Source organism: Alligator mississippiensis, chromosome 1 (assembly GCF_030867095.1).
Source record: "Alligator mississippiensis isolate rAllMis1 chromosome 1, rAllMis1, whole genome shotgun sequence".
In the NCBI taxonomy this organism is placed as follows: domain Eukaryota; kingdom Metazoa; phylum Chordata; order Crocodylia; family Alligatoridae; genus Alligator; species Alligator mississippiensis.
Window position 1 is genome coordinate 107,188,200 of NC_081824.1, and position 271,791 is coordinate 107,459,990.

The following is a 271,791-nucleotide window of genomic DNA, read 5'->3' on the forward strand; positions in this document are numbered from 1 at the left end:
ACTGGGACTGCCATAGAGGCAGCTGAGTCTTGGGGCAGGAGAGGACCCAGGCTCAAAGCCCTGGGGCTCAGCTCAGGCTGGCCTCCCAGTGGCAGGGCTGACTGGGAACAAATCTGCTCCTGTTTGGCATTTATACATGAGTTACTGCGCAGTTAATACTCATGAGTAAATTTGCTACTTGCATTTGCAGGTAGCAAATTTGCTCATGAGTAGCAAAGCTTACTGTGCAGTAAGTGTGTATATGTGCAGACATGCATGCTTACTGTGCAGTAAGCTATGCTATTACACTGTAAAGCATCTCATGTAGATGCACTCACTGATTGTTAATTAGTTCTTATGACCAACTGCAAAATAATATAGCTTATCCATGAAATAAAAACACCTAAATGACTGTTTTATAGGTTCTTTTTCAAATTTTAAACGTTATATTTTGCCACTTCAATTTTTCATTAACATAATAGCCCAGAGATAGTATTAATAAAATACTTCCTTGCATTCAGTTTCTAAAGAAAGTTTCTCAGGAAAAAATAGAAGTAGGTATAGAAATGAGAGCAGTAGAGAATAGGAACTGAATGTTAGTCATGTAGCTGGGCTGGAATGAAAGAAGAAATGAGTGAAAACAAAGAGAATGGAGCAGTAGGGAGGATGCAAATTGTTTAGAGCCCTAAAAAAAATGGATATAGGTCTTATGTTTGACACTATAGGTGAGGAAAAAAAAATTATCAGTGAAGAGATCTGAAGTAGAAATAGCCATAGTCAAAACAAAAGGAGATATTTGCCCCAGAGTTCAGGATGTCCGAGAGGAAGAAATCAAGACAAGAGGCTGCTCCAGTCAAGGTTAGAAGTTATTAATTGATGACAAAAATTGAACATAAGCGCTTAGATTTGAAAGTTTTCAAACTATTTTTCTTCAAACTCTTTTTCTAGCATTTGTCACATAGCCATTAGTTGGAGGAAAACAAGTTAATTCAAAGCTGATTTCAAAAGACAGTGAAATGATCTATGAATAGCAGAACATATTTCCTGGAGTAGGCCATGAGAGTACTGGCATTTTATGGCATGGGGAGAGCTAGGATTTTGTAAAGGGAGTACAAGTGGTGTGAACTTACTAATGCAGCCCAAGCATATTAAAAAAAAACAAACAAACAAAAAAAACTTCTAGTTTTTCTTTAACTAGAAAAAATATGCAAGTTCAAGATCAAACCGAAAACAAGTACAACATATTTGGAATGTGTATAGGAAAGGAATAAGATAAGAATGCATGACTGTAACGGTCAGCAGTGTCCTAGGGCCACAAGAATGATTAAGGGCTTGGAAGACAAACCTGATGAGGAGAGACTAAGGGATGTGGGATTGTTCAGCCTGGGGAAGAGAAGACTGAGGGGGGACTTGGTGGCTTTGTATGTAAGGGGTGAACATCAGGAACTGGCAGAAAAACTATTCATTAGGGTGCCCCAAGGGAGGACTAGTAGCAATGGACATAAACTGTTAGAGGATGGTTTCAGGTTGAATATAAAGGCAGAACTTCATGAAGGTAAGGGTGACCAGAATCTGGAATAGACTTCCCAAGGAGGTGGTACTTTCCTTAACCTTAGAATTCTTCAAGAGAAGACTGGACAGACACCTTCCGGGCATCATTTGATCTCAGCAGTATTCCTGCTCAGAGCAGGGGTGTTGGACTTAATGACCTTTTGAGGTCCCTTCCAGCCCTTAATTTCTAGAATTCTATGAAACCATCATGGAGCTTGTTTTAAAATAAAAAGAGAAGCTTCCTTAGACAGCCAAAACCTTCCATAAGGTTCCAAATCTAGGTAAGATCACTACATCAAAGTCTTCCATCAAGTTAATAAAACCTACAGGGAGACTGAGGTTTTGCTCCTGGCACTCCTATATTTTTCACCCAGCAGAAAAAGTCACTTCTAAAGAGACCCACTCGTAATCCCAGAATCTTCCTTTATAAGACTAAAAGAGCAGTCAAATGAGGAAGATCCAAGAGAGTATCTTGCTACCATGGCTAGTAGAGCACTCTCCCTGTATTTTTTACAGTTGCATTACTCCCTTTTATGTTTAAAGATCTTACTGGGGACATCTACATGTGTGCTTTATTGCAGAGTTGACTAATCAGCTCTGCACTAAAGTGTCACCATCTATATGTGTAGTGTCATTAGGCTGCAGTAAAATAATTAACTCCACTGTAGAAGATTACTGTCCAGGACAAGTTCTATCTTATGGCAGAATTATTTAGTAGACCACAATACATATTTAGACAATGACTGGGACTGGCTGGGGCATGCAGTGCTATAGCGTGGGGGCTGCCTGCTGGCAGGCAGAGCCCCATAGACCTCAGTACAACCGGGGCTGTACTGCCCTGCCTCAACATGCTTTGGTCCCAGGCGCACATATAAATGCTGCACCAAGGAGCAATAAACTCTGCCACAAACTGCATCAGACAGCCCCACCATGGCACCCATCCCTAGCAGGGTGCAGTTTCAAGTCATGGCCTTCTGCCATCCCCACAGCTTCTGCTTTTACCTCCAAGGGGTTCCTGAACAGCCGATCAGTCGGATATTGCTCTGCTGGCTGCCAGCAGCAGACTACTAGCTCAACCCTCAGCGCATGAGCTAAAATGGAGTCTGCTCAGCTCTCTCCTCCAATCACATGGCCCCCACTGGGTCATGTGACCACCTCCTCAGGGTTGGCCTGCACCTGCTAGCTGCCTTGTTGCCACTCAAAGCCCTTAAAGTGACAGGTACCAAAGGTGCTCTGTCACATAATTTCACATGTAGATGTGCCCATTGATGATTTAAGTCATGAGGAACAATCCTTGTATCCCCAACTCAACAAGAAAGTTGATGAACTCATCCAGCCAATAAATTGAGGCCATATCAGAGCCCTGGACCTACCTCATACATTCAGAGAATCAGGACAATTCACCCCCTAAGGCTGCAGGGAAACAAGTGCCATCTTCAGTGAGCCTGGATAAGTGCCTACAGCCCAGTTGGTCCAAATGAGGAAATCAGAGGAACCATTCCCTGAAGCCACAGGCAGCAGGCTCCAGCCACTCCAGACTTTAAAAGCTAGGTCTAGTACCTAGGAAAGACCCAGGTACTTTTCCTGACTTCCACATGCTTTTTTCTTTCTCCTTGTGGATTGCTGGTTTTGACTCTTGGCTCCTGATCCCAGTCCTGACTTCTTGCATATCCTGACTCTGCCTTTGGCTCCTGGTTCTGCAAATTCTGACTCTGGTTTGGCTCCCGGTTCCATTTGATCCCTGGCACATCCTGACTCTAACTTTGCCTCCTGATTCCAGCTCGGATCCTGACTCCTGGCTCCCTAGAACACACCTCCTGGACGTTGCCCATCTGCTCATCAGGTGACTGTTCCTGACTGCCTATAACCTGCTCCCTAACAGCCAAGGCATTGTAATTAACTCTGTAGATAGCATCTGGGATGCTATCTAGACCAGGTACCTTTATATCTCTAGAGGATGTCACCACACTATCAGCATTACATGTAGTTGACTGCTTGTCCAATGTCACGACAAGCCCCTCAGATGGGGTCATACAACCATAGAATAATAGAAAAGTATGTCTGGAAGGGACCTCTATAGGTCATCCAGCCCAAACCCCTGCTTGATCATCCCTATAGGCTCTCTAAAAGCACTCCAAAATGCACTTCAAAGCATGTCTGTCAATAGCCATATTGCAGATATTGGAAGCATGGGGGCCTGTTTTACCTGATATTTTTGTAATCTATTAACATATTTCCATCTTAGTTCTTGATTCATATCATCATACCCCATCTCAGTCCATAAATTATCTAGCCTAGCATAGAAAAAGTGGACATAGTACACTTTTGCAATTTGTTAGCTTTGGTCATCTAACACAAATCTGTCTTCCAATATAATCTGCAAACCTTCCTTTGGGCCAGTTTTTTGGCAACTGCCTCCAGATGTGCCAGCTCAGTTTCTGGAGTAGAACTTGACAGGTCAATGATCCCTGTTTCCGTAGTCTCAGATATAGCCTTTTAATTACCTCATATTTTCTCAGTCTCTTTGCTGTTCCTTTTAGTGAAATTATGAATTTGGATAAGTCCCTCAAGACTCAGTGGCTAATTCAGTATAAAAACACATGGAAGAGGAAAAATAAAACAAAACTGGAGAGACAAGATGACAAAAAGCATCGAGTTCTCAATGTTCTCACTTGGGGGCTTAGAATCTTGCATGCATCGTGTCAATATTCTTAGTAATCTTTATATTGTTTGTTGCAAAACAAATTGCATGTCACACATACATGTTCATTTAAGCTGTTTTGTTTTAATGTAAAGTAGATGATTGGCTCTATACTGTAGCTAATTTTAGCAAAACAATGAATAAACATAATTAAAACAAATATAATAACCCATTACAGAAACAGATCTTAACGTATGATGAATACAGAAACCAAAATATTGAGAAACTATGTTTATATGTCAAGTTTTCTGTATATCAGTAACTGGTTATGAAGATTATTCATCTCACCATACAGTCCTCATTTTCCAAGCCTTTGCAAAGTGTCGAAGCAAAATGTCTTCTAATTTTAAAAAGGCAACGTCAAATCAAAATATATATGTTTTGGGTTGTTATTTTTTATTTGGGTAATTATTTGATTGGATTTATTTGCAAGTTCAAGCACTAAGGGCCCCTCTCCACATGCAGGTAAAGGCACGATAAGATCTGATATGCGATCCACACAATTGCACCTCCTGCCATGCCACATGTGCATGGCACAAGGCACGACTGTGCGATTGTGTAACAAATCCCACCATACCTTATTGCCCGTACACTGGCAAAAAGCAAGCTCCTGTGACTGGAGCTGCCTGATAACTGTGATCTCCCAGCTCTGGGGTTTCATGCACCCCTGGGGCTGGAGATCTCAGCCACATCCCACAGCTGCTGGGACCAGCTGAATCCTGGCATGTTGCAGAAACCCAGTGTCTGCAGCTGTAGGACTTTGGGTCTCAGTAGCTGCGGGGTGCTGTTGGGACCCAGAGTCGGCAGCTGCTGGGGCTGAGAGTCCCCTCAGTTGATGGAGCTCCAAGCTGCAAGGGAGACTACATGTGCAAATTAAAGCTTGACAGCAACCGGCTATAAAGTTAGTACACATTTTTTATGTCTAACTGTATAGCTGGTTGGAGCTTTCTATGGTGTGATAGGCACTTTGCATGTGTAACTGGTCTCAAGCTAATTACACAATTAACCAGTTAATTGCACGATACCTGAAATGTGTAAAGGGGGCATAAAAGATCAATTAGCAATGACCATGTTTTACCAAATGTTGTTACAGTATATGATTTTCTCACAATGCTTTAGTAACTTGGAAAAAGAAAATACTAATGCACAGATGCATTAAATTTATTATCCTAGTGACACAGTATGCGCTCTGTATTTTCATTATAATCCTCTATTTTCAGGGTTTTATAACTGGCATAACAATTGGTTCCATGTTGAAAATTAACAGGCATAGATAATCCCAGCTCAGAGGCAAATAGATCTACAAACTGTGAAAGGAAAGTCTGTTCAATAAAGAGACCAAACCATAAAATAAAAAACAAAATAAAACTTTAGTTATTTAAATGCTTTCTGTCAATTTGTAACTTAAAATACTTTTCCTGTTGAAATCTTTTCCCATTGAAATTATTCTTTTTATAAACCATTAGTTCACAAGATGATTATATTCTGTATTTAAAAATGTTTAAAATGGGAGATTATATTATATGATAAAGGCACAATTTTGAACTACCTTATAAGTAAAAAGAAAAGCACTAACCTTTTAAACATGCAACACAAATCCAGATACCAAAAATAATATGGCTACGTATACATTGATCTTATATGAGGCTTTGATAGGAGTGCTAAAAATTTATTATATAAGTAGTCTTTAAATTAAATATTTCCTAAGTACATATTCATGAAAAAGAGTATGGGGACACTGGCAGAGATCATGAGCTGTATATTGTATAAGTGATCTTTGGAAGAAAGACTCTGTTATGAAGATGGGAATACAAATATAAGAACAGTTTAAAATGGAACAAAGTGTCATATGGCAGAATGCTGCCTCTCACAAGCTTATGTAGTTTCTAACTATAACAAATAAATTGATGGCAGCTTTACCTGTAAGTAGCTTTTCATTCAGATAATAGGTGGATTTAATGTACATTAAAGAGAATCCGTCTTCCTGGTTGTGTCTACCAAAGTGAATTTAGGAGGCAACTATATGAAGGAGATTCCAAGGATGCTGTTTCTGAAGAAATTTGATTTCTCTACAAAAGTAGATACCAGATACCTTTTAAACCAGCGGAAATGCATAACAGTGATCTTCGAGACATTCAGACTAAGAGTTTGTCAGTCAGCATCACTTGTATGTAAGTCCAAGTTCTACCAGTCATGTGAATATTTTATTGGTATGTCAAATTTCTTTGCAGGTTTTACCATAATTATCACCAAAAATTGGTATGTCATATTGGCTAAAGCATTGACATTTCTGGCTGGGGCTTATCTATACTGCACTGAGTCATAGTATTGATTTTGTGTAAATGATATACTTCTGACTTCTAACAAGTTAATAAGAAGATAGGATCCTGCTTTGAAGAACTCAAAGAACAAGCCATATAGAGCAAACAAACGATGTGACTGAGTAATTTAGGTTAGCATTCATTTTCAGTTCCACTGTATTTTTAGTTGCTTACTAATTTTTAGTTGCGTACTGCAAGGTAAAGAACAGATAGGCAGTCATTGGTGACAAAGATTAATGTATGCTGCTTAACCATGTTATACATAAAAATTATTTTACTCCATTCAGCATTTGCTAAGTCTCAGTGGATGTCTCTACACAAGTACAGTGAAGTGAACAGGAGGTTTATCATTGCACAGTAAAGCATCACCATCTGCACATGCTCACATTTACTGTGCAGTAAATTAGTCTACTGTGCAGTTAGCTAACCTATAAATATAGGTAGTAAGTTAACTGTGCAGTAGATACTGTACAGCAACGCACATGTGGATGCTGGCTGGGAGCAAACCCCTCCTGCCCTGGAACAGCTGGCTTCATGGCAAGCGGTGCAGCTGGCAGTAAGCCCCATGCCCCTCTGCCAAGCAGGAGGCTCACCAGCAGCCCCATATACATCAGGTCCCCTCCCAAGGTGCATGGGGTCAGGAAACAGCTGCTGCTATAGCTGGCATAGGTCTCCTGGCCCCATGCCCACTGAGACCACACAGTGGCCCTTGCCAGTCCCTGGGTTAGCACAGTTGGAGGAGTGGGGGAAGTCTGGCTGCTGCAGGGAGGCAGAGTGGAGTGGGAACAGCTCAGTACTGGGCTGCTTTCATTGAGAGAAAATCTGTTATAGTTTATAAGGCTCCATCCTGCCCTGCCTTCTACCTAACTTCAGACTAACATATCTAACAAGGGGTAAATCCAAGGGTTGTGCGGTGAGCTCATTGGCACTTCAAGTGTAGGAAGCTCTGGAGGCTCCCTGTTGCTGCTTGTAGTCCCTTGCATTTCCTCCTTTTCCTGCTGCTGAATTAGGTAGGGGGTCTCTTTCTGCCCATCCCCATTGCCACTTTCCTCATCACCAGCTGACTCCAGCACACATATAGCCCAGCTGGGGAGGACAAGAACAGCTCCAGTCCTTCCCCCATGCCCAGGACAGCTGGGGAAGCAACAGCAATAGGGAAAAGGGGAGGAAGGAGGGATTTTCATCTCCTTTAAGGTCTTAAGAAAGTCCCGTGAGACTCTCATGATGTGATCCAATACAAAAGGGGGATAGCCATGCTACTGCATACCTCTGGATCCTACTCTGGGGGTTGTTCCCACATCCCTTTCCACAGTGTGGTGCATGTGCCACACTCCCAAAGGGGATGTCACCGTACCCACAACACCCAATACTGAATTTGCCCAAGCTCCTAAGTACATCTCTCTGTTTAGCTCAATTATTAAATTTTAAAGACCATGTAAATGAGAATTCATGGGACAGCAACAAAAAGGAAGTGGACTGTACTCTTGAATCAGGGAATACTGGGAGTCACGCATTTCCTCAGCTCTTTCCCTAGCTTGGTGTGTGTGAACATGAAGTCTGTGTACCTTGATTTACATATATGTAAAAATAGGCATAGCCTTAAAAAAAAAATTCAAAACCAGGAAAGTGCTTTACCAATGTGCATTCAAACCTGGGGAAAATGGTAGGAGGGAAAGCTACATGAAGAGAAAAGGAAAAACAAAAGCAAAGCAGTGACAATAAAGGCATTTTTTAAAATATTCTAGACACTGTAATATGAATATGATTCAAAAACATTTATTTATGCACAGTAGAGATTTTATTGTGCTGCAAGCGAAGGCTCCTAAATTTACACTATTATTTTGAGCTACAGGCTTGCATCATTTGGGCAGGATGCAGAATTCGAGAGACAAAAGCATCCCCACTTGCTGAAATGAGACTCAAAGGGAAACATTCGTCTCTGTGAGATGGGGTTCATATCCTGTTTCTCCATGTATTCACTTAAAAAAAAATAACAGCTTAACTTTGTCCCAGTTTAAGTAAATGGGAAAACTCCAGTACGCTTTAGTGGAGAAAGTTCAGGATCCTAAGTATTTCTCAGAACATTTACTCACTTTAAATCACAGATATGAAGCAAATTATTTTTTGTAAACTTGAAGTAACTCTATTGAAGCCAGAGAAGATATAAATTGACACTAGCAAGAAAGGGGAATTTGGGCTAGCATATAATTGGTCAAATAACTCAGACACTCTTCATGCTTATCATTATTTCATGAGGACCTAGGGGATATAATAATAGCACTGGTCACAGCCAGACATAGTTTAATTTCTTGATATCTGTGTCACACATTTCTCTTGGCTCTGTGATTTCCATTATGATGCTCCCTATTCCCAGCTATCTTATTTTCCTTTCTTTGAAAAGTAAAAATGAGAATCCAGTTAACTTCTATACAGTCTAATCTTCATAAAGACATAATGTAAACCCTATAAACTCCTAAATTTCTGTGCTTGATCCCTCAGCTCTGCTTTTTGTGCCAGTTCTTAGTTTGGTGGAGTGAATTGTCAAGCAAGCTGGCCCTTTCCTTAAGTGACCTCTCTTTAAACATCTTGCTTCTCTCTGTGGATGTAAACTATGTAACTGGGAAGGCTGTTTTAATCATAGATTGTCTTGGGAACTCTGGTCTATCCTGCAAGCACATTACAGTCAGTGTATAAGGCAGAGTTGTGTCAGCACCAACACTAATTTGAAAACCCAGTTTTTTCCCTTCCTATTAGACCCTCCTGATGCCTGCACCATCATCATTCAGGACAGAAATCAAGGCAATAATACCAAGTTATGTTCTGTTTTACAACAATACTTTTTATACTCTGGAAACAGCATCTAGGTTCTCTGAAGGCTCTTCTTGAGCAGTTCCCTGCCATGCTGATAGCAACAGAGTGAAAAGGATGATGTAGTTTATTTGGAAAGCCTTATGTTTGTTTGCTACTGTAATTACAAAGTGGTCTGCATTGTATTTCCAACCTCTGGTTCTTGCTCCTTGATGGCCCAGTTTCCTCTCTGAAGAACATGACTCGCTCCTATTGGATTAAATGGGAATTTCTTATATCAGTTAGGGGAGAATAAAAGCAACTCTTACTTTAGCACAGCAAAAGGGGCAATATGTTTTGGAGCTGATCAGCAGTAACCACAAGTAGCTCTTGGGAATGGTAGCAGTGCAAAGTATGTGAAGACTGGATCTGTAAAAAATAATGGGACCTGTGTACTTGGAGAGATCATGGTGGGGAAAAGAAAACAGAAAACCTCCAGCACTGGAGGTAGGAGGAGACTGAGATGAGTAAAATGAAGATGAAATATTCCTTTTATGATGTAATTTCAATTAATCCAAATACTTTTTCTATGGTAATGATCCCATTTTATTGTGAATAAGGATTTGCTGAGCACTATAGGATCTTGCATATACTGCCTAACACTTTTTTCATAGAATTACATCAGGCCAAAGAAGTATTTCCTTCTCCATAAGATATAGCTGCATCTGAAGTGTTGTCACAATGCCCTTTGAATGGTAAAATTCTCTTTAAAGAAAGCACAATTCATGAGGTCTGGCAATTCTCCTTTGGATTGGCAGCTCATCTTCATTGCAGTGCTAGTTACAAAGGAACCACTTTGTAGTCACTGAGCTTGAAAAGTTCTAAGGGTTCATAGTTTATTTTCTTGACTGGCCGGCAATGGCCAGAAGAATGGAAATATGTAATGTAGCAGATATTTTATTTCTTTTGCTTCCCTTATGTTCAAAAATGAGGCGAAGATTCTAGAAATCTCGAATAAAAAGATTTCTTATTTAAGCACTGGTGATTTTCAGCATCCCCTGACTGGGAGGCATATCAGTGGAAATCAAGAAAACTCCAGATATCTGAATGACCAGAATTAGAGGTCAAACTCTAGCTCACAATGTCAAGGGGGAAGTGAAAATTTGTTTCAGACTGTGAATGAATGACTCAGTTCAGTACTTCTGACAAAATCCTCTTAAATGTTGTTCTGAAAGCAGGTCAACTTCAAAGGACAAGGGGTTCTTTGGTGCTTACTTTAAAAAAAAATGTGGTTGTTTCTTGGATTCTGTGAGCTCGGTAACACCAAAAGATGTTCAAACATGCCTGTTCAGGCAAGGTAGAGCTTAAATTTTCCTGACTGACACAAATCTCATCCTGCTTTTTATGAAGAGGAGCAGGTAGCTATTTTATCAATATTCATCATCATTGTGTATAAAAGCATAATATGTGAACCAGAAGAGCACTGTATCAGGTGCTGTACAAAATGACAGTCCCTAACCCCAAGAAGATTGTGTATAATAGATGATATAAGTATATGCTTCAAATAGAGGGTATCGTACATTATCAAACAAGAGGACGTACGCACCTATAGATCTGTAACATACAGGGTGCATCTACACGATACACTTTACTGAGAAGTAGTATAATTTACTGTGCAGTAAGCATTTTCGTTTGCATGTGCACATACTTACTGTCATAGGTGGTGGAAGGCTAGGGCTAAGGGGACTCAGCCCTGCCAAATGCAGAGTAGCGAGTGGGGCTGCAAGGCTACCCAGCCGCAGGCTCTGGGCAGCTGCGGCAGGGGTGGGGAGGAGGGCGCACACAGCCAGGATTACAGCCCAGTGTGTGGATCACTGGCTGCTCAGCCTGGCAGACAAGTATCAATCTATTCTGGGAAGGGGAGGGGGGCAGATCAAGGTCCCCATAGTGAGGAGGGAGGGGCAGGGTCTGGGGTGAATGGGACCCCAGCCAGGCTGGGTGGTGAGATGATTAGAGTCTGGGAGGCTCATCCAGGGGCCCAGGGGTCTTCCGCCACTATTCACACCCCAGTGGAGGCCTGGGGGGCATGTGTCCCCCATTCTGTATGCAGGGTGGAGGTGGCTGCTGCTGCATGCTGCACTTTGTGCCCAGCTGCAGCTGCCCCAGGAGCAGTGTGACACCACGTGTCCGCTGCCTCTGGGCTGTGCCACACCCCTGCCAGCCCAGCAGTGGGATGCACAGGGCATTGCATGTGTTCAAAGGGTAGCTGCAGCTGGGCATAGTGTGCAATGGCAGCCGCTGCTGCCACATGCACAGATTGGTGAGGGCATGTGCCCCCTGGGCCTCCAATGGGGTGTGCACAGCAGTGGGAGCCTCCTGCCCCCCTGGACAAACCACCTGGGGTCTGATCATCCTGCTACCTGGCCTGACTGGGGTCCCATTCACCCCAAACACTGCCCCTGTCTTTGCCCCACTCCCTCCCTCACCATGGGGGTCTCTATGTGCCCTGCGTACAGCCCTTCCCTCAACCCCCTCAGACTTACCTATTGGGGGACATGGAGTGCACACCCATGTGTGTATGCATGCACATGCTCAGCCCCCCCAAATAATTTTTTATCCCTCCGCCTATGCTTACTGTTCAGTAAACCTCACTGACAGTGAGTAAATTTTCTACCTGCAAATGCAAGTATCATGTTTACTTGCAATTATTAACTGTGCAGTAGGGCTTGTGTAGACATCTGACAGGAAGCAAATCTGCTCTACCAGCCAGCCACCAGGGGGAGGGAGATTGCTCCCTGCCCTTGGAAGCTGCATGCTGCCGGGGCAGGCTCCACTACTGGAGCCCGGGAGAAGTTTATGTCTCTCTGCTCTAGCAGCAGGGAGCTCCAAGCCTTTCACTCAGAGATCACAATCAGGTATCTTTACCTCTCAGCCCCTGCTTTGCCATCACTATCAAGGAGGGGGGGACTGGGAGATCCTTACTGAAGAGCTGGCACTGGGAGCTCCCTGCTGGTGGGTACTGGGGAGCCTGTTCCCCGCTCAGCTCCATGATTGCAGATCTGGGTGGGGAAGAGGCTTTCCAGTCTGTTGCCCACCCAGCTCCATGCTCACAGAGCTGAGCAGGGAACAAGCTCTCCATCCCCCACCCAACAATCATGGAGTGGGGGCTGGGAACTGTCCCAGTCAGGGGTAGGTCCCAGCCCCATGCCCCAATGAGGTGATAGAGGCACGGGGCTTGGAAAGAGCTGCAGAGGTGGGGCAGGTCCCAGACCCCAGTGGGGCAGCTAGTGGGAGCTTTTACTCACGAGTAGTTTACTCATGGGTAAACTGCTCCCAGATCTAATGCACATGAAGACACACTGACAGAAGCAAGAAACAGAGCTGTGGTTTGTAAGAAAAAGTTGTGGCTGAGCTAAAAGCCTGGCAACTCCTATTTTATCATCACCAACACACAGCAGCTGACATAGGAACAAATCTGATATTATACCAACTTGTGACAGCTGTAGAGAGGAAAACACATTGCTGGTTCAGTCTAAGGTTCATCCTCATCCTTTCCCCCAGGTTTGGTAGAAGAAGAACCACAGTTCTGTTTTCAGGCTTATTGGATGTGGCTGATCAGGTTTCTCTCAGCCAGGAGAGGAAAGCAAGGACCTGAGTTTTAATCCAAATGAATACAAACAAAATTTAAAATATTCAAGACTGTTTTTGAACAGACAGAAGAGGACAAAACTCTCAAAAGTTATAAGTTGCCATGATGATATGATAGGAGTAGTTGAATGTCCTGTGAGGTATTGTAGCAGCTCCTGGGACCTTCTACCTCCTTTCCTTCCACCTGCAAGTGCACAGAAGACATAGCTAATATCTTGTTATACCAGTTACATTATTATAGTTGCTGTTCGTATGAAATCTTATATTTTGTGGCAGCACAGTTTTGCGAATTTCACAGGCTGGACAAGTTCATCATATATACAACTCAAAAATTACCTCCCCCCCATAAGAAATAAAAAATAATAAGAAAGATCATGCTTCCATGTTAATGACTACTATGTAAGGGTCAGATCTTGTCCTGAAAATGTTATTATACTTAATAATATTTTAATATAATGATAATAATAATAACAACTCACAATAACAACATTTCATAGTGCTGGTGAACAGTAGCATAAAGACACAGCTGAGATCCCAGGTCATAGAGGCAGCAGCAACTTCAGAAGGCATCACAATAGTGGCTGCCAGCACCAGCTGCTTTTTTTGCACCCTTGCTCCACGTCAGCACCTACAGCAGTTGCCCCTTTTGTCGTACCCTAGTTATGCCACTGGTGATAGTAATAGTTACACCAATCTGAGCAAGACCTTATTGTCTGAGGCTGTAGTATATGACCATTCCTGAGCCAAAAATCTTAAAACCTGAAAAAAATTAGTAGGCCTCTTCTGGAGTAGTGTGCTACTCAGTGGGCTCATCTACACAAGATGCAGTAGCAGTTTACTGCACAGTAAATGTGTGCATCTACACATGAATATGTTTACTGTGCAGTAAAAATGCTTAATCATGGGTAAATTTGCTACCTGCAAATGCAGGTATCAAATTTTACATATGATTAGTTTCTGTGCAGTTATAAATGTGTAGATGTGACCCAGGAGCAAGTTTGTTCCTGGGTCAGCCTTGCTACTAGGTGACTGGCCTGAGGCTAGCCCCAGGGCTCCAGGCTGAGAGCCTCTCCTGCCTCAGAGCTGTGCTGTCTCTATGACAGCCCCTGCCTCAGGCCTTTAAAAGCCTGCAGACACTCAGAGCTCTGGATCACACTATCAGGGAGCCTGAGGCTACTCCAGGCCCCTGTGTCCCCTGGGCAGGCTGCAGACCAGCTGACCTAGCCTGACTGCACCCTGGCATCTCTGCCTGGCACTGGCACTGCTGTGCAGCTGCCAGGCCCATGCTGTCCAGGCCTACAGGCTGCTGTAGGATGCTTTGAGTTCCAGCCAGACCTGCCAGCACCCAGGCCCAGCTGCAGGCAGCATTTGGCTGCCAGGGGTTGCCAGGGGCAGCTCCACCTGTCCACAGCCCACCTCCAGCAGCCTGTCCTGAGCCCACAGGTGCTGCAGGGTACTGCCTCTGCCATGCAGCTGCCAGTCGCATGCTGGGCTCCTGTGCTGGGCACTGCAGGCAGCTGTCCAGGCCTGGCAGCAAAGGGACAGCTGTGCAGGGGCCCAGAAAGCCAGTGTGGGACCCAGGATGGCATCTTCCTTGTCTGCAGCTGTGCCCAACTGATCCATGAAGGAGACTGGTGAGTATGGGTGCTTCAATGCCCATGTCTCTGAGGGGCTGTGAGGCCAGGTGAAGGAGTGAGGGCGTGATTGGCTAGCACAGCAGTGCTGCATCAAGTTCAAGGCCTTGCAGGCACAGTGGATTTCCATCACTGACCACAATTGTTGGTTGGGGCATGCCTTTAAGTCCATGTCCTTTATGTGGCAATTGATGGACATCCTTATGCCCTGGGTCCCAGGCTGCAGCCCCACCATCCAAGGACACCACCTAGAGCTATGTGCCATCACTGACAGCTGTGACCACATGGAGCCACCAGCCACACCAGCTGTAGCCACATGGTAAATCCCACTTTGTGGGGAGGGCCCTCCCCACTCCAGCCCTTGCCCATGCCCCTGCCTCTACTTCCCCTTCCCTGACTGGTCTGTCCATACTCCCCTGGCCCTAGGCTCCCTCTTCCCTCCACCACAGCATGCAGGGAGGTGGAAGGCAGTACCAAACTTTACTGAGCAGCTCATGTCCCTGAAGCTGGGGGGACACAGGCCTCACACACTGAGGGATATGTCAATGTCAGCAGCGATGTCCTCCTCAGATGTGTGGGACAGGGACGTGTAGTGCAGCCACGGATAGTCCTCCAGACAGTGGTGGAGGTTGTTGGGCAGGCTAGGCTTGCCCCCGTGCTGTTGTTGGCATGGCCAGCTTGAGCAGGGTGAGGGCCAGGTGGGTGTCCACAGGGAGGTGCAGTCACATGCCAGTGTGACACTTCACAGAATCAACCACTGTCTGCCTATTTAATTTATCCTTTTCTTTGCCTGAAGAAGGCATTGGGACACACAGCTGAGTAAGAACCTGAGATAATAAAAGACTTAGGGAAAATAGCCTATGTGGGACTTGATTCTTCCCTGAGTTCTTAATTTTGTTAATCAATTTAGAAATATATCAAATATATATCTTTTTCATTAGCTTCCATTTAGGGAAGCTGACTTTAGTGTCGACGCATTGGGGGTGCACAGGTATGTATGTGTACCCTCTGAGAGCACTGGTGCACTCCCTGTCAGGCCGCGCTCCCCGCTCAGGTGACAGGCAGTAGGGGGCATGTGGGAGTGCCGGTGCCCCCTCTATGACCACCAGCCAGGGATTGCAAGCACCAGATGTAGGCTGCAGCTGTTTCCGGAAGTGCCCCTTTTGGGAACAGCATGGCTGCTCACCAGTTGGTAAGTTTTACCATGGAGAACCACCCCCTATCAGTGATATTGGCCGCAGGGGAATCCCGCCCCCCGGTCACTGACTGGTAGCTGACTGGTCGCTGGGAGGGCATGTGCCTGTCCCCGCCCCCTCCCGACTAAGGTGGCACCAGTCACCTATGGCTAACTAATAACCAAGTTTAACCAATCCTGTCATGCAATCGATTCAATCCAGAAAATGATTTCCTTTAAGGAGATTGGAAGCAGGGATTAATGACTGTTGAGTTGGTAACAATTTTGCTTACTAAATTCACTGAGTCTGGAGTGTAATTGAATTTGCTTGCTAATTTAATTTTAGGAAACTTCTCATCTGCCATATCATTAACATAATAGTTTCCTCTTTGTTCTATACAGATTAAACCAAATTGAAGGAAAGTTTCCTTTGGTTCCAGTTACATGGGCTTTTGAGACACTAGATTCTTGAAAAGCTTTAGACTAAAGATTCAAAAAGTAAATTGAAATGACTTTTAAAAATATTTCTTACGTAATAGCTAGTCATAGCCAGCCAATATGATGAGTGGTTGCTCCTTAAGGACACAACCCTAAAAGCACAAGGTAAGTCTATTCCAGCCCATAGGAAATGTAGTGAAAGGGCTGAGAGACCCCCTTGGCTCAATAGGGAACTCATGGACTTCCTTAATCTTAAAAGAGAAGCTTATAAGTGTTGGAAGATGGGAAATACCACTAAACAGGATTATGTATCACTGGCCTGCACCTGTATGGAGCAGCCCAGAAAAGCCAAAGCCGAAACCAAGCTCAAACTGGCTATGGGAATCAATAAAAAATCCTTTTTCAGATATGTGAGAAGTTGAAAGAAAAATAAGGGCAATGCTGGACCCCTTGCTTAACCAAATGCGGCAGCTGACAACCTACACCCAAGAAAAAGCTAATGTCCTCAACGATTACTTTGTCTCAGCTTTCCACCAGCCCAAGGGGATTGACCTGCCTGACAGGATGCAGGATTACCGGGGTGAGGGAGACCATACGCCTACTATTGGTGAACACCTTGTGAGGGAACACCTTGAAAGGCTGGATGTCTACAAGTCAGGGTGGCCTGGAAGGAATGCACCCAAGAGTGCTGAAAGAGTTGGCTGATGTCATAGCATGGCCATTGGCAAGGATATTTGAGAACTCGTGGTGCTTGGGAGAGGTCCCTAAAGGTTGGAAGAGGGCCAATGTGGTGCTTATCTTCAAGAAGAGAAGGAAGGAACATCCAGGGAACTACAGGCCAATCAGTTTGACCTCAATTCCTGGAAAGATCTTGGAAAAAATTATTAAGGAATTCATTAACAACAGGCTATCAGAAGGCATCATTCTGAGAGGTAGCCAACAAGACTTCACTATGGCTAGGTCATGCCTGCCCAACCTCATTTCCTTCTATGACCAGGTGACGTGTCACCTGAAGAGGGGAGGAGAGACTGACGTAATTTGCCTAGATTTCAAAAACGCCCTTGACTTGGTCTCTTATAATGTCCTCATGGAAAAATTGGGGAACTGTGGCCTCAACAACCTTACGGTCTGATGGCTGGAGAACTGGCTCTGTGTTCAGATGCAGAGAGTGATTGTTGATGGAACCGAGTCAGCATGACACATGGTGACCAGTGGTCTCCCCCAGGGTTCAGTATTCGGACCATTACTCTTTAATATATTAATACATGATCTGGATTCGGGTGTCAGAAGTGGACTGGCTAAGTTTTCAGATGACACCAAATTATGGGGAAGCATGGTCACTCTGGTGATTCAGGCTGACCTGGACAGCTTTGCAAGGTGGGCAGATCAAAACTGATGGCATTCAACATAGAGAAATACAAGGTGCTCCACCTCAGGAGAAAGAACCCACATCATACTAATAGGCTTAGCAGTGCTATGCTCACTAGCACCATGACCAAAAGAGACTCGGGGGTCATGATTAACCACAAGATGAATATGAGCCACCAATGTGATGCCACAGCTGGCAAAGCAAACAAAATCCTGGTTTGTATCTACCAAGCATCTCAAGCAAGACCCAAGATGTCATCCTCCTGCTTTACTCGACCTTGGTGAGGCCACAGCTGGAGTACTGCATCCAATTCTGGGCTCCACAGTTTAAAAAGGATGTGGAGAAGCTTGAAAGAGTCCAGAGGAGACCCATGCACATGATCAGAGGTCAAGAGAGCAGGTCTTATGAGGAGAGGCTGAGAGGCATGGGACTCTTCAGGCTAGAGAAGCGTAGGCTCAGGGGCAACTTGGTGGCAGCGTATAAATACATAAGGGGTGTGTGCCAGGATCTTGGAGAACATCTGTTCACTAGAGCACCCCAAGGGAAGACAAGGTCTATTGGTGACAAACTTCTGGAAGACTGTTTTGGTCTGGACATAAGAAAAAACTTTTTTACCGGCCGATTCTCCAGAGTCTGAAATAGACTCCCCCCAGAAGTGGTGCAAGCACCTACTATGTACATGTTCAAGAAGTGTTTGGATGATTGTCTTTCTGGGTTTATCTGACCCCAGATGACTTCCTGCCCTTTGGGCAAGGGGTTGGACCAGATGATCTCATGAGGTCCCTTGCAGCCCTAATGTCTATGAAATTGGTGAAGTGCTTTCTGGTAAAGTCTCTTTATCAGAATGACAGGAGGGCCGAGTGGAAGTTGGTCTGTGCTCTTGGATGCTTGCCAAAGACAGTGAAAAGAGAACAAAGAGTAAATATTAATTGTGGGAAGGTCACCAATGTCAAGTACTACAGCAGCATATTTATTCTGGGTAGGTCAATTGATCTGATCAAGAACTAACATTCATCAAATCTATTTTCCTTAAAAAATATTATAAGCAGACCTAGGTCTGTTCTCTTCAAGCAAGAGAAGTATTGGGTACTCAGCTAGGATGACTGACCAGTAGTATGGTAGATCTAGGAGCAGACCCTGTGATGGGAATTCCCTGTGATGGGAATCACAATTTTGTTATTTAATAATTGTCCAAACCTGTGGTCAGCACACTCAGATCAGAGATAAGCACCAGTACTGAAACATGCATCTCATGATGCTAAAATGAAATGCATCTGCAGCCTTCCTAATTATTTTTCTCTAAAGGAGCTTATATAAAAAGAGCTCCTACTCCTCACTTCTTCAGCAGCATCATGAGAAGTAAAATCCAATTTTGGGGGCTATATACACTTCATAAATCAGTACACTCCCACTTAAGTCAATTGAACAATACTTATTTAATTCCATTGTGGATTTGGCTCACTCAGGCACCAGTAGTCATGTATTGAGCATTTCTGAAATTGCCTAGACCAATGCTCTCAAAGACTGACATCCCTTATATATCCAGAGACTATGAACAGCACAGATAATAGTGTGTACTGCCTTACAAACATCTGTCAAACTTGCCCTGTAGAGACTTATACGTTATGCTGGAGTCAGACACAAGTTATTGACCTCTGCACAGTGGTGACTGGGTGGAATTTAAGAACTTATGAGGTTCTAGAAGTCAGACTACATGATCCAATAGTCTCTTCTGGCTGTAAATTCTATAGATCAGGGGATGAAGCAAAAGAAACTTATTCTTCCTGTATGGACCCATGAGACTGCATACAAGGCAGTCAGTTGTGACAGATCAGGCATAAATATATATATATATATATATATATATATATATATATTTGTATAGACATCCTTGCCTTTCTAACAAATAGCATTTTCAATTTTTCCAAATTACTCTGTTTTCCTGGTCCACATTACAAATGAAGGAATGTATATAGTTTCCTCAGTCTTTGCACTAATGACTGTGAGGGCTGTAATCTTAGCTGGTATAAATTGGCATAAGTTTATTACAGGCACAAGTAGGCTGGAAAAGGACTGTACTTAGGCATCCAAGTCCACTTAAGTGTGTAATAGGTGGAACAGAATCTGGTTCCTTGTCCTCCTCAAAGATTCACCTTATAAACAGTCATTGTTGAATTGTAGAGCAGGAAGACGGCGTCTGTGTTTGAGCTCCCATTCCTATTATCGAACGGGCAAAGAAATCATCCTCAAAAACTATTCATAAACCCTTAAGAGGAGAGACTTGCTGAAACATGTACATACTACTTTTTATCAAAAATAAGAATTAATCTACTCATCTAATTTGACATAATTTCTTTTTTATTTAGAAGTATTAATAGCATAATGAGTAGTAGATATGTATAGCATCAGATCATTTAACATGAAAAGTAAACTTCCTATTGGTTCACTTGCTTATGAAGAACAAGTCAAATTTAGGATTGAAAACCCATTCCATACCAAAAATAAACTATGATCTCTTTTGCATTCTTAAAAGTGCCTTTTTATGTTATGACAGAGCTATGGTACGTTACTATTATAATTATAAACAATAGTTATAAAAATAGAGCATCCGTGCTATTACTATATACATTTCTAAGCAAAAATAGCAGTTACTTTTGAAAAACAAGAATGATAATGTGCAACTTGGAGTAGTCACCAAAGGCACTTTTAAACATGCTCTGGGGGTGGGGAGGGGCAGCACTTTAATTAGGGCGGATCCAAGAGCTGTTCTAATTAAAGTGCCGCCATGTCTCCTGTATCAGCATTCCCACACTTAAAATGGCAGCAGGGTTGCTTGAACTAAAGCTCATTTGATGAGCTTTACTTCAAGTACCCAACCCCCAACCATTTTTAAGCATGGGGACACTGATACACAAAAGCCAGGAGGCTGCCAGAGCACGGCAATTGCCATGCTCCAGCAGACTTGATCAATCAAGTCTGCTCTGATGTGCTGGAATTCCAGTGCATTGGAACAGTGTTACCAAATTTGCCCATTACTTTGGGGTATGCTCATTTATTAGGGATAGTTTCTAGGGTCTTGGTGATTCTGTCAATGTGCTGCTTGTGTTACTATACGGAGCTGTATTTCTCCCTTCTGCAAGCCCTCACCCCCAGTGAAGCTATCTTGCAGGACTCAGTCTTAATGGGACTGGGTTCCTCCAGTCACCAAATCAGTCATACACACAAACACACACAAATTAACGTGACACGCCTGACCTGGCCGGACTGATCAGCATGGACAGGCTGACACCCTCATATGCCAAGAATCAGTTCATAAGAGCAACAATAAAATGCAGTCAGACACAAGCACACAGGTAAACAGAATCCCTCTGAATCCGGCTGGGTGTCCAGCTGACACTCTCATGGGCCAGCATTCAGTTCATAAGGGCACGTCTGAGTCAAACTGGGTCAATCAGCCTGTACAAACTGATCCCCTTATGTGTTTCAAACTCAGCACGTCCCAATCTTTGGCCTCTTGATGAGCAGACCCCACAATATTTTTGGGCTTCACAGGGATCTTTAGCTTAGGTAAAAGAAGCATTGCTGCAGAGCACGGGAGGAAAGAGAAGCACAGAAGGAAAAATATACCCAATTACTACCAGTTTGACTATAAAAGTTATTTATTGCTAAGCATATGAAATATATAATAGTACTAGTAGTAACAGACATGCAAAAGAAAAACAAACACAAACAATGACAGTACTACCCTGGTTTCACTAAGTATTTGGGGAAACTTAGCTCAAGCTTAACTAATACAGTTCAGGTTCAGAAGTTTATGCCTAGAGAGAAGAGAGAGAGAGAGCGAGTGCTGGGATCTCATCTAGTCCAAGGTACTCAGGCTGCAAAGCTGACAGGCACAGTCCGTAGCACAATCCTTGAAGAGAGAGACGATCTGTTCTTCCAGCGTCCCAAGAACGACAGGGGATGGTGTCAGCACAGGAGTTTTCTTCTTCTTTCTTTTCCTCTCCTTCTCCTTTCCTCCTCCTCCTTCTTCTTCTTCTTCTTGCAGCACACACACTTACAGATTTTTATACCCTCAGTTCAGCTGCTTCGAAGCACCCTCAGTAGTGTAAATCATTGTCTTTTCTATTGACAAGGGGTTATCTGGTTTGGACCATCTCAGGAAATTGGTTGATAATCAGGAAACACTTAAGATTAGGGAGTAACCCAAATACTTGGGAGCCAGCTTGAAATTCCTATGGATGGCAGATATACTGATGGGATATCTCATGGTTTCTTCAGGAACAATAGATAGCTTGCAGCATCAGGATTTTGGATTTTTACTTGTTGTGCACAAACCTCAGCTTAGCATGACTTTTCCAGATTTTACTATAGTCTTTTAACAGACTTAAAGCAATTATTGGGGTGCTCATAACCTTTTGTGGAGAGGACTCCCACCAGTCGTCTTGGGAAAAGTATAACAACACCTGGGATTAGGGCTCCAGCAGGCTGGATGTTGTGATGAACCCTTAACCATTGTTCAAATGTTGCCCATACCCGCTCTGACTTGGTCTCTTGCCTCAGCATTCCCTAACCCAGCAACCGAGTTTTAGTCAATCAAGTTTAAATAGGCCTCCCATAGTGGGACCGGGGAATGTACGGCCCGAGATGCCTATTAAATTTAGAACTGTGTGTGTGTGTCGGGGGGGGGGGGGAAGTCCTTAGTAAATCCAGATTAGAACTGGTCTGATAAATGCTGAGCTGGGTGTGTGTGAACATGGGTTGATTAACATTTGAAGCACAGATTCCCCATCATGCAGTGCTCCCCTGCTTCTCTGGTCCCAGAATTCACTGCAGTCTCTGCTTCAGGCTTTCTGTTCTCCATCTCTCATGCAAATGAATGGTCATCTGGTTCTATCTTGGATGCAAATGAGACCTAGGGCAGTTGATTCACTCTTGTCACCCTTATCTGGAGGGTCTTAGGTGTGTCTCTCACTGCATCTGAATCAGTTTCATTTATGTAGAGGAGGGAGGGGGGGGTGAGTCCTTTGTGAGTCAAACAGACTGCATCCTGTGCCAGGGTTGCCCAAGAACACAGAGCTCAGCAGACTTGATCAATCAAGTCTGCTCTGATGTGCTGGAATTCCAGTGCATTGGAACAGCCTCAGCACTTGCGTATAGGTGCCCCAAAACAGCAAGTCTCAGCTGGGAGTATACAAAATATGTGACATGAGATATATTTCTTTTTTTTTTTTGTTACTTTCTCTGTTTCTGAAAAACTTTTCAGAGCAGTTATATTCCAGTGATAGTCCAGTGGACGTGTCTACACAAGATGTTTACTGAAGAGTTGCCTATATAGCTCCACAGTAAATATCTCTGTGGCTACACATGCGGTACTGTTAAGATGGAGGAAACTATTAACTCCATTGTAGGCTAGTACTTGTAAACACAAGTACTATCCTACAGCAGAGTTTTTTACTCCACAGCAACACACATGTAGAAACTAACAGGGCTGGCTGAAGCAGGAGGGTGCTTCAGTGCAAGGGTTGACTCCCAGCTAGCCAAGCACTGAAGCACCCTCGTCTCCCAGCCAGCCTCTCTGCAGCACATTGAGCCAGGTCGGAGCAGCCCCGGGTTGGTAGGCTGAACCCCTGAACACCAGAGTTTAATGCTGCACATTAATTGCATGTGTAGATGTGTCCAGTCACTCTATTTCTTATAATGTGCCAGTCAATAGACACAGGATACAGTTATCCACAGTTACTTGATCATTTAAAAAAAATCAAATGAAAAATATTAGTAGGATTTCCTATATCTAGACTTAAACTGGAAATTATATTCAGATATCATTACTGTTACTTCTGTCCAACAGAGGCTACAGGTCATTAAAGATGGTGCTGTAAAGCACATAATAATAGCTTGGCTAGGGTTTTTTTTAAATAACTATATAATTGCATTTCTAAGCAGCCTTAGAGTATAATGCAGGGATCATTTCCTCAGGTTTGAATCACATGGGTGTTTAATTTTCAGTGACATTTAGAAATTCTGTTACCCCACTGTTATTGGTCACTCATTTTCTGTGTCCTTTTTTTTTTGGTTTTACTTAGGGAACAAAGATATTAAAAACATGCTCTAATGCTTTAACATTTTCTCTTTGTACAGAGTTTCCAAAGTAATAATCTAACAATCAATCATTTAAAAGAAAAAGTGCAACAAGGAATTGAGCCAATGCCCACTGAAGTCAAGTGAATTTCAGTGACTTTGTCTGAACCAGGTATGCCTAAGCACTTTGGCAATACATTCCAAAAACGGTGTCTATAAATAAATAACCAGGCAAAAGACCCATCTGATGTAAACATTGAGATAGATACATAAAATTGCAAGGGCAAGCGTGTATTTTATTAGAGATTTTTCTAATCCTACTTCCTTAAAAGTTTTCTTTTAGAAACGATATCAAACTTAAGAATAATCACTACTAAGCTGATTTGACTGGCTGATAATTTTAATGTAATTTCTTTGCTTTACAGTATTTTTACATTTCTTTTCAAGGCAAAGTACATATCTTCATTCAAACTTCCATGCCTGTAGTTTATTACTATTACTACCCATGTGTGTGTACGCAAATGTGTGTGCGCGCATGCGCGCACACATACACACACATACATGTATGTAGGTTTATTTATTGAAAAGATTTATATGTAGCCCTTCCCAGAATTTAGACCATAACTTTAACCTCCAAATCCAATAAGGCTTTCCATACAATTATTTTTTTTCACATCAGATTTGTACTTAGTTAACACAGTGTTCAAAAAGTGAAACACTCCTCATCATTTCCATAAAGAAGAATCAATTGTTGTAAGACAGCATAGCTATATCAGCTCTGACAAGGAAGACATGGTATTTACAGAAACCTAGAAAAAAGCTGTCATCATGTTGTTTTCATTTTGCCCTTTTGTTCACACGCATGCTATAGCTAGTCATTAATTTAGCAGCACGGGGATCCAGTTTCCTACTTAGCCTTCCAAAAGGAAAATAATGGAAGGTGTTCCATCATGAGGGTCCATTTATAAAGTATCAATATGTTAAAAGATGTGTCAGTATTTCTATTTTGTCACTGGATTCCTTCATCTAATTAAGGCAATACGATCTTCATTTTATGGTGTCCTTCAACAGAAACAGCAAGAAGATGATCAGATTGCTTCATTATATTGGCTGCAATTCTTCAGTTTGGGATTTTTATTTCAAAATATTTTTTTTCTGTTGCATGCAACTTAGTATGCACTAGATCAGTGGTTCTCAATCTTTTTTGATTGAATGCATCCGGCATTAAACTCAAAGCACCCTTCAGAGAATGACAGCTCTTAACTTTTATTCATTTTTTACTATCAAAAATTAATCCTTTGCAAAGAATTCAGAAAGAACACAACAGGTCAGAATGTTTTTGACACTTGATGTGTCTGCCACCTTAAGAAGTTAGGCAGCCCATTGAGGCCCCAGCAGATGGAGATCAGGGCTGATTGCTGAGTCAGCTGACCCAGGGGGCTGGAAGAGGAGTTACCTGAGTAAAGGGAGTCTGCTGGTTGGAGGAGGGCTGGGCTAGACAGGATATAAGCCCAGACTCTGAGAACAGGGCTGGCAGTAACAACTTGAGAGCTGGTATAGGAACATCACCCAGAAGGAAGGCTGCCACTCCTGAATGCCAGCAAGGAAAATGGTATCTGGAGGTTTGGGTAGAAACTAAGGGGATGGAGGAGGCTCCTGGAGACCCAGTGTGGGGTTCAGAGCCCTGAGAAGGGGGGCCTGTTGAGAGACTGGATGAGCCCAGAGAGAGAGGGGCTGAGTGCATAGGGATTTGTTCTGAGGCCAGAGGCACCCAGAGAAAGACAGTCTGAGTTCCTGTGACATGTTGAGAGGAGGTCTCAGGACAAGCCCAGAAAGGAACTGTAAGCACAGGGGCTTTGTGAGAGGCCAGGAGCAGCCTGGATGAGCCCAGAGATGGAAGGGACTGCAGTAAGGGAGATCTATGGAGGGCTTTGAGCCTGCAGAGAGAGAAAGAGAGTGATCTATGGAGGGACCTGAGTGGGCAGACTCACAGAGAGGAGAGGGCTGGCAGTTGGAGGATAGACCCTGGGAACCTCGACTGGCCTATGCTGGGGTCTGGGCTCAGGAGGAGCCAAAGGGTGAGAGAGCCCATCATACGAGAGAGCCAGAGCTGGGAGTGCCTGGAGTCTCAACTGGCCTAGAGATGGGTCCAGAGTTTAGGAGAGGCTAAAAGGTCCTTGTGGGACCACAGATGAGAGGGAGGGATCAGGGAGCATGCAACAGAGGATGAGGATGGATGGTAGGGGTCCAGGGGTGAGCTGAGGGCTAGAGATAGAGGACTAAGTTTTGAGATGGAGCCAGGGCTAGTGGGGCTGGTGGCTAGCAACCCAGGAGGGGCATAGGGCACCTATGGGAGAGCTCAGAGAGGGATACGTAAGAGCAGGAAGGCTTGGGTAAGACCTAAAACTGCACCCTACTGGAGTTGGTTGGTGTGGTGGGGCTACCTGTGGTGGAGCAGCCTCCATGAAATGCCATGCATGGGGACTCCAGGGCAAGTTGAGGATGGGGCAGCAGAAAGCTTCACCTTCCACTACCTTGTGGGTGAGTCTGTGGAGGGGCAAGGCTAGGGAAGCACACCCTGACAGAAAAGGACTTGCCAGGGAAACTGGGACTGTGTGGGTCCAGAGGCCCAGTGAGGGGCCAGAAAATAGAGGGTAGGAACAGAGGGGTTCAAGGCCATGAATTGTGAGGCCCAGCAAGGGGTCTGAGGCTTATGGTGAGGCCCAGTGGGCATAGTGGGACCAGAAGGGGCCAGCAGCCCAGAGAGGAACTGGGAATAGAGCACAGGGCCAGACAGGGCTGAGGGCCTGGAGAGTGGCCAGGGAAATACAGAGGAGCTGACAGCCTAGAGAGAGGCATGACAGACCAAGGGGTCTGCCATCAGAAGTGGGGCCTAAGAGAGACTGAGGGGTCTGGTGGCCCAGGGAGTGGTTGGGTGAAGCTGACGGGTCTGAGGGGCCAGGGGAGAGACCAAGGGGTCTGGCAACCAGAGAAGGGCCAGGAGAGAATCTGAGGGGTCAGAAGGCGTAGAGAGGGGTTGCATCAGTGACCAGCACATCTGCAAGGCATGAGACATGATGTAGGAGAGGTGAAATGAGCCCACAAGTCCATGACCATAATCCAGGTGGTCATTACAATAAGATCAGGGCAGCCTCCCTGTTATCATTATTTCCAACAAGATATGGCAGGAGAGACAAGTAGGTGCCCTAGGAGCAGAATGGGCATGGTCACAGAGTTTCTAGGGGGCATCATGGCCACCCCTGGAACTCTGTGTGACAGATTCTGATTTGAGATCTCTGGATTTATCCTGTGAATTGTGCATGTGTTTATACATCTACCAGTGCGAATATTGCGTAGCATTCCATGGCATGCTTAAAAGAATTTTGAAAAGACCTTAAAAGGAAATCCATGACACTGTGATTGAAAATCATTGTCAATTTTTAGAACAAAATTGAAAAGGAGCAATGAAATGTTTTTAGAATTTTAGAGTTAGCTCGATGACACATCCAGAAAGGCCATGTATTTTCTTGTTCAGTGATGTGCCAATTGCAGATTGTGATACTACAACTTCCTGTCTACAGATGGAGAAAGGAAAGAAAACCATAGGAAGTAAGTAAATGGCCATTTTGAGTACAACTTTGTCCTAGCAGAGTTCCCTGTCCCTCCCCTCACCACTAAGTACAGGCCATAGCCTACTGGTTAGATCACTCTTCTGTGATGCTGAATAGGATATTGAACTCAAATCTCCAAACTTCTGACCAAATGCTTTTTTTACTGAGCTGTTCATGGGCAGATCTGGAACTTTGAAAAGGGTATGGGGTGCAAATTGTGAAGTGCATTAGATCTATCATACACAAAAATGAAACATATTTTTCTCTAGGTAAAAAATAAACCAAAACTTTTACTAATATGCTAAGGGCGTAGGGCTGTATTATTAAGTTTAAGATTCAAGCTAGGGCAAATATAATGTCATTTCAATGAGTTAAAGGCTGTGAGATAAGAGCTTCATTACCAGGAGTAGCTAACAGACAGCAGAATTGCAGAACAAAGGTTAGCTTGACTGGTGGAACACTAAAACTATTAAGAAGAAAGGGACATTAACCCCCTGGAGAATTAATACTTTAGAAGGGATCAGGTAGATGAGAGAGAGCCATGAAGTCAAGTAACATTTTTACTACTGACTGAATAGAAATGCTGCTGCCACTTCCAAGTAATTGGGTTTATCCTTTGGATGGACCAGGAATCAAAAGGCAGTTGAAGTACACCAGTGCACCCCATCTGGATCCACCCCTGGATCTGTCAGATGAAAGGAAACACCACTATTACCTGCATTCTAGAATGAAAGTGGCTATGTCTATTTTGTGCAAAGCACCTTGGACCCCTTTGGACTTTAAGCATCCTACAGTGTACACTGGGGTTTTGAGAATCACGGTCTTGGACTTAAATGACTACATTCTACTCCAGTCTCTCATCTGGACCCTTTTTGCAACTGATTAGAAGTCTCAGTTCCATTGACTTTCAGCGAGAGTCTTTTTAGAGATGCTTTCAAGAGTGAGTCTGTAAGTATCCATGGGTTACCTTAGGCGGGAGCTTACGTCTCAAGTTGTTCCCTTCCGTGCGCCCATCTTTTGGACCTGACAGTTTGACCTCCAATGACCCTTGTTAATGGTGCAGTCCCTCATCTAGCCCACCACACTTTGCTGTTTTATGTTAAAGAGAAGGGAGGTACCTATTTTTGTGTGTCATTAATCAATTGGTCATACGATGTTGTTCGGAGCTCTGCTTCCCCTTGCATCCCATCCATATGCCAGTCTGATGGTATCAGTCTCTAATTAGTTATTATGGTCACTAACATGCCATAAAGTCCCCAGATATTTGGTGGAATGGTAATGTACATGCAAAAAGCCTATAATCAATTCAGTCTGCAGGACTGTCTGGGTACTTATATCCACCATGCTATGCTCCAGATGGGGGCTTTGCTTCTCATCAAGCTAATAAGGGCTCTACACCCAATATGCTGTTTGAGGCTTGCAGGAGAATTCTTTCTCTGCACCTCAAACCACTCATGATTAGACAACTTCTTTATCTCTGCAGGACATCACGTGCTTGTTGCCGCTCCATTGATCTAGGGACAGGTCCGGGTCTTGCGTCCATTATCCCTCAGGTAAGTAACAAAACTCCTCCAAGTCTTCACATGCAGGAACTGTAGCCATTTCACTCCATTTGCCCCTGCTGGGTCAGCCTTCACTGGAAACCAGCTTTCCTTCTGCTGTGCTTCCTGTTCCAGTCTCTCCCCACTTTTCTCCAGACTGGGCACATCTTTATGACATGGCGTGGCATGCACCCAGTCAACCAGAGCTGGTACACACTGACAAAGTGTGGCGGCAATGGTGCCAGAGCTTCACATGCCCACACCACTGACCTGAATGCTGGTAAGTCTCAGGGCTGCAAGCCCCCTGGCACTTTCAGGATGTCTCTTGCCTTGGTGGCTCATGCCTCACCTCCACACAGTCTTAAGTCACTTAAGGCTACATCCAATAAAGGACATACAATAAAGAATGATGGACGATAAATAATTCATTTATTAAATTTTACAAATGATGCCAAATTGAGACAGATTACAAGCACTTTAGAGGACTGGATTAAAATTTCTAATGATGGAAAATTATCTCAAATCAGATGCAAATCAGTAAGAAGGATTGCAAAGAATGACCCAAAATATGTAGGTAGTGATGGCTAGAGATTTATATTTAGAAATTTGCTTTTAGATATTGGCTTGCATTAGAACTATGGTCCAGGGGAACAGCAAGGGTTAATCATTTTCTAAAGTCTGTTTGTGGTGAAGATTCATATTCTCAGCATTTTCACATCCAAGGCCATGTTCAGACGAGTGCAGACATTTGGCTCCCCAGGAACGAGTAGTAGCGGGACACCTTGTGCCATTGCTAGTTGTCCCTGGGAAACACCCACGCCATGCGCCTTCTGGCACATGGCAGATTATACCAGGTTGGGTAGGGGAGGCTGGGACCACAGTTGCTGGTCCTAGCAGTCTTACTTGGGGTCCTGGGGGCTGGGGAAGCTATAGCTGTGTTGCTTCTGTATCTTGGAGCCTGGCCGGCAGCCAGAGTGTGGCTCCAGCCAGCCAGGCTCTAGTTTTGGGTGGTACATGTTATCCCTGTGTGCGCTGCCCTTTTTTTTTTTTTTTTTTTTCTGTGCAGGTTTCTTGGACCTCTGGATCTCCAGGGGTCAACCCCCCAAACATATACACACATGCTGCAAGGTAGCAGCACAGGAAATGCCAGAATGTGCACTATGTGGTGTTGCAGATGGGTCTGCGGTGCCCCATATTGCATGACTGTGCTTATCTGGATGCAGCCCAAGGGTCCAAAGTTAGCAGACAAACAGGCACATACATCCTGGGAAACTGAAAACCATGCAGCAGCAAAACAGCCACTATCCCTTAAAACCCACAACATGATAGAAACATGCAGAATTAGCATCAGGTCAAAATGATCAGCTGCAACCTAGTGAAAAGTCCCCAGTTTTGGTGGAATGACCAAATTAGGAGGCTGGGAATGACCAAATTAAGATGTGTACACATGCTGTGTTTAAAGAAACAAATGATTAGGTTGACAGGACAGAATGTGGACAGCATGATGACCACAGGAAAGCCAATGAACAGTACCTGGAAATGAAAAGTCATCAAAAGCAAAAAATACAAAAGGAGGGATCTTCAGGCCAGCAATTTGACATCAGCCCCCAAACTCCAAGCTTGCTGATATTCTGATTCAAGCAAGAACCATGAGGTGGAATTCACGTATTGGCTGGATGTACCGTCTCCTTGTGAAACCCTAGAACTAACTGGTAGATATGTAGGATCATTTTGCTTGCATTAGTTTTATTTGCTGTTACTGTGTATCAATAAAATTCTCCTACTCTCGAATGGAAGGGGTTATGGTCGGTCACTTAGAGAGGTTGTGCCCCCATGGAACAAGGTATCAAGACTGGTTCGTAAATCCAGTATCTAATGGTAGCAATGATCAACTGAGGAACTACAGCTGGGGAAAAATTGGTTAGGCAGCAATTCTGGAGAAAAGAATGTGGTGGGCAAAGTGGATACTGTGGATCAGGGGAAGTGGTTAGGGGCAGTGGTGCAGGTGCAGGTGCACCCACACCTTTGATTTCTTTTCCACCCAAACTTTAAAACCAAATGTCTGGGAGAGGCAGCAGCATTTCTATTCAGGCAGCAGCAAGGGAGTTAATTGACACCATGGCTCTTTATAATGTGTCTTATTCCTGCTAAACTCTACTTGGGTGTTAATGACCCTTTCTTTTTTTAAATGGTTGTGATGCTGCATTAATCAAGCTGCTCTTTCTTTTGCAATTTTTCTGTCTGGGTGCATCTACATGAGAGACTGACTGTGCAGTAGCTTGATACTACTGCATACTGATTGATATTACTGCATCACATGGCAAAAACTGAGGCACTACTGCACAGTAGTATTAGGCTACTGCACAGTAGCATCACTTAAAGGGCATTCACCAGTGCTATTGTGCAGTAACTCTGGTTACTGCACATTTACTTAGTGTTTGCTTATACAAGTACTAAATATATGTTCAGTAACCACTGAGAAGTAGCATTTTGTGTAGATGTGCCTTCTGTTAGAAGGGAGATGTTATCAGGAATAGCTATTTTACAGCCAAAAAGACTGTTTAATTCTAGCTCAAAACCTTAACTTGGGTGTGGTAATATTAATTTAGGGGAATACTCACTCCAGTGTGAAAATGATTGAAAGTAAAGTGTTGGATGCACTGTCAAGATGCTCAAGAAGGCTAAATTTTGTTTAACACATCTGAATAAGAGATGCATATTTAACTGTAATGAATACATGACTAATAAAGCAACATCTTTGGACTATTTTTGGCTAGTTTGTTGTATTTTTTAAACTTAATAGAAAGTTAGAAAATTAGTCCACATTCCAATAAAGTGATATTTGTTTTTGAATTGATTTTAAACTGAATAACTTAGTGCTAAGCCTCTAGTACATAAAGAGAAACTAGAAGTTTTAGTAAAGTGGAGAAAAATGTTTTGTATTATATGGGATGATGCATCATACCACCTGCACACCCCTTTTCAAAATCCTAGACCCCCACAATGTTGTTGATCTAAAACTCAATAAACTCATACTATTACAAAATGAGACCAAAACAAAAATCCTGTCAGAGTGCAATACATAAATAGGCAAGTCTTATGAAAGATGTGGAGGTATCTTTTCACTCTAGTTAGATCTGGTAAAGCCTTATCTGGGGAACTGTATTATGCTTTGGGCACTACAGTTAAGGAAGGATGAAGAAAAGATGCATAGATTCCTGAGGAGAGCAAACAAACAAATAAATGCAAAAAACAGAGTATGCCCTAAGAAGAAATACTTAAGGAATTGGGTTTGCTGAGCCCAAAGAAGATGGCTGAGCAGAAATGTGAAAAAAAATATTTATAACTCTCCCCAACCCTGTTTCTGAATTTTATATCAGACAGTCACTGGACAAACTGGAGGGATTGGAAGCCAGGACTCCCCCTACTCAGGTGATATGCCAAGTCCAGATTGTGGGTGATACAACTTCTGTTGTCGGGAGTGCTGTAACACCTAGGCTTTAATATAAAATGTGGGCACCCATCATTGTTGGCACTGGATTTATGGCCCAGCTATCTTGTTCTGGGTAGACCCAAACCCTCAGAGTGATCACTAGTTCTTCCATTCAATAATAGGCACATTTTATTGATACACACTAATAGCAGATAAAAATAATGCAGGCAAGGCAAACAAAATACCCCCCCCATTCTATATCTACTAGTTCTAGGGTTCAGAGGGAAGGTACATATGGCCAGTATGCGAGCTTCACCCTGTGGTTATCTCTTGAATGTCAGATGTCAGCACCCTGGAGGTTGAGGGGTGAACCCCCTCCCCAGTGGAGTGGGTGAGACAGGCTGGTGGTGTGCCCTCTATCCATGGTAGCCTCAGGTTCCCTCCTCAGGGACCCTTTGCTGCTATGAAATCCCTCCTTTGGTATCCCTTTTCTCCTCTGATGACTCTCTATCTCTGGGTACCATTGATTGGTTTCCCTGTGGTTGTCCTACTGTCCACATTCAGTTCTGTCACCATTATTCTTTTGTTTCCATAAACCCATCACATGTATACATATTAATTTGGGCATTTACCGGTGTCTAAATTTGGGCGTGCCCTGGCCTCCTAATTTAGTCCATCCACCGAAACTGGAAATTCCAAGGATGCCGAAGCTGGTCACTGTGACCTGGTGCCCTTATCTCGTGTTATGAATACACTTCAATTTCCCAGCTTGTTTTGTCTGCTGGTTCTGGAAACAGTGGGCCTTGAAGGAAACTGTGTCACAAACAGTCTTTTAAAAACCAATTAACCCTTGTTGTTCCCCTGAACCATTATTCTAATACAAATCCACCTATGAGCCAATTCCTAAAACCAAATCCCTAAATACCATTTTCTAGCCATCAATCATCACTACCCACTTTAGCTGTGGCCACATTCTAAAAAAAGTTGAGCCCTACTCAGGTGTGGGAAAAACTAGAGAGAGGTGACTATCTTCAGAGGAGAACTGTGACTTGAATGCACGGAAGCATTTGCTTGCAGCTCTGAGTCAGGCACTTACTCTCTATAGCAGGATGAGATTTCAGGCTATGGCTCTGAGATACTAAATAATCTCTATGGGAAACAGCATGTCACCTGCAGCCAACTTGAGTTACTTAGTCTAAAAAAAGTCTGGCATACATAGTAACTACCAGAAGCATAAACAGCAATTTCTGTACCCTGCATGGTAGCCATGACTGGAGTGACGGGGTCCACCATTCTTGAGCCCTTTCTAAGTTGCTGCTTGAGTCTTGTTCTCTTCTCACCCACCCCTAGTTACACTGTTGGTGACTACTATGTAAAGGCAACTACTACCAAAATGTTCCATTATCTTACAATTTCTTGTTTTGGGTCTGGTGGAAGAGGCAGACAGGCTAGATATGGTCCCAGCTAGGGTAAAGGTACACATGTAAATGAGTGGAGGAGACAATCACTGACTGTAGCAAGCACAAGCTTCAAAACACTGAAGTGGAATACACAAGTGAAGTGTGGAGGAAAAAAAGAATCTTGTCATAGCATATGATGCTAAATGCAAAGTGGGTATTAAGTTCAAACCATACACAGAATGATACCGTAACAACTAATTATATTTATAGATGTCATGCCCCTGGATATTCAAATTTGTATGTACTCATAATGTGGTGAATCAAGTTACTTCCATGCATTCCTTGCGTGCCTTCTCAGAATCAGAAAAGCATCCCACAACCATTGGCAAACTCTTTATATAATTTTTATTTTCCAAAACAAACAATAAGCATATATACTTTAGCAATATTTTAGGCTAATTTGAGTAAAACCATGCAATTTAAGCAACACTTTATTAAGGTTTCAGATAAACTCAATTTACAAACTCCATAGTATAAAAACTACTATTTTGACTCAAGACCAACGTCCAATAATATTTTTGTCTGTGGCTGAGATACGAAGGTAATAATATATTGCCAGGTTTATACCACTAGTGAACTATTTACTTTTTTCAGAGCCATTTTGATGGCTCTTAACACATTCATGGGCTCTCAAACATATTCATGTCCTTCCTCTCAACTAACAAGCAGTGGGAAAGTAAGATAAAATACAGTGCAAAAAAGGAAATGTACATATTATTTGAGATATTTTTACTGAAAGATTACATCTGCTGATTATTGGACTTGGACAAAGCTCAAAATTAAATTAGCCAGTTTTCTGAAAGTTAGTTAAGACAGTCTTAGTAGTAATACTACAGGACAACCACCAGTGTAATAATATACATACATACATACATAAAGATATATTTTTTGGAGGGGGATAAAATGGGGTGTGTATGGGGGGAATAAAATCCCTACTGAGAAAAACTGTGGTTTGCCTGTTTATAGGTAAAGTTGTCAACTCTGGATTGTCAACTCTGCATTCTGCAAACCTCTATTTATTCACAGAACAGATTCTAGAGGATACAGTAAATTCACCTTTTCAGTTTGCCCCCTTCCTGATCAGGAAGAACCACTCTAGGGGCAAAAAGGGGAGGTTCAGCTTCTGCACGTCTGCAGAGACTGCTATTTAGGTTGCCTGTGGTGAAGGCAGGTGGTTGTCTATGGATTTATGATGTAGGCACCTATATGGAGAGTGCTGAGATCCAGAACTCATTTCATATAGGGCACTGAACAGCAATCAGAGGGTAATGACTTCCAGCCACTATCATAGTGACCCAGTGACCTGAAGGTAAAAAAAAAAAATCCATATCCCATACTGAATTGCCATCTAGGACATAGTTACCCAAAACCCATATAAGTCAATCATCCAATTGAAATAAAACCACTACAGCCTGAGACCTTTGCTGAAAAAAGCAATATATAGTTACAGAAGCAACCAGATTATGCCATGTAATAATCTCATGATACTTCACCTAGTAACTATAAACTTGAAATCACATCTGTACATGTCACAGATTAAATGCATAAATATAGTAAAGAAGAAAACAAATAGCAGCTTGCAAAAAGACATTATTATTTACATTGCCAGACAACACAATCCTGATTTACAATCACAATCCTGATTTACAATCAGGCATTTTCACATAGAGCAAAGATCATCTTATCCTCTTTTTTATACTTGATAATCAGCTCTGTCTAAAGAAATAAACAAAAGATGGTTGAGGACAGGTATGTTTACTTCAAGTGCTCAACCTAGGAATAGTGGATAGTAGAGTGCATTTTGAAGGAAGCCAGATAGTAGCTAGAAGAGCTCATTCATCTCATCTAACAAAATTAAACACCAAAATTAAACACCATTTTCCCTGTTTGTTTTTGCTGAGTGAGCCCCTCCTCCACACTAAAAAAAATTGAATAAAATTGAGATGTTTACCTGCAAATTTGGCTTTGCATGGTTTCACAAGTGATGTATCTTAATATAGCTCCCCCTCTGACTTTTCTTCACAATAAATCTAGCACTATCCAGTACTATCCATCTGCACAGTGTACACGGCAAATAGATCTGACTTGATAAGAAATTTATGAAAGAAGAGATGTAGAGGTACCAGAAGGATTTCCTTCCCATTTCTGAGACCTTCATAGCTTTACCTCTTTACTTCATCTCCTCTTTTAAGAGCTCCATCTTGCCTCACTTTCTCCACTCATTTTGAGACACAGGAAGTGAACAGTTATAATCTGGAAAATGCTTTGGGACAAACATAGCAGATCCTTATTGCTTGTCTTCAAGTTGAAGGTAAATAGTTGTCATTAATGAGATGTTAATAGTGAACCTCACCACCAGCATACTGAGCTGTTTAAAGGTAAGCTATGTGCTTCAAATTAAACTGGTAAATTATATATAAAAATAGCACCAGACAAGAAGCACATTTTCTTTGCTTTAGTGAGGCTTCTTCCTGTCAAGTTCTGAGTGAACATGAAGAAGAAATGATGTAGGATTTCAGGTAGCCTTGTAAAAGGACTTGCTGAAATAAGAGTTTCACACATTTTACCATTTAAAGATTAAATGGAAAAACAGGCACAGTTTAATACCAAGCAAGTAGGCAAGAGAGAGAGATACAAAGCAGAAGTGGCAGAACAAAATGTGCCCACAACTTGACAAACTATTTCAACACCACGCCATTTCCACAAGAAATGGGGTATTTTTTAATTTCTACATTTGTCAAAGTGCTCATAGCCACTCCTTTTCCCTCTGCACCATTCATAAAATAATTAAAAAATCTTCTCAAAGTATAGGTGATTTAGTAAATCACATCTTTACAATAACAGGTCCGTTGTAATGTTGCTGGACCTCAGTAGAAGAAGTAAAGTGCAAAATCTGAAAAATCCACAGGTTACAAGTCTCTCTACTGCCCTGGTGCCTTTGTCTTCCTCTTAGAAGCCTTTGAATGTCTAGATTTTTCTTCATGGTTGGGGGCTGAAGTAATGGGGAATTGCAATCCATATCCATTATGTCCATCAAGGAAGACGCATTGGAAGTATCGGACAGGAGCTGGGGAAACAAAGATGACAATGATTTGTTAATGTTTGTAGTTTCCAGACAATTCTGCTTCACTAAATTACTTCTGTTTAATGATTGTGTAATTTCATTAATTTCAACTGAGTTGCCATAAAACAATGGTAACATAGTAATGAACCAACTCTTATAAATCAACAAGATTTATAGTTAAAAGATTCAACATATTCTTTACACTCTAGTTTTATAGCATAACACTGACAAAACTGACAGTGGTCTATATTAAAATCTACATACAACATATAAATCAACTGTTCCCTAATACACATCTCCTACTACTACCCAGAATATTTTCATGGGCTTGAAGACTCTTGAACCCATATATGCATTTCATGATTTTATATTTTATAACCTATTCTGAATATATTGAAGTTCTATTAAGATTATTCTTGAATGTCCAGGGTGGGACATACTAAAATCATTACTTTTTTTTTTTCTTCAAATGACCTGCCCTATCATTCCTTCAAAAACTCTGGAGTCACATTTGAAAGTAATTCTTTCCTAGACTCTTGCATATGGGAAGTTTCTCTACCTTTGTGGCACTTCAGAATCAGCTTTTTATAGTCATACTTCTGTCTATTGCCTTCTCAGCTATTTAAAGGATCTGGAAAACATGAGTGTTCAGCTTAAAGAAAAAATCTTAATGTGTTAGGGATGGTGAATTTATAAAAGAAATGAACTCTGAAATTAAAATTGACATGGTTTTCAAAGGAAAGCTTGAATACTTGAATACTTGATAACAGTGCTCAAATTAGTCAATTACGTATTTGGGAAAATGAAAAGAGGAATGCTAGCAGTTAAGTTAGTTTTCATGCAGTGGATTTTCTGGCATCTGTTTCTTTTACTTTCCTGTTGCCTCAATATAAAAAAAAAAAGGCTTTTCAGAATGACAGTTCTAATCTGAAAGAGATTGTAGGGCCCCCAGTAATATTACCACAGGTGCAAGGTCTATCTATTGACTGCTAAGTCACATCAAATGGAAGAGCACAGAAAGGTTTGTCAAAAATGACAGTATATTCTATCTAGTGATATTTCCTTTTGCACCCCTTCTACCTGACTCACATATGGTTAGGTCTTTGTCCAGCTTAATAGTGTACTTGATAACAGTGCTCAAATATGGTGCTTCTGATGGCTTTTCAAATAGACTCAAGACAGGAAATCATTTTCTCATTCTGTAAAAAATTCCAAGATTTGCCATTTTTTTCTGTTCTACATTGAGACAGCCCTGAGAACTTTCAGAGATTTTCATGAAAAACTAGAGACAGAGTTTCACTAACATAAGGGCACTCACCCAGAATGAGGAAGGCTGAGGTTCAAGTATCTGCTCTGAATCAGACAGAGAAAGGACTTGAAGCTGGTTTTCCACATTCTACATAAGTGCTTTAACTACTAGACCACTGGATATTTGGAGGTGGCACTCTTGTTCTGGCTCTTGTGATGAAAGAAATTTGTTTTAGTAAGTAGTTTATTTTCCATTCTGGACCTGAGCAACCTAAAATTCCTAATGGAATTTTCATCAAAAGATCCAAAAAAATGTTCTGTTTCAAAGTGACATTTTACAGCCAAAAACATTTATTAGAAAATTCCCAGCTCTGCCTTGAAACAAAATTTCATGTTGTAACTCATGACCTGTATCATTATGATAAAGAGAACATAACTTACGACAAACAGGTTGCCAATTACAAACTCACCTTTCTCTTTTTTAATGGAAATTATTTCCGTATATCCTTCTAATGGACACAAAAAATAGGAAAGTCAGTCAATAACTAGTTCTTTCTTTTTTTCCAAGAAGGTAAATAAGCCATCATGCATTTGCCAGCCTTCTCCCTCAAAAAGGGACAAACTATAAATGATAGAGTAATGCCTATTGTACATGCAATCAAAACTTTAACCTACTTAATCTCTTGCTTTTTATATATTCTCATCTTTCAGTGTGAAAGGGTGGTTTGTTATTGAATTCGTTTTAAACATTATGTGCTGTAAGTAGAGAGTGCTTAATAATCCAGCATTTTCTAGAAATATTACTTTGATTGTTCTACAAATCCTCGGTACTTCTGATTTATGCTATTATGTCACTTAAAGGCCCAATTATAAGTCTATGGTTAGTAGGCACTAAAATCAGTGGTGTGGTTGTGGAGGGGTGGGAGGGGCACAAAACAAAACAAAAGCAAAACAAGCAAACAAACAAAACACTTCTAGGATGTAGATAATTTGGCCTTTAACAAGACACTGGTGCCCTAACGCTCATTAAAATGTAGCAGCTGAAGTGTTAAAAAGCTCAAATTGCTTGGTTAGATTGTCACACATTTAAGTTCATTCTGAATCAATTAGCACCATACAGCACAACAGTGTCCTAGATTTTCTTATTCCTGAGAAACCTCTAGTTAAGTTACTTTTTACTGTTCAGTTAGTATGTAGTTATGCTATGTATAATATTTTGAAATTAGGGACAAGTCGTCAATTATTTATTTGTCTATAAAAAGCTTCAACAAAATGTGGGGTAATTAGAAAACTAGTTATACGTGGGGCTGGTAACACTATCTGTTATTATGGTTATAAAGGAGTGTTGGAAAAAACCCTATTTTTAGTTGCTTAACATGTTTTCAGACTATAGTTGCTTGGGATGGAATTTTCCAGGCTTGGTATCTGCAGGTTAAATTATTTTCTTTACTTAAAGAGAATTTTAACCAAAAGCATGCAGCTACTGCTGAGAATGGTCTAGGGGAAAAGCATGCTGTTCTACAGATGCTTAAAAATCTTGATAGCCTCTCCAACCTTTTAAATTTTTTTTACAAAGTACCATCACTACTATGAGTTTGACTTAAATCTAGTAGGGGTAGCCTGTGTTACAAATGTGTCTTCTTTCCATTCCTGTGAACATTTGTTTACATTTAACCAGATTATAAGACTCTGTGCATACATACTCAGTATAATATTGTCTGTATTAAGCATGTTTCAGCATCGAATAGACAAGACTTTATCTGCAATTGTAGCTTTGAGATGCTACAGGTCATGCTGGCTGCTGGTAAAAGCAACTAAACAGACTAGAGATCTTGTCTGTTCTATTCTCCTAATGACCCCAGCAAGCTGCTTCTGGATTTAAATGCTGGGTGAACAAATACTGGACCTGTGCAGGGGAAATATATGGAAAAAAGCTTTGGAATGAAGAGTGCGACTGGAGGTTGCTTGCTGAGGGAGGGGATATGGGAAGACAGGGAAAATGGAACCGGAAGATGCAGGGGAGTAGAGCCTGGATCTGGCTGCCAGGGAGACTGGGATTGGACGCTGTGATAGACAGCAGGACTAGTTGGGCAATAAAAGTGGGATTGTCCAGCATAAGAGACTGGGACTGACTGAAAACTTGGGACGAAACTTGGACTGAAAATCCATAGACTGACTGAAGACTATGGTGCAGGTAAAATTAGATTAGATAAAAAACTAGAGGGAAAATGAGGATTAGCTGGGTAAATTGATTGGGGGTAAGGAGGTGGAAAGGTTCTGGAGGGAACTGGGAATGGCTGTACCACAGGAATTAAGTGTGAATGATAGAGGAAAGGAGACTGGTATGGAAATGGAGAATTTGAAAGAATAAGACTAGGAATTGATGGGCATGGAAACTAGTTAGGGGCAAGTGAAGGCTCCATTTAGCAGAGGTTAGGATTGGCTAAATGAGGAAAATGGAATTGGGATGAGGAGCCAAGTGCAGGGATGAGACAGGACAGAAACAGGGGCAGCTTGAAAGGGACAAGCCACATTTGGAAGGGAAACAGGATTAAAAGTCTATGAAGTCTAGAGCATTATTTCCTCCAGATCCTTCATTGGAACAAGATCCCTGAGTCTCACAATGTGCTTGCTTTCACAACGTAAAATCCTCTGACCAAGTGTACTACCTTTCTTGTGCTGGTATTTACTGGCTGTGTCTACACAGACAGTGGACTGTGCAGTTGTTACTGTCACATTATTTAGTACTTGGTTATGCAAATACCAAATGACTGCACAGTAACCAGTGTTAGTGCGCAGTAGCATTCCTGCATGGTTTTCTTCTGATGCAGCTGTGCAGTAGCAATGCGCTCGTTACTACTGAGCAGTAGCATCACATCATGATTAGTGCTCCCCAATGCTAAAGCGCTACCTTTCAAGCTGCCCCTGTGTCTCATGTAGATATGGCCACTGAAAATCTAGTCCCTTAGCCCATCTTGCAGGGTCTCTGTAGCAACCTAAAGAGCCCAGCCATGCTGATGACACATGTGCATGACTATAGAAAAAAGGTGCATGTGGGTGATGGAATTTCTGTATTTTCCAATTTGGAACGATAGGAAACTTGTTGTCCCCTGTATTATAGAATCATGGAATATTAGGGTTTGAACAGACCTCTGGAGGTCATCTAGTCCAACCCCCTGCTCAAAGCAAAACCATCCTCAACTAGATCATCCCAGCCAAAGCTTTGTCTAGCCAGGTCTTGAAAACCTCCAAGGATGGAGATTCCACCACCTCTCTGGGTAACCCGTTCCAGTATTTTACTGCCCTCCTATTGAGAAAATTCTTCCTAATATCTAATCTAAACTTCCCTTGCTGCAACTTGAAACCGTCGCTCCTTGTTCTGTCATCTGCCACCACTGAGAGCAGTTTAGCTCCATCCTCTTTTGAAAACCCCTTCAGGTAGTTGAAGGCTGCTATTAAATACCCTCTCAGTCTTCTCTTCTCCAAACTAAATAAGCCCAGTTCCCTCAGCTTCTCCTCATTAGTCATGTACCCCAGACCCTAACCATTTTGTTGGCCTCTGCCAGACTGTCTCCAATTTGTCCACATCCTCTTGGGGTGGGGGAGCAAACTGAACACAGTACTCCAGATGCAGCTTTACCAGTGCTGAATAGAGGGGAAGAATCACTTCCCTTGACCTACTGGCAACACACCTACCAATGCAGCCCAGTATGCCATTAGCCTTCTTGGCAACAAGGGCACACTGCTGGCTCATATTCAGCTTATTATAATCCTCAGGTCCACTGTAACCCCCAAGTTCCTTTTATTGCAAAATTCCTGCCCAGCCTGTCAGCTCCCAGCCTGTACCAGTGCATGAGTTTGTTTCATCCTAAGTGCAGGACTTTGCACTTGTCCTTGTTGAAACTCATGAGATTTCTTTTGGCCCGATCCTCCAACTTACCTAGGTCACTCTGAATCCTAGCCCTACCCTCCAGCGTACCTACTATTTCTCCCACCTTGGTGTCATCTAAAAACTTGCTCGGGGTGTGCTCTGTGCCATCTTCCAGGTCATTGATGAAGATATTGAACAAAACTGGCCCCAGGACCAAAACCTGGGGCACTCCACTTGATAACAGCTGCCAACTAGATATCGAGCCATTGATTACTACCCTTTGAGCCTGATGATCCAGCCAGTTTTCTATCCACCTTACAATCCATTCACCCAGTCTGTACTTCCTTAGCTCACCTGCAAGAATGTTGTGGGAGACTGCATGAAAAGTTTTGCTAAAATGAAGGTATACCACATCTACTGGTCTCCCCACGTCCACAGAGATAGTTGTGTCAAACTGTTTCATTACAACACAATCAGGAGATATTAAATAAATAATAGATTTTATTCAGTATTACACAGTATTTACTAGCTGTAGCTCTTTAATGAAATAATAAAATAAAATTAAATTAAATTAAAAACAACTCTAAAAGAATATTTAAACTATTGTGCTATATCATGACTTGTTGGTACCCAAAAAAGGATAAAAGTCCAGCTGAGCCTAGCAGTTATTAGGGCTAGAATGGTGATAACATACCAGTTTCTATAGACAATAATACAGAAGGGAGTGATGTAGCTATAGCATTACATCCAATCGCTCTTGACTCTCTATCCTAAGTAACCAAGCCAACTGGGATTACACTTGTCATATTGTGCATCTCTAATACCTGCAGTTAAAACTAAAAATAAAGGTTGAAATGAAAAATGTGAATTTCTGAAAAAAAGGATGATATTTCAAACACTGGTTTTCAAAATCCAGATATGCAAGTTTCTGCACCTGAAGTTTTCTAATAATTCCATTAAAAATCTTTTCATTCCAATGTAGAATGAAAATAATTTTGAAAACTCCTACAAAAATGGAAATTTTGAATTGTGACTGGCTACAGGCACAATGCTTCCTTGGCCTATCCCTAGAAGTAAGGCAACATCTCTTGTTCAGGCATAATGTATATAGGAGGTAATTATAGAGATTTTGCCTCTAAAAGAAAACAATAAATTAGCAAGTAAATACAGCAAGATGCACCTCACCTTACTGGAAACTTAACATGTTACTGTGCATAATATTTGATAACCAGAAGAGTTTTGAATCTGACTTGTTATACTGTAACATGAGGATGTTTCTATCAGATGTGATAATATGCACTATGCTCATGCAATCCCTTTCTCAGAAGTATCTTTCTTCTGGTTCTTATTATTTCTTCTCAATACAGTACTTCCTACTTACAAGAACTTTTATACTAGCATGCCTTTCCGGGCTCATTCTATACATTGTACGATGCCTTTACCTGTAACTGGTGTATAAATTACTGCTATATGTCCTCCTTGCTAGCAAACCTCTATTACACCTCTAAGAGATGCCATGAGAAGAATTCAGGCCCTTAAGTTAGGCACCTTGACTTTCTGTACAGAGCATGGGGAGATTTAAGTGCATCTGAAGGGTAAACCACAAGAAGGTACTTGCTGAACAGGGTGCCACCTAGACCTAGCCAGCAGGAAAGACTAAGCACATAAGTCATCAGATAAAAATGCAGAAACAGTCCAGGGAACAGAGCAGAGGACTTCCATTCACAGGTGAAAGCCTTCATCACTGTACTACGTAGTCACACTTCTGCATGTCCTTCCAACTTCTTACTCTTTTTCCCTCCCTTCCTCCATGCCATGAAGCTTGCATTCCCTTCTGCAAAGTGGTACAGCTTTCACTGGAAGGACAGAGACTTCCCTATTTCTTCCCTCCCCCAACACTAACACAGCCTAACCCAATGCTGATCAATTGGCAGTGAGTGGGCTCATGAAGCTGCCCCTCCCACTGCCATGTTCTAACAACTTCCATGGGGTGTAAAAACTATAAGGGGCCTTTTGCTGCTGGTGCAGCCCGCACAGCTTTTGGCCTATGCACAGCCCTTGGCTATAACGAAGTTGGACAGCCCTGGTCTAACCTATAGATTGGAGGGAACAGAACACAGTTCTTTGACTATTCCACTAATATGGAATGTGGGTCTACTCTCTAGCCATCTAATGAAAGAGTATGGCCACCACATGTACTGTGCTGGGGTGTATTAGACATGTTCTGAGAATTCCTGAAGGATTCCCCTGATGGTAATTAGGCAAACAGAGGTGAAGCTACTAGAGAGCTTCTAGCAGAAGTGAAAGCTACTTGGAAGGGGATAATATGGGCATGTGTAGGGGTAGAACTCTGTAGGCATTAGGGGAAATTTTCAAGTCAGACATGCATGTATCAAGTAAATTTAGGATCCCCTAGGGTTTGTAGCAGCTGAGTGGGGGATTTTTGCATCACAGTATTGGACTTGGTTTTGCCTAAGTCCTGCTACAGCTACAAGTATGTCCTTACAGCACAAGAAGCAGTAATGGGCAGAGATGTGCAAAGAAGCTTGATGTAACTCTCAAACTTAAGGCAAAAAGTCACTTTAGGGCAATTCTGTGCCTTGGCTAATATACTCCACTTCCCAGAAGAGCTAATATGCTCAGGCTATTCTGCTTCTGGTACCAAAGGTAGTATGGGTTTACTCTCTGTGGTACAGTCTTGCACCCTGTAGTCATACTCCAAGGCCTACATATATATAAATAAACAGGTCTGCAGAAGAAGAACCTGAGCAACTCATCTCTTCATGTAAAGTTTTAGAGGCACTTATTCTTCCCCTTTTTAAATGAGAGCTAATGTAAGGCTTGGTGACCCTGACAATTATCCTGACAATATCACAGAGGACAAAGATATTCACAATGCTGTCACTGCATCAGTGGGTCTGCGCTGTAATTATGGGAAGGGTTACATTTCCAAACAAAATAGAGGTTTCAAGATACCAGATGACCTCAACCCTTGATTTAAATAAGGAAGGACAGTGAGGGCTACACTTCAGGCCAACCATATCAGAGAATCAGGTCTATTTTTGGGTGGGCATACATAACCTAGGGAGGCACAGTGGCAGTGATATTTTTTAACTGTAGAGGCATGAGTTCAAGCCTTGCTCCAGCCTTTGCCCAAGGCTGTCTTTCATAACCCCAGTTGTTAATGGGTTCCTGATCTTTCAGCCTTGTGAGTCACTGGCAGCAGGAGGCAAATGCTAGCCACATTGTTCGCTTGTGTGCCATCAGCTAGAGGTCAGTGTGTCTTAACCATGCTAATCTGATAGGCTTATTTGGTCAGGTGGACTGTCATTGATGGGTACCACCCACAGTCCTCCGTGCTCCTCCTTTTCTGAGCTGAACATAAAGACATAATACCAATCAACTGTAATTTAAACAATTGAATTCTTTTTATATAAAATCTGCAGAACAAAGGATAGAAGCAACTTTTAATCTAAGTATCTACCCCAGAAGTCTTTACTTTGTCAGTCACTGGAGGATGTGTGTAGTAAGAAGTGTAGGACAGGTCCTACACACAATTAAATAGGAATAAAACTGTCTGGTCACTCTGAGAAAAACCCACAGCCTCACCAATTCTAAACAGTATACAGAAAATCCTGTTTATTTGTCGCAGTCATTCCAGTCCCATTTTTTTCAGCAATAAGATAACTGTACAAGAGTGAGAAGCAGGTCACTAATCAAACACAGTCCATTAAATAGTGAATGCTTTCCTCTGAAGGAATATGGAAAAACTATTAGGAAATATTATAGAGCATATGTGAAGAAGCAACATCATTAGTAATTTTTTTTTACAGGGCCTTGAAGATTAAACCAAATTACTTCATTAAATGGTTTTCCTAATAGAATCAAACAATTCAACAGAGCACAAAAATTTAGGCAATTGTAGCATTAAAAGCAACCAATTAGTAAGCAATTAAGAAGAAAAAGGTATTAACAATATCACTAATTTTCTTTTGATCACCTTTCTTTATAAATGCATGCAGTATGGTATATTTTAGTTGGACCGACAAAACCAAACATACACAAAAAGCTTTTAGATGGAACTTGAATATTCTAGTCCCTTGGATGTTGATTTGTCTATTCAGTGGAAGAAGGCAGGAGGGATTTTCCTCTTACTCTGTTTTTTTCCTACCAAAGGATTTAGGCTCACAGAAAGCACAACGACAGGCCAATCACAGAAAACATTGTAGGAGGTGCATATACGATATGATCTGGGGTTCTTGTTGAACAGAACTTTACTACTATGGTTTTTCATATAATTGTCAGAGGATGTGTGTGCATCATGGAGCAACAGCATTAAACATACAGAGCTGAATTAAAACTGTTACAATTACATTTGGACTTGAACAGCAAGTGTTAAGCATTGATGCAGTAGCAGAAATGTTATCCCCTGCTGATCAGCTTATGGTGGACATAGAGACAATAGTTCCTCAAGATAAAAAATTTGAAATCATTTCCTTCAAAAACTAAAATTCTTTTTAGCGTGATACAATTTGTTCTCTCACTCTCTTTCTCACACACACACACACACACACACACACACACACACACACACACACACACACACACACTTTTTATGACACTACAATCACACTCATCATTCTTAACTTCTGGGAACAGTCAACATGCTTAACAGTGGGGGTAGACAGATACCTCACACATATCAACCAGAAAGGTCAGAATTTTTCCAAATCAGTTCACCTATCCACTCCAAAATGACTTTCCAGCAGCATAACAGTGTACCAGAGACAGCAGCAGGGAAACAAGTCTCTCTCATAGGGATACAGCAGCATGCTCTTTTCTGAGGAAGGGAACATCTAAGGCCAGATTATACTGTACCTGCTAGCAACACATGTGAGCATAGGATCCAAAATGCAATTCTATTCTACCCTACACAAATTCGGAGAAACTATTAATACTAAAGTTGAGTGGTCCTCCCCCTCTGCTATTTTGTGACTCAATTTCAGAGCAAGATGGCAGTTATAACTTAGATTCATTGACAGATTTTCAGGAACTCAATCAGGTTGGAATAGACTTGCATATAGACATCTAATAGATAGAAGAGAATCTGATCTTTTGTGTCAGTGTCTGGTGACCCACTGTACTCAACTGTGCCACAGCAACAGTAGCTGCAGAGAACTAGACTCACGATATACTCTCAGCCCGGGAAAGAGTTGCTGTTATAGGAGACTCTGGAGGCAGCAAGAGAATGATGAAGGAAAATTTGAGTAGTTTCTAGGGAACATTTAAATACTTTATTCATGAGTACAGGGGGGAAAAAAGGTGGGGAACCTACACATACAAACCCTTACCATTGACTGAACTGCTCTAAAATCTTCATACCACCTCACTATCAGTTTTAGTGTTTTTATGCATCTGCCTTCAAGAGTCAATTACCAAATTACACAATTTTCAAATAGGTCCTTTTTCATGATTCAGCTGGACCACATGTAGAACATAGACTGCATTTTAGATTTTACACCATGTTCTTTTTCAACCTAGCAATCTAAACTGCAAAGACTAGATAAGCTTTTTTTAGACTACTACCTTAAAAAAAAACTCCACTCAAAATTAAATGACTAATAGAAATGTTTTACGTTGAGAACTGTCCATTTATTTAAAAAATATTGTCCTCTTCTGTGCTATTGGCATAGGTAGTATGGTCAGTTAAAAGGGGTCAATGCCCCTACAGATGTGGTATTGGCTTTTGGGGCCTACTCCTCACTGGCATAATTTAGTGTGGCCCTTATACTGCTTTAAATTGGTCCTCATAACCAGCCTACTGATACTCTTTAAAGCTTCCTGCTTCTCAGGCCAGGTATTTACAGTAACATTTATCTGGTTTGCTACAGAACTCACTTGGTCCAGAAAACAAATCAGATCTGGCCCAATGTGTCTAAGTACTAGACTGAGCCCACAAACTAGGATCAATACTCTTTTATGAGTGACTCTGGGAGGCTGAGGGAGCAAATTGAAAAGCAAGTTTAAGGCCATATGTTAGGGGTGGCAACGATGATGATACCATGCTAATTAACCACTGACATTTTTGTAAACTTTGAGATTAAACATTAGATCTCTGTACACCTGTCACCAAAGAGAGGGAAATATTAATAATCTGTTATAGTCCAGATGTGACATTGGGTATGTTCAAGTTCATATAAAGGACTGACTCTTGAACCACCTCATGTGAGGGTTTAACACAAAGGGTATACAGTTCGTATATTTAGGGAATGTGCTACATTTCATCCTATGGTCTCTTATCATAAACCACACAACTGCTATATAATAGTGGAATATACCAAAAGTTTGACACTTCCTCAGAACTCATTAAAGACTTGCTTGTTCCTGCTAGATAATAAAACCATGCAAGACATAATAATGAAATACTTAACTGATAATACAGACACCTTTCGATGAAGCATGGCAATAATCAGAATACTGACCAAGTGCTACAGTATTACTGATTTTTCAAATATCAAAACTCACAGAAAGCTTTTCACGAATGCCCTCATTCATATTTCATCCACAAAACGGAAGAATAAACTAACAAAAGCATTCACATGAGCAACAGAATGATTTTTTACACAGAACAGAAGTAAATTTAAAGGCCTGATCCATAGATTTTTCAAATATCAAAACTCACAGAAAGCTTTTCATGAAGACCTCATTCTTATTTCATTTATTCTCAAAACAAAAGAATAAACTAACAAAAGCATTCACGTAAGCCACAAAATGATTTTTTACACACGACAGAAGTAAATGTAAAGGCCTGATCCATAGACCCATGAAATCAGTGGGAGTCTTTCCACTGACTTAAGTACTATTTGCATCAGGCCTTGAGCAGACAGTGATGTAGACATTTCCATTGATATTTGTTCTCCACACAACAGATGCAATCATTTGACAGAACACAATGTACACTGACCATGTACCTTAGAAACGTAGATGTGACAAGGTCTCTGTAGAGTGATTCCTATGGCCAGCATGGTCAGCTATTATAATTATAGCACATTATATTAAAAACATATTTTCTGAAAAGCTGTTTGTTACTGAAAAAAATGTTTCTCATTTTGTACAAAACAAGGGGAGAGATAAAACAGTAAATGTTTCACAACAGCGATATTTGCAGATCCCAGGTTACTAGAAATTAATACCGGCTATTTTGTCAATCAGTAAAACAAATGTAAAGCTAATAAGGAAAGAGAGCTGTTTAGATAACTAGCAAAACAAAACTCCAGTTTAGAATAATGCAAGTGAATCTGCTACCATTAAACTGGAATACTTATTTAATAAAACTTGCTTTGGATCTGTGCCATTATAGATGTTTATTTTTCTAAGTTTTGAACTTCTTTCCTCAGAGTGATACCATTTTTCTTCAAGGGCATACATATGGGAAGGAAAAAATTCTGTAATCAGGCTAGGAAAGAGATTTTGTAGTGCAAAGACCCTCAGTCCTTCTTATAATGAATGTTCACAAAATGCATTTGAGGGTTTCACAATTCCAATAAATAAACTTGTGAAATATTTCAAAATACATGCCTCTATGTGTATTGTCAGTGCAGGAAAATAGGTGGACTCAATGGTTTGGGGCTGCATGGAGATCAAGATCCAAAAAGGCATTTAGGCATCTACCTCCTATTAAAATCAGGTTAGGTGCTAGCATACCTTCCTGGATTTGGCTCAGTGTTACTATGATAGGTCTAATGAAACCAACTTTTGTTAATGAAAACTCAGAAAGATAAAATTCATGTTTATGACATGGGTGCAGCTTCACTTTACTGTGGAGTTGACTAATTAGCTCCTCAGTAAAGTATCACAGTCTACATATGTGCTGGTATTAAGGTACAGTAAATTAACTCTGCCGTTAATTAAGTATCCTACAGCAGAGTTAATTGATTGTCACTGACAGTAGTATCCTATGGCAGAGTAGATTACTCCTGCAAAACGCACATGTAGTCAGTGACAGGAGTGGCTGGGGCACAAGGGTGCTGAAGTGCAGGGCCTGCCTGCCAGCAAGCTCTGTACTTTAGCACCCTCATGTCCCAGTTAGCCCCTCTGCCACCCAACACTGCCACCCAGAGCCTGGGACCAACACCCCCCACCCCCCACCCGGACCTCCTGCCAGCCTGGGACTGCTCTGCCCTGGCTCAAAGTGCTGCGGTCCCAGTCTCAAGTATAAATACTACTCCTAGAAGCAATTTTCTCTAGTGTGAACTGCGCTGGAATTTATCACATTGCTTAAATGGCATGTGTAGATGCACCCACTGTGTCCATTTCACTTCTTATGCAATTTTAGAGACCTACATCTTTGATGATGAACAAGTTTTCCAGGTTATCCTTATGTCCTCTAAACAACTTTGGATGGAAAAAAAGATAAATGAAATAAAACATTTTAAGAATTATGTTCCTATGGTGGGAAAAGAATTGTTGCCACGGACATTTATCTGAAGCAAAATAAGTAATTTCTAGCATTAGTTCATCTGTGTAGAAAACTGGAAAAGAAAAATATTTTATGTAAAGTTTCACATCCAGAAGATGTGTCATGGAAATGCCACAATGCTTACTTTTCTTCCTTTCTGCTTAGCAATGTGATTTAAGAAGATTAATCAGCCAAACCAAAGGGTAAGAGCTAACTACGTAATAAAGAACATTAAGATACAAGTAATTGCTCTTTCCTTTCCAGGAAGAATCATTCAATGTGACATTTTGAAATCTAGTTACTTTGATTTCTATTTTTCATCTGTCATCAATTCTGCATATATTATTAAATAAATTGACATTCAGTTTAGGTTTTAGAGAAATGTTTTTGACCTAGTTAGAGAAAAAATATTTCACTGTCCAATTGGCATAAAAAACACAACCATTCAAATTTATTTTGCAAAGGTAGGCAAATCAGAATCTCATTACTGGATCTATAACTGCATGTTAAGTAAGTCTAACATCTTCTGCGTAGTACTAAAGATATGCCTTGCATATATGTGGTTATAAACCAGACCCTCTTATCACCACAGTTATTCTAACTGTTGCTGTGGTCCATTAATTAGGAGAGATATTCGTTTTTATATACAATATTACAGTAATCCTTAGAAAAATAGTTTGTCACAGAAACTATCTTTATTCACTTCTGTCACTCTCATTTGTATTGTGTCATATCCTGCAGCATGTTCTTGGGAAGTCCTCCCCTTCCTAGATTATTTTTTGTTATCTTTTGTATTTCTTATTGAAACCCCTTGCCCTGATTATCCACTATTATCATTTTGATTGGGCAACGTGTCACACTCCATATGCAGATTGCACCAATTTAACTGACTACACAAAGCTAGATCTAGAGCCTATCAAGTGTTTTGCCTTTGACAAACTTTCATCACTGATCAGTAGTAACTCTGCCTGCTTCTCAACTAATGTTTTTAATTAAAGATCTTGGAATATGGCCTAACTGTGTGCTTTGTAAAGAACATTCCCAGTGCTGGTAAATATTGCATAATAACAAATGAAAGCAAAGAGTTCACAATGTACTTTCATGACTGGAGGGAGGAACCAGCAAGTTTTAAGCGCTAAGGCTAAGTACAGACAGTCAAAAAGCCCAAGGCAGAATCAATCCAACCATCCAAGGTTTCTTTAAATTGCAAAGATTGGGTTGAGAACGAGTTGGGGGGGTGGAAAGGAGCAGCCAAATGCCTGTACTGGCCAGGCCAGAAGGAGGGAGGCACTTCTACACACTTCTCAGCGTGCTAGACATTGGCGAGGGCAGCTGACCCCAGCTGAGTGGGGCCACCCCTGATTGGCTGTCAGGCACATGTCCCCAATCCCTTGCTGTCACCGCCAACCCTCCCCTGCATGCAGCTGTAGGCTTCCAGACCTGCTTGCCATGGCAGCCCTAGGGGGGGCAGGTGGAGTTGGAAAGGACTCCCCCTACCCCAGACCCACCCCAGCAGTGGTCTGCACAGTGTGGAGGGAGGTCCCCATGGTGGGGGCTTTCTCCCCCATAGCCTAACTTTCCTCCCCCAAAGCCTGGGTACATGATCACCTCAACCACGCAGCCCCTGCCAGACCCAGCCTCCCAGCTGCTGAGAGGCCAGGTCTGGCATGGGGACAGGTCTGGGACAATTGCCCAGTTGGTCTGCAGGGTGGAAAGCCAGGCTGTGGGGGGAAAAGCCCCTGGTGCTGGGGGCCTCCCATGCTGTACAGACCACAACTGGGGGGGGGCAGGACTGGGGTAGGGGGATCCATTTCCCCCTTGCCAGCCCCACTACGTTCCCCACTGGCTAGGCTGAGTACCAGAAACTTTGCTGCTTCAGATCTGTGATAGCCCAGGGGCAGGGCAGGGCTGGCATGGCTTGGTCAGAGCAGAGGGGTACTGGTGGATCTGGAACAGAAGTTCAGTAAACCAATCTAACTTAACTTGATTAAATCTTATATTACAGCTATCCAGGTCTATCTTAAATTGGCATTTTGAAAATGGTCTATGCACTAAACTTCTGTTCTGTTACAGGTTTAGACTGGTTTCTGATCACTTATACCAGTTTATATATAATTTCTGTTTTTAGCTTATTAGTGAATTGTGAATAATAGGACACTGAGGCAGTGCCTACATGGTGAACTTACTATGCCCAACAGCAGCAACCTCAAACAAGTTTGCCTGCTTTGGGAGGGTGGCTTTCTAACCTGAAAGGAGTACAACTACATCCAGGTATTGAAACAGGCTAATTAGCACTGTTAAGTGAGGATTCAATTAGCTTGCCTGTGCTCATCAGCACAGATGTGACTACACTGTAGGCGATATAGGAAACAATTTGCCTGGAGCAGCACTATGGGAGTCTTTACATGTGCTCCACAGTGGAGGTAGGTGAGTGCTTTAATTAAAGCGGCTTTTGGGAACCGCTTTAATTAAAGAGCCCAAAGCTTCTCATGTATTCAGCATCCCACACTTCAAAATAATAAGGGCATTTTAACTAAAGTTTGTTTGACATGTTTTAGTTAAAGTGCCCCCATTTTGAAGCATTCAGACACTGAATACATGAGATGCCAAGGCTGTTGAAGCATGCTAATTAGCATGCTCCAGTAGAGTCAATTAATCAAAGCTGCTTTGATGCGTGCTAATTAGCATGCATCAGAGCAGATATTGGGTATGCCTATAGATGCCCTATGTGTTTAAGGGCACTGCTGCCAAGTGCAGTCTACCAAGTAGACATGGCCTGTATTGAAGTGCAGAGCTCTCCTGCTGACTCACCGTAGGCTATATTAAAACCACATGTTATAGCGCAAGCTGTCACTGTTAAATTGTGCTGTCAGGTTGGTGCAGTTAATTCAAACCAGAATATAGAGCAGGTTGGGAATACATTTTCCAAACATAGCAAAATATGATTAAGGTGCTCCTTAAGAGAAACCTTAAGAACAGGCAAACCTAGGGTGAAATTTATGTTATTTTTTTTCATTTGAGTTATAGGGAAGGGGTTAAATTAGATGAGAACTCATAACATACAGTCCTGTAAAGTACCATATTTTCTTGTATACCATATACCTGCAAACAAGACATATATCTTGTTTTGGGGAAGGCAGCATGAAGAAAAAAAGATTTTTTTTCCCCCAACAGTTGTGGATGCATAGAGCTGAGACAGAGCCTAATCTTTAGCTCGTTCACCCTCACTTACTTCCCCGCTCAGGCAAAAAGCTCTAGAGTTTTAACTCTTTCACATCTGTCAGCAGCTCATGGCTGCTTAGCCAAAAGCTGAAATTGTAGTTGTTGCTGAAGACTGGACTCCATAGGCAGATCCAGGGTTTTGAAAAGAGTTAAACATAGTCTTCAGGGTTGTGAGATAAGAGCAAAGAAACTAAACAGCAACATTTCTGAACAAAGAATTAGTGGAACACGAAGATCATTAAAAAGAAGAAAGAGTCATTAATATCTGTGGAATCAAGAGCAATTAGTAGGAGTCAGGTACATTTTCATGAACTATGAAGTCAGTTGACTCCTTGGACACTGCCTGAATAGAAATGCCACTGGAAAGTTTGCTTTAAGCTTTGGGTAGACCAGGAATCAAAGTGGCCCAACCACATCCCTGTGCCCTCCCTTTAGACCTGCCCCTGCTACATTCTGTCTCTCCTTCCATGAAGCTGCTGGATGGAAGAGAAGCAATAGCCATCTTGCAGGATATCCGTGCTTCTATTCTCAACATAAAATCAGTTTTCCCTCTTCAGGTTCATACCCCAATTTTGGAACACTGATATTTGAGGGAAAGGTGCATGTGGTATGCAAATAAATATGGTATATAGAAGACAATCACCCTGTTCACAAGAACTACAGCATTTATACCAAAGTATCTGAATTTGTGTATAAGTTCTGTCTTTCAAAAGGTTATATTAAAGGCCAGATCCAAAAAGGTGTGCAAGTGCTTTAATTACTTTAATTAAATTAATTGTTTTAATTATAATTAAAGGATATCTTTAGATATATAACTGAATTAAAATAATGAGAATTTAGGCTCCCTAAAAAGCGGGGGTTACCCTTCTGGATCCAAATACCCTTCTGGATCTGACTTTTGCAAATCCCATGTATTTAGATATTAAATTTATGTCTTGGTAATAAATTGTATTAGTACTACAGAAGCAGGTTACCAATTTATATATAATTAAAGGAAGCATTGACCTTTTATTTTTAATCTTTGGTATTTAAACCTTTTGGTCCTGACTCCAAACTCACTGAAGTGTATGCAAATGTTCACACTAACTTTAATGGGCTTTAGATCAGATCTTAAATTTTTAATTTTATCTTTCTAACCACTAACATATTAACACAGTTTCCAGTTCACTCACAGGGCTTGTATATGCAAGCCCCCTTATGAAAATTAATCCAAATGGACTTTTACAATGAATCACTTAAACTGCATTAAATTACTGTGTGGACACTGACATTCAAAAGTGGACTTGATTTGATTTAGCTTAATTCATTTTCAAAGTAAACTAAGTTAAATTGAATCAATTCATTGTGAAACTAATTGTGAGCAAGAGTGTCCACACAAGGGTTAACAGTGGTTTAGCTAATTCACCTTAAAAATCCACCCATTTGTTAATTTGGGTTAGTTATCTTAAGGTTCTGTATGTCAACAACCCATCAAAACAGCTGCTTGATTTTTTTAATAGATAAATGGAATAAAAATACAGAATTACTACAAAACAGTTATGTATCCAATATTCATGTTCAAATTTAGACAAAATACTAAATATGAAGAACTTGGGCACACAAATTTATGCCAGGATAAAAGGAGAGCAGGGCTTCAAACTACAACAGTCGTTTTGCAATAACTGCCTGCGTCCAGCGGTAAATTAAAATGAACCTGGATACTTTAGACTTCAGTGAAAGAGAAGTAAGCTATTACAGATTGGCATTCATTTGCTGTGGAGTGAGAATATGCACATGGCATTGCTGCATAGCAGCTTATGCACTGTAAAATCCCACCCTTCTTTACCTCGTAACAACTTGTTCATATATCTTAAGACAGTCAAAGTTTCAACACTTGCCTAAACAGAGAGGTTACTGCAGAGTCAGCTACAGTGCAAATTTATAGCATGGTTACTACTCAGAACTAACTACTATGGAGACTATATTAGGGCATGTGTACATGTGGACTAATCAGCACCACTGAGAGATAATGCCAATTAGCCCATCTCTCAAGCTAACTAGTTCACCTGTGATACCCCACACATATGGCTATATGGTTTCTGGTTCAGGAGGTGGCCCACTATTTCTATTGTGTACAAATAGCATTAGCGTGCAGTAACTATGAGGTAGCTTGCTTTGATTTCTAAGTGGAGAAAGGCTTACTACAGAGTAGGTCACGCACTGAAAATTTACACCCTGTATTAGTTTTTGCTAACTTCCCCAACCCTTGGATATATGAGTTTTACTTGTGAGGACTAATTTTAGGTATGAAACCAGAGGATGTCTAGTATATCAACTCAATCCCTTACTTTGTAGGAAATGGTATGAACTCTTGAGGTCCGGGAAAGAAAAAAAAATATTAGTGATTTAATGCTGAGTTCTGATAAAAGAGAAAACAAAGAATCTGTAATATATATTATTCTGGGGTGATCATTATTACTGAAAATCACAACTGTCATAGGAAATGTTCTTTTTATTAATCTGCATTTCTTTTTTTTTTTTAAGAAGGGCATTACGTGTTGTTTTTCTCCTCAATATCTGTTAAAGATTAATTGAACCATAAGGATGTAATCAAACCACCAAATTCAGAGGCATGATCCCAGCAACTAACAGCATTTTATAAAATGAATTACTTGTGTGGTAAGCTGTTGCCAGAATACTTAAACCCTTATAATATCTGCAATGTAGACATAGTCTGAAATACATTTGGCGACTGAATGATTAGAAGATATAATACCTGGAGGTCATCTATATTCTTATTTTCCTTAATTATAAAGTTATAGTAGTTTAAAACTACTGTCCTTCATTGATCTGCCATTTGACCCTTTTCCAGCCGTTTTCTCACTCTCTTTTTGTGGTAGCTGTCATCTTGTACATTGTTAAACAGGAAAAAACAAGATATTGGGCTTAGTGCTTTTAAGTAAAAGTGCAGATTAAAGAACTTAACAAAGTAACATATCCCCTTACATTTCAGGAGCAGGCAAACAAAAACCTTCCCCCTTCTCTATCAGTGTGAAAGAATAAATAATCTTTGAGAAAATATTCCACATAAACATACATTTATGTGAGTGCAGTATGAAATATTGCACAGGTGGTTATTAATCATTTTTGATAAACTGAGTAGAACTTACTTGCTATTTTTGCAGCTTTGGAAACCTTCTCTGTAAGGAAAAAAATACATGTAATGGAGATTCAAAATGCAAGGTAATAATACAACTTAAAAGTAACAGCCAATCTGCACCTATTATTACAGACTTGCAATAAATTCATCCGAAGGAATTGCTGAGGTTTTCAAGTGGTGATGGTTATTTGCCCTTGAATATCTTCTGGTGATAATGTGATTAGAATAAACCTTTGTATGAAGGAAAATAACTAAGAAATCATATTGCTATTTACCACTTTAGGAAGAAAGGATAAATGTGTTTGCAAAATGCTTTCTTCCAAAAAAAAAAAAAAAAAGCAAGTAGCTTACTATATTCATATATACGATTTTTGCTGTCACTGTTCAAGATAACTTAAGTTCTCCCTGAAACAATCCTTTTGAGTAGATAGCAAACATGAAGGTTTTCATGCCAAAGAAATTTAAGATCTCTAGTGATTCTAAAACATATGTATATGAGACTTTTGGTTGTCTTTGCTTAGGATATAGAATGAAGTTAACATTCCATGGTTAAATATACATAATCACCTATAAATAATAATCCTCTTGATCTCAACTACAGGGCTCCTTGCAGGTCAGATTCAGCCCAGGGTGCAGGGCAACTTTGGTGATGGTAGCAGCTCTAGGTCCTGCTGTGTTCTACTGGAACCGGAACTGCACTGGCAGCATTCATGGCAGTGATAGCTCTGGCTCTAGCTCTGGCATGGGGCACGGAGCTGCAGCAGTGGCAGGGCCTTTGACTAAGGAGGTAGTACCACTTTGATGGAGACGGGTAAAGTGGGTGGAGAACAACTGAAGCTGACAACTATGTCCACCAGGGCTCAAGTGCTCTGGATTCTGTGCCAGGTCACTCCCTTGACTATGCTCCCCAACTTCTGGTGGTCCATCAGTAACCCAGTGGGCCAGATCCAGCCTGCAAGCCACTTAGACACCCCTAGTTTAAACTCAAGTGTCAGTTCATATAGAGCAGTGTCCTCTAGCATTGGGATGGTGCTAACTCCAAGTTGGATATGAAGGGCTCCTATTGTGAAAATTCTGACTGTAGATATGGGTCTGGATTTCCCTACTTTAGTTCCAAATATACTTGAACCTTTTTGGAAGACCAGATATGCTGAACTAACTCTGATTTTCACGCCCATATTTAGTCATAGAAGGGTATGTCTACACGTAACATTGCTATAGCACCATGCTTTAGTACTTCCTTTTTGGTAGTACTAAAACACAGTGCAGGACAGGTGGTTACTGCACCATGGACATGGTGCATGGTTAGATTTCACCACTATATTACTGTAGTGGCACGCTGTACCTGGGTAGTGCACTGCTATGCCAACGTAGCTGCTATGCCAACGTAGCTGGTGATTGTGTGTAGATATACATGATAGCTACATCGCCATAGCACACCATATGGTGATGTATCACATTACTGCATCGCCATGGGTGTAGACATGCCTGTTGTGTCTTAAATAACTGAAGGGCAGGTTACAGAGGAATACCAGTTAATCCCTACAGCAGACATCAATATTACTGTTTTAAATCACATTTAAATACTGAATGTGCTAAAATTCAGGCTGTATACAGATGTCCAATTCTTTATTTTTCTTTATGTGTATGCCTTGTTACTAAGAAGAGGTTCGATTAAAATTCAATTCCAATATCACTTGAATCTGTCAAGTTTTTGAAAGTGAAAGGATGATTTGCTCTTTACATTTACTTAATAAGTTAATTATGCCTTAAGGGGTCTCCTGGATACATGTTCACTCAATTCCTAGCATCATAAAAAGAGAAATAAGCTACAAAGTTATTTGACAAAATATGTGGATTAACTCTGTAGCTGCTTCCTATCATGCCATTTATTGAACATGTGACCAGGGGCCCCTGTTGCTGGGAGCTCCATCAGCAAATGCAAATGCAAATGCTGATGCTCCATAAGCATCCCCAGCTGGGGGCAGGGGACATGTGTACTCCCAAGCCTGTGAGCTCCTAGATCATGCTGGCTCCCAACCACAGGAGCACGTGCCCCTGTGGCTGGGAGCCCCATCAGCTGACAGGTCTTCTAGCTGCAGAGTTGCCCCATGCACCCCCAAGGCTGGGGTACCACAACTGATGTGGTGTCCCAGCCATGGGGATACATGAAACATAAAGCACCCCTGCAGCTGGGAGAACATGTCAGTTTTGATGCGCCAGTTCTGGGAGTGCATGAAGCTGTGGTATCCATGCTGTGGGGATCCATGTGACAACCCCATGGCTGGAAGGCCCATCAGCTGATGGGGTTCCAACTGCAGGAGCTTGCAGGGGGAGCCCAATCAGGGAGAGCCCAGGATTGGGCTCCCCCTGCACTGGCAGTAAGGTTTGATGGGATCTGATTCGTTATCCCCACAGTCATGCCTCATGCTATGCACGTCACACATATAGAGGGGCTCTTGTAATCAAACACAAAATAATTAGATGTTCAAGCTTTTTGCTAATTCTAAGATTTACGATCTGAAGAAAATCATAAGAGAATAATCCATCCTAAGGTAGCAAAGCAGATATGCATGGGCTTACTTTAAACTGATGAGGCATTAATGGACGTCTGTGTGCCAGTATTTTATGTGCTTAATTTTAATTTGCCTTTTCTTTTCCTTAATGCTTGATTTGTCCCCAGGTGAATTGCAAATATACATTTTTTCTTAGAACTGAAAATATGTGAACTTTATATACAATACATACAGATATATAATAACGTATGCCATTCTAATTTTCTGATTTCATTGAAACAAAAACCCAGAAAAATTGTATAAAAAAGGTAAATTTCAGCCAAATACTGCTCTCAGTTGTTGAACTCAGCAAGGTTACATCACTGTGACTCATAGAAGCATCTAGCCCCACCTTTTCTACATTGAGCAGATACAACTGTGTAGTGAGATCAAAGGGTGAGATCCTTGACTGGAATGAGTCATCACAACTCCAGTAAAATCACATACACTGATTTATACCAGTTGAGCATCTGGTTGTTTTATTTTATATCTGTCATAAATCAGGATAAAAATAGAGGAACAACTGATAACATGCCATAGGGAGATCACCTATTGAAACATCCTAGCTCAATTTGCTTTCTTGTTTATTTTTCAGGATGGTTCTCTCTCATTCACTTGTGTTATTGCACAGATTTCCCATGAGGACCATATGCATCTCTAAATGCATTTTGAACTACATGGCAAACCAGTTGTCTATAACAAATAGCTGAAAAGATGTTTAAATAGTTAAGAAAGTGATGCAAGGTGACACAATCCAAACACATCAGTCACCAATAATTTATGAGTCATCTTCTACCAGGTTGCCCTTAAGGGAAGTCCCACAAACTTTAACACATCTTGTGAATATGAAATGCTTGGTAGCTTGAACTCCCTTAAAACTATGAAGAAATATTGATTACCTGTTGTCAGGTTGTGATGTTGCTGAGTTTCTTTTACTGTTGAGGCTTCTAAAGGAAACAAAGCAGGGTTAGGCTAATTTTAGTTTCAAAATTAAGTTTTTGTATTTCATGAAAACACATAATGTTAGAATTTGAATTGAGCAACACTTAGCAATGTATATAAGCCCCAACATGTGACTTTTCAGTTAAAAACCTTAAAATGAAAATGCCAAACCAAGGAAGACTGCAAAAGAAAAGGCTCCTGATTATTATCTTAACAAACCTGCTTTATTAGTAGATTATTAATTACAAATGTTTTGTATTTTTTGTATGTGTGTGTATACTCACTTTACAAAATTTGGATGATTATTAGGTGTGGCTTTACCTCTGCTTTTTGTGGGATCAGTTTTTGCAGGTCTGGCTGTGGTTGGGCTTTCCAGATCTGTATTTCTATGAAAAATGATCTCTTTTAACCAATATTCAGAACTATAAATTAGTCTCCCTCAGTGTGCTGCTTTTATGTTTTTCTTGGGCCATAGTTCCACTTATTATTTCACTGGACATAACATTAATCATCATAGTAAATGCTACTTACTGTAGGAAAATAATAAAACAGTGTTTGGTTCAACCTACAGAGACCAAACAGCTTAGCCAGCACATATGTGACCAGGAAATGTATTATATACATGATAACTATATCTATTTGTGAACATATTTTTCTCAAAATATACAGGTCAGCAATAAAAAATATCCCTCCCACTGGGGAGATAGACTCTGCTAGTTCTTAATAGGTTGATCCAGTAGGAAGCATTATCATAGCCTGGCTAGACACCACTAAATCAAATCTTACATGGATCCAATGACTGGGAATCGTGTGCTGATGCAGGGACAGATTCAACGTTATTTAGGCACAAATATCTTATTTAAGTACCTAAATACTATTTGATTAGCTAAACAGGAATTAGGAACCAGGCAAATTAGATGCCTGAACGGAATTTAGGGGCTAGCGACAGACATTCAAAAAGCCTGAGCCTGAATTGATTCAATCTTTACAGGTTAGTTTAACCTAGCTAGACTGAACTGATTTGAACTACACAGACATCTCTTTGCAGGCATATGCCCGCAGTGGCTAAGGCTAGAAGCCTGGGGGGTGCTAGAGCAGTCCTCCCTTCCCTTTCATAGTGCTGAGCAGAAGGTGGTAGGAGGGGAGATGTGGCTAGGACTCGCTGATTAGGGAGGAGTGTAAACCCCAACCCTGCCTGCAGAGTCCCAGACTCACTGCTCAAGGGATGGGGAGTGTTGCTAGACCCTGCATCTGTTGATGATACCGAACTTTTCAATCTCCCTCTCCCTGCTTCTTTAGACTGTCTGCAAACCAGGTCATTTCTAACACCATTCTATAACCCCTCTTGCAAACTGACATATTGCAGCTAGCAGGTTGCTTTTTAGAAGAAAGTTTATCAGCCCATCAATCCCTACAAAAGAAAACATCTCTCTCATTAGCTTCAAGCTCTTCTTATCTGCAGGATGCATTTGCAAGCCACTAGCTATCTGCCCTTTGTTCCAGTAAAATTGAAGACCAAACACAGGCACCTCTCAGAGGTAGCTAGCATGGGGATTAGGGGTTGTCTAAAGCCATGGACAGACATACTGTCTGAAGCACTCTAAACAGTTAGCGTACCAATGAAGTCTTAAAAATTAGCCCAAGTACTTAAAACACAACTTTAAAAAAAGGAGGAATATTTATGAAACACTTTATTTTGAAGCATTTCCTGAAACATCTGCACCTTAACACACGCTATAGGGGGTTGTTCAATCCTCCAGCAGCCTTCAGTGGTCTACTTCCCTACCCCTATGGGGACTAAGGGAGGAGAGAGCATAACAGACAGCCAATGAACACTTTCCTTTGTGCTCAGCTATCTTTGAGAACCTCTAGAGATTGGAGGTCAAGAGGAATTGCAAGTATAGAATACTCTGGCTCCAGCACCAACAAAGTACCATAGATATCAGAGTTCATTTGGCGCTTCCTATTTGGACTATAAAGTTCCCAGGCTCCTACAATTGGGTTTCCATGGTAGGTGCCTAACTTCTGCATAAGCTATTTTACCATCCAGATACAAGAAAGAGCTGGTAGAGGAAACTGGCAAGCATGGAGAATGCACACCAAGAGCACTGCATTCAGTACAAAGTGCAGCAGCTATGGTCACTTTTACTCAAAAACATAGACAGAGTAGGAAAAACAGTTTATATACACTTAGGATGTGGGACACCCTCCTCAACTTGAAAAGAATTTTAACTCAGAAGAGTGCCCTAACCACCAGACTATAGAATAGCTGGAGGACACTTTCCTGTTGAATCTAGGCCATAAATGTAAGGCTCATGGATGAGAAAGAGCAAATAAGGAAAGTGATCATCTGGTCCCTACTGCAAGGTTATTTAAATTTTTTATCAAGCAACTGTTTAATGTAAAATGCATAAAAAGCATTCAGAGTAGGGCTTGGACCTAAGTCACCCTCCTCTTTCCCCAAGTGCCACACCTACTAGATTACAGAATCAGGCTCTTTCTTGAATCCTTTGTCCCTCTGTGGCTCAATTACTCATGCATTCTTGGTTGCGCAGTAGTCAGCTTCAACAGGAAGCTGGATGAGTTTGTCCTCATCCACAGAGTTCTACCAGCTAGAGGTTATGGCACTCTCCTTCAAGATGTGAGTCTGAGGCTTGCCTAGCTGGGGAGATCTAAATTCTAGGTTTCTTACTTCCTGAGCAAATGCTCTAGACGCTAGTCAAGATATACAACAGGTATAGAGTGACACTACTACCATCAACACAATGAGAATGTGAACTCAATTGATTTAGTTATCTACTTTTAGGAACAATTCCTCTGGATCCTGAGTGGAGAAGCCACTCAAGTTTCAGAGTGGGGCAGGAGTTCACATACACCTCTGTTCTTAGGATTATTTCTTGGCTAGCTTTATTTGGCTTTCTGCTTAGTGCCAAGGATTGGGTGAATCACACTTCAGAGGCATTTAGCTCTTTCCATTGACTGTATGTGGGACCTGGAACCTAGTTCTGTTTCTTTGAATCACCCTTTTGGGGATAAGCACCACATTTTCAAGCACCCTGGGTATGTCTACATGTTCATTAATGCACCATAGTTATGGCACATTAAGTTTAATACTTGGATAACCAAGTACTAAATCAATGCACAGTAACTCATGCTACTGTGCAGTAGCACTGGTGCATGGGTTTTTAGTGATGCTTATTGCACAGTAGCTTAATACTACTATGCAGTAACAAATCAGCATGGTTTTTGCCTGACATGATACTGTGCAGTGTTATTAGGTTACTGCACAGTTCACATCTCATGTAGACGTGCCTCCTGAAGCACAAGTTGGAAGTACCTAATGGTCTAATCTAGCTTTTGCCTTTAGTAACCAAATACCTTTTTGGCATCTAATCCTTCCTGCTCATACACAAGAATGCCACATGGAGTCCAAATACACTGGATACAGCTGCAATTCTTGAGTTTTAATCTGACTTCCATGTATTGGAAAGAACTAACAAAAACCTAGAAGTCAGGATATTTGTGGGTGATACCTTTTATTGGGCCAGCTGCATGATTCGGATGGACTTAGACAAGGCTTCAAAAACAGTGCATTCTTCCTCAGTTCTGAGAAAAAAACCCCAAAAGCGGCTGTACCCACTCTCATTGCTGCTTTCACACCCCTTGTTTACCTTTAGCTTTTTCCTCTTTCAGGTGTTTTTTCTCTACTGTTTTTTCTGTTCAGAAAAGAGAAACATAGCATACTTTAGAGAACAGCCAGATCCAGTGGTGCTCAAACTATTAATTTTACCCTTCAGCTGAAATTTGCTGAAAACTATCAGAGATTTTCAAGGCAAAACTTTCAGATATGTTTTTCAAACAATAACACAAGCACAAGTTGTAATAGCCATACCAATGATAACAGAATACTGCAGCATTACAGTGGCTTTTTTTTCATAATCACTGATATATTCACAGTCACACACATAGAAACACTTCTCCAGTAATAAGCGCTTACCTTTTTTTTCTTTTGCAGCTTGTTCTGTGTTTTTCTGGGCTAAAAAGATTTGCAAAGAAACATCATTAAATGCAAGGCCTGGAAAATATGGGGCCCTATTTTAGGCACTTAAATGTCTAAACTCCATTAGTCTTCCTGGAGTTACATTAGCATTGAATGGCCCAATACAATATAAACTATAGGTCCGCTACACTATATGCTCACTTAATTAAGCTTTATAACAAATATTCTTTTATTAGTTTGACATTTGTGTATTCCCTTCTGCAACATCCCCTTCCTAGTCCCTCTCAGAATAAAGCCAGTAAGCTGTGGCACTAGTGAGCTAAGCACACCGAGATGAACAAATTTGCTTCAGGTGTCTGCACCAGTCCTGCATTCCCTGTTGAGTACAGCAGGGACCTGGAAATCTGCCTTAGAATTGTTCATTTACACACTATATGACCCAACCAGCTGGAATAAAGGTTCACTCAATGTCTTCTGCTGTATGTGTTACCTGATTAGCACTGAGCAGGCTGGTGTTAATCATCTCTAACGCACCCCAATACACACACAAATAAATAAATAAACAAACACAGCAAAAAAAATCAGTTCTTCAGGTCAGATGCTTGGCTGAAATAAATTAGCTTTGCTTTAAAGACTTCAGTGAAGCAACACTGATTTATGGCAGCTGAGGTTGCAAGATTGCATGTTCACTAGTTCTTTCTTTTTGACATTTCAGATATGTATCATATTTACCTGCAACTGTGATTTCAGCTGCTGGTTCTTCAGGACAAAAATCAGAAATTAAATTGAAAAAAAAAAAGATCAAACACAATATCATTTTTCTTTCTTTTTTCCCTCCAGAAATTGACAGTTTTGATACATCTTAACCTTCAACTGCAAATTCTCCACAGGATATTAGTTTGCAAAGAAATGAATTCTTACAACACAAATGAAAGATGCAAGCTCTGTTCTTTGAAGTAGTATAATCCAACAAGCGGTGGTTTCTGCAAATGCAGTTATTCTGCCAATCAAAGCTTTTCAGGCTCACGAATATTTAAAGAGTTCTTTTCAGATAAGCATTCAAGGGTAAAGCTGTTTTTTTTTTCCCCATGAAGCATGTTCAATGTAAATTTTCACTCCTGGTATGCTACTGTCCATATATCCTCAGGGTTTTGACATTGGTCTGTTATCTAACCTTGGACAAATGGCTTCAATTCTCTGTGTCTCTTTCCTCTATGCATCTGCCTGACCAGTCATTTTAGACTGTAAGCAATTTGGAGTTAGAAATATTTCTTATTATGTGTTTGTACAATGTGTAGCAAATGTGACCCTGTTTCATTTTTTGTCTATGGGTACAAATAATAAATATGGTGGGCCACCTACAACTGTCTGTGGCTGTGCAGGGGTTGATGGAGCTCTGGAGATGCTCTTGTCCTTCTCTAGCTGGGCTGCATGGGCAACTGGGTGCAGGTGGGGATAGTGGCAGTGGAAGCAGTGGGAAGGTTCCTTTCCCTGATCCTGCTCCCAGCCTGCCTGGGAACACACGAGGATATTGGTCAAGGAGAAGGAACCTGTGCACTGCTGTCACTGCTCCCCCTGGTTGAGCCTGGCCTTCACGAACCCCAGCTGGAGCAGGGCAGAAGTAGCGGCAGGAGAATTAGTGGCAGCGGTGGGCAAGGGAGGGAGCATGGCAGAGGAGGGGAGTTTCCACTGAGCCCAGAGGGGAAGGAAGGGAAGATGGGGGAATTCTCATCTGCTTCAGGGACTTAACAAAATTCTGCAGCTGTTGCTCCAACTGTAACAGTGTGCTCTGAAAGGGAAGGCTTGACTGTACCACTGCACTCCCTCTGGATCTGCCACTGTTGTTTAACCTGTCTGATCTTGAGCAGGTGCTTGAGTTTCCAAGCTGTGAGTGCCCCAGCTATAAGGCAATCGTTCTTAAATTCTGTGGACCACTATTGTCATTTCTCATTGACCACCCTGCCTCTTTATCACCAAACCTTTAACAGAAAAGGGGAAGAGTGGTCTTAATTTTAAATTAATTCACAGATCACCAGTGGTCCACAGTCTAACTTTTAGGAACCACTGGTATTGGGCATTCAGGAGTAGGGATCTCTTCTACTGAAGCTGTTCCTCATTTTATAAATAACTTAAATAGTCATTGTAGAAGGGATGGGAGCCAATATCTCCCAGATGAATGCCCTAACCACCAGGATATGGAGTCATGTTCTTTCTCACCCAGTGAACATTTACTTATTTTACTTCATATTTACTTATTTTACAATAATTTTACAATAATTTTACAATTTCAACAGGAGAAATGAGACAGATCCAAACAGAATACCCTAAGGACTCACTTTTGTGAGCGGTACAATACCTCACATTTCTTTAGGTTGCTCCTATATCCTACCTATGCATTCTAATGAATGAGCTTTTGGGTTGGATTAGGCAGGAACCATCATTTTCTTTTTTTGCAGAACATGCACCAAACACCAGTAGAGGGTTCAGTGCCATGAATCCCAAATAGAGGAGCCCCTAGCTTTCTTTGTGGGGTTTTGCTTAGGCCTTACTCCTTAGGATTTCTTGGATACTGAAGTGATCAGCATTTAATCCCTGTTTAGACATTCTACCCATGAATTGTGTAAGTCAGGATACCTAACTAGTAGTTAAGGAAATAGGTTGCCAAAAATCATGCCGCTGTGTTCTCCGTTGCTTATTCAGAGATCCTTCTGTTCCCATTCTACTTGGATCCCCAGCTAAGCTACTTCTCTCCTTTGGCTTTTGAACTATAAATTGGTTTGATTACTTGACCGGGGCATACTTGGGAGGTATATAAAGGAGATGTAAACTGCTTTTGTGGTTTTTCTCACTTTTACCACTGGTAAAGTTCCTGGCTAGACTACCATAATGCATACATACTTAGAAAAGCTGGGAGTTGAAACCTTCTAGTGTTGTTAAATATTCTGAATATGTTCAGAGGAATTGCACCCCGTGGTTGGGAGTTTTATTACTGAATTCTGTAGGAGCACAGTTGACCAATGCTTTTGAAAATTCCCAGCATAAATGTTCTATCCTGTTGCATGTCAGACATTTTATATAATTAAAACAATTGCTTCTTATATATGGAGTAAATGCTACCAGCTTTGTCTTCTTGTCAAGATAGCTAGTCATACTTTGACAGTCATTAAAATAGTCATTATGTAAGAAATGTCTTTTAGAGTTGATTAAAGCCTCCTGTTTTACAAATGATTAATTCCTTTCTCAGGTATTGCTACTCATTAAATTGAAAATAAGGAAAATAGAATCGTTTTCTAATTCCTTTAATGGCCAAGTGCTAATTAATTTTGTTGATCGCTACGCACATGCATATATATATAATTTGGGGTACTTCAAATTTAGCCTTTAATTTCTATTTATAGTCTGCCTTTCACATAATGAGCCAAATTCTGTGCTGATTTATACCCCATCCAATGATTCAAATGTGGTTGTATAGCATATAAATTGGGAAGGAATTTGACTCAATATGCATGTACACATTTACTTTGTTACACCTGAACTCCCAAGACCATTACCATTGATTATTCAGTATCCATGGTTTCACAGCGCATATTGATTTGCACAACTTTTCTCTCCTTGCTACTATGATGTGTACATACATTAATGAAAAATATCTGAAGTGAAGCCACAGAGAGTATGCAGTGCTACCCAAAATTAAATGCTCTCCTTTGAGTGAAAAGATCATTTTAAACCCATCAGTATTCATGTCATATCAAATATGTCTATAAAGCTGATCTAGAAAATCTTTAGCTAGATCAACTCAGGAATTATTGGTCAGCGTAAACAGTATAGCTAAAATATTTTGGTACACAATTGGGTTCCTGTTTGACAATAATTTTCTTTTAATTAAAAATGATTTATCAAGATCTATGTGAGTGCTTTATGCAATAAATTGTAGGTGCAAGGAAGCTGGTGTATGTATTTTCCTATACAGGTTACTTTACCATATTTTAGCTATCATTTGTTTTTGGCATATATTACAGTAGAAATGGACAATTGGTAGGGATTAATTCTTGTGAAGAAGGCTTGAGCAAATATCTGCTTTTGACTATGATTTTGTAGTACAAGACAGTGTACCAAAAAAATTCTCATATAGGCAGGTTGTCACAGACAGCATAATCTGCCATTATATAGATCTAGTGGCTGTAATATCCTGAACAAACACATACAACAGACGTGAGGAAAGCAAGGGGGAAAAAGTCATCAAACGGTTTCCTGGTAAATATTATGTATTAAATTAAAAACACAACTACTAAAAGTATTGATACAGTCGTGTATTTGCATCATGGAAATTGTATTTTGAGTATTCCACGCCCCTATCCTTACCTTTTATAAGCATAAACACAAACGTTTATTGATATTATTATTGCTATTTTATCATAAGATGAAAATATGAAATATGTACTTTCCTGACATAATTAACATTATCCTAATTTGGCTTAACCTACACAAACTCACATTCTCCCCAACAAAGACACTGTCGCATAATCCTTACCAGGAATTTTCTGATGAGAATTTCCCTTTCAACTTCCACTGAATCTCACTTTTAATATATTTCATTGTCTACTATTTTATGGAATATTAGGTAGAATTAAAAATAACTTTGTATTAAAAGTAAGCCAGCAAAGTTCAATAAATTATATACATATTCTTTTAACTTACTTATGATAACTCACTCATTTATTCTGATTAATCTACACATTAGTATGCAAAGAAACCTGGTGGCCACACCCAAACACAGGCAATTGTAAAAAGTAAAACTGAAAACCAGTTTAGTGTGTTAGCTACAACTTGGAAATATTTTATCATGAATAACTTCTGCATGGTAAGATGTTGTTAAGCAGAATAATGAAAATTGTAAAGCACCTGTAATATCAAAAAGGAGAATCATGTCCATACAGGTAACAGAATTTAAAAAACAGAGACCAAATTAAGACACTATGCATCTAAAAGACAGGTTCAGGATTGGCAAGAAAAATACTATGATACATACTTGCTGTTGTTTTTGATTTGTCTGTGAAGTAAGAAGTTATAATAACATTCAGACAACAGGTGATGGGAGAGGGAAGCATGATATTTTTTTGCAGAGAATGACTTTGTTTATTTTCTAATACAGCCCAAGTATCTTTTTTATTGATGTATGTATTGGTACTAATATATTTATAATTCTTATTAATAATAATGCAAACTTTAAGATCTGATGAAAATTGCAGTAGAGGAACTCTATAAACAATTATTATTATTAATAACAATCTTACTTCTATACAGTTTTCATGCTGAAGTCCAGAATAGACTAAAAATTTTTCCTATTTGTGGAAACATTTCACAACTGCACTGCACTTCTACAGTAAATATATTTTATATGCTGTATAGTATTGCTGCATATTAATTGAATATTCAGCCATTTATTTGAACCTGTGTGATTGAACAGCCGAGTATATAATATATGTACCTAGCTACTCTTGAGGAAAATGTAATTGTTTGTGGTCCTGAGGAAATGAACTTTTGACATCAAATATAACATACAATGAAATCTAAATTAATGGCATAATGGTACCCAGGATACTTAGTAAGTGAAAGTATTTAAGTCAAACAGACACAAGTCTTTTGCTGGCATAATTCTGTTGCTGGCATAACCCTTGACTTTGGTTAAGTTAAGGAAGCAAGAGTTGGTTATTTGAAAAAAAACAGACAGAAGTATTCTAAGGATGTACTGCAATATAATGACTATAAGACTACTCTATATAATGACTATAACACATTAGCATCACAGTATATTTGGCATTTTGCGTGTTCTGACATTTGTCATAATCATAAACAATGCAATCATTTATCTACATTTATCTGCAATTACATTTATCTGCATAGCAGATTCAAATCTAATGAAATTCAAAACATAGTAGTACCTACCTGCTTTTGTTTGTAGAACTTTTTCATGTTTGACACCTTCATGCACTACACAAAAGTAGCACCACAAAAAAAGTTGTCAATCATTGTGTGTGTGTGAGAGAGACAGAGTGTTTAATTTTTTAATAAGAAAGGTTAGTATATTTTTTTTAAAGAATAAACATTTATCTTATATTGTTCATGCTGTTATTGCTAGAAGAAAATAAAATGACCAGCCTCTAACAGATTATTTATTATAGAACCTGCAGTATGGATGCTTAGTTATATGCCCCCTTGTTGCACATATATAGCAGCTGTAATATTACCACGAGTTACACATGTACAACAAGTGATAAGACAACCCAGGACTATGAAGATTCAAAGCTTATGCATCAAAAACAACATGGGGTAACTTTTTAAAGCAATTTCAGAATTTTGAACACATAACACAATCACATCAGTAGCTGAAAGCTATTAGTAATTATGAATTCTCAAAAGGAGGAGTACTAAGCAAACTCAGCATTTTTAACCTAGTAATTATGTTTCCAAGTTAGAGATACATGAGCTGAAATCCAGAATACATCTCACTAAACCTGACTAAATTATATGTCACTATGGAAAGTAAGAGGAATAGTGCTACTTCAGAGGTAATGCAAGGGGTGTTGTTTTTCTCTCCTTTTTTTTTTTTTAATCAATTTTCATAATAATTATTAATCTTTGTAGAGTTCCCTGGATTTTTGCTGGCAATAGGAAAGGCAATGAGACTTTGATTTAAAAACACAAAGGACTAGCATTGCACAATTTATAGGAAATGAGCAGACTGGCTTAAAAGGAAATTATAACAATAAAGGAATTACAACAACAGGTTTCGTTTTGCAATAACAGCTAGGATAAATACATCCATGCAAGGGCCAGAATAACTCTTTTAGCAGAAGAATCAAGTGAGTAATATGCTAGACATTATTTCCTTCTCTGAGGATCTCATCATTGTCAAACAATCTGAGAGTAGAAGGAAGTGCTTAAAGGGGAACTGTAAAGCAGTGATAGAAAGAAATATAATTCATTACTGAAATAAGGGTAATTGCATCTGTCCTACAACTGTTAAAGTGAATCATAGAACTTCAAGTGAATGATTCCACAGAACAATACATTCTGGGAAATGCAAAGCAAACCAAGATATGAAGGGGATTTCACACAGATGCCAGTTTTCTAGTGAGGCCTTCTTCTTGTGCAAGCAATCTTTTGGGGCTGGGAGCATTTATGGGGTTAACTCAATGTTCATTTTGTATCTCACCTTTACAGACTGAGGGAAAGAATTATGTAGAAATTTAGCAAATATACTACATATTGGGTGTGTCTACATGTGCCCCTAACTGCACATTACCCACTGGTACTGCGCAGTTCAGGTGGTGCATGGGTTGTTTTTGACACTGCTGTGCAATAGTGGTGGAGTCACGGTTAGTGCCTGCCGAGGCTACATCACTGTAGTGATGAGCTATGTTGCCGTAGTTCATCGCTAAGCGATGTAGCATCTCGTGCAGACATGCCCAGTAAGTTAATTCCACTCTTAGTTACATTTTATCTCTCTTTTGAGTAAGAGGAAATTTTGTTCTATTTGTCATTTTTTCCATGTTTTTTATTTGAATACTGGTGTTCCCTCAACTCCAATTGACTGTTAATGATGCCTTTAAATAAGTATGCTCCTTTGTAACTCCTTTGTAACTCCTTTGTTAATATTTGCATTGATATTTGTGAATATGGACAAAGTAATTTGAATTGTGTGCTAAACCATCTGATTACGGACAATGGAATGAGCTACGATAAACAAAGATATTCAAGCAAAGGAACAGCAGAGATGTACAATGGCAGAGAGAAAACAAGGTAGCTTTAAGCAAAACTAAAAACGACCAATATAGAGCTTGTATTTGTTAATACTAAACTAGTCACACATATCCAGCTTATTACAAGATTTAACCTTATCAAGGTATGTATCATATACCTGCTGGCTTTGGCTTGACTACAGAGGATATAAAAAAGGTAAATCATAATATTTAGAGATAAAGAATGAAGATAAACTGTAGCTTTTTACTTCCAGATGTTCAAATCCTGGCTTTTTCTCCTTTTGTATATTATGCTCTCTTTCTTAGCTCAACCCTCTGATTTTCTTCATGTGTAAAGATGCATAAGTAGTGAATCACTGTAGGCTAGATTTAGAGAGGTAAGTGCTGAACTGCTTATATCTCTACACGTCCCATCAGCTGCATAACTTTTAGTTTAAGTCACTCTTAAAATAATCTTATAGTACCATGACATTTACACATTTACTCACAACAATTGAAAATCATAGGAATATTGTGAGGTATTAAAGTTAGTATGTGTTAAGAGAGAACCCTTGCCTGCAAGGGAACAACTCTGCAATGCCATGAGGACATTTAACATGTGCTAACTGCTTAAATGTGCATCTGCTCACATTTTAACTGAATGCAATGCGTACTAACTTTAACAAGTCACAACATTCCAATAATTCGCAACCATTGAAAGTGAGTGTGTGACACTCAGTTGGATGCACAATGGCTTTAGTACTTCTCCTGCTTCAGTGTATATATATCAGGAGTAATTCTAAAGAAGGCTTTTTTTCTATACGGGGTACGAAGCTAATAGAGTACTACAGCTGGTTAAGATTTTGAAATAACTGTTTGCACTCATGATGAACCAACTTGGAAATGTTGGAGTTCATGATTGGGTTGGATAAGCATAAAAAATTGGATTATCCAATCAACTGAAACTTATGTTGGAGTTCTCACAAGAATGGACTTCCATGTATCTGGCACTTCTGTTTCCAATCACAGAGATATATACACAAGAAGACTTGCCATGGTATTCTCATTTCCAATTTTGTTCAGAAACCAAAATGATACATTATTATTTATAGTAATACATATAATTTAATAGCTAATAATTAACCATTGATAGTGAATGTGACTATTAATCCTTAAGTGATTGTTATCTATAATTAATGCTACACACATTTTATATCACAATCTCATGGCATCACTGTCTATGAGTTCATAGAATCATAGGAAAGTAGGGCTGGAAGGGACCTCAGGGACATCTAGTCCAGCCCCTTGCTCAAGGAAGGATCATTTGTGACTAAACCATCCCATTCAAGCATCTGTCTAACCTGCTTTAGGTCCTTGGCAGATATTCAATTAAAGGCATGATGGGATCTGACCTGTGATCACAATAGTCACACCTCCTGCCATGCTACATGTGCATAGTAGAAGGACCAGACTGCAGTCATGCCCTATTGCCAATGCAGGAGGAGCCTGCAATCATGAACCAAGGATGCCTCTGCACTGGCAGGTAGCAAGCCAGCTTCCCAGTGCATCCAGCTTGGAGCACCAGTCAGCCAATCAGCATTCCCAGTCTCAGGAGTGCACCAGAGAAAATGGCTCTGATACACTTTGGAGGCTAAGAAAGCTGGTCGTCTCATGGCAGCTCCCAGCTTTGGAAATATATTAGAGGGAAGGGCTCCAGTGCACTTTCAAGACAGGAAGTTCTGACTGGCACTTCCAGCCTCAGAAGCACACTGGAGTGAAGGTTGGGATCTCCAATCAGCTGATCGGTCAGGCCACATGTTCATGTTAAGGAGTGATGGAAACCAGCTACAAAGTTATTAGATGTGTTTTGTGTAATACATTTATGACTTATTCCTTGTTTTACTGTGCCATCCATTTCACGAAGGTATGGCCAGTTTAATTAACTAGTTAATCACATCTTAAATATAACATCTGGCAGGGGCCTCAGAACATTCAAAGATGGTGATGGAGATTATCTAGGTAAAGAGTTGGAAAGCAATGAGTCTGGTTAATGTCCACTGGTGAATAATGGTAAGGAACCAGTCATAATTACCAGGAAGGAAAGAAAGTTCAATTTGAAAACTTCTCCAGTGGACATTAACAGTGGCAAGGTTGGAACTATGGACTGTGAGGTCTTCCACATGGGTCATAGCTAAATAAATATTTCCATATCAGTAAATGTGAGATTTAATCAAAGGTCTTAATGTAGTCTGTAGAATACCTAGGGGTTTTCTTTCTTATATTATTAATATTAGTGCTACTATTACTATTATTATTATAACTATTACTTCTTACTGCTGCTATCACCATTATTGACACTATAATATCTAAAAGAACTGATTGTGGATCACAACCCACAGGCTTAAAATCTAAGTCGGTACTATACACAATTGACTCTGAAATACACTGTCTCTCTCTAAAACAAAACAAAACAAAACAAAACACACGTATACTCATGGGGACTGTCTGGATCAAATATCACAAGTTACAAATTTCAAAATTATTCTAAGCAATGATGCAAATGCAGTACTTTAATGTTGATCTAGAACAGTAGTAAAAAAATATAAATCTAGGAAGGATGATGTCCTCCTACCTGATTTTTCAGTGGGAGATGATTTTTCATGTTTGGTTTTCTCCTCTGTATTAAGTAAAAGGTACACAAGTTACACATATCACAGTGACCAAATAAATTCCTCTTTCAGTATCATTATTTCATTGTAGTACCATAAAATAGCTAGATTTCTAATGAGTTTGGGCTACCTGATTCAATCAAATTTCATTGTAGAGTCACTTATTTGGCCTTAAATCTTAGTTTAAAATCTAGAAAAAAGCAACACACTTGATAGTGTCTTCCAACTGGCTACTTTTCCAACAAATGTCTTCTAACAACGTAATCAGAACAATTTTGGGATATCCACACCATAATCCAAGCACTTAGACAACAAAACTCTTGTCTTTACTGCCAAGCTGCTGCAAAACATATCCCACCAACCTACTCCTGTTCTGTGTGCTCCAAATCCTGGAAATGAGGCAAGGCAACCACCACAGGGCACCTCTAAGAATGTGTCTAGAGATACTCCTAATAGAAAAGTGAAAATGCCCTCAGCTATAGGTCACCCACTTCCTGAGACTCCCAATACATGTGTGCAAGTATTCTCCTGACTTGTGCACTGTGAGGCGTACTGTGGAGGGTGCTCAGTCGCTCCCCCCCCCCCCACTGTTGGAGCTATGACACTTCATAAAATTGTGAACAAGTTCCCAACCAGTTCCATTTTTTAAAGTTTCAAATATAATGTACATCTGCACCCAGGATTTATGGCTGAGCTAAGAAACCTTTGTGAAGACAGGCAACTTCCTCTGGGATGTAATTATGAGCATAATTACTTTTGAGAGAAGAAGTGTAGGCCCCTTACATCTTCTTAATGTGCCCTAGTGCATAGTTTAGCAGTCAGGGGTGGGCAAAATACAGCCCATGAGCTGAATCTGGCCCACCAGGCCATTCTATCTGGTGTGTGGTGCCCTTAAAAAATTTAGAAAATTAATATTTATCTGCCCCAGCTGTGAAAGATGACAGCAGCCAGGGGTAGTAGGACCCAGGGGAAGCCCTGACAGGCTCCTGCAATAGCAGGGCTCACCTGGCCCCACCCCCCACCCAGAAACCCCTGCCTAGCAGGGGCTTCTGGCCTGGGAGTGTGGGGCTGTTTGCGCCTCCCTGCCCCAAGTGGGAAATTCAGGTAAGAAGGGGATGGGAAGACAGGCAGGAAGGTGGGGAAAATGGGGGGGGTGGGAAGTGGAAGTGAGCAGATGTGCAGGAGTGTGGGGCCCATTCCATTGTCCTGGGGCCAGTGCTGGCAGGGCCTGGAGTGGGGCAGCAGGAGCACAGGGCACGGGCTGGTAGGGGTCTGTGGAGCCAGGCTGTACTGCACCAGCAGGGAGAGTGGGGAGCTGGCTTGGCTCCACAGACCCCCAGACAGCTGGGACCCTGTGCTCCTGCCAGCCCTGCGGCACCAGCATGGGTCCCGCACTCCCACTGGCTGCCATGTGCCTGCTTGTTCCCAGTCCCACCTGACCCAGCTCCATGGCACAGGTGGGGATGACCGTGAGCAACTTCAACCCCAGGCACCCGAGTCACCCATTCAGGCTGAGCAGCAGTGGCAGTGGGGAACAAGCTGCTGCTCAGCATGGAGGAAAAGCAGCCCCTCCCCCTTCCGCTGCCAGCATCCCTGTAGCAGCTGCCCAGAGCCCATGCAGGGCTGTTCTGCCTCTCTACCACATCCCTGCCACCTGTGGGGCAGCGGTGGCAATGGAAAGCAGGTGCAGGCAGCCCCTTGTAGGCTCCATGCAGCTGCCACAGGGAGCACCAGCGGTGATGGGTGGAGGGAAGTGGCCGCTTTTGCCCCACCCCAGCAGCAGTTTGTGTCCCACCACCACTGCCACTCAGCCTGTCAGGTGAGCCTGAAGTTGCCACAGGATGCAAGCTGCTAGTGGCATTGACGAACAAACTGCAGCTGAGCATGGAGGGAAAAACACCCCCCCCCCCCCGCTGCCACTGGGCAGTCTGCTGGACCCTGCTCCATGCTAGGCTCTGCTGTGGCTCCTTTGCCACTGGCTCTGTGCTGCCCAGCATGGCAGCAGTGGCCATGCGGAGTAGCCGCACTGGGTAGCACAGAGCCAGTGGCAATGAAGCTGTAGCAGAGCCTAGCACATGTGTGGGCTTCCCTCAGCAAACACTGCCCAGCAGTGGTGAGGAGTAGGGGCGCTTTCATCCACCATAGCAGCAGTTCATGCCCCATTCCTGGTGCCACTGCTGCTCAGCCTGATAGACGAGCCCAGAGATGGTGTGAGGCCCAGGCTGGCAGCAGTGGCAAGGAACAAACTGCAGCTGAGCGCAGGGGAAAATTGGCACCTCCCCTCCCACTGCCAGCACTCCCTGCACCATCTGCTTGGAGCCCACGTGTGGCTGCCTGTGCCCACTCTTCATTGCCACTGCTGCCCCACAGGTGGCGGGGACACAGAGGAGAGGCAGGACAGCCCTGTGTAGGATCTGGATGGCTGCTGCAGGGAGTACCGGTGGCAGGAGGGGGAGCAGTCACTTTTCTCCCATGCTGAGCAGCGGCTTGTTCCCCACCGCCACTGCTGCTCAGCCTGGATGAGCCAGTGGGATGTGCATGGAGTTGGGTCTGCTCGCAATCTTCTCTGCCTGTGTCACGGGGCTGAGGCAGATGGGGCTGGGAGTGAGCAGGTGCGCGGCAGCTGGATGGGAGCCATGGCTTCCAGTGCTGGTAGTTAAGTGCTGGCAGCAGGACAGCCCTGGGAGGGAGGAAACTGGCTCTGTGTGCCCTGTCCTGCTCCTGCCACCAGGGCTGAGCTTGGTAAGGTGCTGCCCATGCACTGAGACCCACACCAGGCCAGGCAGGACCTTCCACCCCTGCCCACAGTTGGGAGCAGGGGGATGCAGGCAGGGAAATGCCGAGGGCAGAGGACAGGGAGGCAGCTCTGCTGCTTGCTGCTAGGAAAGACAGCAGAGCCCCTTCTTTCTGGGCAGCCCCAACTGGGTCCTCCTGGGCCACCACCTGTGCAGCCCCCTCCCCCCCAGTGCCCCAACCCCATCCAATCCTTGCAACTCCACCCCCCCATAAAAATTAAATTAAAACATGTATATTAAATTTAAATCTGTAAATTATAGTGTTTGCAGGTCCACAGTATGAAAAGGTTGGGAGCCCCTGCCATAGACCCCTGCCAGCCCACAGCCCCTGTTCTTACCACCCCACTCTGGGCCCCACAGGCCCTGCACTCCTGCACGCCTGCCCATTTCCACTCCCCTGGTCCCTTGCTGCCACTTTTCCCACTTTCCTGCCCACCTGCCAACCGCTCTGAACCCCGTGGCTCCCATACCTACCATACCCACACATACATATCTGCACAAACCCCCATACTGATCCACCCACAACTCCCCACAAACCCCACATTCACCCCATACCCCCTGACACCCATACATGCCCTACACAGTATACAAGTAAAACTGCATTTTAAGCTTTATTCAATCACTTCTACATATACAGCACAAAGACACACAAATCAGATCAAAAATATATTTTTTAAATTAAATTAAAATATATTATTATGGGTGTTTGATTTTTAGTATAGAATTTGGTTTTTTTCCCCCCTAAGATGGCAAACCCACTTCTCCAAAGGAGTACTTCCAGAAACAAGGGGAGGAACTTCTGGTGGCAAAGGTCAGAGGTTAAGGGGGTGGAACTTCTGGTGCCAAGATGGCGACCAGGGGACGGGGCACCTGTCAAAGGGTGGGGCTACCCATGTGGCCCTTGGCAGCTTGCCAAAACTTGGTAAATGGCCCTCTACCCAAAATAATTTCCCACCCCTGGTTTAGCTTGATAGTTTTCTGGCTTTTGAAAATCCTTCTGTTAAGCAGACATAAATCCCAAACATTGTACAGGAAGCCTTAGGCTGAAGACTCCACTAAGTACCAGGACATCTATCTAAACCTTAGGTGCTGCAATACACAACACTGCACTAGCTATGGCACTTGGAGTAACCATGAGGACAGCAAAGAACTGAGGCAACCAGACCTTTTAATAATAAGACGTTTCTAACCTTAGCTATTATAAAACTTTGCATAAATTTCACTTGTATAAAAACTAAATTCTTGGTTGTTTGGAACATGTTCACTCCCTGCAATTTCCTGCTAAATTACTTCTTCTACTGGTTGTTCTTTAAGATAACTCTGAAAGGCTGAAAAGAATGGCACAAGATTTCTCCAAACATAAAATAATGGGTTAATGTAATAGGTGATAATCATTGTTTAAAGTCAAGCTAAGAAAAAAAAATGTTCTTTATATCTTTCCTTAGTATGTTCTGAAAACAAAGAGAATCTAGAATTGAGGTTAAGCTTTTCAGTTGTCATGGAGAGGTTGGCAATTTAAATTTTTGTCCATTTATATTCAGTTTAGTTTCCTTTTCTTACTGAGCTATTGTTTCCCTGTAATTTGAATGCCAGGCGATTATGAGAGCTGTGCACTGAAAACTGACTCAGCTCCATTTTACACCCACCTATGAAACTGAGAAGACAGTTTGGGCACATCTAGCTGGTAAAGTAGCTCCTTTCACATCTCAGCTGAATTTTAAAATGTTCACTTTTCAACTCCAGTGCCCCTTTATTTATCTAGGTTTTGTGTACAAACAATTTTATATTTCCAAACCATTGGAGAAAGATCTAACTGGTTTTAAAGGAGGCATTGAACCATCCAAACAGATTAGTGATCCAAATTAGGGCTGTGAAAAACGGCACCGTTCCATTTTGCCTTGTGTTTCGACTGTTTGAGGGAACAGTGTTTCATTTCGAATTTCATTTCAAGTCAAAACAGCTGTTCTATTCTGTTCCATCAAAACCTAAAGGCTGTTTTGACACCATTTCAAGTTTTGCTGGGGATGGGAAGTCAGCTGCTAGATCGCACCGGGTCGGAAGGCAGCCCAGCTGGGCTGCTTTCCAGTGCCCCATGCTAGACCTGGTGCAATATAGCATGGGGCACTGGGCTGCCTCTCACCCCTGGCATGATCTAGAGAGGGGGATGGGAAGTCAGCCCAGCTGGACTGACTTCCCATCCCCAGCCTATAGTCAAAACGTTTCGACTTTCAAAACCTTTCAACCAGCCTTGTTTTGTTTCCAGGCTATTTCAACGGGCTTTATTTCTTTCTGATTTTGCTGTTTTGACCTTGAAATTGGTTGAAACAGTGTCAGAATGAAACGGCCAGTGAAATTTTGCACAGCCCTAATAGAAATGCCTCAAATGGTTTGGAGTCTCTGTTGTTCTGGATACTGTAAATACCCCAATGTCCATAATGCTTATCTGACCTTAAACCAAAGGCTTTTGCTTTCCCTAATTTTGGTGGCACTCTCATAAGAATCTGTGAATCTGTCAGGGGATCTTTGTCTCTGGTCAAGTTAGAGAAGGATGCTTTTTTTTTCTTTATTAAATTCTCATATCTTGAGATTTTCTGAGGATGATTTAGCATTTGACAGTAGTATAGATGATGGCTGTGACGGGGCAATGGACTAAAATGTATATGCAACTTGTTCAAGGAAGTCAGTTACAGGCAAAAGAGTGAATTCTCCAGTTTTTTCTCATAATAAAGGAAAATAGAGCTCTGGGACTGGGCTTTATTTGGCACATTGAGATTAAACAGTCCCATTACAGTGAGTATTAATTGGATATTAGAAATACATCCTTATTGGTGTTCTATCTATTTAGGTTAATATAACTATTGAGTCCTCACAAACCAAACCAAGATTTTTGGGAAAATGTAAACATGACTGATTACAGGTGAGGTCCCTTCACCTATATTTACCTATTAACTATTTTCCATTAACCTAGTCCTATGACAGTTTATGAATCTACATTCTCTTTTAGCTAGTCACTTGATTTGCCCTTTATGAAAGCAAGCCTTCTCCACAGGCAGAGACAGATTTTCAAGAGGAAGCTGGCAATCCCATTTCCTTGTGTTTCTGTGTGTTGAATATATCCAGAAAGGAAGAAAAAAGGAGATGGGATAAAGGAAGCCTTTGAACATTTGAATTCTTACCTAACAAATTTTGCTCCCAACGTTCACAGGACAGTAGGTACAAAAAAGCTTCAAGGGAGCCATTCATTCTCCATCAGGAAATTCAGTTCTGTCAATACTGAGCTATATCAGAAAATCATGTTTATTTTCCCAAAAATTTTGAAGAGGGGCAAAAAAGTCCTAATGATGTCAAAACACCCCATGTTGGCAAATTTGGGAAAAAACAGTTCAAATTTACCTTTGGAAATAACCTTTTGTTTCCATTCTTATTTTATATTTTGAAATATATTTGTAGTGTTTTGATGTTATTGATCTGAAATTATGTCTTCTTCATAATTTTCTTCTGTGGAGAATCTTGAAATTGTCAGGTCTCATTCTGATTTTGAAGTGGAAGGCTGCAAACTTATTCCTTAGTATTTTCTGTTATTTCTGTGCAGCTGCATCAGGAGTGAATATGACTTTCTTGTTTTATCTGGTCACAAAAGGACTATTAGTTTAATATTTTCCCTCTAGAATCCATACATTTTATCAGATTTTGTGACACTTGTAATGCTTCTAAATAGCATGGCCAGAAGCGTAGGAATAATAGCATGAGGCTACTATAGATCACAGTAAAAAAAGGAGTCTACTGCTCTAGATAAAATGAGGTTTTTATAATTCAGCGTGCTAACTCAGAAACATTTACTGGCACACAGCAGGAAAAGAACAACTGGTATTAAAACTGATGCTTGCAAATGAGTAGTTCTAGTTATCAACTGTAACTCAAAACAGCCACACTTCTCCAAAGCAACCATTAATCATTTGAGGAAAGGTCTCTTCTGAAAAGGAAAATTTAACAACTCATCTTTTTACATGAAGGATTTCAGTTCCATACATGCTATTCTGATTTGGAGTCGTGGGGGCTCTAAACCATCCCTACATCCCTGCTGTACAATTGGATAGGTACATTGGCCTTGTGCTATTCAAGAACTGTCCTGTCCATGAATGCAGCTCAATGAGATCTGGCTGATCATTAAGTTCTGATTTCACTGTGCACTTAAGGGCAAGTATTCATGCTGACTGTATGTGTTACATGCAACTCAGCAGCCGAGAGAAAGCCTCCAATTCCCAATCAGTGTACAGTGAACTGAAACTGTGGTTTCATTGCTAATGGCACCTATTCTGATGAGCTAATTCATATACTCCATGAACTGCTGCTAGCTTCATCACCTATAGCTTCAAGTGCCAGCCTACACTGCAATCTAACTATAGTCCAGCCCAAACTAGCTTGTGAGATACATGACAGCTGGGCATTTTAACGTGGTCCCAGAAAAAAGAGAAGTAATTAAATAAAAAATCTTTTTTGTCTGGTTTCATGTATTATGTTCTACTTGTCACTTAATGCTGAATGGTTATTTGACCTGGGGTGCTACATGTAGATCAATGACTATGGGTATGTTCACACTGAAAACTTTGTGCCAAGCAGGTTTCAGCTCTGTCAAGATTTTGATTTGCAGCTGAAGGCTTAGGAAATTTGGCCACCCCTAGAACAGACCATGATGTAAGCCTTTGCAGGTGAACAGTCTGTCAAAATGAAGGTTATAAAAGTGAAATGTGGCAGTAACCTGGCTTACAAAATAGGTAGGTGGCTGGTTAATTCAAAGGGAGGGTCTTGCAATAGTCTTTTCAGGGTCTCAGTATAGTGGTGGTACCAGTGCATGCCTTGTAAAATATATATGTTATGCCACCCCAGAGCTGCTTTGTTACATGTAACTCATAGTATCCATCAGTAAACACGTGAAGAATAAGACAAAAAAAATTGAGATCTTTAAGGAGTGAGGAATACTATTTTTTTTCCACCCCAGGAGACAGTGATAGAAGATCATTAACCATTATCAGTGGGTTTCTGCCAGGCAGTGGACTGCTGTAGGGGCATGCTCCATGTCCCTAACATTCTAAGTGTAACAGTACAGAAACTGATATAAAAATATTTGTGATGGAAAAATGGGTGAGAAAGAAAGTTCTGGCTGTCTGCTGTCGAAGGAATAAATGTGTTTAAGCAGTTTATTAGATTATTTATTTAAAAACAGGTTGTGTTCATGTAAAGCTGGGTCCTACGGTAACAGTAGCATGGTCAGTCAAGATCAAGGAGAATCGGAATAGTAGATCTTTCAGTATCTACCACCAGTAGCAAAATGTGTGTCATATGTGTGTGTGTATGTGGGGGGGGGGGGGGAGGGAGGAGCCACAGAGAGCAGGGCATCAAGCCCTGCGTGCCAACTTTGTAGTGTCCCCCACCCCTGCGTGAATCCACACCCCAGCAGTATCATCACTGTTGCAGCAGCAGCCAGGTGCACAGACCAGACCCCATTTTGATGCTGTAGCTGCAACAAGCAGGGCAGATATACAACCTGGCAATGACAGCCCCCTACTAGACCCCTGCTCTTGACACCCTCCCCTCCCCTCCTTTTCTCCCCCTCCAGCCCACCCCCATCTTTTCCAGAAAGATTTGTCCAGGGAAAACCCTGCTGGTTACACTTGACTACTACATACAGTCAGGTGGTTCAGAAGCTGCATGAACTGAACACAGAATGATTGAGGGTCCTTTTTCTACATCAAAGAATCATTTTACTCTAGTTTTCTCATATTGGGTCAAATGATGAAATCTTTGCTGTCTTATTGATCATCAGGCACTTACATGATGGTTGCAGAACACATCCACCCCTTGTTGCTTGAGAGCAGCATAGTGCATTAATGCTCTACTTAAATGTGGCACATCTTTATGACTGGTTTGCCATTTTATTGCACCATAAATTGCTTGTATCTGTGGCACGTTACAATTTATGGCACAATTAACATATTCATTGTGCCATAAATGTAAAATTGACCTCGTGCCTGAGGGACAGATTGTGAATGCCTTGTTTCCATTGCAGAAACTCATGAACTGTTGCACTAAAGTGAGCATAATTATTTGTATGAGCAACTGTACATCAATGGCAGCAAGACCTTTACTTTCTGACCCTAAAGGAGCTGAATTTTTGTAGTTAAAATCAGACCAAAGGAAGTCTAAAGCAAATCAGACCCTTCTCCTAAAAAACAGAAAATCCTCTACTGGGATTTTATACACACACACACACACACACACACACACACACACACTAGCCAATTGCCCATGAACAATGACGGGGGGGGTGGGAGCAGGTGGGGACAGAGCCCCGCCCCCCCCATCTGGGCCCGCTCCCCCTTCCCTCCTACTGCTTGGGGATTGGGCCCACTCCCCCTCTCCCTGCCACAGTGGCAGGGGGAAGGGAGAAGTGGGCCTGGGTCCGATGCAGTGGAGGACTAGGCCCGAGGGTGGGGAAAAGCCAGGCCGCCATGGTGGGTGGGGTTGGAGGGGAGGAGCAGGCCTGGGGCTGACGCAGGGGAGCAGGGGTGGGGGAGGAGTGGGCTCAGGCCCAACACGGGGAGGAAGATAGCTCTTCCCCTCCCCCTGCAGATATCATGTTGGGCTTGGCTGGGCTGGGCTGGGCCGGGCCCACTGTCTCCCACACTGCCACAGCAGGCCAGCTTCTCCCCTGCTCGGGCTCGCTCCTACCCCCGCTCCGTCTCCTGTGCCCCCACCATCATGGTGTTCTGACAGAAGGCTGCCTTTGTGCCATACAATGCGCCGTATATATATGGCACTAGGGTATTTTCCTTTTTTTTTTCAGGAGAAAGGTCGGATTTACTTTAGGCTTCCTTTGGTCTGATTTTAACTACAAAAATTCAGCTCCTTTAGGGTCAGAAAGTAAAGGTCTTGCTGCCATTGATGAACAGTTGCTCATACAATTTGGCATTCACAATCCATCCCTCAGGCCCCAGATCAATTTTACATTTATGGCACAATGAATATGTTAATATTCATATATTATATTATCTATCTATCTATAGATATGGATACCCATGAATTGAAAATCTGAATAGAAAAACCTACCTATTTTGGCATGGGAAACAGCTTTTTCCTGCTTTACGGGTTCATGCTCTGCAAAAAAGAACCACCACACAATAGAAATTAGATTTTTAATTACCTTCTTGTCATAGCTGTGTATCTATTAGTAAAGCTGCTTACATGATTCATCAAAACAGCTATTCATCAGACAAAACTGTTTTGACAAAGGTTAAATTTTTATATTATTGATATTCAATGACATTTTCTACAAGATACTTTGAAATCTTTTCTCTTTTAGAAAACTGCAAAAATTCATTTGGGAATTTAAAATTTAATTTCAAATGTTAAGGGTTTGTTAAAAAATATATTATTTCATGACCCTTCCCTAATGGCAATACACATTCCATCATAATACAAGTGAGAGAACAGTGGAAATATTTTAGTTTTAATTTATTTTAATTTAGTAAAATTTAAAAATTAAATAAGGGAAGCTACTACTTAAACCTGACTAAAATATATTATCTTCTACATTGAAGAATATGTTGCTTGTACTGTGTTAACTCTTAAAGAGACACTTTGAACTGGAAAAAAAGAATTTAGGGGACTAATAAGAGAAGCTCTTTCAATATCTTTGTGTTAGTTTGGAATCATTCTTTCTATACTGTGCACCACTGTATATCATGTTATGGAATAATTAAAAAAGGAATAAAACAACATAAAATATGTATATAAATGAAATACAAATCTAAAAAAAATTTAAACAAAAAATTGTAATATTTCAAAATAGTTTTACCAAAACAGACCTTTTTTTGGAATTTATTTTTCAGAGAACCTTTCAAAATACAGTTTTAATGCTGATAGTAACTAGATACAATTTTTCAAAACATCAACAATTCCTTTGAAATGCAAATTCTGAATTTTGGCCACCTCTGTCTAGCACAGATTACAGTATTTTATCCCCTTAACACTGAAATTACTTTCTGTAAGGATATTTTCATCCCATTTTTGTTTGGTGACTCTTGAGCCCAGAACTGAAATCTGATCTTTGTTATACCAGTAAAATATCAAGTAATTCCACTAGCTTTCATCTCACCCCCTTTCTATACCTAGAACCCTCCTTTAAGACCTCAAATGGCTCATCATGTTGAATCTAATAATTAACCTCTTAATTCTGACAAAGAACATGAGGAACTGTCATCCTTGCACAAACAAATGTAAAAAATACTCTATCAATGTTATACTTACTGTGTACATGAGGTTTCTCTACTGTGACTGCAAAAAGGAGGAGAAAATATTTTTAATATGCATATCACTGTACTGCATATTTTAATGAATTTGTTCCTTCTGTTTGCCTACAGGTTAAACCTTCAATAAATGCATAACAGAATATGCAAGAGCTGACATAATACGAACAAATGTATGCTTTGCTGAAAAAGAAAAGGAGAGCGTTTCAAAATAATGGACAGATGTGACAACTCATTTGAGGCCAAATATGGAAGCAATGTGTAAGACGCAAAATTAGACCCCTCAGAATTAATTACACCCACTCTAACAATCATAAATGATTCTAATATTGGTACCAACCTTAAGCCAAGGAACTGGAGGATAGTGTTTGAAGGTGAAATTTGAGGCAAATATAAAACAATTTGCATCATCCATGTTATAGGACTTTACACTTTAAGACTTTAGTTTCTAAATTCTGTTATTTTTTTATTTCCAACTTTGCACAGACATGAAAGAAGGTGTCACTGAAGACTGAATACACATATTCATTTTCTTATTAATTTTACCTCATTTTTTGTGTTAAACTAGCTATATATATGAAAAACTCTATTCGACTCCCTTTCCCCCCCGTTACAAAAAAAGCATTATTATGGGAAAAGGAGAAGGGTGAAGGGGGCAGAAGAGAATGTAAAATGATGATGGTAGTGTATTAATGTCTGGACAAGAAATGTCCCACTGCTGATAAATACTCATACAACATATGTGGTAACAGAGAATGCAAGTATTTTCCTTTTGGAATTTCCTTTCAATTAGAAAAATCCAAATTAATCTGTTTTAAATGTTTAAAGAACAATGGAAGAGATGTACTTGGGAGAACTCATTGCCTGTCCCTTAAGGCTTTATCTATCCTTAAGGCTTTATCTATCCTACACTGGGTGTGTCTACATGAGATGCTTTACTGTAAAGTGGTGTAGATTACTACACAGTAAGCATGTGCATCTGCACATACACATGCTTACTGCATAGTAAACCTCACTAATCATGAGTCAATTTGCTACCTGCAAGTACAAGTAGCAAATTTACTTGTCATTACTAACTGCACAGTAGCGCTCATGTAGATGCCTGACTCGCAGCAAATCTGCTCCCAGTCAGCCAGCCACCAGGGTACGGAAGATTGCCTGCTTTGGGAACTGCCTGCTGCTGGGGCAGAATCTGCCACCAGAGACTGGGCAGGGGCTCTGTCTCCCTGCCCCAGCAGCCGGGATCTCAAAACCCCCTGCTCTGAGATCACAATCAGGGAGTGGGGGCTGGGATATCCTTATCTTCTAGTTCCCACTTCACAATTGAGGCATGGGGCTTGGAAAGAGCTGCAGGGACAGTGCAGGTACAAACCCACTTCCCTGATCCACCAGCTACACATCTAGTAGCAAGCCCCTGGCTGGGGGGGGGGGGGGGGGGCAGGGAATACCTGCCCTGCCCAGCCAGGGGCTCACTGTGAGCTGCCCCACTGGCAGATTGGGGCAGGGATTTTGGACCTGTCCCTCCCTTGCAGCTCTTTCCCAATCTCCTTCCCAGATCAGGGAGCAAGAGCAAGGAGCTCTCTGCTGCTGGGGCAGGAGAATATTGTTCCCACAACAGGCAGACCTCCCAGGGGCCAGGAGCAGTGTCCCAGCTCTGGCCAGGAGACAGCCTGGCCTGGTGCTCCTTGCCAGCCCCGAGCTACCACTCAAGGGGAGTCTAGTGCTCTCCCTGTTGGCAGCAGGGGCCCATTGTAGGTCCCCAGGAAATGAGAGCAGTTTTCTGCCATTAGCAGCAAATTTGCTCCCATTTCCCTACACATATAGATGCCTGCCTGGCAGCATTTACTCACAAGTAGTTTACTTGTGAGTAAACTGCTTCCGGATATAATGCACATATAGACACACTCACTGTGTCTTCAACACTCCTGAGAACACAGCTCACCTGCAAGGCCTGCCTTGGCAATACCACCTGCCAAGCCCCAAAGTCACTCCTAAGATGTCTGATTTGGGCCCATTTTAGAACAGCTTCTCTGCTGTATTTCCAAGTTTAGCATTTTGGAGCAGAAACAGAAGGGCAGGGCACTCTACAACCCTTCTGGACTCACCCAAGGGGTGGTGCAGATGTACCCTAAGAATCTGAAGAGAGGGGGAACAGGAAGTAAGTAGCCCTCCTTCTGACTCAAGCACACCAGATGTACCAAGGGCAAGATGTAGCAAGTACTCCTAAAGCTTGCTACTTTAACAATAGGAAGCCAGCATTTCAGGGTTGCAATTAAGTAAGTATCTGGGCTGGGGGCCACTTGCAGAGCAATATGCAGGCAGAGAAACCCACAGCAGGGGAGGAGGCAGTGGCTGAAGCTCAGGCCTGAACTGCAACAACTGAGAGCAGGTTGAGGGATAAGTCATGTGACCGGGAAGGGTGGCTCCCTAACCTACTAAAAGCCTGGCTCCTGATCCAGGGGAGGCAGTCTGGCCCTAACTGCAGACAGAACTCCTACTGGCCTGGATGGCAACAGATGGGAGCCCAGGCAGCACCAGTACCTGGGGAAGCAGCAATGGTAGAAGCTACAGGGTAGGAGCTTGCAGAGCCTTGGGGAACCCTAGAGGGGATTTATCAGGCTGTTGTAGCTGGCACAGAGTAACACCAGAGGATTAAGACTGGCTGATAGGGGTGGCATGGAGCCGTAATTGGGGGTGCCTAGAAAGCACCCTGCAGCAGGATGGGCTAAGGCCCAAATAAAGCCCTGCCAAAGTCTGGGATCCAGGAGGCTGCATGTGGGATAAAGCCAAACCACTGAGCATCAGGGATGCCAGGGGACTGCAAGTGACCATAAGCACCCTTGGCCTGGGGCACCAGGGGGCTGGAAGAGACAGTGAGCAGTCTTGCCTGGGCCAGCAGCACTGGGGGGCTGGGATAACATGAGACAGGGCCAGAGGCCTAGAGAAAAAGACAGGGCCTGAAGAGTGAAGCAAAAGGCAAGGGCTAAGGTACAGAAAGCCAGGCCTGAATAAGTGGGCCAGGACTGGAATCCTGTAGCCAGAATAAAGGGGGACTAAAGCCAAGAGGGATGAGGCCTCTACAGAAAGACCAAATTGTGAACACAGTAACATCTGTCAGGCATGGGCAGGGCTGTAGGGGAGGACAGAGGCCAGGAATTTAGCCCTTGAGGTAATTAGGGCCAAAGGGTTAACAGCCCCATGGCTAAGAGACTGTGGACAGCAGACTTGGAACACAAATTAAGCTTGCCAAGGTGACCCTTTGAGAAAAATCAATTATACAGAGAGAGCAACCAAAGTCCCCCAACCACCCCTCGATATCTCTACTATCAAGGCATGGCAGCCAAGGCATCAGGGTGAGACCCTAGAGTGAGAGCAGGGCAGGACCGAAGCAACCACCGGGCAGGGCGGGGGGAGGGGCAGGGATCAGGGCCACCATTGGGGCCTATCTTGTTACACAGATTTTATCACCAAACTTGGGGAAACAGTTGTACTCCTTTATTTCTACTTTTTTGTGCCATACAATGTTCTTAAAGAGAAAAAAAAGGTAGTTGAGGCGGGTAGCAGCCAGACTTTCACAGAGGTATCAGTGATTGTGTTGCCTCTGGAGACCAAGGAGCTCAAGAAATCATTCTGCCCCCCTGAGCTTATTGAGGCTGATCCCATCCCAAGCACTGAACACCAACATGGAATTTTAAGTTCTATTACACACACACACACACAAACACACACTAGCGAATTGTCCATCAAGAATGATGGGGGAGGGACAGGGACAGGGGGAGAAGCTTGCTAACGCTAATCCTACCCCCCACCCCCACTGCTGCTGTCACTCAGGAGCAGGAGGGAGGGGAAGCTTGCCCTGCCATCCCCTCTGTCCCCCTCCACCAACACCCTACACCGCCATCACCTTCAAGGAGCAGTAACCAATCAGAGTGCTCCAAGAGCATTACAGACAGACAGATGGTCTAAGCCCTTTATTATATTCAAATTTTAATTTTGAAAAATATCTTTTCAGTGTTAACTACTCTCTGTTGTTCCTTTGCACCCTCAGAGCAAAACAGTTAAAATCCCAGGACTGCTAGGCTTGTTCCCAAGTTGAAATTTGTTTTCTTTTCCTCTTGCATAATTCTTGGACCATCACAGCCACATGATCACTCTAACACTACCTTTTCCTCTTTAAATAGCAGCTAACTATTAATCATGCTTGCTCCTGTTGTTTCCACCAACAGGAAATTGTATTCAGAACAAGGTGGAAATAATGAAGAGTGTTGTGCTAAGTATATGGACTATAAAAGCATCTATACATGGTGGCAAGCAAGAAAGTAATGGGAAGCAGAATAACAGCAGTAGGAAAAGAGCAATGGTGTTAAGGTAAAGCATTGAATTAATATACCAGAAGATTTGGCTCCCACAGTATTAGGCTAAAATCATTCTGCTGTACATTTAACAACATTTAATGCAATCTTTGGTGTTCTTGATAATTATTGTTTACTCTATTATGTACATTAACCACTTACGTGATGATTTAGGCTCAGTTTTTTTGCCTAAAAAATAAATTTGAAAAATCAATTTTCAGTAAAAGAGAAATTCTGTTGTCATCACAAGTTAGGAATGAAATATTTTTGAAAAGTGGCTATATGTTGCAAAATTTAGCAAAAAGTAAAAAACAACCCCGCACCCAAAATCCCAGTTCTTTTCCAGTTATGAATTTCAACTTAGAAAATGTAATTCAGAATAAGAACCATAGTTTAGAAAGTTAATTTATTGATGTAATATAATTACTTGTGTAATCATAAGACAATGCTTAGTATTTATAGAACTTTTATTAATAACTCTTAATATTAGTGCATTAGCATGTCACATGTGGAAATAATGAAACATCATTTAAACAATCATTTTTAAATCTTGAAATTAATAAAATAATTGCTTTTTTATCCAGATGTCTTAAATAATTTGAAACACTAAAAAATTCAACCTTAATTCAAATGCTTTATATTTTGATTATGCTGAAATCCTTATATTTTATTGTAAAAATCAAAATGATATCATGTTTGCTTCATGTTGAAATTGTTTTACTTGAATCTACCCAGGATATCAAACCTAAACAATGTGATTTGGATCAGTGTAGCATTAATCTATATCCAGCTCACTTATTTGGGTGCTTCAAAAGAACTGTAGTTAAGATGCATCATTTCCCCATCTTTATTTATGGGCCATCATCCACAGTTACATGCTCCCATGACATACGGAGGTTTCTCCCATAGACTGAAACATCACAGTACATTCTAAGATTCCCATTACTATGGGAGAGAGAGTACAACTGGAGATACCACTCCATGGAAATATTTTGGAGCAATGAGTTTTCACAGCAAGTCAGCAGGACACAGGCTAATGTCAGGCTGAGCTGAAATGACCTTTTCAACATTTCTGGATCAAAAGTTTTGTAAACTTTCCCTTCCATAAAAAATAATCATAGTTTGACTTTAACATGCCACAATTTCCCATGGGACAGATATTCTGAATTTCATTCCATTCTTACAGGAACAGAAGGATGTTAACAGTTAACCATCAGTAGCTTGGTCAGATTTACCAAAAAAAAGATAATATAACCAAAATATCAAAATCACATATATATCACAGAAAGGGGCAAGAATAAATTAAGAGATTAAGGGCTAGCTTCTGCTGTTTTTTTCACATCACTTGCAGAGTAAGGCACAATCACTTTGCTACCTAGTCACATTAAAATTAATGGGGTTGTTTGTGAACTGAAGTACCGGTCCCTCGGCATGTCTACACATGAAATTAATTCACATTAATAAACTCCGGCACATGTCATGCTAGAGTTTATTATTTCTGGGCATTCCACTTGAACGTGCACCCAAGAGTGCAGTATGTTTAGTGGGGATGGAGCAGCCCCAGCTGGCAGGGAGCCCAGGGGGTCAGCTTGGAAGCCTGGGGCTATTCTGACTCAGCTCAACATACTGTGGAGGGGCTGACAAGGGTACGAGGGTGCTCCAGTGCAAAGCCAGGCAGCAGCCCTCGCACTGAAGCACTCTCATGCCCCAGCTGGCTGGGGCCAAGTCTAAATGTACATTGCTGTGCATGAAAAATCTCTGCAGCAGTTTAATACTTGTATTTACAAGTACTAACCTGCTGTGGAGTTTATTAGTTTCCTGCAGTCTAATAGGGCCACGTGTAGACACCAAGACATTTATTGCGGAGCTAGTTAGGCAACTCCACAGTAAACATCTTGTGTAGACACACCACCTGTGAGCAAAGAGAATCTGGCTCCAAAATAAATTACACATCTAACATTATTATATGTTAGGTAACATATATAATTGGCAAGTTTAGAGTATGTAGAAATGAAAGCCCAATTTTGGACCACGTTCAGTTAGGTAGGACTTTGACTAAGTAATATGGGAGCCACGCTATGACTAAATTTGATTAACTGACTCTAGTTTTATCCCCAGCTAAAATGGCTTCACATTTTTTGTGTTGTTCTCAATTACACTTAGTAACCAGCCTTGGTAGTTTCATCACTTACTATTTTTACATTCATTTCAAGATTTGTTTGACTCTTGCATGCTTTTCTGAATGCCAGAAGGGTATTAATTATATATGGCATATTTTTTAAATTAGCTTCAGATATGGGTTCGGAAGAGAAATCCTTCAGTTTATTGAACCATAAATTCATAAGGCTAAAAGCAGAATGTGCTTTATGATTATAATATGTCAAATTTTCCATCTAGATGACAGTAATTTACTATTCAGACAGCAAATACATTTGTGTCTGAGAGCACGGTGTAAGAAAAGAATGTTAGGAAGGAAGCAGAAGTTATGCTAGAGCCACTTATTTTATCAAGGGACAACAAAATAATAATTAGGATGTGCTGCAGCTGGAGAAATTATTTTTGGTTGCATAGTTACATGTACATTATAAGCCAAAAAAGGTACCTTCCATTAGAATAACTAGTGGCCTAAATCAATTCTGATTAAAACCAACAAAAAATGTTGTTGATGTAACAGGATCTAGACTGGGCATTAGATTAACACAGCTGGAACATTAATCTGTAGGTATATTACAAGCAAAGGGGCAAAAAAACCCGGAGCCCACCAAATATCTTTATAGTACCCATCTGTAGAACTTGTCTTTAGGAATCTGCAATTCATACCTCAACACAGTAAAAAAAGTGAAAAATCCTAATCCTAATACTCTAATGAATGGTAGGGTGTAGCATTCTACAATTAAAAAATCTCATAGATTTTACTGGGGCTACTCAATGGAAAAAAGTATTGTGCAGCATAGGGGTAGATCCAGGATTTTTCAAAGGTGGGTGCAGCAATAGCAATAGAGGTGGCTGCACCCCCTGCTCCCAGCCTTTTCCTCCCCCACCACAAGGGGCAGACTGCCCTCTGGAGCCTTCAGGGACTTTAAATCCCTAAAGCAGGTTAAAATCCTTCTTCTCTTTCTGAATTTTGTACCATTCTTATAACAGGAATGGGAGGATGCTAACAGTTAAATGTCAATACCTTGATCAGATTGATCAAAAATATAATATAAGACAAGGCAGGAAAGGTTCTTTGAATAGATGTGATATCTTTTATTACACAAACTGAGTAGCTGAAAACAAGTTCTTAGCAAGCTTTTAGGCGCAGTCACCCTTCTTCAGGCACAGGGAGTCTCTGCTGTTGTGAGTCTCAGAACAGCAGAGACTCCCTATGCCTGAAGAAGGGTGACTGCACCTGAAAGCTTGCTAAGAACTTTTCCCCAACTACTCAGTTGGTCTAATAAAAGATATCACATCTACTCGAAGAACCTTGCCTGCCTATGTCCTCTGACTAACATGGCTACAACCAAAAACCCAGCATATAAGACAAGGAGCTTTAGACACCAAAAGCTTAAGACACCAAAATAATATATATATTTACCAAACTATAATATAACCAAAATACCAATTAATTTGAATCACAGAGGAAGCTAAAATAGTTAAAACAAAAATTAAGAGCTATGGGGCCATTAAAAAGATTACAATTAAGACTGGGGCTGGGCTCATCTGGGGACAGGGACGGGGGCAACAACAGTAGTTCCTCCATCCCTGCCCCAACCCTCAGGAGCAATGCAGTTTTCCCCATCCCCAGCTGAGCCCAGCCCACATTACAGTATGGAAAGCAAAAGCAGCAGGCAGGGGAGGGGAGTGGAAGGGGAGCAGAAGGGAAGTTTCACCTCCTTTAGGGTCTAAAAAAACAACCCCTGGAGGCTCCTGTGATGCAGTCCAATCCAAAAAGGGGATATGATCATGTCACTGTACCTCCTCTGGATCTGTCCCTGGAGAAGCATGCATAAGTGGTTAAACAGATGCTCTCCTTACAGTGTGACAGAAACTTTAAATGCAAAGATGAAGCCGTACCTTCAGTAGCAGGATGAGGGACTGCTCTAGCTTCTTTTATTGTTTTGGCTTCTGAAAAGAAGGTAAATGAAATGGGTAAGACAGAATGTAAAAATACCAACTGAAGATACCCCTTCCAAAATCAAAAGTGTCCAGGCAGAGTCTCAAAACAAGGTAGCAAAGGTAAAAAGGCACATGGAATTCAGATTTCATTCCTTTTCTAACACCATCATAAAGTCCTTTAAGCATGTATTGAAAAACCATCCCTCTTCAGAAAAAGTGATTAAAAAAGAACCCCACACATGTAGTAAAATATGTCCTAGCCCAAGGACTAATAAAAGTCTCTCCCATAAATCAATGCTCTCTGCTGTTTTAAAAATTTCCAGCAGCCATACTGCAGATAGCAATGAGTTAAAATGTACTACATTGATTCCGCTTTAGTCTTTAATGCGGTTTTCATTTAAGGCTAAATGGAACAGTTTTATCCTTGTTGATAACAAGGTGCTGCAGATGATGGAATAACCATACTATCAACAAAGTAGCAGAGAAAAACAGATTAATTGTATTTGGTCAATTCGGCATATCTAGGAGGAAAATAGATTTGGGGGAAAAAAAGCTGTAGAATGGAATTAATCAGGATTTATCATCCCGTCCAAAACAGATTATCCTCCTTTGTAAAGTTATTGCCACTGTATAAACCAAGGGAGGCAACAAGTTGCACTATTTCCCCCATGTTTTCAAGATCAGTTTTCCTGATCCATCACAATCTATTTGTGCTCCTTTTCTGTCCTGCAGGTCTTAGAAAATAGTGGTTGCAGACGGCCTGACTCACAGCATGTGTCTACACGAGATGCTTTACTGCATAGTACTACAGTTTACTGTACAATAAGCATGTGCATCTATTTATGCACCTACCTTGCCAACTGTGAGTAAATTTGCTACCTGCAAATGAAAGAAGTAAACTTACTCATGATTACTAACTGCTCAGTAGCACTCATGTAGATGCCTGACTGGAAGCAAATCTTCTCTGGGTCAGCCACCACCACGGGGGTGGGAGATGGCTTCCCACCCCTGGGAACTGCCTGCTGCTAGGGTAGGCTCCGCCACTGAAGCCCAGGTGGGGACTATGTCCTCCTGCCCCAGCAGCAGAGACCTGCAAGACCCCTGCTCCGAGATCATGATTGGGGAGCAGGGGCTGGGAGATCCTTAGTCAGCTGCCCCACTGGCGGATCAGGGCAGGGAGCTGGGACCTGCCCCTCCCCTGCAGCTCTTTCCAAGTCTCCTGTCCCTGACTGGGGAGCCGGGGCCAGGAGCGCTCCGCTGCTGGGGCAAGCTGCTGGCAGTTGGCAGCCCCCCTAGGGGAAGGGAGCACTATCCCAGTCCCAGGCTATCTCCTGGCCCGGTGCTCCCTGCCAGCCCCTTGGCTAGTACCCCAGGAGAGCCTAGCGCTCCCTGTGGTGGCAGCAGGGGCCCATTGCAGGGCCCCAAGAAGCAGGAGCAGTTTGCTGCCATTAGAACAAATCTACTCTTGCTTTTCTGCTTGGGAGTGTTTACATGTGAGTAGTTTACTTGCATATAGACACACCAACAGTCTCCAAGTCTAAGGTATGTATCCTGATAGAATACCTATACATTATGGGAATACTGTCTCACCTGATATATCGAGGGTGAGAGGCATGAAAATACTAACTGCTTTCCCCAAAACAGGGGTGGAAAAGATATGACCCATGGTGCTCCCCTGGTCACAGACCAGCTCTGCACACCACATGCAGCATTCTTCAGCCATGGCCCTATGTACTGCATGCATCTTGTAGAGTCAGTCTGGCACATGCTACATGCTGTGCCTGCACCAGACTGCCCCTAAGTACTGAATCCAGGGCTGGTCTGATTTGGGTGCTGCATGTGTTGCATGCCATGGATCCGCCTCACACACTGCATTCAATGCATGGGTCCAGAGCCAGTGCGTAATGCATGCAGCACACAGGACTGGAGCTAGTTCCCATGCTAGATGCTAGCTCCAGCACACACGTCCCGTTTGTGGGTCTGATGTGGCTCGCAGATAGGCCCCACTCCCCTCATATAGGTCATGGGGCTGAATAAGTTTGATACCCATGCCCTAAGATAACATAACTGAATACAGGCTCTAGTCCCAGCTAACAGTCTAAGACCATTCCTCTCATTTCCTGTTTTTTGTGAGATACATTACTACAAAGCTCCTAAGCTCACTGTTTCAGAATAGCTCTTCTGACAAGAATGAGGTAAATCTCTTTGAATGCCATGAAGAATTAGGTTACTATTATAATTAGCCATTGCTGTCAGGCCCAACAGGGGCTTAATTTACAATAAATAGATCCTTATACTGTAGTCCTTCATCACAAAACTGTGGGTTAGTACTCAAAGGACGACTATTATTTTCTCTACCTCATTTCTAGTGTGGAGGAGCAGAAGAGCCAGCTCATAAACATTGGATTTAATGTTTGATTTTTATGTCTGTATCCTATTTATTTTGAGCTAAGTGTCCTACAAATTTATGACTGGGAAATGAATTGACCCTATGTTTGTTTTGTTTTTAAAGATGTGCTTCCAAATTTCAACTCCGGAGCACTTTGTATCATGGGAAAACAAAAAGTATTTTAGAGATCAGAGAAATCAGAAAAAAGAAACTTTTTTTTTTTTTACTCCTGGGGTTCTAATAATAATAGGGGAAGAGGAGTGGCGTAGGTCTGGGAAACTTTGGGATTTTTTTTTTATTAAAAACTTCACTCTATGTCAAAGCTCAGCTGAGTATCTAACTGGAAACAGCAATACCAATTCAAACCTTTCTCCTTTTCTTACATGAAATTTGTCATCTGAACAACGTAAGTGCTTAGGAACCATAGATCTTGTTGGAACAGAGTGATTTCACAGAAAGGTATTAAAAGTTAATGGCCTTTAAGCACTATAAGTCTCTAACTCCTGGGGGAGACAAATACTGCATAAATGGAATGAGAGAGATTGAAATCGCAGCCAAGGGCAGATTAGGCATGTGCACTGCATTCCCTCATTAAGCAACAGTGAAAGGACCTCCAAAACTTTTAAGCCTATTGGGTTAGCATGGTTAAGGCCCACCTCTGTCTGTTGCCAACTGTACACAAGGGAGTGATATGGCTACCACAATATCCAGCTGCCATTGACACCCCAGTCTGAGTGCCCAGTTAACCATTTATAGCTGGGTCAATTGGGTGTGGCCTTTGGCATGAGTCCAGAGATAGGCTTGCCCCCAAATAAATTTTGAAATACTTGAGGAACAATTTCCACGTCATCCCCCAATAAAATTCTTAAATGGTGACTGTTAATATTACATGGCAAGGAACATTCAACTCACATAAAAGATTCTATATTATATTTTATTTACAATAATTTTAGACTTATGTTTCACTGATGTGACAATTAGTCCAAACTGTTCTGCTTTATTCCAATACAAGTTATTGAGTTCAATACTGCACTAACTAGTAACATTGAGTGGTTTATACTATGCTGTATGTCTGACCAGGGACTTTTAGATCATCTATTTAAATTCTATGATCTATTAATATCAATACTAGTTTTTAGAGAATTCATATTATTTCATTTATTTATTTATATCATCTGGGTGAAAAGTACCATTTCCTAGGTACTTGTTATTGTTGTTATCATGCAGTGAGGAGCTCAGTCCCAAACCCCCAAGTCTGGGATTCCCTCAGTCCCACAATATGTTTATATCTTGAGCCACATTGTGTAGATGATGATTATTGATATAAAGCCGTGAACCAAAATCCTGAATCCAAATTCCATGGAAATAGTTTGGACCTGGATCTAGACTTAACTAGTCAGATCCTTCTCTCTTATTGACTGATCTCACTTAAGTATAGAAAAACCATAGTGCCCATGAGTTCAACCTGCACTTTAATTAATGGAAAATAGAAGATATGGAGAATACATCATATAGAAAATTAAAATACAAATAATTTTAGAGACATGACTACAAAGTACAACAAGCACTGACAACACTTGACAGGACTTTTCCCTGCTGCCAGCCAAATTAATGTTGGTTAAACCTACAGTTAAGGACTATCCCATGGAATCAGAGCATCTTTATCTTCATTTTTGGTGTAATTCCACTGACTATAATTTTTTGCTTTCCGTATAAACTTGGAAAAAGCAGATTTCTAAAAATTAAATCTTCATCATTAAAATAATGAGATATTTTTAAAGTTGCATACCCAAGAATCATTCATTTTAGAATTATATTTAAACCATCAAGGCTTCCTGCAAGTATTTAATGTGTAAAATTTATGGATACAGGAATAAATAGCCTACCCTGCGTTGGTATTTTTTTGGCCAACTACTCATGTTACAGTGGTACTGAGGTGTTGAAATATATTGTGCTCATTGACAGTTGAAAGTGCTGCTAACATTATTCCAATATAAATCTATCACACCTAGCACACTATGACAACACAGGCCATCAATTATATAAAACCTTTTTTTAGAAATCACAGCTGTTGCATAATCATTAAAATATGCTTAATTGTCTCCAGTTATTGGTAACAAGGATTGAATAAATTACTGTTGTACTTTAGTACAAGTAAAAAGATTAACATAAATGATAATAATAACAGTAAATGAAATCACTTTCATGAAATATACATTTAAAATTAGTTTATGGGTACCTTACTAAATAAATTACAAGTGTTTTTCTTTCCTTTAAAAGGGCATCCTCAATTTTGCTTTGAATGGGCCTGCAAAAAAAATGTAACCAAGGACAAGATTCAGGCTAAATCCCCCCTGGGTGCAACTGTATGTGCAATTAGCACATAGCAATAAATTCTGGCACAGTTCACACCAGAGTTTATTGCTCCTGGGCATAGCATTTACACGTGTGCCTGGGACTGCAGCTCATGGAGCCAGGTCGGAGCAGCCCCAGCTGGCAGGGGGTCCAGGGGGCAGCAGCAGGGGGGATCAGCCTGCTAGGCTGCTCTGACATGGCTCAATGTGCTATGGAGGGGCTGGCTAGGGTACAACAATGCTGCAACGGCAGGGCTAGCTGGTAGGCAGCCCCAGACTACAGCACCCTTGTGACCCAGCCAGCCGGGTCAGCTTCTATACATTCAGTTCAACTCATATAACTATATGCTATAGGATAGTCTTGTCCTGGAAAGTACTATTCTACAGTGGAATTAATTCGTTTACTGCGCCCTAATATGGGCACACCTGTAGACAGTGACATTTTACTGTGGAGCTAATTAGTTGGCTCTGCAGTAAAGCACACATGTAGATGCACCCACTGAAAGTTTTGTGTACGATTTCTAAAAGGTCCTAAACACATTAAGAACATAAAACAGGTACCCTGTAAGCAGGTTAGTGAACCTGCTGCCCCTTGCAGGTTTACTCTGCCCCTCCAGCTCTCCAGCAAGCAGAGCCTTGCTCATATAAGCACATAAATAAACAACTAAAAACCAGTAAATCTTCTCTGGATAGTAGGAGGTGCCCTCTCCCTGGACCTTTTTGGCTCGGAGCTTAACAGGGTTCCAGTCCTACTCCTAATCATGGACTGCTTCTTTCCTCTAGCTTGAAATCCCTGCTTTCTCTCTGGGGTTTTTAACTGCCTGCAGGGGCCTCCTCGAGTGGCTGAACACCTGCTGTTTGGCCTTCACCATAGGCTTTCTGCTACCTCTTAATGGGCCAGACCACCCTGTTACATGCATCTAAATCACTTGGGCAGTATTGGAGTTTAATCCTAGGTGTCTAGATATGAATTTTGGAGCTTAACTTTGGGAACTCCAATTTGAAAACTGGCCTTAGGGCCAGTTTAGTCTTAGACATACCAACATTTAGGTTTTCCAGAGCTCAGGCAGTAGAATTCGGAGAAAGACACTCTCTACCCACTCTATTGAAGCTGTCCCACTTGGTCAATTAAGAATACATGATTCATAAGGCCAGAAGGAAAGCAAGCAAGAGGAAGGGGCTACAGCACTTTCCTGGGAAGTGGTTGTCTTGTGTTCTGATTTCTGTGGTAATAACTATTTATATTCCATCAGCCAATGACTGTTTAATGTAAAATGCATAAAAATCTGTAGGAATAGGGACAAGGACCTAAGCTGCTCCCTAACCAGGTGTTGGTTACAGAAACATTTTCCTGCTTCCTTGCGCTGCTACTTGCATTCTTGGCCTCAGTTATGCACAAGTCCTGACTAAGCATCTGAGACCAAACTGGGTGAGGCTCATGGTCCCAGTTATGTGACCTACTGGAAGCTAGTCTATGAGCCATTAAGATAATTACCTGGTTTAGCTGGCTTTGCTTCTTTTTTTACTTCAGGTTCTAAAAAAAAGAAAACAGTAGTAAAAGATCTTAAAACAAAAATAATCCATTCACTACAATTTAAGTTCTATTTTTGCTGCTGCTCATTTTTTTTAATTTTTTATGTCATGTCTTTAGTCTCTGGAAACAGTCTTGCAGTGAGTTGAATGGAATGGTTTATATGAATACATTTTCTATTGTAATAATTACATATATTTACTGCTTGATATATGTGAGGTGCTCAAAGTGCTTTATAGTAATTTATTACATCCATTCTTCAATAAGTCTGTGAAATGGGGTATTTATTTACACCCACATTACAGATAGAAAGTCAGGTAAATTAGTTAAGAACCTCAGTAAAAAAATGCTACAGACTTTTCCATACATGTCTCATCTTCATTGCATATGTTTATGTACATCAACATTTATTAAACATTTCCTTTTCTGTCTCAGTATGGAACACTTTTTAAATTTTTAAGTACATAGTAAAAGTATAACTTTTAAATGAAAATTCTTTACAAGGACTAAATGAGAACAAAGGCAGAAATGGTCATGTTCCTTTAACTGAATCGTTCTTGTCAATAATCTAGCATTTCCATAAAATGACCTTCTGTAGTAGAGAAAGGCTAATTTTGACTTAGCTAGACTGACAACTTTACTTTTCAATTCAGGGAAACTTCCAAGCTCCATCTGGTGGCTGTATTAATACCTGTTACTTATTATTTTAAATACATTTTAAAAGTGAAAGTGAAATGCTGACAATATATATTTTTTAATTACTATGCATTTTATTTTGCATTTATTTAAAATGTATTTTTTTCTCTTGGGAACAAGTATAATGTATGTCTTGGTAGTAGGTTTAGACAATCCACTTCTTAACTATCATTCTTCAGAACAATCTCGTACAATATCCTTAGCTATGTCTACAAAGGGTGTCAACCAAATTTGTCCTGCATATCAGATTTTGCATGGGCTGGACTACTCATCTCCAGAAGAAGAAAATGTGATGGCAGCATTAACCCCCTGGTGTTGGCCCCATTGGCACAGTAGCTCTGGCTGTTGTGGGTGGTTCACGTTATCACAGTTCACTCTGTCACCAGGTCATGAGCCCCACTGGGGATACAATTCTTTACAGGCATGGTGATCAGTGGTGGTGTTAACCCCTGAGGCTTCCTGAGCTGCCTTGTTGTCAGGACCAGCATCCAGAGGGTTAATGCCACCTCAGAATTGCATTCTCAGTGGGAATTGTGACCCAACATTTTGGAGGCAAGGCAAGCAGAATCAGTATTAACCTTCATGGCTGGGTACAGGGATTAATGCCATTTCAGCTCTGTGGGAAGCCTCACAGTCTGGATGCCCTGCCTCTCTGTGTGGGATCCAGTCCACAGGCCATATATTTGACATCCCGACATACACACTGTAGATCTAGGCCATAGGATTAACTTGTTCTGTTTTTGTTACATTCAGTAGCTTCCTTCCAATCTAAGTAGTTAGCAGGAAAAATTAAGCAGTCCTAAATCTAGTACTGTCTTGGTCTTTTTTTGATTTACAGATCCTTGAGATTTTTGTATAGAATAAAAGGGGTCATGCAACGTACTAATCATGAATATCACTATATGCACCAGTGTGCATCACTGAGATCTAGTAGTTGCCAAAGAAAAGATACAAGTCCTATCACCGTAGCAGTTGAATTGCTTTCTGCTCAAGAGGCATACGTCTGCCCTTTGCAACAGGAAGGTCTACACAGTGGCAGGGCCAGTTTCCAGGGCCAGAGAAGTGGCACACAGTGGTATTGGTGTCAGTTCTGCCATGGCTGGGCTTCCTTTGGGTTCTGATGTCCCATTCATGCCCCACTTCCCCCATGCATACATAGAATCATAGAAAATTAGGGTTGGAAGGGACCTCAGGAGGTCATCTAGTCCAACCCCCTGCTGAAAGCAGGACCATCCCCAATTAGATCATCCCAGCCAAAACTTTGTCTAGTTGAGTTTTGAAACCTCCAAGGGTGGATATATTTTACATATTGGGATCAAGGCTGTACCTGCTCTGGCAAAGTCTCCTCAGTGTGAGGGAAGCACTGTTCTGTTTGCCTCACTTCTCCCCACTTCCCCCTCATATACCAATTGGTATGTGCTGCCCTGCACAGCTCCAGTGCCAGGCCAAGGCAGTGTAGGGTTTTCCCTGGCACTGCAAAGGCTGGGGGGTAGAGGGAAGCACCACTCTACTTACTCCCCTGCCCTCCCAAACACACTGATTGCTGTGGCACTGCCCTGCCTGGCTCCTATGGCCGAGCAGGAGAAGCACAGAGCTTCTTCTGCTGTGGCAAAGATTCCAGGTAAGAGGAGTCTTGGCACTAGCTCACAGTCAGTGTCCAGGGTAGGTCCCCCCTACCACTTGCCCCAACCTAGTTATTCTACTACAGTGGCTCCCAACCTTTTTTTGCTGCAACCCTAAATCTGGGTTACTCCCATGTCCCCGCCCCTGGCACCAACTCACTCATGCCCAGCAGCACGGGGAGGAACAGCAGCAAGAGCTGCACGGACCATGTGCGGGGAGAGCCCCACAGGCAGAAGGGGTAGAGTGAGGGGCGGGCTTCCCGTGACCCTGATTTGGGTCGCGACCCGAGGTTGGGAGCCATTATTCTACTGGATCTGTGCTCCAGCCTCACACACAGCATTTGTGAGAAATAAGCTAACTCTGTTATCTGTGTTAGACATTCATAAACCCAGGGTCATATTTCCTTGTTTCATTTTTGCTAGTCTGTATTGGCTAGATTTAATATGTTTATAATTAATTTAACATTGCCAAAAGGTGGCATATAAATACCACTGGTAAGTGAAATAAAGTGTCTTTTTTGTTCTTGAAGGGCTAAATTCTGAAACACATTCATGGACACTCTGTTACAGGACTTTTGTACCAAATTAATCCTATATAAGCAGCTCCAGTGGCAATGTGTAGGGGGTGCACAGAGGTGCACGTGCATCCCCTGACAGCACTGGTTCACCCCCTGAGAGCCAGCGTTCCCTGCTTATGTGACAGGGCAGGGGTGGCAGTAGCTCAATAAACCTTTGGAAACTTGTCTAGGAGTGAACAGGCATAACTGTTAGATCAGAACAGCTGATGCTCACTCCCTAGCAGCAAGTCCATCATCACTCTTTTGTGAAATGTTTGAAAGTTTAGTCTGTCCACAGCCAAAGTGTGTTAAGATTGCTCAGCTGCCATCCCCATTCTTTGACCTCTTTACTGAGATTGTAACAATAATTGCATGAATTTTGTCATAGATCCTATCAAATGAACTGAGATTGGAACACAATGCAAGGCAAGTTCCATTTACTGGAGGATTTTAAAATGATGAAACCTGGCTACATTTCATATTTTGAAACTTTCTTCAAAAGAAAGCTCTTTACTTCATTTGGGGTTAATCAAACATTTAATTTAATTTAATAAAAATCAAAACATTCCATTTATTTTTTTCTGTCATTTCAAAGTGAAAAATCAAAATGTTTCAATATTTTCAGAATGAAACAGGATTCAGAATGGTCTTGATAAACTAGAATTTTTTTCTGAAATTAAATCAAATAGAATTTAATAAGGACAAATGCAAAGTCCTACACAAAAACGAGAACAATCATGTACATAAATACACATTAGGGGAAGACTGGCTATGTTGCAGTATTGCAGAAAAGGACTGGGGAGTTATAAGTACTAGAAACTGAATATGAATCAAAGTATGCTCTTGCTACAAAAAGACCCATGCCATACAGGGTTGTACGAACAGTAGTGTCGCCTGCAAGTCAAGGGAAGTGATCCTATGGCCTATTCAGGACAGGTGAGGCCTCACCAGGAGTGCTATGTCCAGCTTTAGTCATTGAACTCCAAGAACAATACAGATAAATTAGAAAAGAGTCCATCAGAGAGCAATGTAAATGTTTAGAGGACTAGAAAGCATGATTTATGAGAAAAAGCTTGGAAAAACTGGGATTATCTAGTCTGGAGAATAAAAAACTGATGGGGCTTTTGATAAAACTCTTCAAATACCTGAAGAGTGGTTATAAAGAAGATGGTGATAGACTATTCTCTGTGCTTGCAGTGAATAGTAAGAGAATTAATTGTCTTAAATTGCAACCAGGGAAATTTCAGTTGGATGTTAGGAAGGCCTTTCTAACAATTGGGGTGGTTACAAATTGGAACAAATTACCCAGAAAGGTTGTGTGATCTCTATCTGTGGAAGTTTTTAAGAGCAGGTTAGAAAAACAATTGTCTGGATTAGTTTAGTAAGGGATGATTCTGCCTTGAGCATGGGGTTGGACTAGATGAGATCTTGAGAGGTCTTTCACCCATACTTTTCGGTTTAATACAACTCCTGAGGTGCCTTCTAGTCTTATTTTAACACTATGACAATTTTTATTTCTATTTTTTTTATAAGTCATTCCAGTGGAATTGATTCAAAGCATTTGATGGAATTAAATATTCTAATGGGAATTTTCTGCCCACCTCTTAAGATGTGCAGCTCACTTCAGAAAGACTTCAAATGTCTAGTTTTGAAGAGGTGCCCTAAAGGTGGAAAGCTACATCCCATCTCCAGTCTCTTGAGCTATTTTTGCCCTCTGAGCTATAGTTTTTGGTACACTCCATTTTGAGTGTGAGTTTAAAACTTTAATGCAGTACCAGCAAAATTTTCCTGTGAGGAATTACAAAGTTCTTTCACGTGAAAGCTTGAATTATTTGTCTGCACATGCCCTTTAGGAACTGTGACAGCTTTTTATACTCCTATCTGACGGCTTCACTTTCTCACAGTTGCTGAAATAAGTCATAACATGCAGCTGGGAACTGTATAACTAGGCTGAGTTTATTTTCTCAGGTCATACAATCTATGATAGCCATCCTTTTGAATAGAAGTGGCTAATGCATCATTTACATGTGTAAACTAGGCCTAAGCACTCCCTGTTATATTATTCACAACTGAAGCATAGATGAAATATTTAAGCTTTCTTCTCTCTAATTCAGTTCTTTCTCTTTAATATTTCTTCATGCCTGATAGTCACTGTATTCAGTATATGTCATTAGGAAGTGCCACTTTATCTTCACCTTTTTTTTTTATGATGGCTTGTCTCTCTGTATGCCTCATTATTCTTCCCTTCCTAGATGAAGGGTTTCTATTTAAATAAGAAATAATAATTGGAGAAGAATGCACATACAGTACCTTGCTGACATGCAACATGATGTGCATGACAGATGATATAGTCCTATTTGAACTCATGCATGTAGGTAGCATGATATATTTTAGGTAATGAGCCAGTCAATTTTAGATCAGCTGCTAGGCATGTCTATTATTTTTGCAGATGTGCAAAAAAAGTGTTACCCTTAAGCAAAACTAATAAACATTGTCCCTGATTTTACTGCTAGTCAGAGAAATACACTTTTGGCTTGGGGCAATTTTTGATAAAGATAGAATAGAAAAAACATGATGATAGCTGAGAGGTAGCCACTAGAAAGGAACAATTTCTCACTGGGTCTCATGGATACTGTAAAGTTAAATGTGAAAGTTGAAGGATAGCAGATTTATTTTTGGGAAGAATCATACTGCTTCTCTCAAGCTGAGGAAGTGAATGGATATCTTGTCAAAAGCAACATTTTTTTTTCCTCTGGGCTGCCTATTTTCATTGGTTGCTTAAAGAATCTAAAGCAAAGGTGTGTTCTATCCTCAGTGCTACTCTCCCTCTGATGCAAAGGTTGTTTTTGACATCATAAAAGAGAAGAGAGGGGAGGATGCAGAAGTCTAAAATATTTAAAATGAAATGAATATTATAAAGCAACTCAGATTGGCCTATCCTTCTACTTGGCTCCCCAGTATTTGTGTAAAGTAGGTCAGCACTGGCTACTGCACATTAAACATATCTCTCTTTTGCTCAGATAAATACATGCAAAATTCCCCATCTGCCCTTGTGGCAAAATGCCCTATGTAAAAAGGAAGTATTGAAGGAAGGAGAATATAACATTTCAGTTTGCACAGTACATAAAAAATTAAAAAGTAAATATAACATGAATGTCCAGTTCCTTCTTATAAGAATATTTATTTAAAAAGGCATAATTTCAATTTTGCTGGGAGAGAAGGAAAAGAATTCTAAACTATGGAAAATGAACATTTTTAAAGGGGATTCTGAGTAGTAAAGTCCCCTAATGTTTCCCTGTAAATGAATAAATCCGTTTACATGCCTCACAATGATAGCATTCTTTTCTCGTAGGCAATTACCTTATTCCTTTCAGTTCTGGATCTAACAATGAATATGATCAGGAGCACAAACACAGCAAGCCTTCTGATGTCTTAAAGCTAATGGTTGTAAGTATTTCTACCAGTATTCAGATGCTCCCTGCTCCTGTACTTTCTTTCATGCTTCAATTATTGAACATGAGTCCCTGGACAAACGATTCTTCTTGAGACCTATTTAGCATTGTTGCTTTGGATAACTAGGATGAATGTTGTTATTTAATTAAGCACATCCTGGCCTCACTGAAATCCTGGCTTCACTGAATTAAATGGGATTTTTGCCACTGATTTCAATGGAGCCAAGATTATACCCTGGAGCTGTTAAAACTGCTGAGATATCTTTTTTCTAGTTCAGTTAACAACTGTACAAAGAATAACAAAAATAGTGAGATTAAAAGTCATTTTATAAATAGGAAAAGCAGATTCCACTTTTCAGCAATATATGACACAAAGGAGCTCCAAACCCTTTCTTTAAAAAGCACTGAAAACAAGTACTGTCAAAGTATTTCAGAAATAATAACAAAGGGCCAAACTCTGTTTTCAGTTATACAGGTTTAAAGGTCAAATCCTATTCAGCTATTTAGGTGGCTCCTAAATGATTCATTAGATGCTTACTATAAAGCAAAGGAAGAAACTTAGGTGCAACCTATAAGTTCACCTAGGCGGACAGCAAAGAGGAGCCTGCAGTTAATCAACAGAACTGCTAAGTGAAATTGTGTGTCATAAGCAAATATGTCTGCCTTTTGGTCAACAGCATGTGTTGAGAGCATTTTCCGAGAAAATGGAAAATCTGAGTTCTAGTTCTATTCTATACTGAGGGTATTCATACTAACATATGAGAGCACTGGTGCACCCCCTGACAGGCCGTACTTCCTGCTTAGGTGATGGGCAGGGGGGAGTGTCAGTGCCCCCTTGTGAGCACTGGTCAGGGAGTGGGAGCACCTGGATGAAGTGCCGCAGCCGCTTTCTGGTCAGTGCGATCAGCCGTGAGGGGGCGGCGAGATTGCCCATGGGGAGATACCCCCAGTTGCTGACTGGTTGCTGTGGGGCGTATGTACCTGCCTGACTAAGGTGGCATCAGTTGCCCGTGCATCTCCCACTTCCCAGAAAATGACCTAATCAGTCTACATCCTAGGGACCCCTCCAAACCTGGTGTTAAGATTCAGCCTCAGGCAATAATGCGATCAGAAGGAGAACAAGCAAGAGGGATTGAAAATCTATGGCCTTGTGAAGGGGTACTCCTTGGTTCAAGAACCAGGGGTCAAGAATATTCATGCATTTTCCTAGGAAGTCTTGGTTAAAAATACCTGGAATAAACTGCTCAGCAAGGACTGGAAGCTGAGACTCTTCTTATTAGGGGAGTGACCTCCTAACAGGTCCACAGAGTCGCAGATCCCTTGCTTGCTCTTTTTTGTCCCTGTGACACGGTAAAATAACTAAGGGAGGGAGGGGACAGGGGCAGCTGTCCTGGGTGCTGTCTCTGTGAGGGATGAAGGGGGTTATGAAAATATCTACAACAGCAGCAGCATCTTATCATGCTACTGTGATCAGTACCATGGTAGCCAGTGATGCCCTAGGCCTTGCATAGCTGCCCAGGACACAGAGCTGCCTGGCTACACCTCTGCCATGATAGTTATATTTGAGGCTGCCAGCGGTAACTAGGAGGAAGGGAGAGAGCCATACTGAACTAGATCCATAGCCTGGTGGTTAGGTAACTGTTCTGGGAATTGGAGAACTACTGGTGTGAATCGTCTCAGGGAAGGGTGATTGTAGAATGCAAGGCTTCCACTTCTTGTGCAAGTAACTCTTGCCTCTAAGTATTAGACTAAAGGTAGGCACCATCAGCAACAGTCACTTGGCACTGTCTGGCAGTGGCTAAAGAATTAGGGACTTTGGTGGAGTTGTTTTACCTCTCAGACCAATTTGGATTGCAACAGAGCTTAAGTGGGGCTAAAAAACTCAGATGGCTGGCTGAATTGCTTCTAAGCATAGAGGTTTATTGAAACCTAAATCCCAAATAACTCACATGCCATCTGTAGAATTATTCTGAGCTTATCTTGGGGGAAGAACATTGAATATGATCCCAAGGATTTTTAACTTGAATAATTTTTCCCCCAATAATATAAATACTGAAAATTTTGTGGAACCAGATAGATGAAACAAAATGCTAATGCAGAAGTCCAAAGCTATATTTCACTCCAAAGGTTCTGTTTGAAATTAACCTGAGGATAATGCTGCATGCAATAACTTGTCAAATCATCTGAGAGGTGGGACTCATAGATAACTATTATTGTAACATGATATTTCCTGGTCCAATCCAGTGTGAATCTTTCCATTGACTTTTATGGGTGACTTTGAGTCATGCCCTTACTGCTTGAATACTGTATTATGATTTCTACAAAGGCATATATTTGTGCATGCAGATCCAAAAAGGGGAAAATGAAACTTATCTAAGAAAGCACATTCTGAAAAGAACTAACAGTCAAGTCAGCACACACAGGGGATTGAAAGTTTTGTTCTCTTTGACACATTGTACCATGGTAACAAGAGCCTTTCATTTTCATCCCAGTCAGAAGGATTATAGTGTGTGATATTGGGCTATGTTGGCCTGTAGTAAAAAGGAACCCACAGTACTGGAAATCACAACTGCGCTATCACAGTAGGACTAGATAAAGTTGTCTGATGGAAGCACATGAAGTGGTGTGTCATGACAATTGTATCACTGAATGAAAGAAACATTTCTCACAGTAGTCAAAACCTGAAATATACTTCAGTCAAGTGAAAATAATTGTTTTACCTTTCTTTTCTCCCTCTTTTTTTGGCATAACTGAAAGAAAAAAGAAAAATACTTTTTTTCCCCATATATGAAGTTAACTGTAAATAATACCAATAATAATGCTTTACTTTTACACTCTACAATCAGAGGACTTCTCCAGACTATATAAACTTTAAATCATTTAATGCCAAATAAAACACGCTTTATATCCATTTTGCAGAAACAGAGGAAGAGAAATGAAGGCCTTGCCTGAAGTCTCACAACAAATGGAACTAAAAATGAGCTTTTTAGATTCTCATCTACAGCTTTAATCCCCAAATGATCTTTGCTGTCTTTCATTTATACTCCAAGATAGAGGCACACAATGCACTTTCCAAAATAGTAATTTAACAGGATGGCAAAATGGAAAGAAGAGACAAAAAAGAGGGGGGAGGGTCTTTGAAGCACCATATAGTTTAGAAAATACTGTGCTTTGGACAGTAACTTAAAACAAATTTAAGTTGTTCCACTACACACAGTGGCCCCTAAGAACACTACACACAGGTGTTCTTAGGGGCCAAAATTATGGCAACAATTCGGGTTTAAGATGATTAAACGCACAAAAATGCATTCATGTTTGGCTTTCCGAAAGACCACTAATGGTGTGTCTGTGCAATTCTGAATTAGCCAGCTCAAGTAGTGGAAGCACTGTAGACATAACAGCAGAGTGCTTCACCTGGGCACATAAGTCCTGCTTCTCAGGCAACTAAGACATTATACCGCTTCAGATAGCTGAACTAGCTAGTTTTTAACTAGTCTGGCTCTCTGCAGGCACATTTACACACACATTAACACAGCTTTTCTAATGCTCGTTAAATTTAGTACCTCCAGGCTCCTATACACAAGCACAGAGGCTCCTGCAACATGCTGGAATTCCAGCACATCAGAGCAGACTCAATTAACTGATTAATCAGCAGACTCGATTAATCAAGTCTGCTGGAGTGTGGCAATTGCTGCGCTCCAGCAGCCTCCTGCATCTTGTATACCAATGTCCCTGCACTTAAAAATGGTGGTGGGGGCACTTTAAATAAAGCACATTTGACAAGCTTTAGTTCAAGCACCCCTGTTCCCATTTTTAAGCACCGCGACACTGGCACAGGAGATGTGGTGGCGCTTTAATTAGAGCAGCTTTCGGAGCTGGATACAGTACTCCAACTGCGGCCTGACCAGTGCCGCCGAGAGGGGAAGGATCACCTCCTTGGACCACTGAATATGTCAGTGGCATTTTGCACATGAATTCCAGCCGCTGTAGCACATTCAGTGGTGTAATGTGCCTTAAATGACTTTGGGCTGCAGCAAACTAAAACACCTCTGAGGAGTTATAGTTTTCTGCCCTACAGCTACAGAGCAAAGCACCAGGCTCTCTGTGGCTCAGGGGATATGCAGACAGCCTGACTGCAGCCTGGGAAGGCAGTCTTCACTGAAGGGAAAAAAAAGCACTGATCCTGATAATTTTTTTTCTTCCTTGGAACCTACCTGCCTGCCTGCATGAGCTGTGCAGGGACTCATTTCTTCCTTCCACAGCTGCGGTGCCCTCAGGACCTCCTGAGCCAGGTGCCTGCTGGTAGGTGCCACCTGGGGGAGAGGCTGCTGCTGCTATGGAGGGAAGCACTACCCCCTACCACCCCTAGCCCAGGGACCACTCAGCCCACCATCAGGTCACCCTCCCCTCCCCGCCACTGGAGAGGCAGGTAAGACATGGGTGTACATGACACAGGGGTTTACTTCACCCTAAATTAAAGTAGTGTTTAAAAAAAAAACACTTCATCTACATACATCCATAATTACAAAACCTGTTGTAAGACTTTTAGGCCAGGTCCTAAAAGGGACTTCCATACATAAAGTGGGATTAAGAAGTCATTCAGGTGCCTAAGTCATTAACTGCATAAGAAAAAACCCTTGTTTGGTTGCTGCCTACTCCTGAAAGCTCCTAAACTGCATAGGAACCTTCCTTTCTTACTTTTCTTCAGCCTCCCAGAGTTGTGGCTCTGTGTATTTTAAGAATTACCCCAGTCTTGACAGAGCTGAGCAGTTTAGTGCCTAGCATATGCCTAAACCCAGTTATGATACAGAAGTCTGTGTCCCTAAGATGTCCCACAGATGTCTGTGTCCCTAAGATCTCATGAGGTACTTCAAGTCGACTACTGCTGCCTCAGATCAAATGCTGTTACTTAAACTTATAATGACAATGAAAAGCTGAAAAAGTGGACAAAAATATCATTTGCAATGCTTTTCAGAAGCTGAGCAATGTACTTGTATACAAAATTAAGCAAAAACATAAACAGACCCAAGGAGCTTGGTCTACAACTGATAAAGCCTACATTACCTTTCCAGAGTAAACATTGGTAATAAATCTTCTCTGGGCATGAAATAAGGGCAAGGGAAGAACATTAAATATAGCAAAATGATGACCCGGTGAATGTGAAACCTTTATCAGGGACGTTGCTGACTGTATTCGTTCTTCCTAGACAAGATCATTCTGAGGAAGATAAACTGAGAGCCACTTAACTGAATAGGCCTAGCAGATCAGTCCTTCAAAGAGGACTAGGTAAAATTAAGTAAAATCATTGGTAAGTTATCCTTAACCTTAATAACTCTAGCTAGACACCAACCTGTCATTCCCTTACTAAAGCTTTGCTACAGGCTTATCATTACTCTGTGGAGGGAAATATCAAACATTACAATACATTATGAGTGTGATAGAAAAGATGCATATCTTATTTTCCTATTCTTCACAATCACCATGAATCAAAAGGCATTTTTACACAAGCTCTAGAGGTGTGGGGGAGGGTGCTTTAATTAGAGTGGTTCTGAGAGCCACTGTAATTAAAGCGCCTATAGCATCTCGAGTATCAGCATCCCTGTGCTTCAAAACGGTGGCAGGGGTGTTTTAACTAAAGCTCAGTGAAGAAGCTTTAGCTGAAGTGCCCCTGCTGCCATTTTGAGGTATGGGGTCACTGATACATGAGATGGAAATGCTAGCTGGAGCATGCTTATTAGCACACTCCAGCAGACTCAATTAACTGAGTGTCTGCTCTGAAGCACTGTAATTACAGTGCATTGGAGCAGCCTCCCTACATGTCTACAGGCATCCAAAGCTTTCATACAGAGTATGAAGCATTCAAAATTAGGGAACCTAGGGCCACTGTCCTGTAGATTTTAGACTCAAGGTTGGGGTGGACCATCTTTTGGAATTTTGTTTAAAAAAAGCCCCCTTCTTTGTATCAGGGAAAATACCAGTTCATTGACAATGAAACTTCTCATGGGAATGTAACATTTCTTTATACTGTTTAAATCTGGTGGAAGAGGTAGACCATAGAAACACCAACGGACCTGCAGATAAGGTACTCACCTGGCTTATGGGAGACTGGGCTTGTCAAACCAGCATACTCCCCTTTCTAGGCAGTGGCTACCTCTTACAATTAGTATTGCTGAGTAACTATGCTATATAGCCTAGAATGTCATGCAAAAATGTCTACACTATTTCCAGTTTGGGAGGTAGCCTGTGGCCTGTAGTATTGCCTATTTAAGGATGCTGCTGCCTGGAAGGGTAAATTTGAATTAGATATGCCCTAAGATTCTAGTCACTGCTCTAACTGATGACTTGATTTTGGGACTCCCACGTACTCTGACAGTACTCAGAGGGGACCTAGTGGCTGTCTATAAACTTACCAGGGGGGACCAGAGGGGAATGGGTGAGACCCTGTTCCCCTGAGCACCTCCTGGAGTAACAAGGAATAACGGCCACAAGTTGATTGAGAGTATGTTCAGGTTTGACATCAGGAAGCACTACTTCACAGTCAAGGTGGCCAGGATCTGGAACCAGGTTCCAAGGCAAGTGGTGCTGGCTACTACCTTAGGGGTCTTTAAAAGGAGGCTCAATAACTACCTAAATGGGGTCATATGAGCTTAACTTAGTGGGGGCCATATGACCCTAGTAGTCATTCCTGCCCAGGGCAAGGGATCAGACTTGGTGATCTGCTCAGGTCCCCTCCGACCCTACATCTATGAACCTATGAATCTATGAATACTCAGCTTTTGGCTGTTCCCTCTCTCTCTCTCTCTTTTTTTCAGGTGGAGGAAAGGGATGAAGAAATGGGTATCTTCAAACATCTCTTTATTAATTATATTTGGTTCTTAGCTTCCTGAACCAATGAGTTTAATTTGCATTTTGTCTCAAAAAAAGTATTTATTTTTATTCCTTTTGAAGTCCCTGCCTTTTAGTTCCTTTGGATATTTCCTTGTTGTCATGTATGTGGCACAGGCAGACAACATAAATTATTTTCTTTTAAATACTCTTATAATGTCCACTCTTCTTGTCTCCTTTACAAGATAATCTTTTTTCTTCCTGTGAATGTAAGCATTTTTTAGGTTTTTGACCATTCTTGTCATTCTTTTTTTAAACCTAGTATAGTGCTGAAACATCTTTTATGAGAAAGTGTTAACATCTTACAATATTCTACATACAGCTACACCCCTGATTTATATAAAGACATGAAAGTTCTTTGTACAATATTAATTGTTCTTTATTAGTATTATCTTAATACTTGGCTAGTATTCTTAACTACAGCTGCACATTAACTTGTGGACTATATTGGCATGGCTATAGAGATACTTAGACTGAGATCTTAGGCTGAGATGTCTTGACATGATTAAATTTGAACCCTGAAAGATGTATGAGAATTTTAGTGTTTTCCTTCCAATATGCACTATATTCAAATTTATTTATACTAAATTTCACTGGTCATAGTAGTCTTGCTTATTAATTCAGATTGTTTCAATTTCTCTGAAGTCCTTCAGGCCTCTCTAGTCCTGACTAACTGAAAATAACTTTGTGAATCTGCAAGTTTAACTTCATTACTATTTGCTACCTTTCCTGATTAATAAGTAAATTAAAATACGACCTACCACAACATTATGAGACCACAATGAAAATTGATCATTTAAACCTACTTTTTGTTTCTATCTCCTTGACAGTTTTGGATCTACAACAATAATTTGACTTTCACCCCATGATTATTTATCTTCATTAGCAGCTTCAAGGGCAGGACATTATCCAGTAACCTTTTGGAAGTCTAAATGCATTATGTCAAACTAAATGCACTATGTCTTTTTTCTACCTTGGAGAACACGTAACACCAGCAGAGTCTCCCTATACCTGAGGAAGGGTGTTTGTGTCCAAAAGCTGGCAAAGAATGTTTTTCCATCTATTTAGTTGGTCTAATAAAAGATATCACATCTACCCAAAGACCCTTGCCTGTTTATGTCAAACTATTCTCCTATCTCCACACTCCACTTGATACCAGCTGCCAGGTAGACATTGAACCATTTGCTACTACCCACTGAGGCTGAGAATCCATCAAGTTTTCTATCCACCTTACAGTCCATTCATCCAACTTTGACTTCCTTAGCTTGCTTGCAAGAATGTTGCAGGAGACCATATCAAAACCTTGCCAAAATCAAGGTAGATCATGTCCAATATTTGTCCCAGATCCACAGAGACAGTCATCTCATCATAGAAGGCAATCAGGTTGATCAGGCATGACTTGCCCTTGATGAATCCATTCTCACTGTTCCTAATCACCTTCTCCTCCAAGTCCTTAGAAATAAATTCCTTGAAGGCCTGCTCCATGATTTTTCCAGGGACTGAGGTGAGGCTGACGGACTGAGGTGAGGCTGCCATTCCTGGAAATCACAACTGCCAACTCCCTCAGCACCAGTGGGTGCATTGCATCCAGGTCCATGGAGCTGTACACATCCAGATATTTAATTTAGTACATAACCTGTTCTTTTGCCACTGTCAGCTGCTTACATACTCCCCAAACTGTGCTGCCAGGTGCAGTAGTCTGGAAGCTGACCTTGCCTGTGCAGACTGAGATAAAAAAGGGACTGAGTACTTCAGCCTTTTCCACATCATCTGCCACTAGGTTCCTTCCCCCTTTCAGTAAGGGACCTAAACTTTCCCTGATATTCCCCTTGTAGAAACCCTTCCTGTTACCCTTCACATCCCTTGCTAGCAGCAACTCCAGCTGCACTTTGGTCTTCCTGATTTCATCCCTCCATGCCCGAGCAATGCTCTTATACTCCTCCCTACTCATTGTCCAAATTTCCACTTCTTTAAGCTTCCGTTTTGTGTTTTAGCTCACTGAAGAGTTCCCTGATAAGCAAAGCTGATCTTCTGCCATACTTGCTAGTCATCCTGCACATCAGGATGGTTTGTTCCTGTACCCTGAGTAAGGTTTATTTCAAGTACAACCAGCTCTCCTGGACTTCTTTCCCCTTCAGACTGGCCTCCCAGGGAATCCTGCCCATCAGTTCCCTGAGTGAGTCAACATCTGCTTTTCTTACTCTGCTGCTTGCCTTCCTTCCTTTCCCCTGAACTCAGTCATCTCATGGTCACTGCTGCCCAAGTTGCCATCCACTTCTATGTTCCCTACCAATTCTTCCCTGTTTATGAGCAGAACATGGCCCCTAGTTGGTTTTGCCAACACTTGCACCAGAAGGTGGTCCCCAACACCCTCCAGAAATGTCCTGGATTGCCTGTGCTCTGCTGTATTATCCTCTTGAAATATGTCAGGGTGACTGAATTCTCCCATGAGAACCAGGGCCTGTGATCAGGAAACTTCCACTAGCTATTTAAAGAAAACCTCATCCACTTCATCCTCCTGGTCTGGTGGTCTACAGCAGACACCCACCACAACATCACCCTTGTTGTTTGCCCCCCTGACCCTAACCCAGAGACTTTCAACAGGACAATCTCCACTTTCACACTGGAGCTATGAGCAATCATAGATTCATAGATGCTAGGGTCGGAAGGGACCTCAATAGATCATCGAGTCCGACCCCCTGCATAGGCAGGAAAGAGTGCTGGGTTCAGATGACCACAGCTAGATGCGTATCTAACCTCCTCTTGAAGACCCCCAGGGTAGGGGAGAGCACCACCTCCCTTGGGAGCCCATTCCAGACCTTGGCCACTCTAACTGTGAAGAAGTTCTTCCTAATGTCTAGTCTAAATCTGCTCTCTGCTAGCTTGTGGCCATTATTTCTTGTAACCCCTAGGGGCACCTTGGTGAATAAAACCTCACCAATTCCCTTCTGTGCCCCCGTGATGAACTTATAGGCAGCCACAAAGTCGCCTCTCAACCTTCTCTTGCGGAGGCTGAAGAGGTCCAGGTGCCCCAGTCTCTCCTCATAGGGCTTGGCCTGTAAGCCCTTAACCATACGAGTGGCCCTTCTCTGGACCCTCTCCAGGTTATCCACATCCCTCTTGAATTGCGGCGCCCAAAATTGCACGCAGTACTCCAACTGCAGTCTGACCAGCGCCCGATAGAGGGGAAGTATCACCTCCTTGGATCTGTTCGTCATGCATCTGCTGATGCACGATAAAGTGCCATTAGCTTTTCTGATGGCTTCATCACACTGCCGACTCATGTTCATCTTGGAGTCCACTAGGACTCCAAGATCCCTTTCCGCTTCCGTTCCACCAAGCAGGTCATTTCCTAGGCAGTAAGTATGCTGGACATTTTTCCTCCCTAGGTGCAGCACTTTACATTTCTCCTTGTTGAACTGCATTCTGTTGTTTTCCGCCCATATGTCCAACCTGTCCAGGTCTGCTTGTAGTTGTTCCCTGCCCTTCGGCGTGTCCGCTTCTCCCCACAGTTTTGTGTCATCTGCAAATTTGGACAGAGTACACTTCACTCCCTCGTCCAAGTCGCTGATGAAGATACTGAAGAGTATCGGTCCAAGGACCGAGCCCTGCGGGACCCCACTGCCCACACACTTCCAGGTTGATACCGACCCATCCACTACGACTCTCTGGGTGCGACCCTCTAGCCAATTCGCCACCCACCAGACTGTGCAGTCATCTAAGTCACAGCCTCTTAACTTGTTTACCAGTATGGGGTAGGATACCGTATCGAAGGCCTTCCTGAAGTCTAAGTATACGACATCAACCCCTACTCCTGCGTCCAGGCGTTTTGTAACCTGGTCATTAAAATAGACTAGATTAGTCAGGCATGATCTACCTGCTACGAACCCATGCCGGTTTCCCCTCAGCATAATTTGTCCTGCCGGGCTCTCGCAAATGTGAGCCTTGATAATTTTTTCGAAGACTTTGCCTAGGATGGCAAAGGTGAGACTGACTGGCCTATAGTTGCCTGGGTCCTCCTTCCTCCCCTTCTTGAAAATGGGGACCACATTGGCCCTTTTCCAGTCCTCCGGGACCTGGCCCGTGTGCCACGAGTGTTCAAATATTCCCGCCAGTGGCTGTGCAGTGACGTTGGCCAATGCCTTCAGTACCCTCGGATGGAGCTCATCCGGGCCTGCCAACTTAAAGGCATCCAGTTCCTCCAAGTGACTCTGCACCATCTCAGGGTCTACGCATGGCAGTTTGGTGCCTTGCTGCTGCCTCTCTACAACCCCAGTGAGAGCCTTGTCTTGCCCCTCACTTAGGAACACTGAGGCAAAGAACTCATTGAGGAGTTCAGCCTTGTCCCCCCTGTCCATCACCAATTGCTTCTGCCCATTTAGTAGGGGTCCTATTCCACCCTGGGCCTTCCTTTTACTCCCTATATATCTAAAAAACAATTTTTTGTTATCCTTTACTTGGGATGCCATCCTCAGCTCCATGGTAGCTTTGGCCCATCTAACTGCCTCCCTACAAGTGCGAGCAGAGGAGGTATACTCCTCTTTGGTAATCTCTCCCCATTTCCACTTTTTATATGCTCCCCTTTTAGTCCGCAGGCTGCCCTGGATTTCTCTGGTCAGCCAAGGAAGCATCCTGGCCCCTTTGCCTCTTTTTCCTTGCATTGGGATTGTCTCCCTCTGTGCCAAGGATCGTTTCCTTAAGGCACAGCCACCCTTCCTGGGCTCCCATCTCTTCAAAACTCCTACTCTTCAGTGCATCCTTGACTAATTGCCTGAGTTCATTGAAATCAGCTTTCCTAAAGTCTAGCACTTTCACCCTACTAGTTACCTTACCCACTTATGGTGAATTCTATTATTTGGTGATCACTGTCCCCCAGGTGACTACCAATCTGTAGGTCCCCTACCATATCATTCCCCGTTGCCAATACCAGGTCCAGTAAGGCATTCCCCCTAGTGGGACTGTGTACCTCCTGTGTCAGGTGGAGGTCCTGTACACAGGATAGGAACATGCGTGAACGGTGGGACTTTGCTGTCTGTGTCTCCCAGCAGATGTCTGGGTAGTTTAGGTCCCCCATGACTACCGCCTCCTTAGTTTTTATGGTTTTATGGTCTCTGAGAGCTGCCTCAGGAGCCCCGAATCTAGTTCTTCCCCTTGGTGTGGGGGTCTGTAGCAGACCCCTACCACCAAATCCCTTTCTCCTTGCCCCCCATGTAACTTAACCCACAATCCTTCTACTTTTTCCTCCTTCGATTCTGTCTTGATGAGGGTCGAAGTATATTGCTCATTGACATAGAGCGCAACCCCTCCCCCTTTCTTCCCCACCCTGTCCCTTCTGTACAGCCTATAACCCTCAATATGTACCGCCCAGTCGTGGGAAGAATCCCACTAGGTTTCAGATAGCCCTACTAAGTCATAGTTGTTTTCTGCAAGCAGGAGTGCTAGTTCATCCTGCTTGTTCCCCATGCTCCTAGCATTAGTATATAGGCACTTGAGTCCTAATCATGCAGGTCTTTTACATAACGTGCAATTCCTCCTCCTCTTCTCCCCTTGCCTATCCTTCCTGAACAGTTTATACCCATCTGTGGCAGAGCACCTTTGCTGTCTGCCACTTTAAGGGCCAGAACAGGCATTGGGGCAGCCAGCAGATGTGTCAAGGTAATAAAGTAGTCACATGACCACAGGAAGGCTCTGGGATTGGAGGAGGGGGCTGAGCATCCTCCATTTTAGATCCAGGCCCTCAGAGCTGAGGCAGCAGTCTGCTGCAAGCAGATGAAAGATACCACCCAGCTAAGCAGCTGCTCAGGAGCTATGGGGATTGATAGGAGGTTTCTAGTCCTGGGGAATGATGGAAAACTACACCCTACAAGGGTAAGATGGTGTGTTGGGTCTGCCTGTGGTGGGGTGGTCCCCAGGAAATGCCACACCACTTGCCTCCCTAGTGGAAGGCAAGTAAGGAGTGCCTTATAGTCCCAGCCCCCACATCCTGGTGAGTTACCTGGTAGTAGGCACAGGCAGGGGCCTGAGAAGGTGGACCCATGTGAGAGGGAGTGGGTGAGCAGTGCAAGAGCCTAGACAAAACCCTTAACTGGTCATGCTGGGGCCAGGACCAGGATGGTCAAAAGGGTTACAGTAATCACCACGAGGGATGCTCTGAGCCAGGGGGCCTGTGGTTCTGGCTGGCCTGGAGGTGGGCCAGAGCCTGTGTGGCCAAAGGTCCCAGAGGGGAGCCATGCCCAAGAGGAAAAGAGGTCTAGGGAGCTGACAATCCTGAATGATGGTGGGGATTGAGTCCGCCTGATTAGGAAGGATCTAGTCAGGGTCCGAACATCAGACTTTGGGGCCCAGTGTGGGGCTGAAGCCACATAGTGGATGCCATCTGTGAGGCATGGGACACAGTATAGGGTAGGTCAAAGCCATGTGTAATGCCCTAGACATTGGGGCATAAATGGGCAGCCTCTCACATTTTACATCAAGTTTATTGTAAATCATGGCAGGTGAGACAGGGAAGACTGCCGTAGACAGAGGGGCGGGCCGGTATAGTGACTGGCCATGAGTTAGCTCTTTTGTCGTGTGAGCTATCCTACCAAGTGTTCCAGTCATGTGAGCTATCCTACCAAGTCTGTTATTCCAATCACATCATAGTTTCATGACTGTGTGAGGACTTCCAAGTCTTCCTGCTTGTTTCCCAGGCTCTGTATTCATGTACAGAAACCTAAGGTAACTAGCCAATTGCCCTGTTTTCTTGGGAAGAATAGGAAGGCCTTCCCTTTTGCCCCTTCCTGCTTGTGCTTCTACTTCACCCACTTCCCCACTTACCATGGGGCTTTGGTCTCTATTCCAGTGAACATAGTTTAAAGACCTCCTCACCAGGTTAGTGAGCCTGTCTGTGAAGATCCTCTTCCCTTTCTTTATCAGGTAGATCCCATCTCTTCCTAGGTATCCTTCTTCTTGGAACAACATCCCATGATCAAAGAAGCCAAAGCCCTGGTGGTGACACCATCACTGCAGCCATGAATTGATCTTCAGGATTTGTCCACTCCTGCCCAGGCCCTTCCCCCTGACCAGAAAGATTGAGAAAACCCCCACACCCAAAGCCCTATAGTCACTTTTGATCTGCTCAGGGTCATCCCTGGCGGTATCATTAGCACCCCATTGATGCACAGCATGGGGTAGTAGTAAGAGGGTCAGATGAGTCTCAGTAATCCTTCAGTGACATCTTGGATCCAGGCTTCAGGCAAGCAGCTGACCTCCAAAGACAGCAGATCAAGCCAACAGATGGATGCCTCCACCCCCTCACAGAAGGGAGTTTCCACCCATCACCTATTTCTTCCTTTTAGTGGCAGGAGTCTTGATCCTTCGCACCTTGGGGATGCCTGGTCTCTTCTACCAATGGAACATACTTCTCCTCCTCTGTTGCTAGGACTCCATATCTGTTCTCTAGGCAAGCCACTGCAGGTGGAGATGAAGACTTGTGCTTGCTGCTAAAGGTCACAAGCTTCCAACTTTCACCTTCCTGGGAGTCCACATCCTCTTCTTTCTTTAGTACTGCCCGTGACAGTCCTACCCCTGCAGTCCTAGGGCTCTCCTTCAACACTGAATTGTTGAAGTCCTCAGGGCAGAGGATGCTTCAGAGTCTTGCCACATCCTCCTGTAGCTCTCTTGCCTGCTCCCTGAGGATCACCAATGGGAGGCACTACTCACACTATCCCCTAAGACAGATCCTACTTTTTTATGAAATTATGGAAGTTTTGCCATAAAAAAATTTCAGTAGGAGCCCTCCTTACACTAGTTGGGTATTATTACGCACAAGGTACAATTTTCAGTATTTTTAATAGAAAAATCTGTTCTCAAATCCTTAAGCCATTTCTTTATATCCATCTTCTGTTTTACATAGGTTCACCAAACTTTTCCATATCAATGGAAATTTCAATCATGCTGTTAAGGGATACTGTTAAAGAAATCCACTGTAAAGAACTTAGAGGAAAATTTAGCTCTTTTAACTGTCTGGAGCTCCAATGTTCAGAATTAATTTAATTCAATAGCAGGAAGCACCTTTGCTGCCCTTTCTTTTCTCCTGGTCCATTTCTAGTGAATAGATCTGGAGAAAGAACTTCTATTCATTATGTTCATCCATTTGATTACTAATGGCTGAGGAAGATATTGTAATGAAACCTCCATTATATAACCTGACTTTCATGTTCTGATCTTTTATAATACCCAGTTCCCAGATGTTATTAGGATGTTAGCAAAATGTTATCCACTTGAGCTGAATTTGAAAAGAAATGAGCCTGTGTACCTACAAATCATTACTGCAATCACATATGTAATAATGGAAACAAGTAACTCTTAGGTGAGAGAGGATGCATTGCATGTCCTAACAAAAAAGCAAATGTAAGTCCATGGGCTGGGGTTTCAACTATTTAGATAATAAAAGAAGTGTATTAAGGCTGCTTAAGTATTGGACATATACCTTTTCTCCAAAGTGATGGCAAGAGTATAGATCTAACAGTATGATCCACTGATGTAATGTGACTTTAGCTTTACATTTAGACTTAAAGGAGGGAAAAATCTCTTGGAACTCTTCTTCCAGTACTCCTGTACAACAAGCAAACACAGCGGTCCATATGTCCTGAACACTGGCAGGAGGTATTAGCACTGCTAGCTGGATTTAAGCACTGGAGGAAGCACTCCTATTAGTTGGAGGCCTGGGCAAGGTTCCAACACCTAACATTTACACTGGACAGTACCTTGAAGGCTGTCCTGGAGTTCTGCACATTGCTTTTTTTCCCCTAGAGGTTTTAAAAGTTAAGGAACTTTAGAGTTCTGGGAGGCATTTTGAGACCGATTCAGTTTGGTCTTGGAAATGCCTACATTCAGGGGTACCAGCCTAGGAGACTGAATTTATTTTAATGAGTTTAAGTGTGTAGGGGGCTATACAGGCAACAGGGGGAGGACAATTTCAAAAGCCTGGAGATGTCTACAGGTAGTGAATAGGAAATATTAAATCTCTGTTTGCTTATAATCCATTATGCTTAGTTCTACTTCTGGGTGGTTTAACTGATTGGTAAGGTGCCAAACACCTTCTGCTCAATAGCCTTCATCCCCTGCATAGGTAGTGTGAAGCCTGGATTCTAGATCCTCCTTAAACTAGGGGAATTAAAACACATTACTCCCATTTTCAAAGAAAATGCTCTACCTATCTTTCAACAGAATACACTGGGTAGAGGAACCTTCTGTTTGAAGCTATGCCCAAAGTACTAGATTCAGTGGGGCCAGCTGGAGAGTTATGGAGAAGATGTATCCTAAAATCATCTATAATGAGATTATAATCCTGAGGTGTATAATCTGCAGTTCTGAGTAATGGAATTTTGCATTTCCTGTAGCTGATTCCCTCATTGCTTTCATACACAAGGTTTTCTATTGCCACAGTGGAAGTGCAAGTCTGGAGGTGCACCAGGCTTTTCACTGGGAGAAGCTAAATGATCCTCTAGTACAGGGGGGTGCAAAATATGGCTTGCAGGCCAGATTTGGCCTGCCAACTGATTGGATCCAGCCTGTAGGGGGGTGCCTGCCAATTGATTGGATCTGGCTTGCAGTTGCCCCCTTGGTGCTATGCATGGGGCTGAGCCCCACCCAGGGCAGCCTGCATGGAACTCCAGCCCATGCCCACTGGCCCGGCTCCAGCCAGAGTGCACAACTTCCGGCATGTTGCTCCTGGTGTGGCTGCTGCTTGGCTCCCCTCACCTCCTGCAGTGACTCCTCTTCCTGCTCCTGCTCCACTGCTCCAGGCCGGGAGGAAGCTACAGCTGGGTGTCTCCTGCCCCAGCACATGGAGCTGCTGCTCCAGCTCCCAGTTCCCTTCCATCCACGTGCACACATGCCCTTTCCCAACAGAGCAAGGGCCACCCCATGACCCTGCCCCACCTTGCTCCTGAACACTGCTCCCTGTCCACCCATGGTCCCATCCTACGTAGGGAATTGTGGTGATTTGTTGTGGCAGGGCGTGGGTGCTAACCTGGCCCACAAGAACTTACTACAACTCCTTATGTGGCCCCTGGGCCCAAATAATCTCCCCCCTGCTCTAGGAGAACAGGATCCCTCTTCTGTGCCTGGGCCCATATATCTGAGACAAGGTGGCAGGCCTGTATGGCAATTTTTGTTTTATTGAGATATGTGGAAAGGTTGCTATCTTATTATGCATGACATAATGCAGTTCGATATATGGCTTATATGGCCAGCAGTGAACTGCAAACTGTAGTTCAAATTAGTAAAAGGCTTCATACTGCTGTCTTACCTTGTAAGATTAAAACCAAACTTTCTGATTTCTATCCAAACAGGCAATGCTACTCAAACCATTACATTTCTTTGATTTATTTTACATTTTCTATTAAAGAAACTCCCTGTATGCTGTCATTTGGCTGAACAAAAAGTATGAAGAGATGTAACTGTGACCTTCTATTTATGACTTTCCACAGGGCAATGGGCCTATAACCTCATCTAGAACATTTCTCTTTTACAAAGACTTTTCTCAAACCCTGATTGTATGATCTATTTGACATGTCACTTATCATTGTTAAAAAAGAGAGGCCTAATGAAGCACAGCATTGCACTCAAATGCTTAAAGCCACTTTACACATTGGGGTTACACTTTTCTGACAAAATGTCAATGTCCTGTCATACATATTCAGTATCACTGGGTTAGTTACATTTTGAACACAGTGCATGCATATGAATTCTTGTAGATAAAAATGACTTATGAAGATCTGTCAACATGGAACAGAAAAAGAAAAAAAATGAAATAGAAGTAATCTTTCAGAACCTGAAGCAGTTGAACTAAAAGCCAATCTTTAAAGACAACTTAAATAAGATTTTCCTTGTTGCAAACCTAGATGTTTGGAACACAGTTAATTTGTAGCTTAGCTGTTCGGTTTGCTTTACTGCCTGCATACACAGATACAACCAGAGCCTTTTCTTATGGGTAGGTTTTCAATTAGCTTTAGCAGCAATAGAAATATTCTATACACAGGGCACAAACATATGCTACCCAGCTCTGTTTTTACTTTTTTTCTCTCTCTCTTTTTAAGCAGCCACAGCTTAAAACAAACAAACAAACCCTCCCCACCCCCCAACCCACCACTCTTTAAAAATGATCCCAAATACCTATGTTTCTATGATATAAATAGTAGCATAATGGATTGCTATGGCTCATTGATCAGCCAGTGTTGCGGCAAGGGCTTCATTTGCCCCCATAAAGAAAGGCAGTGCCTAGGTCTGCATCCTGGTTGACCTGCTCAGTTATACTACTGCTGGAACAGGGCTACCCATCTTTGGTGTGGTTGAAGGCTACACTGTACCAGATGCACTCTGTGTGGGTGGGCCCTGGGATCCGCTTTGCTGATACATAGCCTTCCCTCTTCCCTACCATGCTACTCCACCTGTACTTCCCACCGTGCAGGCTGTGCAGCTGACATGTGGCTCACCCCCACTCTCAACTGCCATCAGCAGCACATGGGTCCATTCCCCCTCTGGTGTGCAGGCTACACAGGTGGCACTCAGACTTCTGGTCCCTTCCCAACTACATGACAGTGGGAGCAATGGCTGTTGGGGCCTGCAGATTGTACGTGAACTTCTTGTGGACTGGATTCAGCCTGAGGACCATATACTGGCCCTCCGTAGGCCACATCTGGCCTGCGGGACACCAGTTGGACATCCCTAGTGTAGAATATTTAAGACCTTTGGAACTTCCCACTATTGTTCAGTAGAAATCTGTAAAGTACTCCAGAGCATGGGTTAGGAAATCCTCAGGGCACTTTCCAAATGGTGTTAATTTTATCCAAGCAATATTAAAAGGAAGGGGTAGTGGGGCAACTTCAAAAGATGACTGGAGACGATTGAATAATGCTCAACCTATGGACTAGTGATTACAACACTTCTCTGGGGAGTAGGAAATGCAGGTTTAGATCCCCTCTGGTGAGAAGACCATAGAATCTGGGACTCCCACTCCATGGGCAAGTACCCTAGCCTCTACATTACTGGACTAAAAAGTGGGAGGTGCTGCCACCTCTTCCACCATCTAATAGGTGCTAGTCAAGATTCTCTGCAAGTAAAATTTTAGGACCTACAAAGTGCACATGCCAGGACAATTCTATTCACCTCAGGCCTCTATATAGCCTACTGAGTATGCTTAATAGAGAAGCATAGGGGAAGAATAGCTACATGGAACCCAAGCTGTGTATAAGTGCTAAAACATTAGTGCCACTAAGGCCATGGATGACTGGTGCCACCTGAGTCAGAGGTCACATGTGCCCCACCCACGGCTGATTATACCAACTAGGGGGGCTCCCTCTGTGGCTGATTTTGCCAACCAGGAAGCGCAAGCGGTGCTTCTGGAAGTGCCAGCAGCGCAATCCCAGAAGTGCCAGTGGCACTTCACCTGGCAGGCCCACTCCTTAGCCGGCACTTGCATTGCCTGTCAGGGGGTACACCAGCACCCCCCATGCACCCCTATGCGTCGCAAAATAGGATTTAGCTCTTAGAAAGGTGAAAACATTCTGATAAGCTGAAAAAACAGAGCTTGGTGTCAGAAAGCTGAAAGTGTTGCTTTCTTAATTTTACAAATAAAATCTATTCTTATCAATTAATATAGTCAATTATGCTTAGGAAGAAATGAGAAAGGTAAAAAAAAGAAAGAATCATAAATATTTTTTAGCTGTGTATATTTTTGTTAACATTTACAGGTCACTTGAAGATAAAATAACATGAACAAGAAAATAATTTAGTTTAGAAAATTTCTGCAGAATATTGTATATTTTTGTTCAGTGAACTTTACTTCAGATCTACACTAGAAATTTTTGCTGCTACGGTAATGCTGCTTATTGGTGTGTTTTTACTGACTTACTGTGGTATATACCCTGATTTAGACACAGTAGTACTGGTAAAAGTGCTGTTGCAAACATAATTTATCCTGCTCAAGAAACTGGCTTAAGCTATAACACCAAAAACTTTTTTGCTAGTATAATCTATATTTACCACCATAACTATACCAACAAACCTTTTCTAAATATGGACTTGGCCTAAGGCAATTATTAGCTAGCTTGTATCCCAAACATGAACAATATACATACTTTTCCTGTATACAATACATACTTTAAAAAATAGCTTCTGGAGATTGCAGTGTGCATTATATGAGAAAAAAAAAAACACATTCTATTTTACCAGGCAAAAATAAAAGTAAAATCTGCATGTTACTTACATGGGCTAAGTACAGGCAACCAATAAGCCTGTGGCTGAATTGATTTAGTCTTTGCAGGTTAGTTTAAACTACAGAGATTAAACTCAGAAACAACTGGACAGACATTCACTTCTGATTCTGGAAATGCAGCCACATGCCTGCAGTGGCTCAGGTCAGAAGATGGGAGGCACTAGAGCATGGCTCTCTGCCACATAGCCAGCATGGGCTGTGTGTTCACTTCCTTTTCCTGCTGCGCCTAAAGTCTCTGGGATTTGCAGTCCAGAATCACAGCAGCAGGACTCTGCAGGGTTGCCCATCACTTCCTTTTCCTGCTTCCAGGTGCTTTTGGGATTTTTAGTCCATAGTTGCAGCCAGCACTAAATTTTTGGCAGGGGAGGGCAGCTCTGTACTCAGGGGAAGGGAAGTTTAACTTCTCTCCCTGGCCTCAGATCCCAGCTGGGGTTTGTCTGGGGTGGGGGCAGTCCCCGGTTCCCCCCCTCCCCCCAACACTTCTCTGCTGAAGCAGACAACACAGCGCAGTCCAGCCCAGGGCTAGAAAGCATGCTTGTATGCTGGGGGACTGTGTTTTAATTTGAACCAGGAAGGGGTCTGGGAAGTTACATAAACTGGTTTGATCCAAATCAGTTAAGTCGGATACTACATTCAACCAGGGTTATCTTCAACCAGTTTCAGCCATTTTGAAACTAGTTTATGTGCACTGAACTTCTGTTCTGTTATAGGTTTAAACCAGTTTCTGATCACTTAAACCAGTTTATGTGTAACTTCTGTCCTTAGCCTTCAAGTAGAACAATGCACAGGCTCACATCCTTAGTTCCTGCTACTCGGGACCTCATTGCATGGAAATTTTGGGTGGCTCTTGGAGCTCTTAACATCTGGACTGTTCACAGATTAACACCTGAAACTAGTTTTAAGCACTCCTCAAAGTTATGCCACTCCAGGGCAGGATTATCTCTGATCTGTGTTACCCAGCTGGTGTTATGCTAAGCTGTATCCATGCTAGGCTACACCTTAGTGTAAACATCCCATCTGCACCCCCTCCCTTGTTGGCCCAGATCAGGGGCACTCCCCACCCCCAGCACCCAAATCCCTGCTCACTGCTCCCCCACACTTACTTGTGGCTGCCTGTGCTGTATGTCCTGGGGGAGCAGGCAGGGAAGGGTTAATCTGCATGACCATCTGCTGCCACTGCCACTGCATTTTGGGCCAGTTCAGCCTGTACAAGAGCCCAGTAGCACTGATAGCATGGGCTGGGCTGGCAAGTTAAGCCTTCCCTGCCTGCTCTCCTGGAACAGATAGTATGGGCAGCCACAAGTAAGTTGTGGGGGGAGCCCCAAAAGGCAGTGGAGGAGCCCCAGGGAAGCCCAAAATGCAAGGGGGAGAGGGGATTTTTACTTTCAATCCTGCCGGCTCCTGCTGTCCTCAACATACTCCAAACCTCAGCTAACACTAATACCGATCAACATTTATGTGGCTCACAGCATAACATTTAATGAAGCCCTCAGTTATAACAAGGACTTTTTTTTTTCATTTTGCCTTTCAAAAATAAGGTTCATATTTTATTCCAGAACATGCTGTATGCAAAAAATGTGGTATTAGTGTGATTTCATTTTCAAGTAACTATGAGTTTTATACTGAGATCTTAAGTCCTATAATGTGTTATGGCAAGGAATTCCAAAGGTTAATTATCATTATAATAAGAAATGCACTAGCTTTAATCTATTTAAAATACTTCTTTCTAATATAATTTTCTTATAATTGTCAGATACTTTCCTATGTAACATACAGCAACCTGAACTAAACTTATTACCCAACGTAATATTTATGCATGTTGTTTTTATAATGTTTTATATTATATAATATTTTCAGCAATGTTTTCTGTTTAAATTAACTAACAATTTTTGCATTGCTGAGTACTTTTGCACATAGAACAAAAGTCTTGACTGAATTTTCTTTGATTTTCTGTTTTGCGTTTACTTCGTGTTCACAAAATCCTCAGTCACACAGTCATGTCTTAGCTCTGGAAAGGCTGAAATCTACAAGTTAGGATCAAACAGAAATGTTTGCTTTTTCAAGTATATGCTAGTTTAACAGTTTTCAGGAAAAGAAAATGTTAATACATGTGACAAGCAGAGTTAGGTGTTATGCATGTTTACTGAGAACAATATAAAACATAAAAAGGTTTGAGGTGTGAGGAAAATCTTGACAAAACAGCCATTAACTTCAACAGGGCCACAATTGCACATGATCTGTTTAAGTATCTACCTAAATGTTTCCAAACATTGTAAATTTTGGGGCATATTTCTGGTCTCATTTTTAAACTTGTTCTATTTCACAAACTTATCTGCCCCAAGTTTCTCACTGCTGTCTTGTTGTCCCAAGGAACAAGGTTTGGCCTGAGCTAATTCCTGATCCCTACAAATCTCAGCTCCACTGTCCAGCTCCACTGGACTCCACAACTGCAGTAGGGAAAGCTCTGCCAGCTCCTGATAGTTTCCTTTTGGGTCGTGAAGGAATTTTAGGTCCTCCTTTCCATCCGTAGATTGCATTAGCATGCAATATCACTCACCCTGAGATTACCCTTTACCACAGGCAATCAGTAAGATGACATAACAACAAAAGGATTTATCATCTACAGGAAAGGAATTACAAAAGAAAAACAAACCATATAGGTTGAAGGCAGAATAAAAAGACAAGTCATGGTTCTTACCCTCTCATCTAGCTACTATCTAGCCCCTCTGAGAGTCCTGCCAGTATTTCCAGATATCCGCCTTCCTGATAATCCTGCCAACTGGGGTTTTAGACTCTCTCAAAAACTGGGAAAATCCAAAAACCTGGACCATTTTGTGGATAGCCACTAAAATACATCCAAACCAGCTCCCAACCCAATCAGCATTGTCCTAACTGTTGTTGAGTCTCAGAATCCTTTAGAAATTTCTTTCCTCCCTGGGGAACCTAGAATTCCTTTAGCTAAAAGTCCTTTATTTTGGGATGCCTTCAAAAATCATGAAAAAGTTTGAAAAAGTGCAAGAAATTAATTTAAAAATTGGCCATAGAAAGGCATTATTTGATCATTGCATGTGTGCATGCCACTTGTAAACCCTTAAAATAGATTAAGTGGGTGCATCCCCATGAGCAAGAATGTGTATTTCCCAGGGACACATAGGAGCATCACATATTTGTGCCACTGCTAGTTGTCCCTGGGCATGCTCTTGCATGCACTTTTTGGCATGCAGCAAATTGCCCCAGGTGGGGTAGAGGAGGATGGGGCTAGCTCCTAAGCTGGCCCCAGCAGCCATATCTGGGGTCCTGGGGCTGCAGCAGTGGTGATCTCAATGCACAAAGCCTGCCAACAGCTGGAGCATGGCTTTGGCCAGCCGGGCTCCAGTTTTGGGTGCCTCACATTGCAGCCATGTACACTGCCTCGCCTTTTTTTTGGTGTGTTTTTTTTTTTACACTGGGAATTAGCAGCATGGCAAATGCATGCACGTGCAGTGCATGTGGTCTGTGGTGCTGCAGATGGGTTTGAGGGACTGAAAACTGCATGTGTGTGCTTGTGGGGATGAGCACAGTGAGGTTTCTGCTCTGAAGCCTGATTAACTGGGCTAGATAAACCTAAACCAGGGCCACCTGAACCCTGGATTCTCCCACTGATTGGTCTTAGGTCTGCTTTTAAGAAACTCCACCAGCACCTGAACCTTGCTGCACAACCTACTGGTCTCTAGTCCTGAGTAGCTCCTATCCTGGTATCTTTTGGTTTCTGCCCCAGCATCCCTGATCATATATCCAGCCCCTTGGACTTCAGACTTTGGTTTGAGTTCAGCTTGCTTCCTGACCCCTCATTAGGGTTAGTCCCCTGGCTTGATATTTGGTTCCTGACTCTTGGCTTTTGATCCCCACCCCAGAAATCCCCAGCTCTATCCACTCAGCTGGACATCCTGGAGGACTGTAACAATACCCATAAACACTTCTAATTATAATAAAGTTCATGACACCATGCATCGACTACTCTCACCTATTAGTGGGACCTGACAAATTTGAATAGACTCACTTTGAAAGAGACTAAAGGGTATTTGGATATAAGGGTTTTAAAGGAACTTTAAAAAAATGTCTGAGACTTTGGCTTGCTGACTGAACATTTTTAAATGAAGTCAGTAAATAACTTGACATTGTCAGATTAATTCAGTGTTAGGACAGCCAGAGTTTTTGTATACTCAACTTTTTATTATAACTTAATTGTAAGAAATTACCAATTCTATAAAGAACAGATGCCAAATGTTTATGAAGCACTGGCAATTTGAAGAGGAAACATTGAGGATGGCCACCACTGCTTGGTTCAGTTAGTACCTAGGCTGTAGTGGGTTTCCATAACATTGACAGATACTACTAGAAAATTAGTATCTCAAATATTTTTACCACACTATATTATACTTGTCTTGCCTGTAAAGAAAGACACATATTTATAATTTTAATCCAAGGGCAGCCAATGGCCAAATGGACAAATGTTCTGTGCAATGACAAATATTTCCTTTTCTCCCATGATCTATATCTAGGGAGATGATTATATTGGTTTGCTGGTTTCTAACTGCTTTTAACATGTAATCTAGATTGCTTGGGACTGTTTAAAATCTGGAATTTTTGTCTTTATGTAATGGGCTGTGTTACCAGGAGTGTCATTTGCTAATCAAGGGAAATGTTTTGTCTGTTCTATTTGGCATTGGTAAGGTCTCATACCTGGAGTACTGAGTCCAGTTTTGGGCCCCACACTTCAAGAAGGACATGAAAAGATTAGAATACGTCCAGCACAGAGTAACACAAATGATTAAAGGCCTGGGGAGTATGATTTATGAGGAAAGGCTGGAAGGATTAGGATTATTTATTTTGGAGAAGAGAAAACACAGGGGAAATGTGATAACACTCTTCAAATACCTGAAGGGTAATTATGGAGGGTGCCTGGGCCATATTAACCCTTTTGTGGGCCCTAGGCAAACAAATTAATGGGCCCCTACTTAATACTATATATTCATATTACTTTTTTCACTCAATAATTATAATATGTAAAATAAGCATAACTAGGCCCCTTCTTCACTTAAGGCCCTAGGCATGTGCCTAGTTTGCCTACGCATTAATTTGACCCTGGAGAGTGCAAATGGTATTCATGGAACTCAGTTTAGGTTTAGGTGGTTCATTTTAAGCTGCTTAAACCTACCCTGGAGCAGCACATGCAGGTGTTCTTTGCTGCCAGAAGTGGCATGAGCAGCCTGACGTAAATAACTTTGTGGGGAGAGCAGAGCTGGTGGATCTGTTAGGAGTTGATGGGTTCACTAGGCTGACTCGTCTTAGCGGTGGTGGGGTGGGGCATGTTGCCTGGTCTGGGAAGGTAGTCAGGAAGCTAAAAAGAGCTCAGTCAGGGTTGGAAGGGTAAGAATAGCACAGCCCTAGGTTTGAGACAAGTAGCTGGCTTTCCAAGCCTGGGGCTGAGCTGTGGACACACACAGTTGTTCACTGGACTAAGTCAACCCATTTTAGATAGGGTAACTCAAGTTGATCTAAAGCTAGTTCACCTCTGAGGTGAACTTGGATTGAGCATTCCATTTTTAGGGCACTTTAAGATCTCAATGACTGCACACCCAACCATGTAAATTGACCTAAACTTGGTTAGGTCAATCTAGATGTAATGCTTGTACTTATCTGGGGAGGACTGAGATGGACTTTCCTTTGTGGCTGTAGGGGACAGGACTAGGATCAATGGTCTCAAGCTACAGCAGAAGAAGTTTAAGTTGGAAATTAAGAGGAACTTTCTGACTATGAAGGTACTCAAGACTACCTAGAGAAGCTGTGGAATCTCCATCCCTGGAAATTTTCAAGGGCAAGTTGAACAGACACTTGGCTAGGGTGGTTTAGTCAGGTTGATCCTGCCTTGAGCAAGGGGTTAGATTAGATAAGGCTGTGTGGTTCCTTCTAGCCATAATTTCCTATAAACCTATGATTCTATACCACCTGATCCTAACCATCATGATTTTTTTTTGAATGTGATGATCACTCCATCAATCCCAATATGCTCAGGATTACCTATATGCTTTACATGGAGTGGTTGCCCTTGAAAATTTTGCCTTTTAAAAAGTTTGTCAGAGAAAACATTAACTCATAATTTGCAGAACTCTACAGGGCATGTGTATGTAATAGGGTTTTTGAGTTATCTGAAATAGTTATTAATTTATTCAAAGCAACTGGCTGTTTTGAAGTACAGCCACTGTATCTTTGTCCTATTTATTGTTATTGCATTGCTAACCTATTTTGGATTCTTATCTGCTGTTAAAATATTTACCCATTTAACCAGAAAAATTATCTTTAATAAGTCAGTCATGTTTAATCAACATGCAAAGAGTTGTTAATGTTTCATGTTGTTCATGTTAATTCATATTTGAACTAATTTAATAGGAATAAGTAAAACTGAGAGCATTCAATTATCTACGGGAACAATTTTATCAGTATCTAAAAATCCTTTTTTTAAAAAAAAAACATACACTGTGCATTGTAATATTTCATTATATGATAACAAGTGCTGAGAATTAAATGTACTGAAAGCTGAGTATTTTGCAATGATGTGTTTACGTAGGGTAAGTAAAATATATTAAACCAAAAATATAACAGAGATGGGATGAAACAACTTCTTTCTGGCTATTACTATTACATGACAATAGATAGCATAATAATAATATCACCATAAGCATACAACTTACTTAATAGTTAAATATCTATGCTCTGAACCAAAAGGGCTCATGGTCTGGGACCACTGTACAGACACAGTGACTCAGTCATGTCACTGAGCTTCACACAGGATTCTTATTTGTACATGTCAGTCTCACTTCAGGGCGTAATTACAGTGTAATTAAACAATTTTACCTTTCTCTTTGATGACAGCTGGAGGCTTTACTTCTTTTCCTTTTGTGACCTCTGGAAAAAAAAGTATAATTATTATGCATACACAGGCAAGGAAGAGGGAACCGAGAACCAGGATACAGTAAAAAGAATAAGCAGTAATTTTGAGTGATGTTTTTTGTTATAAAAGCAGGGTTGTTGTATGTGTGCTTTTTTATCCTTTAATTCTATAGAACACTATTCCTTTAAGAGAAGCAGTAGATATAGGAAGATTACACAATTCATGAACAAAGTATGTAATGAAGGAGACTTCAATGAGAAACTAAGCGTATGCAGTATGCTGTATTCTGGCTGCATAGGTATGCAACTCTGTATTTGATACCTGAGTGTAAGTCCTGAAATTCTTGTGTCAAGTTGGAGGAAGAGGGACAAGGCCTTCTTGGGTTATTACCCCTGATTATCTGAGTAGTTAGGGCACTTGTCCAGGAAGTGGACAACCCAGCCTCTAAGCTCTCGTCACCAATACAAGATTTAAAGATTTGTCTCTCTGATTTCCCAAAACAGCGTTCTAATGACCATGCCTGAGATCCCCTTTTCCAGCAGTCTTTTTGAAGTTGAGCCACTGCAACTTGCATTTGGTATTCCTTGGACAAAATGGATGGAGAGGAATGGAGAAGCATCTGTCCTATTGGTAGCAGGGCCTCCTTCCTTCCTGAGCAGAAGACATCTTGTTTTCCTTTTCCTTCTAGCGCCACATACCTCCCTCTCTTAGATGCCTGAGGAGCCAGCTTTAGAAGGAGCACTGAATAGGGGACTAGATAGTACCTAACCTCCTGTGTAGTGGTTTGAGCACTCTGCTGGGAAAGCTGGGAAATGCAGGTTCAACCCCACTCTGTGTAAGTAGGGCCTAGGATCTTGCTTTCCTGATTTCTGGGTGAGTGCCCTAGTCCCTCAGCTACTGGGGCTAAAATGTGTGAGGGTCATTCTTCTCCTCCTTCTCCATCATAGGGCTCTTCCAAGTAGAATTTCACGGACAGTGCAGGTACAGAGCTGTGTACCTGCCTGACAAAGCAGGCAGCAGTTGTGAGAATGCTTGTCCTCCACTCTGCACACAGAATAGCCTCACAAGCTGTGCATAAATGCCAGCAATGTCACCTACATGACTAGATTCTGCCCTTAGTAATTTAGACTTTCTAATGCATAGTTTTACCTTTTTCTTTGACAACAGCTGGAGGCTTCACTTCTTTCTCTTTTGTAAGCTCTGAAAAAGTCATCAGAGAGAAAAAATGAAGCATAGAGGTAATACTGTTACACACTTATACACTATCTAGAAATATGCAATAGAATAATTCAAAACATAAAACAAAGCACAGACTGGCATGAGAATCTGTTAGGAGTCCAAAACAGCTCAGTTCATTAAGCAATTCAATTTGGGATCTGAAGGATGAACTACACTCATTCCTATAAGGCTACTGTCATCTTGGATAGATGCAAATCATTCTTTATGTAGTCTGAGCATCCTCACTGCCTTTAACCGGCTTGAAGAGGTGTCACTAAAGACCAAATGTAACCGTATAGTTGGAACTGAGGCTCAGATCCAAAGAAGGACTCAAGTGCCTAAAAAATATTTAGGAATCAAAGAAAACTATAATCAAATAAAACCCTGCTCAGCAACTACTTAAATTGGACATGTCTAAACTCACCCCGTAATATGTCTTGGACCCAACAATTCTCTTGGTATCTTTAATTTTGCCTTCTATGTATGAAAAGAATAGCCCCAGTGTGGGCCACTAGTGCTTAGCTGCAGTCTATGCTTTATTTGCATCCAGAAATCATGCTGAGTGGCACCGATAGCCCATGAAAGTCTCAGTTCAGTAGGTGTTCCCAAAGCATGCCCAATGACATTAATTTCAGCACAAAACACAGCAGGCTGTCCACTTGCATTCAAATCATGTCTCCTTTTACCTGTCTTTTGTACGATAATCTAGTGATAAGCATACTTATTCAAGAAATTAAAGATGTAGTTTCTAAGATGTCCGTACCCTGACAGCATTAAGACACATAGTGGAAAGTGCCCAGACCACCAGAACTAGGGTGGGTAGGAGAAGGAAAACTGTCTACCGCTCTTTCTTCTGCTGAACCATGACCATTTTGCAGCAAAGTCTTCAAGATTTATGAGAGCAGAAAGAGAGCAAACAAGAAGGAGCCTGACTGTATCAGATTGGTTAGGGATCATTAGTGGGAAAGCAGTGTCTTTGGATTCTAGTCACTCATACCAGCTACTCTTCTGGCCTCACAAATATTAGTCTTCCATACAAAGAGGCCCAGCTTCAACAAGAAGGGTAGAAAGTCCCTGTTCTGTCTAGCTCTAATGGCTAATGCACTTCCTTGAGGAGAGATGGGTTATAAGACCTCTAAGCTAAGGCAAGTTTTATAAGCCAGGTCTCTTACTTCCTGGTCAAGTATTCTAACCACCCAGTTATTATATAAAAAGCAAATATAGGTACTTCCACCTCCTTTTTTTTTTTTTTTTTTAAAGAATGAGCCCTACTCAGTTTCTTCAAAGTAGACTTCTTTGTGCCTGTCCTCAGAAATGGACTCTGTGTTTGGAACTCATTTGAAAAAAGTTGTCTGCCTTGATTCACATTCCTAAGCTCCAGAGAGGTAGGGTTGACCAAGCTCCAGAGAGGTAGATATGACCAAGTGCTTAGCATTTCCTAGTTACTAGTTCTCAGTAGCTTCCCTGTAAGGATGTAGGTTTTCTGAATCACCTTTCTAAGATGCCATGGTGCTTAACTATAAGTTTTGGATTCGGCTTCAGGGGCTGGCCACCTAAAATGTGGGTGTGGAGAAAGATATATGCATTTGGCCATTAGTTAGCAGTTCTGTTAGTGGTTCATGAGAAGGAGGTCGCTCTGGCTTAGAGCAAACAAGTAGCAAATCTTTATTTTGATTTCGTATTCAGATATCATTATGTGCATGCAAAGGGATCACAGCTACTGACTAAGATGCCTGTTTTAGTCACTTGTGAGAGAAGATGTGAAGTGCAAGCTATTGTACAGAGGCAATAACAGTGAGGACAAATGGCTATTTCATGACTATGTACTTATAAGAATTACCCTTTTCCTTTGCAGCTGTTGGAGGCTTCACTTCTTTTTTAACAGACTCTGGATGGAAACATTTAGCATTTAGCAGAAGTCAGGATAGAGAACTAAGATGCCACATCAGAAGAAAAAAACTCAGATAATTTGATATAGAGAAAGAAAAGAATTCAGATGTGATAATTAAATGACTATAACAGCATGGAAGTAAGAAGCAGGAAAATATAAGGAAACCATCATTAGTCCTTTTATACTTAGTTTGATATGAAAAATAGCAAACCTACAGTAGGCCAGTATTTTTTTTTATTTTTTTTTATTTTTTTGTATTCAGAGGAGATTGTTAGATTGTATCTCAGAGAGGAAATAACTATGATTTAAGAAAAGATGAAAGCAATTTTATAGACTGGTTGGCATCAGCACTGGATTTTTTTAGTTACTAAATCCAAATGCAAAATTAGCACACATTGATGTAGGTACAATGTTGGCTATGTTAGATCTGAAAGCCAAAAGCTGCCACAAATGAGTAAGCAAAATTTTTCTTCTTCTGGGAGTCTCAAAATTACATGTCATTCTTCAGGCAGGAAATTCTTTAATATAAAAAAGTCAATATGGGTATTAACTGAAAACAGAATTTTACTTCCTGCATATGTATCGTTCTTATAATCAAAAAGATAAAATGGATACGTACTGAGAACACAATTTGTTCGGTTTAAGAACAACATTTAGTTTAACATTCAACATGTATCATGCAACTTCATTATAATGAATCCAGCTAAACAATCCTGTTTTTAGGAACCCCAGCACAAGAACAATTTTTGGTATTACTATGAGGTAACAGTTTAACTAATTGTATTATAGTGAATACATTCTTTTAATGAATTTTCTCACAATTCTATGGGGGTTCATTATAATGAGGTGGTACTGTACTTACATGCTTTGCTGTTCTAAGCCCTCAGTCACATGAACTCAACTTTCCTTCACTGGATACCATGAGGAGAATTTGATTTCAATGTCAGAGATTTATGTCAGAGATCTAATCTTAGCTCTGTATGTTTGCTGTTATTTTAATGCCACATATGAAACTTTTAATAGAGCTACTTAGTATTGTCTTTTAAACTGTATTTTTTATTTTAAAAAAATCATACACAATCACTATTTTAACATGGAAAAGTGCAAAAAACAGTATTGATTTTTTTTTTCCACAAGTAAAATTTAAATGAAATACTTTGTTATGGGTTGAGGTGATCAGCATAGAAACATTTTGCTTGTAGCCTTGACATAGTTTCAATGAAGACTCCTTTCCAATAATGCACAGATATTAAGTTATGCAACTTATGAACCCCTGCAATTACCTTTCTCCTTTGACACTTCTGGAGTCTTCAGAGGTTTTTCTTTTATGGGCTCTGCAGAGAAATACAGTTGAATTCAATGTTAAGGACTTAAAAAAACTAACAAGTCCAACAAAGGATGGCATGAAAAGCTAAACTCATGATCAAGTGATGTAACACTAGTCCTTTCCTAATATCTTCTATTATAGCTGTCATCACCTTATGGTTTGCACCCCTGATTATGTTATTTGATTACTTAGCATGGGCTGCTGTATCTGCACAGAGCTCTATGCAAGTGCATGGGACTCTGTATAGATGCCGGTTTCTGTGTAAGTGGATGTAACTGAATCATTGGAAATTCTTGCGACCCGATACAAAATCCATTGAAGGCAACAGGCATCCTCCTGTTGCCTTCAAAGAACTATGGAACAAGTCCTTGGATTTACTTGCTCAGAAAGCATGCATGGTTAAGTAAAGTACAGTAAGTATAGACATTGTGTTGGTTATATACCTTAAAATATGGCACACATTTTACTAAAATTTTACTATATCAGTACCAATACTATTGGTACTGATATATTGACCCCATAAGTATGAAGAGCAATGAGTATTTGGAAGGGTTAGATGGGCATTGCTTTGCTTTTTCAAATCGGGAAATATTTTCATATTTTTTGAATGTCACTTATTTGGAATGAGAGAACATTACAGCTTGTAGGGATGCTAATTAGTGTCAATTATAATCCTGATATGGCATTTAAATGCCTAACCGAACGTCATGTCCTTGCAGAAATTACAGTAAGCTTTGAGTAAACTAATGTTAACTAAATCCCCTTTAATAACAGATTATACTAATAGAAAATTTTCTCTAAACGAGATTTAAAACCTAGTTTACTCTCCAGTACCCAAGTCCTGTTTGTCTTCCTTCCCAAATATGAGAACTTGCTGTCAAAGATCTGCTTTAATTCACCCCTAAATTCAACCCAATCTTAGACATGGAGTTTGCTAAAACAAATTCATTTCCAACATGGATGGCTCCTTAGATTATATGCACCCATCTCATCTGGGAGACCTAGCACCCGCTGTCACCAGAACCAGAGATTAGATGGAGGGTCCTAAATAAACCTCCCCACTTTATCTCACTCTGTGATGGATAAGCATCTAGTGACACATGGCCTCATTGTTCATCCCTTCCCGCTGCAGAAGCCCTCTGTGAGCGTTCCGAAGTGCATAACCCTTTAAGAAAGTTCAGGACACTCTAGTAAGTAGGAATTCAGCAGCAACTAGCAGTGGTACCCGGGGCAAGGCAAGATGCACTGCCTCACTCTTCATGAGTCAGAACTTTTGTGGAACATTACTTTAGCTGCCCCAACAGCAGCTCAAGAGTCCAAATGATGACTGCTTGCACTGTGCTCTAACATCTATCAATGACTGAAGTGTTCCCTGCTGGCCCCAGCAGCAGGAAAACATCAACACGGCATAAAGCCACACTTCCTTTCCCTATACCCATACTGGTCTTTCATCAAAAATAGATTTATTTCAGATGAAAATCTGTGTTCCTGTGATTTCAGGATATAGTACAAATAAATTGGGAAAAGAAAAGAAGAAGACATATAAAATGGAAAAAGACACTGCTTTTATCAATGAACCTTTACATTTACATATAGGTGACTTTCATACCATAAGGTTTGATTTGTAATGAAAAATACTTTCTGTAGATGAGACAAATTGTGCCATTAAAAGCTACAAAAAATAATTTTTACTGCCAATGAGCTATATATAGTACATAGCAAGTGTGATAAAATACCAACCAAGAGAAACAGCACATATTTTTTCTTTAATGACAAGATCCAGCTATGTGTAAATTACAAAAAAGGGTGCAAACTACTGACTTTTTTTCCATGTGTCCATATAGAAAAATAAATACAGCTCTTCCATGTACATAAGTGACATAAGAAAAAAATCATGAAGATATCCTAAGACACAACAGAACCAAACAAGAAAGAAAGCTGGGTATTCATTTGGGAAACAAATCATGTAGTACACAGTGTGAATTTAAATTATCTGTACAACACATAGGCTGTCAGTTTAATACCCTTGTATAATGCAAACCTAGTAGCTTTTTTAGAAATATCAATATCTTGTATGTTCTACAGTTCACTCTCAGTATCGGTGTTAGTGACTCTGAATGAAGAAGCTTTTAATCTGACTAGTCAGGATTGCCATAAAAGATATATACAGAGACCTATACCTCAACAGCTTATTGGCCTCAGACTAATCTATGTTGGTGTCCATCAAAATTAATCCCCAAAGGAAATTGTTTAATGAGTTGCTTCATTTCAAGACTAAAAACCTAGTGTTATTTCTAAAAATACATCTTAATTTATAATTGTTTTCACCCAGGAAGATATTTCTTATATGCATTAAAATATATTCCTCTCATGTTCTTGTAAACTGGAGAATTGTTATGGCTCCATAAATCTTGGGCTCCAGGGTTTCCAGCAGAGAAGAAAGGGAAAATCATTCAGGAAAGGATGTAGTCTGGTGATTAGGGAATATTTCTGAAAGGAAGGAGATGTGGGTTTGAATCCCTAAGGCTGGGGAATCTCTCACTTCACAGTCAAGTGTTCTAACCCTTAAGCTAGTGGTCAAAAGGCAAGCACCTCCACCATTTCTAAGATGCACGGCTTGTATGATGATGGTGTCACTCAGTTGTCAGGCGTGCTCTGTACCTGCCTATAGTGATGGAGAGTTAGATGAACTTTAATCACTTCCCAGTACCAACCTCAATCACAATGGATCTTACGCGCCTATGTAATTACTCTGTCTCTTATGAGCATGTGCTTACATTTTCTTAGGTACCTATGAGAATGATTTGGAACTGGCCCATGGTGACTAAAAAAATTATTTTCAGAAGTAGATTACATAAAGGGCAAACTACTAGGGCATTAAAGAAATATCTCATTAACCTTTCTAAATTATGACTAGTTTCAGGAATGAAGGCTCTACTGGACAGGGAAAAAAAACAAATGAACAAGACATTTTAAGAATACTGGCAGCATCTACATGTTGCCCCATGGTGACGTAGTGTCACACTACATCACTGTATGGTGCACTGCAGCAATGTAGCTATCATGTGGGTCTACATGTAATTGGCAGCTATGTCACCGTAGCAGTGTGCTCTTCCATTTTAGAGCATTGCTATGGCGACATAGCAGGAAAATCTAACCATGTGCTGTGCACGCAGCGCAGTATGGCAGTTACTGCACCATGATTAGTACTTCCAAAAAAAGAAGTACTAAAGCACAGCACCATAGCAACATCACCATATGGTGATGTGTAGATGTGCCCATTGATGGCTGTGAAACTCAAGCTAAGCTGGGCCCACTCACAAAAGTTACACTACAAAATACTGATGACAACTGCATAGTACAAGAGAATGTGAGTTTGCGGCTGGACTTCCTGAAAAGAAATAATTGGGCATCACTTCCAGCTTATCTTACTATATTTATGATGACTTTAAGCAGGCTCCTATTTGTCTGGTATGTGACTGTGTGATGTGTTTATCCTTGATTAATTAGAATAGTAAATATTTCTTTGCAATTAACTTGTGTTTATGTGTAGAAAGAGATGTTCTCCATATAGGCTTTGATAGGTGTCTCCTCCTGATTTACTCTTGTTTTGCCTCAGTGGTTCCCTTGATCTTCCAAAGGACGACTCCTCAAAAACCTCGTGTTTTTCCTGGTTGTTAATCAATTTACTGATATGTTCCAACTTAGTTGAAATCGATAACCTCTTGTTACCGAGGAAAGTAATTTAATCAAAACTGGGACTTTCTGATAACCAATAATGAACAGTTTGATTAACAGAATTTTCCTGTTAATTACTGCTTGGGATTCTCTTAATTTACACAGCTACAGAAATGCTTTGAGATGGTGAGCTAAAAGGTATAAAAGAGGTCCAAAATAGTTAACAGGGCACACTTCAAGAATGAGAAATCATTCTGACAAAAACTGCTGCTGAGCCTAGCTGATTGTCTGGTGAATGGATCCATGCCTTGAGAATCTGAAAAAAACTGAGACTGCTTTTTTGCCTGTATTGGTGAGAAGCTTTCACTTTTTCTGCTAAAAATACTGGATTTTTCTATGCTTTAAGCTTATCTATCAGTGAGTACTTGTAGTCAATAAAGTCCTTCTGTCATTCATTGAATGAGTTGCCATGTCAATCCTTTATACACTAGTCCTGAACCCCATTCATGACCTAACAGTACAGCAACTGTAGGTATGGAGGTATGTTGTGAGAGGGTGATGGGCTGATTTTGTTGCTAAATGTACAGCTGTGAAGCAGATGAACACGTTGGAATGTTTTAGGACTAGCAGATAGTTCAGAATAGTAGTAACTGGGACTTCTAAAGATTGTGTTGCCATATAGAAAACTGTCAGATGCAAAAATACAGGATTAGAGCATAAGATCTGACCTGTGTTCTGGAAGATCACTGTGACTAAATTAGGAAAAGCTATTAAGCACCACAGCGCTTAATAGATACAAATTAGGTACAAATACCAAAACTATCTGGATGATACTTTGTCCTGTTTATCCATTAGGTAAATCCTATTTGAGTTTCTTCCGAATGCTTGGCATTTATGGGATAGGTATATATGATTCCAGGTGTCTAATGAGAAGAGAAAAGAATCTACCAAAAAAACTAAGTTCAGATCCCTGTTGTGCTATATATTAGGCATTTTTATTCTAATCTATCATAAATAGATCTATTTGGGGTAATCCCATCCTTAGAAGAGTCTCTGTAGAATATGTTCTTGACTGTCCCCTTGTAGATATTTGAAAATATCCTGCTGAGTTGGCCCACTGTGATGTTTTGTAACACTGGTAGATGCTGATTTACTGCTGTGATCTGATGACAAGTGTACTAGTTCCTAAAGCAACCTTTTTGTAGCATGGGGCTGACCATGATCCTCTCTATCTGTTGTCATAAAATGCTGCTGTTGTGGTGTTCATTGTTATCTGGAGCTGTGAAATACTAAGTAGAAACACTATGCGCACCAGATGAATGGCTCTGAGATCTAGCATTTATGCAAAGATGAATCTCCTGAAGTGTTCAAAGGCCTTGAACCTCCAGATTTCCATCAGCAACCTCTTGGTGTGGCAAGGTGGAGAAAATGATACTGATGCATACATGAAAAAGGTTCTTCTATTGATTTAATGGTGAAATAACTGCTTGGGGGATCTGCACAGACATGTCCATGTGTTGTAGTCTAAGAATATTCATAGATTTCAACCAGCATTGCATGAAGCATAGGTGAAGTCTGGCAAGCAAGTGTAAGATGCTGTTTAACTCAGATTTAGAGATGATGGTACATGAGCACAGTTATGAACTTCACCAGGGTTTGGAATCTCTCCTGTGGTAGATAACATCTTGCTGATGAAGATACTAACACACCTCCTATGACAGTCTTTGGGTCAGTAAGAGTTATGAATATTTTTTCTTGTTCCCAAGCCACACTATAATGAAAAAGTGTAGAATTAAGCAAATTTCACTGATCTTTCTCAAATTAAATCCTCACTCAGGCAAGTGTACACATAGATCTTTTGTTTCCACAGGTAAGACACCACAACTACCAACTTTGGGGCAGAAACCTATTTTACTTTACTTCCTGGGCACTCAAGAGAGACATATCTCAGGTCAGGAGGAGGGAAACAATCTAGCAGGTGTGTACCTCAGTAAGATGTTCTCTGCCCTGGAGGGGACCCTGGGTTCTAGCCTGAATCCTTTTCCCAATAAGGCAGAAACTTCCCCACTGTATTACCCAAACAACCTTCCCTGCCTATGTCCTTAGACCAACACAGTTACAACCTATACCCACTGTATCAAATGAATGCTGAAGAAAAGGTGTAGTGGTTCAGCTTCAAGCAGAGGACTAGATAATAACCAACTTGTGACCTGGTTGTTAGAACACCATGTTGGAGAAAGTTCAAATCCTTTCTGGATGAGAGGGATTGCCCATTTCCTGGACACTTGGGTTGCCCATTTCCTGGAATAGTTCCCCTGCTGCTAAGCTAAAACACAGGAGGTCCACCCACATCAACATTTTTGTCACACTACAAGTAGGCTTTATACTCAAGCACACATGTCTGGAGATGTGTACATGGTGACCCAGAGTACAGCCTGCTGTGCATGCTCAGTAGCTGTGTGAAGATTTACACCTCCACCTAGAACATGGAACAGAGCTACAAACTGGGTACCTGTGCCAAAAATAGACGTTACATTCTATGGGCACATAAAGTGAAATATAATTCTGCCTTTGCTGAATACCCATGGTGATATTAAACTTGGAAGTGTCTATTTGAAATTCTGCCATATCAAAAACATCTTAGTACAGCTCATAGCAATGACTGGGTCACCAAAAGTCTGAAGACATCATGGATTTCAGCTCCTCTCTGTATTCTTGTGGGCAACTTTCTATAACCTGTTATATTGTGACAGAAGCACCTGGTAAGTAGGTTTGAATAGATTTTTCAGTCAAGTAAATCCACTATTTTGGATCTTTCCCTCTTGGCATTATCTTTGGGGGCTTCACCTCTTTGGATCTTTAATCTACCACTACAACCTGTAATCCAGAAGCTGGATAGATAGTAGAATATTCAAACCCCTTAGAGGGGAATTGATATTTTCTCTATGTGCTTTCTTAGGCTCTACAGATGCTGGTATCAGATACTCATCCCTCCCTCCTCTCCCCAAATTCTAGTAGCTCTTCATTAATGGGCATTGAAGTCTTCCAAACATGAAGGAGAATAGAAGGTCCAGTAACCTGTGTGTAAGAGGCTAAACGTGGAAGGAATTACTGCCTTTCCTGCTAAGGAAAAAGATATTCATACTGAAATCAATGACTTTTTCACTTCCTGCTCTTGTACTTCTTCACTGTCCTGTACCGGATGGTGCATTTTGCATGACTGAACCACCTGACTCTCTTATCTTACTAACTGTTATACAGCCTAAGGAATCTTGTGTAAATGGATTCCATAGAGTATTGATAATGGGTTTGTTGGTTGGATACAAGGGAAGTATCCATCCAATCAGGCTCCTTATAAATGGGAGCAAAGTGAACAAGTAGGGCATACCTCTTTACTATGTTTAGAAGGGGAAAAAGAAAATAAATAATCATCTTCTAAAGTCCTAGCACCCTGCTTGGTAGGGGTGACCTTGAATCATCTCTCCTACCTGAACTGGAGAGAGAACTATTGCCAGAGCAGTACTAGTACTTAGTCCAAAAAAGAAAGCCCGATAATAAAGGAGAACACAGAATTATTGTGTAATTACCAGCAAGATCACTTGGCACCAAGGACATTTGTACAGCAGGAACAGGCACTGGCATCATGGGGATCATTGACATCCAAGTACATTGCTACTACTAGCAAGAGGCTGGGATGCCACTAACTGTAGATTACTGTGTCATGTGGCTCAAGGCATCAAAGGAACCTGATTTGCACGATTGTCTACCTTTTTGTTGAGAGGCCTTGAGGAGATTTTTGCCTCATTTTACTACATCCCAGAGAGAATGACCTAAGCCTGCCTACAATGTAGGAATATATTCCTCCTACTCACTTCAGATAACTCAGCAAATGAGTGTTCAGCTATTTTATTAGTCCTGGTCATCAAAGTTGTTGATCTTTCAGAGTAAGATTGAAGCCTGGAAATTCAAAACAGATCCACAGCTCACAGAAGCGCTCCCTGAGGAAATCCATTCAGTCCTGGTAGGTCCATTTTTGTTTGGTTTTGAGGAGGCTTTCATCAATTGCTCCAGGAGAAGCAGTTTAATATGGACATCTTTCATTGTCCTTTCAGAGGAGAAAACACTAAGCACCTATCAGAGATAGGTGACTTTTTTCACCTGAGAGAAATTAAAAAGCAACTCAAGAACCAATTAATAAGTAGAACAATGGTAGCACAAGAGAGGGACACTTCGAGGAAATTTGGCAAGAGGACATACTAGGCTATCCCATGCACAGGGCTGTTCCTGACTATGTGTAAGGGTTGTCATCAGAAGTACGATCTATGTGGATTCATTCAAAGAAGAATTGTGTCATTCACATGGGTATCTGTGGAATAGCAGTCTAAGTACTAAAGACTGGGTAAACAATCATAATTACCAAGAGTTGAGAATATAGACAAAGTTATGACTAGTTTGTCCATTAGGTGAATCCTATCTGAGTATCTGCAGAATGGCATTAATGGGATCCATGAGTCATGGTGTCTAATGAGAGGAGAAAAGCAATTCAGTCACTGCCTGTTTTTTCAAAGTTTTCTTCCTTATATATGGTGCATTTCTACATAAAAAGAAAACAACACACTGAATGTTTCATTCAGTTCTCTGTTTGAAATAACTATATTCTTGTCCTGTCCCCTGCAGCTACAGAAAACAGTCTATCTCCATCCTCTTTATAATCACCCTTCAGGTATTTGAAGACTGTTATCAAATCCTCTCAGCCTTCTCTACTCCAAACTAAATAATCCCAATTTGATCAGTCTTTACTCATAAATCATATTTCCAAGGTGGCTAATCTTTTTTTTTCTCCTTGAAATATAAATACAAGGTTGAAGGGTAGCAACAAGGTGGGTAAAAACTGCAGAGTACCCTGAAGAATAGGGCATCAATTTCAGTTGAATTAAACTTCTACTTATATTGCCCTTCTCCCTCCCCCACTTAAAAAAAAAAGCCATGGAAATTTTAACATTTAAATGAGAAAGAAAGGAAACAATTAAAATGACTAACACTTCAGGTCTCAGGCAGTTGGATGGTGGAAACAGTGAGCTTTTAACTTCAACCTTTACAGAGCCTGGAAGGCATGTCACTATCTATCACACCTTCACACCATTTCATATGTTACTACTTCACTTTATTCATGTTATGTCCACAGGCGTATACAATCAGTTCAATTCAGAGCTTGTTAACTGGCTCCAGAAGATAGTCTAAAGAACTGTGTCTTATTGAAGACGTAGTTCTTAGCCAATGAAGGAGATTCCATACAAAACAACCTGCATTCATGATTCTATGATTTCTACACATTAGTCAGATAACCATGTTTGATTTTTTATGGACTCTTTCTTTTCATAGTATGTATACAGAACAATATTTTGTCAAATTTCTGAGTTTAGATCGTTTAAAAAAAAAGCACTGGATGGCACTGTATAATTTTACCTTTATCCTTCACTACTGCAGGATGCTTGACTTCCTTTTCTTTTACATGCTCTGTAAAAAATACAATAATTTGATAATAAACAATGATTTATAATTAACATGAAAACTTGATGACAATTCCTTATCATACAGTTGGTGCTTTCATATAGACCCAAATTATCATTTAAATTTTTTGACAAAAACAATGGTTTTGGTCAGGTTTCACGTTCTTACATAGACAAAATCTAGATCCTGCTTAACTACAATGTAAAGACAAAGATAATTCAAAGCATGTCCTGTATTGGCAAAAAGGTCTTAGCAGATATTTCTGAATGCTGAGTTTGTAATCCTGAATCTTAATACTAATATTCCACATTGCTTTGGCTCTCTTCCTCATCTATAATTCAAACAATAGCAATTAACCTAAATATTTCCTAACTTCTGAAATTTTACTTTCCTCCCAAATTCACAATTATAGCATACATTAAAAATAAGACAGCCATACGTAACGGGGAAGGATTTTCTCAAATACTAAATATCAGACATTAATATAATGTTATGGTTCTGTATTACCTTTATGCTTCGTGGCAGCAGGTTGCACTTGTTTCTCTTTTACAGGTTCTGCAGAGAAATATTTACCATTTATACAGTGACAGACACAAAAAACTCCTTGTTTATGAAATCCAGAGAAGGAGATACTGCACCTTCTAGGTAGCCGGAGGTAGACTATAAACTGCACATTAGCAAGGTTGGCAAGCAGCAGAACGATTACAGAAATTGTATGAAATCCACCTATGTAGCTTCACAGAGGGCTCAGTCCACAAAAAAACAATTTTTCGTTTTCATTGTAAGACCCATGACATTTACTAGGCTTCACCCAGAAGTTTTTCTCAAGTCAAGAATACCTTTTAACTTCAGCTCTGATGTGAAGGGAGTAAACTGACCTGTTTCCAATTCTGATCAATAGTGTCTGGGTTACTCACTTCCCTTATCCTATTTCTTCAAGGGACCAGCAAAATTAATTTGATCCATTTTAATCCTCCCCAAATCTTGGAGAGGGTAGCTAATATGTCCATTTTCTTCTATATTTCCATTCCATCCTGGTATAGGCATATGCTTCTGCTCTTAGTGCTTACTTAATGCTCTGAAGTGACTCAACTCAAATGCAAGAAAGAAGATCAACCGATGGATTATTTTCCTTTTTTTCCTGAAGACAAATAATTGTGGATGCCATCTACCACCTCACTGAAGACATCAAGAACATTTTGAAAGCGTGTGCCTAACTTGCTATATAACCTGAGGAAGTGTGAAGAACAAGATCAATAGGAAAGAAGCAGCATCAAATGTTGTCCTTATACACATACAGGTAGGGTGGGGAATGCCAAAAGCCCTAAGGAGGACTATCTCCTGGCATGTGGAAGACCCAATGTTAAGCCCTTGGTCTAAATTAGGTAGAAAAAGACATTAGAAACTTTATTATGGAGGTTACTTAGCTTTAGGATGAAAGGAACTAGAATGGAGAGCCCCAGCTCAGAATAGCTAAATAATAACAAGTGTAAGTTTTTACTTAAAATTAAGCAGAGTAGGAATTTGAGCATTGGTCTTCTATACCCAAGACAAGTGCTACCCTGGGCTTTGAGTTTCATCTTTGGCCAGAAGTTCTATCCTGGATCTCAGTGAAGGTATTGAAGAATCAGCTTTTTCAAAAACAAACAAAACAAAATAGGACCCCCCCCCCCAAAAACAAAACAAAACAAAACAACACAACAGCTCTAGAGGTTGTTCCAGATCAGCCCAGGCCTTCCACTCAGAAACTGAGATCTGGCCAGCAGTCCAACACTTGAAGGGACTGGAGATCACAAAAATAAAAGCCTAAGTCTACAAATAAGTGACCTGAGTCTCATTATAGAGGAAAGTTATGTTAGGGGGAAGGATGCAGATCTGAAACACATCAGAATTTGCTGAAAGATGTGAATAATTTCCATACCTTTTACTAGCAGACTGAAATTACATAGATTTTACATGTTTTGTTGGAAAAAGGCAGAATGCAGCACATCTCCAATGATTTGTATTTTATTACTGTAATAATGAAGCTTCTTGCATATATTTCTGTGTGGTGCTTTTTCCAGGACAAATCTAATGCATGGGTATCTGCACATGGGAAATTCAGCTATAACGAGACCTCATTTATATCAAAATTGATAAAATTGCATTCCTGTTACAGTGAAATTCCTGTTATAATGGGTCTGGGAGGAAATTATTTCTTTGAAAGAGTGGTTCTATGTAGTGATCACACATAAAGAGTCTCTTCAGACATTTTCCTTCCAAATAGTTACAAAGGAAAAGGGCTGGAAACAGTTTTCTGAATTAGGTTAAAATGTGATTTTATTGCAAAACATCTGTTTTTTTCTGTTTTTAAAGTAGACCCAGTGTCTGTTTCTGAAGTAATTGATGAGCCACTGGTCTCTCATTTCTGATTTGAAATGTTGTCCCTGACAATCAATAATCTGATATAATCGAAGTAGAGAAAAGAAACAATTAATTGTAGATGTTTGTAAAATATACCTGGGGGTGTCAAGTATTAATATAAAATGTCAAGCCACTACAGTATGTAAATACCAATTTAAAATGAACCTACATAAATCCTAAGAGTAATTAAATCTAGAGCCAAAGCTGACTATAATCATCTCATTGTGCTTAGGTACTTCAGAAGATACCCAACAGGGATTTTGTATACAACAATATCTTCTGTAACACCTAGGCAACAAAGAGACAGATGAAATATGGAGCTTCAAGCCTCACATTCAGTGTCTTTTTTGAGGAGGTGTTATGTTGAGACCCCTAATATAATTCAGTTGCAGCTTTTGTGGGCAGTTCCACCAGTGCCAGTAAATAATAGTGAATTATATATATGTATATAATATATGTTATATTATTCAGTGTACAATTCACTATTATTTTCTGACACTGGTGGAATTAACCACAAAACTGCAACTGAATCATATTAGGGATTTCAACATAATTTCTTCTCAGAAAAGACACCGAATGTGAGGATTGAAATTCCATATTTGATTCTCTTTGTTGCCTAGTCCAGAAAATACCTAGAAGGAGAAAAAAAAAGAAAAGCCAGATGACATTGCACAGGGATAAACCCATTAAGTTAGAAAGCTTGGAATTAAGAACTCATAAGCAATCTCCAGTATTAAGAGCACAGTCATTGGGCTCCTCGAAAAGATGTCACACTAGTTATTTAATTTAAATATATCAAACATTCTGCACAGAAAGCCAGAATAATTTAATGCTGAGGCCCTAGGTCCCAAGTGATTAGTGATTTAAAGTGTGTGTGTGTGTGTGGGGGGGGGGGTGATGCTTATGATTACTTAGCATGCGTTATGCTGATTCTGCAGTGATACAAGTTAGCTAAATGATCCTAATATTGACTCTGAATAAAAAAGTTAAAGTTGGAGCAGTTTTGCAACACTTGTATCACCACAGGATGCAGGCATGACAACATCATATAGTCCTAACAACTGGATCATAACATTTTATATTGGGATTGTGTTACTTCCGTGTACCCTTAGTTCATTTCTTGGTAGATATGGGTGTCTACATTTTACAGCACAGTAGACTAAACTACTGAGCAGGAAAGCATCACTGTCTACATGTGTGCAACATTTACTGTGCAATAAACTGGTCTACTGCACAGTTAGCTAGTACCTGTAAATAACATGTAGCAAACTAACTGCACAGTAGATACCCTGCAGTAGCGCATGCATAGATGCTGACCAGAAGCAAATTTACTCCTAGTCATCCCCTTCACTAGGGGTCCACAGGGGACAGGGAACTTTACCAGTCCTGGTGTTGCTCAGCTCCCAGATCTACCCAGGGTAGCTCCTCACAGAAGCCAGGAGGTGAGCAGCATCAGGGCTGGGAAGCTCTTTGCTTCCCCACACAGCTGAGGTCTGGCCAGGAGCTGTCCAACTTCTGGGGCAGCTCCCATCCAGCTCCTGGCCAGCTCCCAGCTGCACATGGAAGCCCAGCTGGACACAGGACTGATTCCTATGTGCATGGGGCCAGAAGACCTTGGCAGCAGCAGCTGTGTCCTGGCTCTGTGCACATCAGGACCCCTTCTGATGTGTATGAGGCAAGGAGAAAGCTGCTGTTGAAGGTGGCAGAGCTCTCCTTGCCCTATGCACATAAGGACTAGGCCCTGTGCTCCCTGCCAGCCCCCAGGGGGAGTCTGTAGCTCCTCCTGACTGCTTCAAGGGGCCAGAGCAGCACAGGAGCAGCCCTGTATTGGGCTGCTCCCATTGGGAGCAGAATTGTTCTCAACAGGGAGCACGTGTAGACATCCTCCCAGCGGAGACTTACTGGCTGCATCTACACGAGACACTTATGTGCAGTAGCTTGTTACTACTGCACACTAGCTCAGTACTACATCACAGCACCATCACCAGGCATGAACTATGATGTAACGCTACTGCACAGTAGTAGTGAGCTACTGCATAGCAAGCATCACTAGGCAACCATGCCAGGATGCTACTGCATAGTAACACCGGTAACTGTTCAGTCATTTAGTACTTGGTTATGCAAGTACTAAATGACTGCTCAGTAACAACTGTGCAGTGGGCATCCCATGCAGATGCGCCCACTGAGCAGTATGGTCTCCTATAGACATGCAGTGGGGCTGCTCCAACATCCTATAAATCCAGTGCGTGAAGCAGACTCAATTAATCGAACCTGCTGAAGCATGGAAATTAATGTGCTGCAGAAGTCTCCAGCATCATGCCTATTAGCACTGAAAAATGGTGGTGGGGCACATTAAACTAAAGCTTGTTCAATAAGATTTAGTTCAAAGTGCTCCACCAACGTTTTTTCAGTGCAGAGACGCTGATACACATGATGCTTGAGTGCTTTTAATTAGTGCATCTCACTACATAAAGAGCCCCCTGCCCCATTTCCCAAAGCACATCTCTAAACACCCTGTTTTACTTCACACTAAGTCTTTATAGCATTAATAGTGTGCTAATACTGGACTAACTTCACTAGTATAGACATTCTTTTTTTCCTTTTCTTACTGTATATTGCAGGTTAATAACTACTATCACAAGTGTCACTTCACACAAGTGATGTTACTTCTTAGTTTTAGAGCCTCAGAAGTGCCTATTATAATTTAGAATTTATCATCTGGGAAAAAGTGCTTTCCTACTTTCCCTTGAACTTTCAACTCTGATCCCATCCTTCATACAGCTGACTGAGCTAACTGGGTAAAATTTTCTTTTCAGTTAAATCCTAGTTCAAAGCAGTTTCCATTAAGCCTTTTCTTTACCTTTCTTGTGAGAAACAATGAGAGATACAGCAATAGACTTATGCCAGAATACATTAACTGGAATGTGCTCTTTACAATATAAGAAGCAGTCTGAGTGATATGCCCCTCCACTGAGCTAGGTTGTGTGAATCTACTGCACCAGAGTCAGCATAGGGTGGCTACAACTGGCTATAACCAACCTATTCAGGTGTTCTTTGGTCCAGCTTCTTATCAATCTATGCAAAATCCTATAACTGAGGTTTGGCAAAGAAGGGCCAGAACTTTACTCATTTTTATACAAGCTTGAAAAACACTATTATTTTCATTAACCTTCCACTTTTCCTTATGATACAGTGGAATTTCCCGATCTTTGCAGAAACACTAGGCTAAACCATTTGCAGAGCTCACTGATAACAATTGAAGACCTGTCTAATATATTATTAAAACTCTACATGTCTTGTCAGCAGTTTCATACACTCATAGAAATGCTGGGCTGGAAGGGATTTCAAGCAGTTTCCTAGTTTGACTCCTTCAGTGAACTATCATCCAGTGCACTCAAGCCTTCTGGACAAATGTTTGTCTAATGTGTTCTTAACAACCTTCAGTGATGGGGATTCTTCAGTCTCATTATGTCATCTAAACCAGTCTTTCAACACTCCAACAGTAAGAATAATTGTCCTAAAATTCTATCTAAATCTACTTTGATGAAAATCAAACTATTTTTTTCTTTTCCTTTCTCTAGTAGCCATGGGGAACATTTGATCACTGGGCATATCTACACATGTGCTTTAGTGCACATTAGCTTATTTTAATACATATTAAAGCTTCACTAAAAACTGTGTTATTTAGTTAATGCACATTAAAATAGAGTAATGTGCATTAAGCATCACCTAAAAACCACACTCTTTAGTTAATTTGCATTAAGACAGGCTAATGCGCTTTTTCCTAGTACCTCACAATGGAGGTAATAGATTTAATGTGCAGTAACTAAAGTGTGTTAATGCACATGTAGATGCACCCATTGTCTTCTATGCCACAGGTTGCTACAAATTGGAAAGCTGAATGTGTTACCCTCAGTATTTTCTCATCTGGATTACAAACCCTATTCCTTCAGTCTTTCCTAATTGTTCATATTTTTAAAAGCTTTTGTAATTTTTCTTCCTCTCCACGGGACTCTTTCTTGTTTCTCCACATCCTTCTAAACGTGTCATGCCATTGGTTAGCCCTAAAACGAGACGCATTCTTACCTCCACTGTTAATATGTCTTTAAATGAGATTTGTGTTTTTTTGTAGCAGAATCATTTGGTTGACTCATATTTAGTTTTTTATCCACTTTAACCTTCAGATCTTTTTCTGTCATACTGCTCCCTCACCACATATTGCCCAATTTGTATTTGAGCATTTGATGTTCCTAATGGGAACATTTTGAATTTATCTTTACTAAATTTCATTTCATTCAGTTCAGATCACTTCTCTAATTTGTCTCCATTTTGAACTCTGATCCTGTCCTCCAAAGTGCTTGCTTCCTCTGGGTTAGTGAAATTCACAATGTTTTAAGTTTAATCTCTAGTCAACCAAACAAGTTCTTGATGAAAATGTTAAACAGAATCAGATCTAGGCAGACCACTGCAACACTTCACTTGAGATGCAATCCCAGGTTGACATTTGACAGGGAATCATTGAGAACTTCCTCTTTGTGTCCTCACTGAATGGTAATTACCACTAATTATCATTATTTTGCTTATGAGAGTATGCAACCGTGTCAAGATCTTTATTATAGTTGAGATTTAGCACATATACTACTTCTTCCTTATCTGCTAGACCAGCTGTGCCTTTTCTTTACAGAAATAGCATGTTGCTAAACAGAATTCATGATGAAGGGTAGGAAATCCCCTACAGGATGTGTGGTATGTTAAGACACCAAAATGGTGTAGTCTAATCATCTGTGTCATTTTCAGTTACGTAAAAGTGAGGCGAAGCCAGAATCCTGACTGAAAGTCTCTCTTGCTCAGCTAAACAGAACAGAACACTTGGCAGACACAAATGTATTTGCATCCAACTATCCAAATCTAATGGGTTTTTTTTTTCCCCTTGTGCCATTGTCCTTCCAAGTTAGATAATATCAGTATACTTCCATGTCTTTTTACCTTGTTCCACTGCCTTTGTTGTTTTCTCTTCCTTCTTTTCAGGTACAGCTGCAAAACAAAGATAAGGTTTAAGTAAGATTTCTGGCCAGAAGTGCTGTTCCTACCAACAAAGCTTTTCTTTAGTAATTCAATATCTAAAGATTACCTGAAGCAAATGCTTTCAAAGTCTTGTGACTACTAGATGTATCTCTTTCTGATATGTAATGACATAATACAGATTAGTAATATGTCTTTGACCTATCCTTAAAGAACAGCAATAAGACAAAAGTGAATTCTTCGTTGCTTTCAAAATAAATAATACATTTCCTTCTTTCTCTCAAGAAAGACATGGAATGGTGGCGCCCTGTCCCAGCAAAAACCGTACACATCCTTATACATGTATTACCTGAGTTAAGTACTTGTATAATTGTTTTGAAGGATTGGTAAAAGCATAGACAAATAGATTGCTCACACCCTGCTTCATTCTACAAAGAAAATATCTAAAGAAAAGGCTGGGCATGAATTGAGGCCATGCCCAAAAAAGAGGAAATATTTATCTGGAATAATTCCTGGAATAATTCAAATATATTCCTTCTTATTTTTTGACATTAAGATGGTCCTTTTAGGGAATGTGCAAGATCTGGAGATCAATCAATGCATTCAATACAATTTATATGCTTTGTCACATTATTTAGGGACAACAATCTTGCCAATATGCAAATGCTGTATCTGCATTTAGCTGGAGGAGGTATTGTGACAATTCAACATTTGTAAAATCAACATGTGGTTTGTTTGTTTTTTAAGTCAAATACTTTTTTTAAATCAATGGTCATTCCCCTGTAGTGTTTGAGAGACACTGAAAAGAAAATGTCTTACCTGATTGTCATTTTTCAATTTGGAAAATAATATAGTTAAAAACCAGCATAAATGGCATGAAATAAACTGGACTGTGAAAACTCTCCTTTAAGACCAGGTTAGTATTAAGTGAAAACAAAAAGTCTGTTTGTATCAATTGTTTTCAGTCCATAACATCCTTCCAATTTTTTTTTTTTTTGGCCAAACAGGAAATCAGTTTTTATGCATTATATGATTGCTCACTGAAAAAATAATAGCAGCAATATAGGATTAGGTCCATATTCTAAGGCCCATATTCTTCCATCTTTACTTACCCTGAGTAGAGCTTGTTGAACTCAGAGTGGCTGAGTACCCTAAAGCACTTAGAGCACATGCTTGACTTTTAGAATATAAGTAATGTCAGTTCATTTCAATGATTTATCCTGTTTCTATTCTATTCTATTCTACTTCATGTCTGAGGTGAAACATACTGAGTCAAGGTTCGGGGAAGCAATCCTATTCCACTTATTTATATAGGTCCCCCGTTCTTTCAATAGGCAACCAAACATGCCACCAGAAGCCATACCAATTCTGCACAGATATGTAACTCTCCTATTCTGGCAATGGGCAGCCTTACATACCTCCAGAGGACAATCCTATTACACAAGGCTGACATGACTATACAAATGACTTCCATTCCTGACTGCTTAATGGCCCAGGTTCTTCAAAAGAAGGGCTTGAAGTTTCTTCTACCCAAACTATTCTATAGCTGTATGTTTAGGGCACTCCTCTAGGAGGTGGGAGCTATACTAAGTTATTCTGGAATTTAGGCAGCATTTATACACCTGGCCCAGGAGTGGCGGGGAGGGAGGGAGGACTTTAATTAGAGTGACTGTGAGAGCCACTCTAATTAAAGTGCCAGGAGTGTCTCATGTATCAGCATCCCCACACATAAAAATGGTGGTGGGGGTGCTTTAGATAAAGCCACCATTTTTAAACACAGGAATGCTGATGCACAAGATGCTGGAGGCTGCTGGAGCACAGTAAGTACCATGCTTCAACATACTCAATTAATCGAGTCTGCTCCCACGTGCTGTAATGATAGCATTTCGGATCAGCCTCGCTGCTTGTATATAGGTGCCCCTCAATTGCTCCTGGGTTGTTTAGATACCTAAAAGTCTTGTCTAGAGCTGGTTGTTAAGGTCTGCAATGATGAATAAACTAATATTTTAAAAATCTGAACAGTGTGCTCAGGACTTGCAGAGTGAAGACCAATATAAAGATTTAGTGTGAGTAAGGGAAATGGATGTTAAAAAGGTTGCCAGAATCTGGTCCCAAATGCATTTTAAGGTATACACATATGTACAAAGCTACTATGATAAGGATTAAATTAATTTAAAAACTCTTGGTTTCCCCAAATTATATTTACCTTTTTTAGTTGAAACCACAGCTACTACTTCTTTGGGTTGTTCAGTTTCTGAAAATTCAGGAAAATAATAGAATGAAAAACAGTCAGCAAAAATACCTCAGATACCAGACAGAAAGCTTAAAAAGCAGCGGAGCTGTGCTCTGAACAAAATTAAAATAGCCCTGGACAGCAAAGGTAGGCCTAAAATGTACTGCAGTATAAAGAACTTTTCCATTAATGAAAACAATCTTTCAGATGGTCTTGCAGTTATTGAATCAGGGGAAACACGTGGCCAAGATAAAAGTGATGACAAACTATAAAAATGAAAGAAAAGAAAAAGGCGAGGACATTTTAATCTATCTAATCTCTGCCTGAAGGTCTCAGAAGTTGGCAGAAAAATACAGCTTTTGAAAATAAATGGACCTGACTAACTCAATTCACTGAGCAGGTGTATAACAGACTAGACACAGGGTTAACTTTTTTCAGGAAGATCACAGATTTGTGTAGGAGGAAATTCTGATATATTGTTAAATGAATCCCAAAGGAGATGAAGCTGGATATGATGTACCAATGTTCTTCAGGTATTAAGAAAAATATGAACTGAACTGCAAAATTCAGACCCAGATTTCTAATGGCTTTGTTACACATTGCACTTTGAGCTGCTCAAATGTTGATCGATGTTACTGCTAGCTCAAGTGTGGAGCAGTCACACCTCAAGACTAAAAATCTTCTCTATCCCCCAACCGCACAGCTGTAACTTGTCACTAGAGGGTTTGCAAGCAGAAGCCTGACTAGGAGCTACAGCTCTGACTTGCCAATACAGGGCTGATGAGTCAGGGCAGGCTTCTATCCCACCTCAGGATGGGGGTGTGTGAGAGATTGGTCAAGGGGGGGCAGGAATATAAAGCTGGGAGACAGAGAGTTAATAGGAGGGGCGGGTAATGAAATGGGAGGTGGAAGCTGGAGGAAGGGTACTGAAATGAAGTAAATCATTCACTGAAGGATAAAATTAGAAAAAAAACCCCAAGAATTTAAAAAGAAATAAAGAGGGAATAAATTTAAACAGTTCTTATGTTTTAATAAATTGGGATTTTGATTTGAGGTGTGGGGGTGCTAGTCACACTTCCCAGGGAAGCTGAAAGGTGGGAGTGGTGAGGGAATGTGCTTTTGGGGGAACTACTGCCCCTGCCCTAGGAAGGAAGCCCTAGCTCATGGGGACCTGATCTGGCCCTCTGCCTGGTTCCCCCTCACCCTCCCTAGACCCCACTCCTAGACCCATCCATGTCCTGTGACCTGGCTAGCTGGCACTTGCTCTGCAGGCAGTTTGCATGGGGTTGCACACCTGGGGTGGGAAGGTCCCACCCCCAGAGGCAGGAGAGGGAGATGGCTTGGTGCCAGAACTGCCACTTGGGTAGTAGAGTTCATGGGGTGGAAAGTCTGTCCACACAGAACAGGAGGGTGGGCAAGGGGACACTAAACCCTGGGATCCTGGAGGACTGCAACTTGAGTGGCTCATCAGTTGGGAGTGGCCAGATATTAGTGGAACACAGGCTAGGTAACAGATCAGAGATGAACCTGCCTGGAAGTGGTTTAATTTTAAGCCACCTAAAATGTGTTTAAAACTAGGTGCAGGTGTTAATGTACGGTCAAACCATATGTTAACAGCTCCAGGCACTGCCTAAAATTCATGTGTAAGAAATCCTTAAATTTCTCAGGTGTTTGAATTAAGGTTTAAAAAAGAGAGTCCAGACATGACACCCAATCAAGATAAAACCATACATTCCCACATTCTTCCCACTACCAAAAATGTATGAAAGTATTTAGACTCAGTGGCTTGTAACTCTTCACTGCAGAAGACTTTAAAATAACTGACTAAAATAAAATAGATAACACTTTTTATTTTGTCATAATTTTCATTTCAGGATTTCTTGTCCACAGGGAAACCTCATCAAGATGACTAACCATCACTAACAGCTAACAAGTTTTGAAAGTTGCTGCATTCTACATTCTGATATCTAGACTAATTGGGTGTAAGGTACAATTTTTTAACTGTCAAAGTCAGCACTGTTGTTGTTCTGTAATATAAAAAAAAGTTCCCTGGGCCTGTTTAATCAATTTTGTTTTGGTCATAACAAAGGTTTTGGGATTTTTTTTTGTAAAAACATACACATTCTAGTAGGCTCATGCAGGTATAACACCATTTTCATCATAAATAATATAAATGGAGTTATAAAACAGGGGCTGGGGGGGAGGGGAGGGGAGGGGAGGGCAGAGGGAGAGGGAGAAGCAAGGGCTATTCTTCCTTTAATATCTCTAGGATATTTTAACAACCTTCACAACAACATGACATTGGCCACCGTGTTCCCCCTGCTTTACCTGTGGCACATTGGGGTGTTATGTCTTGTGATTGTGTCAGGGTTGACTATGTAGTTTTGATAATAGCTTAGACAATGGTTTTGTGTAGGATGGTTTGGATAGGGATGTTCCTGCCTTTGGCAGAGGGCTGGACTAGATGACCTCTGGAGATCTCCTCCAGCCCTAGTTTTCCATGGTCCTCTTTGAAGCCACCAGCCACTAATACCAACAGCTACTACTAGAATAATATTTAATGAATTTACAAAATTTTGGGGAACAAGTGTTTACTAAAGAGAGATTCTGAAGCCCTTGGTACTGTTCTAAGCTGCAATCCATCCTTGATTAACCAGTATCTGGAGGATGACAGAATCTTGCAGACATTAACAAGGAGCTAAAAACTTATGTACAGAATATATTAGCTCAGGGGTTCACTGCAAAGCCCTCATATACCAGACTACTAAACGTAATTTAAAAAATCTAGATAAATTAAAAACAAGAGCCTCACTATCAGCGTGAGGCTCTGGAAAGTTTTCAATTTTTTGTTAGTATCCCTTTTTAGTGAAACGACAGATTTTCTAAGGAGCACAGCACACCATAGCTTTCTTTTCAGCTAAGCACTTTTAAAAATATGGCCATTTCATTTGTACAACAAAATGAAATTTAAGTTCTTTTGAAAATCGGGCTCTAAGATCGAAGTGATCCTAAACAATATTATAGGCTGCCTATACACATGATTGTTCGCGTTCTAATTAGACTGCTTCAGTATCGCCTCACTGTCACTTGTATTAAGCTCCCATGCATTCTCTAAGTTGGCACCTGGACCTGGTGCCCCATTTGTCTTGCTCTAGTCACATTACTGTTAAAGACCAATGTATTAAGTGGAAGTCAGAGTCCTACAAGCCTTTCACTTCCTGTCTTTTAAGAACCACTGTTCTTTGTCATTGCCCAGCTATGAGATAACATAAATAAGCTATTTCAGAGTACAGTGGCTGATATCAGGCACCTTCGCAAATTTCACTAAATAGTCTAACTTGTGAAATACCCTTTTTGTAGCACATATGGCTCAGTTATTGGTTTTATTAGACATAACACAGGCTTTCAGTTACTGCATATTTATGTTTATTGAACTATGAATCTGCTGTCGAAAGTGTGATTTGTATTGCAGTGTCATTTGCAAGAGCAAACTAAAGGTAGAGATAGTTTTATGAGCTTCTTATATAACACTGAAACAATGTTCATTGTAGGTTTTGGTACTCAGACTTAGAATATCTACAATAGCAAAGCACTGCAGCAACAGCTTTATTACTTCCAAAGCCCTGATGCTTATGGATATCCTCTTGCCATATAACTAAAGGAAAAAAGGGCAATAAAACACAAAATACTGCATAAGCAGTTGGCATAGCACTCAGTGAAAGGTCCGTGATAACAATTCTTAAAGGGGACAAAGGAAAACTTATTTCTGTAAATGGGGTCAAACCTGTGAGTTCCAGATGTTGAACACTTTTATCTCCCTATTAAATTGATGGGATTTGAGGGTGTTCAGGACTAGGTAGATTTTTCCCCAAACATGTTGGTATGTTTCACATAAAAATGAGTTCACAAAGATAACAGAGTACAGCATTAAAGGAGACTTGATTATAAAGAAATATTCTCAACAGCTCAAAGCAATGCGGAATAGCTTTTTCAATCATCCATTGAAACAACTATATTGATTTCCAGCTTTGGCTTTCTGAAGCTTGCCAAAATGCAAAAGTTTTATTCAACATACTTGTTTCCTTTAGTTCCTCTCTTTTGGCTGCTGGAGACATAAAGAGAACAATGTCTAAATTAGTGCAGTTTTGGTTTGATTTAATATACATGAGTCAACTACAGTGCAGTAGATGCATTATGAATTTAGCCCTGTAAATTTAAACATACTCAATAAAGAGAATACTGTGACAACTTGGGTTGTCTTTACATTTCTCAGACATGCACTAATGCTATGCCACATTTCATACTATTCATTTCTAAGTAATTCCATTCAGTTCAGCAGAGCTGCTCTTGGATGTACTGGGTGCATCTACATAAGTGTTTTACTGTGGAGTAGACTAATTAGGTCTGCAGGAAAGTGTCACAATTTACACGTGTGCTGGTATTAGGGCACAGTAAATAAATTAACTCCACCATAAGATCGTACTGTCAGGAACAGTACAATCTTATGGCAGAGTAATTAAGTGTAATGAAATGCACATTTGGACGGTGACAGGGGCTGGCTGGGATATGAGGGTGCTAAGGCATGGGGGCTGTCTGCCACCTAGCCATATGGCTCTGCAGTCTCAGCATTCTTGTCTCCTAGCCAGCTCTGAAGCCACCACACAGAGCCCGGGGCTGACCCCCCATTCCCTGTGCCAGCCGGGGCTGTTCTACCTTGGCTGAAAGTGCCAATATCCTGGGTACACGTGTAGATGCTGTGCCTGAGAGCAGTGTTCTCCAGCTGAAACTGCTCTGAAGTTTATCGTGTCACCTTAACTTCACATGTAGATGTACCCACTGTTTAACATCAGTGAGTATATCTGATAAGGAAACATGATCTAATGGTGAGAGCAGGGCAACAGCAATTAGGACATCTGGGTTCTAGCTCCTTCTCTACTATTGACATGCTGTGCGACCATGGTCTGGCACTTCAGCCAGACTGTGAACCTATTATTCACTCTGGAGAGCAGTTATTATCACAAGCAGCCCTAGCCACTACAATGGGATTACTTACAAAGCTAGGTAATACCTTAAGAAGCTTCTGGTCGAGCATGCTCTGATTTCCCCATTTGTAAAACAGAACTGTCAGATGCTCTGTCACATTAAGAGAGCCAGTCATAGCCTTGCAGGGCAAGCAGGGTAGAGCTGAGGCTGGATTGCCATAGTAACCATCTAATGGGATTAATTTGGAGGCACCTGCAAGCAGCCCCAAGAAAGTCAGCTGACTGGAAAAGAGGCAGGGCCTGAGGAATATTAGGCAGCTCCAGAAGATGACTTGGCAGTCTGGCTGGGACTGAGCAAGAGGGATCTCTGCAAAGGTGCCTGTGAGGTAGCAGGAGCCACTGAATACGCTAGGCCTTCAGTCAACCAGAGAGCCAAGGGCTAGCAAAGGATTTAAGCCCAGGATAGGAAAAGTCATTTAATTAGAGCTAGAGGGCTTGTCGTCTTCTTTGGCAATCCCTTGTACTCAAGAATAATAATCTTCCATGGTTGCCTTATCTGTGTGTCTGAAGATGGCTGATGTGACCTATTCAGGATCAACAGACTCTACTGCAGCTCAGACATGTGTTTCCACATGGGGTGGGTGGTGCTGGATTTTTGATTTGGTCTGTGACATGTAGTTTCTGCTGCTCTCACTTTTCCATCTCCTGTTGTTGTCATGAGGTTTCAAAATACTGAGATCCCTACAGCAGACTCTTTCTCCATTTGGAGTGGTCCTGGGCAATAGTCTCCCACAAGTTGATACTGAAGTTGAATTTTTTAAGTTGGCCTTGAGGACGTTCCTGAAGCACTTTCCCTGCCCTCCTCTATACACCTTGGCTAACCTTGGAGAATAAAACTTGCTTCAGGAGTCTGAAGTCAAACATCCAAGCTGACATGGCTGGCCCAATGAATTTAATGTAGGATGGTCATCCCCTCAATACTCATGGTGTTTGCTTGCAGGAGGATGCTAATATTGGCACGTCTGTCTTCCCACTGGATTTGGAGGATCATCTGCAGGCAGCATTGGTGGTATTTCTGCAACAACTTTAGATGTTTCCTGTACGTTGTCCATGTCTCAGCTCCATATAGAAAGATGGGGATCACAACTGCTTGATAAACCATGAACTTGGTCTGTGATCACAATCTTTGAACACCCATTTCTTCAGGAATCCAAAGGCTGCACTTGCACATTTGAGGCGATGTTGCGTTTCTTCATCAATGTCAGCCTTCTGCAAGAGATGGCTTACAAGGTATGGGAAATACTCAACATTCTCCAGTGTCTCGCTGTGGATCTGGACTGTTTATTAGGATTATTAAATGTCAGTTCCATTTTCGTGTATGCTTCGGTAAAGACATTGACAATTGCCTGAAGGTCTGCTTCCAAATAAGCACTCACTATAGCACCTTCTGTATACTGGAGCTCAATGATTAAGGTCAGTGTGGTCTTGGTTTTGGCTTAGAATCATCCACTCAGTAGTTTAGCTCCACTCTGACTGAAAGCTTGTTGGTGGTCAGATGTAGCATTGTGGCAAGGAATTTTAAGAAGAGTGTTGGAGTGATGATGCAGCCTTGCTTAACCCCCATTTTAACCTCAAAGGGATTTGTGGTAGATCCATAACTGAGAACCACTGCCCACATGCTGTCATGGAGCAGGCAGAGAATAGTGACAAATTTTGGTGAGTGTCCATACTTTGGAAGGGTCCTTCACAACACTTCTTGGCTGATAGAGTTGAAAGCTTTTATGAGGTCAAAGAAGGCCATGTAAAGAGACTTATGTTGTTCCCAGCATTTCTCCTGGAGCTGGTGAGTTGTGAAGATCATTTCAGTTGTGCCTCTTGATGCCCTAAACCCAACCTGAGATTCCTGGAGGAGCTATTTCAAAAAATCCCCATGACTGTAGGTAAATCAAACCTTTATATATGACAAAGAAATCAATGCTTTTGTATTAACAAGAGATAGCTACATCAGCATTCTTTCATGTTCTAATTTACTGTATAAAAACATGCAGAGCCCACCTACCTTTTGCCATGTGGGTTTCCACAGATACTGTAAATCAAATTAAAATGTTCTAAGAAACAAATTGCAAAATCCATACAATATAACACAATAACTCAGTGGCTGTCCCATTGGACAAGATGCTACATATTTCCAGCAAGCCAATCTGAGAACTCCTCAGTTTCTTACCCGAAGAAACACAATATTTGTCCCAGATTTAAATGTTTTCACTTCAGATGTTTAACTTGAACTAATTTAACTTGATTAAAAAGCTAAAGAAAACAAATTTAGCAAGTAAGATATGTGTGGAACTAAAAAAAATACACATTTTCAGCTAGCGAAAAATGAAGCAGGAATGGAAATACAGATTCAGTATATATAGAGACATAAGCTAACACACAAAGTAGGCGATTACTGAGATACCATTTAAAAAACTAAAAAAATGTTGGCAGTTGAGAACATTTGTCTCAATTCAATTTAAGACTCAGCATATAGATTATAAATAAGGAGCACTCAAGTGTTGACAAACATAATACAGTCTAAATTCAAAACTCTGTGGAACGTATCACATATTTCAGTCTAATTGTCCTACCAGTGTTTCCTTCTTAATTACTAAACTGTCTTTTTTCCTAAGTAAAAAAATTGATCTATGTCATACATCTTATTTCCTCATTCACAGGTTCTTCATATTTATTATCTGCTGAAGTAGGTTTATATGCTTCATATTCCCTATCATCTGCTTGGCAGAAATGATAATGACCTACTTAGAGAGCTATCTATTGAAGATGTTTATTTTCATTGTAGAAGTTGTCCTGGAAACTCATCTGGAGGTACTGGATGTCGTTGCAGAAAATATGCTCCCAAGTAAAACCAAAAGGAAAAATTAAAGCTTATATGCTCTCCTTATTTGGATGAATTTAAGAATCTTGTTAGGCATAACCTTTCCCATGTGTTAAATGCCCGTAAGACTTGAGTGTTTGAATATTAAGACAGGAAATCATTAAGACAGGAAAAATGCCCTCTGAGCATCTTAAAGTTATGCATCTTTGGGCAAAGATTATCTCCAGATGGTGTTAAGCAATATGTGTTGCAGTAATGTCAGTCTGCGCCACAGGGCCAAATACCAGCAATTTGTGGCCCTCCAGTATCCCAGGATGCATCACTCCCAGGGGGCGGCCCGGCCCGGCAGGTGCCTACCCCTGGGCTCTGGAGCGCAGGGAGCGCAGCTGCGTGAAGTGGATGTAAAAGCACCTTGAGGGTGGTGTCACACTTTCAACTTAATACTTAGTAAATAAGTTAATAGTCAAGCAGCTGTATATTTAAGCAGTTTAGCATGTGTTAGATGATCTCTTAGCATTGCAAAATTACTCCCTCTGAGGTGAAGATTATCTCCTTAATACATCCTAAATTTTATATAGGTCACTAGATCCCAAAGATTTGCAACTCTTGCAAGTGAACACGTGACAAGGCCCTAAGAAATGGATCCAAGCTAGAATCAAAAGACCATGACCTGCAAGAGGCCTCTTTTGTCTTCTCTATTTAAATTAAATCTAGTTAAAGGAAATCACATATTGCACTTAGGACATGTTTTATTTAGATTGTAATAAATATTTTTATGAGATAGAAAGTTTTCTGAGCAGGACAGGGCTGGAGCCTGTTGCACAGTTGTTAAACAGCTGATTGTCAATCCTGGTCCCCTACCATACTGGACTCTAGACTTGGCTGTTTAGGTGGAAAGGCTGGGATCAACTATCAGCTGTGCCAGAGCTGGTGAGGAGTGCTGGTATTATCTCCTTAGAGCAGTCTCATGATAGCCTAATGCATATTATTTAACACAATCTGGAGATATTCCTCACTTGAAAAGTCCTAATTTTACCCATACAATAGCAGGTGTTGTTTTGGTTGAACACAGAGATTCTCACGTTTTAAGTGCAGTTAACATGTTCAAAGTGTAACATGAGACAAGACCCATAATTTGTTCGGACAAAAAGCCCAAACTGAAGTATGCTTTTCTTTTTATTCATTCTCAGCTCATCTGAACCTTCCCCTCTACCCCGCTCTCCCTTCAGAATCCCTTTCCCTCTTGAACAAATAATCATGTACATTTTTATTTCAGCTTTCTCAATCTTTTTAAAAATATGTGTCCTACTTAGCTGCACTTAACTGGATCTGAAGTACAAGAACATGGAAGTATGGTGAGCTCATGTTCCATAACCATTCTGATTTTTCAAATAAATGTGACTACATTGGCAAGTCTGTACCTGTCTAGTGCTGTACTTTTTCTATGCCTGCCCCTAATTGAATGCAAGCTGGTTATGTTTAAGTTAAGATTAGTTTTAAACAAGACTAAAAATACATTTTTTTTCATAGGTCTTACTAGGTGGTTTCACTGGTACTACAGGTACTTCCTTTTTTGATGGTTTGGCAGGTACTACAGGTACTTCCTTTTGTGATGGTTTGGCTGGTACTACAGGTACTTCCTTTTTTGATGGTTTAGCTGGTACTACAGGTACTTCCTTTTGTGACGGTTTGGCTGGTACTACAGGTACTTCCTTTTGTGACGGTTTGGCTGGTACTACAGGTACTTCCTTTTTTGACGGTTTGTCAGGTACTTCCTTTTGTGATGGTTTGGCAGGTACTACAGGTACTTCCTTTTTTGTTGGTTTGGCTGGTACTACAGGTACTTCCTTTTTTGATGGTTTGTCAAGTACTACAGGTACTTCCTTTTTTGGCGGTTTGGCTGGTACTACAGGTACTTCCTTTTTTGGTGGTTTGTCAAGTACTACAGGTACTTCCTTTTTTGGTGGTTTGTCAAGTACTACAGGTACTTCCTTTTTTGACGGTTTGGCTGGTATTACAGGTACTTCCTTTTTTGATGGTATAGCTGGTACTACAGGTACTTCCTTTTTTGATGGTATGGCTGATACTACAGGTACTTCCTTTTTTGATGGTATGGCTGGTACTACAGGTACTTCCTTTTTTGATGGTATGGCTGATACTACAGGTACTTCCTTTTTTGATGGTTTGGCTATAACAAACAAGAAAAGAGTGAATGGTTAGTTTATTACATGTGCCAAACATTTCAATGCAGTTTAACTGAAAAATAAGAGAAGAAAATGTTAGAAACTGGTGATTCTAATTACAACTGTTCCTTCTTGTGATGTTCTGGGTGAGGGAAAAACAAAATATTACTTTGTGCAGTGCTGCTATATTTATTTCTCTTACTGTTTTTTAAGCAAATTGAGTTAGATGAAAAACTAATATCCAGTACCTAAAACATCATTTAAAAGTCATATTGTTTGATGCTGAAAGGATATGCTAAAAGCAAAAGGAAAACAAGCTATATCCTCTGACAAACTAGGACTATGACTCCCAACCTTCTCCATGCTAAGATTTTCTCAGTATACCACTTTATCTAGCCAGGACTCACTTCCTTATGACCACTATTCATAACTCAACAAAAATTTAATGCAATGGATATGACTAACAAGGGAGGAGGAAAATAAATAACAATTTGGAATTATAATGTTTCTTATTAGTATGAACTAAAACTCATATTTAAAAAAAGAGATGAATTAATTTGCAACTGAAATAATTATGGTTAAAAGTATGAACAACAGTGTTTATGTATAGGTTTGGTCCCACAAAAGGGACTTGCTTTAAATTCAGGGATGTTTGAGCTGCATGTCCTGTACAGAGGAAGAGGTACTTTTCCAAGGTACCTTTAAAAAAATCTGACATCATTAGTTACATCTTATCAGTACCTAATTTTCACATGTTTTCTCTAATCCTAAAGCAGGAAATATTTCCGTGCTAGTTGCATGGAAAATGTTTATATTCTAACAGTTTTTATTGTAGGCTCAAGATATGAAGTCTGGACCCAGTTCTACATTCAAATATACCCTAGTATGACTTTGGGTGCAGCATTCTTCTTTAAATCAGGTTTTAGCAAACACTTTATGCAATCAGATACCTTCAGCCCATCTACCGTGTACTGCACTCAAAGCTCTGGGTCTAAGCATACTGTGATGACATTAATAATGATTCAAACTACTGGGAGCTCAGTTGTCATTCTATATTCTATCGGATCAGGGACTGAAGCTTCACACAGCCCTATTAATGACAGCTTCTATGATTCTGGTGCACTGATTTTTCCCTGTTTTTCCAGGGTCCACCAATTCCCATTAGATCAGGGAAGAACTGTGTAATTCTGGAAGTACCTTTGTGCAACCTGATTTTTTTAAATTTTCTGTTTATGTAACATTGTTTATTGAATTTCAAAATTTAAGCATTAAGAAAATTCACCATTTTATTTCCAGATACAGTTAAACTGAATTTTTCAAATATTTGCAAGGTCTTTTCTATGGGGATGTTTTATTCAGGAACTCCTAAAATTAGTCTTCAACATCTTTAAACTGTGAGGGAGCTTGGATCAGTACCCAAACTTTTGGTTGCCTCCTAATCAGCTATTATAATGGACTGAGTAAAAGTCTTTTACTACCACTAAAGCAACTGAAATGTCACCACTTTGGTTATATCAAAATTTTAAAAGGTGTTTTGTCTTGATGCAAACCAGCAAAATATTTATTGTGTATGTTCACAAAGACATGTAAAGGTGATTTTGTTTTTCTGTGGGTAACACATTTTGTGTGTCACTGAAAGAGGTGGGAGAAAGAAAAGAACTTGCAGCTGTCTCTGAGGCTGTTATTTATGCCACTCCATTCCTTTATCTGCAAGGGGTGCTGAAAAGCATTAAGTCTGGCATATTCCTGCAGTCTATTTTAGATCTTCACCAGTAGCAAGGTCATTCACAATCTGTAACCTTCTGCCATCTGCTACCAGTAGAATATTTAATATATTCTCATTCATCGTACATATATGTATGCTTTTCAGCCAAACTAGATGAAGCATCATGCAAATAAGTGATAATCACAGTGTCAGGCAAGATTCTTTGGGTAGACGTGATATCTTTTATTAGACCATCTAAATAGTTGGAAAAAAAGTTCTTTGCAAGCTTTCAGGCACAAACACCCTTCTTGAGGCACTGGGAGATGCTGCTGCTTTTCTGTGTTCTTGGAGTATCACGTTCTTGGAGAACACAGAACAGCAGCAGTCTCCCAATGGCTGAAGAAGGGTATTTGTGCCCAAAAGCTTGCAAAAAACTTTTTTTCCATCCGTTTAATTGGTCCAATAAAAGATATCACATCTACCCAAAGGATCTTGCCTGTCTATGTCTTTAAACCAACACAGCTAGACAAAAACCCTATAATCACAGTATGACAAAGTTTAACTTCCATTAAATAGCCTTCCACCTTCAGTTTAATCACTGGTATGTCATATACACAACTATAGCCAAGCGTGTTTTAACCAGAGAAAACAGTTTCTATATTTTAGGAAAAAAATTAATCATTCTGACCTGACACATGATATTTAATTAAAGTTACTCTCTAAAACCCAAACCTATCCTTTATATTTGTACACTGCAGCTCCTTATGAGGGAAGCCAATAGCATCAAATGCCTTTCAGTTTTATTTGCCTGCCATTTTCTCATTTACTGGTTCAAGGAAGAAAGGTTCATTACCATATCTGCTATCATAATTTTAACAGGGTAGTCTGTCCTCTTAAGAAAGGGCAGCACGCTTAAGTATGTCCAGCTGTGGGGCATTCTGCTAATGAAGAAGTGTCCCCCTGGGAGCTTTAAAATCCCAAGGGAGAGAGCAAAAGGAAGCTACCTATGAAGGAACTGCTTGAAAGAAGGAGAATCCAGGCTGCTGTGCTGGAAAACAGCCAGAGGAGAAACTGGCTCTTCTCCTAAGGTCCAGAGGGGGTGGAGGATTTGGTTTGTTTGTGCTGTGACAGACCTAAGTGTGTTTGGTAGGAATTAATCTGCCTGATGAATTAATAGGAGAGCTAATTGGATTGCAAAAGGCAGCAGGATAAAGGACCTGCTTATAGCTATACATTTCATTTTCTAAATAGTTCACGAATAGGTCCCACTGCTGGAACACCAGGAATAAAACCTGTCCCCTAGTAAAGTTTTGGCACCAGCTTAATAGTTCCCAATAGAAATGAAACCTGTCTTGGACTCACAGCAATTTCTTCTTAGGTAGAAGTCCTAAAATTATATTTAGTAAATGTAATGGATTAAAGACACTCTAGCTGCATCTCTGGAAGGTGATATAATCAGAAGGACATCTTCTTCCTTCTGGCACCCAGCATCACCCTCTGGCACTCAGTCACTCTTAAAGACAGATGATAACCTTCCTACAATGACATTTTAGTCTTTTTTTTCCTTTTACTCTATCAGTGTCAGATAAGAAGTGTTTTCTAATCAAAATGTATTGAAAGTTCCCAAAAAGAGTAATTCAAATAATCCCTTGGAAACCTGTTTGGTGGACTCTAGTTTACCAGACATGAACGAGCAGAAATGAGCTAGGTTTCATGTCTCCCTATGATCTTCAAGACATATTCATCTCCTTTTCATATTGTTTTAATATAATGAACAATTATAAAACTTAGACTATAATGGCCATGTCTACACAAGCAGCTGACTGTGCAGTTGTTACTGTGCAGTCATTTAGTATTTGCTTAACCAAGTACTAAATGACTAACGGCATTACTGTGCAGTCCCACTGCTGCAGTTATTTTGAGATGCTACTATGCAGTAGCAATGAGCTACTGCACAGTAGTGTTCTGTCACAGTTCATGCCTAGCAATGCTAAGGCATCATAACAATGAGCTTGTTCCTACAGAGCCGTAGCATCTTGTGTAGACGTGCCCACTGAGGGCAAAAGAATGCAGCTATTCTGTGTGACTAAAATGCTTTCAAGAAGTTGGGGAAATCAGGGCAGAATTATCACACAAAGATTAATAAACAAAATAGATTTCTATATGTCCCTATGGTCCTCTTCATGGCAGTAGTGCCACACAAAGGCAAACTGTGCTGCTATAGCCCACTGACAGTTGGCCCAGAGGTACAGATGCCTCTAATGGCCATGCAGTCCCCATCCAGGTCTGGCAGGTGTGCAGCCTTGGGGCTACATGCTGTTGGAAATGGCAGCAGGTCACAGCCAGGCAGCAGCTCCCACTGCCAGACCCCTGCAGTGGGTAAAGTGTGCAGGGAACTCTCAGGGCTGCTTCAGCAGTCCAGCTGGCACAAGGGGTAGTGTCCCCAGGTACCAATTGGCCGGGCCCCAGAAGCTCCTGAGAGTGAGCAACCCTGAGCTACTAGCCAGGGCAGCTTTTTGTACTGATGGGGACAGCACAGGGCAGGTTTTTATACTGCTGTGGCCAGCACAGTTGTTGGCCCAAGCCTCTAGCTCCCCTTGGCTGCAGATCTGGTCAGAGCCAAGCAGGTTATTTTGCCCCAAGTGGCACAATTTGCCCCACACCAAAGTGCATGTCTGGGCACGTTCACTGAGGCAAAAAGCCCTGGGTCAAATCTGCACCAATTCTATTTGAGTCGCTGCAAGCACATGTGCCTGCCTGTGTGAATGCTCCCCTATTGTCTATAACTTCTTTAAGGCTATTGATATAACCTCTGAATAAACAGTATCTCTCTTCGAGAACAAGTGACTTCTACACCCTAACGTTTCATGCATTAGGTTTGAAATAGCCATTTTTAATCATTTAAAAGGAATACCTCTTGAAGCCTCATTTCTGTACCTCATACGTCACTGAAATGGTACCTGGATTAATTATCAATATCTGAACAACAACAAATGCTGGAAACCAGTGCCCTATGTTTTAGAAGAATAAATACACGTAGAAGTTTAACAGATTTAATTAAAAAAATACATGAGAGTATTAGGTATTACTACCACTTAATATGGGTTGCAATGAAGGGCAAGGTAAAACATTTTATTCCTTTGCTTCTAGATCTCTAGATTCAAATGATTATATATTTTGAAAGTGTTCTGTGGCATACAGTTCCTAAGAGGGTATCTGCAGAGGCAATGTCATGAAGGAGAACATCAACATAAAGGCATCAAGAGATGTGTCCTACTCTGACAGTCAACAAAATGCTAGAAGCACTCTGATGTGTGCAAGGAAACACAGTATCAGCTGGTTTTGAAATATTTAAAGCCCTAAACTTATGCAGTAATTGTTATGCATGAACAAGCAGCTGTGCATTATTTGTGAATGCTCTGCAGAAGGAAGTGGTAGATCCTGGCACAGAGTATGAAAAACAGCTTGCCTGACACATGTTATTGTGTTCGACTTTTTACACACCTTTCGGTTTTCAAGTACTAGATTTTAAACATAAAGAAAAGTACTGGCATACAGTAAACCAAAGAAAGTCACGTTTAAGTAGTTTCACAGAACAAGTGGAATCTTATAAGAGAGAATAAGAAGGGTCACCAGCTGACCCTAAAATGTCTGATACCAGAATAAGTTTAAAATGTTCATTTCATAATATTCCTGTGATATCTTACAGAAAAATCTACTCCACCCTTCCCATTCTGGGGCCTGTTATTGCTTTGAGTGAATTCAAACAAAATTTACCAATGACGTCAGTTGGGTAGAATTAGGCCTATTTAGTCTGTTATGATGAGACTATACAACCCAACAGAAGGATATGGCGTTAACAGCAGATGTATGCCTGGGAGGTCAACCACACAGCAGGTATACCCATGATTATGCACATACCTAGCTGAACAGGCATGGATTTAAATTGCTTTGCAGATTCAGGGCCCAGTTCCTTCCACAGCAACAGAAATATTTTCAGGGCTTTTGAAGTTTGTCAGCTACTTAGCAAGCCCTGTAAAAAACAGCTGCCATATACAGCAGATAGTATAAAAATTATTTTTAATCAAATGATTTAATTCTCATTTAGCTTTGATATAATTCTATTCTCATCATTGCTCCTTGCTATTAGAAAAACATGAGTAGCCACCTTTTTTTTTACAGTAAGCTTGCTCCCCCTGCCTTGTTCTTGAAGTAATGTCAGAAGTCTCTGTAACCTAGCAATACTGCTGCTGTATTGAATAGTAAAATAACAAATCCTGAACTGTGAAATGCATGCAAGGATGGAAAACATGAATGGAATATGGAAAGACAGGATTCTAATTTAGCACAGACACCTTAAGAGTCAGCTGCACCATACAAGAAAAAATTGAAAATGTATCTAAAATGTACTGTGATGAAATATGTTATAATTTAATGTAAGCAAGACTGTGCTTGTGGCTCACTTTATAGTATGCCAGGATAACAGACTGAATGTTCCAGAATCATAGCAAAGGTGGTTATAACTTCCTGCATACTATGTTGAAGATCTTTAAAAAGTAGAATGGGTTTCAGATGAGACAGTCAGTCTGCATTAACATATGCAATATTTTCACTTAATTTAAATAAATTATCCTTTTAAATAATTTGAAGTTATAACATGAAGCACTTAAAAAAGGAAAAATGAAAATAAAAAGAGTCCACCTTAATTCTGCCCCTTTGTGTCTGTATAGATTACATGTTCATTTTTCCCATCCTGTGCATTGTGGCTCAGCCTATACAACCCTGCAGAAAGAGTCTGTTCAGAGCTTCTCAAACCGTAGGTCTTGGCTCATTTTGTCTGGAAGCTGTCATGTCCTGGAAAATTCATGTACAACTTAAGAATTCTGGTTGATCTTGTGAAAATGTTGAACCATAGACTAAATAGAAAGAAGATCAACCATTTGGTGCCAAAGGTGAGGTATAACCCAACTAGGCTGGTGTTAAACTATAATGGTGACATTTTCGGGTGGAAGCACTCTGAGGAATGGGATGGCTGAAGCTAGGAGAATCAGGATGCAGTGGTTTTGAGAGAGTAACATTCTCCAAGCCAGAATGAGGAAATCAAGATGCTGATGCTGACTTCTTTTAAAAGGAAGAGTCTGGGAGTGTCAGAAAAGACTCAGAGCTACACGGAAAGGTAGAGCTACACACAAGCAGCAGAGACATCATAGAGATTTCGGGAGCCTCCATGCATGAATCATGTAACAATTATCATGGTGATTATGCTTGAATGCTGTGGATGTCAGTTTACATATTTGAATTCTGGCACATTTGTGTGCTCATGCTTTAGTTTTCTCTTCATTTTCTGCACTCAAAAGACTTGTGCCCTCTGTAGCACCATACATCAAACATGTCTTGTTATAGCCCTGGCTGATGTGTCTTGAGGCCCTTTCAATGTTGGGACATGGGCCTAACCCCCAGGGGCCCCTGCCTCAAGGTGTCAGTGTCAAAGAGAAGGATGAAACAAGCATGGTTTCATTCCATAGAGACATCTGAATAACTAACATTAACTGTGGGGCTAGGGAAATTGGACTGCATGCTATGAGCTGTCAGAAGAGACTATTAGACAGAATACCTGCATCATGAAAGTGTATGTATAAGCTCTAGTCAGTTCACAGAGGTCAGAGTCTCTTCAGATTCAGGGAAGCTTCAAAGCACACAGGATCCAAGGAGGTAGGCACAAACATAAAAGCCTGGTTAGGATCTAGCCAGGGCTGTGCATTCATGTGCAAGACTGGTGCTATTCACCTACTCTTTCTCCTCCCACAGGCTAGGGACAGAAGTTACACATAAACTGGTTTAAGTGAGCAGAAACTGGTTTAAACCTTTAACAGAATACATGTTTTGTGCATATAAACCAGTTTTAACATGGCTAAAATTGGTTTAAGATAAATCTAGTTGAATGTAGTATCAGACTTAACTGATTTCATAGAGTCATAGATTCATAGACGTTAGGGTCGGAAGGGACCTCAATAGATCATCGAGTCCGGCCCCCTGAATAGTCAGGAAAGTGTGCTGGGTTCAGATGACCCCAGTCAGATGCCTATCTAACCTCCTCTTGAAGACCCCCAGGGTAGGGAAGAGCATCACCTCCCTTGGGAGCCCATTCCAGATTTGGGCCACTCTAACTGTGAAGAAGTTCTTCCTAATGTCCAATCTAAATCTGCTCTCTGCTAGCTTGTGGCCATTATTTCTTGTGACCCCCGGGGGTGCCTTGGTGAGTAGAGCCTCACCAATTCCCTTCTGCACCCCCATGATGAATTTATAGGCAGCCATAAGGTTGCCTCTCAACCTTCTCTTGCGGAGGCTGAAGAGGTCCAAGTGCCCTAGTCTCTCATCATAGGGCTTGGCCTGCAAGCCCTTAGCCATATGAGTGGCCCTTCTCTGGACCCTCTCCAGGTTATCCATATCCCATTTAGTGGGGCGCTCAAAACTACATACAGTATTCCAACTGCAGTCTGACCAGTGCCCGATAGATGGGAAGTATCACCTCCTTCGTTCTGTTTGTCATGCATCTACTAATGCATGATAAAGTGCAGTTAGCTTTGCTGATGGCTTCATCACATTGACGACTCATGTTCATCTTGGAGTCCACTAGGACAACGAGATCTCTTTCTGCTTCCGTGCTGCTGAGCAGGTCATTCCCTAGGCAGTAGGTATGCTGGACATTTTTCCTCCCTAGGTGCAGCACTTTACATTTCTCCTTGTTAAATTGCATTCTATTGTTTTCTGCCCATTTGTCCAACCTGTCCAGGTCTGCTTGTAGTTGTTCCCTGCCCTTCAGTGTGTCCACTTCTCCCCACAGTTTTGTATCATCCGCAAATTTGGACAGAGTACACTTCACTCCCTCATCCAAACCACTGATGAAGACACTGAAGAGTATCGGTCCAAGGAGTGAGCCCTGCAGGACCCCACTGCCCACGTCTTTCCAGGTTGATACCGACCCGTCCACCACCACTCTCTGGGTATGACCCTTTTGCCATCCACCAGACTGTGTAATCAGCCAAGTCACAGCCTCTTAATTTGTTCACCAGTATGGGGTGGGATACTGTATCAAAGGCCTTCCTGAAGTCTAAGTAAACGATATTTACCCCTACTCCTGGGTCCAGGTGTTTTGTAACCTGGTCATAAAAAGAGACTACATTAGTCAGGCATGATCTACCTGCTACAATCCCATGCTGGTTTCCCCTCAGCATAATTTTTCCTGCTGTGCTCTCACATATATGAGCCTTAATAATCTTTTCAAAGACTTTACTAAGGATGGAGGTGAGACTGACTGGCCTGTAGTTGCCTGGATCCTCCTTCCTCCCCTTCTTGAAAATGGGGACCACATTGGCCCTTTTCCAGTCCGCCGGGACCTGGCCCGTGCTCCACAAGTGTTCAAATATTCTTGCCAGTGGCTGTGCAATGACATCAGCCAGTGCCTTCAGTACCCTCGGATGGAGCTTATCTGGTCCTGCCAACTTAAACGCATCCAGTTCCTCCAAGTGACTCTGCACCATCTCAGGGTCAATGCTTGGTAATCTGGCACCCTGCTGTTGTCTCTCTATGATCCCATTGTGAGACTTGTTTTGCCCCTCGTTTAGGAACACTGAGGCAAAGAACTCATTGAGGAGTTCAGCCTTGTCCCCCCTGTCTGTCACCAATTGTTTTTGCCCGTTCAGTAGTGGTCCTATACCGCCCTGGACCTTCCTTTTACTCCCTATATATCTGAAAAACAATTTTTTGTTATCCTTAACTTGGGATGCCATCCTCAGCTCCATGGTAGCTTTGGCCTTTCTAACTGCCTCCCTACAACTGTGAGCTGAGGAGGCATACTCCTCTTTAGTAATTTCTCCCTGTTTCCACTGCTTATATGCCCCCTTTTTTGCCCTTAGGCTGTTCTGGATTTCTCTGGTCAGCCAAGGAAGCCTCTTGGCCCCTTTCCCCCGCATCAGGATCATCTCCCTCTGTGCCCGAAGGATCGCACAGCCACCCTTCCTGGGCTCCCATCTCACCCAATCTCTTATTCTGCGGTGCATCATTGGCTAAATGTCTGAGCTCACTGAAGTCAGCCTTCCTAAAGTCTAGCACTTCCACCCGACTAGTTACCTTTCCCACTCTACACCTTATGGTGAATTCTATTATTTGGTGGTCACTGTCCTGCAGGTGACCACTGATCTGTAGGTCCTCTACCATGTCATCCCCCGTTGCCAATACCAGGTCCAGAAAAACATTCCCCCTAGTGGGACCACGTACCTCCTGTGTCAGGTGGAGGTCCTGTACACAGGATAGGAACCTGCGTGAATGGAGGGAATTTGCTATATGTGTGTCCCAGCAGATGTCAGGGTAGTTTAGGTCCCCCATGACTACTGCTTCCCTAGTCTTTAGATTTGGCTCAAACTTTTTAAAAAAACTTCTGTCCCAGACCCCTTCCTTGTTCAAGTTAAATCAGAGTCTCCCAGCATCCCAGCATTTTGCAGCCCTGGGCTGGGCTGGGGCTGTCTGCTCCTAAGAACAGGGCTGGTCCTGCCCATTTGCTCCTTAGCTGGAGCAGTGAGGACTGGCTCACTGCCTCACTGGCTGGCTCACTGCACCCCTTCCCCCCCGGGCAAACCCTGGCTGGGGTCTGGGGCCAGGGAGGGAGGTTAAACTTCCTTTCCCCTAAGTACAGAGCACCCCCTCCCTGCTTACTTAGTGCTGTCTGTGATTATGTACTACAAATCCCAGAAGTACCTGGAAGCAGGAAGAGGAACTGATGAGCAACCCTGGAGAATCCTGTTGTTGTGATTGTGGACTGCAAATCCCAGAGACCTCAGGGGCAGCAGGAAGAGGAAGCGAACACATAGCCCATACTGGCTATGTGACAGAGAGCCATGCTCTAGCTCCCCCTGGCTTCGGGCCTGAGTCACTACAGGCATGTGGCTGCAATTGCTGAATCAAAAGTGAATTTCTGTTGATTTGCTTATTGGTTCAATGTTTGCAGCTTAGACTAAACTGCAAAGACTGAATCAATTCACCCTTGGCCTTTCTGACCATCTGTACTTAGCCACAGAAACCATACAGGGTATGTGTAGAGCTCTGGATCCATCCAACAATGCACTAGTTAAAACAGTTTCTTTCATGTCCTGCTACTGGGATGGAATAGCTACTCAAGGGACGCATCTACATGAGATGCTACTGCGCAGTGGCACTGGCACTGGCAAATGTCTTTTAGGTGATGTAATAATGTAGTAGCATATTAGCACTGTTCATGCTGTGACATTATTGTGCAGTATTTTTCAGCTAGTACACAGTTAGCATCTCAAATAGACACACTCAAGGAGAGAAAAAGATCCTGGGCAAGATTTTGGCTAGATGTTGGAAGAAATATTAACATTAAACTATAACCTTGACATATGGGTCTACAGAGTTACCAGCTAATGAGTAACTTGAAAAAAAAACCTAAAATATTTATCTTGCATATATACACTTAAGCAATTCATGTGATACAAGAAAAAAATTATAACCTTTAAAGTTTGTCTAGGGCATTAACCACCTTTTGAAGCATTCCCTATACCTCATAGAGGATTCTTAACTTTAACCAGCAGAAGATATTTGCTAGAGATTGGATCTTTAAAGCACCCTTTTTCCTCCTTCAAAGCATATTTTGTAGAAGTCCCATAAACTTTATTTGCTATATTTCTTTTCTTAAAGTGGAAAATGTTACAATTGCTTTTATAGGTGAAAATGACAAGTACAAAGACATCTTTTCTTACCTTCTGCTGTTCTACCTGCTGGTAGTGTCTTGGGAACTATAATAAAAAACATTTGTTCATTATGTAGATATAATCTATCAACAGTGGAACTTTTAGACAACAGTTGCTTTTAGTATGTAGATATGCTCAGCTGTTGTACATCTCAATAATTCTTGCAAAAACTAATTAAATCTTTCTGAACATGTTGCAAATGCTGATTTTATATTTCCTAAGGTAAGATAATGTTCCAAAGACAGGGGCAACATTTCTGGAACAACATGATTTAACACTACTGAATGAATAGAGGAAATGCTTGTGTAAACAAGCCTGCTGCTGTGTTGACTCTGTTGACATGCAGTGCTATCAAAAGACTATCATAATAAGGTTTAAGAGAGAGAATCTAATTTCCTCATCAGCTTGCAAGAAGCTAAATGCATATAAAGATAGGGCCATTTTTTTTTAAGAGAAAGCATTTTCATTTCTGATGAGTACTCAAAACCTGGGAATAATTTGAACTTCTTTAAGCCAATGGAATGGAACTGGGAATCTGGTTAAACTCTCACTACATTCCTATTAAACTCCGAGCAATTGAAAAACAGTCTCTTTTATCAAATGCCATCATTTTTTCATCTTATTTTGACCAAAATCTGGAGAAAGGGGTGTGTGCAAAAGAGGGGGGGAGGGGAGAATTTCAAAACAATTACATAACAGATTTCATTGCAAAATAATGAGCAATGCAACTAACTTTGCATATTTAAACATTTAATATAAGCCCTTATTCTGCACCTTATTTATTTTATTGTTTTGAAGGTCTAAACCAGTTATTATCTGTACTCAGGGAACTATGAGACTTAGGAAGTGTTCCTAAAATATCATCCATGATGGGTAGTTAATAAGAACTTGGAATTTTCTTATTCCAAGTTTAAACATACTCTCTACTTTCAAGAGTGATCAAAGACTAAAGTATGGTTTAGAATAGGTGGTATGAGCCACCAAGCCTCAAAAATGTATTGTTGAAAAGAAGAGAGAGAGAGCACAAATGTTGAGGAGAAATATGGAAGTACTGTCCTACCAGAGATGGTTTTGCCTGAATATTTGGATCCAGTTCCCCAAATTTCAGAAATGCCAGGATCCGGGATTTTGGTTCAGGGCTATCGCTAATTTATAAAATGGGCATCAACCCATACATCATTAATTATATTGTCATTTAATTTAAAATGACACATAGATACTGGTTTTGGTTAAAGATTGCAGTAGGTTTATAATATGCATTGAATTATACTCTAAAATAAGAAAGAGCATTCCAGGCAATAGCAAAAACCTCAGGCTCAGATTCCCAAAAGGACTTAAGTGTAAGCAGTGCTTAACATTGCTATGCCTAACTTTTAGGTGTTAGAAGTATCTGCAATGTCCATGTGCTGCGCTAAACTCAATTATTTTAGATAGTGCTAGTTGTGCTCCGGATACCTGATAGATTGGGCCCCTCACAGTATTGAGACACAGGGACATCAGCTGTAAGCTAGTCACTAAGACTCAGCTCTACCAAGATGCCAGCAATTCTAGGCATGTGTAACAGTTTAGCTTAAGGTAGCTAATTTTGCCCTAATTGGTAAAACCTAGTTGCTTATAGGTTCTCAAGGGCCTAAATGCTCAAGTGAAGTTCCTGTGGACCATTTACTTGGAATGAAGAGCTTAAGTTCTGCCCCTTCTCTCTTTCTTTTTATTTTCCTTTTGATCTCGCTGATCATATCTGTCTCTTATGTCCTGATCAGTTGCTTATTGCTTCAGGGTTGAGTCAAAATACTGAAGTGGTGGAATCTAACTAGTTCAGATATTGATACAAGCGCAACTTGCTCTGACACCATGTTTTGAGTGTGTTTTGAGGAGGGCTACCTGTCCTCCATTATTAAATTTCTACTGAATAAATGAATTCTTGTAAAAGAAATATACTTATTATCTGCAAGGCAGAGAAGAATTTTCATACTCTAAGGTGACATAAACACTAGGGCTACGTGAAGCTTCGGTCCCTGATTCAATTCAGCAGAGATTTGGCCCGATTCAGTGGCCAAATCTTCGAATTTGAATCATCAGGAGATGCTTTAAACTCTCCAAATTTAATCGGAACCCTCCAAATCTATTCACAGAGATTCAGAAAGATTCGACAATTCAGATATAGACACAGGTTTAAATGTTTTTTCTACATACCTCAAAGTATCAGGCGGCTCGTGAATGCTGCAATGGTGGGGCAGATGGAGTGTCCCACAGGAGTGCAGGGGGCTCCCCAATGTGCTCAGCAGCAGACCCAGAAGTGGACCAGAAGCATTTCTGGTCCACTTCCGGGTGCACTGGGGAGCGTGCTGCCCCCCCCCCTTGTGGCTTGGCAACTGGTGCCTCCTGGGTCTGGGGGGGCACATGGGGTCCCTCTATGGCCAATTGCCAAGCTGGGGGTGCAGGGGGCTCCCTTCAGGGGGTACAGGGGGGCCCTAGTGGACCTGGAAGTGGACCAGAAGTACTTCTGGTTCACTTCTGGGTTCACCACCGAGCACACAGGAACCTCCCCCATGCTCCCATGGGACACTCCATCCACCCCAACATCACAGCATTCACAAGCCACACCTGGTACCTTGTGGTACATAGAAAAAATATTTAAAGCTGTGTCTATGGCTGAATCACTGATTCTCCGAATCAGCATCTAATCTTCAGATTTGGATTCAGCCAAATCAAATCACTGTCCCTGATTCAGGGAATTGATTATGACCCATTTCACACACCCCTAATAAACACATAAGAGAGTTTGGAGGAACTGCATTTTTACTGCAGTTTTTGAGCCATATCCCTGCCTGAACTGTTTCTCCCTTCACAATAATGACTCTTACTTGTATGTACCAAAGTACTTCTCATTTTCTGTCTGAAATTAAATGCTTTACTATGCTATACAAAATGTACAGTGTGAAACAGAAATGGTAATTTCTTCTATAGAAAGAACTCTAAGCAAACTTGGTAATGCCTGCTTTGAAAATCAAGGAAGATACATTTGCTGAGGATGGCCCCTTTCCCACTGCTACCAATTTCCTGACTCAGAACCTATTATTCCATCTCAGCATTCTTTACTCTCTCCACTTGAACAAGTAAAGAGTTACACAGAAACAAATAATCTACTTTTAATCATGTGCACATGGGTAAGTACTAGGCAGGTACTTCTTTACCAGTGACAATAAGGCCAAGTCTAGGTGTGATTTACATACACATGGACTAGGGACAGACATTACACGTGAACCAGTTTAAGTGATCAAAAACTGGTTTAAACCTCTAACAGAACAGATGTTCAGTGCACATAAACCAGTTTGAAAATGACTGAAACTGGTTTGAGATAAACCTGGTTGAATGTAGCATCAGATTTAACTGACTTGGCTCAGAACGGTTTATGCAATGTCTGTCCCAGACCCCTTGCTGGTTGGAGATAAGAGTCCTCCAGTATCCTGGCATGCTCTCTGGCTGGGCGGGGCTCTCTGCTCCACAGCAGGGCTGGCCCCTCCCCTCTGCTGCCTCACTGGAACTCGGCAGTCTCTGCAGGCATCTGCCTGGCTTCTGCTCCCCCCTCCCCTCCCCTCCCTCCCAACTCTGTGCTGAGCAGGAATTCCTCCGTCCCTCACAGACACTTCAGCATTAGCTAGCAGACCACATGCTGGCTACAGTCCCTGCTGTGGGAGAGGACAGAGGCAGACAGATTTTTTGGAGCTAATTAACAGGTAGCTTAATGTCCTTCCTTGGAAATGCTGTTTAAGAGCTGTTTGCTCCCCTCCTCCCCCCACCATTCCCTGCTAAGCAGGAATTCCGCCTTTCCCCTCTGCCTTGCTGAAGAGGTGTCTGTATATTAGCTAGCAGACCACATGCTGGGTCCATGCTGAATCAATAGGTAGAATAAACAATCTTATTGAGGCAATAAACATTAAGAAAAGGGTGATAAACCTGGTTATCAGCCCCGCCCACCCCACCCCAGCTTGCTTGCCTGTCAGTTTGCTGCAGACAGTATATAGAAGCAGGGAGGAAGAGTAAAAAACTCTGTATCATCAACAGATGCATGCACTGCACACCCACCCTTGCCTCAGAGTGCTAGCCTGGGGCTGCAGGCTGGCAACACTCCTGCCCCTTTAGCTGCAAGCGGAGAGAAACCTGGGACATCAGGCAGGGTGGGGGTTTACATCCCTCCCTAATCAGAGCCCTGCAGAAGCCTGGCCAGCACCCCCCTCAGCTCAGCTCTGCAAGGGCAGGGAGGGCTGCTCTAGTGCCCTCTGGCTTCCAGCCTGAGCCACTGCAGGCATATGCCTGAATTTCCTCAGTCCAGAGGGATTGTCTGTATGGTTGGAAACTGGTTCAGCCTAGTCAGGTTAGACTAACCTGCAAAGACTGAATCAATTCAGGCTCAGGCTTTCTGAATGTCTGTCCCTAGCCTAGAGGATGACCAACTGTGGTCTCAGTCTGTTTAGTCTGTTCACAGGTATAAATCTTAAGTGTTAGGGATTCCTGGTGTGGAGACTACAATATAGTAAGAGATGCAGGAGGAGGATGAAGTATGAATAATGAATTTAATGTACTGTGCTAATATGCAGCAATTTGTGTATGATAAGTGTTGTGCAAATATGTTTAATATTTTTATGGTGACTTACTTTTGGGGTAATCAAAAATTAAAATTCAGAGAATCATTTTGTTTTGGGGAAGAGGCATAATGTTTGAGAAACAAATACAATTAGCCTGTAACAAAAAGAAAACAAAATAATAGAGTCCTAGAAATGGTACTGAACTAAAAAGCTAGTTTTATTATCCAATATATTTGTCCCCGTCAGGCATTTACTTTACCTACTCATTCTAGTGAATACGTTTCTTCAAATGTTTATGAAATGAATGCATTTAAGGCTAGAATCCATTCCATCAGTTAGATATCTAAGTGGACTTAGGAGCCTAAGGATAATTCTATTCCACTCAAACCTGTTAATACCAAAGTTGGATAGGTCCTCCTCCTCCTCCTCATGGCTGCTTTTTTTTGTTTCTCAGCCTTAAAAGAAAAATGGCATTCATAGATATTCAGGGACTCAAGCAGGGGGGGACAGAACTGCACCCAGTGACTTGAGTTCCTTTTTGTGTGTAACCAGTAGGATACAATCCAGCCTTAACACATATTAATTTATTCCTACCAGTAAACTCATTTGCCAGAAGGTACATGAAAATGAGAACAAGTTAGGTCACAATGTTTAAAGTGAAATAGATAAAAATGTAAGGGTATCTACAGTGCAAATTGAAGAGAAGCAGTACACCTTAGCCTTCAGTAAGATAATTTTATTAAATTTTAGTCATTTAAGTGGAAAACTGAAAATCCGAGTGTTGGGGCTAGACATTAATTTAAAAAGCAAACAGATCAATTTGGACTGGTTTTTAAAATTCAGACTAGATTCAGATTTGAAGTTTGGCCAATATTTTCAAAAACATATGTCTAACTTTGCGTTCCTAAGTTCAGGGTTGAATACCTAAATAAATGCTTGGTTTTTGAAAATACCAAGCATCCAAGGCTCCCTGTTGACTTTTTTGGAAACTAACATGGAAATTGCAGTGAGTTCAACATTTTTCAAAGTCAGACCACTTAGATTCTTGTATACGGACTTAAAACTTCAAATGTAGTACCTATTATTGAAAATACTGGCCTTTGCAATTAGCTTTCATATTATGAGAAACTGCTCCAAAGACTTACATTCAAATATGACTGGGCTCCAAATTTTTAAAGCCTGTATTTTGGTTCAGATCCATTTCTTAGGCTTAACTCCGCATCTTAACACTAAGCAAAAGATACACTGAAGAAAATGCACTCCGTTAGTTTGCAAGGTTCCAAAAGAGTGTAGTGTGTGAAGCTCAAGACAATGCAACCAGTTGAATAGCATTCCTAAAGCAAGCCTCAGAGGCCACTAGATACAGAAGTCATGGGGATCTGTACAAAAGGCCAGGGTTTTCTTCAGGGAGTTCACATATAAGGTACCTCAGCAACAAAGTACAGTTACACCCTTCAGATAAGAGACATTAAAAGAGTGGCTTTTTTGTATAATCCAGTAGATGGTGCTGTGATGCAATAAACAGGCATATATACATGAAATCTAAGATACATAGCAGAAGGTTATTCTTAATTCTTTACCTGGTGCTGTTACTTTTACAGTGACAGGTTTAGCCGCAGGAGCTTTTGCTGGCTCTTAAGAGAAAAATAAAATTAAACCAATGATTATAAAGTGTTATATCATGAAATACAGAAATAAAAGGGAAAGCACCAGATGAAAAACATTGGCATATTTTCATAGACTTCACAGACATCAGGGCTGGAAGGGACCTCGCAAGATCATTGGGTTCAGCCACAATTGGAGCACACTTATTAATGAGAAAGAAAGAAAAAAAGATTATGTTTTTCAAATCTTTTTAGAAAAAAAAGGATTTCATTTCTTAGTGAAGAAAGAAAAAAATTATCTGAACAAGAGAAGTGCTCAGTCACATTCTACGAATTCAAAGCATGGAAAAATAAGGGGCAAGAAGGGTTATTTAGACTAACCCATTAATTGCTGTATTTAGGTATTGGCCTTTTTCCCCAAAAATTGAATTTTTACAAGTACTGAATCCTCATTCACCAGTAATACTAGTCAATATGGAGTAGAGATCCGCTAGGGTCTGGAGGCATTCCTTTCACCAGTTTGAAGAAAGATCATAGTCACTTCGTAGTTACTACTGATCCCATATATAGAGGGACACAGCCAACTAATTCATGGAACAGCAGTTCCATTGATCTTTCATAACACAGATATAAAATTCTTGCTGTGCTGGAGTAAAGGAAGCTTCCATAGAGAAAAATAGAAGAATTCAAAAAAACAAAAATGGTGTCTAACCCCAAAAGGGACTCAGGGAACCTGCTCTCAACCCTTCACAGAACAATCTGATTGAATCCACTGGACTTGTTTATTTTTCATTAGAGTTTAGGTTAAGCCTTTACATCTTCAGTACCTTATGGGACAGATTGTGCCTAAACCAAGGTATAATTTGAAACAGTTTGAAGCCAAACAACACTGGTTTGTGTAATGGCGTTTGCTTTTCTTATCAGCAAAAACATTCTCTACCATAAATTTCACATTCTCATATTGTGAGAAGAAATCATTAATCATTTTAATCACAATCTGAATTACAGAATGCCAAAAAGTTAGTTAATCCATCACATCTGTTACAATGATATTAAAAAAGGGGAAAAAATATGGTTAAATTAGAAAAGCAATTTTGAAATCTTCCCCTCTGGTATATTGACAAGTTCATGAAAGATGCATCAGATTGTCATGCAAAATGTAATGAAAAAATATAGTTAACAAGTATGGGATTGTTCTGTTTCCATCCATTTAAAAGTATGCAGTAGATAATTATATCCTTACTAGTTCAGGTCTTAATTATTACTAAACCACTGTAATTACTCAAGGCACTTTCCACGCCTGCAGAATGATCTGTAGGAGGAGACATTGTAGAACGGGTCCCTTTGCAATTCCCTCCTAAGTCTCCATTCCTCCAAAAGAAACAGGTGGTCCAACCCACAAGCCCACAGATCTCAGGGACTGTGTGGAACTTGGGTTTAAAACAAAATGTTTTGTTTAACCTGAAATTAAATGTTTTAATTTTGAGCATTTTTAAACATTTTAAATTAAAAAAAAATAACATTAACATTTCAAAAATATGCAATAGAAAATATGCAATGTTTTGATCCAGATACGTCAAAACAAAATGTTTAAACATTTCAGGAGTTGTTTTCAATGTAAAAAATTGTTGAAGCTGATATCCATTCATGAATAATGCTTGCTGTTATCATTTAAAATGTTTTGGCTGAAAATATCCCCCAAATTATTCTTGGGCACTGTTGCCAACAAGTAACTACCTCTGGAACTATTGACTAAGGCGATTCTTCACTTAGAGGCAGCCAACTTGCAAACAGGCCTGTATCATCCCTTTGACTCAACTGGGCAACTTCTATTAATAATGTTACCCACATGCCTCACACCTTGTAGAACTAGACTCCTGGCCTGTGGTATCTTTTGTTAAGTTTTTACCCAAGAGAAAGCTGGAAACATAATAGAAGCATATACTCTGAGCTCCAAAGTTCTCAGGAGGAGGTGGTAGAGAGTAGTTCAGAGATGAGTGAAACCCCTTCTACACAACCTAGAGAAAATTAGCTCTGGATCAGTGAGAGTGAACAGTATCTTCAGATACCCAAGTCATAGTCAAAGATGGACTGAAGCCAAATGGCCCATCAAGTTAGCATGGTTAAGATAAACCAATTTCCACAGACATCATCACACAAAGCAATTTAATTAATTAAAGCTTGGTCACAAAATAATGTGTATTAGGTGTATTAATTATGGTGAAGCATTGCTAATTAAAAGTCTATAGAAATAGAGGTACTAGGGCTAGCTACTTTGTTGACTCTTAAAACAGTATTTTAAGAGATTGGTATAAGAGCCAACTGCTGAAATCTTTACTAATTCAGAACTCCCTCAGTGAGAGTTTTTTTGGTACACAAGCAAGTCAGGGTCATGATCTACATGTTTGTGACTAGGCTTTGTTTACATGACAGTGTGAGAGTCTGTGGGCATTGCTCTAGAAACCTGCCAGCACATAAGCCTTCCCAGTTAAATCACCAAGATCGCAACCACTGAGAACACATACAACTGAGAAGACATTTGACATTTCTGTCCCTGTGAAACCCTCTGCTTTTGAAGACATGTGATAAAGAAATGGGGAAGGCAAAACTGTCAGTCACAAAGTAGAGTGTGGAATTAGAAATAGCATGAGAATAGATTTAGATAGAGGGAGGCAGCTAAAGTCTAAACATGTCATTTTTCAATTATAAATGGTGCAGCAACTTTCTTTTTCACTCCTTCAGCAATTTAAATAACTGTTATTTGGGGGTATTGATACACATTGTTTAAAACTGCTTCTTATGCAAAACAAATCAGAAATCAAAAATCAATGTAAAGTAGCCAGCAGATGCTTACTTCTAGGTTCTTTGACCATAACAGCGTCTTTTTTTTCTGCAATGTAAAAAATAAATTAATGTATAAATTAGCATGTACAAATAAATTTAGACAGACATTAATAACAAAAGTCACTGCTTTGAGGAGAGGGCACTGCATGTTTTGGATGTGCATTGAGACAAGTTACTTAGTTCACTGGGGCTAGGGACAGAAATTGCATATAAACCGGTATAGCGATTAGAAACCAGTTCAAATCAACAAAAGTTCGGTGCACATAAACTGCCTTCAAAATGGCTGAAACTGGTTTAAGATAAACCTGCATAGATGTAGTATCAGACTTAACTGATTTGGGTTAAATCAGTATATTGAATTGCTGTCCAAGAGCCCTTCCAGATGTAAGTTAACTCAGTTCCCCAGCATCCCAGAATGATTTGCATCTCCTCTGCAATCCCTGCCCTCTCCTCCACCGCAAGTGGGTTGGCTGGCCTTGGCCCGTCCTAGTTGTCTGCTCCAGCTGAGCAGGAAGGTCTGCTCTAGCACTCCCCAGTTTCTGGCCTGAGCCATTGCAGGCATGTGGTTGCATTTCTGGAATCAAATATGAACGTCTGTTCACTTGCTTATTAGTTCAATCTATGAAGCTTAGACTAAACTGTGAAGATTGAATCAACTCAGCCTCAGGTTTTTTGACTGTCTGTACTTAGACTGGAAGGTTACATTAGTTTCATTTGAGGTACAGAAGTCTAAATGGCTGAACTTCTTAGCGGGGGTTTTGTTGTCTGTTTAAAGTAGTTAAAACCATGCTTGGTTTACACTGAAATATTCCTGAAATAGTCCACTGAAATAGGCTGTTGCACAAGATTATCACACTTTCAGTTAAATTGGATAAAGTGCAATTCTGCATATAAACAAGATGCTATTTCTGATGAATGAGTTAGGTGAGAGTGCGATGTACTGAGCTTTACAGAATAGGAGGAGGCTGAAAAAACGTATTCTGGAATTGGCAGCATGTCAATGAAAATAATTTTTACTATCTGCCACAGGGGTTTTAACAGGCACTCGTGGCTGTGTTCAGATGAGTGTGGTCGTACAATATGTGGCACTGCAGACACATCTGTAGTGCCACACATTCAGTTGTTTTCCGCACTTCAAGGGAGCAGCACAGAGAACTCGTGGAAAAAAAAAACCATGGAAAAAGAAAGCAGAGCAGCGCACACGGTGGCAGTGCGCACCGCCCAAAGCCGGAGCCTGGATGGCTGGACCAGCACTTTTCTGCCAGACAGGCTCTGCTTGGCAGGATCACTGCTTCTGCAGCCTCAGGAGGCTCCCAGGATCCCAGGCAAGGCTGCTGGGGCCAGCCCAGTGCTGGCCCCAGCCTCTCCTACCCCATCCAGGGTAACCTGTTGCATGCCCGAGCACCCCTGGCACGGGCATTTCCTGTGAACAACTAGCAGTGGCACAAGGTACACCGCCACTAGTTGTCCCCAGGAACCCAAACATCCACGCACATCTGGATGCGGCCTGACTGAGGCAGCTACATTCCTTGGATTACTGTTAATGGGCACAGCATACTCTGCTACTGTTGTCTGTATGTGTTAACTGTGATAATCTTCGATCCCGAAACAAGAAAAGGACTTATTAGAATGATGGTGGCATGTTTTAATTAATGGGACTGGAGTGCAGAAAATAAAAGGGAGGGGTCTAATATTTAAGGTCTTTAAAAGATATATATAATCTGTATTCATTGCTTCCTTAACTAACTTCCTTAATTTCTAGTAGAAAGACTAGGCCAGCAAAAAATCCACTAAAATAAGATTGACTTCCAGCTGCAAAACTAAGACTAGAGATAACAATATTGAGTTGCTTCAGTTTAAGTTGCTGTTTAAACTGTCATGGAAAATGTGATATGAGATAAGGTAACATAAATGACTGCCAACCACTAATAGAAAAGCCTGAAAAATTCAGGGGAAAATAACATTTATATTTGGGTGCTATATTGAGCTGAACTAAAGTGTTTCTGGGTTAATCCTCTACTTCCACTAACCCTCTGTGAAAGCATGTTTTGCAGGCATTACTTCAAAGTATGATAATTACCACATTTAGATGACATTAATCATGAAACAGCTTTTAGCCACGTTATCTGGCTAAGGGGCCTATTGAAGCCTTCACAAAGTGCCTATTAGTTGCTAGATATGGAAATTTTAAAAGGTGTATATTGCAACGATATGAATCATTTATCACAATAATCTGCTACTGCTGGAGGTTATAAAAAAATAAATAAACTGGCAGTATCATTTACAATAACAGACGTGATCTAAATAAAGCCCTCAAGCTCACTTGCTTGCTGGGCCTCTTTCTTTCTTTCTTCCTTTCTTTCTTCTTCCTTCTGTCTGTCTGCCACCGTGGATGTAACCACTTATCAGGACAACATTCCTTAATATGTTTTAGAACAGCAAGTTATGTTAAGGCATCAATGTGTTTTTTTCAGCTTAAACATATAGCAAACAGTAATATCTAAGCAAATATCTGAAGTGTTTTTTATTATGAAAGTGTTACCATTTGTTCTTCTTTTTGTACACCTTTTTACTCCGAAGGCGACATTTTTCAAAGCAGGAGGTGAAATGTCCATGTCACTTACATGCTTTTGAAAATTTTACTCTAGCACCTGGGCCCCTGAGGTCCTGTTTAGAATTCAAGTCCTAAGTAAATGTTGTAGTCTTCAAAAGTGCAAAATACACAGCAGAACCCACAGAAGGAGATGAATGTGCTTAGCACTTACTTCAGAAGCACTGCAAGCCATCTTTGCACCTTGGGCACTGGTGGTGACTAAGGCCAGGGGTGCAATGATGTGCTTCCAGTCCCCTTTCAGACCATGCCACAGGAGCAGCAGCTGGGGACTTTTTAAGTCCCTGACGCAGGTAAGAATTCCTCCCCTCCTTTCCTCTCTATGCTCATCAGCATGTTCCCTCCCATCCCTTCACCTTCCCCCAGTCTGAGGGAGTTTCAGACCTCCTACTCCTGCCCTGTTCCAGCTGGACTGCACAGGGAACCAGGCACAGCGGCAGCAGTGACAGCAGGCGAGTTGCTCATCCCTAACCCATGCCCCCAGGTATTTCCTGCCAGTCTGGAAGCAAGCTCAGGAAGGGGGGAGCTGCCTGCTGCTACCATTGTCCATTGCTGAGGCTGGTTCCCCACACACCCTAGCTGGAGCAGGGCAGAGTGGCTCTAGAGCTCCCCCCAGCCCTGAGTCAGCTGCAGATAGCAGCAGCAATGAGCAGGGAAGATAGAGAATGGGAGGAGAGGGAATGTGCTGCTAAGCAGGGGGCAAGGGGGCAGGAAATGGTGGTGTTGGGGGTTAGGATTCTTGTCTGATTTGAAGATTTTAAAAAAGTTCCCAGATGCTGCTTCTGCCACATGGTCTGCTCACCCCGGTATCGGGGAGGGGAACTGGGAGCAGAGATGAAGCTGGACCTGCAGCTCTGTTTAGTGCTTCCATATCCCACTTTACAAAATCCTGAATCCACCCATGAGTGGGGCGGTGCCAGTGGCCAGGCCACTGGCAGGAGCAGCTGGGAGAGCTGCGAGGCAAAAATCTTGTGCTCCCTCTAAGTTGGTATTCAGGGCTGATGCTTTGGTCACCCACCTCTAGTTACACTGCCGATTTAGGTATCCAAATATTGATTTTAGACTCTCATTTGAAGGACCCATTTGTTAAAAATCTCAGCTACAGAAAATGTAATGACCTTTTACTGCTTTTAAGCAAATATAATTCTCCTCTAAAACCACAAATGACAGAATGAATGAGGTCAGAAAGGAAAGCTGTGGAGGAGAAACACAAGCCATAAGTTAGAGTTGGTGTCACTGAAGTTAATAAGAGTTTTGTTATTGTCTTTAATGGACCCCGGATTTAAAGTATTTTATTGTGGGGGGGGGGGGGGGGAAGATATTTCCATTATATTTGGCCCTTACAATCATAACTGCCTTTTTTTCTTAATCAGTTTGTTTACTAGGCTTCTCTGGCTGATGAACCTTCAGTTTTCTGCTTAGGCAGAAAAAGGTGCACACGTACACACATACACACAGGCTCCTGGCAGACATTAAAATAATGGTGTCATTGGGATCTAAGAAAAGTTATGCTCTATCCAACACACTGCATATCCTGCTATGCCAGACATCCATAGCAGAATGTATGATGCTTGGAATGAAGAATAAAATTCTTCCTATGCTAACTGTGCCACTGCAGGGCTACTCCCAGCCTGATCCTACAGATTAGGCACATGGCAGCCCTGTCCCAAAATGCTCAGCTGAGCATCAGGATCATGCACAGGCAGTCCCAGGTCACAGTTCAAAACTCAGAGTTGCCCCAGCCCAATACCAGGGAACAGTCTGGGCTAGCCTTGGGACCAAGGCCTCTCTGAAGTCAGTACCAACATTGGCCCTGGAAAGCCCAGCACCAAGACATAAGGTTGTCTGTGTCCTGTGCTGACAATCAGCTAATAGTCAGGACTAGCCCCAGACATTCCTGGGTCTAATTGCCAACCCAGAGCTGCCCCAGCCGATGCCGTCAGCTGATTGTTAGCATGGATTGGGGCAGCTCTGGTCTGGAACACAACACAAGCCACATTTAATTTAAGGTGTCATACAAACCAACCACAACGATGGTCTACATTATGTGTGGAACATTTTTGCAGTGGTTTGTCATTTTGGCACCATAAATTGGCCAAATGTGAAGCATGTTGTAATTTATGGTGCAATTAACACATTACATAAGTTACATTCTTCTCCTCAACTTCAGGATCATAGGAAGTTACATTATAGAGGCATCAATTTATATACATTTCCTTTGCAGGCCCTCTTTGGCTATCTGTCCAGAAATACATATGCTCAGAACTTTGGAATTTGGTTTCTTTAGAACACTTTCATTCCATGTTCCTTATATGAAGAACAGCAGCATATTTCTTTTTCAGCATATTTCATGTACGCCATATAATATTAACCACCTCTGGACAAGAAGAGGGAGTATTACTTCAGTAGAATAGACTGACATAACTTGTCAGTCAGAATGACAACAGACTTAACATGCTCATACTGTCTTTGACATCAGCTGTGGAGGCTATTTGCTATCCAGCTACAACCTATGGAAAGTAGTCTGTTTGTTTTTCTTTTTAGGGGACTTATTACAATGCCTTAAGGAATATAGTAAAAACTTTGGTAGAATACTGTAAAGCAGTTAATAAGGTAAATTACAATTTTCAGCATCGATTGCAGCTTTTAGATGTACATGTTGAGGCACCCTAAAGACACCTATATTTTTTAGGAAGTGCTGAGAACCCCTTAAAGTATCTCAGTTAGACCACCACAACACTAAGGCATCTAAAATCACTACTGTAAATATTTGTGATAACTTTGACCATAGCCTTTCTTCAAAGTGCCATAAAATTTTATAATCTATAAAACAGTCCTAGTAGAATCATATGTCAGCTTTGGAGGATTTGGAGGAATGGAAATACCCATTCATTTTACAGTATTTATTAGGAGATATATGCACTCCCCTGTGTTCTCTGTAGAAGAGTATAAGGTATTGTGTAATAAGAATACAACTCACCTTCTTTCTTTTCAGCTGGATGTACAGGTTTTTTTTTTACTGGCTCTTGAAAAGAATTAAAATACAGTTAAACATTTCTTTTTTATTTTTAAATATACCTCAAATATTTTAGCAAACACTATCTGAACTTGTTTTTTTTTTAATCTGTACTGGCTAAAAGGATCAACTTCGAATTTATACCTAAAATGTGCACCATCTGGCAAACAGCACATCTATATATATATATAAAATAAGTAAAACAGCCAAGCGGTGCTTTTTTTTTTTTGCCTCTTTCTACTATGGGTAGCTCAATCTTTTCCTCAGGCCTCCATCAGCATTCTTTTGAAGTAAACCAGTAGTATGCAGTAGCTGCAAATGACATCTAAACTACATACAGGGCATTAAAAAAAATCCCTAAGCTCGTATATTGCCTTTTATGCAACTATCCATAGGAGGTTTATAATAAATCACTACACAGCAATGCCTCAATGCCTTCTCTCTCAGAGTGTGGTAAGTTGGAGTTTAAATGAATTCCATGACTGAATATTTTAAACCTTGCTCTGGAGTGAATTCTAGATTCAGGGTTCACAAAAAAACTTTACACATTTTCTCAATATCTTTTTAGCATAGTGTGAGCATATCTACACAAAAACTTTACTGAGTAGACTAATTAGCTCCACAGTAAACATCTCACATCTATACTTGCAGTCCTAATAGGCTGGAGTAAACTAATTAACTCCACAGCAGGTAGTACCTGTAAATACAAGAACTATCTTGCTGTGGAGTTTTTTATTCCACAGCAGCACATGTGTAGACACTGACACAGCTGGCTGGGGCACAATGGTGTTTCAGTGCAGGGGCTGCCTGCTGGCTAGCCCCACACTGGAGCACCCTCATGCCCCAGCCAGCCCTTCTGAAACACAGTGAGCTGAGGCAGAGCAGCCCCAGGCTGGCAAACTGACACCTTGGGCCCTCTACCAACCGGGACTGGTCTGACCTAGCTCAACATGTTGCACACATGTGGCACAACAGGCACATGTGTAGAGGTGGTGCTTGGGAGCAATGAACTCACACTGGAGTTTATTGCTTCCCCTTAATAACATTTGTAGACATGCCCAGTATCTCTGGGAATAACAAGTTAGGTTTAGATGCCACAAAGCCTATAGATTAAAATACAGATAGCAATTCAGTTAAATACATCATTCTTCAATTGCTAACCATCCTCTTAAGAGGATGCTTTGTATATAGATCATGTGACTAGTAGAAGCGGAATGGCAGTTTTGTGCCTGTGGCAGCAGTGGTACATGAGGCAGCACACTCGACACCACCAGTATCTATTTTTACACCTGGCCCCCAAAAGGTGGCACCTAGAGGTTGAGACCCCAACTCCCCCTCAGCCCCCCACTCTTAGTTACATTATTGGTTAAAAAACTTCTCATTAGTTTCAATATGAACTAAGCACATATACTGAAGGAGAAAGAACTCCCCCAAGTTAAAGCTTTAAACTCAGTTCAGCAGTGAATACTGTGGTTCATCTAAAATCCACTGATATACCAAAGCCACCTCAATTTTGACAATCAGTTTTATTTGTAGAGGCATCATTTTATAAACTGTATTGATCGAATCTTTTGTCAGGAAGACCATAAAATAAAAGATTACAATAAATTAATTTTGAGGTTATGAACACAGATTATAGTTTCAACATCAGTTGGTACATCAATTGTCTGAACTATATGATATGCTAACCACACATTGCACCAATCTAATGACAGAAATTGAGGATGTTAAATTATAAGATAAATATTGGGCTTCTTATCTGCACTGGTTGACAAGACAGGTATTAATTCAGCAAGACCCACTAAAATATCTAGATGATTCAATGGGATCCTTTCAATGACAGTGTGAACATGTAAAGAGAAATCTAAAATAATATGAATATTCCAGAATAGATGTCAATCTTGAAACCAGAATAAAACTTATAATATATTTTTTCTCTTTTAGCTGGTCAGCAGACACTAGAGTGAGTCTAATTAACTTCCATGATTCGACTAAGCTATAAGGGTACAGTACATAACCCTAGGGGTATCAGGCATCCCATGCTACCTGATCAGCAAGTGAACCAAAAAAGAGCCCTCCCTTCTGTCCCAAACTGTAGAGGGAGGATGTATAAAAATTGTCCCAAAAGTAAGCCACTGTTTGCATGTCTTATATCTTATCCTTGTTGAAGCTTTCAATTAGCTTTTCCATAAAGAATATGATAAAATGAAGGACTAAGAGAGCAGAGAAAGAAATGAACATGTCAGATTTTAGAAAGAAGCATACTAAAAATGGTCAGGCAACTCCTTTCCCCATCTCCCTTCCCCCGGTTATTTATTTAAATTCAGAAAAGTATTTGCTTTACAGGAAGTAAACTACTGATCACATTTTTCACCAAATTGTAACTGAGCACACCATTTGGCTGCTCCACATAAGTCTTACATATGTGACATAGCAGCATAGTTTTTAACCTAATACATCTTGTAAGGGTGACAGTTCATATTCCATTTCTAGCCCCTAGCAACAGTTCAAATGGGTGGAAAAGAGGGGGTAGCAGGTGGCATCTGAAGTCTGATAATTTTCACCCTCTGAACAAAAAACATAATTAAAGTCACTGAGAGACCAATATTAGTACAGTCTGCACTCAAGTTAGCAGATGTACTGGAATTTAAAAAACATTTATTGTAGAGTAGCAAGATTTCCTAGTTAATGTGAATGAAAAGAGTAAACAAGTAAAACACCCTATACAGTGAGCAATATGAAGTTACAAATGAACCGTAATGAAACATGTGATAATTAAACATGATATTTCTCGGTCTCCTAAATGGCCACCTATGTTTCGATCCAGTTTTCTCTAGCTGGTCATAAAAATTGTCAGAGTAAGCTTTTTTGGCTGAAAAGGAATATTTTGACATAATACATGTGTTTTTATTAAATGTTATCAATTTAGATGAATATTCCCACACAATAATATTTTGAAACAAAAAATTGTTTTTTATTGTTTTATAAATAACATACAAAATTGTTTGTTATTTATAAAAAAAATGATTATTTGACTTTTGAATTTTCACTTCAAATATAATTTAAATTATACATAATCTCATATTATATTTTTAATATTAGGTGTACATTATTCAACAACACAATATATAGTAATATTTCTATATTATGTATTCTATGTTATAACACAGGGCTGTGAAGCTGAAGGCCTGTGGGCTGCATGGAGCTCCTGAGGGATTAACCTGAGGCCCCTGGACTCCCAGTCTCATTGCTTTCCTTTTTCTTCCTGCCCCGACCTGAGAAATAGGGCAGCATGGCCCATGGGGCTGAGGGCACTTGTGGCTGGGGAACTTGAGGGCACCAGTGCTTCACAGCATCAGGACACCCACAGCGTGATGCATCAAAGGGGTAGGGCACATGATGTAGAGCAGTGCAGCACAGCGGTGGGGACACATGATGCATCACAAGACTTTGTGCAGCAGAGGAGTGAGAGACCCACACTGCATGTGGCCTGGCCACTCAGAAATCAGACAGTCCTGTTATAATATGCACATAAATAAATAATGTACGTATATTACATTATACGCATTATATCATGTTTACATTATTTCATTACAGATAGATGTCACAACCCAAGGGTGTGATTTTTGTTTGTGTGTGCTTTGGCACCGCTGAATTATTTTCCTGCTGTTTGAAGCTTTCTTTGCAGGGTGCATTTCTTCTTTGCAGCATAGAAATGCACGTTGCAAGGAGTTCCCGCCATTTGCATTTAAATAGGTGCCCCACTATTGGTCAGTTCTAAATTATTCCCACATGGTGGCTAGCGATTGGCTTGCTGGCTGTATAAGAGGCTTGGGTGGTTTCCACCCAAGTTGGAGAACTTCGAGCACGCTGCAGAGTGCCTCTATGGAGATTTGACCTGCGGCTGGCTGATCAATAGACTGTGATCACCTATCGATTCTTCTCCCTGTTGCCGAGCGCAATCCTTCGACGTATCCCTCTTCCCTGCGCGCAAAAAGTTCCACGGAGCCTTGAAAACTTCGTGTGAGTCAGAGTTTTGTCCGAGTCCTTAACATAGGGATTTAAGCGGAGCTTTACCTGGGAAACTGTCCAGCCTACACCGCAACCATCTACAGTGTAAGTAAACAATCTTGAATCAACCACTAAGCGTCCGTGCCTAATTCTAGCGTGTCGCCTGCTTTCTCCGACCCAGTGTGTCCGGGCTGCTGGCCACAGCCTGCGGTGCACAAAAGGGCCTCGGATCGCTCCCGGCCCGCACAATAGATAGATAGACAGATAATATCAGCGCACTACTGATATATAATAGCAGAGAATATACCGGAGGAAATATTCTATTTTAATATATTTTGAGTGGTTACTAGTTAACACTAACTGGGCTCATCTACTTGTGCCCCAGACTGCACATTTGGTACGGTGCAGTCATTTAGCAAGTACTATAGCAAGACTAAATGACTAAGCAGTACCAAATGTGCAGCACAGTGCCAGTTAAAGCAAGTAAGAAATGACTGCACAGTACCTGCCAATACTATGTAGACCCAGCAATGCACAGTTATTTGTAGACACTATGTCCTGAACACATATTTTTAGATGCTACATTGCCATAGCTCATTGCTACGGCAGCATAGTGTCTCATGTAGATGCGCCCACTGGAACATTTTTTCTTGATTGTATTTTCTAGTGTTTGCATTGTAATGAAACAGTTTGACACAGACTATTTCCAAAATTTCATTTAATGGAAACTTAAAAAGAAATTTTTTTTGCTCTGATTTAAGATTAATTTAAAATGTACTAAGGCTCCATCAAAACATTTCACCTTAGCTAGCAATGCATGTGATTCCCTAGTTAACATACTTTCCTACAATCTTAAAAGGTTAGTCTGGAATGGAAAATAATTTTTTAAATGTCAGAGCTTCCCTTAAAATAGAAATTCTGAACTCTTCATAAACTGGATAGGTTCTGAGCAATAAATTATTCCAAAAAATAGAAGTTCAGGATAACTGCCATTGTTCTTGCTATGATAACACAGGTAGGACTAAGATCCAGGAAAGCTATAATGTGGTGCCAACTAGGTGACACCATGGTATAAGCTGGTTGCCTAGCTTGCTGCCTTCTGCTGGCAGGTTGTGCTCCCAGAGAAGCCCGTTAGCCAGTCCTCCCAAATAAGACAATCTCAAGGCAACAAATAGGCAAAACAATAAATAAACAGAAGCAAACACTTCTGCTCTGCCCCAGATACTAGGAGGCAAGATTCTTTGGCTCTGGCCCCAACACAGTGGCCTGGCCCCCTCCTTGAAGGAATCTGCTCTACTTCCTCCTCTCCCGATTACTCTTCTAGGAACTTTTTAAAGCTCCTAGTGGGACACTACCTGCTAGGGCTGTGCGAAACAGCAGTGCTTCATTTCAACTTCTGTTTTGCCATTTCAAAGGGACAGTGTTTCATTTCATTGTTTCGTTTAATTTCAAAGCAGTGTTCCGTTTTGTTTCGTCAGACTGTTTTGCTGTTTTGATGCGTTCCGACATTTTGACCATAGGCTATAACAGAGAATCATGAAAATGCCTAAATCTTTGTCATTTATTGCCTGATTAGGATAAAAATTGCAGAGATGGTAGCCCCTTCTGAGGGCATGAAGCCTGCCAAGTGTCAAGGAGATAGGTGCAGGGGTGTCTGGGAAACTGCACCTCAAACAGTTGAAGGAAAACTCGTATCACTTGCCAGCTGTGGCAGCCTCCTGTCACCCCACACATATATCTGGGGGCGTGCACCCCAGGAAGGGCTGTGGGGCTTTGCTGGACTCCTCCTGGGGGTGTGGGCCCCCAGATCTGCGTGCAGGATGACAGGAGGCTGCTGCTGCCGCCTGGGACCTGTGCTGGACACAGCCTGCACCCAACGCCAGGAAGACTGCTGCTGCCGCTGGCCCCAGATAGCAGTGGCAACCTCCTGTCATCCCGTGCGCAGATCTGGAGGCCTGCAGCCCCAGGAGAAGTCCAGCTCAGCCCTGCATCCCTCCAGGGGGTGTGGGCCCCCAGATCTGCACGCAGGATGACAGGAGACTGCTGCTGCTGTGGGACTGGCGCTGAACGCAAGCAAGCCAGGCTTCAAAACTTGAAACATTTCAAAACTTTAAAAACATTTCAAGTGCCCTCATTTCATTTCAAAGCTATTTCAAAGCCTTTTCTTTTGGTTCTATTTCACTGTTTCAAGCTTGAAACACATCAAAACAGCATCAAAATGAAATACCCAGCAAAATTTCGCACAGCCCTACTCCCTGCTTATCCAAATGTCCCACAGCTGGGATCTCCCAACGGAGCTGACTATTTCTTCTTAAAGGCTAGATATGAAGTACTAGACTGATTATGAGGAGTATGAAGCTGCGGAATCTGGGAGGTGAAGAGGCTAGGAGATGCAATATGAGTTGATTTGTTTTTAGGACTATGGGGTGACATGAATCAGGAAATACCCCATATATAATTGACAAAGGTAGAAGATTTTTGATGAAGCATTGCTAAAATGTTGATAATATATCAATAATATTGCAGCTGTGTACACACTAATGGTTTAACCCAGAGCACATCAAGCTGCTCCAGTTTTAAAAAAAAGAGCACATGATATATCCACTTAAAGTTGTTCAGCCCTCCCCCTTTCCAACCATTGCTCTGTCAGCAGTGGCAGATTTATCTCCTCGATTAATTAAGGGCAAATTTTCTCACACCTTCAAAGACCTACCTTTCAAAGTGATTTGCTACAGGTTTACATCTTGAGCTTCACCTCTGTTCACGTGCTCCTAGATTTAGACAGCAGGTAACTGGTGGAGATTAATGATACTAGGAGTGTCTACACATGCACTTTAATGCACAGGAGCCTATTCTGCTGTGCACTAAAGTGACCATAAAAGAACATGTTATTACACTAATGCACAGCAGAATAGGCTACTGCACATTAGGTGTTACCTAAAAAGCATGCACTTGTGCTACTGTGCATTAGTGCAGCCTAGTGCACATGTATTTAGTACTTCATATTGAAGGTACTACATTTAATGTGCATTAGGAAAAATACATTAATTTACATGTAGACATGGCCACTATGAATAATAATAATTCCCTCACTCCCAAACAGTTGTTTGCAATACCAATATTCTTTAGCTAGTAAAAGAATACATTGATATATATCATTTAGGACCTGAATCTCAAGTCCATTTCACCTCTTGCTATATCAGATCAAATCACTGGAAAAAAACAGGGATTAGACTAGATACCCGAAAAAGGCAATGCCAAGTTAACTCTGTAGAATGGTGTCCATCTTCGATTCCTAAAAGCAGGTGTTTTTCCACCTAAACAGACTCAAGCAAATTTAAAATACAATGAAAATATACTTCAATGAATCAGAGCATTCGAGCAGCCTAAGCCTTCTTAAACTATCTTTTTGGTAAATGAGCGCTACATTTTAACTCAACAAGCATGAGGCTTGACTATCCTGATCTGTGCAATGCCTCAAGCCTATAGAACATTTCAAAGTGTCAGACTGAAATGTTTATGAGTGCATCCTATCCACAGTAAATGCCACTTCAAAGAAAGCAGATTCCCCATGACAATTCCAAAAGTTCCACCAAATGAAGCAGACATAAAACAAGTAGAGAGAGACAGGAGCAGCCAAATGATTCAGCTACTTTTAGAAAAACACTTGGCACTTTGGGGATGTCCAACTGAGGATATACCAATAACTAATATCTTCATTTTTTTAACATACTTAAATCTTTTCTACTTAGGGCTTGCTGAAATGATGTCATTTAGCTTTCCTGCTAAATAGTAGCTAGAATATGTATGCCTACGTTTCTTAAGGATGCTCAAAAAGGCTATGAGGAACAATATGAGATCATACTCATACAAGTATATACGTAGTAATTAGGGGTGTACATAGTAATTACACAGTTTCACAGGCAGCAGTCATTAGGGAGAAGAAAAGGCCTTTTTTTAACATGCATGTAGATAATAACTTTACTTTTTAAAATTATAGCCCTAGATCTTTTCCTTGTTGTAGCTCTATTGACAACAGCTGGGAGATTGTAAATATGTCTGGTGTATTTCTGTATTGTCTAAAGAAAGGGGGGAAAGTACTTCCTCTCTATATTCCTATGAGCAAGTTGAGCACAAATACATTCTAACTTATTTGCTAGAAATCAGATTTTTTTTAAATCAGACTAGATTCTGTTAATTCTACAAGTATGTTGTGCCCAATACCTCTCTTTTACATACCCTTTATCACATTTCCATTTCTTCCTTTATGCAAATACAGATGTAAACTCTAAGCGGAAAGACTGCCAGGATGTACATTTTATTTGTACTTCAGAACATGTACACAGTCAGCATTCTCACTGTGTGCGAAAAGAGAAATCTGAATAATGCAATGTCTGCCTATTCATCTTTATAGGTGACATACAGTACTCTAATTACACTCTCATAAGTGCAGTAAAATCTATGAGGAAGCAACCTCATGCAGAACCCACCGCAATCAAGATAAAAATCAATGCACTTATAATCACAGCTATGTATGGCTCTTCCTCTCAAGAACATCTGCCCATTCTATTATCCTAATCATTCAATAATACTTCATCCAACGTAGTGTCTCACAGTTACATATAGCAAAGCCACAAAGCTAGCTGAACTTGTTGAAAAAGCAAAGCAAGAACTGAAAGAAAGTAGATTTTATCAAACAATTAAACAATCATAACTATGAAAAGTCTTTTTTTCATAATTTCATAGATTGTAAGGCTGGAAGGGACCTCAGAAGATCATCAAGTCCAGCCCTCTGCACCAAGCAGGAAAGATATCTGGGGGTCAGGTGACCCCAGCAAGGTGACTGTCCAGTTTCCTCTTGAAGATTTTCAGGGTAGGTGATTGCACCACCTCTGGAGGGAGCTTATTCCACAGTCTGGACACCCTGACTGTGAAGAAGTTTTTCCTAATGTTGAGCCTAAATCGATCTTCCAGGAGTTTGTGGCCATTACTCCTGGTTTTCCCCTTGGGTGCCCTGGTGAACAGTTGCTCACCAAGCCCTTTGATTTTCCACGTTCATTTTCTAAACAAGAATAGCGGTGACCTCTGCCATGACTCTCTGTAGGTGAAAGGCAGCCAGGAGATTCTCCAGTGGAATCCTGAGTGTGCAGCATACAAGTAAAGACCGAAAAGGGGATTATTATGACCCAATAAAAAGTTTTTTAAGGCAGCATTTTGAGCTGGTGCACATGAAAATGAGGCCATTTAACTTATGAAAGCAGATTTTATCAGCTTTGTGTGCAAGGTCTCAAGAAGTGATGCAGCATACTATAAGCTCAGACCTGTAAATTTACCGATAGTAGGGTCACCTTGCTATCCTACCAGAATGAAGAATCTAGTATCTTGAATGAATACCTATTTCATTTATTGTGTGTCTATCAGTGGCTTGAACAATTACTATAGACAATGAATAGCTCAAGAGTAAGAAATATGTGAATTCATTATACTGCACATGCCTATGCAGAAAACACCACTTTAAAATGGGAAACCCTTAATATAAATAAAATTATATTTTTGACATTGTAAGAAATGTAACAACGGGCATTTATTTTATGTATTCTGATGCAAAGTTGTTTTTTTATTTAAATACTGATTCTAATATGCATGTGCATACAGACTTAATGTTGTATTCTGTTCTGGAATATTGTTCATGCCATTGGTGGTGCAATTGTATCAGATTTGAAATTCAATAAAATGTCACTAGGAGCAGAAGGTCATTCACACGTATGGCTTACCATTCTAAAATAATTAAAAGCTGCTGAATGGTCACATTTACATTGGCATAAGGACTTCCAGGAATAGAGTCATTTTTTTCACAATAAAAAGAAAAGCTTTTATATGGGGTCTAAAGCTCTTTGGAATCAATGAAAACATTTCCATTGACATCAGTTCAAGCCTACAGTTTGTCTATAGAGTTACACCAGAAAACAGACAGCATGACTACAGTACCATTTCAACTTGACTGATACACCTGTGAATGGACATTTCACATATCAGGTCTTCTAATTTGGATGTACATCTTATTTTCAGAGAATAAAATTGTTTGCCTTCATTAAAAAGGTTAATTTTGCATTTTTCAATGTCTAAGCATATACAACTAATCCTGTTATTTCTGGATGTTACTAGAAAAATAAACACCACAATAATCCCCAGACCAGACCAACAATGTTGGTACATAAAATAGAGTCTTTAATAAAGGAGGGACAACCCACCCAGTAGAAAAGTCTAGATACCTCAATCAACATGTGAAGGTCTGGAGGCAAAATGAGTGTTTATTTACCTCTGTGGTTTCCAACATTAAATTTGTAGAAATAATCAAGCCTAAAGTTCCTAATATTACCATGTTTTCTTAAAAGGGGATTTTAAAAAACTATAATATAACATCAGAAGAGACAGAAGGAGAGGCAGTGTGATGTCATTATAAAATGAATTTATTATACTTTGTTCAAGGAGATTTTCTCAGGGTTAGCATTTCTGGTTCTTAGCCAAAATAATGAGCATTTAGACCATGAGTTTCTTTTGTTTTAACTTTGACTGGATGACAAGTCATATTATCCTAGAGGGATTCAACAGAAGAAACAAAGTTTAGATCATCCTGTTTACCCCCTCTGCTCCTACCATCACTCCTTGATCTATCTGCCCAGTGATTGATTTACAAGAAAGGCTCAAAAGAAATCAAATATATGTTGGACTAAGCAATACATAAAGAAACCATAACAGTAACATAAGCTTGTATTCAGCTACTCCTGCAAAAGTCAGCAGCAACAAGGGCACTGCTAAACAAATGAAACAGCTTAAATTTTTTCTCTCTGATGAGCTAAGGTCTTTAATGTCCAGCTGGATAGAAACTGCAGGATTTTTTATGATGCCTATCTTACTTTTTTGTTGTTTGCATGACTCCACTATTATCCTCCTGTTTTCATCTATTCAGAGAGATGCAACCTGATTTTTAGCATATCTAGTCATATTTGCCTCTTGCTGTTTTTGGAAGCACCAGTTATATAAGCAAGCTTCTATTTCCTTTTTCTTTGAGCACAGGAAGCAAGTACATAGGTAGAGGCCTAAGCCCAGAATATATTTGATTTGAAGTGAAACCAAAAGAAAATGTTATATTTGATGCCATTTATTGTAGTTCATGACATCTGTTACCAAGGGCCTGGATTCTCTGTTACCATTTTTCTTACATTGTTGTTTATACCCATGGAAATTAATGAATTCAGAGACTTAAAGAATAGAAGCCCTCCTCCACTTCTGTGTGTGTGTGTGTGTGTGTGTGTGTGTGTGTGTGCGTGCGTGTGTGCGTGCGCGCGCACACCCCTGAAAAAAAAATCATTGGGACAGCTAATCAGACATTCTTGTTATCACCAGCCTTTTTCAATTTCTCTCAGGCACTCCAATTTGGCCAAAACATTTCTTCCAGGACGACATCCAGCCCTTGTTTGAAGGCATCAAGAAATGGGAAATCCATTGTTCCTCTTGGTTGTTAGTTCTGATTGTTAAACACTCTCAGTGGTAAAAAAAGTGTGCCTAGTTTTTAATTTGAATTTGTCTGCTTTCAGCTTCTAGCTACTGGTCATTTTTAAGCTTTTCTCCCCATATTTTCTTTCTGTAAAGGTACTTACAGATTGTTATCAAGTCATCTCTTGATCTTATTTTGAAGAAACTAGCCAGACCTGTGTCTTTCAGTCTCTCTTAAACCATCTTCTCTAGCTCTTGACTTGTATTTTTTGGCTCTTTTTTGTACTCCCTCCAATTTTATAGCATTTTTTTTTAATGTGGAAGCCCAGATCGTATGCGGTATTCCAATAGCAATCTCTCCATTGTGAAAGTAAAAACAGCTTCTCACCCTTAATACAGTAGAACCTAGATAATTTTAAGGGGTAGGTTCCTTAGACCCAGGAAAAAGAGAATAGGTGAACCAACAAGTGCAGAAAACAGTGCAGAAAACAGTTGCATGGGACCACTTGGGTGCTCCAACTGAGTGGAAAAGCAACACTCTGAAGTAAAAAAGCTGTATCATCCTTCACTCAGCAATATGCTGCAAATTTAGTGCTTTGGATACAAATAATCTAGTTTTTCCTGTACCATTCGCTATTCTCTTCTCTATGTATCAGGCAGGCCATGTCCTTGAAATGCGGCCTCAGCTTGACCGGGCAGCCACTCATTCCAGTCTGCTACCTCCTCAGCTGAGAACTGGGGTAGACACGGGTCAAAACCTATTATCTAGGCCTAGTTACCCAGCCACTCCCTGTAACCAGAGTGGCCAGCCAGGATGAAATAAATGTTTAACCCTTTCTATAAAAAACCCTAACCCAAAAGAAGATGTGTCTGGGCAACAGGGTTTAATCATGCACCTGGGCTGCCTTGCCCTTAGCTTGTCTCCCTACTGGCTTTCTGATGGATTCCCTAGCTACTCAGCCTTGCTTACTTATGGAATGCCAGAAGTATGGAGAGTAAGCTGGAGGAACTCGCCCTCCTGCTAACTAGCAAAAACCCAGACCTGGTTGGGCTTACAGAAACCTGGTGGGATTCCACCCATGACTGGGCAGTAGACATCGAGGGCTATAGGTTGTATAGACAGGATGGAGTAGGGAAAAAAGGCAGTGGGGTGTAGTGCTCTACGTTAAAGAGTAGTACATGTCCTCGATGATCAGAATGGGTTCAGAAGAGGGGCAAACTGAGGCACCCTGGGTTAGAATACAAGGGGGTCGTGGAGAAAGAGACTTGATAGTGGGCATCTGCTACAGACCGCCTCACCCGGGGGATGAGCTGGACCTAAAATTTTCAGGTCAGCTCATGGAAGCTGTAGGAACAAGGGATGTGGTTGTCATAGGTGATCTAAACTACCTAGACATCTGCTGGGAGAATCAGTCAGCCAGATCTGGGGAACACCCTTCTCAACAACACAGTGGCTGAAAGGGATCTTGGAGTCATTGTTGACTTCAGGATGGACATGAACTACCAGTGCGAGGAAGCGGTCAGTAAGGCTAATCACACCTTGTCGTGCATCTATAGGTGCATCAGAAGCAGGTCCAGGGAGGTGATCCTTCCCCTCTATGTGGCACTGGTTAGGCTGCAGTTGGAGTACTGTATCCAGTTCTGGGCACCACACTTCAAGAGGGATGTGGCTAACCTTGAGAGAGTCCAGAGGAGGGCCACTCACATGGTCAGGGGGCAGCAGGCCAGGCCCTACAAAGATAGACTAAAACGCCTGAATCTATTCAACCTCCACAAGAGAAGACTGAGAGGGGATCTGGTGGCCATTTATAAACTCACCAGGGGGACCAATGGAAAATAGGTGAGGTTCTGTTCTCCCAGGCACCACCTGGGATAACAAGGAATAACAGCTACAAGTTGATTGAGAGCAGGTTCAGACTTGATATCAGGAGGCATTACTTTACGGCTAGGTCTGCCAGGCTCTGGAATGGTGCTCTCCCCTACCTTGGGTTCTTCAAGAGGAGGTTGGATAGATATCTGGCTGGGGTATTATGATCCCAGCACTTATTCCTGCCCAGGGCAGGGGGTCGGACTTGATCTGTTCAGGTCCCTTCTAACCCTAGAAACTATGAAACGATGGATCGTTTGACTCCCTAACCCTGCTCTGGCAGATCTCCTGGATACCTGACCCAGCTGGCCTCCTGACCTCATGGTCTGCCCAGCTCTCTGACTCTCTGACTCAGTTCCTCAGATGGATCTCCTGGCTTCTGGCTTCCTGGCTCCCAAACACTCAGACTCTGCACACTCCCCTTGGATCTCTGTTGCTTCTTCAGACTCTGGGTAACCCTCAGACCTGGCCATCAGAGCTGATTTTCAGTTGTTTGTCTATTATGATCTCTGAATACATGAAGAAAATTACCAGTCTCTGATAGAGTCCTACATGCTATGAGGACTGCCTGCATTCCTAGACACATCATTTTGCCTTTGCCTAAAAATATTCTAAACTGAATTCTCTCTTCACTTAATCAGGTTTAAATCTACTTTACATAAATAAGTGTTAATGGCAGCACAGTCTTCAAGGCAGTGGGGAATGGGTGCCAAATTGGTGTCACAAGGGGATGTAACTATGAGAAATGGGATAAAATTAAGCAAGAGAAAATGTAGGCAAGATAACATGAAATACATCTTAACTGTGAGATCTATTAGTGTGTAGAATAATCTTCTATGGGAACTGACAGAGGCCCAGTTACTTCAGATATTTAAAACTAAACTGGATAAGCACTCACAGATATACTGTAAGGAATTATCCTACATTGCCAGAGGGTTGGATTAATTGACCTAATAGGTCATTTCCATCTCTTCTTTCTATGATTTTATTATATAAAGCCTCACAAACAGGAATTCTTTGGCAAAGTTAAGAGATACCACAGAAAGCTATCTGTGTTAGAGGAGCATTAGCAAAAAACATCCCCAACTGGCAATGACAAAGGAATCTTAATTCAGAATTTGTGTTGGTTAGAAAGTATAGCCAGTCCTTTAGGTAGTCTGTGTGGCTGATTTCTGAAGGAAAAAAAGCAACCGTTAATGGAAAATGCCAGGAAACAGCAGGTGAGTCATGAATGTGACCCAGGGGAGGAGAATAGATCAAGAGGAAAAAAAGTTAGGATGGGGCTAAAATGCTTAATAATGCCAGAAACAAACGATTAGCCAGAAATAAATCAGCTTGCAACACATGAGATGAAACCCAGGCCATGTTTATTTCCCTACTCTGCCAAGTCCGGGACCACTGCCAAGGAACAAACCCTACCTACTTGGTCACAATCCCTGCACAACTGAGTTTGGCAATTAGGCAGAGCAGGTGACTCAAAGCAGGAGTGGCCAACCTGCTGCACAAGTGCCAGAAGCAGCATGGGCAACCTGTGTGTGTAACATGCAGCAGACTGGGAAGGGAGCAGGCAGCACAGTAGCAGAAAAGACAGGAAGAAGAAAGCAGAGCAGCAGATTGAACAGGTAGCTAGGGCAGGGAGCAGAAAGCTGAGCAGCAGATCAGATAACGGAAGGGGATTGAAGTGGCACTTGGGAAGGGCATTGGGGTTAATTTGTGGCATGCCTGCCAAAAAAGTTGGCTCCTACTGGTTAGAAAAGGCACTTCCCAGGGAAGTATAGGACTACCCCCAAATATGCAAAATGAGATTTCTGGGGTTTGGTCTGCAACAGTGGAGCTCAAGCTTCTAGTTCTGTGAGCCCGGTAAGTGGCATATGGCCTGTGAGTGGGCTAGATTGAGCCTTATGTGCCAGGATCAGGCCCTGCACTGTCTCCATCTGGCACCATGTGCCCAGATAGGGCCCCATGCAGCGTCTGCTGATACCTGTGTGTCAAGATCAGGCTGTACACTGGCCCTGTGCACCTGTTTTGGGCTCTGGAGACCCACACACCAGAATTAGTGCTGGCTGACTGTTTCACACCTCTCTGGCCCCATGAGCCTGGATCAGGCCCTGCTCCACCCCCATGCACTGGGATGGGGGCCCTGGGGCCTGGCACTGCCTCCTCCTGGCCCCATGCCACTTTGTGTATCCAATCTAGTGCCACCATTCTACCACTGCCAAATTTTGTGACCTGTGGGAAGCCCCAAAAGCCAGATGACCTGGTGCCCAAATTTGGCCCATGGTCTATGATTGTTTGGGGCACTGGCAGATGTGCACGCCCGTGCTTTAACACATGGTGTTTTATGTAAAGTGCCATGAGTTAGAGCACTCCCCTGACCCAACAGATGTTCACCTTTTCTTTCAGGTGCCATGGAGCCTGCCTGCAGGAGCCTGGGAAGCCTGTCTGCAGCTGAGGAGCCACCTCTCTCCCCTAGCTTGCCCCACCCCCCCCAGCTCAGGGGCTGTCAGCAAGAGGGAGTGGGGGGAGAGAGGAGGGCAAGTGACCTCCCAGCTGGGGTTTGCCTGGTCTGAGCTGGAGGGGAGGGGCCTGGGAGGGTTGAGGCAGGGGGGCTCTGATCTACCTGCCTGCAGCTCACTCCATCTCCCCCCTCCCTTCCTACTGACGGATCTGGTGGCAGCCCAGCCCCGATCACACAACAAATTAACTCTCGGGACCACAAGTTCCCTAAGGTGCTCTAAAGTGGAGCATCTTCATTTGATACCTCATTTGATGAGGGTTAATTTGTCACTCGATTGGTTACTTTAAAAGTGCTCTGCAGCCATGCACATGTGTTGTGGCATGGCTGTAGAGCACTTTCAGGGGGCTGAACGTGCAAAAAATGTAATTTCTGCCTGCACCCTTGTTGCTTCTACACACACACACACACACACACACACACACACACACACACACACACACACACACACACACACACAGCGAGAGAGAGAGAGAATCTTATCCCTTTCTGTAATAAGTATCCAGGAAGAGGACAAGACATGAGGGAGTGTGACCAGGGTAGCAAACAGAGTAGAGATACTGAGATAGTACTAGGGTAAAATAAGAAGCAAATTCAGGTTCATACTACTACAACATGCATAATGTGATGTTCTCAAATCAAAAACAGTTTTTAACTTTAAAATTACAATGCTAAAATCCCTGTTAAATTCATAATTTCACAGACCTTCTTAACTTTTGACCCTTCACATGCACTTCTTTGGATAAGGAATTCCTAGAAAACTGCCTATTATTTCTGTTTATTTATTTATGTATTTATATCCTTTCACTTCCATCTCCCCTAAGCATAAAACATTAGCTTCCTTTAAAGACTCTAAAAACAAGCAAGTGTCCAATTAATGCTCCTTATTTAAAACACAGCATGCTTGCCAGACATTATAGCCATCACTTTCACTAATAGATTGTGCTGCTCTAGAAATAGCCCCTGATACCCACAATGATACAGCAACATATGCATACCCTTTTCTCCTCACCATTGCTCTTAGAACCCCTTAACTCTGAGCTTATCTCCGCTAAGCAGTCATGAATCAGTGAATAATATGCCATTATTTTCCCAGAGTAGCATGGGGTTAGATGTTAATCAGACCTCTTCTTTCAAGCATGTGCAAGTTTTTCTCTGTTTATTTTTTCTGAATGGGTTTGGAGTCATATCATTTCAGTCTTTTAAGTGCTGTGCCTTTTGTCTACTTGCCTACATCAGTGGAGTAAGCCAAGACTGTTTCTCTCAGGTACAGCATTATACCATTCAATCTATTCACTGTTACCTTCCTGGCACTGCTGAAAGTACTATCAGAGCATGGTAGACTGAGGGATGAATAGAAATAAATAATTTTCACACAGCTCTAATCCATTGCTTTCAAACAAAAATCCTTAAAACAGTACATTATAACAGAAAAGCCTGGACAGACAAAAGAAAGGAATTGAGATTAGTGGCCACCAGGTGTCACCACTATTTCTCTTATCACCAGGAAAGAACTATTTATATGAGAAATGCACCAGGTAAATGTGGGCAGGGAAACCACATAAATTAAGTGAGGAGGTAGCTTTTTTATACAGAACTGGAATTTAGTAAATGGTAATAGGGAACCTTTTTTCTCTCTCCCTATAAGCGTAACAAAAGTTGAGAGAATGAATGGGTCTCCAAAAACTGGAGACTGAAATGGCCTTTGTGCCTCAGTTTCCATGAATCTGTGCCCTTTACAAGTGGCAAAGACTGACTGGCTTTTAAGGAGCACAGAGAGGATGGCCATGTCTGTCACCATCCCACAAACAACCCCCCGCAAAAAACAGCTAAGAGGCCTTGTTCATTCTTCCCTCAGCACCTCAGCTCTGTTCCCTGCCACACAATTATAAAATCCTTCCTCCATACAGAGAGAAGAGAGTTATTTGTCCTTGTGACTACTAGACCCATCAAATCCAGCTTTGCAGGCGTCTCCCTGAATCTACATAGGTAGGTAATCTGGTACCTTAATCATTTTAACCTTTACAATTGAAGGAAAATTCTAGCTAACTCCTTTACTGCCCCTGCCCCTGCCCCCCCCCCCCCCCCGCCAAGTAAATTCACTGCAATACTGCAAAAGCAGTGTAAAAATACATCTGCATTCTGACCTCAGTGACCCTGCACAGATTATTCCTGCCAAGCACAGGAATAATCCTCATGATATGACTGCAGAGGAGCCATTGCCTTGTTAGGAGGCATGTGCAACATGCAAATCAAACTTACTGGTCTTGTTATTAGGGTGACCACCCATCCCTAATTGGGTGAGACAGTCTCAGAATGGGAACATCAAGTCCTGGTCCTGGGCTGCATGACTCCAAGACATCGTTTGTCCCAGATTTGCAGCGTCATGCAGGGATCTGTGGTAAATGACAGATTTCCCCTTATAAACTGGCAGCTTTTCAGCCTGCAAGGGGCTATTTGGGCCTGCCAAAAGTGGCACACAGGGAGCACCATGTGTATGTGCACACCTTCACACAAGCAAGTGGCCAGGAATACAGCCAGTCAGTATGGAGAGGAGCTCCCTGCAGGTAAGTCTATGTAGTGCAACTTGAGGCCCCTTTGGTGAACAGGGGAGTGGAGAAGTGGGGTGTGTACATGGGGCTAGGGCATAGAGCGTGACAGAGCCACGGGTTGCTTGTGCAGGGGGGCACAGGGCATGGGGGAGGGATGGCTCCCAGCTGCGCACACCCCAAGCCCCCACAAATTTGTGTGCGGGATAGGGATGGATATGGGCTGCCCACTATGAGCTTGGGCTCCCCACCCTGCTGCCCTCCTCTGGGAGCCCTATGCCAGCTGCACACTCCCTGCTCACCCAGCAGCAGTGGGGGTCATGGCAGCATGGAGTTGTGTCCCCCATTGCTGCCAGACAGGCAGGGAATACACAGCGGGTACAAGGCTCCCAGGGGAAGGGCAGCAGGGTGGGGAGCCCCAAGCCAGCAGTGGGCAGCTTGCATCTGCCCCCGCTCTGCTTGGCTCTGCTCTGGCAGTGCCGCCGGTGGAGGTGGAGGTGGAAGTGGAGGTGGAGGCGGGGGGGGGGGGGGGGGACGACAAAGGGATGAGTTAGACACTTGTCCCCGCTTTACATTTTAAAAAGGTGGTCATCCTACTTGTTATTGAATATATCAATTCATTTTTATTGAAATGATTACTTGGCTTGCTTTGTTACATCTAAGTGTAGGGGGGCTTTTTTGGGGGGGGGGTTGGGGGGACAGTCCTCTGGGGGAACCTGTGCATGATACACATGCGAAGAATTTGTCTTGGACCCTTGGAGGAGCAGTAGACTGGACCTTACCATGTCCTAAACACGTACTGATTGGGTCAGGGCCTGCATTTTTAAGCAGGATTTATATTTGTTAAGCAATATTTGAATATTCTGTGTAAGAGGTTCTTTACCATGGAGTCCCTGAAAATGGGAGCGAAATTTATAAAATCTTCAGCTGGGAGACAGTATATCAGGAGAACATATCACTAAGCTTGTACTTAGCAGGCATGAATTTGTACAGGTATGCCACTGACTAGCTGAGTAGCCCCAAACAAGTCATTTAATCTGTCTGTGCCTCAGTTCCTGATGTGGTAAATGGGGATTAAAGTCTCTGTTTGGTAAAGTGCTCTGGAGAAAGTGCTGTATAACAAATAGGCAATATTATTATTAGCTGAAATTATGCAGCAAGCACTAGAAGGAGGTAAGATCTGTGACAAAAGAACACAGGAACGGGTGTGACCATTTAGATTAGGGTCAGAAGTTACACATAAACTGGTTTAAATCATCAGAAACTGGCTTAAACCTGTAACAGAACAGAAGTTCAGTGCACATAAATCAGTTTCAAAGTGGCTGAAGCTGGTTTGAGATAAACCTTGTTGAATGTAGTATCAGACGTAACCAATTGAGGTCAAACCAGTTTATGGAACTTTTTTCCCAGACCCTTTCCTGGTGTCAGTTAAATCAGAGTTCTCCAGCATCTCAGTATGCTCTGCAGCCCTGGGTTTGGCTGGGCAGGGCTGTCTGTTCCAGCCAAGCAGGGTTGGCCTCACCCCTCTCCTCCCTAGAGCACTATCACTGCTCCAGCTGCCTGAGAAAGGGGTGGGAGTATGTGCAATAAAGTGCTGCCAGGTCTGCCTGGCAGGGGGGTAGCAGCCCTTGCTAAGCATCTCCAGCCCCCCTCCCCCCCCCACTGCTTCAGCAGCAGGAGCAGGGGTGTGGCCAGACCCCAGTAGCCTGAGAGGAAGTGGGGTTTAATCCCCCCATTGCAGGGGGAGCAGCATGGGCACCAATAGAGCAATAGGCTCCACTCATGCACCCAGGCCACCCATGGCAGCCAAATGCCAGTAGCGTGAGGGGAAGGGTGGGATTTAATCCCCCTCATTGCACACAGCAGCAATGGGGGCACCAACCTGGCATTGGCTTTATCCCTTAGGCAGGGCCCACACCACAGCACCTGGGCCAAGTCCTTCAGAGGAGTGGCCAGTCGGCTGCAGGGGAGGGGATGTGACCTGGCTGCATGGGGGGAGAAGTGGGGACTAGTTTTGGAGCTCAATTCACCACTGTCTCCCACTGTGGCAGCGCAGCCTGAGCTGTGGTGGCCCTGGGGGGCAGGGGTCAGCACCCGCCACCTCCTACCCCCAGCCCTGCTTGTGGTGGCACCGGGTGCTTGGGGCAAGCTTCTGTGGGCCAGGGGCATGGGCAGTGGTTGGGGGAGGCAATGGACTGCCACAGCCTGGTCTGACCCAGCCCTGCAGCCCAGGGGCATAGGCAGTGACTGGCCTGCAGCAGCCTATCCCTCCCAGCAACTGCTCATGGCAGTACCGGGCACTTAGAGCAGGCTGCTATGGGCGAGTCAGTGCCTATGTTCCTGGGCCACAGGGCCAGTCCAGACCAGGCTGCATTCCTGGGCCACAGGGCTGGGCTGGACCAGGATGCAGCAGTCCATTGCCTCCCCCTGCCACTGCCCACACCCCTGGCCCACAGCAGCCTGCCCCGAGCAGCCAGCACTGCTGCAAGCTGGCGGCAAGCGATAGGTAGGGGTTTAAACCCCTCTCCAATCATACTCAGGCCTGCCCAGGCCTGGCCATGCCCCTTCCCTCAGCTTAGTTTCCCTCCAGCTGAGGGCTCACTCTAGCGCCCCCCAGCTTCTGGCCTGAGGCACTGCAGACATGTGCCTGCATTCCAGAGTCAAATATGAATGACTATTCACTTGCTTGTTGATTCAATCTCCACAGGTTAGACTAACCTGCAAAGACTGAATCAATTTAGGCCCGCGCTTTTTGAATGTCTGTACCTAGCCTTAAACTGCCACTTTCAGCCTTCTATGAGCTCAGTTCTATTTGCTGTGAGAACTAAAATGAACTAAATGTGGGAAGAAGGTTGGCAGTGATCAGACTAGAAAGACTAAGACTGCATATGAAGATCCTAAATATTCAGGGAATGTTCAGGAAGATGCATACCAGTACATTAGAGCAGTGAGTTGGAGAAAGGGACAGGGAAAGGGACTCATTTTAATCCTGCTATGAGATATTATACCACCAGGAACCCTGAAGACAAATTATGCATGTTTGTGATCAGCAATATCTGAATAAAGGATTTTTGTGTCCACTTAAATAATAAATATATGTATTCATATAATTATATATAGATAATATTTTTCATATATATGTCATATTCAGATTTAAGTTATGACAAGTACAGAATACCATTTTACAATATAAGTAGGACAAATTAAGAATTGAAAGGCCTAGAAGAGTTCTTTCTCATCTATTTTTCTCCTGGTTGGTGCTTAGAATTGTATTTCAGCTGTACAATTGAACTACATCCTCCCTTCAATGGTAACATCTATGACATTTCAAGATTCAATATGTCATAAGCCAAGATTTTCAAGATTCCAGAGGCTTCACTTTTCACACTTTATTAAATGGCCTGTTTCTCACAAAATGCTTCTCTTGGAAAAATCAAGCCCCCTTTTCAATCAGCTCTTAAGGCTGGACACTCAAAACGGAGGCACTCAAAGTCACTATTTACCTTTGAAAATCTTGGCTTTTTTGTTTTGTTTCCCTATGCAAACTTGGGACTCATTAACGTTTACAGAGATGATTCTATATTTGTCCAGAGTAGCAGTAGATGGTTTTTAAATGGTTTTAAATGGGATTGTGCCAGGCCCTGATTTCTGCCAATTATGTTTGTTTAAGCAAGACCTGGGAGCTTATAACAACAGAATTATCTATTTTTCAGAACAATTAGAACAATGTTTTTGTAGTGACTGAAGGTCAGTGGATTAACGTGCTTTATCTACAATACATTTTTAAAAGCTAATTAAGACTCCTCCAGTTTGTACTGAGGACTGAGAACGTCCTGTGCTAGTCAATCCTGCAGTGAAGAGAGGGAGATACAGGAGGAAAGATTCAGAAAGGGAAAGAATCTGCATGCAACTAAATAAATACACCATAGAAAGGCAGTTAGTACAGGGCCATGCAAAAAAAAAACCCCAACAACATTGTGGTAAGTCAAGTGATAAAATTGTACCAGTCAAAAAGAAAAAAAAGCTTTAGTTTGCTAATTGGCATTAATCTAAAACATGAATCAGCAAATATCAAGGATTTTCAGTGAGAAGATAAAGGGTTGCTTCTTAGACTAGGAAAAGGTGTGTGGGAGGCAGAAAGCTTCTCTCAGAGCATTATTTTGAGGCTATTCTTATTGTTTACTATTTCTATGGTATCTCTCCCTCTGTCAGTCAGAAATACCAACCACAATTCATTGCAAGGGACTGAGTAAATAGGCCTTGTAGAAGAGATGACGTTTATGGTGGAGGGATTTGAATGAAAGGATAAAGCATGGGGATGGGGATAGGATTTCATGCAGCAAGTTTCACACACAAGGAAACTATGTAAAAGAAGATATACAGACAAGAAGTGGGGAGAGGGACTTGATTATTTGTCAGTTTAAGGGAACTGAAAACATTAATGGGAACCAGAAAGAGACAGCCATAATAATAATAAAAAATAGGCAGTAGAGAGTTTATGTTGGGCTTTAAAGACGAGGGAAAGGAGTCTATATTTAATGCAGCAGCTATGTCTTGGCCCTTTAATTGAAAAAGGTAAGAGAATTAAATAGGAAAACACCCCCACAGTGCTGTTTTTGGATACTTATACAAACTGCAAGCCCAAGCCTTCCAAGGTTCATTTATCCAAAGCCTGTAAATAGAATCACACACCGAGACTCCTCATTTTAAAACTTTGGGCTACGCAGTGTTATCCTGTTGATCAAATGTGGCAATTACTGCAGGCTTAAAACCTTTTAAGGATAACAATAGATGCTGCCAGTCAACGCAAGAAAGAGAACACATATTCAAAGAGCAAGCTGAATGAGAAATAACAGCAACATGTGTAACTAGAATATATTATGGATTACCATCATCTAACACAAAGGCTAGTAAACTATTCAAAAATGCAGCAACCTACAGAGCTAATAAAAGGGACAGAAATGAGGAGATGTCTTGGTTTGTCTAATTTGTGTCTTTCCAGCCTCAGTAGAATGACTCACTGGGTTTAGTAACAGCTTGTGAAGATGAACATATTAATAACTTTACAGTGTAGCCTAGCCATAAAATGCAACATTTTAAAATTCTGTTTTCTCACACATAGAATACCATCTTAAATCTTGAATAAAATGGTAAGGTACATTCTGCATTGTCATCTTAAATGCTGTATTTTATTTGTAAATCTATATTTATAGATTTAAAAATGCAATTTAAGTTTGGAAAGACATGTCCCCCAAAATATCTGAACAATGATACTGTGAAATATTAAAAATGTATGACCATAAAAGTAATATCCCAGGATGTTCTGTTATTGTTCCCTTCTAAGTGAATATTTTTCCCCATAAACATGTTGAGAGAAAACTGTATATCAGGCATACATGACTCAGGGCAGCATAGAAGTGACTTTCATATTCAGTAGCTAGTCTAAACATCAGTAAATTCTATGGAATATTAATAGTTTCAACTTCTCATACATTTTAACATCAGATTTGAACAAACAGAAAGATAACAGGATTGGTAACATGCAATCTGGTACTCCTTTATGTTGTTAGGCGTTTATTCTTTTCTATTCTGTTCTAGCACTGTGCCTTCAGAATGGCATCTATGTGCCTATTAACACTTACGCATCCATCACTTCTGAGGCTGTAAGGGGAGAGGGGGAAACAGCTCTTCTTATCTCAAGACGGACATCAGTAAACACATTTTTTAAAATATATTTCTGAGGCAGCTACTGAATGTTTTGCCTGAATATAATGAGCCCTATTTGTATACATGCCTAGTAGAGATGTGATTGTAGATTCTACTGTAATTTTCTGAGAAGAAATGGCATTACAATTAGTAAAAAAAAAAAGGCCCTATCTTTGTGGCTTTAATCTTTTGCCTTTTGGAGTGCAGGAGCCTAATCAGTACAAATTCCCTTCCTGTTGTAAGGGCATGAGATACCTCTACAAGCTGCAGAGCATAGACAGTCTTCAGGCATACACCAAAACAACACTGCAAGAATTGTTTACAAGACTGACAAACCCTAACATCCAAGAATCAAGAATCAGGACCTGAAAAATTATAACATTCACTTAAAATTTACAAGCCTTTTAAAAAGAATAAATTATGGGCCCTTTCATTTGACTTCTGATGCTTGAGTCTTCTCCCCAATCCTAAGGCTGTAACCAAGAAAATATATGCAGTCGTACATGGGGGTTGGGAGCTGGAGAGCAGGAATCTCAGTTCTGGCAAGGAAGTATGGGGACCAAGTCTCCTGGTTTTGGCAAGAGGGGAAGGAGAATGGAAGTAGAAGCTGAGAGCAGTGAGGAGAGTACAAGCTGAACAAACAGCAGACTGCTTACTGACACACTGCCCCAAACTTTCTTTCCACCACCATCCCTTTGGAGTGTGGGAGGATTGCACTGTGAGATTCTGGAGAACCCAGGGGACCTCTGTTATGCTCCATGAAGCATCCATATATATAACAGGGTTACTTTGGGGGCATGTCTGCCATTCTTGGAGTGCTTCAGATGGCATGTACACCTCTCTAGCTCTCATTTTGAAACACTTCAAAAGCATTTGATGTGCTTACATTGTTATGTCTGTCCACACCCCTAGAGACTTATCTTATGCCCATTACATTTAGCAAGCATTTCATAACTGTTAATGAATGTCTCCTCATAAGTTCCCTCTAAGTTTGGCAAATGCTATTTTTCCTCTTTTGCAGATGGAGAATTGAGGCACAGCAATGGGGAACTGAGTAATTTGCACCAGATTTTACAAATGTCTATGACAGAACAGAAAATTGAACTTGGGTCTCTCATATCCCAGGTTAATGCCTAACCACTGAACCATACTTTCTCTTTAATTGATTTCAGTGGTCTTGAGATCAACCTGGCAAAGAACTGTGAGTGCAGTTGTCTACACTTGTGATTTGTCTACATCTGAAAGTTAATTGTGTTGAATACATGTTAATTAACTAAATGATATGTCAATTAAAATGATTATACATTTTAGTGTAGTCAGGACACAACTGTTGGTTCTGACTCATCATTTAAAAAAGCAACTGTCTTTCTCTACAATAGGTAATGTTCAGTACCAGGTTACTTAAAACATATTTGCTGGTATAATTTCTAACACAACTGTTATGGCTAAGTACACATATCATACATAATGCACATTGAGTGCACTGCAAGTGCTTTAAAGACATAACAAAACAGACATTCACAGCACTTAAAGTGTTTTAAAAATGTCAGATCCTACTCTACGTTAACCCTCAATGGATGTGACATTAGACTAAAGCACCTTAGGTTAGAGCAGTTTTTTGAATGTCTGTACCACATCTATTGCAATTCAGTATAGGTCACATTCTGCTGCCATCCCAGGGGCCCTCGCTGAGCAGCTTGCTAGCCTCAGCCTGTGCTCATCTGCTCTGGGTGAGCACCAGCCCAATCCCAGCCTTAGGTTGTCACAGATAGGGGACAAAAAAAGTTCTGTTTCCTCCCTGTGTGGCTGGGTGGGGAGAGGCATAGGGGGGACGGAAACAGAGCCAGTCTGCTGCATGGATCCCTGCCAAGCTTCCAGGCTTGGGTATTGGTGGGGGCTGTGCTGAGTCCATGCATCAGACAGGCTCCATTCCACCACCCCCACACTGCCCAGCCTCAGTTCCTGGTACAGTGAAAAGCTGGGCCAGGCAGCCCCACACTGCAACTTCTGGCTGCTTTTGTCAGGAGGCTCAGACAGGAGGAAAGGGAGCTCCCCTGCTGTGACGGCCCCCACCACAGCTTGCTGGCTGGGCTTTAGGTAGGGGACCAGGCCAGGTCCATGCAACAGGGGGGGCTCCATTACCACCTCCCACCCCACCCAAACCTCCTGGCAACGGCAGCCGGAAGCTACAGCATGGTGGTGCCTGGATCATCTTTTTCCCATACCAGGAACTGAGGCAAGGGTGGGGCGGTAGGGGGGAAGGGAGAAAAATAAAATGAAGTGCGGTAATTAGAGTGCTTCTCCTAGGGTCTTTTTGAAGAGTACAGTACAGTACAGTCTTTTTTCTAGTACAGGTGAAAAATCTGTACTAGGAAATAGAATAGCTAACAATGTATTTTCTCCCACTGAATCAGGTATTACTATTTGTAGCTAAAATTATTTGAACATGAAAAACTGTCCTTGCAGAATTCAAGGCCATACCAATACTGAACACTATATACACTGAGTGAAGTTATTTATGCTACAGCATGACTTTATGTATGGCAGGGAAAATTTGCTTCTGTCAAAATCCTGAATCCACAGACCTAGGGAGAAAAAACTCCAAAACAAAGCACTTTGGAGTCTGATATAATAGTAATTTACATATGCACATTTTTAAATATTTAAAAACTGAAAATGCATATATTAAATAATCAAATGTCTATTGTGGAAACAGACAGATCTCCATTTCCTACCTGCTTTTCTTTTTTCAAGAACAGCTGGCTTCTCAGGAGCTTTCTCTTTTTTTTCTTCTTTTTCTAAGATTTAATTAAAGAAAGTCATCTGATATACTAGAACTAAGAAGCGCATACCCAAATATGCATTTCTCATGGACATACAAAAGAACAATGTGACTTAATTTTGAGTTTAGATAGAATGATTCCTGTGTGGCCCTTGTACCCAACCAGACACAGAGCAATCACATGGGCCAAGGACAGAAATTACACATAAACCGGTTTAAGTAATCAGAAACTGGTTTAAACCTATAACAAAAGAAAAGTTCAATGCAAATAAACCAGTTTCAAAATAGCCCAAACCAGTTTAAGATAAACCTGGCTGAATGTAGTATCAGACTTAACTGATTGAGGTCAAACTGATTTATGGAACTTCTGTCTCAGACCCCTTCCGGGTTTAAGTTAAATCAGAGTCCCCTAGCATCCCAGCATGCTCTGCAGCCCTAGCCTGGGCTGTACTCTCCGCTCGAGAAGTGCAAGCCTCTTCCCAGCAGTGGAACTGAGAGGGGTGACTATGGAGTATAAGGCAAATGTTGGGGTGGCCATAGCCTCCCCCCATAACCCTCCAGTGCCACCACCACTTAGACCCTATAGCCACCCCTCCCAGCCCTGCCACTGCCGCTGCTTACCCCAGCTCAATAACGCAACCCTAGCCCCAGCCATCTGCTCACATTGCCCAGGGCTGGGGCTGGAGCTGGAGCTGGAGCTGTAGGGCTGAGCTGAGCCAACCCCTAGGTGCTGCTGAGGGCAGTCACAGAAGGGCACCCTTCCCAGCCATCTGGGACTGCATGAACTGTGTGCTCAGATCGCTCCTGACTACCCACACCCAGGCCAGACCAGGATGTCAGGGAGCCACTGCAGTGGGCAGGCCTCTCTGCCATGGGTCAGGGAGCTGTCTCTGTGCAGCGCTAATTCATCAGCTCTGTGACAGCCCAGCCTGGCCTGGGCATGGAGAACCAGGAGCAATCTAGGCACACAGCTCCCATGGCCCCAGTCTTAGCTGCAGCCGACTAGGAAGGGCCCTGCCCCACAGCCCAGCCCAGCTCGGCCCAGCCCCTCCGCACCTGCCCTCAGCAGTGCCTGTGTGCTAGCCTGGCTCAGCCCCACAGCCCCAGGCAAGGTGGGTGGATGGCAGGGCTGGGCTGGACCAGGCTACAGGGGCAGGGCCCTTCCCAGCCAGAGGTGGAGCTCAGACTGGGGCCATGGGACCTGTATGATCACGTTGATCCTGGCTCCCATTGCCCAGGCTCTGCCAAGCTGTCACAGAGGACTCTCCCCCTCCTTCTCCCCTGCCACAGGGCTGGGGAATGGTCTGTGCAGGGCTGCCTCGGAGCTCAGGGCTGGAAGGCACAGCACTGGGCCCCATGGGGAGGGGGGGGGCGAGAAATCAGCCACTATGGGGTGAGGAGGAAAAACTGAATCAAATCAGGCTCAGGCTTTTTGAATATCTGTACTTAGCCATGATCATGAAAATTAGTTAGCGTCCACTAGAGAGAGTTTGGACCCTTTCTAGTTCATCAAAGGCTAGGCGAGAATCATCAGTGGATGGATGTGGAAACTTTTATTTTAAATTTCTAGTGGCTAAGAAATCATTAATAGATTCATAAATGACATAAATATTTCCTCATGAAAAGGAAACCCTTAGTACATTTCAAATGTTTACTGGGAATTTGTAGACTAAAATTTTGTTCTGATGGGTGCCAAGTCTTTGGCACATAGTCATTACAAATCTTAATTGAGATTCTAACAAACTGCATGGTACTGATGCTGCTGAAAGTGTCAGGCAGAGTAAAAAACCATCTCCCCACCCATTTTCATATATGGCAATATATAATCATGTGCTGACACATCAGAGTGAACTATTATAATTGTTTAATGAGCTCATGAACAGCCTCACAATAGAATGAGCAAACCACAATGGCTAGCATTTGTTCTCTGCCTTGTCACACAGGAAGACTTTTAAGAATTTGATACCAAACACTAAAACAGTAGTAAAAATATGGAACTCTTCTCTGAAAGAGGCAAGGAAAGACTGTGTAATAGAATAGCAATATGGTATTATGAGCTTAAGATTTCATCTGCCAACACTGTATTCATGATATTTTGGGCCATTGACTTGAAATGAGAGCTGGATCATCTTTAATACATTTTCCAGTTCCATACCTTTCTTTTTTGTTTCAGGAATAACTCTCCTTTCATGTATTACTCTCTTTTCTTCTTCAGTTTCTAAGAAAAAAAAAAAAAAAGAAAATCAGTTGAATCCATATATTTTACTAAAAATGTTTTTTTTTTAATAAAGCAGTAAGTGCCAAGACTCAAATAGGGTCCAATCCTTAGACAGCCATATGGTAAAAATACTGCACAGGTGCAAAAATATGTCAACTTAAACATGTTTTATAACTATAGTACCCAGGTTAAACCAATCAACTTATTAAGGAGCTTATTCTCAGCCTCTTAAACAGAAAACTTATATTTCAGAGGCTGCATGTAAAGGTAAGGATAGAAATGGAGCCAGTGTGTGCACCAGATAATTATTTAAGATGTAGGCACTTATTCAATAAATTATACCCATTAACCTGGTATAACTAAGATTTTATTACAGTGATACAGGAGCCCTGCATCTGTTCTGAGTTAGTGCTTCCCCTGTAAAACCTGTCTCCAATGAAAGCAAAACTTGCACGAGGAATAGGTGCAGAATCCCATGAAAAGCCTGAATAAATAATATACCTCTATAACATTTTTATGAATTGGACCTTTAAAACTGTCATTATAGGACATCTGTTATTCATGCTGAATTGCAGTTAAGCCACTGTCTATTAAAAAGCTTGACTCTAGTCTTTTGAATGCATTTGTTTCTGCTTTGTAAATTCATTGTGCAAAAGTGGAAAATGGTTTTTTCTGTATCTCTGAAATGCTGCAATTTAATAAATTATTGCATGAGTGTTATTAATTAGCAAAACATAACTTAATATGAGAAATTAAGAAATCATTGTTCATGATCTCCTTTCTGTCGTTCATTTGGAAATGAATCTCCAGAAGAATCTAGTAAAATAAAGGCAAATGTAAATGCTTGTTGTGCCCCGCCTCACAGACATCTGTCTTTGCTCCTTCAGGTCATGCAGTTTAGACTGAGGTATCAGCTGAGTTGGGAGAATTCCAGCTTTTATTTTGTGATGCTTTGGTCTTACGAGTACGTACATGAAGCCAGCTTTTATAATTGTACCGAATAGCACATACAAACTATCATGAGTCATAACATGAGAGATCTTGCTCTACATGAAAATTGTTGGTGGGTATGGGAATCTTTTCTGAAATTAGTAGCTCCAGGCAACAAATATGCTATTAACCCTTGCATAAATTAACATCAGAAGAAAAGAAAAATTAAGTTACTTACTTTTCACTTCCTTAGCTATCACAATAGGCTTTTCTTCTGCATGAGAAAATATATACAAGAAGAGTGGTCTTTAAAATAGGGAATTAAAAAGTTCATTAAAATACAGTACAGCATGTTTTCAAGAATTTAAACCAAACAAAGATACATATGTACTTGGTAGAAAACTAGACATTTACTTAAAGTTATCAACTCCAGGATTTTCAGACACTGGCTCCATAAGTAAAAGTACATTGCACATAGCAGCAGGACTGATTTGCTGACGTGAAGGAATCTTGCTGAACCAAACTGGTTCCAACGTTTTCTGACAGCTATAATAAATCCATGATTTGATGTTTCCAGCTTTATTGCTTTTTAAATAAATGCATTTAGCTTGTTTCTTTTCTGTATTTATCAAGATGATAGAAAGGAAAACCCCTTCTTATTTCTCTAAAGAATATTTTGCCCATTTGTTTGTTTATCAGGTGTCCTCCATTTAGTCCCCTGTCCATCAAAGCACTAGGCACATTACTAAGTTTAAGGTGGACCATTGGTTTCAAATCAATTTTTCATGTGCTTAAGAATAAACATATTTCTTTATCAGGCCCTTAGGCCAGGTACAGACATGACACTTTTACCGCTATAAGTGATCAGAAACCAGCCAGTACCCATAATAGAACAGAAATTTAGCAATATAGACTGGTTTAAAAATGACAGAACCTGGTCTAGGATTCCCCTCTTCCCCTTCCCCCCCACAACCAAAGAACGAATGTGTGTTCACCAATCTAAACTACACCACTTACAGAAAACATTGTAACTTAGATTGATTCAGGTTTTTAAATGTCTGTGTGTAGCCTTAAAGTTCAAATGTTTTGTGCTAAGGGAACTATAGGCATAATTTCAGGAAAAGTAAGTATCCATAACATCAAAATTACAAGCACAGGAATGTTCATACTGGGTCATATGCCCAGTTGTACCCTGGAGCTGTTTCCTCATTAGTTCCAGCCTCAGCTGCTCTAAATAATGGGTAAGTGGGAATCATCAGCTGAGAAAACTCAGCCTGTGGATTGCTGCTTAGGATCTCAAGATTTAGCTCGCTATCTAAATGAGTGATGCTCAGTTTGAAAGTACAGAATGTTTTCAAGAATTAAAATAAACATTCTGGTACCGAATACAGGCAGATCATCAAGAAATAATGTCAAGCATGGCACTATAGCATCTCTCCTTTGTAAGATGACATTGTATTGCTACAAATCAGGTTCATCAACACAAAACATCAGGCAGAATTGGAAAGTCTCTTATTAATGCTTCATTCACTCTTCCCAAGGGCAATCAGTTCAAAAAGAGAACTAATCAGACCTGCAACATTTAGTGATATCTGTGGATTTGACGTCCAAACACCACTTTGGTGTTAAGGTCCCTAAAAAAAGTTATCTTTGTTCAGTAGCTGGTTCCAACTGCATAGCAGACGACAAGCTTCTTCAGACCTTACCCAAAACACTTCTTGTCTATGAAAGTAAGCCACTTCATTGACTCGCTAATGTTGCCTCTTCCTTTCCCAGCCAGAGCTTAATAACAACAGCCATTAACACAATCTATGTAATAGAGAATTCCAAACACTTACAACCAGCCTACTAACTGAACTCACTGACAATGTTTAGTTGAGCTCTAACATGATTTCTACTCCTGCTTGGACTTTAAATTCTCATTTGAAATATCACTCTAGCCTTGTCATAACCTGGTGAGTATATTTGTTCTGGCTATGTCTTGGGACTCATTTTTCATAACCTGTTAAGACCTCTCTCAGGCAAAATGGTGAACACAATGCCCCTTATATCTCTCCCATCTGAACGTCTGAGAAGGATGACAAGTTTATAAGACCATGGGGCAAACCTCATGTGATATCACTGATATTTGTGAGTACTGATTTCCACCGGATAAGTATGCTGATTTGTGTTTATGCTCCTAAAAGAGTTTGCCTTGCACAAAAGCAGAGGTTAAAAGTGCACCTAGATAGGTTCCCAGGAGTTCAGTTCCTAGGACCCTAACACATATTAAGATTTTTCTTTAGGTTTGTTTCTTTTTCTTTCTGCAAATCTCCAGTGCCTCTGATATGAACTCCTAACATTACAGGCATTTTAGTTCTGTTTTCTATTAAACAAATATCTGAAGGTGACAATGCAAGTTGCATTGGTACAGTCCTTTTTATTCTGACTTCCTGTAATTTTGGGGGGAATTTTTTTGCTTTTAAATAAAATCCCATCTAGAATTAACAGATCACACCTAAGCTGATGATAGCTTGAGAATGTCCCATCCCAGTTACACTATGATAATGGCCTTAATCATTTGCCATGGGTTCTTATCAGAAGGCATTACCCTGGCAATCATAGTCCACACATCATCTGAGAGTAGAGCTTGATAAAAAGAAAAAAAAAATCCATGAACAATGACTAGCTCTGGATTTTGTTCATACACACTTCCGTCAGTACACTAAGGAGTATATCTATAGCCACCAAAGCTCTGCCAGATTTGAAAATAAAAGATTAGTATTTGAGAGTGGTGTGTTGGGGAGGGGGAGGGAAAGAATTGCTGTATTATCAAGGGGAAGTTGCCAAGCCCTATCTGACAATGGCAATAAGTGGCAGCTAATATTTGCCTCCAAGAAGTACAAATATATATATTTTAAATCTTTACATACACATCTGGAAAGGCTAAATGCTTTTTTTAAATTTATAATACCATTCAAGTTTGTTAATACCCATGACACATGAGCCAGTAGTTTCCAGTTTTGCCCACACCATTTTAAATAGACTATGCCAAAACATTTATCCGATGCATCAATTAATTTACTATTGTGCTTACTGCTTGAGTATCTCATGTCTCGTGTCTTATCTCTTCACGGTAGTACTCTCAAGTTTCTGTTTGAGTTGTTAGAACAAGAACAAATTTTCTTCAATAGTTTAACACTTCCAAGAACGCTTGTATCCATTCTTTGTCTGCAGGGCCAAACATGCTAGTGATGATTTCAGTTTTACAGTTTACCTATTCATTTTTCTATGTTACTTTCTCTCTTAGTTATGTTATTTCCGTTACATAAAACTAACATTTTTGTTAGTTTAGCTTTAGCCCAGTAGCTCTTCTTGTCTGTGGGGCTGCCAAGAGCTCTTGTTCAATCCAAGGATGAGGAAGTAGAAGGATTGTGGGTTAGGCTACATGGGGGGCAAGGAGAAAGGGATTTCTACAGACCCCCACATCAAGGGGAAGAAAGAGATTTGGGACTCCTGAGGCAACTCTCGGAGACCATAAAAGCTAAAGAGGAGGTAGTCATGGGGGACCTAAACTACCCGGACATCTGCTGAGAGACGCAGACAGCAAAGTCCCACCGCTCACACAGGTTTCTAACCTGTGTACAGGACCTCCACCTGACACAGGAGGTACATGGTCCCACTAGGGGGAATGCCATACTGGATCTGGTATTGGCAACGGGAGATGACATGGTAGCGGACCTCCAGATTGGTAGCCATCTGGGGGACAGTAATCACCTAATAATAGAATACACCATAAGACGTCGAGTGGGTAAGGTAACTAGTAGGGTGAAAGTGCTAGACTTTAGGAAAGCTGATTTCAATGAACTCAGGCGATTAGTCAAGGACGCACTGCAGAGTAGGAGATTTGAAGAAATGGAAGCCCAAGAAGGGTGGCTGTGCCTTAAGGAAACGATCCTTCGGGCACAAAGCAAGACGATCCCTGAGCAAGGCAAAAGAGGGAAAGGGGCCTGGCTGACCAGAGAAATCCAGGGCAGCCTAAGGGCCAAAAGGGGAGCACATAAAAAGTGGAAACAGGGAGAGATCACCAAAGATAAATATACCTCCTCTGCTCGTGCCTGCAGGGAGGCAGTTAGACGGGCCAAAGCTACCATGGAGCTGAGGATGGCAACCCAAGTAAAGGACAACAAGAAATTGTTTTTTAGATATATAGGGAGTAAAAGGAAGGCCCAGGGAGGAATAGGACCCCTGCTAAATGGGCAGAAACAATTGGTGACAGACAGGGGGGACAAGGCTGAACTCCTCAATGAGTTCTTTGCCTCAGTGTTCCTAAGTGAGGGGCACGACAAGTCTCTCACTGGGGTTGTAGAAAGGCAGCAGCAAGGCGCCAGACTTCCATGCGTAGACCCTGAGACGGTGCAGAGTCCCTTGGAAGAACTGGATGCCTTTAAGTCGGCAGGCCCGGATGAGCTCCATCCGAGGGTGCTGAAGGCACTGGCCAACATCATTGCAGAGCCACTGGCGGGAATATTTGAACGCTCGTGGTGCATGGGCCAAGTCCTGGAGGACTGGAAAAGGGCCAACGTGGTCCCCATTTTCAAAAAGGGGAGGAAGGAGGACCCGGGCAACTATAGGCCAGTCAGTCTCACCTCCATCCTTGGCAAAGTCTTTGAAAAAATTATCAAGGCTCACATTTGTGAGAGCCCGGCAGGACAAATTATGCTGAGGGGAAATCAGCACGGGTTCGTGGCAGGCAGATCGTGCCTGACCAATCTAGTTTCTTTTTATGACCAGGTTACAAAACGCCTGGACACAGGAGGAGGGGTGGATGTCGTATACTTAGACTTCAGGAAGGCCTTCGATATGGTATCCCACCCCATACTGGTGAACAAGTTAAGAGGCTGTGACTTGGATGACTACACAGTCCAGTGGGTGGCGAATTGGCTGGAGGGCCGCACCCAGAGAGTCGTGGTGGATGGGTCGGTTTCGACCTGGAAGGGTGTGGGCAGTGGGGTCCCGCAGGGCTCGGTCCTTGGACCGATACTCTTTAATGTCTTCATCAGTGACTTGGACGAGGGAGTGAAATGTACTCTGTCCAAGTTTGCAGATGACACAAGGCTATGGGGAGATGTAGACACGCCTGAGGGCAGGGAACAGCTGCAAGCAGATCTGGACAGGTTGGACAAGTGGGCAGAAAACAACAGAATGCAGTTCAACAAGGAGAAATGCAAAGTACTGCACCTAGGGAGGAAAAATGTCCAGCACACCTACAGCCTAGGGAATGACCTGCTGGATGGCACAGAAGTGGAAAGGGATCTTGGAGTCCTAGTGGACTCCAAGATGAACATGAGTCGGCAGTGTGACGAAGCCATCAAAAAAGCCAATGGCACTTTATCGTGCATCAGCACATGCATGACAAATAGGAGTATCCAAGGAGGTGATACTTCCCCTCTATCGGGCGCTGGTCAGACCGCAGTTGGAGTACTGCATGCAATTCTGGGCGCCGCAATTCAAGAGGGATGTGGATAACCTGGAGAGGGTCCAGAGAAGGGCCACTCGTATGGTTAAGGGCCTGCAGTCCAAGCCCTATGAGGAGAGACTAGGACTAGAGAAACTGGACCTTTTCAGCCTCCGCAAGAGAAGGTTGAGAGGCGACCTTGTGGCCGCCTTTAAGTTCATCATGGGGGCACAGAAGGGAATTGGTGAGTATTTATTCACCAAGACGCCCCTGGGGATTACAAGAAATAATGGCTACAAGCTAGCAGAGAGCAGATTTAGACTGGACATTAGGAGGAACTTCTTCACAGTTAGAGTGGCCAGGGTCTGGAACGGGCTCCCAAGGGAGGTGGTGCTCTCCCTTACCCTGGGGGTCTTCAAGAGGAGGTTAGATGAGTATCTAGCTGGGGTCATCTAGACCCAGCACTCTTTCCTGCTTATGCAGGGGGTCGGACTCGATGATCTATTGAGGTCCCTTCCGATCCTAACATCTATGAATCTATGAATCTTTTGCTAATGGTTTTCCCCAGATCAAAATGTCATCTGTGTGAATCTTGATATCCTTCATACCAGCAAATATTTTTTTTATTTCCCTGTGAAAGGCTTCACATGCTAAACATAAGCCGAACAGACACTGTGGAAACAGTGTTTTCCAAAGCAGGTGTTGAACATCTATAAAGTAGGGTTAGAAAACCTGCTAGAACCCTGCTGATACATCTGTAGCAGAAAATGTTAATTTATTTAATGCTTTGATTTTTATACATAAATCAAGGGTTTCATCTCTTTTTTCTTCAGTAATCACCTATATCCATTTGGTCGCTTCTACTTCATATGAGTTTTCCAAAGTAATGAACTTACTCAGCCTCTCTTTCAATGTCTGGCTGATAGTAAAAATAACTTTCCTAGCAGCATGGATTATGATGTGGTTTGCCTATTTCAGGTCTATTCTTAACTCTGGTAAGAGCTTCCCTGTTTCTTGTAAGATTTCCCCAGACTCTCATCCATCTGGGCTGGCCACTTGTTTTCCAAATAATGCATCATATTGATGAGACCAAGATCTTTGGGCCCCATAAAGGCCTCAGGGTCTATTACAAATGTATCTTTTCCAGTTCAGTTATCTGGTTCCCCATATTCCTTTACTACAAACTAGCTCACTGCTGTAAGATCTGAGTTGTACCACCTATTGGCTTTTTAGCCTGACATCACTCACAGCTTCTTCTATAATTTCACTTTCTTCTTCAGAAATCCTCAGGTTAAAAAACCTGTCATCCATATTTTTTTGGTACAGTAGAGTCCACAACACATTTTTATAATATACTTTGCTCCAAAGAATTTATAATCTAAGGGTGCCGAAGCATGTGATGATTTTCACCACTTAAAGCTTTCTAAAGCCTTCACTTAATGTATGTGGATGACTTCAGAATGTTTTTTAAAATGGTGGAAGCTGCCTTAATTAAATCTCATTGTATGTGTTTTAAACATAAGGAAAACTGAAGTAGTGGATTTCAGACTACCTTGTTCACTTTTATTGCACATGTATTGCAACTGGAGCTTTTCAAAGTGATAATTAGCTGCATTGTGCAGCATGCAGCACCCCCTGCCTTCTACTCTACAGAATTACAAGGCATGAAACTTGTACCAAGCCATGAAACATCTATTAAGTTTTAAGGCTCTGTACTTAGAGCATGTTAAGTAAAGCACAAAAATTGCAGCACTTTTGGAAATGCCAGCCCTGCATATGTATGGGCACCCTAAGGTCCTATTTGTAGTCCCTGAAAATCCATTAAGGTATCTGCTTTTGCAAAATACTGTCAGCTTAGTCTTAAATACTGAGTCACAAAAGGCAGCAAAGAGGTGGAAGTGTCACAGACTTTATATATTAACTGCTTTTCTAGAATGCCAGCACCATGGAGTAAGATTGCAAATAGGTGTCTATTAGGTGGGAAAGGATCTGGCCCTAAGTATAAGACAAGCAATAATAGGTGGATATAGACAGTAACTAAAAGGAGGCAATATTTGTCAACCAGGGCTTTTCAGTAGACTAACCATTGTCAAGGTTTTCAACACATCATAACAGAAGAGACTTTTAAGAAGAACAATAAAACACCTTTGTGGATGTCAATATAGAGCTACTCTCAAGTGAATGAGGCAACATAGGAAACAGGAAATCCTCAAAAAAGAAAAAAAAAGCTAAAATATTCCACAAGGAATAGGTTACTGGGAATCTAATTAATACCAAGGGGACAGTCCTAAACTACAGCAAAATTCAAGACTTTTTTGGATTAACTTTGGAGGGAGGGAGACAGAGTTTAGCGGAAAAGGAAGAAATTGAATTAATGCAAACAAACAAAAAATGTATTTGGGGTTGAAAACCCTTCATCTGCTTCTTCACCTCCTCATGTTCTCTACCTGTGATGTCAACTATTTCTTAATAGGAATGGAGAGGTAACAGTGTTATTAATACGTAAAAACCTACCACTGCAAACTAGGTTTGAGTGTAAAAACAACATGTTTTTGTGTCAGTGCTGGGAAGATCTAAATTTAGGAATGCATTTCAGTGGGCAGCATGGTGTTACATAAGCGCCCTGGTCTGTCTGAAGGTGGAAAATGCTGTTAAGAGTCTCTTATCCATATCCTCCAAAAATGCTCCATTCATGCTGATTCTGAAAAAAAGATTTTTCTACTCATCCATGACTTCTAAGAAGAGGAGGTAAGAACAGTGCCAAAACAGTACCATTGATATAGAGTTTTGCAGAGAGGAATGTGCAGAAGAAAAATGTAACTAGAGGTATAAATGTCAAAAGGTTTGGAGATGGTTCGGTTCAGATAAGCCTCCTAAAGTTCAGATGCTTATACAAAGCTTATCTGCACTTATCAAAACCCCTGATGTCAAGAATTCCTGGGAGAAGAGCTTTTATGAGAGACTTTTGATATTGTCTGGTTTTGTGAAATACTGCAACAATCTCTCTGGCTAACTGATTCTGATTGTCACAGAAATAAGGGAGAGCAGAGATGCAAGGAAAAAAGGAAACACCAAATAATTTTTTTTTAAAGTTAATTTTGTTTTTCCTTTTTCAAGGAAAATATTATTTGAGTTTGGCTCAATGGGTGAAATTATGTTCTTGTGTTATGCATACCTTATACCCTATAAGAACCATACATTCTTATCTTTTAGAAACAGATTATTTCATTGTTTGTTTTAACTTGGGACTGGAACACTCAATGAAAATGTTGCCATTATGGGGCCAGAATTTCATTAAATGTTAAAACATTATTTCCATTTTTGCTCCTTTGTCATTTCTTAGATTTTTGCATTAGTCTTAGCATGGAGAATGAAATTAGAGTAGTCAGTTTCACTCTTCAGGCTCATCAATTTCACATCCATTAATGCAGCCCTGCAGTGATTTAGTTGCAAACATTATAGGGGAATTCAAAGAAAATTCATGGAAACATTTCTATTAGCCCTAGGTTTCATAGAAGCTTGGGGTTTTTTTTAATGAAACCTAAATCTTGGGTTAAAATTGACCTGAAAATGTCTTCTTGGAAGGCATTTTTTAAACAAGTTTGTCCTTTTGGTCCAATTATTTCCTCTGTAGGGAATAATTCTGTATTGGCTAGGCCAACTTACTAGAAAGTCTATAATGGTCAGGAAAATCTATATCTTACTGATTTACCAGTAAGTTCTCAGAATTGCTACTTCTTATATGTAAGTCCTTTTTGACTTACATGGATATGTCAGAACAAAATTTAAAACAGTGATCACTAAAAATTTGTTTGAAACCTGGCTTTTTCACTTCAGCAGATTTGCACTATGTAATTTTTTTTCTCAAAATGAGAAGCAAAAGAATAATAGAGCACACATGGCACTTATGACAGAGCAACCTGAAGTCCTTGTAAAACTAAACTATGTAGCCAGATTTTGCCTTGTGAATTTAGTTTACTGCATTCACATTTCAATATGAAACATTATTTGGCAGCTTTAGAGATAATTGCATGAAAACATTTGCTAGATCTGTGGAAAGTATGCAAGTAGCACTATCATGTCTGAAATTCCTAGCACTTTCATGTGACCCACATAAGTGTTTGTGATTTCCTCCTGGGGTGATTATAGACTTCCCACTTCATGGCTCTGTTGAATTAAGCACAGAAACTGTTTGTTAATAACATGGGGCCATATGCTCCCCTCACTAAACAACACAGCGGGGAGTAAAGGAGTACAAATACCAGTTTAATGAAGCTTTCCCCACGAAGGAGAAAATGATAGACACCATGCTAACCTCAGCCATCTATCGGCTCACAGCCCCACCAATTGGACAGTGGTCACCAGGGTTCAGGGGTGATGAATACATTGACAAAAAGCAGTTACTTTGTGTGTGTTGGTCTCTTGGGAAAGGATCATAAACTACCCTTTTAATCATCTAGTACTGATTGGCTCAGAATTCACCTTTTATAGCTGAAAATCCTACTCATTAGGGTTAAGAGCTGGGTAGGTGAGTCAATGTCTATACCACGTACTGAACATATACTTGGAGGGTAATGGGGGGTCATGGCACCTCAGAAGGTGAATACATTTGACAAGGAATGTCTGGGGTTCCTACCCAAACCTATAAGGAAATGGGAGGCCTTGATTCATTCTCCTTCTGCAATGGTGCTATTCTTTTTCCTCCCAGGAAGTATGAAATAATTACATCTCCAAGCCCAACATATATTTACCTAGCTGATCTTTTTCTTCATTTTTTAACATGGACAATGAAGAAAATGTACATGAAGAAAATGTATACTTTTTCATATTTATTTGTAATTCCTCAGTTTGTTTTGTTGGGTGAATTTTGGTGGGGTTTCTTCCCATATAATACCTCCATTATGCTGATCTGAATGGAAATAATTATTAATGTTAAACTCTGCCTAACTGAAGCATAAATACACATAGACGTGCCCCAGAATAAACCTCACACCTTGGAATGAGAAAGAAGGATGAAGACAAAAGTTTTATTTCAGAGTCATGACTTAATTCTGGCTGTGCAGAGCAGGGGCAGAGAGTATTGATCAGGATGCATATACGCATGAGTGTTCTTATCATCAAATTAGGCAGATTTCAACACACACACACGTGGGTGTGTGTGGGTGTTTAAATCCACTGTTCTAAATTTCAGTAAGTTATTTCCAGTGATTAGTTAATTTTTTCAACTTATCAGTAAAATAAAAGTAGTATAGAAGTGCCTCATTTCATTAACTAAAATGTCAAGGGCTTTCTGAAACAGTGAAGACTTAGGCTTTTCTTCATCATAGCTACATTTTTAGAGTTTGTAGCTAAAACTTATAATCTAAATCAATAAGCATATTGCTTTGAAACCTTGTTCATATTATTTCAAGGGTTTTGCTGTCTTTATTATAGACTCATGGGGATTTAGAGTCCACTTTTAGTAAAAGAACTAGTTTATATTCTGTAAAATCTCCAAATGTGGGTTATTTTTTTTCCCATGTATTTAGTAAAGGATATTTACACACAATATCCTGCTAAAGATTACTAGATGTTCCTAATGGATTCCAGTTGAAATGTAGGTTAAAATGCATTTTAATGCATTACTATATTTCCAGCAATGACACAGATCTGTTTTTCCCCTATCCAATCTGTGTGTCCAGATTAGAGCTGGTTTGAAAATACTTTTCCATCCCAATTGGATTGAAAAGCCAAAAATGTAGATTTTTTTTTTAAACAAAACTAAATTCTGCTTTGGAAGTCTTTGTGTTGTATCTTGAAATGTTGGTTTACATTCAAATTCACTTGGTTTAAAATGTTTTTGCTGCACAGAGGCAAAAATGATGTAATAAAGAACACTAAGAAAAAGGTAGCCAATAAATGGTGCATGGACAACAGTGCATTGATTTATACCAGATTCAGACTCTTCTACAAATCAAGGAAACCATAAAATTTGTACTGATTCAGTAATTTAGATACTCTTGGTTATGTCTTCCAATGTTATATTCATGAACGGAGGCCATACACTAGAATTTTTTTCTTGAGATAGTCAGACATTATGTTGCATACAGCATGGTAGCTAGATGCACATTTCTATCAAGAACTCAATTTATCCTCCAGCATGAGTGTTGGTTGAAGCTAAAGAAATGTATTTCACAGTGATTCAGTTCATTGCATTCTTCAAAATCTATAATTAGAGTAGTCAAACAGGGACCAGAATGAATCATTTTCATTTTCTTCCTCAGAGGTCCTTTGCACAGATTCCAGAGATGTGAAGTTCTTTCCATTTCCCCCCTCTTCTGTCCCAAACAAAAGGAAGATGACAAGACAACACCTTTCCCATTCCAGAAGGAGGTTTTCTTTCAGGACCCACCACTGCCCATTAACAAGCCACAGGGGTTATTGCTGAACAATTTTATGTAAGGCACACACTCTTTGCAAGGCAGGTGGGTGAATCTTCCTCTGTTCTTAGCTTCTGTGTTGCTCTGGAAATCACAGTCTAGACTTCCCACAAAAGAGCCCAAAGCACTCCTTATTCTGTATTGACTCTTGGATATGAATGTGACCAGCATTAAGGTGCATTCCTTTTAGATAATCTCTAGATGCTCACAAAGGCATTTTGATTACACTGGTCTATAGTGAAGAAATGCTGTACTTTACTTGCATACTACACGTGCCTTCCCCCATCTCCAAAAACAAATTTCCAGGCTACTGGGAATGGGACGCAGGACGTGCTGTGTGCATGTGCACACCTGCACACATGCAAATGGCTGGGAAGCAGCCAAGCAGCATGGAGAGCAGCTCCCTGCAAGTAAGTTTATGGGGGTAGAGAGAATATGAGCGGCACAGATCAAGGCCCTTACAGTAAGAGATAGATTGGGGCAGAGGCTGGGGGTGCTGCCCAGCCAGGGCAGCATATGGGGCCAGGGCAGGGAGTGGAATAGCCATAGGCAGCTCATCCAGGGGGTGCGCGGCATGTTGGGGGATGGCTACCCACTGCTGTGTGCAGCCCCCAGGGGGGAGGCATTGAAGGCATGTGCCCCCCCCCAGAATTGTGTGTGGGGTGGTGTCAGGTGGGCAGGGGGCATGTGGCCAATGCGGGGCTCCAAGGGAAGAGCAGTAGGGTGGGGAGCCCGCATCTGCCCCAACCTCATTCAGCTCTGGTCTGGCCATGCCACCAGTGGGGGGGCTGAGGGGAGGTAAGGTGGGCTTGTGTCTTGCCTTCTAATTTGGAAAAGGTGGTCACCTATGTGGTATGCAGGGAAACACAGCCATTAACATAGAGACCTATTATTTATGTCATTTTAGGTGTGTTTTTGAGTAACTTTTATTTAATACCTAAACTGCAATCCAGTGACTGCATTCCTTTTATACTGTCCTATCATACGAGGGATTGTAATATGGGAGCAAATACATTCTAAGAAACAGGAAGGGACAACTTTTTCTCAAATGAAAGGGGACATGGAGGAAGGAAGCAAAGCTAGCAGATGGGCAGAGACAAGAAAATGGTCAGTAAAGAGATCATTAGAGGACCAGGTATATACTACAGACTCTTCACTTAGAATGAGGATTCATGAGAAAAGACAGTAAAGCCACGGTTTAAGAGAGATGGGGGAGGAAGTATACTAAAGTCATAGCTTAGGCAACAGTGTAAAATGGGCCTTTCAAATCATAACTAACACCACCACCTTCCTGATACAGCAGTACTGGAGAATTAATGGAAATGTCAGCAATGTTTCCAAATCTTCAAGGAAATTCAGAATCAGAAAAAATGCAGGATTTAAAATGGTCTACTTTTACTTCATGCTGTGGCTTTGAAGTATATCACACTAGTTAAAGTATGTGCCACTGTCCATCCCTGAATATCTATTCTCTCTCTCTTTTTCCTTCTTTGTTCTTAATTAGTTTGTCTAAGCAACTGTTGTCTTCTCTTCTGCTTGTGTAAAACTGTTCTGACTTTGGCAATTTCAAAATTACATGTGATTATAGGCTCCTGAATAACATTAACTTTTCCAAAAGAGCCATTATGTGATCTTCTCCCTTCAGCCTGGACACGTCAGTTGAAGTAAGTCAGTGGTTCTCAACATTTTAAACTCAAGGGACTCCTCCATAACTTCCCTGAATTTGTACCCCGCAGTGGAGAGCCAATAAAGTTTTAGCTGCCATCACCAAGTGAAACTGCCTTATGTGCCTGTTTCCAGGAGAAGCATGAATGCAAAGCCAGACAGGAGCGGTTGTGATAGAACAGATACCCCTCCCACATTGTCTGGTAGTTTGTAAACAGGAAATACAGGTTTTGTAGAAGCCAAACATGGCTGTGCCCTACACCCAAAGAGTCTCCCCTGTGGGCTGCAGCCTGTGTTTTTTATTTACAAACTGCCAAACAATAGGGGAGGGGAGTAAAATAGGGAAGGAAGGAGAGCAAAACCTAATGTAGGCATGAATACCCACAGCCACAAGTGCTTCCCTATCCAGCATCACATGCCTCTCCAGAAAAGAAGTGAACAGGCCAGTTTCACTTGGTCATAGTGACAGCAACAGCACCAGCAATGCAAAGAGCCTCACAGTGCCCAGCTGAGAACCTCTTGAGTAGGTTCATGCACCCACCCTTAAAGATGCTATACAGAGCAGCAATATCAAACCTGATTCCCTAAGAAGACTTGCAAGAACAGGTACAATGGAAGGACAGAGAATGACAGCGAGAGGTGGAGAAGGAAGAGCTTAATACATAATTAAGAGAAGGTTGAGAGGCGACCTTGTGGCTGCCTATAAGTTCATCACGGGGGCACAGAAGGGAATTGGTGAGGATTTATTCACTAAGGCGCCCCCGGGGGTTACAAGAAACCATGGCCACAAGCTAGCAGAGAGCAGATTTAGACTGGACATAAGGAAGAACTTCTTCACAGTTCGAGTGGCCAAGGTCTGGAACGGGCTCCCAAGGGAGGTGGTGCTCTCCCCTACCCTGGGGGTCTTCAAGAGGAGGTTAGACGAGTATCTAGCTGGGGTCATCTAGACCCAGCACTCTTTCCTGCTTATGCAGGGGGCCGGACTTGATGATCTATTGAGGTCCCTTCCGACCCTAACATCTATGAATCTATAATAAAAATATTTTGGATTTCTAAAGTACATTGAAGTAAACAGTGCATCTTTCCCAAGGCACACTGGATCTAATCCAGGTAGAGCTTTTCATCTGAATACAGCAATGCACTTCATAAAGACTGGTATCTGCATCCTTTTTTAAAAACAAAAAACAAAGGTCACCGGAGCTCGCTGAAGACAAAGCTTGGCTAAGATCACATGAAAGGTCACTGGCAGAAAGGGGGACACCTCAGTGGAGGGAAGAAATAAAACAAATTTCCTCCCAGCAGATAAAGAATGGATACATTCCCTTTTTCTGGTGCAGTCCTTAGCTTAACATTTACAATTTTCAAACCTTGAACAACAACTCATCTAATTTTGGTTCAGGATTTTTAGTATTTCTGAACCATTGTACTCGTATCTTTGATTAACCTCTTTCTGTGCTAAAGATGATTCTGTTGATCCTGCTCTTTCTTGTTTCTGTTAACCAGTTTTTCATCCTTGGAAAATGAAATGCTCCTCTCATTTGGTTATTGCATTTCCTTATCTAATCCATATATGAATTTTATTGCAAGTACTTTTTTCTAAATAAACTGCCTAGTTGTTCCTCTTTATGTGACTGATAGTGAATACCTGCTTTCCATATTACAAGTAACTCTGCTGAATTAATCTATGAGATAATTCACCATTGTGGTTTAATCTGCCATTCTGCTCTTTACTCTCTCTCCTGATAATGGGTAACAACTGGATAATTTGCCACTATTTACATTCCTCTGTAAGTTCCCATGAGCACCAAGATCTCTGTTTTCAACATCTGGAATCTGCATTGCCTGGAAGTTTAGTTGGGTGACTTTACCAAGAAATTACCCTGATTTGTGTTTGCCAAATGGTTACCTAATATACCTTCCCAACTACTTCAATTACATGCAGTAATGTTCTAATGATATATAGGAAACTGGTCATAAATGGTCATTTCCATATGGAATTGCAGTGCTTCTGACATGCTCCTTCATTTTGAATAACAGGAACATTAATTTGACAGTAGATTGTATTGTACAACTATTATAATTTTAAGATTAAACTTATCACTTAGCAAATGGAGCAGCCTTTTTCCATTATGTCGTTTTTTCCCATTATGGTTAATTGGTGGATAACAGTGCTTAACATTGTAGAAACTTCTTTTTGCTGATTAGCAGGGTTCAAACAGGCAGGGCTGCAATTTATTTATATACTATAGTGTGTCTCTCAACCACAGAATTATTCTCTTGTCAAACAATGGAACAGTGTATTTATAGAGAAAACATCACCCAACTTTGGGGAATGAGATAACCTGTTTCTTGACTCTTTTTGTCCAATTATTTTGATTGACACTAATCATAGCATTATAAATAATGGTCTAATTAAGTTTAACTCTTTGTTCTAGCCATAGGCTCTGCAGAAATCCCTTTTTAATTTTCTGTTTGTCAAATTTAGGGAAAGTGCCACTGCATTCGTTGTAAGTGATGAGATTTCAGTCCCATCTATTTTTATCTTACATTATGACTATCTTTTAGATTATATAAACTAAGCCTACTATGCAAGATTATCAGGACATGCCACATTGTGACTGAATGACTGCACAGTACTTTATGGATCTTGTTATATTTTTGCTGCTTTGTCAGTTTTAGACTGCAATGCAAGACACCAGAAAAGAATGACGTGTAGTTACATAGTTTCATAGGCTATACCTAATAATTAGAAGTGGATGAAAAAAAAGGATCTGTATGGTATGGAGGGAGAAAATATATGCTACAGGAATATGTTTAAAATGATTGAACACATTCCTGTTTTAAAATAAAAATTAATATTACAGCAATGTTACTAACATTGTTATTGGACCAGTAAATTATACAAGGCAATGACAGAACAATTAAAGATCTTTTTAGGGGAGGGCTGACTTGGTATCTTTCACTTAATGTGTTTTGTACTTTGGGGAGGTAGTTGATTAATGTAGAGCCAGAAATATTATTTGCCATTACGTTATAATGAAATATATAGTAATATTCCTAAATAGTATTCCTGAAATTGTAATCCATCCCAGAGCAATTTAACACTGGTGATAATGATTATGCTTACAGTTCACCTGTATGTAACTCGTTGTACTCTGAAATCTCCAAAGCGCTTAGGTCAGGGTTCAAAGTTGTACCAAAATGGGACAGGAAGTGTTTAGGTGCCTAAGTCCCAAAAAACAATTTAAATTGGGCCTGCAGTGACAGCTGCAAAAATCATAAGGCAAGTGAATTTGATAGAAACCTGTTTTTGGACTGCAGAGTTCCCCATGCTAAAGCACATGCTCAGAAGTGATCAAAATGTTTCTCTGACTTACCTAAACACCAAGAAAGGCCCAAAGAGGCCTCCATCAATAGTTGAACACAAAGCATTATTTACTCACATCAGCAGCATTGTATTTCAGGTGGTGAAAGGAATTCCTAAGTTTTGTCTGGTGGCCTACTGGCTACATGATTTAGCAATGAAATGGAGGAGCTGAGTGCTACGCTCTTTTCACTTTGACTAGATTCAAACCCACATCTTCCATTCCAAGAAGAATGCCCTAACCACCTTGAATATGCTAGATAAGGGCATTCTCCACCCCTACTGTTGAAGCTAGGCCACTGGGCAGTGAAGAATACAAGAATTGTAGATTTAAGTGCCCTGCTACCAGGACTACTTCATGTATTTAATAGTAGACAGTTATTGAGTTTTTAGGGTTAAAAACAAAACAAAACAAAAAGTCAGAAATCTGGCAGGAACCCAGGGTTCCCTCCTACCAGAAAGTGGCTCCTCTCTGAGCCACATAAGCATGTCTCTGTTCTTGTTGGCCCCATGCCTCTTCCAGGTTTAGTTGCCGAGTGGCCCACCTTCAAAAAGAAGGAATGGGGTGTGCCTTTACTTAGCAGTGTCCTGGGTAGTGGAAGATATGGGCGCAAATCCCTTCAGGCTGAAAAGGGCCTATAATCTAGTCTCATACTTCCTGGACAAAGGCTCTTGCAGAAAAGATGAGCATTAGCCATTAGGAAGTTTTTCTCAGTAACAAGACAAGGAAGGCATTAGGAATCACAAGTAAACAGAAGCTCTGTATATGTGGGAAAGTTCCTGTGCCCAACAGCTGTCTTCTTAAGAAAGCTGTGCAGCTCCTTGCTGGCTGCCTCTTAATCCAGAATCAGTGTAGTTGTGCACAAATGGTCAATCGGGTGGGCTAATCTGCATCGCTGAGTAACAGTACCACTTAGCCCAGATACAGCTACATTGTGCTTATGGTATAGGATGTGGTGACAAGCTTATGCCAGGCTCCAGATCATACCTGGACCTTTGGGTTCTTTATGCATTGGATGCACAGGGCAAGCAACAGCTGTGGTGGGGCCAGTGGCAGCAGGGTCAGAGTTGAACAAGCGACTGTAAGCCAAGAGGCTATTTTTTGCAGTGGAGGGTATGGTGTGACTGTGGCCGAGTGGCTTTGGAGTGAGTTGGATGTTTCAGCACAGCTCTCACTTGCTTGCCTGTTGCCACCACCTATGTCCAATGGGACCCCATTTCCATGGCAGGCCCCACCATGTTACCCATACCTCCAAATCCTCTAATTCAGTAGCAGCCAAGCAGATGAGATGGACTAGCTCCATGGCCAGATCTTGCCCAAGGGCCATAGATTTATTACCTTTGATATAGGAGACAGCCCACAAGGAACAGTACAGCATGCTTGAGGACCTTCTTGGCAGGCACAGTAAGTTTTCCACGTCCGATATGGTCATCAGCATGAGTCAGGCACATCAGCTCCCGAGAGGGGTAAGTGTTCAGTGGAGATGGTACTACACAGTCATTACTGAACATTTATTTAATACTTGTATTAGCAAGTACTAAATAAATGCACAGTAACCAGTTACTGCGCAGTAGCACTGATGAATATCTTTCAGGTGATGATACTAAAGAGTAGCCTAACAATACTGTGCAGCAGTGTATTAACATGCTATAGCATCTCATGTAGACATGCCCAGTGTTTCTTATTAGCTACACCTAGGTACCTCCAAGCTTTCTTAGAGGCATATATAGTATGCCTCTAAGAAGGAGGGAGGGCTAGGAAGGGGACTGTCCCCCCAGGCCAGGGGGCACCCCCAGGGCTAACCCTTGGGGGAGCAGGCTCCTGTGGCAGCGGATCCCCCCAGCGGGGGAGCGTAGAGGCAGAACTGCCGGCAGGCACTTCCGGGTAGACCAGGGCGTCTGATTGGCCGTTGGAGCGGGGCGGGTAATTCAAACCGCGGGCTTTAAAGCCACGGAGTGACGTAGTTCCCAGCACTCGGGAACCAGAAGCGGGAAGGAGAGGAGGCAGCACACGTGTGTCCCGCACGCACGTGTGCCCTTCTTACCAACCAACTGACCGGAGGTGGCGGCGGCAGCAGCAACAACAGAGGAATCAGCAGCAGGGGCAGCAGCAGCTGATCCCCCGAAGGTAAGTGGGGCGGAGGGACCCGGAGCAGCTGAGCCGGATCTGGAGGGGAAGCCCCCCGGGTCCCATATAGCTGAGCCGGTAGGGAGCCGCGCTCCCGAGCGGCGCGGCGCGAACAGAGCGCGCAAACAGGCGCGCTCTGTAAGAGCACGCCGGCGTTTGCGCGGGCGTTCGCGCCGGAGGGCGGGCCAGGAGGGCCAGGAGTGGGACTCCTGTAGGGGTAGGGCGTAGACACCGCGCAGGTCTACAAACAGCAGCTTGTAGAATGGTGTCTACGAGGAGTACTGCTAGGGCCTCTGCCCGGGGGACAAGGCTACCAGGGGCAGGTCTGAGGCCTCCACCCAGACCGAGCCCATGGGGGAGCCGGTGTCCCCCTACCTCCTGGCCTGTGGGGTATCCCCAGCAGGGCCGGGGGGAGCAGAGATTGGGGGCCCCCACACCTGTCCAGCAGGTGCCCGTCTTAGGGCTCTGGAGGCGCAGGTGAGGGAGCTCCGGGAGGAGGTTAGCAGGCTGAGGGGGATCAGGGAGGCGGAGGATGAAATTGACAGTTATTTCCTTTCCCTGCAGGCCCAGGCACCAAAGGAAGAAGCACCCCGGGGAATACCCTCCACAGCAGAGTGGCAGACGGTCACAGCCAGGACCGGAGCGGCACGCAGTGAACCGGTACCAGCTTCTCCAGTCCGACTGGTGAACAGGTACGAGGCCCTGGCGACCCTGCAGGAGATGGAAGGGGAGGAGGACACCCTTGGGCAAGAAGAAACACCACGTTCTTCACACCCCAAACAGATCAAGAGATCCACGATGAGCCAGAGGAGGAGGCGACGAGTGCTCGTCATAGGAGACTCCATCCTGAGAGGTACGGAAGGACCCATCTGTCGCCAGGACCCCTCGGCACGAGAGGTATGCTGCCTCCCTGGAGCAAAGATTCGGGATGTGACGGAGGTAATCCAGGCCAGGATCAAGCCCACCGATTATTACCCCATGGTCCTAGTCCATGTGGGTACTAATGATGCGGCCAGGAGAACCCCTGAACACTTGATGGCGGACTACTGTGCTCTGGGCGGCGTGCTGAAGGAGTTCAGTGCCCAGGTGGTTTTCTCTTCCATCCTACCAGTGACCGGATGAGGAAGACGGCAGGAGAACTGCATCAGAGAGACCAACTGGCGGCTTCGGCAGTGGTGTCTCGAGGCAGGCTTCGGCTTCCTGGACCATGACCCGCCAATCACGACGAGGGACATGCTCAGCTGGGATGGGCTTCACCTGTCCCCCAAAGGTAAGCGTGTGTTTTCTTCTAGGTTGGCGGATCTCCTCCGGCGGGCTTTAAACTAGGCTCGTCGGGGGGAGGGGAGTACGAGGGCAGGGGAAGCTGTGGACCACCAAACCATGTGGCACCCACAAGGACAGCCCAGCCTGAAGAAGGAGAGCATTGGGAACCTGAAAGCCATGGGGAGGCCAGCACAACAGAACAGGTAAGGAACAAGAAGGTAAGAAACAATGGGCCCCATGGGACTGGGAGCAGGGGGGCAGCAAAGGCGCCAGTCGCAGGGCTCAAGTGCCTATATACTAATGCTAGGAGCATGGGGAACAAGCAGGATGAACTAGCACTCCTGCTTGCACTAAACACCTATGACTTAGTGGGGCTAACAGAGACCTGGTGGGATTCATCCCATGACTGGGCGGTACATATTGAGGGCTATAGATTGTACAGAAAGGACAGGTCGGGGAAGAAAGGGGGGGGGGTTGCACTTTATGTCAGTGAGCAATATACATCAACCCTCATCAAGACAGAATCCAAGGCTGAGGAAGTAGAAGGATTGTGGGTTAGGCTACATGGGGGGCAAGGAGAAAGGGATTTGGTGGTAGGGGTCTGTTACAGACCCCCACACCAAGGGGAAGAAATAGATGCGGGGCTCCTGAGGCAACTCTCGGAGACCATAAAAGCTAAGGAGGCGGTAGTCATGGGGGACCTAAACTACCCGGACATCTGCTAGGAGACGCAGACAGCAAGGTCCCATCGCTCACGCAGGTTTCTAACTTGTGTACAGGACCTCCACCTGACACAGGAGGTGTATGGTCCCACTAGGGGGAATGCCATACTGGATCTGGTATTGGCAACGGGAGCTGACATGATAGGGGACCTCCAAATCGGTAGCTAACTGGGAGACAGTGATCACCTTATGATAGAATTCAACATAAGACGGCGAGTGGGTAAGGTAACTAGTAGGGTGAAAGTGCTAGACTTTAGGAAAGCTGATCTCAATGCACTCAGGCGATTAGTCAAGGACGCACTGCAGAGTAGGAGTTTTGATGGGATGGGTGCCCAAGAAGGGTGGCTGTGCCTAAAGGAAACGATCCTTTGGGCACAAAGCAAGATGATCCCCGAGCGAGGCAAAAGAGGGAAAGGGGCCAGGAGGCTTCCATGGCTGACCAGAGAAATCCAGGGCAGCCTAAGGGCCAAAAGGGGAGCACATAAAAAGTGGAAACAGGGTGAGATGACTAAAGATGAATATACCTCCTCTGCTCGTGCTTGTAGGGAGGCAGTTAGGCGGGCCAAAGCTACCATGGAGCTGAGGATGGCAACCCAAGTAAAGGACAACAAGAAATTGTTTTTTAGATACATAGGGAGTAAAAGGAAGGCCCAGGGAGGAATAGGACCCCTGCTAAATGGGCAGAAGCAATTGGTGACAGATAGAGGGGACAAGGCTGAACTCCTCAACGAGTTCTTTGCCTCAGTGTTCCTAAGCGAGGGGCACGACAAGTCTCTCACTGGGTTTGTAGAGAGGCAGCAGCAAGGCACCAGACTTCCATGTGTAGATCCTGAGGTGGTGCAGAGTCCCTTGGAAGAACTGGATGCCTTTAAGTCGGCAGGCCCGGATGGGCTCCATCTGAGGGTGCTGAAGGCACTGGCCGATGTCATTGCAGAGCCACTGGCGGGAATATTCGAATGCTCGTGGCGCACAGGCCAAGTCCCGGAGGACTGGAAAAGGGCTAACGTGGTCCCCATTTTCAAAAAGGGGAGGAAGGAGGACCCGGGCAACTAGGCCGGTCAGTCTCACCTCCATCCTTGGTAAAGTATTTGAAAAAATTATCAAGGCTCACATTTGTGAGAGCCCGGCAGGACAAATTATGCTGAGGGGAAACCAGCATGGGTTTGTGGCGGGCGGATCGTGCCTGACCAACCTAGTCTCTTTCTATGACCAGGTTATGAAACGCCTGGACACAGGAGGAGGGGTGGATGTCGTATACCTGGACTTCAGGAAGGCCTTCGATACGGTATCCCACCCCATACTGGTGAACAAATTAAGAGGCTGTGATGTGGATGACTGCACAGTCCGGTGGGTGGCGAATTGGCTAGAGGGTCGCACCCAAAGAGTCGTGGTAGATGGGTCGGTCTCGACCTGGAAGGGTGTGGGCAGTGGGGTCCCGCAGGGTTCGGTCCTTGGACCGATACTCTTTAATGTCTTCATCAGCGACTTGGACGTGGGAGTGAAATGTACTCTGTCCAAGTTTGCAGATGACACAAAGCTATGGGGAGAAGTGGACACGCCGGAGGGCAGGGAACAGCTGCAGGCAGACCTGGATAGGCTGGACAAGTGGGCAGAAAACAACAGGATGCAGTTCAACAAGGAGAAATGCAAAGTGCTGCACCTAGGGAGGAAAAATGTCCAGCACACCTACAGCCTAGGGAATGACCTGCTGGGTGGCACAGAGGTGGAAAGGGATCTTGGAGTCCTAGTGGACTCCAAGTTGAACATGAGCCGGCAGTGTGACGAAGCCATCAGAAAAGCCAATGGCACTTTATCGTGCATCAGCAGATGCATGACAAATAGGTCCAGGGAGGTGATACTTCCCCTCTATAGGGCGTTGGTCAGACCGCAGTTGGAGTACTGCGTGCAATTCTGGGTGCCACACTTCAAGAAGGATGCGGATAACCTGGAGAGGGTACAGCGAAGGGCAACTCGTATGGTCAAGGGCCTGCAGACCCAGCCCTACGAGGAGAGACTAGAGAAACTGGACCTTTTCAGCCTCCGCAAGAGAAGGTTGAGAGGCGACCTTGTGGCTGCCTATAAGTTCATCACGGGGGCACAGAAGGGAATTGGTGAGGATTTATTCACCAAGGCGCCCCCGGGGGTTACAAGAAACAATGGCCACAAGCTAGCAGAGAGCAGATTTAGACTGGACATTAGGAAGAACTTCTTCACAGTTCGAGTGGCCAAGGTCTGGAACGGGCTCCCAAGGGAGGTGGTGCTCTCCCCTACCCTGGGGGTCTTCAAGAGGAGGTTAGACGAGTATCTAGCTGGGGTCATTTAGACCCAGCACTCTTTCCTGCTTATGCAGGGGGTCGGACTTGATGATCTATTGAGGTCCCTTCCGACCCTAACATCTATGAATCTATGAATCTATGAATATTATTCACTATTATCTGTGTAATGCTTAAGCACTGAAAACTGAATGGCACCTGGTCCATCTCTGAAATCTCCCTATTGCCAACTTGGGATCCTAGGTATATAACATGGTCAAACTGAATCAACCTTTACAACAAGGAGCTTAATACTTACCCACTGTGATACCCAAACAGTATTGGATCTAAAGCCATTCTGAGCCATGCACAAAGACTGTTTTGTCCTCCTTGAGATCCAGTGGTCCTGTTAATGAATGTAACCACTGAGATCCAATTGTACAAATCTGCAAAACTTTTAAGCATCTCAGTGGTTTTATACCTATTGGCCTAATTTTGCTCCATGAAGCCTGTGGGAAAGCAGGATCAAATCTATAACAGAATTCAGTAAATGAAAAAAGACTCAAACTTGCCTCCAACAACAGCAGGTATCTTTCTTGGACTTTGTTCTAGAAGTAGACGAGGTCCTGCACATAAAACAATGAGATAAATGGTGCAGAAAATGAATATTATCATTATTCTTTATTATTTAATCACTGATTTGTAATCGCTGCCTTCCCCTCCCCCACAACTTGTATTATTCATAGCTTGAAGTATAAGCTCATTGACTGGAATATAAAACTGCTATTAAACTCAGGTTTTTAAAACAGATTCGGAATTGTTCCTGACTAAAATATTTCATTTCACATAAAATTTGTGCATATCTTCCAGACATCATGGGAGCAAAGTGCATATCTTAACAAATGCAACAATTTATTATAAACAGACATTTTAAAGTAGGACAGACAGAGTGACTCAAGTTGAACACACATTTTGACATTCCCACAGTTCAATTCTTCTTCATTAGACTGTAAAAACTCAGAAGAGTAATACTGTAATAAAAGGTTACATATTCATGACCCTGCATCTATAGTAAAAGCATATTTTCTTCTGTCAAACAAATGATCTTCAGTTGTTCCCTCAAGTCCACTTATTATGAACTGTTTGAAACGTTGTTTGAAAAATATTGTGTTTTTTATCCTCCAGGATTATTCTTAATTAGCCAGCACCAAGTGGGTCATACACTGTAAACATTAACTAGATTCTGATCTCTACTGCCTATTGAAATAGCTTTACTAGCTGGCAGCATAGGATTACAACTTTAATGTTGTATAAATCTACTGTACTGTGTGCAGCTACTATGTTCTTTCAGACTAGTTCTCAAACCTAATTTATTTTCAACAAATTTATAAACCAGACAATCTATTTTCCTTCACTATTATTTATATTTTAGTTATTTTCTGTTCTGTGGGTTAGCAGTAGGGCTGCGCAAAGCTTTGGTCCCTGATTTGATTCGGTGGAGACTTGGCCCGACTCAGTGGCCAAATCTCCGAATCCAAATCAAACCAGAGGACCCTTTAATCTCTCCAGATTGAATCAGAACCCTCTGAATCAATTTGGACAGATTCAGAAAGATTTGGAGATTTGGACATAGAGACAGCTTTAAATGTTTTTTCTACATACCTCTAAGTAGCAAGGGCTCATGAATACTGCGATGCTGGGGCACATGGAGCATTCCACAAAAGCACGGGGGGCTCCCCAGCACACAGCAGTAGACCCAGAAGTGGACCAGAAGCACTTCTGGTCTGCTTCCAGGTCTGCCGGGGAGCACGCAGGGGGCCCTGCCGCCCACCCCCCCTGGCTCTGCAACTGGTGCCTCCTTGGTCTGGGGGGGCACCCAGGGCCCCCCTAGGGCTGATTGCCAAGCTGAGAGATGGGTTTGGGGGGCCTCCATGCTCCCCAGCAGACCCAGAAGTGGACTGGAAGTACCCCGCACTCCTGTGGGATGCTCCATATGCCCCAGCATGGCACGATCACGAGCCATGCCTGCTACCCCAAGGTATGTAAAATAACTTTTAAAGTTGTGTCTGTGTCCGAATCACTGGTTCTCTGAATCAGCACTGAATCTTCAGATTTGGATTTGGCCAAATTGAATCAGGGACAGTGATCCGAATCAACAGATTGAATCACTGTCTCTGACTTGGGCCGAATCCAAATCAAATAGAGCCTGCTTCACACACCCCTAGTTAGCAGTCTGTTCCCCTGACCATTGTCTCATTTGATATTACTTATAATGTTGCATAATCACCTTTGGTTTAGTGTCTTTCATTTGGTATAATTAATTAGTTATAATCCTAATAGGTGTACACCCCTTTTAACTAGTCAACAGCAACCATTCATTGCTATGACTTAAGGTGCTGTAACTTTAGCAGTTACAGATTTTACAGCTCAGTTCTTAGCAGCTGTAACTAGTGGACTGGAAGCTCAAGGGCCTAATAAACTACAGCATATTACCACAGCCCAGTATACTTGGGGGTAAAAGTTATTCCATCAGCTAGATGTTCACCGGTACTTAAGATGTGACAAGTTGGTTTCTTTCAGCTGCCCATCATAAACTCCAAACCACACTAGTTGGAAGACTCATAAGTCTAAGCTAAAAACTGCATAAGCACTGGAGAATGAGTTACTGTTGTTATCCCTATACGAAATACCCCCACATAGATGAAGGACAGTGTGCATAAAAAACATGCTGCTTTGAAGACAACATTGTGTTTTAATGCTCTTTTGGTGGTGGTGTTGCTAAATGCCAGTTATTTGTAAATATGCAATTTAATTCATATAATAATTTCTAGAAAATATCATGTGGAACTGCACAAAACTTGGTTATTATTCCCAAACCATTAACAAAATGATGGCATTTTAGGTTTCATAAGAATGCTATTCTTTCAGTAAAAACTCAAAAGGATATTATTAATATTCTTAGATAGGGTTGCTTTAGCTTTGTACCAGTTACATTAAGGAAGGACATAAGTTAGTGTAAGGAGTGACCTAGAAACCACTACTCAGAGACGAAGCAGAAGAGAATGTTATGGGACGAATGCCCATCTGCGATGATAAGTAGGAGACAGTCCTAGATAAAGGGGGCTTGAAAACAAAAGCAAGAAGCAAAGTACTGGGTTAAAGGGCTCATTAAAATACTAAAAATCACGCCCCTAGGTGGGGAAAAAGTATGCTAATGATACATACATGTATGTAAATGAGATACATGGCTAAAACACAGGTATAGAGACATGCTCAGTAAAGAACTCCTTGCGTCACTCCTTTATGACCAATCAGCAAACAAGGATGCTTATGAAGGCTCAAAAACTCCTGTATAAAAGATGCTTAGAAATAGTAATCTGGTGTGCTTGTTACGTGAAATTATTCCGCTCGCACCTTTTATTGCTAGCATTAAACCTTCTTTGTACTTTCACCCCTGGTATCTTTATTGGCCTTTGCATACCGGGCACGATCCCAGACTTGAGCTGGGGCCTAACATTAGGAATTTCACATTTTCGTAGACATCAAGGGTTTAGTAATCATGCTTGTCATATCAAGGAAGCAAACCAGTTAAATACATAGTTTCCAGCCAGGTCAGAAATAGCATGAGATTAGTGTTTCCAACACTACAGGATTTTATGATTTCCAGATCTACTCCAAGGTGAAGTCCAAAAGTATCAGTAGTTGAAAAATGAGTACAGAATTGGGAAAAGAAGCTCAATTTTTCCTACTTTCAAAAAAGGTTCAATGAAAGTACTGGACAGAAGTTTAAGTCTGTTTCCTCCTTCCTCTACCCCCCTACCCCTGCGCTGAACTACTATGCCTATCTTGAAGTGATAAATTATACAATTTGAACTAATTGCTTTTTGTAAGGGATGATAAAAGGGAACTGCTCAGCATGTTGAGTAGGTCAGTAATTAGGAAGGATGGTTGGTAATTTTGTGCTGCATGATAAAAATCTATCTCCTGGGGTATGGATCTAGTACCTATAGGTCAATGTACAGGACAGCCCTGTTACCATGCTGTCCTTTGTTATACCAACAGAGTTATAATGATTGCTCCAGTGTTATTTAATATAATCCCAGAGCTAGACCATTTACCACTAATGACTTGTCAAGTTCTATTTTATAAGGGTTTTTTTTACAAGTTTTAAGCAAATCACTTATTCCATGCAAATTGACCACATGACCCAAGTACAAGAGTGTTTAAAACACCAAAAGCTTCAACTCCACAGATCAAAAAGTCTCCCTTAGGCCAAAGTGTTTGTTCTGAGCAGGTTCTTATACATCCTGATAAAAATGGATTTTTTAATGTTTCCATGTGTTATTAAATGTCTGCCTATTCACTTTGATGGGAAGGCAAAGGACAGTAGCCAAATAAATATTTCATCCATTCTTTTGATGAAATATGTTAAAGGGGATATCCTAAGTCAAATTTCTTTTCTCTGTCTCTCTTCCCTCCCTCCCTGGCAAGTTATAAAGCAGAGATGATTTTGCTACTGCACAGAGAACTCAAATAGAAATGAGGAATTGGTTTTAACAGATCTGACCATTAGGATTTAATGGAGTCCACCTTTCTGACTCCAGCAGTGCCTAGAGTGTTTATGCTGTAAATGAGGGAAGGACAGAGATTCTTAATGACCCTATAGATGATCAAGTTGCTCCGGAAAGCACAAGGAGTTCTCATTACCAAGATTACAATTCATATTATTAGAACTTAAATTATCTAGCTGACTAAAATGTATCCACAGCCCTGAATCAGAATTTTAGTAACAAGTACTCTGAAAGGATGTCTGTATGTGCAAAAGATTTTTACAAAATATATAGCTATTCTTTTAAGAACATACCTTATTTTTCTACAGTGGACCAGTGAAATAGAGACACTTTTTTTTTTCTTTTTTTGTTTAGGGCCTGATTTTTCCCAATAATCAGACATGGAGAAAAACGTACATATTTGGTAACCTGCTATGTACATGCGGTTATCATGGCTAATTAACTGGAGAGCTGGACAAATAGCGAGTTTGTGTCTAAAATTGCTGTAATTGCACTTGACTTTTTTGAATGTCAGTTGCTCGAGGACCAGGTAATGTTAGTGTAAAGTAAAAAAAAGGTGAAACATTCAAGTTCCTGTAAGCTCACTCACCTGTTGAAGAAAAACAATCACTAATAGTAACATCAAGACATAAGTAGTTTTTTTTCCACTGATTGAAAGGAAAAAATATTGTTCCATATGTAACAGGAGGGTTCAAGACACCAGATGTTAATATGACTAGATCATTCAGACTAAACTGAAACCAGGTGACTGTAGCTTCATGAGCCTTGCATCACCAAAGTGTATAAAAACATTAGAGGTATGATGAAAAGATGCCTTCTGATTGGATTTATGCATATTTCAGAATTTATGTTTTATGATGAGGAATACTACACATAGTGTAATTATCTTAATTTCCTTGTCTTAGGGAACATCTTTCTAAATGTGTGAAAAATGTCACATTTAGATAATGATAGCAAAATAAGCCTCTGTCAAGAGAGATATTTGCTGGGGGAGTTTTGCCTGCCCTCTGTTTGCATGAATCCAATCTCCTTTGATGTCACAGGGTGTAGCCTCTAGATTAATTTTTTTCTACCTCAAAATATAATTAAACCAAAGAAATTATTCTCTAAGAATAGGCAACAGCAGATATCATTATAGACAATCCCTCGTTCCCAGAAGCTGGTACTTGCAGCAACAAGACAATGGAATGCAGCACTCGGAAACTCTCTCCCCCGCAGAGAGGTGCTTACAAATAATTTTTATCTTGTTTGTATTCAAGCAAATGCTTAGCTAAATAGATGCAAATATACAGCATATCCTACAGGTCAAACTTAGTGATTAGGCACAAAGTCTCAAAAAGCCTGGGAAAATATCTCAAGTATATCTGGGCTTTATACATTTTATTTTCTCTGTAATAAAATCAGTTTAATTAGAGAAAGCACCTTTTCTTGTGTTTAGACCAAAATTCAAACCAAGTGCTTATTAATGCCTGGAACCACAAGAAAGCCCATGAGATTTGTCAAGCTTACTTCTAGGCTAGGGACAGACATTACACACAAACCTATTTAAGTGTTCAGAAACCAGTTTAAATCTGAAACAGAACAGATGTTCAATGCACATAAACCAGTTTGAAAATGGCTGACACCAGTTTGAGATAAACCTGGTTGAATGCACCAGAGTTAACTGATTTGGCTCAAACAAGTTTATGCATTGTCTGTCCCAGACCTCTTGCTGGTTTAAGGTAAACTGGAGTCTCCCAGAATCCCAGCATGCTCTTGAGCTGGGTGGGGCTCTGTGCTTCACAGCAGGGCTGGCCCCTCTCCTCTATGTCTGCCTGGCTTCTCCATGCCAAACAGAGATTATTCCCTACGGCCCCTCTGCCTTAGCAGACACCTCGACATTAGCTAGTAGACCACATGCTAGTTATAGTCTGTGATGTGGAAGAGACAAAGGAAGACAGGCTTTTTGGAGCTAATCAACAGGTAGCTTAATGTCCTTCCTTAAAAACTCTGTTTGGGAAGACCTGTTTGCTCCCCTCCCTCCCCCTCACCACTCCCTGCTAAGCAGGAATTCCTTGCTCCTCTCTGCCTTGAGAGGTGTCTGTGTATTAACCAGCAGACCACATACTGGGTCTGTGCTGAATTAACAGATAGCTGGTAACGTCTCTCTGTTTTCTTAATGGGGCAATAAACACTGAGATAAAGGTGATAAACTCTGTCATCAGCTACCCCCTCCCCCTCCCACCTGGCTTGCTTGCCTGTCAGTTTGCTCCAGACAGTATACAGAAGCAGGGAGGGAGAGTGAAAAGCTCTGTATCATCAACAGATGCATGCACTGCACACCTACCCTTGCCTCAGAGTGCTAGCCCAGGGCTTCAGGATGGCAACACCTCTGCCCCTTGAGCAGTGAGTGGAGAAAAGCCTGGGACTGCAGGCAGGGTGGGGGTTTACACCTCTCCCTAGTAAGAGCCCTGCTGGGGCCTGGCCACCCCCCACTCACTGTAGCTCTGTGGAAGGGCAGGGAGGGCTGCTGTAGTGCCCCCCAGCTTGCAGCCTAAGTCACTTCAGGCATGTGCCTGAGTTTCCTCAGTTCAGAGGGACTGTCTGTATGGTTGGAAACCAGTTCAGCCTAGCCAGGTTAGACTAACTTGCAAAGATTGAATCAATCCAGGCTCAGGCTTTTTGAATGTCTGTCCTTAGCCCTAGAGAACTGAAAACTGGATGGAATCCTGATGTTCTTACTAATTTTGACAATCAAGTAAGTTTTGACAATCAAGATGAGAAAAATCAGTCTCTCTTCATACTACCAGTATTTTCTTCTCATACTTCAGAATTGATACTTTTCTGAGAAAGGGTTTCTTCACTCAGCACGTGTGTGTCCTGAGAAAAGTGACAGGCAATTTGGATCTCCAGTAGAAAAGTACAGCCACATAGCATCTATTAAAAAAACATGACTATCTTGAAAAAATATATATCCATTCATTTTCAGGCAAGAATGGACTAAAATTAGGTCTATCAAATTACCAACACTTCTGAAGGTAAGTATTAAAGTGGCACAAAATGATACGAAAGAAAAAAGACAACAGTGTACAACAAATTTTGATTTTCCAAATGGTGTATGAAATTCAGTGGTGCAAAAATGGAGGGCTGAGTTAGAGAAAAAGGAATTCACAGATGGTAGCATTTACAGCCAGCATGTCAAACATGCTGAGCATCCATGACTTCCTGTTTTTCTGTACCATTCAGATTGAGTTTCTTCATTAAATAGATCAGGGATGTCAAATCCTATGGCATGTATGCCATACAAGTGGCACAGGCAAACTGTATGATGCATGCTGCAGATCAGGGAAGGAACAAGCAGCACGATGGCAGATAGGGCATGAAGCAGAAAGCAGAGCAGCAGATCAGGCAGGGGAAGGGGATTATAGTAGTGTGCAGGAAGGGTGCCGGGCTAATTTGTGGCCTGCCTGCCAAGGTTTCCCCCACTGAAATAGATAACTGCTCAGAAGACAGTGAGGCCCCAATGTCATATTGGTCAGTGTTTCCTGAGAACAAAACACTGTAATAGGACTAGGATATTCAGCAATTATCAGCTGCAATAAAATCCTTTAACATTCATAACCCCTCACATTGCTTATCTACCAGATAGAAAGATTATGGTGCTTCAAAGGAAGGTGATTACACATTATCTTACACAAACATTTAACATGTTTCACTAAGGGTTAAAAATCATTTGAAACAGCATAGTCAGCTTGGAGTTCTGGATATAGTCCAGCATTTTTCTCTTTCTGTTTTTCATTAAAGCATTGTAAATGCTTTTAAAAATAAACTATTAAAATAATCTAATAGTCTTGGGGAGTCATCCCTCTATTTAGCTAAAGACAAAGGACAGTAGGTTAACAATGAAGGTATAGAAGGATGTATGCAGATAAATATGATAAATGCTCTTTAGGAAGGCCTGGTGAAACACTGAAGATCATCTCTTTTGCAGTCATTGTGCATTATGCTGAGTAGAAAGCAAGACCTGTTTCTATTTTGTACAGTGTGTGATTTTTAGTTAATCCTTGTTTCTTTTTTTAATGCAAACATATTGAATTCTTCTGAATAGAAATACTTTCTTGGACCCTCCTGGGGTAATTAGCTGGAAACTAAATGGGCATGAAGTTCCCACAGATCTGACTTCAGGTTGTTGGCTTTGTGTGCACATCACAAGGTGAAGTAGTTCAATCTACTAACCTTTCACTGGGCCACATATTTTGATTAAAAATCACACCTCAGAATTTTAGTTTGGTGTTTTTGTCCTGCTTTCCAACAAACATTTATCCCACACAGTTTGGCAGTCTCTGCCCAGGCAAAGCTCAGGGCGTAAGACAGGCTTGAAATGCATTGGCAGAGCTGTGAGGTGAACCTTTTACTCTGCCAGAACTATCAGTCATGACCGTAAAAAGAATCTAATGAGTACAGAGTTGCGCAGCTAAATCCACTTAGGTCAGTATATTCTGGGAGCTACTTTTTGTGAAATGTTTTACTACTGAGCTTCCTAGGCTGCTTGTACACGTGATGATTGTCACCATGTACATGTGACACAAATTTCCTTTGTGTGGCTTCATAGTATCACACAATACATGTGTGCAAGGTTTGGGGGTTTCAAATGAGTTTGCAACGTTGCAAACTAAACCACATCTGCATATGGTTTAGTTTGCAACATTGCAAATTGCAGAGATGCAGCTGTCAGCTTGCCCTCCTGCTGCAGGAGAGGCGGGCAGACTCCACAACAAAAAAGGATTGGGCACCTCTCTGCTTCTTCTCCCTTCAGCAGGAGTCTGCTAAAGACAGAAACGGTAAGGGGCCCAATTCTTTTTTTTTTTTTTCTTCACAGAGACTTCCTGCCTCTCCCATGGCTGGGGAGGTGAGCTGTCGGGGGCCTGAGTGGCCCCTGAGCTGAAGAGGGCCCTGATCCTTCCCTCTGTAGTGCCAGTGCCCCCTGGGGCCACCTGGCTGGGCTGCTGGTGGGCTGGAGGCTGCTTCAGCTAGGAGGCAACACCCAGCTGTATCCAACTCTTCCCTGAACCCTCCAGGGATTCCAGCACCCTGTGCACTGTGTCTCTGCTGCCTTCTCACCACCTGGGACTGCCTGGGAATGGGCTGGCTTTCCCCTGGGGCAGCACAGGGAGGCAGGATGGGGAAAGCTGGGTATGCTGGTGACCAACAAGAATGATGCATGGAACGCTGGAAGCCCACCAAGCCTGAACTTTCCTGAGCCTGCCTGGGGTTCCAGCACCTTGTGCATCATCCCTACTGCCTTCTTCAGCCACCAGCATATCCAGTGCCCTCCTGCTACCTCCCTGCACTGACCTAGAGGCAAGCCAGCCTGTTTCTGGGTGGTTCCAGGTGTTGGGAAGGTAGTGGGGACAGTGCACAGGGTACTGGAATTCCTGGCAGGCTTGGGGAGGAGTTGGATCTGGCCAGGTGCTGCCTCTGAGCTAGGGCAACCCCTGACCCACTAGCAGCCCACCTGGGTGGCTCTGGGGGTTGACACTACCATGGAGGGAAGAGGACTGTGGCCTCCCACAGCTCAAGGGCCACTTGGCCCCCCCAGCAGTTCACTCCCCAGCCATGGGAGAGGTGGGCCGGCTCCAGGAAAACAAAAAAGGACCCCTCTCCATAACATGTCAGAAAAATTGAAATGGTGGCTTTCAAAGAAAAACCCACCATTTCAATTTAGGGGGCATAAAGCAAAACCCTGGGGATTAAACCCTGTCACATGTACAAGTGCCCCTCATGTTTGAAAGTGTTTGCCTTGGCTCTTGTGAAAACCCTTCCCAGTTTTGCTGTTCAAAAACATGTAACCATCAAGGAAGCTTTTTGTTGAGACACATGGGAATATGTACATCTAGTCATACTTCTCTTTAAACAGAAAGAACATTGGAGAAACTGGTGAGAGCTGCATGCACTCTGGCATCCAATGGGCCCCAGACATCCAGGAAAGAGCTCTCAGAGAGGGTCTATAGAGATTCAGATAACACATTTAAGGGAAATAAAACTATTTTTCTGTTCCAGGTGTTGCATGAGAGTAGCTTGTGGTTCACAGCTCACAAGGTCAGTTTAATTTGATTGTTTTTCCCTATTGCCATATCCCAGAACTATCTCAGTAGTATCACTCAGCTATTTTGCAAGCAGAGAATCTTATGTTATATTTAGCCATATACTTGCAGTCAGTTATTGGAAAAACAAACACTATGGTAAACAAATACTACATGCTTGTTATGGACTGTTAAAGTCATTATTGCATATTAAAGAGTGAGAGAAATATAGTAGCTTCCATGGTAATTGTACAATGACAGGGCATCTTTCCCCAACTGAATGCTTGGCATCCTGTGCAATGATCCACAGTATAATTCACATAAACTTCAACACTTTTGCACATATCTATCCTGGCTCATATATCACCTACTCCTTGCCATCCATACTCAAATATTAAGATGAAAAAAACCCAGAAGGAAAAAAAAGGGATTGTTCTGGCTAGCAAAAATTAAGCAGACTGGAGGAAGTCTTTATTTTGCTTGCAAACAATGATTGATATGTTGGGATTATCTGTTCCACAGTTTTTGGTTTCTTTGCACTTGAATTTCCCTCCTATATGTCACCAGTTAATACCAAATTACATTAGTCCAATCATGGTTTTGAGAATCTTAATGCTAAACAGGTGGACCAATGACAATACTGTTTTAGGAGCTTTGAAGCTTTACTCCTAACTTGAGGAAAGAATGTACATGAAAAATCCTGATGGACAAGGGCAGTCTGGCATTAACAAAGCCAAGTTACAGATATCAGGCTGCAGAAATTCTGGTTCCAGATCTGTTCACTTGAAAGCTTCTACAGCATCTCTGATTGAGTTTTTTTGCCAGAAGCAAAAGAGGAATCGAACGGCAATTATTATGTTACCTGTTGTGTCTATATTTGAAAACAACCAGAAAAGCTGAATATATAACCACTTTTTTTTCTGAAGCTATTTTTTTCAATAATGCAGTTTGAAGTTAAATCACAATGATCTGTAATATTTGATTAGTCCATCTATCCAGACGATGACCCAGGAGTGCAAAGGTATTTTAGATGACTACCTCCTATTTAGATTTAATAGGTTCTATCCTGATTACTAAAAGGATAGGCCCATATCGTCAGAGAGATAATACTCAATGGGTACATCCAGATGTGCATGGATGTTTGGTTCCCTGGGGACAACAAGCAGTGGTGCACCTCGTGCCACAGCTACTTGTCCTCAGGGAACGCCCATGCTGCGTGCCTTGGTGCATGGCAAGTTACCCTGGAGGTGGTAGGGAAGGCTGGGGCTAGCACTGTGGGGGCATCCCAGGGCTGCAGCTGCAGCAATTCTGCCAGGCAGAGCCTGGCCATCAGCTGCAGTGCAAGTTCCAAGCATCCCAGGTTCACTTTTCAGCAGTAGGTCAAAAAAATATCCAGGGGTAAAAAAAAAAAACCACGAAAAAAAACAATGGAGCAGCATATGCATGGGCAGTACACCCTTGCAGCACAGAAAACACTGTGTTTTGTGTGTGGTAAGTGGTGCTGCAAACTTGTTTGTGATGCCACATCCTGCATGCCTGTGCTCATCTGGATGAGCCCAATTGGTGCATTTACACATACGCTTTAATGCTCATTAGCCTATTATAATGTGCATTAATGAAACATAAGAAAAGTGCTTTTTACTGAATGCACATTAAAATAGGCTAGTGAGCATTAAGCATCACTTTAAAAGCATGCTCTTTATTTAATGCACATTAAACCAGGCTAATGCACATTTTCCTAGTACCTCAAAATAGAGAGTGTCTGTACATGAGCGCAAAGGCTGCTATGATGCGCTGTAATTAGAACACATGGGAGCAGACTCGATTAATCAAGTCTGCTGGAGTATGGTAATTACCACACTCCAGGTAGCTTCCACATCTCGTGTATCAGAGTCCCCATGCTTCAAAATGGTGGTGGGGCACTTGAACTAAAGCTCGTCAAATGAGCTTTAGTTCAAGTGTCCCTGCCACCAGTTTGAAGCGCAAGGACACTGATAGACAAGATGCTGTAGTGTTTTAATTACAGCAGTTCTCGGAGCTGCTTTGATTAAAGCACACCCCCCCACCCCAGCCCTGGAACACATGTAAAAGTGCCCAGAGGTACTAGATTTAATGTACATTAATGAAAGTGCATTAATGCATGTGCAGATGCACCAAATAAAGATTCTTTTTCCTTTAAAAGCGCTAGGTTTTAATAGTATTGGGAATCACAACTGTTGATATTATGGACAACATCACAAATTCTGTTTAAATGCACATGTAGGAGTTATAATTGAACAAAGCAGTATCATTCCTTGTGACAGTCATTTTTAGAAACCATTTGCTTTTACAAAAAGTATAGGGTTTACAACCTGAATCTTTCAGGCTGAAAAAAAATCATACATGCACAGCTGTTGCCTTCAGGATACACCCACACAAATAAGCAAAAATTGTACTCACTGGTAGGAAGGTTAATAGGAATTATAAAGGTACGGAAATAGCTATTTGAGGAGGTGAATGATAGTTTATTGTAATACAGCATGGAGTTATTCCCTCAGTGCTCCTTCCCCTTTTTAGCAGTGATCTTCTAGACAGAGCTCATTTCTAGGAAGGATGCTCCTGAGACTCCGAAGATAGGAATTTAAGTCCTTGCTGTGCCAGAGACAGCTTTTCTGATTTTGGGAAACTCATTTAGCCATTCTAGCACCTACTTTCCCATTTGTAAAACAGGGTTAACAGTACTTTCATCCTATAGGCATGTTGCAAGTATAAATTCACTAAAGATAAAGGTACTTGGTCCCTATGACAGAGGAGGCCACAGAAGATAGAAAAGACTTTGCCAACACTTACCATAATTACCTGAATATAAGACAATCCTGAATTTAAGACAACTCTCCAATAACTAGTTTCCATTCATGGAAAATGTACACATCTGTCTCTTGCATGTACAGAATCTAATTATTGGAGGATCATCTTAAATTCACGCCCCCCCCCCACATACACACTACCGCATGTGATGGGGGCATAGGCACTGAGGGGGACTGTAATGCGGTTGGCAGTGGGAGAGAAATGCAGCTTGCCCCCTGCCTCCTGTCTCCCCCCACTTACCCCCCTTGTTCCTGCCCCCCCCACAGTCTTACGCCACCGCTCCCCCTTCCCAGCCCTGCTTTCCCCCTTCCATGCCACTACTGCCCCCCTAACCTCAGGCCCCCACCCCACCTTCCCAACCCTGCCTCTTCCCCCTTTCATGCTTCTTCTGCCTCCCACAGTCTTGGGAACCCTCCCCCACTTCCCCCCATCCTCCCTCTTACCTTTTCTCCAATGCCAGCAAGCTCCATTCCTGTTGTAGTTTGAGGCACAGAGCACAACTCTAGCCTGATCCCATAGCAGTGGCCTGGAGCCAGAACTGCTGCTACAGGGCCAAGCCATGCTCTGTGCTCCAGGCTGCAGTGGAGATGGAACATGCCAGCACCAGAACAAAGATAAGGGGGTTGCAACAGTAGGGGAAGAGGGGAGAAGTGGCATGGCAGGGGAAGCAGGGCAGTGCAGAGGAGGATCAGTGCGGGGTACAGAGATGGTGGGTCATGGGGCATGGTGGGTCATGGTGGGTCATGGGGCAGGTAGGAGCTCTCCTCTGGACCCTCTCAATGTTGTCCACATCCCTCTTGAAGTGGGGTGCCCAGAACTGGACACAGTACTCCAGCTGTGGCCTGACCAGTGTCACGTAGAGGGGGAGGATCACCTCCTTGGCCCTACTTGAGATGCACCTGTGGATGCACAATAGGGTCCGGTTAGCCCTGCTGACCATGACCTCGCATTGTCGGCCCATGTTCACCTTGGAGTCAGTGATGACTCCAAGATCCCTTTCTGCCTCTGTGCTCTCAAGAAGGGAGTTTCCCATCTTATAAGTGTGCTTCCGGTTACTAGTGCCCAAATGCAGCACCCTGCATTTGTCCGTATTGAAACGCATCCTGTTTTTGTTAGCCCACCCTTGCAACCTATCCAGGTCTTTCTGCAGTCTTTCCCTCCCTACTAGCGTGCCCACCTCACCCCAAATTTTGGTATCATCAGCAAATTTGAACAGGTTGCTTTTCACCCCGTCGTCCAAATTGCTGATAAATCGCTCTAGGGGACAGGACTAGGAGCAATGGGCTCAAGCTGAAATGGGGGAAATTTAGGATGGAAATTAGAAGGAACTTTCTCCACACTTGGAAACTTTCAAAAGCAGGTTAACCAGACACTTGGCTGGGGTTGTTTAGTCAAGGATGGTCTTGCCTTGAGCAGGGGGCTGGACTAGTAACCTTATGAGGAACCTTCCAGCCCTACTTTTCTGTGATCCTATTAAAGCATTGTGGGGAAGTATATTTATTTTGAATATGTAGCAAGATGTAGCAGGATAGACTCATGTGTCTAGGCTACAAAAACAGAAGGCAAAAGGAAAAAATACCATATTAACTCAATGTGAATATGAGGTTTCCCCCTCCATTTAACATGGGGGGGAAAAGCCCCTCAACTTACAATCAAGCACAAAGTGGGTGGGGGTGGGGGGAGAGGGAGCAGGCAGCTGCTGCAGGTCTGGCCCCAACCTAGGGTTGGGGCCGAAGCTGGAACCGAAGCTGGAGTTTTAGATGTCACCTGCCCACCCTGCCACCGCTGCCTCTGCATGCCCCACCACTCCTCCCCCACAACCACGTGTTCCACCCCCGCATGCCACTTCTCTCCCTCTCTCCCCCTTGCCACACTCCTCCTTACCTTTGCTCTACACCTTCAGGCTCTGTTCTTGCTGCAGCCTGGGGCACAGAGCCAGCTTTGCACCACTGCTATGGGACCGGGCTGGACCATACATCAGCCATGCACCATGCTGCAGCAGGGACAGAGCCTGCCAATGCAGAGCAAAAGTAAGGGTGGGGAGAGGGGCAGGCAGAGGGGAGATGGGAGGAAGCGGGGAGGCAGGTACCTGAGGCTGTGTAGGGCAGAAGGAAATAGAGGGGGAATAAAAGAAGGGGAAATTGGGGCAGCCTGAGGCTGCAGGGGTGTGAGGCAGGCACAATGTGATGTAAGTGTGGTGGGGCAAGCAGTAGGGGGCAAGTTGCCTGCCTCTCTCACTGCCTGCCCCTTACCACGTTCCTCCTTACTGCCTGTTCTCCAATGCCCCCCAATGCCTGCCCCATTACTGGCCCCCCAATGCCTGCCCTACCATGTGCCCCCCTACTGCCTGCCCCATTGCTTCCTCTTCATCACCTCTCCTCCCACCACCTGGGGGAGGAGGAATTTAAGATGATCCCCTAATAATTATATTTCATGCATGGAAAATTATAAAAAATGTATGAATTGTCCATGTGTAGAAACTAATTGTTGTGTGGGGGTTGTCTTACATTTGGAGTCATCTTGTATTCGGGGAAATACGGTAGTTGAATATCATTGCAGAGGTAAATGGTGAAAGGAGTGGACTATAGCTAACTATAACACCTGCAGGAATGATGTAGAAGGAAGAGGCCTTTACAAAGAAGCAGAAGTTGACATTAGAAAGCAAGTGAAGGAATATGCTACTTGAGATGGAAAAGGAGATAATTTTGCATTCTTTTGGTGCAAGAGATAAATGGAGAATTTCTACACAAAAGAAATTGTTCCAAGAGTCACAAAAGAAGATATTTTGACTAGCATTTTTCAGATTTTTTAAGGGTTTTTTAAGTTAATGACTTGAATGCTCATGTGCTATGTATATCTTTTTTGTACTGTCTGGCCCTATGAAAAAGTAATAAATACCATGCCATTATTTCTGACCATGATCTTGCACAATCAAAGACAAAGAAAGAATTGCCTTTCCCTTGAAGTGGGTAAGTGCTTAAAATGCAGCAATGAAGATATAGGCTTAGCTTCTGTAAGCTGAGACTGAAGACTAAACCAAGGAGACTGTAGGTACATAATTATCTGCATTTTTCTGCCATCTCACAAAATCACGAGCTTTAAAAGGAACATATTTCAAACTCAAATTTGGCTAGGTTCCAGCAATCTTCTTCCTTATTCAAGCTGAGGGAGATAGATATCATGAGGAAGATGATTTTTTTTTCTTAAACATTATTAAAAACTAAGCTATAAAATTAATGGGTTAGATTTGTCTAGACCTGCTTATATTTTTAGAAAAGCCTTGTGCTACTTTTCCCTCAGTTATTAACTGCATTCCTTTAACTAATTGTTTCTTTTAGAAAGGTGCCTTTAATTTTGCTTTTATCCTTTCACTTACTTCTAATGAGTTAGGCCTGGGTTGATTTATTCTCCTCAGAAGATTGTATAGATGTGGTTCTGATCTGTTATATAACCCACAGGTCCTTGTGTGTTTTAAGTCCAACTCTGTATCTTTCCATATAGGCTACAAGGTGTTACAGCTTCCACTCAAGCTTTGGCCCTTTAGCTGAATCTGGACAACTAACCCTCACCCACCTCTCATTGTCACACACAAATCCACACTGGGTCCTATAAGAAAGCCTGTAGTCAAAGAGGGCCACAGCTTAAAAAGAGTCTTCGCAACTCCAGTGGCCCTAATGGACAAGACACTGGCCTCTGAAGCCAGGGATTGTGGGTTCAAGTCCCATTTGGGGTGACAGTTTATGTCTTGAGGGAACTTTCTGCTTCCCTTTGGGGCTTGACTCCATGATCTCATGAGGTCCCTTCCAGCCCCTAATGTCTATGAAACTCCCCCTCTGCCCTGCTTTCATGCAATCTCCAGACCTCATTTAAGAATCAGAATTTGTTATAAGATTGAAGTAACACTAAATGAAGCTAGATCTTGACAACACAGCAAAGGCAATCTCTGTCAACACATTTCCATTGCTACCATAATCAATCTAACACACAACAAAAGTCAGGAACCACAGTGAGTAACACTGAGTCAGAGGAGGAGCAAACGGAAGTGCTCTGGGTTAGAATACAAGGGTATAGGGGAGAAAGGGACTTAATGGTGGGGGTCTACTACAGACCACCCAACCAAGGAGATGATTGAGACCAGGAATTTTTAAGTCAGGTCACGGAGATAGTTAGGTCCAAGGGTGGGCGTGGTCTTCATGGGTAACCTAAACTTTCCAGACATCTGCTGGGAGGAGCAGACAGCCAGGTCTGACTGCTCATGAAGGTTCTTAACTGACATACAGGACTGCCATCTAACCCAGGAGGTACACAGCCCCACCAGGGGAGATGCCTTGTTGGATTTGGTCCTGGCCACGGGCAACGACCTGGTACACAGTCTGCGGGTGCTTGACCACTTGGGCGATAGCGTTCATCATCTGCTGGAATTCACCATCCAGAACAAGGTGGTGAAAGCCTCCAGCAAGGCAGCAGTCCTCGACTTCAGGAGGGCGGACTTTAATGAGGTGAGAAAACTAGTGGGGGAAGCACTGAGGTCCCAGAGCACGAGGGAGTTGAGTGTCCAGGAGGAGTGGTCGTTCCTTAAGGAGACGATACTCCAAGCTTAAAGGGAAGTGATCCTTACACGAATCAAAGGGGGCAAAAGGAGCGAAAAGGGCCCCATGGCTCACCAAAAGCATCCGGGAATGTCGCCAAACAAAAAAGGAGGTGTACACCTTTTGGAAGGGAGGGACCATCACAAGAGAGGGCTATACCTTGGTAGCTCAGGAATGTAGGGGGGCGGTCAGGAAGGCCAAGGTGGAAATGGAGCTGGGACTAGCAACCCAGAACAAGGACAACAAGAAGTCCTTTTTCAAATACATAGCGGGGCAAAAGAAGGTGCCAGGTAACGTGGGTCTTCTGCAGGACATGCTAGGAAATCTGGTCATCTCACCTGACGGTAAAGCTGACATATTCAACATTTTCTTTTCCTCCATATTTCTGAGGAGGGACTCGGATATCTCCCTCACTGGCACCCCCGAGGGCCCTGTGGGTGGCACACCCAGGCCTAGGGTTAAAGAGGATCTTGTCATGGGACTTCTGGAAGGACTAGATGTATTTAAATCCACAGGTCCTGATGATCTCCACCCCAGAGTGCTGAAGGAACTAGCAGGGGTCACTGTGGGACCTCTGGCACAGCTCTATGAGCACTCATGGCGCTTAAGCAATGTGCCAGAGGACTGGAAAAGGGCCAATGTGGTCCCCATCTTCAAAAAAGGGAGGAAGGAGGACCCAGGAAACTATAGGCCCGTGAGTCTTACCTCGGTCCTGGGGAAGCTTTTCAAAAGAATTATCTTGGCACATGTCCAGGAAGGGCCAGGAGGGGAGGTTACGCTCAGGGGCAACCAGCATGGGTTCATTAGGGGCAGGTCTTGTCAAACCAACCCGGTGGCCTTCTATGACCAGGTCACCAAGTCCTTGGATGCAGGTGTCACAGTGGATATAGTCTTTCTGGACTTAAGGAAGGCCTTTGACACGGTCTCTTACCCCATTCTCAGTAAGAAACTAGGAGACAGTGGTGTTGATGCCTACACGGTCAGATGGGTCACTAACTGGCTGGAGGGCTGCACCCAGAGGGTGGTTGTGGATGGGTCTTATTCTACCTTGAGGGATGTGGGCAATGGGGTTCCCCGGGGCTCGGTCCTTGGGCCCGCACTATTCAACATCTTCATCAGTGACTTGGGTGAGGGGGTAGAAAGCACCTTGTTCAAATTCGCAGATGACACTAAAATGTGGGGTGAAGTGGGTATGCTAGTAGGAAGGAATAGGCTGCAAGTGGATCTAGACAGGTTACAGTGGTGGGCCGATGAGAACAGGATGGGGTTCAACACTGACAAGTGCAGGGTAATGCACCTGGGGAGGAAGAACCAGAGGCACACCTACAGGCTGGCAAACTCCCTTCTTGCCAGTGTTGAGACAGAAAAGGATCTTGGAGTCATCATTGATGCCACAATGAACATGGGCCAACAAAGTGGGGATGCGGTCAGGAAGGACAACCATACCTTGTCATGTATCCACAGATGCATCTCAAGCAGGTCCAAGGATGTGATCCTCCTCCTGTATGCAACACTGGTCAGGCCGCAGCTGGAGTACTGCATCCAGTTCTGGGCACCGTACTTCAGGAGGCATGTGGCCGATATGGAGAGGGTCCAAAGGAGGGCCACCCGCATGATCAGGGGTCAGCAGCGTAGGACCTACGAGGAGAGGCTGAGGGACCTGAACCTGTTCAGCCTCCAAAAGAGAAGGCTGAGAGGGGATCTAGTGGCAGTCTACAAACTAGTCAAGGTGGACCAGCAGGCATTGGGAGAGTCCCTGTTCCCCCGAGCACTCCCAGGAGTTACAAGAAACAATGGACACAAGCTAGTGGAGGGTAGGTCCAGGCTAGACATTAGGAGGCGCCATTTCACTGTCAGGGTGGCTAGGACCTGGAACCAACTTCCAAAAGCAGTGGTGCTGGCTCCTACCCTGGGGGTCTTTAAAAAAAGGCTGGACGAACATCTGGCCAGGGTCGTTTGACCCCAGTACTCTTTCCTGCCATGGCAGGGGGTCAGACTAGATGATCTCCTCAGGTCCCTTCCGACCCTACCAGCTATGAAACTATGAAACCATGGATCTTTCACATGCCTCAGAACATTTTGATTCCAAAAATGAGGGGGGTAATTTTTCCATTGGTAGAAACTGGTAAAATTTCTACTAATGTACTCTTGTAAGAATCAAGGTAACCCTCTTGATGACATGTATGTTATTGCATCATAATTCATTGTTCAGTAAAAGAATCAGAGCTGAAACTTCAGAAGCTAATTTGGCCAAATCGATTCAGGACAGTGATCCAAATATCCAAATTGAATCACTGTCCTCCGAATCTGCCAATTCTGAATCTGAATCAAATACTTCCCTATTCACACAGGCCTAATATATTATGTGTATATGTACATATATATTATATATATATATATAATGTGTATATTATTGTGTGTGTATATGCATACATATATATGCATATACACACACAAACACACATGCTTTCTTCCTCCTTTTCTTTTAAAATTACCTGCCTTCACCACCAATATTTTTAAGGTCTTTACTATAGCTCAATCATGCTGTTATTATTGAATCTTTTGCAATATGGCTTGTGATTTTAATATTCTTTTACTGAACAATGTATCATAACACAACAAAATAAATATCATAAGGAGGGTTACCTTGATTCTTACTCCAGTCCCTCACAAGAGTAGATTAATAGTAATTTTACCAATTTCTACTAATGAAAAAATTACCCCTCTCATTTTTGGAATCAAAATGTTCTGAGCTGGTCACAGTAAACTATTAAAGAAAACAATTATTTGTGTGTGTGTATTTATATGTGTGTATGTGTATATATATATGTATATATATATATATGTATATAGTATACACACACATACACAAGTACTTGTTTTCTTTAATAGACTCTGAAAATAGTTTTTGATATTTTGGCACTAGCATAATAAAGTTCATAAGGGTGTTGACATGTGGCTCTGATTCAAGGAGGGGATGATATAGACAGGGAATAATGGATGATACGTTTCATTTGCATCTGTGGGACGATGTGAGGGGGGGCAAGTACTGATAGATCTCCTATTAAGAGATCAGTGTCATATTAAAGTACTCCCAAGAAGAGCCAGGGAAAGAGATGAGTTGGAGACAAGAATACAATAAAAGGATATTAATGGATGCCTCTCAACATGTTGTGTAATTGAAGAGAAATTTAAAGAAAAAATATTTGGTCCTAACTGACAGTTGATGTTTTTACAAGAATGGTTCATTAATAAATAACACCTAACTAGTCAGAAATTATTCAATGATTGCCGCTTAATTTTCTGTGCTTCTCATAGATGTATTTAAATTACTCTTTATTATATCTTCTCTTTCAGGCAATTTTAGAACATGCTCAGAATTAACCAAGCAGGTTACTAGAGAAATAAAGGACAGCTTCGTGTCATCAAATTATCTGCAATTACATCTTCACCAGGAACAAGTGATCAATCAAAACAGTTTGCTTTGAAAACTGATGCATGGTTACCTGTCTAGTGAGGATGACGGCTCTAGACAATGTCAATTTAGGACATGGTATCCTAACCAAAGATGACCTGGAAGGTCTTCGTGATCTTTCACATTTTCAAAATATATGTGTAAGACACTTGCTTAAGTTTTTCTCACATCCCAAAACCCACACCACATCCTTAACATCCTCCCCAATCAGCTATCTTCTGGGTCACATGTCTGCTTTACTCAATTTCTAATATGACTGAAGGGGAAAAACATGATAGAAGCAACCTAGTGCACTTTTTAATAGAAAAAAAATCCCTAGAGTTCTCAGTCAAACATAATAGCCTTGTAAAACTACAGGCAATTGTCAAGGTGATTTAACCTGAAAATGAAACTAGTAGTGAAATTGTAAGACTTATTTATTGGGGCTGGTCCTCCATTGAATTACATCAAGTATGTTCTAAATTAACTGCTCTGGTATAAACAAAGTTATTTCAGCATAAAGCCAATGCAGTGGGGTACATGAAAAGTATCCCTCCACACTAAACAGTCTCCTGCCCCTGTCTCTGAGGCAATTGAGCAAGAATGACCATTCCAAAAAGATGTCAAGACCGTGTGAGTCTAGGTGTCTGTACAGCAGACAGCAATAGAAGAACAAGAACTCAATAGTTCACATGGATCAAGATTAGGCTACGTCTAATACTCCCAAACCTTAAAAGGCAATAGAAATAGCTGTTTTTCCAACTTGGACCTGAATCTGACATTACTGACCCACACTCTGTCAGAACAACCATCAACCATTCTGAAACCTGTCAGCAGGCAAGAAATCAGAGGACATTTAACCATAACTATACTACAGCTTGCCAGTCTTTGACTTGCACATTACAGTTACCCAATCCCAGTTTTTTCTCGCACTTGAAAATATTGATGAGCTAGGAGTTATGTAGATGATGGTATAAAAGTCTGGAAGTTGGAAAAAAATCTTATCAGACAGTACACTCCCTGGAGACTCGCAACCTAGCATTCCTTCTTGGGAAGGAAATGGTTTCTGGAGATCCCTTTCACTCTGAGATGGATATAGGGATGAATTTTTTATGAATGATTCTGCAATATGTTCACTCTCTTTTGCAGTGGAAAAGTGCTATAACTGCTGGAAAACATAGGAAAACACCCCCAGGAAAAGGCATTTTCCTAGTAGCAGAAGGCTAGAAAGATATACCTACAACTTTTCAGTTTTTATCTCTTGACCCATGACCATGAAGGAGAAAGGTAGGGGGCATGTTGGTAGAGGAAGAGACTGTGGACTGAATCCACTGCACTCCATCTACCCTTGTCAATCATTACAGCCAAGTCATAGCAGCCCTGCTGCTGCTTGAGTGAGTCAAAGACCCCAGAATTGCAAAGCTAGCATAAAGCCGCACTTCCTCCCTCACCCCAATTCTGGCCTGTGCCAGATAATTAGTAGATAATTAGCTAAGTATAAAGACCAGTGGCATATGTGGACCACAGGCTATTGTAAAATGGAAGTTCTATACAGAGAGCTAAAACATGGGAAAGATATGCACTTGAAACAAAGTCATGGCAAACCTAAAGAAATGAAACACTAACTTCAGTCTGTAGGATTGCAGGAAATGGAAATCCCTATTTATGACTGAGCACCCTGTGAATGGGTATTTCTTTGCCTCAGCAATTCTCTTCCATGGGCATGCAGAAGAAAGAAGCATGCCAGAAGTCACTAAACAAACACACAAGAGCAATCACTCTTTTCTGAAAAGCCAAGGAAATATTACCACTTGCTTCCCCTAGGATTCATGCAGCCTGGGAGAAAGAGTGGGGAAACTGTGGGGCTCTGGCACGAGGGGAGTCAAACAAAGCATAACAGAGCAAGATCAGTGCAGATAAAGAGGACTCCTGGCATGCATAAGTGCTGACACATGAGTGAGAAAATTTCACACTCCTAAATCCAAACCCCACCCCCAACAAACAAACAAAATGGAAATCAAGTTTCAGGGATGCTGCTAGAACACAACATGAATTCCAGAATGTGTGATAAAATTATGTGTAAGGAGCAAAAGATAACATTCAGAACATCTAATGATCGAAAACAACATTTATTATAATAATTATTATTGTTGTTGTTGTTCAAGTACATAAGATGGACTGTAGGACACCTATCATTGAGAGAGGGGGTGGAACCACTAATCCAGGAGGGCTACACAGTGCCTCTGAAGCAATGGCAGGAGGGGAATCTGGTGCAGAGGGTACCACTGAGAACAATTATTGCTCAGAGCTTTTGAAAATCAGCCCCCTTATTTAGGTAGCTAATTTTAGATTCATGGGTTTGAAAGTGTTGGCTCTAGCTACCCAATTTTACTCAGCAGGCATCCACAATAAGTAAATTATTACCCTCTGTGCAGTAGCATTTATCCAGTGCAGATTGCATCACCCATATTCATGCTGTGGGCAATTAAGTCCACAGTTTATTGCTACATGCTAATTACACATGTAGATACAGCCACACAGTGGCCCAAGCTGCTCCCTAATGAATAGCAAACTACTACGTACTTCCTGGATTGAAAATTGCAAGCATTCTCAGGCTTTCTACTTCTTGGTGTAAATGTATCAACTAATCACAGGAAAAAAAACCAAATCCCTCTAGGGTATATTGGTGCACCATTAGACTGATGACAGGTCTAAATAGCTCCAGAGCTAATAAATGGTAGCATAACTACTGCAAGTAATGAGGACTAGGATCTACATCAGTGACTGTCTAGAGCAGTGGTTCTTAAACTTGTGAGACTCAAGAGCCCTTTCGTTAGATTCAAGACTACTCAGAAAATGCCAGCTCTTATTTTTTACTCATTTTTTGACTATGAAAAAATGATAAAACAATTTTTCTTCTACGAGAAACTCAGAAAGGTCAAAACAGGTCAGGATTTTTTTAACACTATGTATTCCTACTTGAAATCCCTGGGTTTACCTTGTGAATTGTTTGCACACCTAACTGTGATAACAGTGCATGGCACCTTGGAAAATATCTCAAGGCAGCCAAAGCTGCTGCAGCACACTGCTTGAGAATCACTGGTTGAGGGCAAAAACTGACAGTCTTATAAATACAAGGATTACAGTGTGGGAGAAATCTAGGGAAACCAGCGTAACCTTAATGAGGAAAGCCATAAATGAAAACATCTCTCTGAAACTTGTTTTGGCTTCACCATGATCAGAAATCTTGATTTGAATCACCACTACTAAGCTCAGAGGAAACTGACAAAGTTGAAGCAAATGGACAGACAGTAAAAACTTTTTGGGTACTAAATTAATTCACAGGTTAGTCTAAGCTGTGTAAATTGAACCCTTAAGCAAGTGAACAGACATTCACTTTTGATTCTGGAAGTCCAGCCACATGCATGCAGTGTCCCAGTCCAGAAGCTGGGGGGTGCTAGAGCTCACCTCCCGGCTCAGCTGGAGCAGACAGCTTGGGCCAAGGCTAGCCCACCCACCCTGCAAGGGGGAGTTGTGAGGGAAGTGCAAAGCATCTTGGGATGCTGGGGGACTGTGAGTTAACTTGAATCTGGAGGGGATCTGGGACAGAAATTCGATAA

At 41.8% G+C, this 271,791-nt stretch overlaps 1 protein-coding gene across 1 annotated transcript; it reads right to left on the reverse strand.

The window, feature by feature from the left end:
- Positions 1–34,065: 34,065 nt before the first annotated feature.
- Positions 34,066–225,142, reverse strand: LOC102575231 (triadin). Its single transcript, XM_059724101.1, has 35 exons — positions 225,105–225,142; positions 223,637–223,704; positions 222,406–222,468; positions 220,204–220,266; positions 193,288–193,332; positions 187,707–187,742; positions 184,829–184,882; positions 178,672–178,707; positions 166,545–167,195; positions 164,192–164,218; positions 161,226–161,255; positions 157,124–157,171; positions 154,882–154,929; positions 148,000–148,047; positions 147,448–147,498; positions 138,260–138,310; positions 136,926–136,973; positions 135,017–135,067; positions 133,831–133,881; positions 109,511–109,540; positions 100,428–100,466; positions 94,148–94,198; positions 90,254–90,280; positions 85,741–85,767; positions 84,541–84,588; positions 74,602–74,646; positions 70,174–70,218; positions 69,257–69,277; positions 64,960–64,986; positions 64,225–64,263; positions 63,899–63,943; positions 60,185–60,232; positions 56,741–56,770; positions 38,511–38,549; positions 34,066–36,795 (listed from the first exon to the last, which is right to left on the reverse strand). Exons 1-35 carry the CDS (start codon positions 225,140–225,142, stop codon positions 36,650–36,652), a joined length of 2,214 nt encoding a protein of 737 aa, XP_059580084.1. The 3' UTR covers positions 34,066–36,649.
- Positions 225,143–271,791: the final 46,649 nt, after the last annotated feature.

What these genes read in the sequence shown, in the direction of transcription:
- LOC102575231 (XM_059724101.1), bottom strand. Translation starts at nt 225,142, where the DNA reads ATGAAGTGGCTTACTTTCATAGACAAGAAGTGTTTTGG. An exon ending in AGAGAAACCTCATGTACACA is followed by an intron (nt 84,589 to 85,740) that starts GTAAGTATAACA and finishes TCTTTTTTGCAG; the next exon opens with AGCATGAACCCGTAAAGCAG. An exon ending in CAAAGCTGCAAAAATAGCAA is followed by an intron (nt 38,550 to 56,740) that starts GTAAGTTCTACT and finishes TGTGTCCATTAG; the next exon opens with AAGGATATACGGAAATAATT.